The 260,935-nt window shown below is 43.3% G+C and overlaps 7 protein-coding genes across 32 annotated transcripts in view; 4 read left to right on the top strand and 3 right to left on the bottom strand.

The window, feature by feature from the left end:
- The window catches only part of LOC109873992 (kelch-like protein 13), an 84,381-nt gene extending 34,732 nt beyond the window's left edge, over positions 1-49,649 (bottom strand). Inside the window, exons 1-4 of one of the 7 annotated variants that reach the window (XM_031809232.1) lie at positions 49,510-49,636; positions 44,060-44,145; positions 12,789-12,860; positions 7,237-7,378 (exon numbers count right to left, since the gene is read on the bottom strand). In XM_031809232.1, coding sequence (XP_031665092.1) covers positions 7,237-7,378; positions 12,789-12,860; positions 44,060-44,124 — 279 coding nt within the window. In that variant the 5' untranslated portion in view covers positions 44,125-44,145; positions 49,510-49,636. Of the gene's footprint in view, positions 1-7,236; positions 7,379-12,788; positions 12,861-28,900; positions 29,468-44,059; positions 44,146-49,509 lie in introns of those variants that run through there. The other 6 variants (XM_031809233.1, XM_031809235.1, XM_031809236.1 and 3 more) reach the window with 6 other exon arrangements.
- On the top strand, positions 48,679-62,120 carry LOC109874288 (WD repeat-containing protein 44-like). Of its 4 annotated transcripts, none has more exons than XM_031809229.1 (20): positions 48,679-48,779; positions 51,940-51,973; positions 52,426-52,503; positions 54,310-54,919; positions 55,166-55,290; positions 56,513-56,605; positions 56,740-56,876; positions 57,075-57,158; positions 57,278-57,384; positions 57,518-57,669; positions 57,816-57,954; positions 58,062-58,126; positions 58,287-58,397; positions 58,500-58,622; positions 58,760-58,951; positions 59,112-59,213; positions 60,830-60,945; positions 61,034-61,161; positions 61,255-61,401; positions 61,523-62,120. In XM_031809229.1, exons 4-20 carry the CDS (start codon positions 54,379-54,381, stop codon positions 61,639-61,641), a joined length of 2,481 nt encoding a protein of 826 aa, XP_031665089.1. In that variant the 5' UTR covers positions 48,679-48,779; positions 51,940-51,973; positions 52,426-52,503; positions 54,310-54,378; the 3' UTR covers positions 61,642-62,120. The 4 variants fall into 4 exon arrangements, with proteins under 4 accessions (XP_031665089.1, XP_031665088.1, XP_020321729.1 ...); XM_031809228.1 differs by having other exon boundaries at positions 48,693-48,779; positions 58,062-58,135; XM_020466140.2 differs by lacking the exon at positions 48,679-48,779 and adding an exon at positions 50,941-51,485.
- A 128-nt stretch (positions 62,121-62,248) lies between these two features.
- On the bottom strand, positions 62,249-73,624 carry LOC109874289 (U2 snRNP-associated SURP motif-containing protein-like). 3 transcript variants are annotated; one of them, XM_031809227.1, is made up of 24 exons: positions 73,504-73,624; positions 72,775-72,868; positions 72,577-72,688; positions 72,347-72,456; positions 72,198-72,265; positions 72,010-72,104; positions 71,819-71,883; positions 71,503-71,668; positions 71,180-71,385; positions 69,891-69,934; positions 68,787-68,891; positions 68,618-68,684; positions 67,928-68,100; positions 67,613-67,775; positions 67,348-67,427; positions 67,154-67,241; positions 66,904-67,032; positions 66,567-66,747; positions 66,404-66,478; positions 66,260-66,323; positions 64,573-64,720; positions 63,061-63,171; positions 62,718-62,926; positions 62,249-62,627 (listed from the first exon to the last, which is right to left on the bottom strand). In XM_031809227.1, exons 2-24 carry the CDS (start codon positions 72,859-72,861, stop codon positions 62,504-62,506), a joined length of 2,670 nt encoding a protein of 889 aa, XP_031665087.1. In that variant the 5' UTR covers positions 72,862-72,868; positions 73,504-73,624; the 3' UTR covers positions 62,249-62,503. The 3 variants fall into 3 exon arrangements, with proteins under 3 accessions (XP_031665087.1, XP_031665086.1, XP_031665085.1); XM_031809226.1 differs by having other exon boundaries at positions 72,198-72,456; positions 73,504-73,616; XM_031809225.1 differs by having other exon boundaries at positions 66,567-67,032; positions 73,504-73,616.
- A 7,738-nt stretch (positions 73,625-81,362) lies between these two features.
- Positions 81,363-171,450, top strand: LOC109873884 (leucine-rich repeat and calponin homology domain-containing protein 2-like). Of its 4 annotated transcripts, XM_031809221.1 has the most exons (22): positions 81,363-81,630; positions 116,048-116,192; positions 118,804-118,930; positions 119,012-119,117; positions 123,422-123,558; positions 123,931-124,061; positions 124,577-124,664; positions 124,859-124,955; positions 125,078-125,172; positions 125,811-125,878; positions 126,226-126,330; positions 133,854-133,922; positions 137,159-137,221; positions 137,667-137,715; positions 143,076-143,114; positions 143,515-143,652; positions 144,615-144,665; positions 144,797-144,860; positions 150,305-150,411; positions 164,300-164,437; positions 164,583-164,660; positions 165,018-171,450. In XM_031809221.1, the coding sequence occupies exons 1-22, from the start codon at positions 81,396-81,398 to the stop codon at positions 165,135-165,137; spliced, it is 2,250 nt and encodes a 749-aa protein (XP_031665081.1). In that variant the 5' UTR covers positions 81,363-81,395; the 3' UTR covers positions 165,138-171,450. The 4 variants fall into 4 exon arrangements, with proteins under 4 accessions (XP_031665081.1, XP_031665083.1, XP_031665082.1 ...); XM_031809223.1 differs by lacking the exon at positions 133,854-133,922; XM_031809222.1 differs by lacking the exon at positions 143,076-143,114.
- Positions 171,451-173,217: 1,767 nt separating this feature from the next.
- On the top strand, positions 173,218-187,657 carry LOC109874312 (interleukin-13 receptor subunit alpha-2). Of its 2 annotated transcripts, none has more exons than XM_020466173.2 (10): positions 173,218-173,523; positions 174,243-174,348; positions 182,010-182,161; positions 184,484-184,637; positions 184,864-184,984; positions 185,146-185,330; positions 186,073-186,224; positions 186,456-186,597; positions 186,818-186,926; positions 187,012-187,637. In XM_020466173.2, the coding sequence occupies exons 1-10, from the start codon at positions 173,473-173,475 to the stop codon at positions 187,124-187,126; spliced, it is 1,287 nt and encodes a 428-aa protein (XP_020321762.1). In that variant the 5' UTR covers positions 173,218-173,472; the 3' UTR covers positions 187,127-187,637. The 2 variants fall into 2 exon arrangements, with proteins under 2 accessions (XP_020321762.1, XP_020321761.1); XM_020466172.2 differs by having other exon boundaries at positions 173,220-173,523; positions 186,453-186,597; positions 187,012-187,657.
- Positions 187,658-204,715: 17,058 nt separating this feature from the next.
- LOC109874152 (monocarboxylate transporter 8) lies at positions 204,716-212,852 on the top strand. Of its 11 annotated transcripts, XR_004206136.1 has the most exons (8): positions 204,754-205,251; positions 205,500-205,644; positions 205,806-206,271; positions 206,520-206,666; positions 209,064-209,292; positions 209,869-211,568; positions 212,321-212,418; positions 212,531-212,852. XR_004206136.1 is itself a non-coding variant. In XM_031809004.1 (7 exons), exons 1-7 carry the CDS (start codon positions 204,900-204,902, stop codon positions 211,506-211,508), a joined length of 2,277 nt encoding a protein of 758 aa, XP_031664864.1. In that variant the 5' UTR covers positions 204,754-204,899; the 3' UTR covers positions 211,509-211,699. The 11 variants fall into 11 exon arrangements, 7 of the variants coding, with proteins under 7 accessions (XP_031664859.1, XP_031664864.1, XP_031664862.1 ...); XR_004206137.1 differs by lacking the exon at positions 212,321-212,418; XR_004206135.1 differs by having other exon boundaries at positions 212,321-212,852.
- Positions 212,853-226,196: 13,344 nt separating this feature from the next.
- On the bottom strand, positions 226,197-243,532 carry LOC109874271 (transmembrane protein 47). The gene is made up of 3 exons (XM_020466120.2): positions 243,169-243,532; positions 240,503-240,643; positions 226,197-227,931 (listed from the first exon to the last, which is right to left on the bottom strand). Exons 1-3 carry the CDS (start codon positions 243,362-243,364, stop codon positions 227,750-227,752), a joined length of 519 nt encoding a protein of 172 aa, XP_020321709.2. The 5' UTR covers positions 243,365-243,532; the 3' UTR covers positions 226,197-227,749.
- Positions 243,533-260,935: the final 17,403 nt, after the last annotated feature.

The raw sequence follows: 260,935 nt of genomic DNA, 5'->3' as shown, positions 1-260,935 counted from the left end.
TTATATTTCTATGGCAGCACATACATTCAGGAGTAGAGGAAAGGAGGCAATGTGCATCTAAAAAAAATAAGGTTTTATTTCTTTGCTATTACCATCAACCAAAATTCTATGACCATCACAGCCCTACTTGCAGCAACGACAGAGACAGTGTCAATGTGATTAAGTGACATCCCACATCAGCATTGGGCTAAATCACACGTATACACCCACTCTGTGCTGTGTTCCTGAGACCTTTTCAACACAATAATACGCTCTTCAACAGCAGGTATAACAACGATTCACCAGCTAAAAGGCTATTACACTGTTGAAAGGAATCCTTTGAAGCACTCTGTCTAACAACACGTCCACACAACCTACCTCCATCATAGTGGCAGGTTGTGGAATACACACAGTGTGGAAAGGTCACACATTGACTAGTCCAACAGCTTTCTGCCAGCTCCTGCCTGGCCTGGGGGCCCCTCTCTCTATGACGACCTTCACATGTGGACAGAGACTGGCATGGGCAAGGCAGGCCTTGGAGCATAACTCAACCACCATGTCTCTCCCTTCCAACTAGCTACTGTATATAAACAATATCATGGATTTCTTCTAAAATTCAGGTGTTATTATGCTTTCTTTTTATCTTCTCATATGCAGAAGACATCTTGTTCTATGCGTGCAATGAAAAAAGTAGACAATTTCAACTAGAGGAAACAGTCCATTTCCATGATTTCAATCCAACTTCATGAAGATACAGTTTGACAACTCTTTGTAAAGAGCATAACAGACCGTTTTCAATGTTCTTAGAACATAATTCCCTTTGAGTCAACGGAATAATTTACTGATCATCCTCCTTATCAAATGCAGTGAATGGGTATGAAAGTCAAGCCTTATATATCTTAACCAGCTTGCACACGTGACCCTGATTTATTCTGTTATTTACGTGCTTTGACCCTCCACACGCATCACATCCTGACTTCAGATGTGCCAGTGATTAGAGTGGGTGAGTCGTGTTCTTAGTGTGGGTGTGATTGTTAGAATTATATAAAAGGTGACGCGTTCACTGCATTGTGAAAAAAACTCACCAGATTTTTTCTAAGGCTGACCCCATTTAGTCGACAGGTCCATTGTTTGGTTGACAGAGATTTCTACCATGCCCAAACCCGGACACTCGCATGCGTGCGCCATCGTGTGCAAATAGATTGTCCCCCCACACCAAACGTGATCACAAGACGCAGGTTGAAATGGCAAAAACTCCAAACCAATTACATTAATTTGGGGACAGGTCGAAAAGGATTAAACATGTATGGCAATTTAGCTAGCTAGCTTGCAGTTGCTAGCTAATTTGTCCTATTAGCTAGCTTGCTCTTGCTAGCTAATTTGTCCTGGGATATAAACGTTGAGTTGTTATTTTACCTGAAATGCACAAGGTCCTCTACTCTTACAATTAAGCCACACATAAACGGTCAACCAAATCATTTCTAGTCATCTCTCCCCCTTCCAGACTTTTTCTTCTTTGGACTTTATATGGCAATTGGCATCTAACTTTCATAATAAGGTGTATTACCACAACCGACCAATTTTTAATCACCCACGTGGGTATAACCAATGAGGAGATGGCATGTGGGTATATGCTTCTATAAACCAATGAGTAGATGGAAGATGCAGGAATTGCACCGTGTTCAGCATCACAAATAAAACGGACTTCATTTTAGGGCTTGGCAACGCAGACGCATTTTGGCGTGCGCAAGCATTTTGCGACTCATGCGATGGAGCGGTGTGGTCAGCATGTAGTCAAGCAGTCGCAAGACACCTGTCGCACCTGATTCGCGCCTGTCTCAGAGGACTAATCCATTGCGGAGGCCACGGGGATGGCACAGTACATCACTTTAAGACATGTGATACTGAAATTGTACATGGCTATATTATGTTAAAAAATAATGGTGCAACACTAATAAATCCAAAATTATTTTATAACAAATGCGCTTTATCCCGCGTTGGATATGGTCACTGTATGCGGTTCTGAAACAATCTTCAGTGCGCCGTATAATGAATGCGCCTTCCCTATGTTGCTATGTGCATAATAGCAAAATTAACCATCATATTGGGATTGAGAACAATGCTGCGGAGGCAATCCTTGCCTTAAAACCTATTCGGACGGGATTAGTTTTGCTGGGTGTGGTCGGGTAATGTAATTATGTGCCCAAGCACAAAACACCACATCTGTCATTTTTGTCCCGTCCGAATCTGCCATGTCAGTAATTTGTACTGTTTTTTTGGCGAACTCAAAGGTCCTCTGATAATACTAGACCTATGCGAATCGACATCCCTGTGTTTTGAGATAAATGTCTGAGTTTGACAGGTGTTTCTAACAGTTTGAGCAAGAAAACAATAACGATTTCGATAAATTGAATGAAGTGCCTACATGTATCAACTTTCACAGTGAATCTTTTTGTTCATACGTTTTGTGAGTATGAATTGAATATTGTCAAATTAATCAGTTAAAAATATTGCGCCTTTTTAATGTAACCATTTCTGTTAATAGATCGCAAAGCAGCATACAACTGACCTAAATGTTGGGAAATAATACGTTCACTTTCGCATCCACAGACTTAAAACGCATCTCAAGAGCAAGTGCACTGTTTAGCTCACATCTGAAGGCTGTGGGGCATTTAGGACGTCTAATGCGGTTCGCTAAAATATCCTAATGATTATGATCACACTTCCTCAATTCAAATATTATTTCGACACTATACCAAAGACGGTTTGGTATAGTTTAGAAATTTGGGAACCAAGCTCGAGTTATCAGTGTAGCCCTTTTATCGTCTGGACTTGTCTTCACAACTAGAAAATAAAACTCCAGGTGTCCGTTACAACTGTCAATTTATTAGAAAAAAATGAAATAATTACAGGGAGCAGTTTGGAAAAAACGAATCCCATCCGAACCGTCCTCTGGAATAATGGAAATTCTGGTGTAATAATTACAACACCAACGTTGTCTAGTAATACTAGCTCCGTGCGAATAGGGCTTAGCCCAATTGTCTAAGAAAATTGAGGAGCGGGCAAACCCCAATTTAAATTAGGTATATAATCAATAGCCTAACTGTTAAATGTGCCTTGCTTCATCAATCATGCATATATATCTAATGAAATAAGACAAAAGCTGCTTCTGTTGCCATTTTGAGTGTTTGTTTACTAGCCTACTGATTCCGTGTACACCGAGTCTCATGCAATGGCAAAATGTCGGATAAAGCAATTTCATATATTTGGCATTTATTATGCTGTAATAATGGCTTTCCATTTTTTTCCCGTTACAACAGAATAGTACTACTTATAATTTATTTTGTGTTGTTTACACTGTTCCAAACAGGCAGAAAAATATTACCGTAATCTAACAGCACGTGATTACCACAGATATGCACGCAGCCCTCGCTCCTATTCCCTACTTTTTTTATGATCTCCTTCTTATTGTTATTATTATTACGATCATCGCTATAATAATAATAATAATAATAATAATGTAATGTCATTATCATTATTTACAATGTTCCAAATGGTCAGAAAAATGCAACGGTTTGGCACACATAATACTTACGCTCCATTTTCTTGATCTCCTAAATCAAATGTCTTCCACATATCTGACTTCCCCTTTCCCTCCTGAGAAACCATTAAACATTCGCCCGTTTCGAGTTTCTTTTTAACGCCCTCAGCATTCATTTTGCTGTCGACATTACTGTGTTTGGAGTTAGTTAGAAGCAATTTATTGATGTGACTATGATCGGCTATAGGTCGGGCCCTATTGGTCAGATGCGATGAAATGCGTCCATGTTTCACATAAAGAGAGCAAGGGTTGAGGGAACAGGGAATGTTTTTCCAAACAAATCAGGGATTTCGGTAACATAGCTTTTGAGTCAGAAGCAAAAAAGAAACTAAATGGCTGAAATGATGTAGCAGCTACAGCACAGACAGCGCAATAAACACTTGCTGTGCTGTGGGTGCCTTTTTGCTGCAGTAGAGAGGAGAGCGAGACAACGTGCGCCAGTCACAGAGGCACTAGTTTTTAAAAGTGTGACCGTCGGGCTCGTTCTTGAGTCATGTGTGTGTCTTAATTATTTAATCAAACAGTGTGCTTAAAACATCAGACAAACTCAGTACATTGTCTCCCGAGTGGCGCAGCAGTCTAAGTAAGGCAATGTATCTCAGTGCCAGAAACGTCACTACCAGACCCTGGTTCCACCCCTGTATCACAACCGGCCGTGATTGGGAGTCCCATAGGGCAGCACACAATTGGCCCAGCTTCCTCCTGGTTAAAATAAGAATTTGTTCTTAACTGACTAGCCTAGTTAAAGGTTAAATAAAAAAATATGTTTTTTTTTTATTCAAACACATAGGTGTGTCTGTCTATATATGGAAAAATAAGTTAAAACATTTCAACCATTTTCTAAATGTTCTGTGCATGTGCTACGCAAAAACCTGGCAGTGAAATTCACACTTCTACTCAATCCAACATAATGAATTTAACTTCACACTGCTTAGTATATAATATAACACTTCATAGAATGGCTGATTTGCTCATATTTGCAAAGGCCTATCTGTGATTTGTCTAGAGGATTGGGAGGAAGGAATATAGATGCATAATGATCTGCTTGTTATTGTGTCAGTAAGTGGAAAACACTGCATAATGATCTGCTTGTTATTGTGTCAGTAAGTGGAAAACACTGCATAATGATCTGCTTGTTATTGTGTCAGTCGGGGGGAAAACACTCCATAATGATCTGCTTGTTATTGTGTCAGTAAGGGGAAAACACTGCATAATGATCTGCTTGTTGTTGTGTCAGTAAGGGGAAAACACTGCATAATGATCTGCTTGTTGTTGTGTCAGTAAGGGGAAAACACTGCATAATGATCTGCTTGTTATTGTGTCAGTCGGGGGGAAAACACTCCATAATGATCTGCTTGTTATTGTGTCAGTAAGGGGAAAACACTGCATAATGATCTGCTTGTTGTTGTGTCAGTAAGGGGAAAACACTCCATAATGATCTGCTTGTTATTGTGTCAGTAAGGGGAAAACACTCCATAATGATCTGCTTGTTATTGTGTCAGTAAGGGGAAAACACTCCATAATGATCTGCTTGTTGTTGTGTCAGTAAGGGGAAAACACGGCATAATGATCTGCTTGTTGTTGTGTCAGTAAGTGGAAAACACTGCATAATGATCTGCTTGTTATTGTGTCAGTCGGGGGGAAAACACTCCATAATGATCTGCTTGTTATTGTGTCAGTAAGGGGAAAACACTGCATAATGATCTGCTTGTTATTGTGTCAGTAAGGGGAAAACATTGCATAATGATCTGCTTGTTATTGTGTCAGTAAGGGGAAAACACTCCATAATGATCTGCTTGTTATTGTGTCAGTCGGGGGGGAAACACTGCATAATGATCTGCTTGTTATTGTGTCAGTAAGGGGAAAACACTCCATAATGATCTGCTTGTTATTGTGTCAGTCGGGGGGGGAAACACTGCATAATGATCTGCTTGTTATTGTGTCAGTAAGGGAAAAAACACTGCATAATGATCTGCTTGTTATTGTGTCAGTCGGGGGGAAAACACTGCATAATGATCTGGTTGTTATTGTGTCAGTCGGGGGGAAAACACTCCATAATGATCTGCTTGTTATTGTGTCAGTAAGTGGAAAACACTGCATAATGATCTGCTTGTTATTGTGTCAGTAAGGGGAAAACACTGCATAACGATCTGCTTGTTGTTGTGTCAGTAAGTGGAAAACACTGCATAATGATCTGCTTGTTATTGTGTCAGTAAGGGGAAAACACTGCATAATGATCTGCTTGTTATTGTGTCAGTAAAGGGAAAACACTGCCTGAAACCTTCTACTCTTCAGTTAACAGACACACACACTCTCCCTCCCTTACTCTCTGTCTTCCTCTCATGAACACACACACTACTCTCTGGCTTCTAAACACATATACACACACACTGCCCCAACTTTTAAAACATTAGGCACCAAACAGAATTTAAGGAGCACAAGAAAGACATTTGATTTGTGGTATAGTTTAAGCTTACACTAGGCCTATATGAATCCTACCTTTGACGCACATCTCAAGAGTAGCAGACCCTTTTCCTTTCTTCCTGTGCCAATCAAATTAGCCTAAACCTACTGTCAAGTTACCAGGTTGTTAGCTAGGTAGGTTTCATTACTGAACAACATTGTTTGTTATCAAACCAATAATTAGCATCCCAGGATTAGTTTAAAACGGCCCCAACATGGTTTGTGAAATCCTTTAAAATGGTTATAACAGGCGATGAAATGATACAATGTATCATCATTGCTCGCTCTGCGTGCTGCTCCAATGTAACAAATGTACAACTAACAACAGAAGACTCATCAGGGTCTGCATCCCCATCTCCACCATGGCTAAATTATATATTTTTTAACTGACTGAGGAATAGATGCTCATGAAGAGCAGAAGGAGAGAAGCGGGTGAATGAGGGCTGGTAGTTATGGTTATAGCTGGTAGGGGGTTATGCTGGCTGATTACAGCTGCTACACGTGATGTGAGCATGAAAGTGAAGTGGATATGATTGGACCTGTGCATACCAGAGACTAGTGGCTGTCGCTTCAATTCAACTGAATTCATAAACATTTTATAACAGGAGTCAGCAGATTCTTTAGATCGCTAGGGCTGAAAAATGTAGTAGAATCATAAGAAATGGTACTACTTCCTTCTTAAATGTTGATATCATGACATTTTGGTACTGTGATATTACAGTGGTACAGGTATACCATGCAATACTACCGTAAAGGGAAAATGACTTGTGATTTAGAGTTGCATAAAAATATCATACACTAGAGATTAGATTGTTGGAGATAGATGAGCATGTTTGGTGCTGCACAGGAACTACTTTTTGTTCCCGGCAATGGGTTTCAGAAAACTATTTTCTACAGAAAACCTAATTGAAACAATCCCAGGGCCATTTGTGTAATTTCTTGTTGTGTTGTAGATATTTTTAGATTTGGGTAAAGGCCAGATCAGACCCTTGGCCTTTGTCTGGAAGATTCTCAGACACCATACAGACTATCTAGCTTTTCAATCAATCACTGGACCTCTGAAGGCACATGAAAATCACCCTGGCATATTTCATTAGGGCTTTTATGAGGTTCATCAATCTGAACATCCTCTGATGCAACACCATCTCTCGGTCTCTCTCCTGTACCTCTTCCTCCCATCCATTACTACTCACCTGAAGGACCACTGAGCTGTGTGTGTTGCTTGTGAAGAAGCGAGTGTTTCCTGTTTTGGAAGCCTGTAGGTGGGCAGAGATGCCCATGTCACCACACCCCAGCGACACTTTCATGTGAGGGTCGTCGTCCTCCACGAGGGATCTTCAGGGGAGGCAGAGAGGGAGGGGAAGAGAGAGGGAAAGAGATGTTTAGCTCACAATCATGCAGTACAAGCACACATTTATAATAAAATCAACTTATTGAGTGTGTTTTGCAAGCACAGTGCATTCGGAAAGTATTCAGACCCATGTACTTTTCCCACATTTTGTTACGTTACAGCCTTATTCTAAAATGGATAAAATTTTATTTTGTTCTCATCTACACACAATACCCTATCAGGACAAAGCAACAACAGGTTCCTTATTTACATAAGTATTCAGACCCTTTGCTATGAGACTTGAAATTGAGCTCAGGTGCATCCTGTTTCCATTGATCATCCTTGAGATGTTTCTACAACTTGATTGGAGTCCACCTGTGGTAAATTCAATTGATTGGACATTATTTGGAAAGGCACACACGCGTCATATATGAGGTCCTACAGTTGACAGTGCATTCCAGAGCAAAAACCAGGCCATGAGGTCGAAGGAATTGTCCACAGAGCTCAGAGACTAGATTGTGTTGAGGCACAGATCTGGGGAAGAGTAGCAAAACATTTCTGCAGCATTGAAGGTCCCCAAGAACACAGTGGTCTCCATCATTCTTAAATGGAAGAAGTTTGGAACTACCAAGACTCTTCCTAGAGCTGGCTGCCCGGCCAAACTGAGCACTAGGGGTAGAAAGGCCTTGGTCAGGGAGGTGACCAAGGACCCGATGGTCACTCTGACAGAGCTCCAGAGTCCCTCTGTGGAGATGGGAAAAACTTCCTAAAGGACAACCATCTCTGCCGCACTCCACCAACAGTAAAAGGCACATGGCAAGCTCCAAGCGGGCTGTCAAAAGGCACCTAAAGACTCTCAGGCCATGAATAACAAGATTCTCTGGTCTGATGAAACCAAGATTAAACTCTCTGGCCTGAATGCCAAGCATCACGTCTGGAGGAAACCGAGCACCATCCCTACGGTGAAGCATGGTGGTGGCAGCATCATGCTGTGGGGATGTTTTTCAGCAGCAGGGACTGGGAGACTAGTCAGGATCGAGGGAAATATGAACAGAGTAAAGTACAGAGAAATCCTTGATGAAAGCCTGCTCCAGAATGCTCAGGGCCTCAGACTGGGGTGAAGGTTCACCTTCCAACAACACAACGACCCTAAGCACATAGCCAAGAGAACACAGGAGTGGCTTCGGGACAAGTCTCTGAATGTCCTTGAGTGGCACAGCAAGAGCCCGGACTTGAACCCGATCTAACATCTCTGGAGAGACCTGAAAATAGCTGTGTAGCGACGCTCCCCATCCAACCTGACAACCTAATCGCTACCAAAGGTGCTCCAACCAAGTACTGAGTAAAGGGTCTGAATGCTTCTGTAAATGTTTTTAATACATTTACTCATTTAAAAACTTTTTGCTTTGTCATTATGGGAAATTGTGTGTAGATTGATGAGGAAAATTACAATTTTATCATTTTTAGAATAAGGCTATAACAAAATGTGGAAAAAGTCAAGGGGTCTGAATACTTTCCGAATGCACTGTACAGCACAGAGGCTAAGGAAGGGGGTTTGAGGAAAAGGATAATGAATACACAGAATTAACAAGTGAAGAGGTCCTATTTCCCCTATATGCATATAGCAGTGGTGAACCACGTCTGCTAAATCATGGGCACCACTGCAAAAAAAAAAGATCATTTAGGGTGGGGGGAGAAATCATTTTTGGGATGTTAAAACATTGTCAGTGTAAACTTAAAAGACTAAAACCAGATATAAAGTATGTATAAAAGATAACGGAGATATATATTTAAAAATAAGATAATATTTTAGAACTAACAACCAACAAAATAAAACACCAGTTAATTAACGATCAGGTAGAACAGAAAAACAGAAGGCTCCAGAGCTCGTAGGGTCAGAGTTGAATACCCCTGTGCTATCCTATCATCATCCTCACACTTCAAACCACAGCAAACCTCAACCTTCTTGTCCATCAGAAACTGCAATTACCATCCCATAGTTTCTGATGTCAGACGGTCTGGCCATGCTCTCATTGAGATTGTGAGAGAATGACACGACTTGCTTTGGTTGGTGCCCCTGAGCCAATCATAATGGTGTGCTCAACTCCTCCGCCACATTCCGCTCCATCAATAGGAGCGCTCCACTCCGAACCCGATGAAGCAATACTAGTGCTCTATGCAACATCTTTTTAACTACAGAAACTTTAATTAGGCCTATAATTACTGGGGACTGACCAGTGTTTCCACTGATTAGTAAGGCACAGCACCTAAACCATGAGGGTCATTAACTTGAGGACATGCAGGAGGAGAGGGAGCTCACTTTGGGAAGTCATTCTCTCGGACAAGGAAAAGTAGCACCATGCACTCGTATGAGATGCATCATGGCCAACATGTCTCCACACTCCTAATCACAATGGAGCATACAACTGCCGTGGGAATTCCTTAAACAGAACAGATTTAATGCTGCTTTAATGCAGTAACAATTCAGTCAGACACATTCAGGCTCACTTGGGAAGAAAGCCCAGACAGTAACTTTTATTAGAAATGGGGCAGTTGTTTGTGTGGACGGAAGACATTCTTTCCCCTCCTTCTCATCAAATCATTTTGCATTAAATAATGATTCAATAGTTTCTACTTCAAAGATAGGCAGTGCAGAAATAAATCAGACCGAGAGGGGTTGTGAAGAACAATCAGACCGAGAGGGGTTGTGAAGAACAATCAGACCGAGAGGGGTTGTGAAGAACAATCAGACCGAGAGGGGTTGTGAAGAACAATCAGACCGAGAGGGGTTGTGAAGAACAATCAGACCGAGAGGGGTTGTGAAGAACAATCAGACCGAGAGGGGTTGTGAAGAACAATCAGACAGAGGGGCTGTGAAGAACAATCAGACAGAGGGGCTGTGAAGAGCAATCAGACCGAGAGGGGTTGTGAAGAACAATCAGACAGAGAGGGGCTGTGAAGAAAAATCAGACCGAGAGGGGTTGTGAAGAATAATCAGACCGAGAGGGGTTGTGAAGAATAATCAGACCGAGAGGCTGGGAAGAATAATCAGACAGAGGGGCTGTGAAGAATAATCAGACAGAGGGGCTGTGAAGAATAATCAGACAGAGGGGCTGTGAAGAATAATCAGACCGAGAGGGGCTGGAAAGAATAATCAGACAGAGGGGCTGTGAAGAATAAATCAGACAGAGGGACTGTGAAGAATAATCAGACAGAGGGGCTGTGAAGAATAAATCAGACAGAGAGGGGCTGGGAAGAATAATCAGACAGAGAGGGGCTGGGAAGAATAATCAGACTGAGAAGGACTGTGAAGAATAATCAGACAGAGAGGCTGGGAAGAATAATCAGAGGGTCTGGGAAGAATAATCAGACAGAGGGGCTGTGAAGAATAATCAGACAGAGGGGCTGTGAAGAATAATCAGACAGAGGGGCTGTGAAGAATAATCAGACCGAGAGGGGCTGGGAAGAATAATCCGACAGAGAGAGGCTGGGAAGAATAATCAGACAGAGAGGCTGTGAAGAATAATCAGACCTGAGGCTGGGAAGAATAATCAGACAGAGGGGCTGTTAAGAATAATCAGACAGAGGGGCTGTTAAGAATAATCAGACAGAGGGGCTGTGAAGAATAATCAGAGGGGCTGTGAAGAATAATCAGAGGGGCTGTGAAGAATAATCAGACCGAGAGGCTGTGAAGAATAATCAGACCGAGAGGCTGTGAAGAATAATCAGACAGAGGGGCTGTGAAGAATAATCAGACCGAGAGGCTGGGAAGAATAATCAGACAGACAGAGGGGCTGGGAAGAATAATCAGACAGACAGAGGGGCTGGGAAGAATAATCAGACAGACAGAGGGGCTGTTAAGAATAATCAGACAGACAGAGGGGCTGTTAAGAATAATCAGACAGAGGGGCTGTTAAGAATAATCAGACAGAGGGGCTGTTAAGAATAATCAGACAGAGGGGCTGTTAAGAATAATCAGACAGAGGGGCTGTTAAGAATAATCAGACAGAGGGGCTGTTAAGAATAATCAGACAGAGGGGCTGTTAAGAATAATCAGACAGAGGGGCTGTTAAGAATAATCAGACAGAGGGGCTGTTAAGAATAATCAGACAGAGGGGCTGTGAAGAATAATCAGACAGAGGGGCTGTGAAGAATAATCAGACAGAGGGGCTGTGAAGAATAATCAGAGGGGCTGTGAAGAATAATCAGACCGAGAGGGGCTGTGAAGAATAATCAGACCGAGAGGCTGTGAAGAATAATCAGACAGACAGAGGGGCTGTTAAGAATAATCAGACAGAGGGGCTGTGAAGAATAATCAGACAGAGGGGCTGTGAAGAATAATCAGACCGAGAGGCTGGGAAGAATAATCAGACAGACAGAGGGGCTGGGAAGAATAATCAGACAGACAGAGGGGCTGTTAAGAATAATCAGACAGAGGGGCTGTTAAGAATAATCAGACAGAGGGGCTGTTAAGAATAATCAGACAGAGGGGCTGTTAAGAATAATCAGACAGAGGGGCTGTTAAGAATAATCAGACAGAGGGGCTGTTAAGAATAATCAGACAGAGGGGCTGTTAAGAATAATCAGACAGAGGGGCTGTTAAGAATAATCAGACAGAGGGGCTGTTAAGAATAATCAGACAGAGGGGCTGTTAAGAATAATCAGACAGAGGGGCTGTTAAGAATAATCAGACAGAGGGGCTGTTAAGAATAATCAGACAGAGGGGCTGTTAAGAATAATCAGACAGAGGGGCTGTTAAGAATAATCAGACAGAGGGGCTGTTAAGAATAATCAGACTGAGAGGGGCTGTGAAGAATAATCAGACAGAGAGGCTGGGAAGAATAATCAGACCGAGAGGCTGGGAAGAATAATCAGAGGGGCTGGGAAGAATAATCAGACTGAGAGGGGCTGTGATGAATAATCAGACAGAGGGGCTGTGAAGAATAATCGCAAATCTCATTATCCTCACACGGCATGTAAAAACCATGGTAATGCAAAAATATATAAAACTAACAAAGAAAAATCTAATTCACACGAAGGGAGATCTATTTATAGATCTAGGGCTACCACCATAACTAAGGACAACCAGTCCATATTTATTTACAACACATTCTATACAAGTTATTTTAAACACATGATATGATGATCATCCAGGAGTCTCTAATGAATGTAACTGGATGAGACAATCAGGGGGTCAGTTAATACGATCAGGTATGTTTCTACAGGGAGGTGAGGGTGGATGGCCTAGTGGGCTCTAGTGTTTCTACAGGGAGGTGAGGGTGGATGGCCTAGTGGGCTCTAGCTTGCAGGAATTCAGGGTCAAAACCACCACCACTAGATGCTGAGGATTCATGGCTTGAGGAGTGACAACAAACACACTGACACACAGCACAGGCAGGGTACTGGTACATTTACCCTGTCAGGTGGTAAGTCGGAGAAGCAGCAAGGAGAGAGTGGGTTGTCCATACCACAAAGGAGTGCTGGTGGCTGCCGGAACGAAAAACAAAGAAAACAACATCTAGAGCAGGATGATGTTATTTGGCCTCCCAAGTTTTCTGAACAAAAATAATAATAATGTTCGTTCTTAGACATAAAACACTGTACAATCACCAGGAAATTAGTTTAAAGTGATTTTAATTGAGGAAATCTGTTCAAGTATTCTTAGGCATAACTAGAGGGGCATATGTGATTATATCCCAATTTAATCAAGGTTTGAAACAATTCTGTTTTTGTCAAATACTATATAACAGTTTGGGATTATTGTGGTCAATTTGCTTTGTACAAATTATGTATAACTATGTTCCGGCCCCCATATCATCCGCTCAAGGAAGAATCGGCCTTTGACTGAATGTAATTGGGGACCCCTGACTTAAAGCATCCCAGTCATAAAAACTCTGTTTCTTGCTGTCGGTGGGATGAACAAACACAAATGGCATCTGACGTTTCATCCACGAGCAGCAGATTTATAGTGAAAAACACACACACACACACACGCACAAAATAGAAATGTACAAACTAAGCCAATTTTTGTGAACAAGTTTTGCCTCTGGACCAAAATTGCCTAGAAAAATAAATCAGCAAAATATATCTGGATATTTTTTTTATGCTATATTGACAGTAAATGTAACAATTCTATGAGAAGGGAACAACATTCCCACCTCTTTCATTGTCAATAACACAATTTTGCCCATATTATTGATGAGTAATGTTAATAAACTCAATGGTTTGAGACCACAAATCTCTAGATTGAAAATACTGAGATTAAAGAAAAATTGTTGAGAGACTTAAATTATTTCTTAATTTGTTCATTAAAATAATTTCGACACACTTTCTACCTGGTTTAGTTCATACTTTCCCATATATATATATATATATATTTTTAAAAAATCTATAAATACACACTGAACAGAAATATAAAAAACACGGCCACTGGTGCAGTGGTCTAAGGCACTGCGTCGCAGTGCTAGCTGTGCCACCAGAGACTCGCACTTTGGTAGTCAATTCTTACCATGCCCATTATTAAAAAAGGATTACCTGCATATAGAAATTACAGTTTTTGTTTTCAACATTCATCACAGGTAATTTAAAACTCTATTTTTATTCAAACAGTTGAGAGTATTTGTCTCCTAAGCAGACTCTTCAGTATTGTTGTCACTTCAGAGCGGTGTGTGTGTTTTACAGATGGCAGAGAAAAGCAGAGCACCAGTGTGAGACTATTACATGGAATTGGCACCAGGGAAAGCAAGGAGTCTTATTTGTGATAAAGATGTAAGCATGGGGTCAGCAACGGCTAAATCAAAACATACCACCAACCTGTGGAATCACCTTAAGAACACCCATCCAAAAGCCCATATGTATTATATAAGTTAAAATAAATGTTCATTCAGTATTGTTGCAATTGTCATTATTACAAAAGTGTGTGTAATATATATATAATATATACAGTGCCTTGCGAAAGTATTCGGCCCCCTTGAACTTTGCGACCTTTTGCCACATTTCAGGCTTCAAACATAAAGATATAAAACTGTATTTTTTTGTGAAGAATCAACAACAAGTGGGACACAATCATGAAGTGGAACGACATTTATTGGATATTTCAAACTTTTTTAACAAATCAAAAACTGAAAAATTGGGCGTGCAAAATTATTCAGCCCCCTTAAGTTAATACTTTGTAGCGCCACCTTTTGCTGCGATTACAGCTGTAAGTCGCTTGGGGTATGTCTCTATCAGTTTTGCACATCGAGAGACTGAAATTTTTTCCCATTCCTCCTTGCAAAACAGCTCGAGCTCAGTGAGGTTGGATGGAGAGCATTTGTGAACAGCAGTTTTCAGTTCTTTCCACAGATTCTCGATTGGATTCAGGTCTGGACTTTGACTTGGCCATTCTTATTTTTGAACCATTCCATTGTAGATTTTGCTTTATGTTTTGGATCATTGTCTTGTTGGAAGACAAATCTCCGTCCCAGTCTCAGGTCTTTTGCAGACTCCATCAGGTTTTCTTCCAGAATGGTCCTGTATTTGGCTCCATCCATCTTCCCATCAATTTTAACCATCTTCCCTGTCCCTGCTGAAGAAAAGCAGGCCCAAACCATGATGCTGCCACCACCATGTTTGACAGTGGGGATGGTGTGGTCAGGGTGATGAGCTGTGTTGCTTTTACGCCAAACACAACATTTTGCATTGTTGCCAAAAAGTTCAATTTTGGTTTCATCTGACCAGAGCACCTTCTTCCACATGTTTGGTGTGTCTCCCAGGTGGCTTGTGGCAAACTTTAAACGACACTTTTTATGGATATGTTTAAGAAATGGCTTTCTTCTTGCCACTCTTCCATAAAGGCCAGATTTGTGCAATATACGACTGATTGTTGTCCTATGGACAGAGTCTCCCACCTCAGCTGTAGATCTCTGCAGTTCATCCAGAGTGATCATGGGCCTCTTGGCTGCATCTCTGATCGGTCTTCTCCTTGTATGAGCTGAAAGTTTAGAGGGACGGCCAGGTCTTGGTAGATTTGCAGTGGTCTGATACTCCTTCCATTTCAATATTATCGCTTGCACAGTGCTCCTTGGGATGTTTAAAGCTTGGGAAATCTTTTTGTATCCAAATCCGGCTTTAAACTTCTTCACAACAGTATCTCGGACCTGCCTGGTGTGTTCCTTGTTCTTCATGATGCTCTCTGCGCTTTTAATGGACCTCTGAGACTATCACAGTGCAGGTGCATTTATACGGAGACTTGATTACACACAGGAGGATTGTATTTATCATCATTAGTCATTTAGGTCAACATTGGATCATTCAGAGATCCTCACTGAACTTCTGGAGAGAGTTTGCTGCACTGAAAGTAAAGGGGCTGAATAATTTTGCACGCCCAATTTTTCAGTTTTTGATTTGTTAAAAAAGTTTGGAATATCCAATAAATGTCGTTCCACTTCATGATGGTGTCCCACTTGTTGTTGATTCTTCACAAAAAAAATGCAGTTTTATATCTTTATGTTTGAAGCCTGAAATGTGGCAAAAGGTCGCAAAGTTCAAGGGGGCCGAATACTTTCGCAAGGCACTGTATATATATACATACATACATACACTTTAAAAATCGTCCGATTAATCGGCATCTGCCTTTTTTTGTCCTCCAATAATCGGTATCGGTGTTGAAAAATCATAAAAATCGGTCGACCTCTAATCAAGAGATCTATCTATCCATATTGAGATCCATCTAGAGATCCATCTAGAGATCCAGAGATCTATTCAATTAAATTCAAGGGGCTTTATTGGCATGGGAAACATGTGTTAACATTGCCAAAGCAAGTGAGGTAGATAATATACAAAAGTGATCTATCTATATCGATCTATCTATCCATCTACAGATCGGTCTAACTAGAGATCGATCAATATATATATACTCAGCCACTCGCAACCCATTCAAAACCTGGGTCTGCTTTATAGAATGGGGACTGAACCATTTATCAGAAATACATCAGGGAATAATTAATTAGAATTGGGGAAATTGGGTGGGGGTTAGGTGTGCGATGCATCTTAATTGCTTTTGTAAATTGGAAGATGACTAATGAAAACATGCATCTTAAGAGCAGCAGACTGTCTCTATTTCCTCTCATTCACACATCTGTTTGAGGGATTAATTTATAAAAGTGGGGAAGTATTGGATTAAAACTAAAGACAGAGGAACAGAGTGTTGTCAAACCATCTATCTCCACCCTACAATGAGGAAATAAAACCCATTGACAGCTACTCATTCATCAAACGGACACTGTTTAGTAGGCCATTTCTCCACTTCCTGTTTGTGTGACAATCATTGGAATTAAGAATAACAAAATAAAGATAATGCCTTTACTGACAAAACAATTAAAGAATTTAAAAAAACATACTGCACAAAAACACATCAAACACCAACAAAAGATAATACCCCCCCCTCCCCCAGGGAACTGGTTCAGTAAAATTAAATGACTAGATGCTATGCAGCATACTGATCCAACAAAGCCACTCATTCGCAGCAAGTCATGTTTTACAATGTTATAGTTTGGCCCAGGTTTCCCCTCCAACACCACCACAGGATGATACCATATTTGCTACCTGGCCAACAGTACCCCAAAGGAGGTGAAAAGACCCCTTGCAGCACATCGGGGAAATTCTAATTCAACTCATGAACTCCTCTACTGTGTCTTTTTATAAAACCAGGACATTGTTTCAGACAGGTAAAAGAAACGAACAGCACAATCCCTAAAATAGAGAATTAACACAAATGTTTTCAATAATTCATAATGATATACTACAGTGTGTTCCAATAGGCTACTGGTTTGAGGGGCAGCTGTGACGTAATTCCATTCTGTGCCAGACTTCTTCTCCCTGTGAATGAGATACACTGAGGGACTGACCTTAGCACATCCCCATCTTTGACTACCCAACATCACTTTTAACTTTGTTGGACACGACGCTCGCCTCTGGATGAAGCTTTGAGGGAGCGACCAGATCAAACAGAAAGGTGTCTTTCTACCCCCCCCCCCCCCATTGACTTTTGAAATCGGGACGCTGCTTACTAGAAAATAATAAAATGGTTGCTGTGCCCGTTAATGTTTATACCCATTTGCAAATAAAGCGCCAAGCACTTGAATAAAGAGCAAAAACAACTGATTAATTTACAGAAAATGTTAGGTGTATAATAATACCAGCTTTGATGTCAGAATTTTCAACGAGACAAAAGTAGCCATGATGTAATATAAGCAGCGGGCATTTTTATTAAAGACAGGGTGCATTTTAACTGCAAACAGATGGCACTCAACTGTTAAGTCGACACAGCAGCAAAAAAAAAAACTTTGATTAATAATGCTCACGCAACCCTCTGGTATCCTCTCCTGCTACATTGATATGAGTGCAGGTGATCTGCAGTTTGTGAGCATCCACTGATGGGATAGTTTGAGAGATTATGTCAAGAAAACTGACATTTCTGATATGAAGGAGAATAGAGTTCCATTCACGCAATATGAGTCACCACATCCTGCACCAAATGTGCTTTACTGAGAAACGCTTAAGATCTCCAGCATTTATTTATCCAGCAGTATTGTCGGCAGATTTTCTATTTCATAATTTAAAAAGTCGGGAAGAAAGATATGCTAATGCTACTGGGAGCTGCCGTAATGCCATCCTATCTGAGCTGTCTGGAACAGAAATAAACCTTGGGGTGAATGCAGCGTATGAAGAGGAGCCACACCAAACACACAGCAGCATTGATTCTCCACTGACTGTCTCAGCGGCAGACAGCAATCCATGTGTTCGAGAAAATGCACTTCTTATTCGTAAAAAGGCAAAGGCCATTTCTATAAGAGACTTATTCCCAACACTAATAAAATACCAATCCTCTCAAGTCTCCTCCACCTGAACACATACACCTGCATAAGCCGATATCAATTCCATTTAGCCTACATAGATTAAAGGCCCCATGCAGTCTTAGTAATTGTATTTTTTAAATCATCACTGTATGTCTAGAAGGTGAGGTCCCTGGTGGAGTGGTGCCAGGAAAATAACCTCTCCCTCAATGGCAACAAAACAAAGGAGCTGATCGTGGACTTTAGGAAACAGCAGAGGGAGGCAAGCCCCTTTCCACATCGACAGAACCGCAGTGGAGAAGGCGAAAAGCTTTAAGTTCCTCGGCGACACGTCACGGACAATCTGAAATGGCCAACTCACACAGACAGTGTGGTGAAGACGCAACAGTGCCTCTTCAACCTTAGGAGGCTGAAGAAATGTGGCTTGGCACCTAAAACCCTAAACTTTTACAGATGCACAATTGAGAGCATTCTGTCGGTCTGTATCACTGCCTGGTATGGCAACTGCACTGCCCGCAACCACAGGGCTCTCCAGAGGGTGGTGCACTTTGCCCAACGCATCACCGGGGGCACACTGCTTGCCCTCCAGGACACCTACAGCACCCGATGTCACAGGAAGGCCAACAATATCATCAAGGAAATCAACCACCCGAGCCATGGCCTGTTCACCTCGCTATCATCCAGAAGACGAGGTCAGTACAGGTGCATCAAAGCTGGGGCCGAGAGACTGAAAAACAGCTTCTATCTCAAGGACATCTGTTAAATAGCCATCACTAGCCGGCTTCCACCCGGTTACTGAACCCTGCACCTTAGAGGCTGCCGCCCTACATACATAGACATGGAATCACTGGTCACTTTAATAATGTTTACATAATGCTTTACTCATGTCATATGTATATACTGTATTTTAGTCAATGCCAATCCGACGTTGCTCATCCTAATATTTATTTATTTCTTCATTCAATTGTTTAACTTTTGGATTTGTGTGTATTGTTGTGAATTGTTAGATACTACTGCACTGTTGGCACTAGAAACACAAGCATATCGCTACACCCGCAACAACATCTGCTAAATATGTGCATGTGACCAATAACATTTTATTTGAAATAACTGTTTATTTAAAAAAATATGTCAGAGGTATTTTCATTATCATTCATTTCCTGAGCTTCTTTGGTGTTAGGAAACAAATGGGAAGATACAGTATTTTACACAGCCCTGATTGGCAGATATGCTGGACTAGAGCCCACCCCCTTAACCAGATGAACAGTCATTGGTCTATTACAAATCAGATCACATTGTGACATTATGATGTGGACCAAAAGTTTCATCCCACCTGAGCAGGCTGAAAATCCAGGCATTGTTTTGAAACAGCTCTCCGACAAACAGGGCAGTATCATAATTTTCACAATTTCAGAGTGTTATTTCAACCTCATAGTGTGGAAATATCACCAAAAAACATTGAAAATCACATTTTTAACCGCACTGCCCCTTGAAGAAAGTCTTACTTGTCAAATGTCTATTTCTGTAGCAAAGGTTCATTGTGGCCATTTTGTGAAAGCAGAGGTATGATTCATCAGAAAACACTGTCTGGGAGGGAGAGCAAGGACTCTGAATTGTAGACAAACCATTCAAGCATTATTACTAGCCTATTGTGTAAATAAATCTTGAGTATTGCATAATCAAATCACATTTATATTGGGTTTTTGAGGGTGCGCTCTTCTCACTCTTCTCAACTGTACTGAATTGATACGCAGGAGGCACAAAACATGTAGGCTTAATGAGTATTGGAGTGTTTTTGAAAACATTGGACAATCAAACCTAATCAAACAGGCCAAACTAGGAGAAATGTGGTGCTGTTGTGTTTAGCAGTCTATCACAGTGGACTGGGGACGTCGTATGGCATTGCTGTACCTGCCAGGCTAGACACACACACACACACACACACACACAATAAGCCCATTCACTAAAAAACAATATTATAAGATTAATATAGTAAGATGCTTTTGATGAAACAAGGCTAAAACAGTTAAAAACGCATAAGGATCCCCCCAAAAAGAGATTTCCTGGCCGGCTCGCTCTCTTGAAAGTAATGAGACTAAAATGAATGTGTGGTTAGTTACAGTTCATCTAGTCTACAACCCCCCCTGCTATGGTATGGGCCACTATGTTGGAAACTCCACTTTTCTGGTTGCCAAGCCAGGATTGGACTGTAGTGTCCAGCCTCATTGTAACAAGATAAAACAGTGGTGTCAAATTGGACTGTAGTGTCCAGCCTCATTGTAACAAGGTAAAACAGCAGTGTCAAATTGGACTGTAGTGTCCAGCCTCATTGTAACAAGGTAAAACAGCAGTGTCAAATTGGACTGTAGTGTCCAGCCTCATTGTAACAAGATAAAACAGCAGTGTCAAATTGGACTGTAGTGTCCAGCCTCATTGTAACAAGATAAAACAGCAGTGTCAAATTGGACTGTAGTGTCCAGCCTCATTGTAACAAGGTAAAACAGTGGTGTCAAGGGAACTGGGAGCAGTGGACAGAGAACCGAAAATAGAGATACGGAGCAGCCATGGTGGGTTAGGGCCAGCCAGCTACATTCCTCAGGGAGTAGAGATCAGTGTTTACCTGAGCTGATTCTGCCGCCAAATGCAAAGTCTTACTGCACAATATGCTTTCCAGACAGTTTATTACATGTTTCTTTTTTTTCACTTAAGTGAATTGTTTTCCCTCGGATGCCAGGAAAATCAGGACATAAGGGTGTTGGTTCTCCTTACGCCGCCATAGAAAAATAATCCACTTCATTTCTTGTTGATCACCGTAGGCCTAATGTTTCATTAATATGATGTCATTTGAAGATCAGATCGTACAGCCTAAACTAATTTGTCCTATGGCCTGGTCTTTCACTGGTGAACATAAGGTCAAACAATCTTATGGACATTGGTTGAGGAAGACAGATGGGAAAATGTTTATGAATGTTAAAATAGCACAAACCGCTGAATATAATTTCTGATTTTATCAGTGTCCTTGACGCAAGGATGAAATTAACTGTAAAGGACTGTGCATAGTGGCAAGGATAAACACCTGAAATTCCCAGTGAACTTCCATGGGTCTTCTGGGCAATGCACCTTTGCCATTCCTTCTGAGCGTGAAATCTGCACCACGGGCAGAGGCTATATTTAGACACGAGTGGAATCACTGAAGGCAAACACACAGACCCCTCTCTATAATAATCTCCAGCTAACACACATTAACACACACACCAGCTCTTCTTCTGTGGACTACAGGAACACGCCCCCATCCACATCAGCTGGGCTGCAGTGGAGCGGGTCGAGATCTTCAAGTTCCTTGGGGTCCAAATCACTAAGGACTTAAAATGGTCTACACACCGTCGTGGAAAAGGCACGAACAGCGCATCTTCCCCCTCAGGAGGTTGAAAAAATGTTTGGCTGCACTCTTTTAACCTGCTGCATCACTGCTTGGTATGGCAACATCACCACCCTCAATTGCATGGCACTACAGAGGGTGGTGAGGACAGCCCAGTAGATCACTGTGGCAGAGCTTTCTGCCATCCAGGACCTTTATAATCAGTGTGTGAAACGAAGCCCCGGAAAATTGTTAAAGACTCCAACCACCCAAGCCATAGACTGTTCTCTCTGCTTCAGCAAAGCAAGTGGCACCAGTGCATAAAGTCTAAAACGAGACATCCCGAACAGCTTCTATCCCAAAGCCATAAGACTGCTAAATAGCTAACAAAATGGCTATACGGACTGAGTCTAGTTATATACGGACTATCTATCTAGTTTTATTTTTGCACTGTCTCTATGCACACACACAGGATTCTACACACTTAAGAATGTTTACATATCTAGCATTACTTATCTCATATGTATATACTGTATAATACACTATCTATTCTATCTATTGCATCTTAGCCACTCTGTCACTGCTCATCTATATATTTTATACTTATATATTCTCATCCCATTACTTTACTAGACTGTGTGTATTAGGTTTTGTTGTGGAATTTGTTAGATATGACCTGTTAGATATTGCTGCACTGTCAGATCTAGAAGCACAAGCATTTCACTACACTCGCAATAACATCTTCTAACCATGTGTAGGTGACCAATAAAATTAGATTTGACTCACGCACACTGACACTCCAACACACACACACTTCACTTGCTCACACACACATTTTATACTCACTCTACACACACTCACATATAATCTTAAATTTACGAAGCTGCTACTCTGTTCATCATATATCCTAATGTCTAGTCACCTTACCCCTATACCCATCTACCTCCATCACTCCAGTATCCATGCACATTGTAAATATAGTATTGGAACTGACCCTGTATACAGCTACTGACCCTGGAACTGGCCCTGTGTATAGCTTACTGACCGTGGAACTGACCCTGTGCATAGCTTACTGACCGTGGAACTGACCCTGTGTATAGCTTACTGACCCTGGAACTGGCCCTGTGTATAGCTTACTGACCCTGGAACTGGCCCTGTGTATAGCTTACTGACCCTGGAACTGGCCCTGTGTATAGCTTACTGACCCTGGAACTGGCCCTGTGTATAGCTTACTGACCCTGGAACTGGCCCTGTGTATAGCTTACTGACCCTGGAACTGGCCCTGTGTATAGCTTACTGACCCTGGAACTGGCCCTGTGTATAGCTTACTGACCCTGGAACTGGCCCTGTGTATAGCTTACTGACCCTGGAACTGGCCCTGTGTATAGCTTACTGACCCTGGAACTGGCCCTGTGTATAGCTTACTGACCCTGGAACTGGCCCTGTGTATAGCTTACTGACCCTGGAACTGGCCCTGTGTATAGCTTATTTACCTCGTGTTCTTATTTCTATTTCTCCTGTGTTTTTGTTTTACCTCACTTTATTTTTAGTACTGCATTAATATTGATTACTGAATTGTTGAGGTTATGAATCAATGAAATGTATTATAAAGCCCTTTTTACATCAGCAGATGTCAGAGTGCTATACAGAAACCAAGTCTAAAACCCCAAACAGCAAGCAATGCAGATGTTAGCTCTTATTAGAAATGTATTTATTCCACTGTACTTTTGCCCGTGACATTAAAACTAAAGTTCCACCCTATCCCTGTGGTAGATGTTAAAGAGGCATCCCCATATGCTACTCAGTCTCCATGTTGAAAACGGCCATATCTAGTGAAAGGAGAGAAGCTACGCACACAGAGCCTATTCCCATCCTTACCGCAGGCTGTATAGAGAAACCTAGAATCAGAAGGAAAAACAGCAACTGGGCCGGGCTAGGGAGGGCATATGCCTCAGTATTAAAAGGTTAGTCTTTTTGATAGCCATTTTTATAAGAGAAAAAGCTATTTGACTGTCCTAACGTTAGAGACAAGGCGCTATATTCAATGGTAAAATATGTAGGTCTATAGCCCCAGTATAGTGGTTGGAGTCTGTATGTTAGTTTCTCAATCCATATGAATCATCTTTAAACTAAGTCTCCCATGTGAGAATTGGTGGCTCCAGGACTGGGGTATGTTAGTTTCTCAATCCATATGAATCATCTTTAAACTAAGTCTACCATGTGAGAATTGGTGGCTCCAGGACTGGGGTCAAGTCCATGTCAATTCAATTTAGGATACAAAAATAAATTAAAATGTTTCGATATACAATTATGCACAAATGTTCCATTTGAATTACATTTAGAAATGTACTGTGATTGTAAAGTCATTTTTTCCATGATGTCATTCTGGTTTTGGGAAATGAGCCAAAAACATTACAGCCAAAACATTACAGGCAGAGACTTGATGCGAGTCCGTATGTAAACTAGTGCACATTAAGACTCAACCCCTTCTTTTAGAGATTTACCTGCCATTCCATTCCATCTACCTCAAACCCTGAACACTGAAGGCATATTCTTGGTGCTTTACCATGTAAATATAATTTGGTGGTTGGGAAAAAATCAAACATTCTTTGCGCCTGCAAGGCATTAGGGAGTTCACTTAAATAGGGCATGGACGACCGCAATGTAAACAAACTTACAGTATTTGCATCCACTCAGGAGGCATAGAAAGGTTATAGAAAAGCAAGGTAAAATGTAGACATTTTTATATCAACAAGCCGAATGTAACCGCATGCGATCTCTAATGTAAATGACGCATCTACTGTATGGTAAAGCATATATCGAGACCATCTCATTCATCTTGCAATAAAGAACTAGCAAACAGAGCCTGAAATTCCACTAGTAAGCCAAAAATCAAACACACATTCATCAACTGACCATGAGCCTTTCAATCTAGCTTTAACTAAGAAGCAATGTACCTCCGTTCATTTTCACTTGCCAGGATTGACAGCACTGATACCGTCTCTGCTCCTGAGGATGCCAGTCCTCCAAGACAGAATAACGTACACTGTCCTCCAAACCAGATTAAGACAGGTTACTGTACACTATCCTCCAAATTAGAGTAAAGCAAGGTTACTGTACACTGTCCTCCAAACCAGATTAGGACAGGTTACTGTACACTATCCTTCAAACCAGATTAAAACAAGTTACTGTACACTATCCTCCACGGCAGATTAAGCCAGGTTACTACAGTATACTATCCTCCAAGGCAGATTAAGCCAGGTTACTACGGTATACTATCCTCCAAGGCAGATTAAGCTAGGTTACTACGGTATACTATCCTCCAAACCAGGTTCCTACGGTATACTATCCTCCACGGCAGATTAAGCCAGGTTACTACGGTATACTATCCTCCAAGGCAGATTAAGCCAGGTTACTACGGTATACTATCCTCCAAACCAGGTTACTACGGTATACTATCCTCCATGGCAGATTAAGCCAGGTTACTACGGTATACTATCCTTCAAGGCAGATTAAGCCAGGTTACTACTGTATACTATCCTCCAAACCAGGTTACTATGGTATACTATCCTTCAAGGCAGATTAAGCCAGGTTACTACTGTATACTATCCTCCAAGCCAGGTTACTACGGTATACTATCCTCCAAGGCAGATTACGCCTGGTTACTACTGTATACTATCCTTCAAGGCAGATTAAGCCAGGTTACTACTGTATACTATCCTTCAAGGCAGATTAAGCCAGGTTACTACGGTATACTATCCTCCAAGGCAGATTACGCCAGGTTACTACTGTATACTATCCTCCAAGCCAGGTTACTATGGTATACTATCCTTCAAGGCAGATTAAGCCAGGTTACTACTGCATACTATCCTCCAAGGCAGATTACGCCTGGTTACTACTGTATACTATCCTTCAAGGCAGATTAAGCCAGGTTACTACTGTATACTATCCTCCAAGCCAGGTTACTACGGTATACTATCCTCCAAGGCAGATTACGCCTGGTTACTACTGTATACTATCCTTCAAGGCAGATTAAGCCAGGTTACTACTGTATACTATCCTTCAAGGCAGATTAAGCCAGGTTACTACGGTATACTATCCTCCAAGGCAGATTACGCCAGGTTACTACTGTATACTATCCTCCAAGCCAGGTTACTATGGTATACTATCCTTCAAGGCAGATTAAGCCAGGTTACTACTGCATACTATCCTCCAAGGCAGATTATGCCAGGTTACTACTGTATACTATCCTCCACGGCAGATTAAGCCGGATTACTACTGTATACTATCCTCCAAGCCAGGTTACTACGGTATACTATCCTCCAAGGCAGATTAAGCCAGGTTACTACTGTATACTATCCTCCAAGGCAGATTACGCCAGGTTACTACTGTATACTATCCTCCAAACCAGGTTACTACGGTATACTATCCTCCAAGGCAGATTAAGCCAGGTTACTACTGTATACTATCCTCCAAGCCAGGTTACTACGGTATACTATCCTCCAAGGCAGATTACGCCAGGTTACTACTGTATACTATCCTCCAAACCAGGTTACTACGGTATACTATCCTCCAAGCCAGGTTACTACGGTATACTATCCTCCAAGGCAGATTAAGCCAGGTTACTACTGTATACTATCCTTCAAGGCAGATTAAGCCAGGTTACTACTGTATACTATCCTCCAAGCCAGGTTACTATGGTATACTATCCTCCAAGGCAGATTAAGCCAGGTTACTACTGTATACTATCCTTCAAGGAAGATTAAGCCAGGTTACTACGGTATACTATCCTCCAAGCCAGGTTACTACGGTATACTTTCCACCAAGGCAGATTAAGCCAGGTTACTACTGTATACTATCCTCCAAGCCAGGTTACTACGGTATACTATCCTCCAAGGCAGATTAAGCCTGGTTACTGTACACTGTCCTCCAACCCAAACTAAACTTGGTTACTGTACACTATCCTCCAAGGCAGATTAAGCTTGGTTACTGTACACAGTCTTCCAAAACAGATTAAAACAGGTGTTTTACTACTGTACACTGGTTAGGAAAGATACTCTGATCCCTGCCATTTACCTAGAGCTAGCCTAGCAGGGTGACTGGCCATGATATGGGACTGATATGGGACTTCTCCCCAGAAAGGAGGAAATGGAGGGAGGAGAGCCTGGAGGGACCCTCCATATTCTGCCCTTCCCCCCTCCACAGCATCAGACAATAGCTCCTAAACCAGGGCAAGCCTGATGCCCTGACAAAGGAAGGCAGGCTCCTCCTCCCAAGCTTGCTGTGGCGGCCGACAATCCTTGCAGGCGGAAAAACACAGCCCCAGGGAGGGCTGAGAGGGGCAGTGGATGTGGTCCTGGCCCCAAAAAATTTAAAATGGGCCACTGGCCATGGATAATAAGCCATACTGCTCCAGAGGACAGCGTTCCGCTAGCTGGACAGTCAGCACACCGCTCTAGAGGACAGCATTCCGCTAGCTGGCCAGTCAGCACACCGCTCTAGAGGACAGCATTCCGCTAGCTGGCCAGTCATCACACCGCTCTAGAGGACAGCATTCCGCTAGCTGGCCAGTCAGCACACCGCTCTAGAGGACAGCATTCCGCTAGCTGGACAGTCAGCACACCGCTAGCTGGCCAGTCAGCACACCGCTCTAGAGGACAGCATTCCGCTAGCTGGATAGTCAGCACACCGCTCTAGAGGACAGCATTCCGCTAGCTGGCCAGTCATCACACCGCTCTAGAGGACAGCATTCCGCTAGCTGGACAGTCAGCACACCGCTCTAGAGGACAGCATTCCGCTAGCTGGCCAGTCAGCACACCGCTCTAGAGGACAGCATTCCGCTAGCTGGCCAGTCAGCACACCGCTCTAGAGGACAGCATTCCGCTAGCTGGATAGTCAGCACACCGCTCTAGAGGACAGCATTCCGCTAGCTGGCCAGTCATCACACCGCTCTAGAGGACAGCATTCCGCTAGCTGGACAGTCAGCACACCGCTCTAGAGGACAGCATTCCGCTAGCTGGCCAGTCATCCCACTGCTCTAGAGGACAGCATTCCGCTAGCTGGCCAGTCAGCACACCGCTCTAGAGGACAGCATTCCGCTAGCTGGACAGTCAGCACACCGCTCTAGAGGACAGCATTCCGCTAGCTGGACAGTCAGCACACCGCTCTAGAGGACAGCATTCCGCTAGCTGGACAGTCAGCACACCGCTCTAGAGGACAGCATTCCGCTAGCTGGACAGTCAGCACACCGCTCTAGAGGACAGCATTCCGCTAGCTGGCCAGTAAGCACACCGCTCTAGAGGACAGCATTCCGCTAGCTGGATAGTCAGCACACCGCTCTAGAGGACAGCATTCCGCTAGCTGGCCAGTCATCACACCGCTCTAGAGGACAGCATTCCGCTAGCTGGACAGTCAGCACACCGCTCTAGAGGACAGCATTCCGCTAGCTGGCCAGTCAGCACACCGCTCTAGAGGACAGCATTCCGCTAGCTGGCCAGTCATCCCACTGCTCTAGAGGACAGCATTCCGCTAGCTGGCCAGTCAGCACACCGCTCTAGAGGACAGCATTCCGCTAGCTGGCCAGTCATCCCACTGCTCTAGAGGACAGCATTCCGCTAGCTGGCCAGTCAGCACACCGCTCTAGAGGACAGCATTCCGCTAGCTGGACAGTCAGCACACCGCTCTAGAGGACAGCATTCCGCTAGCTGGACAGTCAGCACACCGCTCTAGAGGACAGCATTCCGCTAGCTGGACAGTCAGCACACCGCTCTAGAGGACAGCATTCCGCTAGCTGGACAGTCAGCACACCGCTCTAGAGGACAGCATTCCGCTAGCTGGCCAGTCATCACACCGCTCTAGAGGACAGCATTCCGGTAACTGGCCAGTCATCACACTGATCTAGAGGAAAGCGCTCCGGTAGCTGGCCAGTCATCACACCGCTCTAGAGGACAGCATTCCGGTAACTGGCCAGTCATCACACTGATCTAGAGGACAGCATTCCGCTAGCTGGCCAGTCATCCCACTGCTCTAGAGGACAGCATTCCGCTAGCTGGCCAGTCATCACACCGCTCTAGAGGACAGCATTCCGGTAACTGGCCAGTCATCACACTGATCTAGAGGAAAGCGCTCCGGTAGCTGGCCAGTCATCACACACGGCACAAAGGAGGGTATTAAATCGACACACAACAAAGCTCCCATCATATTCTGCCCAATTAGGCTGCAATGAGAGAGGGGGACTCCCCATACCCCAAAATAATACACCACAACTGAACAAAATCTAAAACTGAAAATACACCGCCACGGCATGCTATGAATGGAATTTGTTCCTTACTCACATATAGGCAGGAGAGAGCGGTGAGGACCTGGATGTCTTAAGAACCTGCACTGGGAATTTCCAGCTGACAGGAGAACCGCTTTTCCATTTTAACGGCATGTTGTCACCAGCACGGAGCTACAGCGCAAACAACGGCAAAGAGCATTTCCATGAACAGGCTTCCAGCGAGGGCTTCCATCCCACTCTGCCCACAAGGATCAGAGGCAGGGAGAGCAGCAGCGACAGCGGTGGAGTGGTACAGGCAGCAACAGCAGCGCAGGCTACACCGGCTTATGACACTAACGGTAGCAGTGGTAGCAGTGAGAAGAAGCCAATGGATCCTATCTCCTGTGTCTACAGGGGCAACGGCAGCTCACAGTCATCTCTGTCAAAGCCTCCCGTCCTTTGAGGCTGTGCCGTCTCTAGCCCAGCAGCTCAACAACAGTGCCACCTTGTTAAAGGAGCGGCGACTGCAGTGCTGGGCTTGTTATAGTGAGGGTGGAGGTGGAGGGGAGAGGTGGAGAGGAGGCATGAGTAAGAGAAAGGGAGGAGAAAACCCCACAGCACTGAGCAGAGGCTTAAATACAGTAGCTAGCGTCTCCCCACCCTCAGGAGAGCGGTGCCTAAAATACCACTAGTTTACACTGGGAAATAAAAAGGAACGTTTGGTATTTCTAACTAGTCCATTAAGTTTACATCCTCCCATTTATAACTAGTAATAAAACCTCTACAGTGCGACTTCGGATACACCCACATAGGCTAGGAGGCTAGGTGTAATTCCATGTGGGAGAGAGAGTACATCATAGGAATATAATTATATTTCTATGGACAACTTGTCGCCCTACACTTTCGGAGTAATGTTTATTCTCCACTTTTATCAAAGATAAAATATAAGCCTAATATGCAAGCATGGCAGATTGTATAGCCTATACTAGTAGATATACAATGAAGATCTCATTCGCTGGACCCTTGCAGTTGTATTGTCCCCTCATAGTGTCTCCTGCATGGCCGTCATCCACGATGCCCTCTTATCTAGCAGGAACACGGAGATCATCTCAATTGCATACTCCTTGCGTCCTCTCTCCTCTTCTCCTTCTCAAAACCCATTGGATCAGAAAGTCAAAAGGGGAGGGACCTCTGGCTTTCTAATCCAATGAGTTTTGAAAAGGGGACAAGGAGAGAGGATGCGAGGAGTATGCAATTGATATCTTCCCACAGTGTGCAGTAAGCCATGGCCTTGCCGGAGGCAGCTAGCTGATCAAGATGGAACACTAAAACACCTTTAAACCTCAGATCAACATTCACCCAAGCACCAAGAGAAAAATACAACCATGAATAGAGCACCGTGCAGCTCATTTCCACGATTACAGTCCCTCTCGTCCAAAGAGCTCTGAAGGCCCTGTCAAGAAGTCTAAAGCAAAGTAATTTCCTGTGTGCTACTTCCTTTTGACAAGCCCTCTCTCTAGCCCTTTGTTTCAAATCTCTTCTACTCCCATCGTCATGAAAAACAACCTATTGTGGAACTTCTAAAAGTGCCAGCCTCAGCCAAGCTGGGACCCCTAGTCACCCCACTCCTGCTTTCTCACTCTGGAGCTTAATTAAGGTCATGTCTTCCAACCTGCCCTTAACCCCTCCCTCAAGGTTGACTCCTCACCATCTCGTCCCATAACTAGGGAGAATATCAACCAATAGAACCACTGCAGGTCATTTCTTTGGAGCCATGATGTCTTGGACCACTTCTTCACTATGAAACTCTTTCAACAGAGTACACAGCCTGTTCTCTCAGGCAAGGTAGTCATGTTCTCAGTCTTTGTCTGTGGTTACAGAGGATGAAGGGGAGAATATTTTTATGGGTGCAGATTAAACTCTATGATGGCGGTAGGAATGAAACAGACAATGGAAACCAGGGGATTAAAAAAACCTTTGTCAGATGAGTGGGGATGGCGCTTAGCCAGATGTGAGCACATAAAAAATATTAATATGCGTCTGTCTGAGTGAACAAAGCATGGCTGAATATGTTCATTTGTACCTGCTGCTCCTCCATACAAAATACAATTAATATCAGAGTGAAAAAAACACACCAAGCCTGTCTCTGGATCAAAACACTGAGCTCTGTGTGCAGGTTATACTGACCTGTACTACAGCCTGAGCTGTGTGTGCAGGTTATACTGACCTGTACTACAGCCTGAGCTCCGTGTGCAGGTTATACTGACCTGTACTACAGCCTGAGCTCCGTGTGCAGGTTATACTGACCTGTACTACAGCCTGAGCTCCGTGTGCAGGTTATACTGACCTGTACTACAGCCTGAGCTCCGTGTGCAGGTTATACTGACCTGTACTACAGCCTGAGCTCCGTGTGCAGGTTATACTGACCTGTACAACAGCCTGAGCTCCGTGTGCAGGTTATACTGACCTGTACTACAGCCTGAGCTCCGTGTGCAGGTTATACTGACCTGTACAACAGCCTGAGCTCCGTGTGCAGGTTATACTGACCTGTACAACAGCCTGAGCTCCGTGTGCAGGTTATACTGACCTGTACAACAGCCTGAGCTCCGTGTGCAGGTTATACTGACCTGTACTACAGCCTGAGCTCCGTGTGCAGGTTATACTGACCTGTACTACAGCCTGAGCTCCGTGTGCAGGTTATACTGACCTGTACTACAGCCTGAGCTCCGTGTGCAGGTTATACTGACCTGTACAACAGCCTGAGCTCCGTGTGCAGGTTATACTGACCTGTACAACCGCCTGAGCTCCGTGTGCAGGTTATACTGACCTGTACTACAGCCTGTATCTAGGGTACTAAAGCTGCTCCTCTTTATTTAGATACAATCCTAAATCAAAAACAGAGAGGGCAAACATCTAAACATGGTACTGGATCTGTCATGAAACCAGATAGTCTTTTTAAATGGGCAACTCTACATTTAGGACTAAGCTAGTTAGGCCAATGCAATTTCGCAATCATTGTAAGTTTCATCATGAAACACTTCCCTTTTTCAAAAACAGAATGTCATCTGAACATCTATTGAAGAAACTGCGTTATTATTACGTCATTTGACTTCTGCCCTGCAAGTCACAACAACTGAGCAGTATTACGAAGAACAAGACAGGCTGGGAACAAAGAGGGGAGGCAGCACTGATAGCCTAGTCCTCAATAACCAAACTCCTCCAGCTTTTAGAGTGAAGCCTGACAATGGCTGCTTTTATCAGAGCCTTGGTGAGCATCAATCTGTGGACTTCTTTCAGAAGCGATTAGGGCCGTTGGGGGGAGGGGGTGGGAGAGGAGAGAGAAACAGCCAGACTCCTGAGCTATGCACACTGAACCAACAGCCCTGGATGACAGGAATGCATCCTCACTGTGCTGTAACACTGCTAAAATCTGTCTCACTTTAACGTACATCCCATCACTGTTCTAACAGAAACACACTGGACTAAAATAACACATACACCATATTAAAGTGTCGACCATCTACACATTTTCTTGTCCATAAGATTGTTTTGCATTGCGTTTGGTGCACCTTGCCTTTGCCTGACATTTGTACTGGCCATTAGGCGTGGGTTCATGGCTGTATGAGCATCAGGGGAACAGACAGCCCTCGTGACTGACTGCAGAACAGACAAATGTATACCATCTAGTGGACACAGAGGGAACTGTACTGTCTAAACGCCATATACCCCCTCAAGCAAGCAGCTGACTGCGCATGCGGTCACCACCACACAGTGTGGGTCCTCATCCATCCCATCTCTGGCCCAATTAGAATGATCAAAACCTTAATCTCATCTGACAGTCTATCCAGCTGTCACAGGATTGGTAAAACAGTGCTGAGGAGTATTTCTTTCTTTAATAAAGACCTTTTCTGGGGAAAAACTCATTCTGATTGGCTGGGCCTGGCTCCCCAGTGGGCTGCAACCCGGCCCAGTCATGTGAAATCTAGACCCTAATGCATCTATTTCAACTGACTGATTTCCTTATATGAACTGTAACTCAGTAAAATCTTTGAAATTGTTGCATGTTGCGTTTATATATATTTTTTGTATAATTGACCGACGTCAGGTCAATCATTTGAATTCCACTTCGTGCTTTTTTTTCCTGTGAGATCGATGTGCAGTTTTTGTAGAGATAAATCAGATCAAGCCTGAACTGTGCGATGGAGCAGGGAGTTGAAGTTTCCAACAAGCCAATATTCTACATAGTTAATTACCATGTTTTCAGTGCTAAACTACAATGACCATAATCCATTGCACACACGCTTAAAAACTTGTCCGTTTGTGCGCAGCAGACACTGAGACAGAGAACGCACTATCGAGAGAAATATAAAGCATTTGCTTCACGAGCCTGAAAATACATGATCTAAGTGATTGATAGTTGGTATTCAGCAGTCATAAAAGCCTTTTTACTTTGAAGAACTAGTAAAATAGTGATTTTGTCAGACAGCATAGACAGCAGCTCTATAGAGATGAGATGATGACTTGGAATCAAATAAAGTAATTTAACAAAACAAAATGTAATATACACAACATCTGCAATATTTATAAAAAGTCATGTGAATGACTTATAGTTAATAAGTGATAAGCTGTAATGGGCAGTCACTACCATCATGGGACTTTTATGAACACAAATTATCAATGAACCTACCAGGTACCTCCCCAAAGCCTTAAACACTGGTACCCTCATAGATATCATCCTAACCAACTTCCCCTCTAAATACACCTCTGCTGTCTTCAACCAAGATCTCAGCGATCACTGCCTCATTGCCTGCATCCGTAATGGGTCAGCGGTCAAACGACCTCCACTCATCACTGTAAAACGCTCCCTGAAACACTTCAGCGAACAGGCCTTTCTAATCGCCCTGGCCGGGGTATCCTGGAAGGATATTGATCTCATCCCATCAGTAGAGGATGCCTGGATATTTTTTTTAAATGCCTTCCTAACCATCTTAAATAAACATGCCCCATTCAAGAAATTTAGAACCAGGAACAGATATAGCCCTTGGTTCTCCCCAGACCTGACTGCCCTTAACCAACACAAAAACATCCTATGGCGTTCTGCATTAGCATCGAACAGCCCCCGTGATATGCAAGCTGTTCAGGGAAGCTAGAAACCATTATACACAGGCAGTTACAAAAGCCAAGGCTAGATTTTCCAAGCAGAAATTTGCTTCCTGCAACACTAACTCAAAAACGTTCTGGGACACTGTAAAGTCCATGGAGAATAAGAACACCTCCTCCCAGCTGCCCACTGCACTGAAGATAGGAAACACTGTCACCACTGATAAATCCACCATAATTGAGAATTTCAATAAGCATTTTTCTACGGCTGGCCATGCTTTCCACCTGGTTACTCCTACCCCGGTCAACAGCACTGCACCCCCAACAGCAACTCGCCCAAGCCTTCCCCATTTCTCCTTCTCCCAAATCCATTCAGCTGATGTTCTGAAAGAGCTGCAAAATCTGGACCCCTACAAATCAGCCGGGCTAGACAATCTGGACCCTTTCTTTCTAAAAAAATGATCTGCCGAAATTGTTGCCACCCCTATTACAAGCCTGTTCAACCTCTCTTTCGTGTCGTCTGATATTCCCAAAGATTGGAAAGCAGCTGCGGTCATCCCCCTCTTCAAAGGGGGGGGGGCACTCTTGACCCAAACTGCTACAGACGTATATCTATCCTACCATGCCTTTCTAAGGTCTTTGAAAGCCAAGTCAACAAACAGATTACCGACCATTTTGAATCTCACCATACCTTCTCTGCTATGCAATCTGGTCTCAGAGCTGGTCATGGGTGCACCTCAGCCACGCTTAAGGTCCTAAACGATATCTTAACCGCCATCGATAAGAAACATTACTGTGCAGCCGTATTCATTGATCTGGCCAAGGCTTTCGACTGTCAATCACCACATCCTCATCGGCAGAGTCGACAGCCTTGGTTTCTCAAATGATTGCCTCGCCTGGTCCATATTGTATACTTCCGGCCCTTCTTTGGACACTGTGTTAACAACCCTCCAGGCAAGCTTCAATGCCATACAACTCTACTTCCATGGCCTCCAATTGCTCTTAAATACAAGTAAAACTAAATGCATGCTCTTCAACCGATCGCTACCTGCACCTACCCGCCTGTCCAACATCACTACTCTGGACGGCTCTGACTTAGAATACGTGGACAACTACAAATACTTAGGTGTCTGGTTAGACTGTAAACTCTCCTTCCAGACCCATATCAAACATCTCCAATCCAAAGTTAAATCTAGAATTGGCTTCCTATTTCGCAACAAAGCATCCTTCACTCATGCTGCCAAACATACCCTTGTAAAACTGACCATCCTACCAATCCTCGACTTTGGCGATGTCATTTACAAAATAGCCTCCAATACCCTACTCAACAAATTGGATGCAGTCTTCTAGCACAGTGCAATCCGTTTTGTCACCAAAGCCCCATATACTACCCACCATTGCGACCTGTACGCTCTCGTTGGCTGGCCCTCGCTTCATACTCGTCGCCAAACCCACTGGCTCCATGTCATCTACAAGACCCTGCTAGGTAAAGTCCCCCCTTATCTCAGCTCGATGGTCACCATAGCATCTCCCACCTGTAGCACACGCTCCAGCAGGTATATCTCTCTAGTCATCCCCAAAACCAATTCTTTCTTTGGCCGCCTCTCCTTCCAGTTCTCTGCTGCCAATGACTGGAACGAACTACAAAAATCTCTGAAACTGGAAACACTTATCTCCCTCACTGGCTTTAAGCACCAACTGTCAGAGCAGCTCACAGATTACTGCACCTGTACATAGCCCACCTATAATTTAGCCCAAACAACTTTCCCAACTGTATTTAATTTTAATTTATTTATTTATTTTGCTCCCCATTATTTTTATTTCTACTTTGCACATTCTTCCATTGCAAAACTACCATTCCAGTGTTTTACTTGCTATATTGTATTTACTTTGCCACCATGGCCTTTTTTGCCTTTACCTCCCTTCTCACCTCATTTGCTCACATTGTATATAGACTTGTTTATACTGTATTATTGACTGTATGTTTGTTTTACTCCATGTGTAACTCTGTGTCGTTGTATCTGTCGAACTGCTTTGCTTTATCTTGGCCAGGTCGCAATTGTAAATGAGAACTTGTTCTCAACTTGCCTACCTGGTTAAATAAAAGGTAAAATAAATAAATAAAAAATGAATTGTTTTATTCTGTGTTACGGCATTGAACACACATAACGTATAGTGCATTTAATGTTCAAAAAAATCAAAAAAATCTGAACCGAAAACTGTGATCATTTTTATATAATCTAACTGAAATCGAACCGACATTAAAAAGTACTAATGGCTCAGCATTATCTAAATAAGAACCACGTAAAATTTAAATAAATAAATAAAAGCAAGTGCCCTGAATGTTCCAGCTATGAAACAACACCTGTGGTTTGTTTCACATTTTAATGCATTTCGCAAGGCTCGGCTATTATCAGAAAAGAATATGCATTTGTCGTTATCAAAGCGTTTCTGGGGTGAGAAATAATTCTGCTGAAAGTGCTAGTTAAGAGAAACTCACCCAGTGTAGAAAAATCAAAGACTGAGGTAGAGAGCAACAAAAGTTTGCCTGGATTCAGAGGGATGAGGTGATGAAAGCAGAGGCCCAGCAGATGCTGAAGGCTGAGGACTTCTACTGAGGAGTGCAGAAACAGCAGCAGGCAGGCAGGGCTGGAGAAGGATGGATAGAACCGTGCTCAAAGCCCTACAATACAAACCTCTACCATAAGAACACTCTCTACGTGTGCCTTTTGTCATGATCCACTTTCAGCCAGACAATTCAAACTCTGTGTAGTCCTAAATAAAACAAGCCAGGGTGTAGTACAATAGAACTGCTACTAGAATTGGGCGTAGCTGGGTAATGGGTTACTGATTCATGTTTAACTTTTCACATTAACGGTCAATAAAATGCATCTTTCTTAAACATCTTAAATGGGATGAGATTAGCACCATCTGCATAATCACAGACAGCCAGTCAGAGAATACGGCACACAGACTAGAGGTCGACCGATAAATCGGAATGGCAGATTAATTAAGGCCGATTTCAAGTTTCCATAACAATCGGTAATCTGCATTTTTGGACACCGATTATGACCGATTACATTGCACTCCACGAGGAGACTGCGTAGCAGGCTGACTACCTGTTATGCGAGTGCAGCAAGGAGCCAAGGTAAGTTGCTAGCTAGCATTAAACGTATCTTATAAAAAACAATCAATCTTAACATAATCACTAGTTAAACTAGTAATATCATCAACCATGTGTAGTTATCTAGCTTGTCCTGTGTTGCATATAATCGATGCGGTGCCTGTTAATTTATCATTGAATCACAGCCTACTTCGCCGAAAAGGGTGATTTAACAAGAGCTTTCGCGAAAAAAGCATAGTCGTTGCACCAATGTGTACCGAACCATAAACATCAACGCCTTTCTTAAAATCAATACACAAGTATATATTTTAAACCTGCATATTTAGTTAATATTGCCTGCTAACATGAATTTATTTTAACTAGGGAAATTGTGTCACTTCTCTTGCATTCTGTGCAACAGAGTCAGTGTATATGCAGCAGTTTGGGCCGCCTGGCTCGTTGCGAACTGTGTGAAGACCATTTCTTCCTAACAAAGACAGCCAACGTGGACAAATGAGGAATGATTTAACAAACGCGCATTTGCGGAAAAAAAGCACAATCGTTGCACGAATGTACCGATCCATAAACATCAATGCCTTTCTTAAAATCAATACACAGAAGTATATATTTTTAAACCTGCATGTTTAATTAAAATAAATTTGTGTTAGCAAGCAATATTAAACTAGGGAAATTGTGTCACTTCTCTTGCGTTCATTGCACGCAGAGTCAGGGTATATGCAATAGTTTGGGCCGCCTGGCTTGTTGCTTACTAATTTGCCAGAATTTTATGTAATTATGACATAACATTGAAGGTTGTGCAATGTAACAGGAATATTTAGACTTATGGATGCCACCCAGTAGATAAAATACGCAACAGTTCCGTAATTCACTGAAAAAATAAATTTTTGTTTTCAAAAGGATAGTTTCCAGATTTGAACATATTAATGACCTAAGGCTCGTATTTCTGTGTGTTATTATATTATAATTAAGACTATGATTTGATAGACCAGTCTGAGCGGTGGTAGGCAGCAGCAGGCTCATAAGCATTAATTCAAACAGCACTTTACTAGGTTTGCCAGCAGCTCTTCGCAATGCTTGAAGCATTGAGCCGTTTATGACCTCAAGCCTATCAACTCCTGAGATTAGGCTGGCAATACTAAAGTACCTATTAGAACATCCAATAGTCAAAGGTATATGAAATACAAATGGTATAGCGAGAAATATTCCTATAATAACTACAACCTAAAACTTCTTACCTGGGAATATTGAAGACTCATGTTTAAAGGAACCAGCAGCTTTCATATGTTCTCATGTTCTGAGCAAGGAACTTAAACATTAGCTTTTTTACATGGCACATATTGCACTTTTACTTTCTTCTTTTACTTTATTTTTGATTATTTAAACCAAATTGAACATGTTTCATTATACACTGCTCAAAAAAATAAGGGGAACACTTAAACAACAATGTAACTCCAAGTCAATCACACTGATCCACTTAGGAAGCAACACTGATTGACAATAAATGTCACATGCTGTTGTGCAAATGGAATAGACAACAGGTGGAAATTATAGGCAATTAGCAAGACACCCCCGCAATTAGCAAGACACCCCCACCCCCAATAAAGGGACTACAGACCACTTCTCAGTTCCTATGCTTCCTGGCTGATGTTTTGGTCACTTTTGAATGCTGGCTGGGCTTTCACTCTAGTGGTAGCATGAGATGGAGTCTACAACCCACACAAGTGAGGTTGTATGAGGGCCCGACGTCCACAGGTGGGGGTTGTGCTTACAGCCCAACACCGTGCAGGACGTTTGGCATTTGCCAGAGAACACCAAGATTGGCAAATTCGTCACTGGCGCCCTGTGCTCTTCACAGATGAAAGCAGGTTCACACTGAGCACGTGACAAACGTGACAGAGTCTGGAGACGCCGTGGAGAACGTTCTTCTGCCTGCAACATCCTCCAGCATGACCGGTTTGGCGGTGGGTCAGTCATGGTGTGGGGTGGCATTTCTTTGGGGGGCCGCACAGCCCTCCATGTGCTCGCCAGAGGTAGCCTGACTGTCATTAGGTACCGAGATGAGATCCTCAGACCCCTTGTGAGACCATATGCTGGTGTGGTTGGCCCTGGGTTCCTCCTAATGCAAGACAATGCTAGACCTCATGTGACTGGAGTGTGTCAGCATTTCCTGCAAGAGGAAGGCATTGATGCTATGGACTGGCCCGCCCGTTCCCCAGACCTGAATCCAATTGAGCACATCTGGGACATCATGTCTCGCTCCATCCACCAACACCACGTTGCACCACACTGTCCAGGAGTTGGCGGATGCTTTAGCCCAGGTCTGGGAGGAGATCCCTCAGGAGACCATCCGTCACCTCATCAGGAGCATGCCCAGGCGTTGTAGGGAGGTCATACAGGCACGTGGAGGCCACACACACTACTGAGCCTAATTTGGACTTGTTTTAAGGACATTACATTAAAAGTTGGATCAGCCTGTAGTGTGGTTTTCCACTTTAATTTTGAGTGTGACTCCAAATCAGACCTTCATGGGTTGATAAAGTTGATTTCCATTGAGAATTTGTGTGATTTTGTTGTCAGCACATTCAACTATGTAAAGAAAAAAGTATTTAATAAGAATATTTCATTCATTCAGATCTAGGATGTGTTATTTTTAGTGTTCCCTTTACTTTTTTGAGCGGTGTATATTTGAGACTAAATTGATTTTATTGATGTATTATTGTTGTAATTGTCATTATTACAAATATATTTAAAAAAATATTTACATTTAAAAAATCAAAAAAAATTGGCAGATTTATCGGTATAGGCTTTTTTTGGTCCTCCAACAATCGGTATCGGTGATGAAAAATCATAATGGGTCGACCTCTAATACAGACTGAGTTAGGCTAGGTCACAGGGATCAATTCAGGGCAGTAGAAAAATAGACCTTTGACAAAAGCAATCGTCACACCGTATGTGGTTGAGGACAGAAGTAACATAGTGGCTTTAGAAAATACAGATTCACCCCAGTGTTCAGGGTTGAATAGACATTGGATTTAGGTACTCAAGTTCATATGTGGGCAGCAGAAGTGTAGCGCCACATACAGATGTAGATTTGCCAATTGGGGTACATCGATGCAACAGATGGAAGCTGGTGAAAGCGAAAATGGGGGAAACCAACCTTGCCAACAGCACACGTTCCCATGAGCTTGCTATTAAGAGGTGCCTAGAAGAGTCAACTGTCCACCTCAAAAGAAGGTTTGCAGCAGTCTAGTATTTGCTGGCCAACAACTGTGGCATTAGGACTATCACCTTGCCAAGTGATGCACTGAAATGTTCCTGCCTTTTTGGTGCATTGTTACTATCTCCATCTGGACATGAAATGTACATTATAGTGATCCTACTTAAATTGAAAAGACACTTTGCTTAGCACAGAATGAAAGAGAAATAAAACACCTCAACTCTCACAATACACTCACTAAAACCCAGTCAAGATGCTGTATGGTTTATTCATTACAACAGCACTCAAAATAGTGATGCTAGAGAGCTGAAGCTACTGTTGGTTGGGAGGGGAGGAATGATGACAAACCCATTATGTCAATAATAACTGCCAATCTGTGCGTTTGATTAAGCCATCAACCCCTCCCCCATCAGCTTGTAGTCTACTCTCGCTCCACGGCACCAGCTCTCTGGCCAAAGACTGCCACTGCCTAGCAACTATTCCTTGATGCTCGTTAGGAGGTAGCAAGCTACGTGACAACAGAGGGACATGCTGGTCCAGTAGGCTTCAGTGGTGTCCAGATTTCCCTAGCTTCATGCTGTTTCTATACCATACCGGGGTATACGGTATTACCGGCAGTGCAAGTCTTTCCAAACGTCCCATAGCGAACAGTAGCTAAATGCTAACAAGCGCAAGCAAACAAACTAATTGCAAGGACAGACAACCCAGCTTATTATACAACTCTCTCAATAGGCTACTGAAAGTTTGCTACATGCACAAAACAAATAATTAAGGAGGGAGAGGTGTGAGAATGAGGGGTTGGTGTTGTACTGTTTTTGTTATATCTGAAAATCTATAAATAAAGTTTAAATATATAAATAATAATAATTTGACAGCAGGGATCTTGATCCAGGAGGAGATTGACTGTCTCTGCTGTAACCAAGAAGCTTGATCTTGAGCAAGTTAGCTACTTAGCTAGCAAGTTAGCTAACCAAATGCTGGAGCCCTGAGCTGTAGAGAATCTTAGATGGTTAAACCTATAGTTATAAGATATTTAGCTGACAAACAGTTGTAGTGAATTTCAATTGTAACTTGATCACCTCTCTTGCACAACAGTGGATCGTCATGTCCCAAAAGATTCCGTTTGCTCTTTGATAACAAACCTACCATGTGGCTGGCTTAATCAGCTGCTTTGGGGAACAGCTTCATAATGAAGCAATAATGCAACAGGTGAACTGAAGAACGCAATCTGCTTTATCTATTAACCTAGCGCACAAGTCGACTGCAGGTATTTATTTAAAAATAAAGAATAAGATAGAAATTGTTTCTACCGTATTGAAAATCATACCCCTGTATACCGCCCAAGTCCAGGGCTCTATCTACAGTGTGACAATTTTACTGGCATATGCGGCAAAATATTTTTCTGTGGGATGTGGATTTTTTTTTATTTAATCGCACCAGTGAGCCTAGAAAAATGTACAATTCTAGCTTTATTACCTCAAATATTTTTCATTGTGCTCCTAAATTTCTTTGTGTGCGTGCCTACATTTGAACGTAGGCGCACACGTGCTCCTTGTAATTAAAAAAACAAAAAAACATTTAAAGGCCAGTGTAGAGCCCTGCCCAAGCCTATGACCCGGCAGCCTCAAACTACTGCTTAGCTTCAAAAGGACTGGACACAATATAATAAGGAAATACAAACTTTACAAAAGGGAAACCAGAAAACCACACGACTGAAGCATTGCCCGTTAAGATCCGTTGTTGTGGTTATGGTCATGGAAACGACTGAAGCATTGCCCGTTAAGATCTGTTGTTGTGGTTATGGTCATGGAAACGACTGAAGCATTGCCTGTTAAGATCCGTTGTTGTGGTTATGGTCATGGAAATGACTGAAGCATTGCCCGTTAAGATCTGTTGTTGTGGTTATGGTCATGGAAACGACTGAAGCATTGCCCGTTAAGATCCGTTGTTGTGGTTATGGTCATGGAAATGACTGAAGCATTGCCCGTTAAGATCTGTTGTTGTGGTTATGGTCATGGCAATGACTGAAGCATTGCCCGTTAAGATCTGTTGTTGTGGTTATGGTCATGGAAACGACTGAAGCATTGCCCGTTAAGATCTGTTGTTGTGGTTATGGTCATGGCAATGACTGAAGCATTGCCCGTTAAGATCTGTTGTTGTGGTTATGGTCATGGAAACGACTGAAGCATTGCCCGTTAAGATCTGTTGTTGTGGTTATGGTCATGGCAATGACTGAAGCATTGCCCGTTAAGATCTGTTGTTGTGGTTATGGTCATGGAAACGACTGAAGCATTGCCCGTTAAGATCTGTTGTTGTGGTTATGGTCATGGCAATGACTGAAGCATTGCCCGTTAAGATCTGTTGTTGTGGTTATGGTCATGGAAACGACTGAAGCATTGCCCGTTAAGATCTGTTGTTGTGGTTATGGTCATGGAAACGACTGAAGCATTGCCCGTTAAGATCTGTTGTTGTGGTTATGGTCATGGCAATGACTGAAGCATTGCCCGTTAAGATCTGTTGTTGTGGTTATGGTCATGGCAATGACTGAAGCATTGCCCGTTAAGATCTGTTGTTGTGGTTATGGTCATGGAAACGACTGAAGCATTGCCCGTTAAGATCTGTTGTTGTGGTTATGGTCATGGCAATGACTGAAGCATTGCCCGTTAAGATCTGTTGTTGTGGTTATGGTCATGGAAATGACTGAAGGCAGGATTAGGTTAGACATCACAGCAACTTGTTTTGGTGGAAAGAAATACCGTTGTTTTTTTTTTTTTTTACAAATTGTATACTTGAGTAGTCAGAGCTCATCATTCTAACAAACCATAAGTCAAAATGCACTGACACAGATTCTAGTTAGAGCTAAATCTGTAACATTGTGTCATGAAAGCATTTCTAGTTGAGGCACTCCACTAAAATCTTCATGAAGTGCTCCGAGAAGACAAAATCCCTGAACAGCTGCTGCAACACACAGGAAGGCACAAAGGACAGGGGCTTAGAGAAGCCTAGCTGACACTACACCATAGAGGACACAGAAAAATACAGTCATGAGAGCAGCAGAATTTAAAATAGTCAACAGTCATGATGTTGTGAGTAATCTCCCCTGGCTCTCCACAATCACACAACTTCCTAATTCATTACCGTAGACGATAGTAACTGGCTTACAGATAAAAATCCACTCACAGCTTGAAATAAGGCATTAGTCACTTGGTCCAAAAACAACACGTCCCAAAGAGGGGCCTGGAGACAGGCCCAAAGAGGCAGCCATTTACCCAGCAACAGGGGGACAATGACAGCCCTCTGACAGACTGAGTCATGGATACATGCTGTAACCCAACCTGAATCACTGCTGCAGCATCGTCAACAGCTAAGTTAGCCCACACACACTGAGCTGCATGAACACTCCATACTGAGTCCATGTCTTTGACTCACTTTAAGATGTAATCAAGAATGTTACTTAACAGGCAAGTTCAAGTTAAAACAGAATATTCCAAATGATGCAAGAGGTAGAAACTCAGACTATCAAAAAGGAAATATTATTTTTGTTTAAAACCACAATTTCTATCTCTGTCTGTAAGAGAAAGCAAGCAGACCCGACAAAAAATACAAAAACACAAAAAATATTTAATGTCGTTAGACTAACTTCATATATTAATTAAGAGATGAGAGAATTACTAACGTTACATGTTCACACATAACATGAGAAAATCCAGAACGGCTAAACTGAGCCACTTCAGAGGAAAGTGAGGAACGCTGAATGATTGTGTATATAGATGTAGAAGAAATTTTGGACATACATTGCACAGTACCTGTCGTGCAGTCCGAGGGACATCGTCTCCCCTCTGTGTACAGGGTGCTCCATGCCCTCGCCAAAACCACACCACTGAAAAACAGGTGAACAATACATTAATGATATTGTCAGGGCTCTTCAAAGGTCATTTAGGTGATAATACAATCATCAACCCCTTCGCCTGTACACATGAATAGCCTAAAGAAAGTTTGTGGAGTGTTTGGAAAATCTAAGACCGGTTCAGTCCTATCCCACTTCTCCACTGTCACCTTCTGTCCCAGTGAAAGCCGAAGCTCAGGGCTGCGAGACCGCAAACTGGAAATGGGAGATGGACAATCTACACTACTTTAACAGTTGTCACAGTGCTACCCCCCTTGCCAACACTGACTGACTCCTAGCCAAACCCCGTTCCCCTGTTTAGTTTCAAAGTCATAAAATGCAATAGGCTAATCCCTTCCTGTAGTGCATTTGTTTTCAAACTCGCATTATAAACCGGGTAGTTTGGGTCCTGGATGCAGATTGGCTATAAGACGTGGTATATCAGACAATATACCACGGGTATGACACAAAAATAGGTGTTTACTGTTCTATTCATGCCAGTAACCAGTTTATAATAGCAATAAGGCTCGGACGATATACCGTAGAGCCCCTCCCCCCCCACCCCGAAATACCAAACGCCACTGCTTAGTATTACTATGTGTCAAATAAATTATATCCAGGTCTGGGCTCCAGCTATGCATTTGGTTTGATGACATCGAGCCACTTAACTAGCAAGTTAAGATCAAGCTTCTTGGTTACAGCAGAGACATTCAATCCCTTCCTGGATCAAGATCGCTGCGTCCAATAATTTTTTTGTGGAAATAGCACCCCTTGTGTGCACTTCCGGTAATACCGTATACCCCGGTATGGTACAGAAACAACATGACCATATGAAAATCTGGACACCGCCCATCCCAAATAAGGCACCTCAGGATATAACCCTGCCGGGCATGAATTTTAAGCCCGCAACGTTCAGGCCCTACCCAGGCCCGATAGCCAAATTTAAGGCCCTGCCGGGAACCAAAAATAACTTCCTCCTTTAGCAAATCCATTATAAATGTTGGGCCCGTCGGGCTCGTGTTGGGTAGCAGAGCTCTACCTCGTGGTTTGTCTTATAAGCAATATTGCTCAAATATAGTCATTCAAAAATCTACATTTAAGAGTTTGTTTCATTTTATTTCACCTTTATCCTAATTAACCTCATTATTAAATATTTTCAATAAGAGAGATAGGGTTGACCAAGTGGCACAGTGGTCTTAGGCACTGCATCTCAGTGCTAGAGGCGTCGCTACAGACCCCGGTTCGATTCCAGGCTGTATCACAACCGGCCGTGATTGGGAGTCTCATAGGGCGGCACACAATTGGCCCAGTGTCGTCCGGGCTAGGGTTTGGCCAGGGTAGGGTTTGGCCAGGGTAGGCCGTCATTGCAAATAAGAATTTCTTCTCAACTGACTTGCCTAGTTAAATAAAGGTTAAACACATGACAATGAAATGTTGTACAATTAAATAAGCAACAAATATTTCTCTCCCAAATGTCCACAAGGCCAGGTGGACAGAGCTCAGCTCTGCCTCCTCTCTTTTTCCATTTATTAGCAGCATGAGCATATGGCCTTTCTATTAATATTTCAGACTCATATTTTGGGGCGTTGTCTGCCATCTGTCCTCCCTGCACCCCACTGTTCAGCTTGGTCATGATTACAGTGGAGATCAGATGGGGTGATAATTGCAGCACAGTCTATGTGGATAGTTCAGTCCACAGGACCCCACCAGGGGTCTACATAGTCAGACAGAAGGACATAGGAAGCGAGGTGACAGAAAATGAAAAGCGAGTAGATAATATAGCGGTTAGTCTGCTACCTATAATAAAAGGTGACAACACCTGTGGCTTCCACACCATCCGAGCTAATTTTAGGTGCGCATAGTGGCATTAAAATTGTACAATTATGGAGCTACATTGCATATCCTAATGACTTAAAGCAGTGACAGAAATCTCTTCCTACCAGTCAGAATTCAGAAGCATATCAAAGTAGCTGGAGTTATCATACACGCAGTGCAACAGAGGCTGGGACATGACTTTAGTCTAGTCAAGCTGAAATGCAATTGGTTGGAAAAGACCAGTCCACGACCGGTGCCTAGCCTAATTTTCCCAAATAAAAGAAACTCCATGAAGATTGAAATTAACTCTAGTCTCTTGCTAAACAACATTTTATTCGATTTATTTTTATTTCACCTTTATTTAACCAGGTAGGCAAGTTGAGAACAAGTTCTCATTTACAATTACAACCTGGCCAAGATAAAGCAAAGCAGTTCGACATGTACAACAACACATGGAGTAAAACAAACATACAGTCAATAATACAGTAGAAAAATAAGTCTATATACAATGTGAGCAAATGAGGTGAGATAAGGGAGGTAAAGGCAAAAAAGGCCATGGTGGCAAAGTAAATACAATATAGCAAGTAAAAAATAAAATAATAATAAACACTGGAATGGTAGATTTGCAGTGGAAGAATGTGCAAAGTAGAGATAGAAATAATGGGGGTGCAAAGGAGCAAAATAAATAAATACAGTAGGGGGAGAGGTAGTTGTTTGGGATAAATTATAGATGGGCTATGTACAGGTGGAGTAATCTTTGAGCTGCTCTGACAGCTGGTGCTTAAAGCTAGTGAGGGGGATAAGTGTTTCCAGTTTCAGAGATGTTTGCAGTTCGTTCCAGTCATTGGCAGCAGAGAACTGGAAGGAGAGGCGGCCAAAGTAAGAATTGGTTTTGGGGGTGACCAGAGAAATATACCTGCTGGAGCGCGTGCTACAGGTGGGTGCTGCTATGGTGACCAGCGAGGTGAGATAAGGGGGGACTTTACCTAGCAGGGTCTTGTAGATGACCTGGAGCCAGTGGGTTTGGCGATGAGTATGAAGCGAGGGTCAGCCAACGAGAGCGTACCGGTCGCAGTGGTGGGTAGTATATGAGGCTTTGGTGACAAAACAGATGGCACTGTGATAGACTGCATCCAATTAATTGAGTAGGGTATTGGAGGCTATTTTGTAAATGACATCGCCAAAGTCGAGGATCAGTAGGATAGTCAGTTTTACAAGGGTATGTTTGGCAGCATGAGTGAAAGAGGCTTTGTTGCAAAATAGGAAGCCAATTCTAGATTTAATTTAGGATTGGAGATGTTTGATGTGAGTCTGGAAGGAGAGTTTACAGTCTTACCAGACACCTAGAATGTGGACAACTACAAATACCTAAGTCAGAACCGTCCAGAATAGTGATGTTGGACGGGCAGGCAGGTGCATGCATTTAGTTTTAATGAAATGCCTCCTGATCTTGAAAGTTTCCACCTGAGGACATGATTATAGGTCAGGCTAAGCCAGGAGAGGGCAACCTTGAAGAACTAAACTACTAGGCCTAGACGGGACAAACAAGGTTCAACCATGATCCTCCATCCAGAGAGGCCAAAACACAAAGCCAATCAGTGGCCATCTTGAACATGGCACGTTACTTGTTATTTTTGCAGATCAGTGGCAAAGGGCCCTTTGTTTGACTGTGAACAATGTGTAGACTATTTTCGCCAGTCACACTCAGGACAAAGAACACAAAAACACATCCAACATGGCCAACATAGAGAAAAACTAAGTCTGGCTTAGCAGACTAAACGCCACTCCATGGAGAAGGAAGTTTATGATGACTGCACCAACAGAGTGAAACAGAGACCAGGCTTTGTGGGATCTAGCTCCGACTACATTGATTCACCCAAGATCAAAACTTTCAATCAGGAAACACCTACACTATGCCTATGTTTGTCATCTGTACTTGCATGCCTTTGTTTGCTGAAATTCATACTTTGAGATTCAATTGACACATGTGCATTTGCACTGAGTTGTCATCTTTGAGAGACAGGAACGAGCAAAAGGTTGGTGGTTGTATTTGATTCACGTTTATTGAAAAAGTATGATTTCAGCAAACAAAGAAAGTCCAGTAACTACAGAGGACACATGTAAATCATGAAACGTCTACCATTTTACCTTTAAGTATTGACCATGGCTGAATCGATGTCGCCGGAGCTCAATTCCAAAGCCCGGTCTCTGCTCCACTCTGTTGGTGAAGTTCATCATAAACTTCCTTCTCCATGGAGTTTAGTCCACTAGGTCTGGCTAGCCTTTAGCCTACACAGAGGTTTTGATGTATACTATGTAGCCTACTGTACATGCTATGTAGTTGCCACATGTGGACAGATCTGACAAACATGTATCAAAAGGACAATTGGCATTGCACTAAAAAGGGCTCATGTGATGGGTGACGGTCTGCTACTTCCATAATGATATACTGATTTTGAAAGCAAATACGTGCATGCTCCATTGGGGCAGGTAACTAACTCATGACACCAGCTCCTCCAATAAACACATCCACCTTCTGAGTGCACCTATACCGACCCTATATTACAAACAAATTATTTACACGAGAAGGCCTTCTGACAGGTGATGCACAAATTGTCGAGCAATTGAGTGGGTCAAATTTCACATGGTTAAAGGTCATTAAATCATTAGCTAATGTCAGTTAATACGTTAACATAGATGATAAAGAGCAGAAAGAATGACATCTGAAACTAGAAAAAAGGACAGCGCCCAGTCGACGCCCTCAATTCAATATTCTAAACCTCAGTCTGTCACGCCGATATCGTGGTAACAAGGTAATTTATTATTAATAATAATGATCCATGCCTCACTTTCCTGGCGTTCATACTAGCTAACCAAAATATCAAATAGATAACAGTTAACTTGCTGCTGTACAGTCAACTGTTAGCTAGCTTTAAGTTTAACAACGAGTTAACCCCAGCGTAGCCATGCATGGAGGACATGACTACACATGTTTATTGGAAACTTCTAAAACTTTCACTAGCTTGCTAGCTGTCTAGCTAGCTACCTAGTATGACCACCACTACTGTTCAGAAAGTCTGAAAGTTAGGTAGCTAACGTTAGCTCGTAGTAACTACAGGCTGGATAGCTAGCTAGCTGTAACTACAGGCTGGATAGTTAGTTACAACACATCTTCATTCCAAACATTCATGATCACCTAAGTGAAAAGCTAAGGCAACAATTAGAAATAAAGGTGGAACGCATATTTATCTAGCTAGCTAGTTAGCTATCCTGGTGTGCTTAAACCCATTAAGCAGTGTCAATGTATACCAACTTCGCCGGGCGAGAGCATTTGTAGGAAGGACAAACCACACAGCATGGCTACCCGTGAAGTTAGTTAGCCAGCTGAAGCTACATCTTAAGCTACTTAGCTAGCTAGCTACTTCTTTAGCTAGTTACCCGTAATTGAAAACGTTGGGTTGCGTTTTATGTTGTATTCAACATTTTACATATAACAAGAGAATTTAAGACATTCTATAAACTTTTAAATAGAGAAATTCCTACCTGATACGTCCTTGTTTTCTTCTTAAACCCTCAAATCCACTCTACCCATAGATCTCACTAAGGTCCGCCTCCAACCTATCCAATGGTCGTTTGCAAGGAACGTGACGTAGCCACGCTGGTAAATGGTAGGATCATACGGCAATATTTTTCATAGTCGCAAAACTTAAATACCAAACAAAGTAGACGTGGTCCAGCTGGTGGTAGAATATGCCATTTACTGGAGTTGTGAAACCTCATAGAAGAAAGAAGAGTTCTGTAAATATCGATCTTGTTGGTTTTATTTATAAATCAATTTTATTGATAGCAATTTTTTTTGGAATTGTTTTTAACCAGATTAAGTGTGTTTTATTTCTGAGTCTGGTCTGGACCCCTGCAATTGAATTGGTTCGATGAACCACACTTTCCTTCAGACCTGAAGACTATGTTTGCTCCCCAAGCAAATGACTACTAACCACTGTTTCAAAAAGTTTGGGGTGATTGTGATGAGCCTTGCTATGCAAGGGTTGTTACACTATCCCCTCTATTCAGAGAGTGAATTCCCACACTTCACTATACCAAGTCTCTTATGTGTACAGTACATGGCATGCCTCTCTGATGGCTTCACAGTCGGACACCATTGTAGCAAACAGTGAAACACCCATTGTGGAACTCGAAACTAGGTATCTATTGCTAAACACTGGTGCAAAAGGGTTAAACCACTTGAGCTGTTCTTGTCTATTAATGTTCTGTATTATTTCATGTTTTGTGTGAACCCCAGGAAGAATAACTGCTGCTTTTGCAACAATAACTTATCTGAGCCCACTTCCAAGCCCACTCCTCTCTTCTCCTCCTCTCATATACTCATGGTCCCTGTCTCTCCTTCATATATAAACAAAGAGGGAACCTGATTTGGTCAATAGTCTACTTCTTTCAGGGCTGTTAATGAAGGATTCATGCGTATTGTACTTTTTTTTTCAGTAATAGTGTAATGATGACCCTTGCTTAGGATCAATACAATCCCCCCCAAAGTGGTATTTTTTGTGTTTTATTAGGATCCCCATTAGCTGTTGCAAAAGTAGCAGTTATTCTTCCTGGGTTCACACAAAACATGAAAAAACATGAAACATAGACAAGAAAAGCTTAAGTGAGTAAACCCTATATGAGCAGTGTTTATATATACCCAGTTTCGAGTTCCACAATGGGTGTTTCACGGTTTGCTACAATGGTGCCCGACTGTGAAGCCATCAGAGACGCATGCCATGGACTGTACACATGAGGACCATGAGGATATTTGTATTTTTACATTTTTTTTATTTAACCTTTATTTAACCAGGTAGGCCAGTTGAGAACAAGTTCTCATTTACATCAGTATGAGGGGAGGATACGAGAGGAGTGGGCTTGGAAGTGGGCTCAGATAAGTTATCGCGAGATTTCCGTGTGCGTTATTAATCTTTTGGGGTGTTCTTCCTTATTTGTGATCACACAAGCTACATTTGGCCTGGCTGCAGCCCTTTTTGTTGTTGTTGTTGTTGAGGAATACGCTAATGGGCAGGCGTTTTATCGTTAGACATTTAGTTCGGAGTATGTATTTATGAATTGATTCAAGAAACTTGGTAGTTACCTAGGTAAAAACTAGCGCTAAGTAACTTCGTTAACTAGCTGGTTACGTTAGCAGCCAGTTAGGAGTAGCTAGTACACACAGGTGAGTGGCCTCTCAAATGCATTAGCAACTTAGTAGCTAGCAACATCTGGGTGTATCCTAGCGAAGTAAGTGAGTTTTCAGTCTATGACCTTTTTATTTGCTGCACAAATTGGAAGTCTTCTTAACTTCGAACCGAACACAAATATAAATATTGCAACGATTTCCCTTAGTTTAGATGCATGCAGGGCCTCTACGATATCTAGTTCACGTTAGCTAGCTAAATGGCGTCAGATAGTGACACAGAGGAATTCTACGATGCTGCTGAAGACGTACATTTTACTCCACCGCCTAAATTGTAAGTTACCTTTCTGCTTACAGCTATTTTTAAAGAACTATGGTGTGGTTTTATATGCTGTGATTGGTATTGAAACGTTCTCAGATATGACGTAGATGATGCTGGCCATTGAGTTGCACCAGATGTTAGCAAGAGATAACATTGTTTTGTTCATACATTCAGTGTTTTTTCTGTAGCTAATAAAGGAACAAAAACAGTAGTTATCATTATTTGACAACAATAACGACTCATCTGTCTGGATGATTTTGCCTTGTTTACTCCCATTACTCCCATCTTTTTAATGATTCAAATGTTGTGGGGAGATCAATTCCCCAAGTCTACCAACAGGAATGGTGTTTTCACGGTGAACAATGTGTAAGGGAGAGAGAAGTCTGACTTGTCTCTTTGACACACAACCATATCAGGACTAGTCTTGTGACTAACACACTTTTACACATCTTTTTTTATTGCTTAGGACACCGACACAGTTTGTTCTTCCCACACCTCCGGTATGTTTAATTCTTACTAGCATTTTACAGTTTTGAACATTTGTTTCTAACAGCCATCTCCTTTTAAAGAGTGAAGTTTAACTTTGGAGCGGCATATCAAAGACTGTAACCCAAAGTGCTGGTTTTAGTTAAATCATTACTTAAAAGGCATATCTGCTGTTAACTACTTTCAAATGAGCTAGCTAGAGGATGGCTTTTAAGTGCTCTATTGAGGTTAAAGTTAACACAACTTTAAGTGGGATTGTTTGCAATAAGCAGTTTGCTACTGCATGTCCTGAGTTGCCAGTGAAATTATGTTTTAAATACTCTATTCAGGACACTTTCATCTCATTTTACTAGTAAAATATTACAAAACATAAGCACATCCCAGCATTTTAAAGTGCTTGGATGCACTGTATGAGGTTGTTTGACTCTCCCTTTTGTTTTTGTGCCTTTGTTTTGTGTTCCTGCAGGGGGTGGTAGAGAGCCCACCAGAGGACGTGGCTGTTGGGCTGGCCACACTTGAGGCACGCCAAGATGACCCCATCCAGGTATTTCCTCATCTTCAAATCTATGCCAACACTTATGAATCCCTACTCAGATGGGGCATTGTGAATGTCATTACGACGCAAAGTTTTGTTTTATTCCCTGTGATTAAAAAAAGAAAAATCACTGAGTATGTGTTGTTCATGTCTAAATGTTTATTTTTTATGGTGGCTGAGTCCTGGGATTTATGTAAATGTAGCTAGTCTCACTGTTCTATGGAGTCCCTGCCAGTGAGGGGTGTATTACACCACTAAGTGGTCTAGGTCATTAAAGGGGAACTGGGGGGGGGGGGTCCCGAGTGGCCGCAGCGGTGTAAGGCACTGCATCTCAGTGCTTGAGGCGTCACTACAGACACGCTGGTTCAAATCCAGGCTGTATCGCAACCGGCTGTGATTGGGAGTCCCATAGGGTGGTGCACAATTGGCCCAGAGTCGTTCGTGTTTGGCCAGTGTAGAACGTCATTTTAAATAAGAATTTGTTCTTAACTATCTTGCCTAGTTAAAGGTTCAATAAAAAACCTGCACCCTTTTGGCTTGCTCCTCAAGAAATGCTGGCAGAAGCCAAATGCGAGTTGGTTTGGGGGTGTGGTTTGATGTGGGGGTTTCTTGACACACCAATCGGTCAGAACCTTGCCTGCAACCGTTTCCCCCCCCACTCAATCACATCAAACATATCTCCTGCAGACTGAGTTCAATAAACACATGCAGATGTATAGTGAGATGCTGGAGGAAGCTTTGAATAGGTCAGTAGCCTACAGAGTAATGTGAGAAGAATGCAATTGCTGAATTTATGTAGATATTCTAAACTAAGTGTTTTGATAACTTTCACATGTAATAACAGGTCCATGTAGAATAAACATAATACCATAGAAGCAGTGCTCTGCTAATATAACAATGTATATCTTTCATTCTCATTCCCAGTTGATACAGATACTGTGCCTATTGGTGTTAATGGAGGCTACCTTGGCACATATTAACACCGAGTGCCAGGTCTCTCTCCATTCAGAAACATCAGTATCAAGCCTGTCTCTTAGTCTGAAACATCACGTCTCCATGTGCTGGCTCCATACATGTTTCTGTGAACACATACACACATAGAACACTGACTATTACCAATGGCAGTTAGGATAGGTAATATCTGACATACAAACAGGTACTATGTGGAAATTTGAACAGGTCAGATAAAACCTACCCTACTATGGTCTCCTCATCAATTGACTGAGTCTGCCGTTTGGCAAAAGCATCTCCAGTCCATCAGTGGAAATAGGCAGAGTTCATCAGTGATACATGGAAAGAAAAGGGTGTTGCTATTACTGGACATTTGTGCTGTACTTTATTATTAGTAATCACCTCATTGTGGAGGTGTTGAGTGCCAGGTCTCTCCTGCATCTCATGCATCTGAACACATACGGTGTCTTCAGAAAGTATTCATGCCCTTGACTTATTCCACATTCAAATCGGTTGTTGATCAGTGTTTAGCTCCATTCCGTTTATTTTTTTTATCCTGAAAACTCCCCAGTCTTAATGATTACAAGCATACCCATAAACTGAAAATATGGAGAGTGGTACTCCATAATGTGCTGGATTGGATGCCACATGCCATTTTCAAAGGGATTAGTTGGTTTTTAGCGGCAGTCGCTCTTTAAAATCAATGCACACAGCCCCTCAACATTTGTCTGTCTAATCCTTCTCCACACCCCTCTTTCACCGTGACTCAATACAAGAACAACCTCTTCATTAGAGGAACATCCTGTTATGAGAACTTCCCTTTGGATGATGATGTTTTCATCTGCGATGTCTTGTTCCTCCTAGATCATCGACAGCATCATTGAGGAGAGCCAGAAGGGAATTGTGGTGGAGGAGGCTCTGTTGAAGGGAGAGATGGATGTTGAGACGAGGGCGGAGTCAGTGGTGAAGAAGGAGAATAAGGCCCCTGTAGAACCAGAGCATCCTGCTGTGGAACCTCAGCCTGTGGTTGAGAGATCAGAGCAGCCTCAGGAACAGCATGGAGCGTGTGCCATGGTTCTCCCAGACATCCCCGGCCCGTCAGTTGGGTCACAGGAGCATGTCCAGCCCCCAGACATCACCAGCACCCTGGGTCAGAGTCAACCAGACCTCCCGCCGGACCTCCCTGACCTACCCCGGGTGTCTGCAGAGGACAGGGAGCAGAGACCTGCAGACATCCTAGACCAGGTCCCCCTCACAGACAAGAAGCTATGTGACTCCACCGACCCTGGGCCTTCTAAAGCCCCACGGCAGTTCACTGTAGAGCCTGACATTGTGGCCAGCACCAAGAAGCCTCTGCCCTCACGCCCCCCTCCTCCCAGCGGAGCTCCTCCTCCACGACCACCTCCCCCATCCCGACCTGCTCTACCCCTCAGCAAGAAGTCCCAGGAGTGTATGAGGCCCACGGGACTGGATGGTAAATAACGCTGTACTTGTTTCTCCACACACCCAATTGCATAAGGTCAATAGACTGAATGCTGATATGCATGTCAATTAAAAATGTTCCTACAGGGCGTAAATACATTGACCTCTCATAAATGTTCACTTCTGTCCCCACACCTCTACTTATAATTTCTATTAAAATTGTTTAACAATGGAGACAAGGTTACTGTGTTGACCTTTGACCCTGTGTGTCTGCTGTGTGATTGGCCTTTGTGTGCAGTGGAGCCAGAGGAGCCGTGTGGCCTGGTGTCTCCTAGCAGCACAGTGAGAGGCATCACCAAGGATCTGCAGCACTCTCTGGACTTGGCCAGTGCCACCAGCGGGGACAAGGTGGTCACAGCACAGGTCAGTTGGTATTTGTTTCCCATGCGTTCCATTGGCACAGGACACAGGTCCACTAATTGTTGCCCAAGAAGTACAGTGCATTCGGGAAGTATTCAGACCACTTCCCTTTTTCACATTTTGTTACGTTACAGCCTTATTCTAAAATGTATTACATTCTATTAGCAGTCGGGGGAGAAGGGCCTTGGTCAGGGAGGTAACCCCGATGGTCAGTCTGACAGAGCCTCAAAGTGGAGATGGGAGAACCTTCTAGAAGGACAACCATCTCTGCAGCACTCCACCAATCAAGCCTTTATGTTCGAGTGGCCAGACGGAAGCCACTCCTCAGTAAAAGGCACATAACAGCCCGCTTGGAGTTTGCCGAAAGGCACCTAAAGGACCTCTGATCACGATAAACAAGGTTCTCTGGTCTGATGAAACCAAGATTTAATTGTTTGTCCTGAATGCCAAGCGTCACATCTGGAGGAAACCTGGCACCATCCCTACGGTGAAGCATGACGGTGGCAGCATCATGCTGTGGGAATGTTTTTCAGCGGCAGGGACTAGGAGACTAGTCAGGATCGAGGGAAAGCTGAACAGAGCAAAGTACAGGGAGATTCTTGCTGAAAACCTGCTCCAGAGCGCTCAGGACCTCACTGGGGTGAAGGTTCACCTTCCAACAGGACAACAACCCTAAGCACAGAGCCAAGACAACGCAGGAGTGGCTTCGGGACAAGTCTCAATGTCCTTGAGTGGCCCGCACTTGAATCTGATCTAACATCTCTGGAGAGACCTGAAAATAGCTGTGCAGTGACAATCCCCATCCAACCTGACCGAGCTTGAGAGGATCTGCAGGGAAGAATGGGAGAAGTTCCCCAAATGCAGGTGTGCCAAGCTTGTACCGTCATACCCAAGAAGACTCGAGGCTGTAATCGCTGCCAAAGGTGCTTCAACAAAGTACTGCGTAAAGAGTCTGAATACTTATGTAAATGTGATATTTCAGTTTATTTTTAATACATTTGCAAAAATGTCTAAACCGGTTTTTGCTTTGTCATTATTGGGTATTGTGTGTAGATTGATTGAGGGGGGGAAAAAACAATCAATTTTAGAATAAGGCTGTAACGTAACAAAATGAGGGAAAAGGGAGGTGGTTTGAATACTTTCTGAATGCACTGTATATATTCTTCTGCACCTGGTGAACACTTTTGAATACCTGTTAGTTAACACCTAGTGTGTGTTCCCACAGGAGAATGAGGATGAGCAGGCATCCGGTCCCATTGATGACTCTCTAGGTCCTCAGCGCCCACGCTCCAACTCTGGCAGAGAGCTGACTGATGAGGTACATATCGTCGTCTCTGTGTCTTCCTTTCATTCAGCCTTCAGCTCCTTTTGTACAGGCTTGCTTCTGTCTACACATACCTTTTTGAGTGTGTATTTCCAATTAATTGATTGGGTGTGCTGTCTCTGTAATAGGAGATCCTGGCGAGTGTGATGATCAAGAATCTGGACACTGGGGAGGAGATCCCTCTGATCCAGGCAGAGGAGAAGCTTCCTACAGGGATCAACCCACTCACATTACACATCATGAGGAGGACCAAGGAGTACATCACGTAAGAACTGCTCCTGTTACTTAAACTATTCTAATATCTCATGGGCTCACACCAAATCCCTGGTATATGGTTAAAAACATACAGCTATATAATCATTCCCCTGTGCTAACAGATTGCTTTGGTAAGGATATAGTGAGTAGCACTCACATGCAGCAATACAGAAGAGGATATCACCGTTTGTTCCTTTTTTCCTGTCAGGAATGACGCAGCACAGTCCGATGATGATGACAGAGGCCAGGCTCCGCTGACTGACACAGACGGAGGGAAGCTGAAACAGAAAACGTAAGACTTGGAACAGTGCCCTGCCTCTTGCTGTGGTTACAGTCTTTCCTTTCTGCTGCTGTGACAGAGCCTGTGATAAAGTTCATGGAGTTTTGTCTCCTCTGTCTTCACTCGCCCAGCACTCGGCTGAAGAAGTTCCTGGGCAAGTCTGTGAAGAGGGCCAAGCATCTGGCTGAGGAGTATGGGGAGAAGGCCGTCAACAAGGTGAAGAGTGTACGTGATGAAGGTATGCCAAACCCCACAGCCCCACCCCAATCACATGCCTGCTTGTTTTCATGATGGACATATTTTAGTATTTGCTCTTCATCAGTTGGTCAGTAGTTTTGCTCCTGTTTAGTCTCACTGCGTGGTTGTCTCAGTTTTCCATAACGACCAGGATGACCCGTCGTCCAGTGACGATGAGGGGATGCCCTACACCCGGCCTGTCAAGTTCAAGGCAGCCCACAGCTTCAAGGGTCCCTTCGACTTTGATCAGGTTAAGGTGGTCCAGGACCTGAGCGGGGAGCACATGGTAAGATTGTGTGTTAATGTGCCAGTGCTTTCATTTCATTAAACAATTGACTACTGCCGTGACTGAAGCATATGTTACCATGAATGTAGATGTAAAACGTGAGTATATGTATATTTTACCAAACCCTTGTTCCGTGGTTCCCTCAGGGTGCAGTGTGGACCATGAAGTTCTCTCACTGCGGGAGGCTGTTGGCGACAGCAGGCCAGGACAACGTGGTGCGAATCTGGGTTCTGAAAAATTCCTTTGACTACTTCAACAACATGAGGGCAAAGTACAACACTGAAGGTAGGTAGACCGTGAGTAGTTTAGTTTCTCTCTCTACCACAGCTTTGGAAAATGTAAGGCTTGTTTGGTGGGTTTCTCATGGTTCCTCCCTTTATGTTGTCAACCAGGTCGTGTGTCTCCCTCTCCCTCTCAGGAAAGCCTGTGTTCCTCCAAATCAGACACGGACGGTGGGGTGAGTAAGGTTAGGACCCATATGTGATATAATCAGATGCATGGTTTATTTGTGTTAACTCAAACTACTATAGGAGGTAATAGCTCAATCACACCCAGTTGTCCAGAAGGTCTAACTTAACTGGTGTTACCATTCAGACCTCAGTGTCTTCTGTTCCCAGATGAGCAGTGTTCCTGAAGACCCTGAGGACAAGAATCTCCCCTTCCGCCAAGTCCCGTTCTGCAAGTACAAGGGTCATACAGCTGACCTGCTTGACCTGTCCTGGTCAAAGGTGATACTCCAAATCCCTTTCCTCCTCCCTCTTTAAAGAAATACAACACTCCCAAATGACTGTACACTGTGTCCTAATATTCCCTGTGTTCTTTGTTTCCAGAACTACTTCCTGCTTTCCTCGTCGATGGATAAGACCGTCCGACTGTGGCACATATCCAGGAGAGAGTGTCTATGTTGCTTTCAGCATATTGACTTTGTCACAGCCATCGCTTTCCATCCCAGAGTAAGTGGGCCTCTGTGAGCTTGTGCCTTTGTTAGTGCGTGTTTAGGTTTAAGTATGGCCCTTTAAGTGCAGAGTGAGTTGGCTATATTTGTGTTCTGACTCGGATAGCCAGACTAATTATCTGTTATTTCTCCTAGGATGACAGGTACTTTCTGAGTGGCTCTCTGGATGGGAAACTGCGTCTGTGGAACATCCCAGACAAGAAGGTGGCTCTGTGGAATGAGGTGGATGGACAAACACGCCTCATCACTGCTGCCAACTTCTGCCAGAACGGGAAGTATGCAGTCATTGGCACCTACGATGGCCGCTGCATCTTCTACGACACAGAGGTACGGTGGAGGGAGAATTATACACTGTTCCTCAAGTTTGAAGAATCATTATTTCAGCCAATGTTTGATGATTCTTTGAGCAGTACAATGGCTGAACATAATTATGAAAATGAGGAACACAGGAAATGGTACACCATTTCTAAGTTGGTTCTTTTTTCAGCGCCTTAAATACCACACCCAGATCCATGTACGGTCAACCCGAGGCAGGAACCGAGTGGGACGGAAAATCACAGGCATCGAGCCTCTGCCTGGAGAGAACAAGGTATAGCCATGCTCTGATGAACTTGCCATAGACATGCCTCTCTGGAGATGACCTACTAGTGACCAATGTTCCCACTAAGCTGCACGCTCCCCGGGACTGCCGCGCAGAAGAAATATCAGCCCACGCAGAGAAACACAAGATTGAACATCAATCAACTTTCTCTAGTTTTCCCCCTTAGTTAACACTTAACATTTCCCTTTACTGTGGGAATTGTGATCAAGTCAACACATTATCCACTTTCAATGCAACATACCGAAACTAACTGCAAGAGATTTTGTTGTAGGTAGGCAGAATGCATCGGCGTAGGATTCCATTTTATTGTCACGCACGACTCAGCCCATACTCTGGTCATGCTGCAACGGTTTGTGTAATCAGAGCTGCAGGAGGCCTATATGCAAATAGACAATTGGAAAGTATTCAGACCCTGTCACTTTTTTTTGTTATGTTACAGCTGTATTCTAAAATCAATTAAATAAAAATCCCCAATATACACACAATACCCCATAATGACAAAGTAAATTTGTCTAAAAATGGCTATACACCTGTTTTTACATTGTCATTATGGGGGGAGGTGTTGTGTGTTTATATATTTACCTTAACTAGGCAAGTCAGTTAAGAACCAATTCTAATTTACAATGACTGCCAAACCCTAACCTGGATGACCCTGGGCCAATTGTGCACCGCCCTATGGAACTCCCAATCACGGACGGTTGTGATAAAGCCTGGAATCAAACCAGGGTCTGTAGTGACTCCTCTAGCGCTGAGATGCAGTGCCTTAGACCACTGCGCCACTCGGGGGCCCCTTGATGAGGGGCAAAAAATGATTAAATCAATCAAAAACAATCAATTTCAGAATAAGGCTGTAAAGTAACAAAATGTGGAAAAAGTCAAGGGGTCTGAATACTTTCCAAATGCACTGTATGGATCTGTGCCATTCACTTTGAACTGGACTGTGTCCAGGGTGAGTGGTCGTGAGTAGATGCGCTTGTTCTGAGATCAAAGCAAGAGCTGCATGTAGCCGCATATGCACATTTGTTCAAATCCTTTGCTAGTTAGTGAGTTATTAGCCCATTTTTATAGATAATTTGGGGGAGTGATTGCAATGGATGTGATTGCTTCCTATAAAGAGCACAAAATTAGTACATTTCTAGACATCTTGAAAAGTATGTATTTTGGGTATTTTGAGACAGGTTGAATAAGCTAAGTAGCCAATAGGCAGCGGGTAGTATCATTTGTCTGATTCTCTAATAATGGTTGGGGAATAATAATAATGCATTTTATTTTGTAAAGTGGTTTCTTGCATCAAACACATTTTCAGTCACCTCCTTGTCTGACGGACAAGTGGATAAACAGGTTGTCAAGCCCTGCATGTTTTTTGGAATGCAGGCCTACATTGAACACCACACAAAGGCTGCTACAGTAGGCTGAATGATAAACTGCTATCATGTTAAAATGTTATGGGATGCATTTTCTCGATTGTTTTTGACGGCAAGCCACTCTGGTAGGCCTACCTTATGATCAAATAGCCACAGTAGCCTACTTGACCACTTAACTTAAAATTGAGGGTACGTTGCTAGTGACAGTTGTCCGTTAGCTAAGTCTCTTTATTTTATTAGATTCTGGTAACCTCCAATGACTGCAGGATCCGCCTGTATGACCTGCGGGACCTGTCTCTGTCCATGAAGTACAAGGGTTATGTCAACAGCAGTAGTCAGATCAAAGCCAGCTTCAGGTGAGAACAACTCCACCTCAGTCCGCCATGTTGTTCAGTGTTGCCGATCAACAAATCGTGAGGAACTGCGACGCTCTTTATTTTCCAGCCATGACTATTCGTTCATTGTGAGTGGCTCAGAAGACAAGTACGTGTACATCTGGAGCACCTACCATGATCTGAGCAAGTTTACCTCTGTACGACGAGACCGCAATGACTTCTGGGAGGGAATTAAAGGTACCTAGATACTGTTGTGGAGCTCAGGTCTTTACTGTTAACATTAATGTTTGGTTGTAGTATCCCTCCGCTAAGTCTAGTCTTGTCTTTCAGCCCACAATGCAGTAGTGACATCGGCCATTTTCGCCCCCCATCCTAACCTGATCGTCCCCCAGGAGGTGGGGGCAGAGAAAGCGGGGGCTGGGGCCGATGCAGAGTGTAAGAGCGTGGACTCCACTGATTCCGAGACAATTCCCTCAGGTATAGCATGCCGGTTTTGATATGCTTAGACTAATCAGAGGGATTACCATAAACTGATATGGTTTGTGTTGAGTGGATATTAAAACACTTGTATGCTTAACATGGTATTTCTTGTCCACAGGGGCTCTGAAGGCCGATCATACAGAGGTTCTGCTCTCTGCTGACTTCACCGGCGCCATTAAAGTTTTCATCAATGTAAAAAAAATACTGAGCACTTCTGCCTTAAAGGCTTCACCCTGAACATATACTGAACTCTTGTCAGTGTGCAGTCCTACCATGGAGGCAGAGCAACCCGCTGCCCTGCCAATGCTTCTAAAACCGGACAATTTCCTACTGGTGAGTGCTCCGGGAGGGAGGAGTTACCCTCCGGAGAACAGGGACCCTAAAGTAGAGGATGATGATGGGAAGGTGGCTCCCAGATGTCCTGTCACAAAGCACAAGTACGCTGTGTTTAAAGTAACGCAGGTTTGTGAGACTGGATCAGATCGTATAGTAGGACCAGAATTTGGTTAAACAAGTGCAGTGTGGACGGTTATGTACGTTTTTTTTTTTTGTGTCAGTTTTAACGGGCACTGTCTTACTCTGAACTTCACTGCTTTTCTAGTACCCTCTCCTCCTTGCCAGGAATGTCAGTCTTAAAATTAAAACCAACTCTAATCATTTCGGTTACATCTGTGTCTTTATGTTATGAAAAATAAAATGGAACCACTTTAAGGATAGTGCTCTCATTCCATTTTTTCCATGGAGATAAGATTAGTTTCCAATGCTGTTTAGAAAGGCTAAATGACATGACGTGGTACCCTCAGCTAATCCATTCACCATCCTGGAGCATGGATGACAACACAGACACATTGCCAAGAGTGATTTATTGTCTCAGGAACTAGTCGCAATCTGAATGGGGTTTAAAAACAACCTGATGGGAAAACAGAACTGTACAAACAATGTTCATCTTACAAAAAAATGGAAATTTTCACTGCAGGGGCAGTTCAGAGGCATTGTGGGAAAGAAGCGTGTGGTGCCGTGGCATGGTCAGCACTGGCAGAGCAGGGCAGTCCATGAAAGCCGCCTAGCTGCTTCAGGGGGAGAGGCATAGGCCTCAGGATCAGTGTTTGCTCTTCTTAGTCTTTTTGTGGGAGCGGTGTGGCGACCGGGAGCTAGACCTCCTCCACGTCTTCCTGACTGGCGAGGGCGACCGCTTGGACTTCTTGGGAGACTTTGACTTGATTCTGTTGGAAGGGTGGGATAGGGGTGAGTCAGCAAAAATATCGAATGCTGAACACAAATTAAACAGAACAATGGTTTCACATAGGCCTTACTTTACGGGAGAATGTCCTCTGTATTTCTGTGTCCGCTCCTCTGTGTCTCTACTCCGTCCCCTGTCCCGGTCTTGACTCCTTTTACTCTTCTCCTTGTCCCGTCCTTTACTGGTCTCCTCCGCCTTGTCTCTCCGCTCATCCTTCTTTGATCGCTCTTTTGATTTCGGAATGGATCTCTCTCTCTTCTCCTTGTCATCCTTATCAAACTCCTGATGTAAACAGAACATGTGGAGCCATTGCAACCGGTGAAGTTTTTTTTAAAGTCACATTTAAACCTGCAACTTCATGGTATCTGTTCAGTTTCCCTTACTGCCGGACTTATGAAAGTACACTAGAAACCCACCTTTTGCAATAGCTTGTTCCTGTAGTGCGCCACCTGTTTCTGCATGTTTAACCCTGACTTCCTGGGCTTCTTCCCAGACTCCAGCTCATCCTGGAACTTCATCACCTTCACCTGCAGCCAACAAATTGAGTAAATAAGATAGACATACACTCGTACTGTTTGGACAGTGGGTCCAATTGTTGCATAAATGAATGTAAATCAAACAAACTGCTGAGCGTATTCGGGTTTTGCATTCAGACCGCTTTACTTTTCCCACATTTTATTGCCTGAATTTAAGTGATCATTTCGGGGGGGGGGGGGGTTACAAATGAATGAAAAGCTGAAATGTCTTGAGTCAAGTATTCAACCCCTTTTTTATGGCAAGCCTAAATAAGTTCAGGGTTAATGTGTATAACAACTCATGTAAGTTGAACTCTGTGTGCAATAGTGTAACATTTACCTTGTCCCAGAGCTGACAAAGTAAAAATCTGTCATTAACCACAATTAAGAATTTACTCTAAACAAGGATCTGCCCCTTTTTCAATTTGCCTAAAATGACACCCAAATCTAACTGCCCGTAGCAAGGATGTGCATATTCTTGGTACCATTTCAAAACAATGTAATACAAAGAAGAAAAAAGTTATTTTGTATCATCTTTGAAATGCAAGAAAAAGGCTAATAAATTCAGACCCAGGTGCAATTTAGATTTTGGCCACTAGATGGCAGCGGTGTATATGCAAAGTTTGACTGATCCGATGAACCATTACAAAATTGAACAGCAATGCATCAAGACTGCCCAAATGGTTTTAGTAATAACTGTTAAATTGCACTCCTCAAACAATAGCTACTGTAAATTGGACAGTGCAGTTAGATTAACAAGAATTTAAGCTTTCTGCCAATAGAGGTCTGTCCTACACTGGAGTAGCTTACCAAGAAGACAGTGGCTGAGTTAGTTTTGACAAATCTACGGCAAGAACTGAAAATGGTTGTCTAGTAATGATCAACAACCAATTTGACAGAGCTTCAAGAATTTTGAAAATAAATGGGTAAATGTTGCACAATTCAGAGACTCAATCTCTGCCAAAGGAGATTCTACAAAGTACTGACTCAGTGGTGTGAATACTTATTTAAATTAGATTTACATTTGTTCACTTTGCCATGTACTCTTATTTCTAGCTGGCACAGCCAGAAGAGGACTGGCCACCCCTCAGAGCGTGGTTCCTTTCTAGGGAGTTTTTCCTAGCCACCGTGCTTCTGCGTTGTTTTAGGCTGGGTTTCTGTATAGCACGTTGACATCTGCTGCTGTAAAAAGGGCTTTATAAATAAATGTGATTGATTTTGTGTGTAGATGGGTGAGAAAAACAAATCCATTTTGAATTCAGGCTATAACAAAAATGTGGAATAAGTGAAGGGGTATAAATACTTTCTGAAGGGCCTGTATGTATTATAAGTTGGTTGACCGGTATGGACTGAGTCAGAAGGTCTGCTGCAGTGTGTTACTTGGTCCTAGTAGGCATTGTTGACTGTGCTTACCTCCAGCTCTCTCAGCCGGCTCCTCTTGCTTTCGGACATCTCAAAACTGCTGAGGGAGCTCTTGAAGTCAGCATTGTCATACTTAGAGGGGCTGTCATCATCGCTGCTGTCATCCTCGGACTTCCCATCTCCTCCCTTAATGTTAGCACTGTGGACCATGGGGCGATAAGAGGAATTTAATTTATTTTGGGTAACAGACATACAACCAAATGTTCAATGTGGACCCAGAGGATATCACTTGAAAGTATTAATTAAACTGCTTGTTTCCAAAGTGGACCTTGATGGTAATAACAATGATTAAAAGGCAAGACAAAAGTAAACAACCATGAACATTGACATCCTAAAGTGTCACTTTTCCCTAACCTTAATCAACCATATTGATTTCACATCACACCTGACCAGCAGTAGGGACACACGGGGCAGTGGAGTGGTTTCTCTTACTTGGACAACCTTGTCCAAATAAATCTTTGCCTGCTTTTTAAAGCTATTTTTTTCTTGATCTCCAAGGGGAGGCTATTCCATAGACAAATGCCTGTATAGAAAAATGTGGTCCTCACAGCACTGTTTACTCTTGGGATTAATAATATAGACATAATACTAGCTCTGGTATTGTGACGGTTGGTTACAGACCATACCAATGTGGTTTTTCATGTAACCTGGGGCACGATAATTTAAGATGTCAAACTTATGATTAAGTTGGTCCACAGGTAACAAGCCCACTTCTCCAGAACTCCTGTACCCCTATGTGGGTCCTAGGGGGGACATTCAGGATATACCAGATAACATTATGTGGATCCTAGGGGGGACATTCAGCATATTCCTGATAACACTGTGGGTCCTAGAGGGAACATTCAGCATATACCTGATAACACTGTGGGTCCTAGGGGGAACATTCAGCATATACCTGATAACACTGTGGGTCCTAGAGGGAACATTCAGCATATACCTGATAACACTGTGGGTCCTAGGGGGAACATTCAGCATATACCTGATAACACTGTGGGTCCTAGAGGGAACATTCAGCATATACCTGATAACACTGTGGGTCCTAGGGGGAACATTCAGCATATACATGACCTGCATTCTCTCTTTCAGCTTTTTTGATAGCCCACTATACCAAGCAGAGCAGAATAATCAACATGACACAAGCAGTTTCTTAACTTTGACGTCCAAATAACATATGAACATTTAAATTTGTTTGCCATTTTAGAAATAATTTGAGCAGAAATCAGGTCTCCAGAAAGGGATTGATCTAGCGACACACCAAGTTAAGTTACTTGTTTTAGACTCAATCTCCTTGCCTGCAGTTTACCTTTATCTTGTCAGCCCTAAGCAATCTATGATTTGTTCCAAACAAAATAGATGAAGTTTCCCCCAAATGTAGCAATAATTTGTTTCCAGTCAACCAATCTCTTAGCAAAATGCAAGAGCCACTATGTCCCAACTCCAGTTCTCCCAACAGTACATATGTGTTATGGCCCCATACAAACACACCTGATTCTACTTGTCAATGAATCATTAAGCCCTTTTTTTGTCCAGGGTTACAACAAAACTGTGTACTGTTGGGGGTACTGGAGGACTGGAGCTGGAAAAAACCACTCAACAGCAGTAAATGCTACATTATAGTAACTCTGTGATGAGTTGGGTTTCAGTGATGGGGAAAAGAGTGCCTGCACCAGGTTCTTACCTGGCATTCAGGTCATCCCCCAAGTCTCGCTCTCCCAAAGTGTCCCATTTGGATTCAGTGTTAGCTGAAAGAGGAAGCGGCAGGGTGAGCTGTAGGTTAGGAGTAGAGATATGATTGTTGGGTTGAGTGCTGACAGTACAGTACCTTGTGGGAGAGCGTCAGCATCGTCCACCCTCTCCCATTTAGATAGAGCCACTCTTGAGTGGGCCAGCTCATCCACTGCAAAACACAAACTTACATCAAGTCCACATCTTATAACGCTTTTATGGTTTCCATTTTTCACAGAAATTCAGCCAGATTGACTTACAAGGCATTCCGTCAATGTCCTCCATTGGTGCACACAGGGGAACCCCGTCGATGTCATCAACAGGCACCCCATCCAGGGAGGCAGGGTCCCAGGCCAGGGGCGAGCCGTCGAGGTTCTCCAGCGGAGCTCCGTCTAACAGCGCCCCGTCCAACGGGGCTCCATCCAGGTCTGGAGACGACACCTGAGGTGAGATATACCCAGCCCACATAAACCAATGTTGCTGAATTGTATATTTACACACACTATCAGAGAATGTAACAGTGTCATCAGTAAAATAGGCATGGATCAAAACTCTTTTCCAGGTCTTGTCCAGGACAGGTCCTGAGATCCAGCTCACCTCTATCCTCTCGATCACCTCCTCTCCTGCCTTGATCAGACCTAGGAAGATGTTCTGTAGCTGGATCAGGTAAGACTCTGGGTATACGGCCCAGTCTTCCCAGGCCCTGAAACAGCCCATTATCTTTTGCTGAGGACAGAAGACATATGGGTGAGTGATAATGTATTTGTTCTGGCCAAGGCAATAACAGATCACAAGCATGGAAAAACATTAGAAAGCATTATTTAATTTTTTAAACTGCACTCATTACCTTGAACTGTTCAGCTTGTAGTCTTGCTTGTATGTTTCGATATGCATCACTAATGTCACCAAATATCTGGGGCAATTTTGCTTCAAAACTGAAGGAACAGAGAAACAATAAACCGTTAGACAGGAAAACACAGTGTGACCACTGAGCATGTGTATTATATAATGACAGACTTATTTAAAATAGACGTTTCTTACTATTTGCGATAATAAGATGCATTGGCAACTTTGGCACAGGAGTTGTACAAGATGTCAGATACAAGGTACAGTCTGGCAATCTGTGGGAATAAAGATAGACATGACTGTGAGCAATACTCTGGGCGGCAGGTAACCTAGTGGTCGATGTGCCTTGAGCAAGTCACTTAACCCTAATTTCTCCAGGGACCGTTGATAATACATGTTTTCTATATACTATATGCCATGTGAATGTGCTTGGTAGTGTAAGACTCATAGGATAAGGGACCTTTTTCTGCAGTGGTGTCTGAAGGAGGGACAGGGACTCTGCGATGGACCCCACCACCTCCTCCGCTGCCTCGGCTCTCTCCAGACAGAACAGCATAGCATCACCAATGTCCTCCCTACGAGGGGTGAGTCCTCTCAGCAGCATCTCTAGTCTCTCCCTGTGCCTGGAATAAAAACACGCATTCATTGTTATCCTGAGAATGTCCATATTCCAAAGTCAGTTTTTCCAGTAACACGTCAGATTCAGATGAATGCTTTTCATCTTCAGTCTGCCTCAGAACCTCCCTCTCTGCCCTGTATGTACAGCAACACTCACTCTGTCTTCAGCTGGCCCTTTTTCAGCAGCTCCTCCTCCAGGGAGGGAGACTCCTCTTCCTCCCCCGCCTCCTCATCTCCATGGAGGTAGGGGTTTAGGAGGGGCGGCCTCCAGATGGAGCCCCCACGGAACATCCGGAAGTCTGCCGTCCTCCACTCACTGGGGGGCTCGCCCTGGGGATGGAGGGAGAGGGACATGGATGAGGCGCAGCAGAGGTGTAGTGGGTAGGCACTGTTCTTAATTTTACTCCTTTTATTTTCTATCCTGATGCCAAGTCACTTTAATCTGCCTTCATGTACATATCTACCTCATATTCCTTATTATTATCTATCCTAATGCCTAGTCACTTTACCCTGCCTTCATGTACATATCTACCTCAAATACCTTATTATTATTATCTATCCTGATGCCTAGTCACTTTACCCTGCCTTCATGTACATATCTACCTCAGATACCTCTGCACATTGGTCTCGTACTGATACTCCCTGCATATAGCGTCATGCTTGTTTATGTTATTCCAATTGTGTTACTATTTGTATAATTTTTAAAACTCTGCATTGTTGGGAAGGGCTCGTAAGAAAGCATTTCAAGTCAAGTACACCTGTTGTATTCAGCGCATGTGACAAATAACACTTGATTTGAGATGGCCTCATGGTCATAGGGCTGTAGCCAGGACAGATCATGACCTACCTGGAGAATGGAGTACAGTTTCCAGCGGTAGTACACGTGCTCTTGGCTTTTGTTGTCAAAGAGAAACCTGGAATCATCAATAAAAACCATTTCAAAATGAGTTTAAAAAAGACATTTAGACCAGTGGTATGACTAGAGGGAAATGGAGAGCTCAGCAATGGTAGATCACCTCAAGTCAGGGTTGTTCTTCTCTTTGCTCATAATGATGGCTTCAAACATGGGTCCCTCACGCACCACAAACTCTATCATCCTGTGGATGAGGCCTAACAGATTCCTGTGGAGTAAAAGGAGAGGGGATGAGACCAAACGCTGTGACTTGTCCCCCCTCATCCAGACCAGTGGCCATGTCAAAGCTCTCACTGAACACTGGCCCCGAGCCCCTTAACCTCTCTCTGTCTCCTAGAACATTTGTCCCTCTGCAATCATTTATCACAGCAACGTTGAGGATATGTTGTGTGATGTGTGTTGGTCTGCACACACGAGTGAGTGGGGGAGACGGTCTGTCCCTAGTGTGTAGTTACATCAGAAGTAGTGTTTCTGTCATGTGTCTAGTATTGTGTCTAAATGAAGCAGTAAGTGTGTCTAAATGAAAAGAGGGACTATATATATATATATATATATATATATATATAGAGTGACAACATAATACTACTATTAGCTACAACTGATTTTAATCTAAAATGCATTTGCTTTCTAGCTGCATCTGTCTGCAGTGTTTCAGCCAACACAGGTAGGAAGAACAAAGGTTGCCACTGAAGCTAGTACCAGTATGTTTCAATGGATATAATTGACTCCAACAATCACTTAAGTATAACAATCAATGTTTCTGACAGGGGATTACAATGGTGACATTTACTAATCTAATGAGGATGACATGAATGAATAAACTGTGGGCTTTGCTTACTAGGCCAATGATTCACTTCAACCATGTTCAACCGAGGCCCATGACCCTCCTTCTAGTTAGATATAGGGCCTCCAGTCCTAAGCAGCAGGGGTTACCAATTCCCTGAACATAGGCCATGTTGTCAACAAGATAGATAGACCAATGTTAGAACAGGACACTACTACAAACTATGAGACAGTTATGTTCTCAGCTGTCCTCTCCCATTAGTCATGTACATACAGACGTAGCACTTAGGACTGGGGCTTCTTGTCTGTCACGTACGTACACAAGAACAGTACACCAGGGCAGGGCCTCTGTCCTCTTAACACGGTTCTGTCTGTGAGAATGTCTGGTCAGTCGTAGTAGTAAGAATGGATAGAGAGTGTGTACCTTTCTGTTGGGATAACCACTTTGACTACAGCTTCGGACAGAGTCTGTTCGTGAAGTCAAATAAAATAGTGAAGATATAAAAAAAAGTGAGTATATATACAGATGAAACACTGCAGGATACATACAGCATATCAACTGAGGACAGCAGTAACAGATATACTTTATTTTAACGAGGGGAACAGTTCCCACATTCGAGAGACAGGTACACTGTCAAAGTACATTATCTATAGAATACCCCCACCCTCTTACTTTTACAGTAGAGGTACACTGTCAAAGTACATTATCTATAGAATACCCCCACCCTCTTACTTTTACAGTAGAGAGGTACACTGTCAAAGTACATTATCTATAGAATACCCCCACCCTCTTACTTTTACAGTAGAGAGGTACACTGTCAAAGTACATTATCTATAGAATACCCCCACCCTCTTACTTTTACAGTAGAGAGGTACACTGTCAAAGTACATTATCTATAGAATACCCCCACCCTCTTACTTTTACAGTAGAGGTACACTGTCAAAGTACATTATCTATAGAATACCCCCACCCTCTTACTTTTACAGTAGAGAGGTACACTGTCAAAGTACATTATCTATAGAATACCCCCACCCTCTTACTTTTACAGTAGAGGTACACTGTCAAAGTACATTATCTATAGAATACCCCCACCCTCTTACTTTTACAGTAGCATTTTAATTACATATGGTTCTGTAACTACCTCATAACTCCATCTGGGTCAAATTCCCCTGCCTTAGAACATATCCTGAATAGATTCATAACAGGTCTATACACGCACCACAGGACAAACCAACTGGATTTTAAAAAAGGGAAATGGAACTCAGAACTGCTATTTCAGAACATGGCCATCACATCTCTTTTGTTTTGTGCATAAAATGCCGTTCTGAATTCTAAGCAATGTCCAGTTGATTGGGCCTATGATAAATGTATCAACATGCATAGAAAATCTACTACACACACCTAATATTGGCTAATTAACTGTAGTTTAAAACAAAATAAAACTATTATTTAAACAACTTGACAGAACCATGCACATACACTATAGCAGGGGTCTCCTCACCCTGTTCCTGGAGAGCTACCCTTCCGTAGGTTTTCCTCCAACCCCAGTTGTAACTAACCTGGTTCAGCTTATCAACCAGCTAATTATTAGAAAGGTGTGTTAAAAATAGGGTTGGAGCGAAAACCTACAGGATGGTAGCTCTCCAGGAACAGGGTTGGAGCGTCCTGCCCTACACTCTTTAAAAAACATTTTTTTTAAAGGGCCAACCTACCTTGTCCAACTCCTCCTTGGACCTGCCCCATGGCTTGGTAAAGTCATTGCGGAAGCGGTCTCTGGGCTGAGCGTTGAAGGGCAGGCCGGAGGGGGGTGGGGGTGTGGACATTTTAAGTACCCCTATGGGTGTATAGAGTGGCTGGGGAGGGATGCGAACAGCTTTCCCCCATCCCAGCTTCATTTCAAAACCCATAACCGTTTTACCTGCAGCAAAAAGGAGCAATGATCCTACAAGGTTAATGGAACACGGAGCAGGGCATTTATCATCTGGCATCGTTTACTGAACAGAATGCAATATTCCCTAATCACAGATTGACTCACCGTCTAGAGCAGCCAAGGCCCTTTCTGCATCTTTCCTGGTCATGAAGGCCACAAAGCCTCTGTTTGTAACCCTGGTGCGTTCCTCGTCACTACGGGGCCACATGATCTTCACACTCGCCAGGGGACCATACTTGCCAAACTCTTTGCAAAGCATTTCTTCATTCATCTGACACATTAGAAGTATCATATCAGCAAAGTTTCACAAAAATTCAGTCCTCATTTAAGTTAGTTGAATTTGTCCCAAACAAACGAAGAGCTGGCTATATTGTGAATCTTTATCTCCTGTCAAAACGTCCCAAGCAGATAGTTTCTTTACCTTGGGGCTAATGCAGCCAATGTACAGGTTGGTTGTGTTCGGTATGGCTGGGTCATCATCAAATACTGGAGGGAGACGTTCATATGTAGCTAAACATGTAAAAGCTACAGAGGGTTCATCTTTGATTTGGACAAAGGCTTATTGTAGTAAACCATTCTTATTCCACTGCAAGGGACAGACTTGGCTCTTACTTGATCGTCGCGTTAGTGGTATGTCCAGGTCTCCATATGCTCCCCCAGGCTCATTTGTCTTTCTTTTGTACCTTTCTTCACGTTCCTCCTGTATTCTAGGAGAACACAATTATTTACACACAAAAATAAACAACAAATTGGTCAAATAATGAAAGAACATGAATTACTACGCCGTTTCAAAAACATACTGCTTTAGCTCCTCTTTAAAAAGTTCAAGGTTGCTCTTCTTCTTCTCTTCCGTCTTCTTTTTAACAATCTGTGGACCAGACAAACATATAAGGGGACAAAATAATGTATCATTCTGTATACACAGTAAGTGATTCACATGGATACTCACAGGCCTTCTGATTTCAGAAGAGTGTGCCGGTGAGACGTTCTGGGACACTGAAGTAAACTTGGTGATTGGTCGGTAAAGCTTGCTCTTTTTAACCTCTACTGCTTCCTCTTCTGCAAAATCAAATAAAAATCAAATAGAAATTGTAACTGTGTAGATATTAAAATAATGAAAATACAGTGTCTGCAACACAGACCCAACCAAAGTTGGATTAGCCAGGATGTTTCGCTCACCTTTAGTTGCATTGACGATACCCCCACGGACAAAAGTCTTCACTCCACTTTTGTCATTACTGTCAAAACAAGCTAAAAACTCTTCAAAAACTTCAGCTGCTTTTTCTTCTTCCTGGAAAAGAGATTGTTTTAAAATTGAAAATCATAGCCATCTGCAACAAAGTGTAGGCCTAGCTATAAAATGGTCAAATCTCTTACCTTTTTCTTCAGATCTTCTTGTTCTCTCTTGGTCAATGTTCTCTTCACGCCTACAGGTTTCCCTTTCTTGCCATTTTTGTCTGCCATGCTGATACTTATACACACAAAAAAAACTGTGTCATATTGAAGAAATGGAGTCTAATAAAATGCAACTGCATCTGTCTCTTCACATACTTCTATTTTTTTCAGCTACAGCTCTGCAAAAGCATGTTGTGTCATGAATGCTATTGCATGCAAACGTATTACAACTGCAGATGCATGAATCTGAGCAAATAACAGTAGTTAGGAAAGTTCTGTAACTATCTAACTACTGCGAGCTATGGCCAACCAACATTAGCTAGCTAGACATGTCATCATATTTGTTGACTGTGACATACCTGCACATTTCTGTCGCCAGATACGAACCTAACCTTGCTTATTAATATCTAGCCAGCTATCATTTCCTCCATTACTCTTCAAAAAAACTAGTTAGCTCAGTTGATCATACACGAGCCCTGCCTGCCAACCCACCTCCCCTCCCATTCAATCACTGTGTAGCTAACGTTAGCTAGCTAGCTAGGCCAAATCTCGCTTGCTTGCTGTGTGTGATCTGGTGCAAAGCTTTGCTACGGCGATCATTTCTAACTTACTGCAAGACAAATATGTAGTTAATAAAATAGATAACTGGTTTGAATGATCTACATCGCAATGAGTATGAATCATTAAGTCTAAAAGTTGCAAATTCCTTACCGTAGAAATTTACAATGCGTTTGTTATTGCTCCACCATTTTGAATACGACAAAATTGGACATAGAGAAAAACTGATGTCACTACACGCTCTGACCAATAAAACCCCCAGAAAGATGACTTCAGTTTGTCAGATCTTTCAGTAGGCTTTCATAAAAGTAGGCCAAGGCTATAATAAAATCATTATATCATAATATGCATGCAATGTGATTTACCTACATAATCTAGCTCATTTCATTTAATACAATTTATCTTTACCCAATACATCTGTAAGTGTAGATACAGGTAATGCAAATGTAATGATGACCCAATAAATAAAACATTTAATTCTCCTACGTTTTTTTGTATATTTCGTATTTAATTTACAACATATGAGTCTCATTAAAATCAATGTTTGACATTTTATCAGTAGATTTCCAGAGCAGTTGCTATAAACATCATGTAATATGGCCTACATACAGTGGGGCAAAAAAAAGTATTTAGTCAGCCACCAATTGTGCAAGTTCTCCCACTTAAAAAGAGGAGAGAGGCCTGTAATTTTCACTTCAACTATGGACAGACAATATGAGAATAAAAAAAATGTATGAATTTATTTGCAAATTGTGGTGGAAAATAAGTATTTGGTCAATAACAAAAGTTTATCTCAATACTTTGTTATATACCCTTTGTTGGCAATGACAGAGGTCAAACGTTTTCTGTAAGTCTTCACAAGGTTTTCACACACTGTTGCTGGTATTTTGGCCCATTCCTCCATGCAGATCTCCTCTAGAGCAGTGATGTTTTGGGACTGTTGCTGGGCAACACGGATTTTCAACTCCCTCCAAAGATTTTCTATGGGGTTGAGATCTGGAGACTGGCTAGGCCACTCCAGGACCTTAAAATGCTTCTTACGAAGCAACTCCTTCGTTGCCCGGGCGGTGTGTTTGGGATCATTGTCATGCTGAAAGACCCAGCCACGTTTCATATTCAATGCCCTTGCTGATGGTAGGCTTTGTTACTTTGGTCCCAGCTCTCTGCAGGTCATTCACGAGGTCCCCCCGTGTGGTTCTGGGATTTTTGCTCACCGTTCTTGTGATAATTTTGACCCCTCATGGTGAGATCTTGCGTGGAGCCCCAGATCGAGGGAGATTATCAGTGGTCTTGTATGTCTTCCATTTCCTAATAATTGCTCCCACCGTTGATTTCTTCAAACCAAGCTGCTTACCTATTGCAGATTCAGTCTTCCCAGTCTGGTGCAGGTCTACAATTTTGTTTCTGGTGTCCTTTGACAGCTCTTTGGTCTTGGCCATAGTGGAGTTTGGAGTGTGACTGTTTGAGGTTGTGGACAGGTGTCTTTTATACTGATAACAAGTTCAAACAGGTGCCATTAATACAGGTAACGAGTGGAGGACAGAGGAGCCTCTTAAAGAAGAAGTTACAGGTCTGTGAGAGCCAGACATCTTGCTTGTTTGTAGGTGACCAAATACTTATTTCCACCATAATTTGCAAATAAATTCATTAAAAATCCTACAATGTGATTTTCTGGATTTTCTTTCTCATTTTGTCTGTCATAGTTGAAGTGTACTTATGATGAAAATTACAGGCCTCTCTCATCTTTTTAAGTGGGAGAACTTGCACAATTGGTGGCTGACTAAATACTTTTTTTGCCCCACTGTATACATGCAGCTGCATAGACCAGTGCTATAAATACTTTGGGTAACAGGCTCAGGTCACTGTCCAAACCTCACATGATATTTCCCAAAATAACATGTGTGTCTAGGGTCTTTATGAAGAGTGTGAACATAGGTGTAGCCTGTCACTTCAGCTGTTCTTTATCACTTGTCCTTTTGAGTTCTAATATTAATTGAGTTCTTCAGAGGTCAAAAACGTTTGTAAACACGGCCACATAAATTCTCTGACATGCCAAATCTAATTCAGGTGATGAGCCTAACTGCTCTACAAAACGCTTTTGCGGGTTTCCATGTAACTGATTATTACAACAGCCAAGAAATGTCATGAATATCTGTGCCATACATACTCAAACCAACATCAAGATAAAGTGGCAACATCCTACATCTTTGGGTACTTCATTGAACTTTGACCACTGGACTATTTGAGGACTTGCCTTTTTGACACTTTCAGACTCATGTACTTATATGTACCTTTATGAGAAACATGTACAGTAACTGCGTTAGTGCTTTTAGATTACAGTCAAACAAGTTGATATTCAGTAAATCTGTAAAGAGAAAGCAAACATTTTTTAAATTGGCTAGTGGTGGAACACTGAAGATGATTTTTAATGATGTTGAGTTTTTAAAGTGTTAAATGTAAGCCTATCGGAAGGGTTAAGAGTGTGATTAATGAGATACTTTTGATATAGGCTACAGAAAGCACATGGGTCCTCAACGGTGATCACTGCAGGATGACAATCCGGCCTTCTCGGCCTCTGCCTCTTCCCCGCCACTGCACCTCTGTGGACCCTATCCTGGGCCTGCCCTGACCCTCATACCAGCGAAGCGATCATTGAGGGTCACTCCTGTCTGAAAACCAGGAAACAAAAGTATGTGGACACCCCTTCAAATTAGTGTATTCGGCTATTTCAGCCACACTCGTAGCTGACAGGTGTATAAAATCGAGCACACAGCCATAATATCTCCATAGATAAACATTGGCAGTAGAATAGCCTGTCCTGAAGAGCTCAGTGACTTTCAACATGGCACCGTCATAGGATGCCACCGTTCCAACAACAGCTCAGCCGCAAAGTGGTAGGCCACACAAGCTCACAGAATGGGACCATCGAGTTCTGAAGTGCGTAGCACGTAAAATGTTCTGTCCTCGGTTGCAACACTCATTACCGAGTTCCAAACCGCCCCTGGAAGCAACATCAGCACAATAATTGTTCGTCAGGAGCTTCATGAAATTAGTTTCCATGGCCGAACAGCCACACACAAGCCTAAGATCACCATGTGCAATGGCAAGCGCCGGCTGAAGTGGTGTAAAGCTTGCCGCCATTGGACTCTCAAGCAGTGGAAACGTGTTATCTGGAGTGATTAATCACGATTCACCATCTGGCAGTCCGATGGATGAATCTGGGGTTGGCAGATGCCAGGAGAACGCTACCTGTCAGAATGCATAGTGCCAACTTAAAAGAATGGTGGAGGAGGAATAATGGTCTGGGGTTGTTTTTCATGGTTCAGGTTAGGCCCCTTAGTTCCAGGGAAAGGAAATCTTAATGCTAGAGCATACAATGACATTCTAGACGATTCTGTACTTCCAACTTTGTGGCAACAGTTTGGGAAGGCCCTTTCCCGTTTCAGCATGACAATGCCCCAGGAGCACAAAGCGAGGTCCATACAGAAATGGTCTATCCAGATCGGTGTGGAAGAACTTGACTGGCCTGCACAGAGCCGTGACCTCAACCCCATAGAACACCTTTGGGATGAATTGGAACGCCGACTGCGAACTAGACCTAATCACCCAACATCAGTGCCCGACTTCATTAATGCTCTTGTGGCTGAATGGAATCAAGTCCCTGCAGCAATGTTCCAACATCTAGTGGAATGCCTTCCCAGAAGAGTGGAGGCTGTTATAGCAACAAAGGGGGGCCCAACTCCATATTAATGCCCATGATTTTTGGAACAAAATGTTTGACGAGCAGGTGTCGTGGTACTAAATGTTCTAAAAACAGGTAATGGCATATCACCTTATTTACAGTGGCTTTGAAGTTAAATCTGAGAGGGATGCCTTTAGCCTGGATGGACGTCCCACCCCCTGCCCCTGATGGACTGAATCAGTCCATTACTGTGGCCTCCTTAACCTTGGTCCTGAGAGACCAAGACACAGGACAGATAAGGATTAGCTTTTGTAGACTATCTGAATCCATATTAATTACAAGTAAACCTTTGTTTTGTACAGAACCCACAAAAGCATTTCAGTAAAGCAGGGTTGCAGTTTGTACTACTGTTTGTGGGCTCTGGGTTGGTTTTGCAGTCGGGAAGTGACACTGTCAAGGTAGAACCACTAGAGGACGCCTTTCTCCAGCTATATGAGAGCAGATGACGATGAGCAATACTGCCAATATAAAATAGTTTATTTGTCACAAGCAACCACAGTTACGTCATCTCACCTTCTAACCTTTTGGTACTCATACAATTTTCCATTTGCTCCAGGAAATGGAAAAGGAACCGGAAAAATGAACATGTAATTGTTTATTTTTCTATAATTCTGTGTATTCATTAAGATGAATTAGTACGTATTAGACATCTTACTAAGAGCATTTATTGTAAACCATAAGAAAACAGTATTAACTGAACAGTACCCAGTAATATGCCTTCTTTTCCTCGTGCTGTAAATGACCTCTGTTTGCATGTAAGTGATACAGTGCCTTCGGAATGTATTGACTTCCTCCACGTTTTGTTACAGTACCAGTCAAACGTTTGGACACACCTACTCATTCCAGTGATTTTGTTTATTTGGACTATTTTCTACACTGTATAATCATACTGAAGTCATGAAAACTGTGAAATAACACATATGGAATCATATAGTAACCAAAAAAGTGTTAAACAAATCAAAATATATTTTATATTTGACATTCTTTAAAGTAGCCACCCTTTGCCTTGATTACAACATTGCACACTCTTGGCATTCTCTCAACCAGCTTCATGATGTAGTCACCTGGAATGCATTTCAATTAACAGGTGTGCCTTGTTAACAGTTAATTTGTGGAATTTCTATTCTTCTTAATGTGTTTAAGTCAATCAGTTGTGTTGTGACAGGGTAGGGGTGGTATACAGAAGATAGCCCTATTTGGTAAAAGACCAAGTCCATATTATGGCAAGAACAGCTCAAATAAGCAAAGAGAAATGATAGTCCATCATTACTTTAGGACATGAAAGTCAGTCAATCCGGAAAATGTCAAGAACTTTGAAAGTTTCTTCAAGTGAAGTCGCAAAAACCATCAAGCCCTACAGTGAAACTGGCTCTCATGAGGATAAGTTCATTAGAGTTAACTGCACCTCAGATTGCGGCGCAAATAAATGCTTCACAGAGTTCAAGTAACATACACATCTCAACATCAACTGTTCAGAGGAGACTGTGTGAATCAGGCCTTCGTGTTCAAATTGCTGCAAAGAAACAACTACTAAAGGACACCAATAAGAAGAATAAACTTGCTTGGGCCAAGAAACACGAGCAATGGACATTAGACTGGTGGAAATCTGTCCTTCGGACTGATGAGTCCAAATGAGAGATTTTTGGTTCCAGCCGCAATGTCTTTGTGAGATGTAGAGTAGGTGAACGGATGATCTCCGCATGTGTGGTTTCTACCATGAAGCATGGAGGAGGAGGTGTGATGGTGTGGGGGAGCTTTGCTGGTGACACTGACAGTGATTTATTTAGGATTGACGGCACACTTAACCAGAATGGCTACCACAGCATTCTGCAGCGATCCGCCATCCCATCTGGTTTGTGCTTAGTAGGACTATAATTTGTTTTTCAACAAGACACTGACCAAAAACACACCTCCAGGCTGTGTAAGAGCTATTTGACCAAGGAGAGTGATGGAGTGCTGCATCAGATGACCTGGCCTCCACAATCACCCGACCTCAACCCAATTGAGATGGTTTAGGATGAGTTGGACCGCAGAGTGAAGGAAAAGCAGCCAACAAGTGCTCTGCATATGTGGGAACTCCTTCAAGACTGTTGGTCTGGTTGAGAGAATGCCAAGAGTGTGCAAAGCTGTCATTAAGTCAAAGGGTAGCTACTTTGAAGAATCTAAAATATATTCTGATTTGATTAACATATGTATTATTTCATAGTTTTGATGTCATCACTATTATTTTACAATGTAGAAAGTAGTAAAAATAAAGACAAAACCTTGAATGAGTAGGTTTGTCTAAACTTTTGACTTGTACTGTAAGTAATTCAGACCCTTTACTCAGTACTTTGTTGAAGCACCTTTGGTTGTGATTACAGCCTTGAGTCTTCTTGGGTATGATGCTACAAGCTTGGCACACCTGTATTTGGGGAGTTTCTCCCATTCTTCTCTGCAGATCCTCTCAAGCTCTGTTAGGTTGGATGGGGAGCATTGCTGCACAGCAATTTTGAAGGTGTCTCCAGAGATGTTCTATCGGGTTAAAGTCCGGGCTCTGGCTGGGCTACTCAAGGACATTCAGAGACTTGTCTCGAAGCTACTCCTGCATTGTCTTGGCTGTGTGGTTAGGGTCGTTGTCCTGTTGGAAGGTAAACCTTCTCCCCAGTCTGAGGTCTTGAGCGCTCTGGAGCAGGTTTTCATCAAGGATCTCTCTGTACTTAGGTAGCTTTTGGAAAACTCCAATCAGGCTGTCATGTGCCTTTTACTGAGGAGTGGCTTCCGTCTGGCAACTCTACCATTAAGGCCTAAATGGTGGAGTGCTGCAGAGATGGTTGTCCTTCTGGAAGGTTCTCCCATCTCCACAAAGGAACTCTGGAGCTCTATCAGAGTGTCAATTGGGTTCTTGGTCACCTCCCTAACCAAGGCCCTTCTCCCCTGATTGCTCAGTTTGGAATGGTGGCCAGCTCTAGGAAGAGTCTTGGTGGTTCCAAATGTCTTCCATTTAAGAATGATGCAGGCCACTATGTTCTTGGGGACTTTCAATGCTGTAGAAGTTTTGGTACCTTTCCCCAGATCTGTACCTCAACACAATCATGTCTCGGAGCTCTACGGACAATTCCTTCGACTTCATGGCTTGGTTTTTTGCTCTGACATGCACTGTCAACTGTGGGACCTTATTTCGACAGGTGTGACTTTCCAAATCATGTCCAATCAATTGAATTTACCAAAGGAGTACTCAAATCAAGTTGTAGTAACATCTCAAGGATGATCAATGGAAACAGGGTGCACCTGAGCTCAATTTCGAGTCTCATAGCAAAGGGTCTGAACACTTACCCCATAATGACAAAGCAAAAACAGGTTTTTAGAAATGTTCCTCCCCGCCTCCTCATCTCCATGGAGGTAGGGGTTTAGGAGGGGCGGCCTCCAGATGGAGCCCCCACGGAACATCCGGAAGTCTGCCGTCCTCCACTCACTGGGGGGCTCGCCCTGGGGATGGAGGGAGAGGGACATGGATGAGGCGCAGCAGAGGTGTAGTGGGTAGGCACTGTTCTTAATTTTACTCCTTTTATTTTCTATCCTGATGCCTAGTCACTTTAATCTGCCTTCATGTACATATATACCTCAAATATCTCTTACCCCTGCACATTGATCTGGTACTGATACTCCCTGTACAGTGCATTCAGACCGCTTGACCTTTTCCACATTTTGCTACGTTACAGCCTTATTCAAAATTGTATTAAATTAATTGTTTTCCTCATCAATCTACACACAATACCCAATACTGACAAAGCAAACAGGAAATTATCTTTAAAATGGCTATATTTTCTCTCAGCCTCATGGAAAAAAATGTAGAATAGCAGGAAATTAGCTTTAGAAATTCAACGTTTTTTCTCAGCCTCCTGACAAAATTTGTAGAATGGCATGTGATTATCTTTAAAACAACACGTTCTTCTCTTTGGCCCATTGCGAAATCTATAGAAATTGCAGGAAGTTAGCCGTTTCCCATCTGTAATCACATCTGTGCCATTACCTGTTTATAAACGGAGTTATAACAGACCTGTATGAACTTTTAGAAAATGACCTGGGGGGGTTCCAGGTCCTACAATTTAAACATTTCATACAGGTCTGTAACTCACTTTAATTGCACAGATGTGAATACTTCTCTCTGATAAGAAAATGCGTGCACCTCTCTATACCAAATGTCCCCTCCGCGCCCACGCCCTCTCAGAAGCCCTTCCCCTAACGTCCCTGGTGGAGTGTGTGCCTTTTGCGCATGGGTGTAGAAACGGCCACTGTTATTATTGTAATTCCTCTTGTGAAAATGGCGTCGAGTCAGGGAGGTGTGGGAGCTGTACCGGCTCTTTCAAACCATCACTTATCCAACGGACCTCACTGGAACCCGGGGATCAACCAGCATCAGCATCATCTCCACACGACCAGGAGTTTAGACCGCGCTCTGGAGGATTCCGTGTGCTCAGGAACGTTGAATCTTAGCGGGAGGAAGCTGAGAGACTACCCTGGATTGAGCTATGATCTTACTGATACAACACAGGCAGGTTGGTTTCCGAAACGCTCTATGCTCTTGAGACCTTGCTGGCCTCAGCTGGTTCAACAAATAGTCGCATGATACTACAAAGTATCCAACATGGATACAATTGAGCGTGGTGCGCACTACATTTCCTTATTACTATGGTCCATTTGCATGTTTTCACCAACTGCTCTGTTTTATTAACAGTGCAATAGATACACAGTGTTGCATTTTCTTTCTTACCATATTGTCTTCGTAGAATAGCTGAGCTCAATGTGTTAAAATGTGCCATAGTATTCACGTCCTCTAGAATTGCGCTGGCAGTGCGGTGGCAACGGCTCGTCTTGGTCGCCTGCTTCTCTATCGCTCTCTGGATGAGACCATATATGCATGCATGCATGCATGAATGAAATGATAAGCGCATCTCAGTCAGGGCGATAGAGCGACTTTACATTAACCTACATTTAGATGGTGAGTAGCCTGACTAGGTGAAGAAAATGATCAGCGAATGGGGAGATGGATTGTAGAACCTTACCCAATGAATATGAAATGTCATTTTTGGAGCATGTTCACTGAGAGGCTATTTTGTCTACGGCAGCCCAAGACAAAAGATTCACCGTCTCCATAGCGTCTAGAACGGGTGTATGGACACATTTCACTCTTATACGAGATTTTGATTGGGCATACCCATTCGTTTAATTTATGTTGGATATAATAGTAATAGCCCAATTTATGTAAATAAATATAAAATTAGTAAGTATATATTTTTTCTCTCAAGGGGCCAAATATCAGATGGTGGTTTGAGATTATTGGCTATTCATGTGGTTGAACACATAGCAGGCCTAGGCTATAGGCATACATGATCCATAGCCCACATGTTTTTTTAAATCCACGTAGATAGCCTGCATATTTTGGGTGGGCTGAATTAAGCATTCATTTGTAATATGAAATGATGATGCTGCTGATTTCCCACACAGTAGTGTATATAATAGCCGGCTGTACGTCATGCATTTGGTGCCTGATTGTGGGGCCTCTGCAGCCAGGTGGTGGAATTATTGATGGTGGTGTAGAGGCAGATAACAGATCCACATACAGACTTTTTTTTTACAGGGAACAGGGAGCCTAAATTGAAAAATGTAGGAGCACACAACGAAATGTAGGCGCAAAATGAAAAATATTTGAGGTAACAAGCCGTTTTCTTTGTAGTAATGGTGCTAGCATGATGGTCATGAACATGAGCTCAGTGTATTCTCTATGGCGCTCAGGGGATTCGGTAGAGTGAAGTAACCATTACAACAATTATTATCTTGCTGATTTTTAAATTTTATATTCTAAATTACAATTCCAGGTTGCACAGTAAAATATGTTTAGACGATATGCGATTAAAATGATTGCACGGTAGAGCCCTGGCTTGGTCTAGGCTGTACTTTTCTTTTTTTCCTGGAGACTGAAGTGAGCTTAATATGTCAAGGCTACTGTGAATGTCTGTGTCAGTAATGTGGGGTCATGACAGCGATTCTAAAGGTCCATTAATCATATGGGGTGCCTCATTAATGGAGTTAGTGCCTCATTGATGGAGTTAGTGCCTCATGTGGGGTTAGTGCCTCATTGGTGGAGTTAGTGCCTCATTGATGGAGTTAGTGCCTCATTGATGGAGTTAGTGCCTCATGTGGGGTTAGTGCCTCATTGATGTAGTTAGTGCCTCATTAATGGAGTTAGTGCCTCATTAATGGAGTTAGTGCCTCATTGATGGAGTTAGTGCCTCATTGATGGAGTTAGTGCCTCATTGATGGAGTTAGTGCCTCATTGATGGAGTTAGTGCCTCATTGATGGAGTTAGTGCCTCATTGATGGAGTTAGTGCCTCATTGATGGAGTTAGTGCCTCATTGATGGAGCTAGTGCCTCATTGATGGAGTTAGTGCCTCGTTGATGGAGTTAGTGCCTCATTGATGGAGTTAGTGCCTCATGTGGGGTTAGTGCCTCATTGATGGAGTTAGTGCCTCATTGATGGAGGTAGTGCCTCATTGATGGAGGTAGTGCCTCATTGATGGAGTTAGTGCCTCATTGATGGAGTTAGTGCCTCATTGATGGAGTTAGTGCCTCATTAATGGAGTTAGTGCCTCATTGATGGAGTTAGTGCCTCATTGGTGGAGTTAGTGTCTCATTGATGGAGTTAGTGCCTCATTGATGAAGTTAGTGCCTCATGTGGGGTTAGTGCCTCATTGATGGAGTTAGTGCCTCATTAATGGAGTTAGTGCCTCATTAATGGAGTTAGTGCCTCATTGATGGAGTTAGTGCCTCATTGATGGAGTTAGTGCCTCATGCGGGGTTAGTGCCTCATTGATGGAGTTAGTGCCTCATTGATGGATTTAGTGCCTCATTAATGGAGTTAATGCCTCATTGATGGAGTTAGTGCCTCATGTGGGGTTAGTGCCTCATTGATGGAGTTAGTGCCTCATTGATGGAGTTAGTGCCTCATGTGGTGTTAGTGCCTCATTGATGGAATGAGTGCCGCATGTGCTGTTAGTGCCTCATTGATGGAGTTAGTGCCTCATTGATGGAGTTAGTGCCTCATTGATGGAGTTAGTGCCTCATGTGGTGCTAGTGCCTCATTGATGGTGCTAGTGCCTCATTGATGGATTTAGCACCTCATTGATGGATTTAGCACCTCATTGATGGAGTTAGCGCCTCATTGATGGATTTAGTGTTTATGTGAATTTAGTGCTCAACGTGCCAAAACAAAACGGTCTGTTGTGTCTGTGTCAACCCTGTCAGCTCCTGAATTCACTCACACACACACACACACTGAGTTTCCAAATGAGGAACTGAGAGTCTTCCTTTTGCAGACCCAGATCCAACTCATGAGGAAGTTTCTGTCACAGGGTATATGAGTTGGTTTGTGTTTCTGTGTATTTATATTCACTTTGTGGGTGTCTGTACTTATGTCATTGCATGGTCTTGGTGGGCAATGTATTGCCTCACGATTCAAACTGAATTCTAACGCTGCTCTTTCGTTCGCTACATACTTCAGTTTGAGACGGATCACTTAAGTAATTTGGGGTGATGTCAAAATGAGAGGTGTCGTACAAAAAAGTCATCAGCAATTTGGATAATCTCTAACCAATCAGAGTATCAAACAAAATACTAATTTTCTAAACGCATCTTTACCCACGTATGTTCTGGCTCTGGCCCAACCCATTGGTTTCTGGGACCAATCAGACAGTCTAGAATGTATTTCCATTCTGGAAATTGTCGGGGAGGTACTCCGATCCAGGCTCATTGCGGAGAAGAAACTAACGTCCGTGAGTGTGGCATAGCTTGGGGGGAGCAAGGAGTTTTGGTAGCCAGGCAAGGCAATGTAGGCTACTCCGATAGGCAACTATTTGGCAAATTCAAACACTGAGAAGTTCACATAGGCCAGTGTGCCTGATGTTTGGAGAAATGAAAAACACCAGCCTAGACAGCAGCCTCTGGCTCAGATTGCAGATAGATACTAGCCTGTGATGTTTGTGCAACCTGATTTAATCAATGCCCTAAGGTCTTAGTTAAAAATGCATACTGAGTAATAAAGGATTTATTGTGTACCTTTTTAGGTAAGGAATTGGGTCCTAAATGCAAGAGTCCCCTCTACTTAGATAGGAGGGACATACAGTAGGCTTACCGGACTGCATCAGAGATGTTGATGTATTCAAGCTTACTGTGAAGTGCTGTGGCTGAATTATACATGGAATGCTCCCTCAGCCTAACTAACGAGCTACTTGATGTCTATTTTTGGAACGAGATGCATTTGTTAGCTACTGCATACAAACATACTTATTTCACAGTTTATCAGTTCCTCAAGTGATCGGACTGACTTGACTTTTGTGACATGACTGCAGTGTGCGTTGGGTTCAGCACATAATGATAACAGTGTTGTGTGAAGTGTATACTGTATAACAGAGCAATGTGTAAAAAAGAAATGCATGATACCGAACTAGTCTTGAGAAGTTGTGAAGACGACAGGAAGTTTGAGTGTGGGTATTGGTGAGAGAGCAGGCTTGTTGTGTGATGAATCAGGTGGGATGTGATGATCTCGTCATTGGCACTATCAAAGGCAAGACCTGCCGGCGAGAAGATACTTGACAAGTTATTTCAATGTGGGGATAGGGAGGACCGGTGAAAGACCAGATAGTTGCCTTCCATGTTGAGATTGAATGCATGCAGTGTTGATTGTAATTTAGAGTGATGTTGCAGAAGTGATATAAGGCCAGAAGACAGTTGGCTAAATAAATACACTGCTATGGGCCTATCTATGGGCCTATCTGTAGGCCTGGTGTGTTTGATCAGTGCTACTGCATTTACTTTTTTCTCTTCTCTGTCTCTATAAAAGGAATTATATGCTGCAGACTAGTGCAGATAAATAAAGGGAGGACAAGCAGTCCCTTTCAGATGGATAAAGAAGGCTGTTTTATTTTATAGCAGGTGTATTTCCATTCACACATTATAGTGTAGAATGCGAAGAAAACTATTTTGCAGGAAGGGAATATGCAGAGTATTTTTTTTAAACTTATTTTTGACATTTTCACAAGGGATTCCTCTTGATGGTGACTTTGTCATCTTTGAGAAAAAACCCTTAAAAAGAAATTGAAGGCATATCTTCTTTAAGCTGGCATCATCAAATCCTCAACCTAAATTCAACTGACAGATGGAGATAGTCCTGTTCAGAGATCACTGGTGGGATGAAAGGAGAAATGCATCAGTTGCATGAATAGTGTTCTCTTTCAAGTACATGATTGCTAGTTCAGAAAGAGAAACGGGTCTATTTTAGTTTTAGGAAGAAACAATCAGTAGTTACTTGGAAAAACACTTGACAGATCATCTAAAGAAAAGGTTTTAATGATGATGACTTATCGTTGATATTGTAAGCTAGTAACAAATTCTTGTACAGCACTGGAGGTTAGTGGCACCTTAATTGGGGAGGACGGGCTCGTGGTAATGGCTGGAGCGGAATCAGTGGAATGGTATCAAATACATCACATACATGATTTCCATGTGTTTGATGCCATTCCCTCCGTTCCAGCCAATATTATGAGCTGTCCTCACCTCAACAGCCTCCACTGGTTTACAGCACACAGACAAAATGAAACATCACTCCAGAAAAAACATGCTCTATCTGGTTTTGGCGAGATTACATATTACAAATGGATGGTTGGGCAAGCAAGGACAGGAACGTCACTCTTTTCAGTGGATGATATCTTCATAATGCAAAATCTCACTTTGTTTTGTTTTGCCCTGTCCTATGCAAGACTCTTGCTTATACAATGCTCTAAGAAGACATGAACCCAATAGTAGATCGCATTTCCTTAAACCCTCAAGCGGAACCCTTCCAGACAGAACCTTCTAAAACAGAACCCTTCGAAATCAAACTTTTCCAGACAGAATTTTTCTCTGACAGAATCCGTGATGACAGAACCGTGTATAGAGTATACTCAGTGGATAGAGCCTTCTCAGACCGAACCCTCTCACTCTAGTTCCAGACAGAATTCTCTCAGATGGAATCCTCTGAACAGATCGGAACTCTCAAATAGAATCAATGAAGATAGAATTCTGGAACATCGAACCACAAGACAGAATACAATCAGAGTTCAATGAATTCCCTTTGAAGAATACTTTCGGAATGCTGAAAAACTTTTAACACAGCAAGATAGAGTTTCTAAAAGTGTTAGATAAAATCCCTATTATATTGTTCTCTAGTATGTTGGGTCATTGCAGGAGCTGTCAACATAGTCCTATGCCATGTGTTCAAGCAACACTCCTCCCATGTGTTCAAGCAATGAAAGTTGCATCATCCTGATAAGTGAACCAGAGAGAGCGCATGTGTCTTTGTGTGTGTATTGTTTACGTAAGACGGATACAAAGACAGAGGAAGGTAAGCTGACACAAAGGTGCATGTTTGCAGTATGCTGTTGACAGTTTGTCGCCAGTCAGTTATTTTTCCAGTGGGAATGTGCGAGAGCTGTAAGCCGATGCCCTGACCTTGGAGAGAGGCTGGAGAGCAGAGACCCAAGCTGGCCAGATGTTGGAGCCAACAGGCCAGCATTGCCCCTGCATTCCCCTACGCTACTGTACCGTACCCTACTGTACCGTACCGTACCCTACTGTACTGTACCCTACTGGTACCGTACCCTACTGTACCGTACCCTACTGTACCATACCCTACTGCACCGCACGCTACTGTACTGTACCCTACCCTACTGTACCGTACCCTACTGTACCGTACCCTACTGTACCGTACCCTACTGTACCGCACGCTACTGTACTGTACTTTACTCTACCGTACCCTATCCTACTGTACCGTACCCTACTGTACCGCACGCTACTGTACTGTACTTTACTCTACCGTACCCTACCCTACCGTACCCTACTGTACCATACCCTACTGTACCGTACCCTACTATACCGTACCCTACTGCACCGCACGCTACTGTACTGTACCCTACCCTACTGTACCGTACCCTACTGTACCGTACCCTACTATACCGTACCCTACTGTACCGTACCCTACTGTACCGTACGCTACTGTACTGTACCCTACCCTACTGTACCGTACCCTACTGTACCGCACGCTACTGTACTGTACTTTACTCTACCGTACCCTATCCTACTGTACCGTACCCTACTGTACCGTACCCTACTGTACCATACCCTACTGCACCGTACCCTACTGTACTGTAGCCTACTGTACCGCACTCTACTTTACTGTACTTTACTCTACCGTACCCTACCCTACTGTACCAAACCCTACTGTACTGTACCCTACCCTACTGTATCGTACTCTACTGTACCCTACCCTACTGTACCCTACCCTACTGTACCAAACCCTACTGTACTGTACCCTACCCTACTGTATCGTACTCTACTGTACCCTACCCTACTGTACCCTACCCTACTGTACCGAACCCTACTGTACCGTACCCTACTGTACTGTACCCTACCCTACTGTATCGTACTCTACTGCACCGTACCCTACTGCACCGCACGCTACTGTACTGTACCCTACCCTACTGTACCGTACCCTAATGTACAGTACCCTACTGTACCGCACGCTACTGTACTGTACTTTACTCTACCGTACCGTACCGTACCCTACCCTTCCGTACCCTACTGTACTGTACCCTACCCTACTGTACCCTACCCTACTGTACCGTACTCTACTGTACCCTACCCTACTGTACCCTACCCTACTGTACCAAACCCTACTGTACTGTACCCTACCCTACTGTATCGTACTCTACTGTACCCTACCCTACTGTACCCTACCCTACTGTACCGAACCCTACTGTACCGTACCCTACTGTACTGTACCCTACCCTACTGTATCGTACTCTACTGCACCGTACCCTACTGCACCGCACGCTACTGTACTGTACCCTACCCTACTGTACCGTACCCTAATGTACAGTACCCTACTGTACCGCACGCTACTGTACTGTACTTTACTCTACCATACCGTTCCGTACCCTACTGTACCGTACCCTACTGTACTGTACCCTACCCTACTGTACCCTACCCTACTGTACCGTACTCTACTGGACCGTACCCTACTGTACTGTACCCTACTGTACTGTACCCTACCCTACTGTACTGTACCCTACTGAACCGTAACCTACACTACTGTACTTTACTCTACTGTACCGTACCCTACTGTACCGTACCCTACTGACCCATACCCTACTCTACCGTACCATACCATACTCTACCGTACCATACCATACACTACTGTACCGTACCCTACTCTAACGTACCATACCATACTCTACCGTATCATACCGCACCCTAATCTACCGTACCAGACCCTACTCTAACGTACCATACACTACGCTACCGTACCCTACCCTACTCTACCGTACCATACCATACCCTACTCTATCGTACCCTACTTCACCATACCCTACTCTACCGTACCCTACTCTACCAAACCCTACTCTACCATACCCGACTCTACCGTACCGTACCCTACTCTACCGTACCCTACTCTACTGTACCGTATCCTGCTCTACTCTACCCTACTCTACCATACCCAACTCTATCGTACAATACCCTACTCTATCGTACCATACCATACCGTACCCTACTCTACCATACCATACCGTACATACGTACACTACTCTACAGTACCATACCCTACTCTACCGTACCCTACCGTACATACCGTACACTACTCTACCGTACCATACCCTACTCTACCGTACCCTACCGTACATACCGTACGCTACTCTACCATACCATATGGTACTCTACCGTACACTACTCTACTCTACCGTACCATACCGTACACTACTCTACCATATCATATGGTACTCTACCGTACACTACTCTACCGTACCATACTCTACCGTACACTACCGTACATACCGTACACTACTCTACCGTACCATACCCTACTCTACCGTACCCTACCGTACATACCGTGCGCTACTCTACCATACCATATGGTACTCTACCGTACACTACCCTACCGTACATACCGTACGCTACTCTACCATATCATATGGTACTCTACCGTACACTATTCTACCATACCATACCGTACACTACTCCACCGTACCATACCGTACACTACTCTACCGTACCATACCGTACACTACTCTACCGTACCATACCGTACACTACTCTACCATATCTTATGGTACTCTATCGTACACTATTCTACCGTACCATACCGTACACTACTCTACCGTACCATACCGTACACTACTCTACCGTACCATACCGTACACTACTCTACCATACCATATGGTACTCTACCGTACACTATACTACCGTACCATACCGTACACTACTCTACCGTACCATACTGTACACTGTATTTTTAACATGAACATTTAGTCCTGTGATTGTGTGTTTGGTTGTGTCGTAACTCCTGAGCACTATAATATTTCACTGGCAGTTGATGTTTGGCTGCAGTGGTGTGGCTTGACGTTCTGCCAAGTGATCCCTGAATGACAACTAGGGCTGTTGCGGTGACCTTATTACCACCACACCTGCGGTCACGAGTCATGAAGGCAGTCAAATTCCACATGACCGTTTAGTCACAGTAATTAGGCTTCTCCAGGCTCTGATGCTACTGCTGGTCATGAGTTAAATAAAGGTTAAAAATATGCATATTTCTTTAATTAGTAGCCTACCAAACTTGCTAACTGCCTGGTACTCAGCACACTATTGCCCCTCTAATCACTCTGACATCGATTCAAATGTAATAGAAAATCTAATCAAACACTTCATGAGAGCTCATGTTGCGCAACATTTCTTTAGGCTATGCAATTGCATGAGAAAACAGAGTGATGGCCTCTAATAAAAAGACGAGGATCCCATCAGCTATCTATAGTATAGGACTACTATATTTATTGCTCAACTTTCCTAATATTAAGCACATTGCTTATATTTACAACAGGTGTATAGCCTACCTGGCTGGCATGAAAATAAACCACGGGGAAAAGTGTTCTCCATTCGCTATTTAAGTGCATAGGTGACATGTATTTTTTCCCGCTGCCCCTGTTTCGATACAGGTGAATGATAATGGTCAATTATTTTTAATTTAAAAAACATCTCATGTAGCCTAGCCCAGAGGCCTATATGTTTTAATAAGGTTTGTATCACAACTAAAGTGGCCAAATAACTTCTTAAAATGAAGCACATTAATCTGCTTTGTAAGGGGTGTAGAGCATTACATGCATAATTGCATTTGCAGTCACTTTTGATCATGGTGTTTTCCGCTAATGGAAATGTTGCACTTATAGCCTACTGCCATGTGCTTATAGCCTACTGCCATGTGCTTATAGCCTACTGCCATGTGCTTATAGCCTATTACCATGTGCACATTGCTGTGGTTATAATGTGAAGAACTAGCCGAATAGTTTATCAATATTTTACGCTAAATCTGTTGTGTCAGCGACCATTGCATAAAAACGTTTTTTTGATGCTAGTGGTTGTAAATTATTAATTTGGGATGTATTGCATCCCACAACTGTCCCAGACTATGTTTGGAATATTTATTTCTCGCACAGAATAGAATAGGTCCACTTTTGTACTTTGGGGGATAGTAGATTGACATAGGCTAGTGCTTTTGCTCTTCGTTAGGCCTACTCATCTTGTTGGCTGACAAAAAGTACAAGTGGACAGTTCTTCCAATATCTTCAATATGCTCCTCGGAATTGGATAACGACACGCACAGCTGCATCCCCGATCTGTCTGTCTTCACTTGTAGCCTTTGAGAAAGACCCAGTCACTTGACGGAGAGCCGTGTCAGTGGGAGGCGCATCGGATTGCGCAGCACACTCCGGGAGAAGGGCACAAAGCAACACTCTGGGCTGCAAAAATCATGTTTTTTTAAGGATGCATTACGGCCACAAAAGGGGATGCCGCCTTGAAATTCGAGGCCTTATCAAGTGCTTGTCAAATTGTGAATGAAAGACTATTGGAGTATGTACAGCCTGCTCAAAACGCAAAGCAGAGCTCATGCCTTTTCAAGTGACTTTTTTCAAATCGTCATTAGAGTCTCATCATGCAGCTTTACAATGTATTAAAAATCTAAACATACGGATAGCCCAACATTTGCAGAACAACTAAAGTCACATTAATATCTCTAAATTAAGCATATAGGAATACCTATTTATTTTTTAAATACTCAACACAGAATTGTCGCGTGTGCGAACTCCCTCAAACCATTTGTAGAAAATATTTATATTTTATTCAGGTTTGTTCAATTGTATTCTTCATACCATAAAATAATATGAAATAATACCATGGAATTATAAGCAAATCTTGTCTGCTAAATGAACTAGTGTAGCCCACAGCCATTTGGCATAGCCACATCAGGACCTAACATAAGGACTACTCAGAGTATGCTATTCTTTTCTTCTGAAATAGTCTACATTTTCATGTTTTCATGTTTCTTTAGACCTGTCTAAAATAAATAATGGATTTATTGTGAAGGTGTAGGATATATTACATTTATTAATATATTCGATTTATTAGAGGTGGTGTGGTAGCCGAGAGATGCTTAATGTGTTTATGTTAATTAGCGGTCAATTGTCGTGAGACCGACAGTTATTTGCTTGACAATCACAGTATGACGAAATTTTGTGACCGTCACAGCCCTACTGACAAACCCCCCCAAAAAACATGGTATCTTTATAAATTGGTAATTAAGCAGTCCTCTCCACTACCACCTCTCTCCCACACACACCAACACCTCCTCCACATACACATGTAAACACTCTTGAATTTTCCCAGCCAACCTAATTGCACAACCCACCACTCCCACTGTCACACATACAGTGCATTCGGAAAGTATTCAGACCCCGTCTCTTTTTTCAGATTTTGTCACATTACATTCCTATTCTAAAATGGATTAAATATATGTTTTTCCCTCATAAATCTACACACAATACCCCTTAATGACAGTGAAAATAGGTTTTTAGACATTTTTTCTCCCTTATTTACATAAGTATTCAGACCCTTTGCTATGAGACTCGAAATTGAGCTCAGGTGCATTTTGTTTCCATTGATCATCCTTGAGATTTTTCTACAACTTGATTGGAGTCCACCTGTGGTAAATTTAATTGATTGGACATGATTTTGAAAGGCACACACCTGTCAATATAAGGTCCCACAGTTGACAGTGCATGTCAGAGCAAAAACCAAGCCATGAGGTCAAAGGAATTGTCCGAAGAGCTCTGAGACAGGATTGTGTCCAGGCACAGATTTGGGGAAGGCTACCAAAAAAATGTCTGCAGCATTAAAAGTCCCCAAAAACACAGTGGCCTCCATCATTCTTAAATGGAAGAAGTTTGGAACCACCAAGACTCTTCCTAGAGCTGGCCGCATGGTCAACCTGAGCAATCAAGGGAGAAGGGCCTTGGTCAGGGAGGTGACGAAGATCCCGATGGTCACTCTGACAGAGCTCCAGAGTTCCTCTGTGAAGATGGGAGAACCTTCCAGAAGGACATCTCTGCAGAAGTCTTTGGCCTGAAGGCCAAGTGCCACGTCTGGAGGAAACCTGACACCATCCCCACGGTGAAGCATGGTGGTGGTAGCATCATGCTGTGGGTATGTTTTTCAGTGGCAGGGACTGGGAGACTAGTCAGGATCAAGGGAAAGATGAACGGAGCAAAGTACAAAGAGATCATTGATGACAACCTGCTCCAGAGCACTCAGGACCTCCAGACTGGGGTGAAGGTTCACCTTCCAACAGCACAACAACCCTAATCACACAGCCAAGACAGCACAGGAGTGGCCTTGAGTGGCCCAGCCAGAGCCCAGACTTGAACCCGATCTAACATCTCTGGAGAGACCTGTAAATAGCTGTGCAGCGACGCTCCCCATCCAACCTTACAGAGCTTGAGACGATCAGCAGGGAAGAATGGGAAAAACTCCTCAAATACATGCGTGCCAAGCTTGTAGCTTCATTCCCAAGAAGACTCGAGGCTGTAATCGCTGCTAAATGTGCTTCAACAAAGTACTGAGTAAAGGGTCTGAATACTTATGTAAATGTGATATTTCAGTTTTCAAAAAATTCTAAAATCCTGTTTTTGCTTTGTCATTTTAGGGTATTGTGTGTAAATTGATGAGGAAAACAAACAATTTGATACATTTTAGAATAATGCTATAACGTAACAAAATGTGGAAAAAGTCAACTGGGCTGAATGCTTTCTGAATGCACTGTATGAAGACACACTCCGCTGGCTCCAGAATTCTAACACTTTCTCATTCCCATTTTGCGTAAACACTCATACACACATGAAGCTGCCACACTCTTTGCATTCTGATTTGTGATTTTCCCCGAAGGCGACTGCACCACTCATGGCACACATCAAGTCCATCAACCCAGACACCATAGAACCACTTCAATTTGCATACCACCCCAACAGATCTAAAGACGATGCCCACTCAAATCAAATCAAAGTTTATTTGTCACATGCGCCGAATACAACAGGTGTAGACATTACAGTGAAATGCTTACTTACAGGCTCTAACCAGTAGACAAGCGGGATACCTATGTGATAATTCTGTTCATCCACTACAGCTCAACACCATAGTGCCTTCCAAGCCTGTCACCAAGCTCGGGTCTCTGGGACTAAACCCCTCCTTTTGTAACTGGATGCTGGACTTCCTGACCGGCTGACCCTAGGTGGTGGGGATAGGCAGCAACACCTCTGCCACGCTGGTCCTCAACTCTCCTGTACTCTCTGTTTACCCACGTCTATGTGGCCACGCACGATTCTAACTCCATCATCAAGTTTTGTTGATGCCACAATGGTGGTTGGCCTGTTCACCAATGACGATGAGACAGCCTACAGGGAGGAGGTCCGAGACCTGGAAGTGTGGTTCCAGGACGACAACCTCTCCCTTCAACGTCAGCAAGACCAATGAGCTGATTGTGGACAACAGAAACCAGGGGAGGGTTGCACACCACCATCCACATCGACGGAGCCACAGTAGAGATGGTCAAGAGCTTCAGTGTCCACATCGCTGAGGACATGGTCCTCTCACACAAGCACAGTTGTGAAGAAGGCTCTGCAGCACCTATTTCCCTCAGGAGGCTGAAAGGATTTGGCATGGCCCATCAGATCCTCAGGAACTTTTACAACTTTTACTTTTGCACCATCGAGAGCATCCTGACTTGTTGTATCACTGCCTGGAATGTCAACTGTACCGACCTCGACCGCAAGGCCCTACAGAGGATGATGCGGATGGCCCAAGCGAGCTCCCAGCCATCCAGGACTTACATGCCAGCCGGTGTCTGAGAAAGGTCCAAAGAATTACCAAAGATTCCAGTCACCTGAGAAATAGACTGTTCTCCATGCTCCCATCTGGCAGGTGGTACCGATGCATCAAGGTTCAGACCAACAGACTACTAGACAGCTTCTATTCCCTGGCCATAAGACTGGTAAATGGCTAATAACTACTGCTCTCCCTCTCCCACAGACTATCCACTCTGACTCTACAACCTGATCTTATTTTCTTTTTGGTACTTTTACGCCATTTTCTCCCCAATTTCGTGATATCCAATTGGTAGTTATAGTCTTTTCCCATTCCTGCAACTCCCATATGGAGGTAGAGAGCTGTGCATCCCAGAAACACGACCCTGCAAAGCCACACTGCTCGTTTAACCCAGAAACCAGCCGTGCCAATGTGTCGGAGGAAACACTGTCCAACTGGCGACTGTGTCAGCGTGCATATGCCCGGCCCGCCACAGGAGTCGCTAGAGTGCTATGGGACAAGGACATCCCGGCCGACCCAAACCCTCCCCTAACCCTGACGACGCTGGGCCAATAGTGCGTCGCCTCATGGGTCTGTAGTGACGCCTCAAACACAGCGATGCAGTGCCTTAGACTGCTGCAACACTCGGGAGGCCCTACAACCCGATTTCATAGTTTTACCCATTAATTCTGCGTGGTTACGGGGTTAATTCTGGGTGGTTACAGGGTTAAAACAGAAATAACTCAAAGGGTTAAGTTTAGGTATTCATTTTGAGTGGGTAAGGTTCGAGCTATGGTTTGGGCAAGGTTTGAAACAAAATATATATATTTTTTAAAGTTTCCTTTTAAGCATCATCAAGTACTCTCCCTGCATGCAAGAGAATTGTGAACTTCCATGGTGCATTGGTCTAAGCAGCACGCTCTGGCTTTGAGCCTTGTGAGTTTGAGCCCAGTGTTTTGCCATAGTTTATTTTTGGTGAGCACCTGCTAAGGCTGATATCGACGTCCTCAGGGCCTTTTCAAATGTCTGAAATCGACGGCTCTTTCTCGTGACTAGCCTGGACTTTATGCTCATCCACAGGTCTCTACCAACTCAGACACCCTACCCTCACCTTACCTTCATTATTGTTATGTCATTTTCTTGTGTAACTTTTTTTAAAGTACAGTGGGAGAACAAGTATTTGATACACTGCCGATTTTGCAGGTTTTCCCACTTACAAAGCAAGTAGAGGTCTGTAATTTTTATCATAGGTACACTTCAACTGTGAGAGATGGAATCTAAAACAAAAAAAAACAAAATCACATTGTATGATCTTTAAGGAATTAATTTGCATTTTATTGCAGTGTATCAAATACTTGTTCTCCCCACTGTATATTAATTGTTTTACTTTAGTTTATTTAGTAAATATTTTAACTCTATTTCTTGAACTGCATTGTTGGTTAAGGGCTTGTAAGTAAGCATTTCACAGTAAGGTCTACACCTGATCTCAACTCTTACTCACACACACACACACACACACACACACACACACACACACACACACACACACACACACACACACACACACACACACACACACACACACACACACACACACACACACACACACACACACACACACACACACACTCGCATACACCCTCATATTCATTACTGACGCCACATACCCTTTACACCTACGGTGCTTCTAAAATGATTATTGATTAGATTTATTACTACCATTCTGCTGCTGTTCATTGATTGTTCATTTGCATTACCATCCGTATCTATCTGCTGGTCACTATTACACCTGTTTACATGTGTTTTTACACTGAGTGGACAAAACATTAAGAACACCTTCCTAATATTGAGTTGCGCCCCCTTTTGCCCTCAGAACAGCCTCAATTTGTCAGGGCATGAACTCTACAAGGTGTCAAGTGGATGCTGGCCCATGTTGACGCCATTGCTTCCTACAGTTGTCTCAAGTTGGCTGGATGTCCTTTGGGTGGTGGACCATTCTTGATATACACAGGAAACTGTTGAGCGTGAAAACCCCAGCAGCATTGCAGTTCTTGACACACACAAAACGTGCGCCTGGCACCTACTACCATACCCCATTCATTGGCACATTCATATTTTGTCTTGCCCATTCACCACCTGAATCGCACACATACACAATCAACTAGCTCTCCATGTCTCAATTGTCTCAAAGTTTAAAAATCCTTCTTTAACCGGTCTCCTCCCCTTCATCTACACTAGATTGAAGTAGATTTAACAAGTGACACAAGGGATCATAGCTTTCACCTGGTCAGTCTATGTCATGGAAAGAGCAGATGTTTCTAATGTTTTGTACACTCAGTGTATTACCATTAGTACATTACCATGAGTGTTTATAAATTCCTGCTACCAGTCACTTTTCAGCCCTGTTTATATGTATGAATGTGAAATGTCAGAATAATAGTAGAGAGTCATTTATTTTAGCTTCTTTTTTTTCATCACATTCCTAGTGGGTCAGAAGTTTACATAAACTCAATTCATATTTGGTAGCATTGCCTTTAAATTGTTTAACTTGGGTCAAAAGTTTTGGGTAGCCTTCCACAAGCTTCCCACAATATGTTGGGTGAATTTTGTCCCACTCCATCTGACAGAGCTGGTGTAACTGAGTCAGGTTTGTAGGCCTCCTTGCTCGCACACGCCTTTTCAGTTCTGCCCACACATTTTCATGCGACCAAGCTTTAACTTCCTGACTAATGTCTTGCTTCAATATATCCACATAATTTTTCTCCCTCATGATGCCATCTATTTTGTGAAGTGCACCAGTTCCTCCTGCAGCAAAGCAACTCCACAACATGATGCTGCAACCCCTGTGCTTCACGGTTGGGATGGTGTTCTTCGGCTTGCAAGCCTCCCTCTTTTTCCTCCAAACATAACAATGGTCATCATGGCCAAACAGTTATATTTTTGTTTAATCAGAACGGGGGACATTTGTCCAAAAAGTACAATCTTTGTCCCCATGTGCAGTTGCAAACCGTAGTCTGGCTTTTTTATAGCGGTTTTGGAGCAGTGGCTTCCTCCTTGCTGAATGGCATTTCTGGTTATGTTGATATAGGACTCGTTTTACTGTGGATATAGATATTTTTGTACCTGTCTCCTCCAGCATCTTCACAAGGTCCTTTGCTGTTGTTCTGGGATTGATTTGCACTTTTCGCGCCAAAGTACGTTAATCTCTAAGAGACAGAACACATCTCATTCCTGTGCGGTATGACGGCTGCCTGGTCCCATGGTGTTTGTACTTGCGTACTATTGTGTAAACAGATGAACGTGGTACCTTCAGGTGTTTGGAAATTGCTCCCAAGGATGAACAAGACTTGGCTGATTTCTTTTGATTTTCCCATGATGTCAAGCAAAGAGGCACTGAGTTTGAAGGTAGGCCTTGAAATACATCCGCAGGCACACCTCCAATTGACTCAAATGATGTCAATTAGCCTATCGGAAGCTTCTAAAGCCATGACATAATTTTCTGGAATTTTCCAAGCTGTTTAAAGGCAAAGTCAACTTAGTGTATGTAAACTTCTGACCCACTAGAATTGTGATACAGTGAATTATAAGCTAAATAATCTGTCTGTAAACAATTGTTGGAACAATTACTTGTGCCATGCACAAAGTCGATGTCCTAACCAACTTGCCAAAACTATAGTTTGTTAACAAGACATTTTTGGAGTGGTTGAAAAATGAGTTTTAATGACTCCAACCTAAGTGTATGTAAACTTCCGACTTCAACTGTACGTACAGTCACTTTGGGGACGTCGTCATCGATACACTTATTGATGAAGCCGATGACTGAGGTGGTGTTATTCTTCAATGCAGTGTTATTCTTGAATCCCGAAACATATTCCGGTCTGTGCTAGCAAACAGTCCTGTAGTGTAGCATCCGCGTCATCTGACCACTTCCGTATTGAGCGAGTCACTGGTACTTCCTGCTTTAGTTTTTCCTTGTAAGCATGAATCAGGAGGATAGAATTATGGTCAGATTTGCCAAATGGAGGGTGGGGGAGAGGTTTGTATGCATCTCTGTGTGCGGATTTTCCCCCCTGGTTGCACATGTGACATGCAGGTTAACATTTGGTAAAACTGATTTAAGTTTCCCTGCATTAAAGACCCCGGCCACTAGGAGTGCAGCTTCTGGGTGAGCATTTTCTTCTTTGTTTATGGCCTTATAGAGTTGGTTGAGAGCGGTCTTAGTGCCATCTTCGCTTTGTGGTGGTAAATAGACGGTTATGAATAATACAGATGAGAACACGCTTGGTAGATGCGGTCGACAGCTTATCATAATGTACTCTACCTCAGGAGAGCAATACCCCAAGACTTCTTTAATATTAGACATCGCGCACCAGCTGTTATTGACAAAAAGACACACACCCCCACCCCTCGTCTTACCAGAGGTAGCATCTCTGTTCTGCCGGTGCATGGGAAATCCCCCCAACTCTGTATTGTTAGTTTCTTCTTTCAGCCACTTCTCGGTGAAACATAAGATGTTGCAGTTTTTAATGTCCCGTTGGTAGGATAATCTTAATATTATGTTATCAATTGTATACGATTGCACGTTAGCAAGAAGAATAGAAGGCATTGGGAGTTTACGAGCTCGCCTCCGGATTCTCAGAAGGATCCCTAATCTGCGTCCCCTTTTCCGGCATCTTTTCTTCACCCAAAAGGTGGGGATCTGGGCCTGTTCCAGTGAAAGCAGGATATCCTTCTCGTCGGACTCGTTAAAGGAAAATGTTTCTTCCAGTCTGTGGTTAGTAATCGCTTTTCTGATGTACAGAAGTTATTTTCGGTCATAAGAGACGGTAGCAGCAACATTATGTACACAATAAGTACAAAAATAAGTTATACAAAACACAAACAAAATAACAAAATTGCACCATTGGTTGGGAGAATGTAAAACGTCAGCCATGGTCTTCGGCGCCATCTACTACCAGTACATTTTTATGTATAAACCCACCTCAACCACTCCAGTATCCCTGAATATTGAATAAGATACAGACCTGTATATACTTGCATTCTTTAACTTATCATACTTTGTGTGTTTTTCCTTTTATTATCTATATTTATTATTATTGTTGTTATTATTTTCACTGTATTGTTGGGAAAGAGCTCTCAAGAAAGAAGGATACTGTTTTACACCTTTTGTATCCTGTGCATGTGGCGAATCAACTTTAACTTGAAACCACACAGTGCTATCGGGAGAGATCCTGGTCATCCTGTACAGGCAGCATTCCAACCAAGCCTCTGTGGCTCCCTCACCTCAATCCTATCTCCCTGGGTGAAGATGGGCAGACAGACACAGTGGGTGAGGAAATCAATGCTTAACCGTTAAAGTTGGGGAGTCGAGACAGACACCACTGTGTCAAATGACCATGAGGTTTCTAAACAGGCTGATCCACACTTAACACCCATGCTACTTTGACTTTGTTCCGCAAAGGAAGACTCTCAGTTCCTCTGAAACCAGGGACTTGTTTGGAAACTGTATTTGTGTATGATCCTTTTTAGATACAGTGGGGAGAACAAGTATTTAATACACTGCCGATTTTGCAGGTTTTCCCACTTACAAAGCATGTAGAGGTCTGTGATTTTTATCATTGTTACACTTCAACTATGAAAGATGAACAAAACAAAAATCCACAAAATCATGTCATTTTTAAGTAATTAATTTGCATTTTATTGCATGACATAAGTATTTGATACATCAGAAAACCAGAACTTAATATTTGGTACATAAACCTTTGTTTGCAATTACAGATATCATACGTTTCCTGTAGTTCTTAACCAGGGTTGCACACACTGCAGCAGGGATTTTGGCCCACTTCTCCATACAGACCTTCTCCAGATCCTTCAGGTTTCGGGGCTGTCGCTGGGCAATACGGACTTTCAGCTCCCTCCAAAGATTTTCTATTGGGTTTAGGTCTGGAGACTGGCTAGGCCACTCCAGGACCTTGAGATGCTTCTTACGGAGCCACTCCTTAGTTGCCCTGGCTGTGTGTTTCGGGTCGTTGTCATGTTGGAAGACCCAGCCACGACCCATCTTCAATGCTCTTACTGAGGGAAGGAGGTTGTTGGCCAAGATCTCGCGATACATGGCCCCATCCATCCTCCCCTCAATACGGTGCAGTCGTCCTGTCCCCTTTGCAGAAAAGCATCCCCAAAGAATGATGTTTCCACCTCCATGCTGCATGGTTGGGATGGTGTTCTTGGGGTTGTACTCATCCTTCTTCTTCCTCCAAACACGGTGAGTGGAGTTTATATATATATAAAAGCTATATTTTTGTCTCATCAGACCACATGACTTTCTCCCATTCCTCCTCTACATCATCCAGATGGTCATTGGCAAACTTCAGACGGGCCTGGACATGTGCTGGCTTGAGCAGGGGGACCTTGCTTGCGCTGCAGGATTTTAATCCATGACAGCGTAGTGTGTTACTAATGGTTTTCTTTGAGACTGTGGTCCCAGCTCTCTTCAGGTCATTGACCAGGTCCTGCCGTGTAGTTCTGGGCTGATCCCTCACCTTCCTCATGATCATTGATGCCCCACGAGGTGAGATCTTGCATGGAACCCCAGACCGAGGATGATTGACCGTCGTCTTGAACTTCTTCCATTTTCGAATAATTGCGCCAACAGTTGTTGCCTTCTCACCAAGCTGCTTGCCTATTGTCCTGTAGCCGATCCCAGCCTTGTGCAGGTCTACAATTGTATCCCTGATGTCCTTACACAGCTCTCTGGTCTTGGCCATTGTGGAGAGGTTGGAGGCTGTTTGATTAAGTGTGTGGACAGGTATCTTTTATACAGGTAACGAGTTCAAACAGGTGCAGTTAATACAGGTAATGAGTGGAAAACAGGAGGCTTCTTAAAGAAAAACTAACAGGTCTGTGAGAGCCAGAATTATTACTGGTTGGTAGGTGATCAAATACTTATGTCATGCAATAAAATGCAAATGAATTACTTAAAAATCATACAATGTGAAAACCTGCAAAATCGGCAGTGTTTCAAATACTTGTTCTCCCCACTGTATGCTTGCCTGAAAAAAAGAGAAAAAAAAGTCTGAACACATCCCAGCCAGATCAGGATGTTTGTCTGCACTTGGAGTTCTATTGTTGGATATTTTGTTCATCAAGTCTCCGTGTACATATTGTGATTCTCACGATTCTATATGTGTTGTGATTCTCACGATTCTATATGTGTTGTGACTCTCACGATTCTATATGTGTTGTGATTCTCACGATTCTATATGTGTTGTGATTCTCACGATTCTATATGTGTTGTGATTATCACGATTCTATATGTGTTGTGATTCTCACGATTCTATATGTATAGTGATTCTCACGATTCTATATGTGTTGTGATTATCACGATTCTATATGTGTTGTGATTATCACGATTCTATATGTGTTGTGATTATCACGATTCTATATGTGTTGTGATTATCACGATTCTATATGTGTTGTGATTATCACGATTCTATATGTATAGTGATTCTCACGATTCTATATGTATTGTGATTCTCACGATTCTATATGTGTTGTGATTATCACGATTCTATATGTGTTGTGATTATCACGATTCTATATGTATTGTGATTCTATATGTATTGTGATTCGATACTGTGATTTTGTGTTTCAATGTTCCAAACATATTGTTCCCCATATGTCTGCTGCAGAGTGAGCCATGAGAGTTTTGATCAGTCATGGAAATAGAAATGCTGAAAACTAATTGTCTCTCTATTTAAAATTGAGTTTTAGTGCAGGTTCAGCCAACTAGCGCAAAAACAATATTCCGATATTGTCAAAACAATACGATATATTCTAGGAAATAATGTCCCAATATGTTACAGTATCGATTTATCCACCCCCATCACTACTACTCTCTAAATTAAGATTGTACTTTGACAGTGACAGAATATTGTCAGTTCAAAACAAATGATTGTATACATTCTATACTACTCAATGTTAGTCCGCAGGTTGATGTTTATTGGGATGAGTTTTGTCCTGGAGGCAGGACTGAGTAATTTCCACTAGATTTTTATTTATTCTTAACATTTATTTAACTAGGCAAGTCATCAAATTCTTATTTACAATGACGGCCTAGGAACAGTGGGTTAACTGCATTGTTCAGGGGCAGGACAATAGATTTTTACCTTGTCAGCTCGGTGATTCGATCTAGCAATCTTTCGGTTACTAGTCCAACGCTCTAACCACCAGCTGGCTACCTGCCTAGTTAGACTTTGAATGTCCTTTCCTGACTTGATGAAGAGGCTTCAGCCTGGTGGTTTGGCTGGGGGGTAGTCAGCCTGGTGGTTTGGCTGGGGGGTAGTCAGCCTGGTGGTTTGGCTGGGGGGTAGTCAGCCTGGTGTTTTGGCTGGGGGGTAGTCAGCCTGGTGGTTTGGCTGGGGGGTAGTCAGCCTGGTGGTTTGGCTGGGGGGTAGTCAGCCTGGTGGTTTGGCTGGGGGGTAGTCAGCCTGGTGGTTTGGCTGGGGGGTAGTCAGCCTGGTGGTTTGGCTGGGGGGTAGTCAGCCTGGTGGTTTGGCTTGGGTGTAGTCAGCCTGGTGGTTTGGCTGGGGTGTAGTCAGCCTGGTGGTTTGGCTGGGGGGTAGTCAGCCTGGTGGTTTGGCTGGGGGGTAGTCAGCCTGGTGGTTTGGCTGGGGTGTAGTCAAGCCTGGTGGTTTGGCTGGGGGGTAGTCAGCCTGGTGGTTTGGCTGGGGTGTAGTCAGCCTGGTGGTTTGGCTGGGGTGTAGTCCGCCTGGTGGTTTGGCTGGGGTGTAGTCAAGCCTGGTGGTTTGACTGGGGTGTAGTCAAGCCTGGTGGTTTGACTGGGGTGTAGTCAAGCCTGGTGGTTTGACTGGGGTGTAGTCAAGCCTGGTGGTTAGACTGGGGTGTAGTCAAGCCTGGTGGTTAGACTGGGGTGTAGTCAAGCCTGGTGGTTTGACTGGGGGGTAGGTAGTCAGCTTGGTGGTTTGGCTGGGGGGGGTAGGTAGTCAGCTTGATGGTTTGGCTGGGGGGGGTAGGTAGTCAGCTTGATGGTTTGGCTGGGGGGTAGTCAGTCAGCTTGGTGGTTTGCCTGGGGGGGTAGTCATACTGGTGGTTTGGCTGGAGGGTAGTCAGCCTAGTGGTTTGGCTGGAGGGTAGTCAGCCTAGTGGTTTGGCTGTGGGTAGTCAGCCTAGTGGTTTGGCTGGAGGGTAGTCAGCCTAGTGATTTGGCTGTGGGTAGTCAGCCTAGTGATTTGGCTGTGGGTAGTCAGCCTAGTGGTTTGGCTGGAGGGTAGTCAGCCTAGTGGTTTGGCTGGAGGGTAGTCAGCCTAGTGGTTTGGCTGGAGGGTAGTCAGCCTAGTGGTTTGGTTGGAGGGTAGTCAGCCTTGCCGGCCCTGTTCTGCTTGAGCTCTTTGGGCATTAACAGATGTCTGCCTGTATGTCTGCCTGGCTGCCTACTTATGCCACAGATGGCGTTTGGTCAGAGGCAAGGATGGAGACAGACAAATGGACAGCATCACAAAAGCAAAGCATCACCCTTCTCCCCACCCCCTTCCCCATCAACCCGTGTGCTTCAAATGTTCCCCAAACACGAGTGGCCAGACCTTTGTTGAGTCCAGCAGGGGGTCCCCTTCATAACCTCCAGGTCTAAGTCTAGAAGTGGGCCTGGGCCAACCCTGGTCTTCCCCTCAGGGGGAAAGGGGAATAGTCAACTACTGCTTCAGGCAACATATGAGAAGGGCTGACAATGTTTAGACTTTGAACGTGTCTGTCAGTTTGGTTGATTTAATGGGAGAGATGAGCCTTTTAGATTCACAGCACATCCACCAACTATTGTCTTCCTGCACATATCATCAAAGAGAGATGCCTGAGTCTGTCTCTCTCCTCACCTCTCCCTCATGTCTGTCTGGCCAGTCTGTCTCCTCCACTCTATAGTCTGTCTCCAAGTCTGTGTCTGTGGGCCCTCAGATTCACGTATCTGTCTGGGATTTGTTGTTCTGCTGAAAGTCAGAGTTAGGGGAGCTTGGTCCTGTGTGCTGGGGGGGCTGCTCTCTCACCGCTCCCATACAGCGCTCCTGCGCTCTGACATCACAGGATAGGGATGAGCCGGTTACATGGGTAGACACACATATTTGAAATCAAGGCTCACCTACGCTGTACAACATGAATTATGCATGTTGGAAGACTAGCTATCAGCACAGAATTGGCAGCAAAGCCTTTATTGGCTGCTGAAGCTGTGCCTTAAGCCTCACATTAGGGTGTGGGTGTGGGTGTGGGTGTGTGTGTGTGTGTGTGTGTGTGTGTGTGTGTGTGTGTGTGTGTGTGTGTGTGTGTGTGTGTGTGTGTGTGTGTGTGTGTGTGTGTGTGTGTGTGTGTGTGTGTGTGTGTGTGCGCGAGAAAGAGAGAGCACTTGTCTGTTTAGATGTGTCTGTGTTTGTGTCTGAGAGACAGAGATAAAGACAGGAGACTATGTGTTCGTGTGGGAGAGAACAGAGATCAATATGTGTATGTTCCTGAATCCATGTGTGACTCTACATACAGTACTTCCCAATAGCTATGGACTCGTATTCAATTAAGCCAATGAATGTGTTGCTAAATAGTTTAATTGGTGCTGATGGAGCTGCTGTAATCGTAAGTAATATGTCATAATTGAGCTGGGCTGTGTATGTCTGTGTGTGTGTGTCTTTACCAGGGGCTGTACAGCTCCTTACACAGGTCTGTAATTACTGTGTTAGCCCATGATTATCCAGAGCTCAGGCGCCATCACACACAGGCTCAAATGGGCCAATTAAACCTGCATCAGCAGAGACACATCCCCATCACACACACACTGTAATGGCATTCATAGGTGGAAGAAGCAGAGGACCAAAGCGCAGCGTGGTTAGTGTTCATCTTTTTAATAAGAAGAAACTGAACACTTCAAAAATACAAAAACAACAAAGTGTCAACCAAAACAGTTCTATCTGGTGCAGACACACAAAGACTGAAAAAACACAAAGGAAAACAGGCTGCCTAAATATGGTTCTCAATCAGGGACAACGATAGACAACTGCTTCTGATTGAGAACCATATCAGGCCAAACACAGAAATAGAAAATATAGAAAAACTAACATAGACTGCCCACCCCAACTCACGCCCTGACCATGCTAAATAAAGACAAAACAAAGGAATAAAGGTCAGAACGTGACACACACACACATCAGAGTGCATGTGTGTGTTTAAGGCATGAGTATATGGGAATGTTTGTGTGAATCAACACACTGTTTCTTTAGAAAATGTTAATCTTTCTTAACTGTGTGTGACCAGGCCTAATTCATCACAGTTGTCAGAGTGAATCGACTCGCAATCTTCAAAATGTTGATGCGATTTGGGCGCAAGGTCAAACATTATCTTCACATTATCTTTACATTATCTTCTGACCTTGGTCAGGAGTATTTTTCAAAGAGACTAAATCACCTCAAAATAAAGGACGTAGTCCAAGGTTGGGGTGAATAACAAGGGGAGGGGGTTGTATCTCTGTTGGGGTCTACTGCCCCAAAGCAATACCGTGGGCCTTTTTGTCCTCTCTGGCTGATGGAGTAATGGAGGAGACCTACAAGCATCCATTTGCAGCTCGGTCTCTGGGGAGTTGTAATGATACATCCTCAGGTTGTGAGTGGGAGTGATATAGTGTGATATAGAGTGATATATGCCAACCCCCTCTCCCTCTCCTCTCCCCATCTTCCACTGAGAGGGTGACCCTGCTGTGGATAGAGAGGTCCCTGGAGGAGTGACGTGGGGCGGGGGGATTATACCCCCTCTGGTACACAGCTGAGACGATAGGTTTCCCCCCTGCCCCCTCCATCATCAGCCCCTCCACACAGCCCTCCACCTGAAAGGCACTGTGAAATAGGGCACTGTGACTTCTCTACAAGCTAAATTACTGGCAGTAACAGGGGTTGATGTGTTTGTGCCTTAGCCCACCACCATTAGGCTTGGTATAAGATATTGGTGTATTTGCCTGGCTAGCTCTCTGTGATGTAGCCAGGCAGACCAGGGTTATACAGCAGTCCTCTAAGGCATCACGGGCCCCTTCTCTCTGGCTGTGCAGTGAGGGACAGGAGGTTGAGGATGAGAGATGCCACTGTCACATGGGGTTCCCATCACTGCCTCTCCATGCTGCAAGTCTGTATGAGGAACATTATGACATGTCTGTCGAATTCGCTTTGTCACGTCACATGCCAAAGCCGAGGACTGCGTTGCCAGGTCTAAGACACTTCTGCTTTGATCCTTGTTAAAATGATTATCACTAACGAACATGCATTATATCATTACTAGATCATTCATTTCTGTCCGTGAAAAGAATGGGGCTTGTGCATTTGCATTATCTTAGGTTGAAGAACTGTTGTCTGCTTCTCCTGTGTTGCTCTGAATGATTCCTCTTGCTGTTGTGCTCTAAATGTCCACAGCCATGTTGATGGATAGGGTGCGGAGAAAATCAATGGGACATGGAGCATGCAGGAAGGGGATTTCACATATACATATAGAATGGGGAGCAGGAGTGGTGGGTAATACAGTTTGGTGTGGGGACACCCCCTTTCCCAACTGTCATGATGATGTGTAGGGGCTGGCTCCACTCTCTATCCAAGATGGGCTGGAATCTAGGCCTGCTCTCTCTCTGTTTCTCTCTCTTTCACTTGCTTTTCTCCGTCTCTCTCTCTTCCTCTTTCTGTTTCTTTTTCTCTCTCTCTCCCCCCTCTCTCACATTCTTCCTACAGCCCTTTTTCTCTCTCTCTCCACCCTCTCTCACATTCTTCCTACAGCCCTTTCTCACTCTTTCACACTCTTCCTGTCTATCACTCTGTCTCTCATATGCATTCCAATTGTATTCTGACATCACTGAATGGGCTGCCATCTGAATATTTAATGAGGTCCCCAGGTTTCCTGCAGGCGGGAGGAGAGGAACAGGGCTGGTACTGCTGTGGGTTTGGTGGCTGACTGGTGAGAGGCAGGAAAAGACTCCTCACTATTATGGTAATCACTAATTACACCCTAGCTGATTAACTGGCTCACTGATGAAGTGGATCTATTTTTAAATGTTTTAAATTTTTTATTTCACCTTTATTTAACCAGGTAGGCTAGTTGAGAACACCTTTATTTAACCAGGTAGGCTAGTTGAGAACACCTTTATTTAACCAGGTAGGCTAGTTGAGAACACCTTTATTTAACCAGGTAGGCTAGTTGAGAACACCTTTATTTAACCAGGTAGGCTAGTTGAGAACACCTTTATTTAACCAGGTAGGCTAGTTGAGAACACCTTTATTTAACCAGGTAGGCTAGTTGAGAACACCTTTATTTAACCAGGTAGGCTAGTTGAGAACACCTTTATTTAACCAGGTAGGCTAGTTGAGAACACCTTTATTTAACCAGGTAGGCTAGTTGAGAACACCTTTATTTAACCAGGTAGGCTAGTTGAGAACACCTTTATTTAACCAGGTAGGCTAGTTGAGAACACCTTTATTTAACCAGGTAGGCTAGTTGAGAACACCTTTATTTAACCAGGTAGGCTAGTTGAGAACACCTTTATTTAACCAGGTAGGCTAGTTGAGAACACCTTTATTTAACCAGGTAGGCTAGTTGAGAACACCTTTATTTAACCAGGTAGGCTAGTTGAGAACACCTTTATTTAACCAGGTAGGCTAGTTGAGAACACCTTTATTTAACCAGGTAGGCTAGTTGAGAACACCTTTATTTAACCAGGTAGGCTAGTTGAGAACACCTTTATTTAACCAGGTAGGCTAGTTGAGAACACCTTTATTTAACCAGGTAGGCTAGTTGAGAACACCTTTATTTAACCAGGTAGGCTAGTTGAGAACACCTTTATTTAACCAGGTAGGCTAGTTGAGAACACCTTTATTTAACCAGGTAGGCTAGTTGAGAACACCTTTATTTAACCAGGTAGGCTAGTTGAGAACACCTTTATTTAACCAGGTAGGCAAGTTGAGAACACCTTTATTTAACCAGGTAGGCTAGTTGAGAACAACTTTATTTAACCAGGTAGGCTAGTTGAGAACACCTTTATTTAACCAGGTAGGCTAGTTGAGAACACCTTTATTTAACCAGGTAGGCTAGTTGAGAACACCTTTATTTAACCAGGTAGGCTAGTTGAGAACACCTTTATTTAACCAGGTAGGCTAGTTGAGAACACCTTTATTTAACCAGGTAGGCTAGTTGAGAACACCTTTATTTAACCAGGTAGGCTAGTTGAGAACACCTTTATTTAACCAGGTAGGCTAGTTGAGAACACCTTTATTTAACCAGGTAGGCTAGTTGAGAACACCTTTATTTAACCAGGTAGGCTAGTTGAGAACACCTTTATTTAACCAGGTAGGCTAGTTGAGAACACCTTTATTTAACCAGGTAGGCTAGTTGAGAACACCTTTATTTAACCAGGTAGGCTAGTTGAGAACACCTTTATTTAACCAGGTAGGCTAGTTGAGAACACCTTTATTTAACCAGGTAGGCAAGTTGAGAACACCTTTATTTAACCAGGTAGGCTAGTTGAGAACAACTTTATTTAACCAGGTAGGCTAGTTGAGAACACCTTTATTTAACCAGGTAGGCTAGTTGAGAACACCTTTATTTAACCAGGTAGGCTAGTTGAGAACACCTTTATTTAACCAGGTAGGCTAGTTGAGAACACCTTTATTTAACCAGGTAGGCTAGTTGAGAACACCTTTATTTAACCAGGTAGGCTAGTTGAGAACACCTTTATTTAACCAGGTAGGCTAGTTGAGAACACCTTTATTTAACCAGGTAGGCTAGTTGAGAACACCTTTATTTAACCAGGTAGGCTAGTTGAGAACACCTTTATTTAACCAGGTAGGCTAGTTGAGAACACCTTTATTTAACCAGGTAGGCTAGTTGAGAACACCTTTATTTAACCAGGTAGGCTAGTTGAGAACACCTTTATTTAACCAGGTAGGCTAGTTGAGAACACCTTTATTTAACCAGGTAGGCTAGTTGAGAACACCTTTATTTAACCAGGTAGGCTAGTTGAGAACACCTTTATTTAACCAGGTAGGCTAGTTGAGAACACCTTTATTTAACCAGATAGGCTAGTTGAGAACACCTTTATTTAACCAGGTAGGCTAGTTGAGAACAAGTTCTCATTTGCAACTGCGATCTGGCCAAGATAAAGCATAGCAATTCGACACATACAACAACACAGAGTTTCACATGGAATAAACTAAACATACAGTCAAAAATACAGTAGAACAAAAGAAAACAAAAAGTCTATACAGTGAGTGCAAATGAGGTAAGTTAAGGAAATAAATAGGCCATGGTGGCGAAGTAATTACAATATAGCAATTAAACACTGGAATGGTAGATCGGCAGAAGATGCATGTGCAGGTAGAGATACTGGGGTGCAAAGGAGCAAAATGAATAAATAAATAAATACCAGTATGGGGATGAGGTAGGTAGATAGATGGGCTGTTTACAGATGGGCTATGTACAGGTGCGGTGATCTGTAACCTGCTCTGACAGCTGGTGCTTAAAGCTAGTGAGGGAGATGTGAGTCTCCAGCTTCAGAGATTTTTGCAATTCATTCCAGTCATGGGCAGCAGAGAACTGGAAGGAAAGATGACCAAAGGAGGAATTGGCTTTGGGGGTGACCAGTGAGATATACCTGCTGGAGCGCGTGCTACGAGTGGGTGCTGCTATGGTGACCAGTGAGCTGAGATAAGGCGGGGCTTTACCTAGCAGAGACTTGTAGATAACCTGTAGCCAGTGGGTTTGGCGACGAGTATGAAGCGAGGGCCAACCAACGAGAGCGTACAGGTCGCAATGGTGGGTAGTGTATGGGGCTTTGGTGACAAACGGATGGCACTGTGATAGATAGGCTAGTTAACACAGTGTCCAAGGAGGGGCCAGAAGTATACAGAATGGTGTCATCTGCGTAGAGGTGGATCAGAGAATCCCCAGCAGCATGAGCAACATCATTGATGTATACAGAAAAGAGAGTCGGCCCGAGAATTGAACCCTGTGGCACACCCATAGAGACTGTCAGAGGTCCGGACAACAGGCCCTCCGATTTGACACACTGAAGTCTATCAGAGAAGTAGTTGGTAAACCAGGCGAGGCAATCATTTGAGATACCAAGGCTGTCTAGTCTGCCAATAAGAATGTTGTGAGTGACAGACAGAGTCGAAAGCCTTGGCCAGGTCGATGAATACGGCTGCACAGTAATGTCTCTTATCGATGGCGGTTATGATGTCGTTTAGAACCTTGAGCGTGGCTGAGGTGCACCCATGACCAGCTCTGGAACCAGATTGCATAGCGGAGAAGGTACGGTGGGATTTGAAATGGTCAATAATCTGTTCACCTGTCAAGGTAATTAGCATTATTCTACACCATTTGTGAGGACACTGACTTATTACAGTGCATTCGTAAGGTATTCAGACCCCTTCATTTTTTCCACATTTTGTTACAGCGTTATTCTAAAATGTATAAAATAATTTCCCCCCCCTCATTAATCTACACACAATACCCCATAATGACAAAGAGAAAACATGTTTTTAGATGTTTTTGTCCATAAATAAAAAACAGGAATACCATTTACATAAGTATTCAGACCCTTTGCTATGAGACTCCAAATTGAGCTCAGGTGCACCCTGTTTCCATTGATCATCCTTGATGTTTATACAACTGGATTGGAGTCCACCTGTTGTAAATTCAATTGAGTGGACATGATTTGGAAAGGCACACACCCAGTTGACAGTGCATGTCAGAGCAAAAACCAAGCCATGAGGTCAAAGGATTTTTGTATTTTTAAACTGTATTTTTAAACGGTTAAGACTGTTATTTTATTTCATGACCGTCTACATCCATAACCGGCGGTTATACGGTAATTGTGCCCTAACTCTGAGGAGGTTCTTGGAGTTTTTGTCACATTTCATTAGCTGTGTGATGGAGCAATGATGTATCCATCTTCCCGCCTCAGAACTCTGCCTCAGGAACGGAGTTAAACACAAACACTTCATTATGGAAATGTCTCCCACACAGTAAATGCTGCAATTTGTAACAGGCTTCCTCAGAGATGGCCCCCTTATGTTCGTCCAAAACAGCTCTTTCTCTCTGAACAGAGCTACAATACTGTGCTACAATGTGTGTGATAAGCAGTGGGGTCTGACTAGCATTGATGCTTGTTGTGATCCCACTTTTCCTTTGATGTCTTGTCTCTGCCATGTGAGATCTGACTGGATGGTAGCCCCAGGTTCCTATTATCATTTCCCTGACTAGTAATTCCCAGAAAAACTGAAAGAATAGAGAGAATATGTCTCTCATGAGTGGAGGAGATGCAATTGGAATTCATCCTGGTTGGGCTTTTGCAGGTTAAGAATGTACAGAAAGACAATCAAATATCTGGATTTGAGCTTGTTTAAATGCAAGGATCCGTTGGGCATCTTTATGCAGTCTTGGCTTTGAGATTAGTGATGAGAGAAAAACAAGGCCATAATATCAAGTAGTCTGCCAAGACCTGTGATTGGCCTAGAGATAAAGCTTTAGTCCTGCCGTCTCTGCCCTCTAATTAAATAGCCAGCATTGTTTTGGCAGACAACACCCTCCTACTCACCATGCTGAACACTCACTCCCACATACAGACATAGGGCTGAGACCAGTTTGTTAGATTGCTCAGGAACCAACTCCCTCTGTGTTTGAGGAGCTTGACCTTTGTTTTAGTTTCATTTAGAAATCAGTTGTATCAGCACAACCTCCTTCCCTCCTTTGCATGCAAGCATGCACTACTGAAGCAAACACAGACATGCATATCAAGGCATATAGACACGTCCCCTCATGTGAGCGTCTTGCAGATTCAGTTGCTTGCCGCTCCCCTCCTCTCTGCATGTGGTTGCCATGGTATCGGTAGCCAGGGCCTTCACAGTTCCTTCACGGAGCACTGCAGAACTCTCCTTCATAGAGTGAGGGACACATGCAGAGCCTAGACTACTCATGTATGGGATCAGACCCTGATAGGCCTCTTACATTACAGTTACGTTCACAGGAAGATACTGTATGTAGACGTTGTTAGAATAGACAGAATGTACAGTGAACATAGCTATAGTGATCATGCCATATTGTGCATGAACCATGTGACGGAATATCAGTTGTTTGTAACGCACAGTGTGGTTGTGGTAGAATAGTGTGTGAGGAATTGAGGAGGTGGTAAACTAGAGTAGGCAGCTTGTTGTGAATGGAGAGTGGTGCAGTAGGTAGGTACAGTAGCTGTATTGCAGACCGTGTCATTTGTGAATGGAGGAGCTGCAGTGAGTCTGTTCCAGGGGGTGGAGGAGGAGGCTCTTCCTCCAGACATCATTGGTTCTCCGAGAGGCAGTGGTGGCTGCCAGATAGCACAGCTGGGGATCGAGCTGAGGCTAGAGCGGAGGCTGAGGAGGGGCACAGTACAATGTGCCAGGCACTCCACTCGCCATCACATAAATTATTGGACAGAGGGATGGGCCTACTGCATCACAACCATACAATCTTATCTGAAAGGGGCAGTGACGTGTTCTTCACGGCTGTCTCTCTCGCTTCTCTTCTCTCCACCTCTCTTTATCAATCATTCTTCTCATTACGCACCGTTTCATGACCCATGAAATGAGTAAGCCCTGTGAGTCTAATTAATTCAGCAAAATATTACTGTGAACGAGGGCAACATAATTATAGTCTCTTTACACCAGGGGTTCTCAAAGTGGGGTCAGCGGTATATATATACAGTTGAAGTTGGAAGTTTACATACACTTAGGTTGCAGTCATTAAAGCTCGTTTTTCAACCACTCCACAAATGTATTGTTAACAAACTATAGTTAGTCGGTTAGGACATCTACTTTGTGCATGACACAAGTCATTTTTCCAACAATTGTTTACAGACAAATTATTTCACTTATAATTCACTGTATCATAATTCCAGTGGGTCAGAAGTTTACATACACTAAATTGACTGTGTCTTTAAACAGCTTGGAAAATTCCAGAAAATGATGTCATGGCTTTAGAAGCTCATTTGAGTCAATTGGAGGTGTACCTTCAAACTCTTGAAGTGCCTCTTTGCTTGCCATCATGGGAAAAACAAAAAAGATCAGCCAAGACCTCAGAAAAAGGTCCTCCTTGGGAGCAATTTCCAAATGCCTGAAGGTACCATGTTCATCTGTACACACAATAGTACGCAAGTACAAACGTCATGTGTTATTTCACAGTTTTGATGTCTTCACTATTATTCTACAATGTAGGAAATAGCACAAATAAAGAAAACACCTTGAATGGGTAGGTGTGTCCAAACTTTGGACTGGTACTGTATATATATTACATTTTACTACCAACAGATGTAACTACTTTTTGCCAAGGGATCCATAGAATGCATTTAAATTGTGTATTACAATACAATGTAATATTATTAACCTACAATGTATGTACTTTCCCCGGGCCCGAGGCTTGGTTTGTCTAGCCATGTACTGCAGACGTCATAATACAACTCCTAGTAGGCTAGTCATAATAAAACTCCTAGTAGGCCAGTCATAATACAACTCCTAGTAGGCTATTCATAATACAACTCCTAGTAGGCTAGTCATAATACAACTCCTAGTAGGCTATTCATAATAAAACTCCTAGTAGGCTAGTCATAATAAAACTCCTAGTAGGCTATTCTTAATAAAACTCCTAGTAGGCTATTCTTATCTCACTCGTGTTGCGTTGTGATTATGACGGCGTCCCTGATGAATTTGCTAACACAAAAGTGGTCCCCGGCCCCAAAAAGTTTGAGAACCCCTGCCTTAACCTCTCATCTTAGCAGAGTATTACCTGTCATTGAAGCCTATAAGGTATTATAATGTGCCATTCATGATGAGGACTGAACTCTGACTGATTAACTGTCTCTGGTTCACCAACCTGTGGCTAGTAAATTCCTGGCATCTACTTGATAAAAGTATCCACTGCAACAGCGCCACAAATGTCCACGAAACACCAAAGGACCTATAGGTTCATTTTGGTTTGATGCAGAATTTGAAAGAGTATGGGTCAACAGCTATTACACAGACACAAGCAGAGGAGTTGGCCAGACTGCTCTCATTGAATCGATATATCGATATGGGAAAGACTGTGACTGGATCTGGAAATGGATATGACTGTGTGCTAGAGTCTGTGTGTAATAGAACTGTGCTCAGGCCTAGTGTAATTTCAGCTGTCTTTGAGAAACATGCCATGTTCCCATTGATCACTCATTCAGACATATTGACCAGTCAAGACTGCGTGGAATCAATTTACTCTCCCAGAGGTTTACTTACGACCCAACTGACACTCTTAGGGAAAAAAGGTGCTATCTAGAATCTAAAAGGGTTTTTCGGCTGTCCCCATAGGAGAACCCTTCGAAGAATATTTTTGGTTCCAGGTAGAACCCTTTTGGGTTCCATTTAAAACCCAAAAGGGTTCTACATGGAACCAAAAAGGGTTCTCCTATTGGGTCAGCCTAAGAACCCCTTTTTCTAAGTGTCCAGCAGCTTCTGGAGAGACTGTTTGGATCCTTTCTTACATTACATCCTGATACATACAGTAGCCAACACCTGATCTGTGCTACTTGATGAAGAATTTGACCATACATGTATGACAGGATGTAGTCCCTGTGTACCCATGACCCTCACCTGCTGTCTGTCTCTTGTCTCTCCCTCCCCCAGATCTGTCGAAGAACAGGCTCACAGAGATCCCTCCAGAGGTGTGTCTGTTCGCCCCCCTTGAGTCTCTCAACCTCTACCACAACTGCATCAAATGCATCCCTGAAGCCATCATCAACTTGCAGATGCTGACCTATCTAAACATAAGGTCAGTGATGACTCATGGAAGTATGTGGCGTGATCTGTTGACCCAATGACCTCATACTGTAACATGATATCAGCATTGTAGTGACCTGGTATAGTTAAGTATTATGGCAGTATTGACTCAATATCAAATGTTCTTTCTGCTATCCGTAGCCCTTTAAATGTCTGTAATATAACCGTGCTCAAAAAAGCCTCATGTAGCTTACACCAGGTGCATTCCTGTAATGTTATTGGAAGTGTCTGGAGTCCTCGATCTAAGAAGCATCATAAGATCGTACAACCATGATATCACCAGGCTAGAGGAAATACAAGGGCCCATGTTCACTTTTGTTCTGCTCTATCTCAGTATGGAGTTCTCCTTTCAGGGGATTCACAGGATCAGGTAGCCAGAGCATTCCCTCTTTCACAGTGGAAGAAAGAGGTCTACACTATGTGATGTTGTTTTGAACAGTTCATTTCCTAGACACAGTGGGAGAAAGAGGTCTACACTATGTGATGTTGTTTTGAACAGTTCATTTCCTAGACACAGTGGGAGAAAGAGGTCTACACTATGTGATGTTGTTTTGAACAGTTCATTTCCTAGATACAGTGGGAGAAAGAGGTCTACACTATGTGATGTCGTTTTGAACGGTTCATTTCCTAGACACAGTGGGAGAAAGAGGTCTACACTATGTGATGTTGTTTTGAACAGTTCATTTCCTAGACACAGTGGGAGAAAGAGGTCTACACTATGTGATGTTGTTTTGAACAGTTCATTTCCTAGACACAGTGGGAGAAAGAGGTCTACACTATGTGATGTTGTTTTGAACAGTTCATTTCCTAGACACAGTGGGAGAAAGAGGTCTACACTATGTGATGTTGTTTTGAACAGTTCATTTCCTAGACACAGTGGGAGAAAGAGGTCTACACTATGTGATGTTGTTTTGAACAGTTCATTTCCTAGACACAGTGGAAGAAAGAGGTTTACACTATGTGATGTTGTTTTGAACAGTTCATTTCCTAGACACAGTGGGAGAAAGAGGTCTACACTATGTGATGTTGTTTTGAACGGTTCATTTCCTAGACACAGTGGGAGAAAGAGGTCTACACTATGTGATGTTGTTTTGAACAGTTCATTTCCTAGACACAGTGGGAGAAAGAGGTCTACACTATGTGATGTTGTTTTGAACAGTTCATTTCCTAGACACAGTGGGAGAAAGAGGTCTACACTATGTGATGTTGTTTTGAACAGTTCATTTCCTAGACACAGTGGGAGAAAGAGGTCTACACTATGTGATGTTGTTTTGAACGGTTCATTTCCTAGACACAGTGGGAGAAAGAGGTCTACACTATGTGATGTTGTTTTGAACAGTTCATTTCCTAGACACAGTGGGAGAAAGAGGTCTACACTATGTGATGTTGTTTTGAACAGTTCATTTCCTAGACACAGTGGGAGAAAGAGGTCTACACTATGTGATGTTGTTTTGAACGGTTCATTTCCTAGACACAGTGGGAGAAAGAGGTCTACACTATGTGATGTTGTTTTGAACAGTTCATTTCCTAGACACAGTGGGAGAAAGAGGTCTACACTATGTGATGTTGTTTTGAACAGTTCATTTCCTAGACACAGTGGGAGAAAGAGGTCTACACTATGTGATGTTGTTTTGAACAGTTCATTTCCTAGACACAGTGGGAGAAAGAGGTCTACACTATGTGATGTTGTTTTGAACAGTTCATTTCCTAGACACAGTGGGAGAAAGAGGTCTACACTATGTGATGTTGTTTTGAACAGTTCATTTCCTAGACACAGTGGGAGAAAGAGGTCTACACTATGTGATGTTGTTTTGAACAGTTCATTTCCTAGACACAGTTAGGCTGCGTTTACACAGGCAACCCCAATTTGAGCTTGTTTCTAATTATTGGCAAAAGAGCTGATCTGATTCGTCAAAAGACCAATTCGTGGCCTCCGGGTTGGCTCAGTGGTCTAAGGCACTACATCGCAGTGCAAGCTGTGCCAACAGAGACTCCGGGTTCGAGCCCAGGCTATGTTGCAGCCGGCCGCGACCGGAAGGCCCATGGGGCGGCGCACAATTGGCCTAGCATTGTCCGGGTTAGGGGGGCTTGGCCGGCAAGGATATCTACGAGCGACTCCTGTGGCGGGCCGGGTGTGCACGCTGACCAGGTCGCTAGGTGTACGGTGTTTCCTCCGACACATTGGTGCGGCTGGCTTCCGGGTTGGATGCGTGCTGTGTTAAGAAGCAGTGCAGCTTGGTTGGGTTGTGTATCGGAGGACGCATGACTCTTGACCTTCGCCTCTCCTGAGTCCATGCAGGAGTTGTAGCGATGAGACAAGACAGTAACTACTAATAATTGGACACCATGACAATTGGGGAGAAAAAGGGGGTAAAAAAAAAAAGACCAATTTAGTGGTAAAATAATCTGAATTGGACTTCCTGTGTAAACACAGCCATGGATATCAGTCTCCTCTGTTTCACTAACATTTTGTTAACCCATTGAGGAGACATTCATTGCTTGATCTTTTCCTGATGTTATCCTTGCGCACAGGATAAAACGTCTATAAAATGCCCTTCTCCATTTCAAACTATATTGTACATGTATATTTTGTGTTTCTATAGCCGAAACCTTCTCTCAACATTGCCAAAATACCTGTTCAACCTCCCTCTCAAAGTGCTGGTGGTGAGCAACAACAAGCTACTGTCTGTCCCTGAGGAGATTGGGAAGGCCAAAGAACTGATGGAACTGGTGAGCACATAAAAAAACACTGCAGCTATATTGTTACTGGTGTGTCTGTGTGTGACAGCCTGCTTCTGTCTTCCCATGTAGGACATCAGCTGTAATGAGATCCAGGTGCTGCCCCCTCAGGTGGGGAGGCTCCGTTCATTACGGGAACTCAACATCAGGAGGAACTGTCTTCACATGCTGCCTGAGGGTAGGTAGTGTCCTCTCCCCTGGTCTGAGGGTAGGTAGCTGTCTATGTTCTCTCCCCTGGTCTGAGGGTAGGTAGTGTCCTCTCCCCTGGTCTGAGGGTAGGTAGTGTCCTCTCCCCTGGTCTGAGGGTAGGTAGTGTCCTCTCCCCTGGTCTGAGGGTAGGTAGTTGTCTACGTCCTCTCCCCTGGTCTGAGGGTAGGTAGTTGTCTACGTCCTCTCCCCTGGTCTGAGGGTAGGTAGTGTCCTCTCCCCTGGTCTGAGGGTAGGTAGCTGTCTATGTCCTCTCCCCTGGTCTGAGGTAGGTAGCTGTCTATGTCCTCTCCCCTGGTCTGAGGGTAGGTAGCTGTCTATGTCCTCTCCCCTGGTCTGAGGGTAGGTAGCTGTCTATGTCCTCTCCCCTGGTCTGAGGGTAGGTAGCTGTCTATGTCCTCTCCCCTGGTCTGAGGTAGGTAGCTGTCTATGTCCTCTCCCCTGGTCTGAGGGTAGGTAGCTGTCTATGTCCTCTCCCCTGGTCTGAGGGTAGGTAGCTGTCTATGTCCTCTCCCCTGGTCTGAGGGTAGGTAGCTGTCTATGTCCTCTCCCCTGGTCTGAGGGTAGGTAGCTGTCTATGTCCTCTCCCCTGGTCTGAGGGTAGGTAGCTGTCTATGTCCTCTCCCCTGGTCTGAGGTAGGTAGCTGTCTATGTCCTCTCCCCTGGTCTGAGGGTAGGTAGCTGTCTACGTCCTCTCCCCTGGTCTGAGGGTAGGTAGCTGTCTATGTCCTTTCCCCTGGTCTGAGGGTAGGTAGCTGTCTATGTCCTCTCCCCTGGTCTGAGGGTAGGTAGCTGTCTACGTCCTCTCCCCTGGTCTGAGGGTAGGTAGCTGTCTATGTCCTCTCCCCTGGTCTGAGGGTAGGTAGCTGTCTACGTCCTCTCCCCTGGTCTGAGGTAGGTAGCTGTCTATGTCCTCTCCCCTGGTCTGAGGGTAGGTAGCTGTCTATGTCCTCTCCCCTGGTCTGAGGGTAGGTAGCTGTCTACGTCCTCTCCCCTGGTCTGAGGGTAGGTAGCTGTCTACATCCTGGTCTGAGGGTAGGTGGCTGTCTATGTCCTCTCCCCTGGTCTGAGGGTAGGTAGCTGTCTATGTCCTCTCCCCTGGTCTGAGGTAGGTAGCTGTCTATGTCCTCTCCCCTGGTCTGAGGGTAGGTAGCTGTCTATGTCCTCTCCCCTGGTCTGAGGGTAGGTAGCTGTCTACGTCCTCTCCCCTGGTCTGAGGGTAGGTAGCTGTCTACATCCTCTCCCCTGGTCTGAGGGTAGGTGGCTGTCTATGTCCTCTCCCCTGGTCTGAGGGTAGGTAGCTGTCTATGTCCTCTCCCCTGGTCTGAGGGTAGGTAGCTGTCTATGTCCTCTCCCCTGGTCTGAGGTAGGTAGCTGTCTATGTCCTCTCCCCTGGTCTGAGGGTAGGTAGCTGTCTATGTCCTCTCCCCTGGTCTGAGGGTAGGTAGCTGTCTATGTCCTCTCCCCTGGTCTGAGGGTAGGTAGCTGTCTATGTCCTCTCCCCTGGTCTGAGGTAGGTAGCTGTCTATGTCCTCTCCCCTGGTCTGAGGGTAGGTAGCTGTCTATGTCCTCTCCCCTGGTCTGAGGGTAGGTAGCTGTCTATGTCCTCTCCCCTGGTCTGAGGGTAGGTAGCTGTCTATGTCCTCTCCCCTGGTCTGAGGGTAGGTAGCTGTCTATGTCCTCTCCCCTGGTCTGAGGGTAGGTAGCTGTCTATGTCCTCTCCCCTGGTCTGAGGTAGGTAGCTGTCTATGTCCTCTCCCCTGGTCTGAGGGTAGGTAGCTGTCTACGTCCTCTCCCCTGGTCTGAGGGTAGGTAGCTGTCTATGTCCTTTCCCCTGGTCTGAGGGTAGGTAGCTGTCTATGTCCTCTCCCCTGGTCTGAGGGTAGGTAGCTGTCTACGTCCTCTCCCCTGGTCTGAGGGTAGGTAGCTGTCTATGTCCTCTCCCCTGGTCTGAGGGTAGGTAGCTGTCTACGTCCTCTCCCCTGGTCTGAGGTAGGTAGCTGTCTATGTCCTCTCCCCTGGTCTGAGGGTAGGTAGCTGTCTATGTCCTCTCCCCTGGTCTGAGGGTAGGTAGCTGTCTACGTCCTCTCCCCTGGTCTGAGGGTAGGTAGCTGTCTACATCCTGGTCTGAGGGTAGGTGGCTGTCTATGTCCTCTCCCCTGGTCTGAGGGTAGGTAGCTGTCTATGTCCTCTCCCCTGGTCTGAGGTAGGTAGCTGTCTATGTCCTCTCCCCTGGTCTGAGGGTAGGTAGCTGTCTATGTCCTCTCCCCTGGTCTGAGGGTAGGTAGCTGTCTACGTCCTCTCACCTGGTCTGAGGGTAGGTAGCTGTCTACATCCTCTCCCCTGGTCTGAGGGTAGGTGGCTGTCTATGTCCTCTCCCCTGGTCTGAGGGTAGGTAGCTGTCTATGTCCTCTCCCCTGGTCTGAGGGTAGGTAGCTGTCTGCGTCCTCTCCCCTGGTCTGAGGGTAGGTAGCTGTCTATGTCCTCTCCCCTGGTCTGAGGGTAGGTAGCTGTCTATGTCCTCTCCCCTGGTCTGAGGGTAGGTAGCTGTCTACGTCCTCTCCCCTGGTCTGAGGGTAGGTAGCTGTCTACGTCCTCTCCCCTAGTCTGAGGGTAGGTAGCTGTCTACGTCCTCTCCCCTGGTCTGAGGGTAGGTAGCTGTCTATGTCCTCTCCCCTGGTCTGAGGGTAGGTAGCTGTCTATGTCCTCTCCCCTGGTCTGAGGGTAGGTAGCTGTCTATGTCCTCTCCCCTGGTCTGAGGGTAGGTAGCTGTCTATGTCCTCTCCCCTGGTCTGAGGGTAGGTAGCTGTCTATGTCCTCTCCCCTGGTCTGAGGGTAGGTAGCTGTCTATGTCCTCTCCCCTGGTCTGAGGGTAGGTAGCTGTCTATGTCCTCTCCCCTGGTCTGAGGGTAGGTAGCTGTCTACGTCCTCTCCCCTGGTCTGAGGGTAGGTAGCTGTCTATGTCCTTTCCCCTGGTCTGAGGGTAGGTAGCTGTCTATGTCCTCTCCCCTGGTCTGAGGGTAGGTAGCTGTCTACGTCCTCTCCCCTGGTCTGAGGGTAGGTAGCTGTCTATGTCCTCTCCCCTGGTCTGAGGGTAGGTAGCTGTCTACGTCCTCTCCCCTGGTCTGAGGTAGGTAGCTGTCTATGTCCTCTCCCCTGGTCTGAGGGTAGGTAGCTGTCTATGTCCTCTCCCCTGGTCTGAGGGTAGGTAGCTGTCTACGTCCTCTCCCCTGGTCTGAGGGTAGGTAGCTGTCTACATCCTGGTCTGAGGGTAGGTGGCTGTCTATGTCCTCTCCCCTGGTCTGAGGGTAGGTAGCTGTCTATGTCCTCTCCCCTGGTCTGAGGTAGGTAGCTGTCTATGTCCTCTCCCCTGGTCTGAGGGTAGGTAGCTGTCTATGTCCTCTCCCCTGGTCTGAGGGTAGGTAGCTGTCTACGTCCTCTCCCCTGGTCTGAGGGTAGGTAGCTGTCTACATCCTCTCCCCTGGTCTGAGGGTAGGTGGCTGTCTATGTCCTCTCCCCTGGTCTGAGGGTAGGTAGCTGTCTATGTCCTCTCCCCTGGTCTGAGGGTAGGTAGCTGTCTGCGTCCTCTCCCCTGGTCTGAGGGTAGGTAGCTGTCTATGTCCTCTCCCCTGGTCTGAGGGTAGGTAGCTGTCTATGTCCTCTCCCCTGGTCTGAGGGTAGGTAGCTGTCTACGTCCTCTCCCCTGGTCTGAGGGTAGGTAGCTGTCTACGTCCTCTCCCCTAGTCTGAGGGTAGGTAGCTGTCTACGTCCTCTCCCCTGGTCTGAGGGTAGGTAGCTGTCTATGTCCTCTCCCCTGGTCTGAGGGTAGGTAGCTGTCTATGTCCTCTCCCCTGGTCTGAGGGTAGGTAGCTGTCTATGTCCTCTCCCCTGGTCTGAGGGTAGGTAGCTGTCTATGTCCTCTCCCCTGGTCTGAGGGTAGGTAGCTGTCTATGTCCTCTCCCCTGGTCTGAGGGTAGGTAGCTGTCTATGTCCTCTCCCCTGGTCTGAGGGTAGGTAGCTGTCTATGTCCTCTCCCCTGGTCTGAGGGTAGGTAGCTGTCTATGTCCTCTCCCCTGGTCTGAGGGTAGGTAGCTGGGTAGGTAGCTGTCTACATCCTCTCCCCTGGTCTGAGGGTAGGTAGCTGTCTACGTCCTCTCTCCTGGTCTGAGTGTAGGTAGCTGTCTATGTCCTCTCCCCTGGTCTGAGGGTAATCTCTCTCCTTATTCTATATCCAAACACATGCCTCTTGTGCTTTCTTTCTTTGTCTCTCCCCAGAGCTGGCTGACCTGCCACTCATCAGACTGGACTTCTCCTGCAATAAAATCACAGAGATCCCTCCTGTCTACAGGAGACTCAGGCAGCTGCAGCACATCATCCTCGACAACAACCCTATGCAGTCCCCACCTGCACAGGTAGGTGTGAGTGAGAGTGTGTGAGTGTGAGAGTGTGTGAGTGAGAGTTTGTGGCAACATCTGTGGTAGTTTATGCTGTAAATGCCATTTTGGCACTGCATGGGATTATCCACAGCCATCTCGATGTGTATCAGGTATGGGGTGCCGACGATTTAACACAGGTTAACCTCAGCTTGGCATCATGCCTAGAAACAACTCCCCCTAGCTGTGACAGTTTTCATGATATACCAAGATATACACATAATGGTCTCTGAGGAACAGTTGCACCATCTAGTGGGCAGCATGATTTCATTTCTGCTTGAATGAACACTTGGGCACTTCATTTCAGCACTTGGATATATACTTCATGCACTTTGTATTTGTGTGTTTCAGATCTGCCTGAAGGGCAAGGTGCACATCTTTAAGTACCTGAACATCCAGGCTTGTAGGATGGATAAGAAGCCTGACTCTCTGGACCTCCCTTCTCTGGGCAAACGCTGCCTTCCCCAGCCTCTCACAGACAGGTACACACTCTTATATCATATCATAATTATATTTATAAACTGGGTGGTTTGAGCCCTGAATGCCAATCGGCTGACAACCAATAACACAGGTATGACAAAACATTTATTTTTACTACTCTAATTATGTTGGTAACCAGTTTATAATAGCAATAAGGCACCTCTGGGGTTTGTGGTATATGGCCAATATTCCACGACTAAGGGCTGTATCCAGGCACTCCGCATTGCTTCGTGCATAACAACATCCCTTAGCTGTGGTATATTGGTCATATACCATACCCCCTCTGGCCTCATTGCTTAAGTATACTACAGACAAGACCATTGACCATATGCATCATGAATGACATGAATATGCAGTATGTGCCATAAAACTGTAATGACAACTGGTATGACATATTTGAAGATTAAAGACACAGGTCTCTACATATTTTGATGTGCTTACAAAATTGTCATGAATGTGTCTGAATCAAAACTGTCTGACTGTTTATTACTGACTATCCCTTTATATGTCTCTGCAGCATGGAGGATTTTTACCCCAGTAAGAACCATGCTCCTGACTCGGGTATCGGCAGTGACAACGGGGATAAAAGACTGTCTGCGACAGAGGTCAGAGTTCACCCACTGTAGTCAGGCTGAACTGAGGCCTAGATTGTACTGAGGACTGTTGTGCGTCCAACCATGGCTCGTTGATCCTGACACTGCAGTTCTTCTGCAGACATGTTCAGTAGACCTGAACTCTATGCTTTATGCTCACTTTAACACTGAGCTTCCTCCTCTTCCTTCTCCCTCTCTTCCTCTAGCCCTCTGACGATGACACCATCAGCCTGCACTCTCAGGTCTCAGAGACGGCCCGCACCGAAGCCCTCTCTCTCCTCACCAAGATGGACTCAGGCAAAGGTAAGACCTGTTTGGATGCAGTGGATTTGACTGTTTGGGAAAAAAACGGTTTGAGCATTGATGGGCTCAACTGGCAACAAGCACATTAGTCTGAGGTTCAACCTGGTGTGTTGCTCCCGTAGATCAGGTACCCTTTGACTTCATCGAGCCCAACGCAGAGGAAGATGCTGCCCTGTCAGACGGGCAGCAGAGTGGACCCTACATCTCATGTATAAAGGTACATCAACAGGGATCCATAGAGAGCTGTATGACCACTACAGTACACCATTAACTACACTAGTCTTCCACTGTTGAGCTATCCCTGGGTGAGCTAGTGTGTCCAATTAGTGCCTGTTCTTTTCCACTGTTAGCTCTGAAGAATGGGAGGTTTTGGTACAAGCTTTAAACTAATCTTATCTTTCATTGAGTCAAATGCTTCAAATGCCATAAACTTGATTGAATAAAGCCAACAGATCGTCTCGTTAGTTTTTTTGGGGCTGGAAACCTGTGGAATCAGCCAAAGCACACAGCTTGAAGTTCAAATGAAATGTGTTGTAATTGAACTTGGATAAGAGTGTGGGGATTTTACTTTTACATATCTGTTTATGGGCTCCTGAGTGTCGCAGCGGTCTAAGGCACTGCATCTCAGTGCTAGAGGCGTCACTACAGACCCTGGTTCGATTCCAGGCTGTATCACAACCGGCCGTGATTGGGAGTCACAAAGGGCGGCAGCCCAGCATCGTCCGGGTTAGGGTTTGGTTGGGTTAGGCCGTCATTGTAAATAAGAATTTGTTCTTAACTGACTTGCCTAGTTAAATAAAGGTTAAATAAAAATAACATGATTTTATTGAGTTTACTTTTTGTTCTGTGTGTCAGGAATTGGAGAAGGTTCTTAACAAGTCACACCAAAGCAAAGATAAGGAGAACTGGAAAGAGGAGTCTGGGTAAGTCTTCACTACACTTGAATAGACAGAAGAAAGGAGGAACAGAAGAAAATTCACCTTTGAACTTCTATAAGTTTGAACTGAAATCATATTGATCTATCTGTCTCCTTAAATAACTAATTTACAACACTAGTTAATGTACTGTAGTTGATAATTAGCAGCTGTAGATGATAGCAGAAGTGACATAATATAATAACAGGCCCAGACAGTAGACATGCTGAGAAGGTTATGTTGTTGGATAGCTGCCACTATAGTAGAGTCACACACTTAGTTAATGCTATTATAGGGAGCATAGTTGGCATAGGTTTTGGCTTCAAACTGAATTGCTATGTCCCTGTTTCCTGCAGCTCTGAAAAAGATCAGCTAGTTGAGGAGGATGAGGATGAGCTGAAGGAAGTGCTGGACCTGAGGAAGATCGCTGTCCAGCTCCTGCAGCAGGAGCAACAGAACAGGTAAGAGGCTGAGCTCTGACCCCTGCCACTCCTCTCTGACATCACCTCACCCTGAGCTCTACCCTACCCTAGCCCCATACTGTATCTCTCTTGCATCCAGGCTGAGGAGAAATCAGCACACAATGCATCCCTGACCAACTGTTCAGACAGATCTGAACACAATCAGACCACAAAGTGACTTTTGTGCGTCTAGACTCGTGTTTTCAATGCAAGCTTCGTATTCTGACAGAAGTCTCATGTAAGTGTCAAGTGTAGACAACTTCTGTCCTCCACACCACTGCTTAGCTCTGCCCTGGCCCTAGCCCCATATATCTATGTCCTCCACACCACTGCTTAGCTCTGCTCTGCCCCTAGCCCCATATCTCTATGTCCTCCACACCACTGCTTAGCTCTGCCCTGCCCCATATCTCTATGTCCTCCACACTACTGCTTAGCTCTGCCCTGCCCCTAGCCCCATATCTCTATGTCCTCCACACTACTGCTTAGCTCTGCCCTGCCCCTAGCCCCATATCTCTATGTCCTCCACACTACTGCTTAGCTCTGCCCTGCCCCTAGCCCCATATCTCTATGTCCTCCACACCACTGCTTAGCTCTGCCCTGGCCCTAGCCCCATATCTCTATGTCCTCCACACTACTGCTTAGCTCTGCTCTGCCCCTAGCCCCATATCACTATGTCCTCCACACTACTGCTTAGCTCTGCCCTGCCCCTAGCCCCATATCTCTATGTCCTCCACGCCACTGCTTAGCTCTGCCCTGCCCCTAGCCCCATATCTCTATGTCCTCCACACTACTGCTTAGCTCTGCTCTGCCCCTAGCCCCATATCTCTATGTCCTCCACACCACTGCTTAGCTCTGCCCTGCCCCTAGCCCCATATCTCTATGTCCTCCACACCACTGCTGAGCACAGCTTCCCCATCCCACCTCTGCTCCCTCTCTCTACCCTTGACCTATCTTCACTGCAAGGGCAGGAAGGTCCTGGGATGTTCTTGGAGGAGAGGGTTGGGAAGGGGAGGGACTCTTCTTTTCAGTTTCCCAGAATGTTGGGCAGTGACAATAAGGACTTGATTTACAACCCCTGACAGTTATGAGTTTCTGACTAATTGTTGGGCTCTAACCACAGTTATTACAGTGCATTCGTAAAGTTTCCAGGCCCCTTGACTTTTTCCCCATTTTGTTACGTTACAGCCATATTCTAAAATTGATTAAATTATTGTTTTTGTTGCATCAATCTACACACAATACCCCATAATGACAGAGCAAAAACAGAAATACCTTATTTACATAAGTATTCAGACCCTTTGCTATTAGACCAGAAATTGAACTTCGGTGTATCCTGTTTCCATTGGTCATCCTTGAGATGTTTCTACAACTTGATTGGAGTCCACCTGTGGTAAATTCAATTGATTTGACATGATTTGGAAAGGCACACACCTGTCTATATAAGGTCCCACAGTTGACAGTGCATGTCAGAGCAAAAACCAAGCCATGAGGTCAAAGGTATTATTCGTAGAGGTCAGAGACAGGATTGTGTCAAGGTACAGATCTGGTGAAGGGTACCAAAACATTTATGCAGCATTGAAGATCCCCAAGAACACAGTGGCCTCCATCATTCTTAAATGGAAGAAGTTTGAAACCACCAAGACTCTTCCTAGAGCTGGCCATCCGGCCAAACTTAGCAATCGGGGGAGAAGGGCCATGGTCACCGAGGTCACCAAGAACCCGATGATCACTCTGACAGAGCTCCAGAGTTTCTATGTGGAGATGGGAGAACCTTCCAGAAGGACAACCATCTCTGCATCACTCCACCGATCAGGCATTTATGGTAGAGTTGCCAGACAGAAGCCACTCCTCAGTAAAAGGCACATGACAGTCCGCTTAGAGTTTTCCAGAAGGTACCTAAAGGACTCTCAGACCATGAGAAACAAGATTCTCTGGTCTGAAGAAACCAAGATTGAACTCTTTGGCCTGAATGCCAAGCATCACGTCTGGAGGAAACGTGACACCATCCCTGCAGTGTGGATGTTTTTCAGTGGCAGGGACTGGGAGACTAGTCAGGATCGAGGGAAAGATGAACGGAGCAAAGTATAGAGAAATCCTTGATGATAACCTGCTCCAGAGCGCTCAGGACCTCAAACTGCGGCGAAGCTTTACCTTCCAACGGGACAACGACCCTAAGCTCACAGCCAAGACAACGCAGGAGTTGCTTCGGGACATGTCTCTGAATGTCCTTGAGTGGCCCAGCCAGAGCCTGGACTCAAACCCGATTTAACATCTATGGAGAGACCTGAAAATATCTGTGCAGCGACGCTCCCCATCCAACCTGATAGAGCTTGAGAGGATCTGCAGAGAAGAATGGGATGAACTCCCCAGATACCAGGGATGCAAACTAGTCACCTTTCAGCAAAATTCGCTGTTTTGAATCCAAAATAGGTGACCTACGTGATTTGTGTAGATACGTTGAGAAATGTTTGGGAGTTATATGCATTTGGAGCAATGCTGGCTGTATCCAAAGCTCAGCCAATCGTCCACATAACAACAGAATGCAGCACGCGACTGAAGAGAGAAGAGACAACCAAATTGCTAGTTACAGCATCAGCGCGCACTCTGGGAAGACAGCAGGAGAGTGGAATGGCAGTTTGCCAGTTATAGCAGCGGGTCCCCTGAAAGATAATGAAGAGGTAGGTGAGAAGCCTGACCACGGAGACGGGGACGAGAAGGTGATGAAGCGTACTTAATGAGCTGTAACCTAAAAACAACTGGCATTTGCAAAGTTTGAGGTGAGGTGGAAAGTGTGGTGGAACAAGTATTGTTAGCATTGTTAAGTATCTTGCTAGCTAACGGAATTCTCCGTTAGCTAACCAGAGAAATATTGAGCAACGTTAGCCAACATAACTGATCAAATAATTGAGTTCATGGTGTGAAAGTTAGCTGGCTAATAAAGTCAGACAGCTACAACATCAGATGCGCTAACGTTAGTAACGTTAACCTAACCAATTCGCTATAGTATTAACTGGTGTACGACTCCTTGCCGTTCCTCAAGTTATAACGCATTACGTTAGTTGTTTACTGGACCCTGGCAATCTGTGTGAAATGTTAACTAGCTAAAGAAATAACTGCTATCTGTGAACTGATGTTTTCCCTCTAAAGTCTGTGGTTAATTTTCAGAATGAGAGAATTAGGTGAAAATGAGGCGTTGCTTGTTAAAAACTTGTTATGGCTGGGGGAAGTATTGAGTAGCTTGGATGAATAAGGTGCCCGGAGTAAACTGTCTGCTACTCAGGCCCAGTTGCTAATATATGCATAGTATTAGTAGATATGGATAGAAAACACTCTGAAGTTTCTAAAACTGTTTGAATGATGTCTGTGAGTATAACAGAACTCATATGGCAGGCCAAAACCTGAGGAAAAATCCAACCAGGAAGTGGGAAATCTGAGGTTTGTAGTTTTTCAACTCATTCCCTATCGAATGCACAGTGTCTATGGGGTCAAATTGCACTTCCTAAGGCTTCCACTAGATGTCAACAGTCTGTAGAACCTTGTTTGATGCATCTACTGTGAAGTGGGGGCAAATGAGAGGGGAATGAGTCAGAGGTCTGCCAGAGAGCCACATGCTGGCCACGCTCATTCACGTGAGAGTTAGCTTGAGTTCCATTGCATTTCTGAAGACAAAGGAATTCTCCGGTTGGAACATTATTGAAGATTTATGTTAAAAACATCCTACAGATTGATTCTATACATCGCTTGACATGTTTCTACGGACTGTAACGGTACTTTTTGACTTTTCTTCTGCTTCTAGTGATCACGCGTCATGAATTTGGATTACTGGGCTAAACGTGCAAACAAAAAGGAGGTATTTGGACATAAATGATGGACATTATCGAACAAAACAAACATTTATTGTGGAACTGGGATTCCTGGGAGTGCATTCTGATGAAGATCATCAAAGGTAAGTGAATATTTATAATGCTATTTCTGACTTCTGTTGACTACACAACATGGCGGATATCTGTTTGGGTTGTTTTGGTCTCTGAGCGCCGTACTCAGATAATTGCATGGTGTGCTTTTTTGGTAAAGCTTTTTTGAAATCTGACAGCGGTTGCATTAAGGAGAAGTGAATCTATAATTCCGTGTATAATAGATGTATCTTTTATCAATGTTTATTATGAGTATTTCTGTAAATTGATGTGGCTCTCTGCAAAATCACCGGATGTTTTGGAACTACTGAACGTAACGCGCCAATGTATACTGAGATTTTTTTATATAAATATGAACTTTATCGAACAAAACATATATGTATTGTGTAACATGAAGTCCTATGAGTGTCATCTGATGAAGATCATCAAAGGTTAGTGATTCATTTATCTCTATTTCTGCTTTTTGTGACTCCTCTTTTTGGCTGGAAAAATGGCTGTGTTTTTCTGTGACTTGGCTCTGACCTAACATAATCGTTTGGTTTGCTTTCGTCGTAAAGCCTTTTTGAAATCGGACACTGTGATGGGATTAACAAGAATGGTATCTTTAAAATGGTGTAAAATTCTTGTATGTTTGAGGAATTTTAATTATGGAATTTCTGTTTTGTATTTGATGCCCTGCACTTTCACTGGCTGTTGTCATATCGATCCCGTTAGCGGGATCTCAGCCCAAAGAGGTTATTAATTAAGTATTGTAGCAACCCGCACAGTGTGTTATGGTTTAGGCAATTAGTTGGTTGTGTTGTACTTACCAGTATCCAGTGTTCGGGGTGTCCGACATGCCAATCAACCTGCTATCTGCCAATCATGGGAATGCCTGGAATGTTCTGATGCCGGGCATCCTGGTGGTTGGCGGAGTGGCATGGAGGGGGGTTGGAGCATTGGAAGTTAAGACCAGGTTTAGCCATTGTTCTTTCTCTTACGTCTGGGCTCCACAAGAGAAGCTCACGGTTGGTTTGTGGAGTATCCTTTGTTTATTTGGCGTGGGCTACAGCCAAACAGTAGCCTGTGTGAAGTTGGGTTAATAAACACTCAATTCGTAAAATACAATCCTCTGTCTGGACAATTGTTCCATTATGATCTAGTTAGGTCATTACAGTATTAAGCAAGTGGATACAGGGATGAAGTGGAGCTGGGCCTGGTTTAAGCTGGATGTCACCGTAGAGGTGAAAGGAACGCCACACACGTTCCCTCTTTCTAACTTTTTCAATACAGTGGATATAAAAAGGAGTATGCCAGGTGTACTCTGCCTGAAAGTGATCAATTATGCCAACAAAGGGTATCATGCTCTACTGGCACGTTGTAGAACCGATGTCCACAGGCAGAAAGTGTACAATATAATAATGTGTAGCCCAAAGATACTGCTTTTGTTGTGTTGAATTTGACAGTAACACTTGTGTGTGAGTGAGGGGGGAATATTATTATTTTTATCCGGTGAACGTTATTTTTGCACTCATGTAGCCTTGTGCGCTTGATCTATGTCGACTATAGTGGCCACTATAATAGAGCAAAAATAGAATGCCTGTTTGTTTCATTCTATTTCTACTTTAAGATGTTTTTTTGCCAAGTGCAATATTTGGATGTGTGTGGTCACAAGCGGTCTATTATAAAGGCTGTCATGGTAACTGCAATATTAGTGGATAGTTTTTTTCTCAAGACTTGAGTGTCATTTGCAGTAAAGTCAAGGCAACAAATAACATTGGATTGCTTTATTTTCATTTTTTAGCTGCGAGTTAGCTTAAACACTTTATTTTACACACAAACTGATTATGTGATCATGTAGATCATATTCTTTGTTTAATTAGTTACCCTGCATTTCCCCCTAGCAGGGATTTTTTGCATGTTTCCGTGCAAAAAAAAGTGTCACCTTTTTGGACCCTCACTAGTTTGCAATACAGGTGTGCCAAGCTTGTAGCGTCATACCCAAGAAGACTCGAGGCTGTACTGAGTAAAGGGTCTGAATACTTATGTAAATGTCATATTTCAGTTTTTAATTTGTAATAAATCTTCAAAAATGTAAAAAAACAACAACTGTTTTTGCTTTGTCATTATTGGGTATTGTGTGTAGATTGATGAGGGGGAAAATTATTGAATTCATTTTAGAATAAGGCTGTAACGTAACAAAATGTGTAAAAAGTCAAGGGGTCTGAATACTTTCCAAATGCATTGTATACTGAACAAAAAATATAAATGCAACATGTAAAGTGTTGGTCCCATGAGGGAGCATGCAATTGGCATGCTGGCTGCAGGAATGTCCACCGGAGCTGTTGCCAGAGAACTGAATGTAAATTTTTCTACCATAAGCCGCCTCCAACGTAATTTTAAGGAATTCGGCAGTACATCCAACCGGCGTCACAACCGCAGACCACATGTATACATGTATGGTCTTGACCAGACTGCAGTGCGGCTTCAGTGGACAAATGCTCACCTTCAATGGTCACTGGCATGCTGGAGATGTGTGCTCTTGACTGCTGAATCCTGGTTTCAACTGTACCGGTCAGATGGCGTTGTGTGGGCGAGCGGTTTGCTGATGTCAGTGTTGTGAACAGAGTGCCCCATGGCGGTGGTGGGGTTATGGTATGGTCAGGCATAAGCTACGGACAACGAACGCAATTGCATTTTATCGATGGAAATTTTAATACACAGAGATACCGTGACAAGATCCTGAGGCCCATAGTCGTGCCATTCATCTGCCGCCATCAACTCATGCTTCAGCATGATAATGCACAGCCCCATATCGTAAGGATCTGTACACAATTCCTGGAAGTTGAAAATGTCCCAGTTCTTCCATGGCTCGCATACTCACTAGACATGTCACCCATTGAGCATGTTTGGGGTGCTCTTGATTGTTTACGACATTGTGTTCCAGTTCCCATCAATATCCAACAACTTTGCACAGCCATTGAAGAGGAGTGGGACAATCTACAGCCTGATCAACTTTATGCAAAGATGTGCTGCATGAGGCAAATGGTGGTCACACCAGATACTGACTGTTTTTTTCTGATCCACGGCCCTACTTTTTTAAAGATATCTGTGACCATCGAATGCATATCTGTATTCCCAGTCATGTGAAGTCCATAGATTATGGCCTAATGAATTTATTTCAGTGGACTGATTTCCTTAAATGAACTGTAACTTGGTAAAATCTTTGAAATTGTTTAATGTTGCATTTTATATTTTTGTTCAGTGTAGCTTACTTACAACCAGTAGTCAGTGAGTGCCAGCCATAGCTGTTGTAGACAGCAGGTGATATGTGAAAAGTACATGTTATCATTTATTTTGTATTGGGTTATTCTATATTCTCTGCATTTTGTCCATTGTATAGGCAGACCTTAGGTGATTTCCAGACATTTTACTGCTCCTTTCTCTCCTGAAGTTACTCCATCACCACGCTCTAACTATCTCTCTTCTCACTCTGCATTTAACAACCCTCCCCGTCATTTGTTCCCCCATTCTCTCCTCGTCTTCCCTCCCTGCTTCATCCATCTCCTGCTCCACAACCTCGCCACTTCCTTGGACCTGATTGATGCACACATGATGTGTGGCTACTAGACGACGGTCCTTAATTTGTAGAGCAGAGAGTCTAATTCATCGAAGGAGGGTTGCCGGCCGAGCACACAGGTAGAGAGAGAGATACAGTACCAGTCAAAAGTTTGGACACACCTACTCATTCAAGGGTTTTTCTTTATTTTTTAAAACTATTTTTTACATTGTTGAATAATAGTGAAGACATCAAAACTATGAAATAACACATGGAATCATGTAGTAACCAAAAAGGTGTTAAACAAATCAAACTATATTTTATATTTGACATTCTTCAAAGTATTCCCAGCTACCTTTTGCCTTGATGACAGCTTTTCACACTTTTGGCATTCTCTTAACCAGCTTCACCTGGAATGCTTTTTCCCTGAAGGAGTTCCTACATATCCTGAGCACTTGTTGGCTGCTTTTCCTTCATTCTGCAGTCCAACTCATACCAAACCATCTCAATTGGGTTGAGTTCAGGTGATTGTGGAGGACAGGTCATCTGATGCAGCACTCCATCACTCTCCTTCTTGGTCAAATAGCCCTTACACAGCCTGGAGGTGTGTTGGGTCATTGTTCTATTGAAAAACAAATAATAGTCCCACTAAGCGCAAAACAGATGGGATGGCGTATCGCTGCAGGATGCTGTGGTAGCCATGCTGGTTAAGTGTGCCTTGAATTCTAAATAAATCACTGACAGTGTCACCAGCAAAGCACCCCCACACCATCACACCTCGTCCTCCATTCTTAATGGTGGGAATCACACATGCAGAGATCATCAGTTGACCTACTCGCATCTCTCAAAGACACAGAGGTTGGATTTGGAGTCATCAGACCAAAGGACAGATTTCCACTGGTCTAATGTCCATTGCTTGTGTTTCTTGACCCAAGCAAGTCTCTTCTTATTGGTGTCCTTCAGTAGTGGTTTCTTTGCAGCAATTCAACCATGAAGGCCTGATTCACGCAGTCTCCTCTGAACAGTTGATGTGTTTGTTACTTGAACTCTGTGAAGCATTTATTTGGGCTGCATTTTCTGAGGCTGGTAACTCTAATGAACGTATATTCTGCAGCAGAGGTAACTCTGGGTCTTCCTTTCCTGTGGCGGTCCTCACGAGAGCCAGTTTCATCAGAGCGCTTCATGGTTTTTGTGACTGCTCATAAAGAAACTTCCAAAGTTCTTGAAATGTTCCGCATTAACTGACTTTCATGTCTTAAAGTAATGATAGACTGTCTTTTCTCTTTGCTTATTTGAGCTGTTTTTGCCATAATATGGACTTGGTCTTTTAACAAATAGGGCTATTTTCTGTATACCACCCCTACCTTGTCACAACACAGGAAGAAGGAAATTCCACAAAATAACTTTTAACAAGACACATCTGTTAATTGAAATTCATTCCAGGTGACTACCTCATGAAGATGGTTGAGAGAATGCCAAGAGTGTGCAAAGCTGTCATCAAAGCAAAGGGTGGCTACTTTGAAGACTCTAAAATCTAAAATATATTTTGATTCGTTTAACACTTTTTTGGTTACTACATGATTCCATATGTGTTATTTCATAGTTTTGATATCTTCACTACTATTCAACAATGTGGAAAATAGTACAAGTAAAGAAAAACCCTTGAATGAGTAGGTGTGTCCAAACGTTTGACTGGTACTGTATGTGTGACAGAGTGAGATTTTGAAAGCTAAAGGAGGGGGATATATGTACAGTATGCAAGACTCAGGTGGCGCGTGTTAAATTGTTTTGAAATGTTTCTGTGCCTGAAATAACACATTTTTGTCTTATTGTGAGATGACATGTACACCATTAGAGCAGTGTTTATTAATTACGGTCCTGCAGACACACATTTTAGTTTTTGCCCTAGCACTACACAGCTGATTCAAAGGATCACCTCAGTCATGAAGTCAAGTTTTGATTTACTTGAACCAGGTGTGTAATAAGGCAAAAACGGGACCAAAATGAAGAAACACTGCATTAGAGATATTATTTGTTGGTCTCCAGGTCTTAAATCCACCTGAACCCATACCATACCATGACCGTCTGAACACATTGTGCCTGCAAAAAAAAAAAGAGAAATTATACTAATCCTTACTTATGAACTGGGTGGTTCGAGTCTTTAAGTCCTTAAGTATTTTACACCACTGGGTATACAGTCTGATATACCACAGTTGGTATATCAGACTGTATACCCAGTGGTGTAAAGTACTTAAGTAAAATACTTTAAATTACCTCTTAAGTTGTTTTTGGGGGTATCTGTACTTTACCTAACTTTTATTTCACTACATTTCTCGTGAAAATTATGTGCTTTTTACTCCATACATTTTCCCTGACACCCAAAAGTACCTGTTACATTTTGACAGGAAAATTGTCAAATTCACACACTCATCAAGAGAACATCCCTGGGGATCCCTACTGCCTCTGATCTGGCAGACGCACTAAACACAAATACTATGTTTGTAAATGGTGTCTGACTGTTGGAATGTGCCCCTGGCTATCCGTCAATAAACAAAAGAAAGAAAATGGTGCCATCTAGTTTGCTAATATAAGGAATTTGAAATGGTTTATACTTTTGGTACTTAAGTACATTTTAGCAATTTGATTGACTTTTGAGACTAAAATATATTTTAAACCAAATACTTGGACTTTTACTCAAGTAGTATTTTACTGGGTGACTCACTTTTACTTGAGTAATTTTCCATTAAGGTATCTTTAAGTTATGACAATTGAGTTATTTTTCCACCACTGCGTATACCACGGGTATGACAACATTTATTCAAATCAAATCAAATGTTATTAGTCACATGCGCCGAATACAACAGATGTAGGTAGACCTTACAGTGAAATGCTTACTTACAAGTCATTAACCAACAATGCAGTAAAAAAAAAATATGGACAAGAATAATAAATAAAAGTAACAAGTAATTAAAGAGCAGCAGTAAAATAACAATAGTGAGACTATATACAGGGGGTACCGGTACAGAGTCAATGTGCGGGGGCACCTGTTAGTTGAGGTAATATGTACATGTAGGTAGAGTTATCTATGCATAGATGACAACAACAGAGAGTAGCAGCGGTGTAAAAGAGGGGGGGGGATGCAAATAGTCTGGGTAGCCATTTGATTAGGTGTTCAGGAGTCTTACGGCTCTAATTACTTTGGTAAGCAGTTTATAATAGCAATAAGGCACCTCGGGAGTTGTGGTAATATACCACAGCTAAGGGCTGTGTCCAGGCACCACTTTGCATCGTGCTTAAGAACAGCCCTTAGCCGTGGTATATTGACCATATACCACACCTCCTCTGGCCTTATTGCATCCTCTGTTTACCTGTCCAGGTTCCTCAGTCACTCTGGCAGCTCCAGCAGCAAACAGAGGTCCCCCTGCCAGGCCATCCGCAGGTACGTACGTACAGCACAGCTCTGCCTAAACACATGACTTCTGCCCCTCACTCTGCTCTGACAGGTGACTACTGTATACCGTATCAACGAGACCATGGTTCGGTTGCATAAAACTAACCAAGTTTAGTCATGGACTAAAAAGCATGGTCCATTCATGCTCTGTTGAAACTGGCCCCATGACTGATGTTATAGGATGTTGTCATAGTGTAGTTATTACGATGAGTAATTAAAAGAATATGAGTAGGCACAAATCATACTGTATGATGATGATGAGTAAGGTGTTTAAAGTTTTAAAAACTCCATTGTGTCTGTCTGGTGTTATTTATTGTTGGCTGCCTTCTAATGATGAGCCAATTTCTCCAGTAAACTGTAAATAAGGCTTACATGAATATAAGTTTGTATGTGTGACACAGTGAGTCGGTGTGTTTTCCTGTCTCCCTCGCAGTGCCTCTCTGGATGAAGGGAGCAGTGGACCGTCAGTGCTGAGTGGGCAGGTAAGGAACTCATTATTTCCATTTGTGCAAGTAAGGGAACACCTCCCTGAAATGTAGAAAAATGAATGGGAAGTCATTGGCACTGTACAAAACATATACACGGTGTCCAATACCACTCAATTTGGCGTTGTTTCTGGGCTGTTTTTCAAAAATCTTTGGATTATTTTGTCAATTACACATGTGTAAGAACTGTATGAATATACTTTTGTCAAGTTTTATTTATTTATTTTTTTTGTATTTTTTTTTACTTGTGCATGAGGCATATGTTTTGTCCATTTGCAATATGATTTCATAGGAAGTCAAAAATAGCAAAAAATTAGAAAAAACTCATCACCCCCTAAAAAAGTGCTTTCTGGACCGTTTTTTGAAATACTTTTGATTTTTTTAGTCAATTACACATGTGTAAGAACTGTATGAATATACTTTTGTCAAGTTTTAATTATTATTATTATTTATTTATTTTTTACTTGTGCATGAGGCATATGTTTTGTCCATTTGCAATATGATTTCATAGAATGTCAAAAATAGCAAAAAATTAGAAAAAACTCATCACCCCCTAAAAAAGTGCTTTCTGGACCGTTTTTCGAAATACTTTCGATTTTTTTAGTCAATTACACATGTGTAAGAACTGTATGAATATACTTTTGTCAAGTTTTATTATTATTATTATTATTTATTTTTTACTTGTGCATGAGGCATATGTTTTGTCCATTTGCAATATGATTTCATAGGAAGTCATAAATAGCAAAAAGTTTGAAAAAACTTAGCACCCCCTTAAGTGCTTTCTGGACCATTTTTTGAAATTCTTTCAATTTTTGTGTCAATTACACATGTATAAGAACTGTATCAACATACTTTAGTCATATTTTATGATCATAATAAAAAATTAAAAAAAATATTATACTTGTGCTTAAGGCATATGTTTTGTCCATTTGCAATATGATTACATAGGAAGTCAAAAGTCGATAATGTGAACAATTTTTCTAAAACTTATCACCCTCTTTTCTGAAATTCTTTCGATTTTTAGTCAATTACACATGTGTAAGAACTGTATGAACATACTTTTGTCATATTTGATTATCACAAAAAAAAATGCTTGTCCATAAGGCATGTGGGGGGCGGGGGGGGACAAATGCCATAAGAAATGTCCAAATGCAATATGAAAGACTTGAAATTGCCAAATCAGGATGTTGTGTCCATTTGCCATGTACGATCAATGGCAGTCAGTTTACAAACCCAAAAGTCAGTGAACCATGTCCAAAAGGCATTTATACTGCCAAAATGATATATAGCACTATGTTAAGCCATGAATCAACCTAGATGGTCTATTTGTCATGTATGATGAGGGGGAAGTGGGACTGTTGTTTTTTTATGATTTTTTGAAAAACGTCCAAAATGACAAGGGGCGCCCCCTATTGGATGGGAACGTGTGGGGGGTGCTCCCTACCCAACCATGGACCCCTTTCTACCCTGTAATGGCATTAAAAACCTTTTTTTTTTAAATGTGCTCCTGGTAACCCGTTCCAATCACCAGGTGCATGGCTGTGCATTTGCAGTATGTTTCAATGTGCATTTACCATCACGAATTTGTCATGCTCAAAAATACTGCAGAAATGCAAAATTGACTGGCCTGATGAACTCAGGATGGCCGGGCAGTGATAGTGGTTCCTCTCCATCGCTCGTTGTGTTGATTTCATCATGTCCATTTGGGGATGTTTTTCACTGTTGAATCATATTGCAAATGTACTGTGCATTTGCAATATGTTTCAATGGGCATTTACCATCACAAATTTGTCATGCTCAAAAATCCTGCAGGAATGCGAAATTGACTGGCCCAATGAACTCAGGATGGCCGGGCAGTGTTTCTGGTTCCTCTCCATCGATCGTTGGAGTTGATTTCAGAATGTCATTTTGGTGATGGTACCTCACTGTTTAAACATATTGCAAATGGACAAAAGTCAGCCAGCAAGTCACTGTCCATTAGTCAATTAGATGTCATTCTGACACCAAACTGATACAAACTGACACCACACCCACTTTTCCAACTCGTTTAGAAGCCAACTATCACATATTTCAGAGCAGGCCCAAAATTCACATCGACTTCTGTTCAAACCATAACAAAAACGTAAAACACATAGTTACGTTCTAGCTGCAGGTCCAGTTCTGACATTATATGTAGGCCTAGCTGAGGCGACCCCGAATCCCAAGTTTTGGCTCGATAGGTCATTCGGTACCCGAGCAAGACCTTAATTGGTGCTGAAAATCCACTTTTTTCCATGCCTTGCTACGGGGTCCTTGAATGAGCTATCGGACAGAAACGTTGGGGTCCTTCTCTATGGGCCGAGCCGGTTTCAATGCACCTAGTCTTGCGACTCGGGGACTTTTCTAAATGTCGTCATTTTCGTAATGGTCAAAATTAATTGAAGTCATTGCAAATGTATGAGGCTGGTTCTCGGTCCGAGAACCTTCTGAGCTCTAGAACAGGTTCCTAAAGTTTCAGAACTCTAGGTCTGACGGTTCTTTAATAGTTTGAACAAAGGTAACTATTGCAGGCACTGTCTGTCTCTACGCACCACACTGTGTCCCTCTGTCCAAGCTGTGTGTGTGTGTGTGAGTTTTTCTTGGAAATGTTATGTGAGAAATTACTGCTTTACAGTTCATGAGGGTTGCCTAATCGCACATATGAAGTTTTGGAAAGATCTGACTTTTTTAACCCTTTGAAACAGCCCCTATGACAACATTTATGGCACTTCAAGTTGGCACAGGCAGCTAAAAGTAAAAGTATGCTTTTACAGAATCCTGAGTTTTAAGTCTATACGTTAAGAACTGACTGATTTACACAGGGTTGAATTCACTATTTTTATCAAACATCAGTTTGGGTATGGAAAAACCCTTTTAGTGTGATTTTAACCACTTCCGGTTGCTTCAGGAAGCTTAGAATCAACACAGGTAGACCTCATAGTGGCCTGATGGATTGTCATCGAAGACAGGTTCATAAGGCAATATTAACCCACATAGGCTCTCTAGGTTGAATTTAGGGGAGCAGGCAATGTATTCCTATAAGGAGAGATGTCATTGTAATCGGTGAGATCAAAAAACCCTGATTTTCAAGGTTAGGCTTGCACTGATCGGGAGGACCTCAGGAACGTACCTGAGGTCGAATTGTGCTTCTCACCCTAACGGTTCTCTCACTGTCACCCAAAAGCGAATTAAATTTAGGGCCAGGCTTCATTTTGGGCCTACTTTTTTCACAGTCGCTGCACTCAGAGCGAGCTACGGTCAAGCGGGGCATCTCATTGAACTCTGCACGGCCTTGAGAATATGGAAATGCCATTGCAGGCTCTGTGTGTCTTTATGCACCGCACTTTGTCACTCCATCCTTGCTGTGTGTGTGTGTGTGTGTGTGTGTGTGTGTGTGTGTGTGTGTGTGTGTGTGTGCGCGTGTGTGTGTGTGTGTGTGTGTGTGTGTGTGTGAGTGAGTGAGAGAGCTGTTCTTTGACATCTGTTGGGAAAAATTACTGATTTACAGTTCATGAGGGTTGCCTAATCACACATATGAAGTTTTAAAAACAGCACCTATGACACCAGTTTAAGGCACTTCCAGTTGACACAGGAAGCTATAAGTAAACACATATCTTGTTTGGGGTAGGCTCTTACAGAATCCTGAGTTTTAAGTCCTTATGTTTATAATTGACTGATCTACACAAGGTTGAATGCAGTGATTTTCATAATTGCAGGTTATGTATATCAAAACACTTTTAGGGTGAATTTAATCACTTCCCGGTTGCTTCAGGAAGCTTAGAATCAACACAGGTAGACCTCATAGTAGCCTGATGGATTGTCATTGAAGACAGGTTCATACGGCATTCATAACCCACATAGGCTTCATGTTGAATTTAGGGGTGCAGGCAATGTATTCCTATGGGGAGAGAAGTCAGTGAAAACTGTTTGATGTAGACACCTTCTTTTAACGGTTAATGCTACGCGGTCAAGGTTAGGCTTGCACAGATCGGGAGGACCTCAGGAACGTACCTGAGGTCGAATTGTGCTTCTCACCTTAACGGTTCTCTCACTGTCACCCAAAAGCAAATTACATTTAGGGCCAGGCTTCATTTTGGGCCTACTTTTTCTCATGGTCGCTGTGTTTAGACCGAGCGAGCTACGGTCAAGCGTGGCATCTCGTTGAACTCGGCACAGCCTAGAGATTCTTGTAATGCCATTGCAGGCTCTGAGTGTCTTTAAGCACCGCACTTTGTCACTCCATCCTTGCTGTGTGTGTGTGTGTGTGTGTGTGTGTGTGTGTGTGTGTGTGTGTGTGTGTGTGTGTGTGTGTGTGTGTGTGTGTGTGTGTGTGTGAGAAAGAGCTTTTCTTTGACATCTGTTGGGAAAAAGTACTGATTTACAGTTCATGAGGGTTGCCTAATAACACATATAACGTTTTGAAAAGATCAGACCTTTTAACCCTTCAAAACAGCAGCTATGACCCTAATTAAAGGTACTTCCGGTTGGCACAGGAAGCTGGAAGTGAACTGAAAGTGAATAGAATTTTGAGTTTTAAGTCTTTACGTTAAGAACTGACTTATTTACGGAGGGTTTAGTGAGTGTGTGTTATTTCAGAAAATCACAGAAATCTCGCTCCGAAGCACACTTTAAAAAGATTTGTCTGAACACGCTGCAACTGGATCTGTATAAATAAAAATAAAAATAACTATTTTAGAACATCAACAATTTTACATTGTACGATTTCTCTTAAATTACAATAGACACCGTAGGATCATTTACTTTGACGTGAAGCGGAAAAATTATTGCTCTATTTTCATTTTTGACCTTTAATCCCAGAAAAATGGCCATAACTCAAAAACCGTTAAGGTTTTTTGTTCAGGGCCAACTGCCCATTACGCCAAATCTATGCTCATCAAGTTTCGTCTTAGAAATATTTTCCGTTAAGGAGATAAGGCCACGTCGTGATTGGTGATGTTTTGTACATTTGCAATATGATTCCATTCGCCCTCTTGTGGGATTTACCAAAATTTGAAAATGTTATAAAACAGAAACCAAATGTCAGAGAGAGTTCGCGAATTTTAGAAACGTTGTCGGACGTCTAGTAAGGGACCGTACATTTGCAATGTGGACTTTCTCACTAACCATATGGCAAGTGTCAAAATGTTCCCTTAAGGTATGTAATACTAGCAATCATTTCCTTCTTTTCACTCATTAATCTCATCTGCCAAATTTACAGTCATATTTTCAGTTTCCCTTTTAAAGTGTGTGCGGGTGCGGGTGCGTGTGTGTGTGTTTGGTGTTTGGTTTAGGTGTCAGTTTCACTCCTATTTTCTTTCTCTCTGTCTTTCTCCGAAAAGGACCCTGACTTCACAGACGATGACACAGCTTTCTCTGAGGTCACCCATTTCATTCATTCCTTTTTTTTTCTCACCCTCATCATCATGCATGTGATGATGTGTCTGTGTATACCACAGGAGGTTGGTGGCACCTTAATTGGGGAGAATGGACTTTTGGTAATGACTGGAGCGGAATCAGTGGAATGGTATCAATTGGTTTCCAGGTGTTTGATGCCATTCCATTTGCTCCATTCTTATGAGCTGTTCTCCCCTCAGCAGCCTCCACTGGTGTGCATGTGACCTCGTTACCTTTAGTGATGTAAGGGGAGGCTTTAGTCTTCATCTATTTATATTGAAGGCTTGTGCTGCTTAAGCCAAGTGTTTTTTTGTCCATTATTGCATTGCCATTTGATCAGTACAGTGTCCAGTACTTTGGCCTTTCAACTTTGTCTTTCTTCAGCCATCCTCTTCCTGCTCTTTCGATGGCAGTTTAAAGTCAGAGTCTGACACAGAGCCAAAATGGCCAGAGGTTCCACCCGTACTCAACCAGAACGAGGAACGCAGGAGGAACAAGTATCTGAGGAAAGATTATCTTAAGGTATGAAACCATGACTTTCACAATGCAGTCTTACTTACTTGAGGCCTTGGCCATCAATAGCAGCTTTCCAGCATACTAGGTACTGGGTGATAAAAAAAAGAAGTTTTTAGTGAGACTGCCTAAAGAAGTTGAATTTGTTTTATTGTTCGACATACAAGAATGTAAAAATACCAGCAAATCAATTCCAAGTGATTTTAGTTTTGAAAATCTGTTCTACGCATTTAGAGAGATATGTGATTGTATAAAAATGTTAGCAAGGTTTGAAATTATTATGTTTTAGTCCAAAAATATATCAGTTTGGGCTTCTTGTGGTTCATTTTTAGTCTACAAATGATCTGTAATTGTGTTCTGGCACCTGACCATCTGCTCAAGAACAAATTGTCCCGGGGCCGAATCTTAATGATCCCTGTTTTAGACGCAGCACTTATGCCAAGAGCAAGCTCAAGTGTTTACCCCATGCATACCTCAATATGGCTGGTACATGGCTGGACATATTACTCAAGGTTTCATTTTCCCCACTGTATGAAATTAACAACTTTTCTTTCATAGGCTGGAACAAATACATCCCACACTGTCCAGGGAGGTAGACGACAAAGGGCTGTGTTCTACTATACTGAACAAAAATATAAACGCAACATGTACAGTGTTGGTCCCATGTTTCATGAGCTGAAATGAAAGAAGGGGGGAAATTCATTCTGATTGGCTGGGCCTGGCTCCCCAGCTGGTGGGCCTATGCCATCACAGGCCCACCCATGAAATCCATAAATTATAGGGCCTCATTTATTTATTTCAATTGACTGATTTCCTTCTATGAACTGTAACTCAATAAAATCTTTGAAATGTTTGCATATTGTGTTTATACTTTTGTTCAGTATATATCAGAGGATTCAGCTAGTAGCCTACACTAGGTTCTAGGCTAGATCATGGAGTAAATATCGGTCTTGATGTGTCTTCTCTTACAGTACAAGTGCCAGAGTGCCCGAAGAAACTCCAGTGGGAATGACGAGTGTGAGGTGTGAATTGCTATTCAATCAAATGCACAGTAAAATAGCATTCATCCAAATTATACTAGCACATACGTAAGCAAATATCTAAACTGTCTGATCTATCTTTCTGATAAACTTGTCATGTGTTTTGTCTGCAGGAGGGGATGCGGAATGCTGATTTCAGCAGCACCCTCACAGTGTTTGGTCTGAAGCCAAGATCAGGTAAGCCTGAATTAATAAAATCTTTCAGCGGTTACAGTCATTCCTTATCTGGCTTTTATTTATTAAGTGGCGCACATACAATTAACACATTTTAATGTCTTCAAGTTAAGGTATTTAACCCGTTAAATAAGTTTAAAACAGATAATATGGAGCAATGAGCATGAACATGTTGTGCAAGTTATAGGCGGGGTATATTATTAATGGCATTCTAGAAAGCAATAGAGGGATTCTGTGTAAGTATGGACCTGCTACAGCTTGTCCCAGGCACACCCCTTGACTTTTTACAAATGTTATGTTATAGCCTGAATTGATTAAATTGATATTTTGTGTCACTGGCCTATATACCCCATAATATCAAAGTGGAATTATGTTTTTAAAGTGTTTTAAAAATTAATAAAAAATGAAAAGCTGTGATGTCTTCAGTCAATAAATATTCAACCACAATGTCATGGCAAGCCTAAATAAATTCAGGAGTATAAATGTTCTTAATAAGTTGCATGGACTCAGTCAGTGTGCAATAATAGTGTTTAACATGGTCATAAATAAATATCTAATCTCTGTATCCCAAAAATACAATTATCTGTAAGGTCCCTCAGTTGAGCAGTGAATTCCAAGCACAGATTCAACCACAAAAACAAGGGAGGTTTTCCGATGCCTCGCAAAGAAGGGCACCTATTGGTAGATGGGTAAGAATATAAAAAGCAGACATTGAATATCCCTTTGAGCATGGTGAAGTTATTAAAACTTCTTTGAAATCGGTGTCCCTTCCACGGGACGGTTGAGCCAACGTAGGCTAATGCGATTAGCATGAGGTTGTAAGTAACAAGAACATTTCCCCGGACATAGACAGCGCAGTCTTGATACAAATATTTGAACAGAAATGCAATGGTTCATCAGATCAGTCTAAAACTTTGCACATACCATACCACATGCCATCTAGTGCCCAAAATCTAAATTACAACTGGGCTTGAATAATACATTATTGCTTTTCTTTTGCATTATTATTTGACCATGCTGGTAATTTATGAACATTTGAACATCTTGGCCATGTTCTGTTATAATCTCCACCCGGCACAGCCAGAAGAGGACTGGCCACCCCTCATAGCCTGGTTCCTCTCTAGGTTTCTTCGTAGGTTTTGGCCTTTCCAGGGAGTTTTTCCTAGCCACCCTGCATTGCTTGCTGTTTGGGGTTTTAGGCTGGGTTTCTGTATAGCACTTTGAGATATCAGCTGATGTAAGAAGGGCTATATAAATACATTTGATTTGATTTCAAAGATGATGGTACAACAAACAAACAGTTGTTTTTTTCTTTGTATTATCTTTTACCAGATCTAATGTGTTATATTCTACTACATTCCTTTCACATTTCCACAAACTTCAAAGTGTTTCCTTTGAAATGGTATCCTTACAAGGTTATTTACTCTATGGATGGTTTATCAATACACCCAATCATGACAAAGATACAGGCATCCTTCCTAACTCGCTGGGGAGGAACGAAACCACTCAGGGATTTAAAACAGTTACAGAGTTTTTAATGGCTGTGTTAGGAGAAAACTGAGGATGGATTGACGACATTGTAGTTACTCCACAATATTAACTTAAATGACATAGGGAAAAGAAGGAAGCCTGTACAGAATAAAAAATATTCCAAAACATGCATCCTGTTTGCATTAAGGCACTAAAGTAGAACTGCTAAAAATGTGGCAAAGAAATGAACCTCACGTCCTGAATACAAAGTGTTATGTTTGGGGCAAACACAACACATCACTGAGTAGCATCCTTTATATTTTCAAGCACGATGGAGGCTGCATTATGTTATGCGTATGCTTGCAATCAGCAAGGACTAGGGAGTTTTTTGGGGATAAAAATAAACAGAATAGAGCTAAGCACATGCAAAATCCTAGAGGAAAACCTGTCTCATTCTGCTTTCCAACAGACACTGGGAGACAAATTCATCTTTCAGCAGGACAATACTTCAAAATGGCTGTTTTGCAAGGATCAGCAACCAACTTGACAGAGCTTGAAGAATGAAAATAATAATAATGTGCAAATATTGTACAATCCAGGTGTGCAAAGCTCTTAGAGACTTACCCAGAAAGACATGTATTGACTCAGGGGTGTAAATACTTATGTAAATTATACAGTTCTGTATTTCATTTAATACATTTTCAAAAATGTCTGAAGACATGTTTTCACTTTGTCATTTTGGGGTATTGTGTGTAGATGGATGAGAAAAAATATATTTAATCAATTTTTAATTCAGTAACACAACAAAATGTGGAATGAGTCAAGGGGTCTGAATACTTTATGAAGGCACTCTACAATGTCAACTGTGTGTCAAGCATGTGCCTCAGTGCTAGAGGTTTAATTTTCTTGTGGGAGGCTCTGTTTAAAAATGCAATCTGTGATTGCTACGTACATTTTTGGACTTTTCCAGGGGAATGCTATGATCCCTTATTGATGTCACTTGTTAAATCCTCTTCAATCAGTGTAGATGAAGGCGAGGACAGGTTAGAGAAGGATTTTTAAGCTTTGAGACAATTGAAAAATGGATTGTGTATGTGTGTCATTCAGAGGGTGAATGGGCAAGACAAACAATGTAAGGGCCTTTGAACAAGGTTTGGTAGCAGGTGCCAGGCGCACTGGTTTGTGTCAAGAACTGCAACGCTGCTGGGATTTTCACACTCATCGGTTTCTTGTGTGTATCAAGAATGGTCCACCACTCAAAGGACATCCAGCCAACTTGACACAACTGTGGGAAGCATTGGAGTCAACATGGGCCAGCATCCCTGTGCAGCGCTTTCGATACCTTGTAGATAGAGTCCATGCCCCAACGAATTGAGCTGTTCTGAGGAAAAAATTGGTGTAACTCAATATTAGGAAGGTTTTCTTAATGTTTTGCAGTGGTGTAAAGTACTTTAAAGTACTACTTAACTCGTGCCCCGACAAATTGAGGCTGTTCTGAGTGCGGGGGTGCAAATATTAGGAAGGTGTTCCTGTTTGTTTTACTCAGTGTATACCCATTCATTCTTGAAGAAAAATGTATAAATGCTTCATGAGCTTAGTTCTACTGTCGTATTTGCTTTTTTACTCCATTGTTTGTAAACAATGTCATCGTAAACAAACACTGTATAGCCTCAAAACATGGTTAAAACTATCATTTTGATCTCATGGTCAGTCCTTGTATCCATAGCTCTGTCTATGAATTTGAGAGTAGTTACATTTCTCCAGCCCCATCCTTCAGCTGTTTACCAATTCAGTGGCAGGGTGACTGCTTTGTTTGAATCGCAGATTTCCCTTTTAACAAAATATAAAATAGAGAAGACAAACTATTAATGGGTGTCATAGATATCCAACAAACAGGAAAATGGTGTCCCTGTCAGAGTTGCAATCTGTCCTGCACTCCCGGTCAATCACTGGACCTTTGACCTTAGTTCCTGATTACTTTGTCTCTGTTGCCATGATAACAATGATGTGTGAGACGACCTTCTCAACTTTCCTTCCAAGAAAAATGGTGGAGTTCAGCGGAATTTTCATGGTATTTCACTATTAATAAATTGTTTACAAAATCCAAGCAATGTGGTGTTGAACCCACAGAAAGGACACTAACATGCTGACCACACCGCCCGTGTCGTGTGCGCGAGCGTTGCAAAATAAATGTATACAACATGTTATTCAATCATTGCACCCACACTGCTCGCGCGCGTCAATGAGCGTCTGCATAGAACTTGGTTCTATTTGTGATGCTTGACGCGCTGCAAGTCCCGCCTCTCCCATCTCCTCATTGGTTCTTAGGAGCACATACTCATGTGCGTGATTGAAAGATGAACTGAGGTTCACACTCCAGTCCAGTCGATGGTGGAAATACACCTTAAAGTTGGTTGCCAACATATATTCCAAAGAAGAAGAAGAAGCCTGAAGGAGAGATGACTAGAAACTAACTCGGTTTACCCTTTTATGTGTGGATTAATTGTCGGAGTAGAGGACCTTGTGCATTTCAGGTAAAATAACAACTCAACGTTTATATCCCAGGACAAATTAGCTAGCAACTGCAAGCTAGCTAGCTAAATTAATATAGTTTGTTCAGAGTTCATTTTGATATTTCAACCTGTGTGTTCTGATCGCATCTGGTGTGGGTGGACAAAATCAACATGTGCTTAATGGCGCACACTATCGAGCAGTGTGGTCAGCATGTAAGGAGATTTCCTTAGAAGTAGTTATAGAATAATTAGTACATAATGCTACACACTGAGTATACAAAACATTAGTGGTGGAAAAAGTACCCAATTGTCATACTTCACTAAATGTAAAGATACCTTAATAGAAAATGACTCAAGTAAAAGTAAAAGTCATCCAGTAAAAATACTACTTGATTAAATCAAAAAGTATTTTGTTTTAAATATACCTATGTATCAAAAGTAAATGTTATTGCTAAAATTTCAAATTCCTTATTAAGCAAACCAGACAGCACCATTTTCTTGTTATTTTAATGTGTGGATAGCCAGTGGCACACTCCAGCACTCAAATAATTTACAAATGAAGCATGTGTGTTTAGTGAGTCCACCAGGTCAGAGGCAATATGATGACCAGGGATGTTCTCTTGATAAGGGCATGAATTGGACCATTTTCCAGTACTGCGTTTGAAAATTGTATTTTACCTTTAGCGTTCAAAATGTAACTAGTACTTTTAGGTGTCAGGGAAAATGTATGGAGCAAAAATTATTTTCTTTAGGAATGTAGTGAAGTAAAAGTAAAAGTTGTCAAAAATATAAAAAGTTAAGTACAGATACCCTGAAAAACGGGTTAAGTAGTACTTTAAAGTATTTTTACTTAAGTACTTTACACCACTGCAAAACATTAAGAAAACCTTCCTAATATTGAGTTGCACCAACTTTTTTCCTCAGAACAGTTCAAATCGTTTTGGCATGGAATCTATCTACAAGGTGTCGAAAGCGCTGCACAGGGATGCTGGCCCATGTTGACTCCAATGCTTCCCACAGTTGTGTCAAGTTGGTTGGATGTCCTTTGGGTGGTGGACCATTCTTGACACAGACAGGAAACTGTTGTGTGAAAATCCCAGCAGTGTTGCAGTTCTTGACACAAACCAGTACGTACGCCTGGCACCTACTACCATATCCCGTGTAACTGATGGTTATGGATGAAAACAGTCATGAAAACAACTGTCACAACTGTTTTTAAACAGGGTTTCCCATATTCTTGTCAAAATTCCATGACCATCACAGCCCTAGTCTGAACATTCCAAAGTTACAATTATTGTTGGAAGGAAGACTGTGAGTATGGTCAGTAAAAGGTCTAGACTCTGATCTCATCTCTGCAGGGCTCAATGGTATTCCCAGAGGTCCATTGTTTGAAAGTTCCCTAAATGTGTAATTTCAGTGATTTCTGTAGGTCACAACCTATATGTTTCTTATATGTTGGTGTAGCATTCTGTCGAAGCAGCCGTCAAGAGTTGTCAGACCCCAGTTTCACCATGAGGAGGAAGATGGAACACCTGAGAGAGGAGATGGAGCAGATTGGCGTCCTACGGCAGGTCAGGACACCCCGAAAACACCAGATGACAAACAATGACTAAGATCAACACAAATAATAATCATTTGGGGAGGGGGGGGGGGGGGGGGGTGCTTATATTTGTCTTGTTATACACATGTGTGTAATGGATTTTTTAAATGTACATTTTTACATATCTCAACTCCCCCTGAGGCACCCGCAGGGAATGGGGTCACGGCCAGGCTCGCCATTGTAGAGCGCCTCTGGAGCAATTAGGGTTAAGTGCCTTGCTCAAGGGCACACCGGCAGACTTTTCACCTTGTTGGCTCCGGTATTCGAACCAGCAACCTTTTGTTTACTGGCCCAATGCTCTAACCTTGAGTAATCCGATTAGACTTGCAACAGTCCTTTTCATTCTCCACTAAATTTACTGAATCCTTTATAAAATATGTCAAGAGTTTTAAGGACTATCAGCAGTTATTCAGCAGTTGTCTCTTCTATTGGCAGAGTTGACAGGAGAATGTATTACTCTAATTCTAAGATGTTTTCCTCATTTGATGAGACTTGAATGGGCTATTTCATGTTTTCCTCAGAATTCTCGACGTGTCACTACTTGTTCTTCCAGACAGCTACAGTTAGCGTTGGGCTTTCGACAGTATCCCAGTGGGTCCCTCAGGGCTCCCCAGAAGCATGCACATTGCATGCCCACATTTATATGTAGCTATGGAGTGAAATAGTTTAAATTAAATATATCTGTTATACAGTTGAAGTCAGAAGTTTACATAAAGTCGTGGCCAAAAGTTTTGAGAATGACACAAATGTTAATTTTCACAAAGTCTGCTGCCTCAGTTTGTATGATGGCAATTTGCATATACTCCAGAATGTTATGAGGAGTGATCAGATGAATTGCAATTAATTGCAAAGTCCCTCTTTGCCATGCAAATGAACTGAATCCCCAAAAAACATTTCCACTGCATTTCAGCCTTGCCACAAAAGGACCAGCTGACATCATGTCAGTGATTCTCACGTTAACACAGGTGTGAGTGTTGACGAGGACAAGGCTGGAGATCACTGTCATGCTGATTGAGTTTGAATAACAGACTGGAAGCTTCAAAAGGAGGGTGGTGCTTGGAATCATTGTTCTTCCTCTGTCAACCATGGTTACCTGCAAGGAAACACGTACCATCATCATTGCTTTGCACAAAAAGGGTTTCACGGGCAAGGATATTGCTGCCAGTAAGATTGCACCTAAATCAACCATTTATCGGATCATCAAGAACTTCAAGGAGAGCAGTTAAATTGTTGTGAAGAAGGCTTCAGGGCACCCCAGCAAGCGCCAGGACTGTCTCCTAATGTTGATTCAGCTGCGGGATCAGGGCACCACCAGTACAGAGCTTGCTCAGGAATGGCAGCAGGCAGGTGTGAGTGCATCTGCACACACAGTGAGGTGAAGACTTTTGGAGGATGGCCTGGTGTCAAGAAGGGCAGCAAAGAAGCCACCTCTCCAGGAAAAACATCAGGGACAGACTGATATTTTGCAAAAGGTACAGGGATTGGACTGCTGAGGACTGGGGTAAAGTAATTTTCTCTGATGAATCCCCTTTCCGATTGTTTGGGGCATCCAGAAAAAAGCTTGTCCGGAGAAGACAAGGTGAGCGCGACCATCAGTCCCATTTCATGCCAACAGTAAAGCATCCTGAGACCATTCATGTGTGGGGTTGCTTCTCAGCCAAGGCAGTGGGCTCACTCACAATTTTGCCTAAGAACACAGCCATGAATAAAGAATGGTACCAACACATCCTCCGAGAGCAACTTCTCCCAACCATCCAGGAACAGTTTGGTGATGAACAATGCCTTTTCCAGCATAGTGGAGCACCTTGCCATAACCTTCAATGTTATGTCATAATTACGTAAAATTCTGGCAAATTAGGCGGCACAAACTGTTACATATACAGTGGGGCAAAAAAAGTATTTAGTCAGCCACCAATTGTGCAAGTTCTCCCACTTAAAAAGACGAGAGAGGCCTGTAATTTTCATCATAGGTACTATGACAGACAAAATGAGGGGAAAAAAATCCAGAAAATCACATTGTAGGATTTTTTATGAATTTATTTGCAAATTATGGTGGAAAATAAGTATTTGGTCACCTACAAACAAGCAAGATTTCTGGCTCTCACAGACCTGTAACTTCTTCTTTAAGAGGCTCCTCTGTCCTCCACTCGTTACCTGTATTAATGGCACCTGTTTGAACTTGTTATCAGTATAAAAAGACACATGTCCACAACCTCAAACAGTCACACTCCAAACTCCACTATGGCCAAGACCAAAGAGCTGTCAAAGGACACCAGAAACAAAATTGTAGACCTGCACCAGGCTGGGAAGACTGAATCTGCAATAGGTAAGCAGCTTGGTTTGAAGAAATCAACTGTGGGAGCAGTTATTAGGAAATGGAAGACATACAAGACCACTGATAATCTCCCTCGATCTGGGGCTCCACGCAAGATCTCACCCTGTGGGCTCAGAATGATCACAAAAACGGTGAGCAAAAATCCCAGAACCACACGGGGGGACCTAGTGAATGACCCGCAGAGAGCTGGGACCAAAGTAACAAAGCCTACCATCAGTAACACACTACGCCGCCAGGGACACAAATCCTGCAGTGCCAGACGTGTCCCCCTACTTAAGCCAGTACATGTCCAGGCCCGTCTGAAGTTTGCTAGAGAGAATTTGGATGATCCAGAAAGCGGCGGTTGAACTCTCCATAATGGTCCAACGCCGCGTCTCCCTCACTCCATACAGCATTGGCCCACTCCAGGGCTTTGCCTGAGAGGCAGGAGACGAGGGCGGACACACTCTCACACCCCGAAGGAGCCGGGTGGACGGTCGCCAGGTAGAGCACCAGCTGTAGTAGAAACCCCTGGCATCCGGCAGCCGTCCCATCATACTCCCTCAGGAGCGTGAGTCGAATCCCGCTGGGACCAGGTGGAAGAGGGGTGGAAAGTGGGACCTGTTGTAGTGGAGCTGGTGGAGGCGCTGGATAACCTCCTCCTCTCACCCAACGATTCATCGTTTGCAGCACGCGATCCATGGCTGTGCCCAGCCATTGCAACATGGTCACGTGCTGCTGAATGCGCTCCTCCACTGCAGCTGGGAGGGCGTCTGCTCCTGCTGACTCCATTCTTCTGGTGAGTGATTCTGTAAAGGCGTCTGTGTGTGGCTGGTGAGATGAGTCAGGCGCAGGACATCAGATATGAGTAATAAAATACTTTACTCAAAATTTCAAACATAACATGTAATATACACGGCCACACAATACGGACCACAATACAACAAACAATCACTCACAAATACAACATGTAGAACAGGGGGTTAAATAATAAACAAGTAATTGGATAAGTGAAGCCAGGTGTGATAAGACAAAGACAGAACAAATGGAAAATGAAAAGTGGATCGGCGGTGGCAAGAAAGCCGGTGACGTCGACCGCCGAATGCTGCCCGAACAAGGAAAGGGACCGACTTCGGCGGAAGTCGTGACACAACATAAGGGAGTGACATATAAATGGGAGGAAATGATGAAGATAATGAAGTCCAAGTGTGAATCATAATAATTAACAGGTGAGTGTAATGATAGGTGCCAGGTGTGCGTAATGATGAATCCCAGGACCGGTGGCTAGTATTCTGGCGATGTCGTACGCCAGAGGGAAGGAGCAGGAGAAGATGTGACAGTAGGGCTACCAGAAACACACACACACACACACACACACACACACACACACACACACACACACACACACACACACCTATCAGCAGAATAGACTGCCTACAGTGTAGTCTGTTGGCCAGATTGCAAGTGGAAAGAAAAGACAATACACAACATATAAAACACACGTCACAGCACAAGGGTAACCCAACCAATAATACCTCATACAATAGCAATTTAACGGCAACTTCATAGAAACAATTGACAAGAAAGATCCCAGTCATCAACATGAGAGTATTTGCAATAGTCTGGGTTGTGATTTGACTTTATGTAACGGCTTTCATCGGAAGAAGAGGAGTTGTCAGACCAAAATGCAACGGGATACGTGTTCATCTTTATTATAAGGAACTGAACACTGAATACAAAAATAACTAAAGGAAAACCTGAAACAGTCCTGCAAGGTGAAACAAACACTTAACAGAAATACAACTACCCACAAAAACCCAGTGGGAAAAAGCTACCTAAGTATGGTTCTCAATCAGAGACAACAATAGACAGCTGCCTCTGATTGAGAACCACACCCGGCCAAACAACAAAGAAATACAAAACATAGAAAATGAACATAGAATGCCCACCCTAGTCACACCCTGGCCATAGAGAGGCGTTTATTCTCTATTTTGGTTAGGCCAGGGTGTGACACTTTAACATGAATCTTAAGACTGTTATTTATCTAATTAACTAAGTATGTATAATTGTTACCCGATTTAACTTAATCATGCAACAATTAACTAATTAGGATAAGGGGCACCACGAGAGCGGTTCTTTAAAGAGTTACCATCTCCCAAATGAAACTCTAAAAGATCTTTACCTATCACATCTATAAACAGTCAATTTATTAATCATAACCTCGTATCATATCATAATTCTGAACAGACGTAACCTCCTTGCATCTGCAAAAACCAGAGTCTTACTTATGATTCAGTACGACACAAATTGGTTTAATTATTTATTTACTAGCTAATTAAATGGGAACACATAATACTGGCCTTCTTTAGACTAGTTGAGTATCTGGAGCGTCAGCATTTGTGGGTTCGATTACAACAGGCTCAAAATGGCCAGAAACAAATAACTTTATACTGAAACTCATCAGTCTATTCTTGTTCTGAGAAATGAAGACTATTCCATGCGAGAAATTGCCAAGAATCTGAAGATCTCGTACAATGCTGTTGTACTACTCACTTCACAGAACAGCTAAAACTGTCTCTAACCAGAATAGAAAGAGGAGTGGGAGGCCCCGGTGCACGATAGAGGGAAAATGAGAGGGGGGGGGGGGTCTTAGCTGTTGACTTCAGGCTTGCAGTTACACTGTCTGTCCCTCTGATACAGCTGATGGTTTGTTTTTCAAATTTTCGCAAGAATGTTGCTATTACTCCGGAAGAGCTATCTTATTTCCTCATTCCTGACTGCTGATGCACTCTTAAAGTGGCAGGGCACGGTGAATAATGTTTCTGCCACTGTGTCTTTTGACCGAAAAGAGCTTCTCGATATCAGGATGGCAATTAATCACCCCTTACTGGAGGATAGAACAGCAGCCTCTGGTAAGACAAGGGGTGGCGGTTTATGTATATTTGTAAACAACAGCTGGTGCACAAAATCTAAGGATGTCTCAAGGTTTTGCTCGCCTGAGGTAGAGTATCTCATGATAAATTGTAGACCACACTATTTACCAAGAGAGTTTTCATCTATACTCTTCATACCTTTCTATCTATCACCACAAACCGATTTTGGCACTAAGACCACACTCAATGAGCTGTATACGGCCATAAGCAAACAAGAAAATGCTCATCCAGAGTCGACGCTCCTAGTAGCCGGGGACTTTAATGCAGGGAAAGTTAAATTTAACCTAATTTCTACCAGCATGTTAAATGTGCAACCAGAGGGAAAAGAACTCTAGACCACCTTTACGCCACACACAGAGACACGTACAAAGCTCTCCCTCGCCCTCCATTTGGAAAATCTGACCATAATTCTATCATCCTGATTCCTGCTTACAAGCAAAAACTAAAGCAGGAAGCACCAGTGACTCGGTCAATAAGAAAGTGGTCAGATGAAGCAGATGCTAAGCTACAGGACTGTTTTGCAAGCACAGACTGGAATATATTCCAGGATTCTTCCGATGGGATTGAGGAGGACACCACATCAGTCACTGGCTTCATCAATAAGTGCATCGATGACGTCGTCCCCACAGTGACTGTACGTACCCCAACCAGAAGCCATGGATTACAGGCAACATTAGCACTGAGCTAAATGGTAGAGTTTGCGCTTTCAAGGAGCGGGACTTTAACCCGGAAGCTTATAAGAAATCTCGCTATGCCCTCTGACGAACTATCAAACAGGCAAAGCTTCAATACAAGACTACGATTGAATCGCACTACACCGGCTCCGGCACTCGTCGGATGTGGCAGGGCTTACAAACTATTACAGACTACAAAGGGAAGCACTGCCGTGAGCTGCCCAGTGACACAAGCCTACCGGACGAGCTAAATCACTTTTATGCTCGCTTCGAGGCAAGTAACACTGAATCAAATCAAATCAAATTTATGAGAGCATCAGCTGTTCCAGATGATTGTGTGATTACGCTCTCCGTAGCCGATGTGAGTAAGACCTTTAAACAGGTCAACATTCACAAGGCCGTAGGGCCAGACGGATTACCAGGATTACTCTGAGCATGCGCTGACCAACTGTCAAGTGTCTTCACTGACATTTTCAACCTGTCCCTGACTGAGTATGTAATACCAACATGTTTCAAGCACACCACCATAGTCCCTGTGCCCAAGAACACTAAGGTAACCTGCATAAATTGCTACCGACCCTTAGCACTTACGTCTGTAGCCATGAAGTGATTTAAAAGGCTGGTCATGGCTCACATCAACACCATTATCCCAGAAACCCTATACCCACTACAATTTGCATACCGCCCCAACAGATCCACAGATGATGCAATCTCTATTGCACTCCACACTGCCCTTTCCCACCTGGACAATATGAAAGCCTATGTGAGAATGCTGTTAATTGACTACAGCTCAGCATTAAACACCATAGTGATTTCAATGCACATCACTAAGCTAGGGACTAAACACCTCACTCTGCAACTGGATCCTGGACTTCCTGACGGGCCGACCCCAGGTGGTAAGGGCAGGTAACAACACATCCACCACGCTGATCCTCAACACGGGGCCCCTCAGGGGTGCGTGCTCAGTCCCCTCCTGTACTCCCTGTTCACTCATGACTGCATGGCCAGGCACGACTCCAACACCAAGTTTGGCGATGATACAACAGTGGTAGGCCTGATCACCGACAACGATGAGACAGCCTATAGGGAGGAGGTCAGAGACCTGGCCGTCTGGTGTCAGGACAACAACCTCTCCCTCAACGTGATCAAAACTAAGGAGAGGATTGTGGACTACAGGAAAAGGAGGACCGAGCACGCCCCGATTCTCATCGACAGGCCTGTAGTGAAGCAGGTTGAGAGCTTCAAGTTCCTTGGTGTCCACATCACCAACAAACTATCATGAACCAAACACACTAAGACAGTCGTGAAGAGGGCACAACAAAGCCTATTTCCCCTCAGGAGACTGAAAAGATTTGGCATGGGTCCACCTATCCTCAAAATGTTCTACAGCTGCACTGCCTGGTATAGCAACTGCTCGGCCTCTGACCGCAAGGCACTATAGTGCGTACGGCCCAGTACATTACTGGGGCCAAGATTCCTGGCATCCAGGACTTCTATACCAAGTGGTGTCAGAGGAAGGCCCTGAAAATTGTCAAAGACTCCAGCCACCCTTGTCATAGACTGTTCTCTCTGCTACCGCATGGCGGTACCCCCAAGCCATAAGACTCCTGAACAGCTAATCGAAGGGCTACCCAGACCCCTCTTTTACACTGCTGCTACTCTGTTTATTATCTATGCATAGTCACTTTAACTCTACCTACATGTACATATTACCTCAATTACCTCGACTAACCGGTGCCCCTGCACATTGACTCTGTACCTGTACCCCCTGTATATAGCCTCCACATTGACTCTGTACCTGTACCCCCTGTATATAGCCTCCACATCGACTCTGTACCTGTACCCCCTGTATATAGCCTCCACATTGACTATGTACCGGTACCCCCTGTATATAGCCTCCACATTGACTATGTACCTGTACCTCCTGTATATAGCCTCCACATTGACTCTGTACCTGTACCCCCTGTATATAGCCTCCACATTGACTCTGTACCGGTACCCCCTGTATATAGCCTCCACATTGACTATGTACCTGTACCTCCTGTATATAGCCTCCACATCGACTCTGTACCTGTACCCCCTGTATATAGCCTCCACATTGACTCTGTACCTGTACCCCCTGTATATAGCCTCCACATTGACTATGTACCTGTACCTCCTGTATATAGCCTCCACATCGACTCTGTACCTGTACCCCCTGTATATAGCCTCCACATCGACTCTGTACCTGTACCCCCTGTATATAGCCTCCACATCGACTCTGTACCTGTACTCCCTGTATATAGCCTCCACATTGACTCTGTACCTGTACCCCCTGTATATAGCCTCCACATTGACTCTGTACCTGTACCCCCTGTATATAGCCTCCACATTGACTCTGTACCAGTACCCCCTGTATATAGCCTCCACATTGACTATGTACCTGTACCTCCTGTATATAGCCTCCACATCGACTCTGTACCGGTACCCCCTGTATATAGCCTCCACATTGACTCTGTACCGGTACCCCCTGTATATAGCCTCCTGTATATATGACTCTGTACCTGTACCTCCTGTATATAGCCTCCACATTGACTCTGTACCTGTACTCCCTGTATATAGCCTCCACATTGACTCTGTACCTGTACCTCCTGTATATAGCCTCCACATTGACTATGTACCTGTACCTCCTGTATATAGCCTCCACATCGACTCTGTACCGGTACCCCCTGTATATTGCCTCCACATTGACTCTGTACCGGTACCCCCTGTATATAGCCTCCACATTGACTCTGTACCTGTACCCCCTGTATATAGCCTCCACATGGACTCTGTACCTGTACCCCCTGTATATAGCCTCCACATTGACTCTGTACCTGTACCCCCTGTATATAGCCTCCACATTGAATCTGTACCAGTACCCCCTGTATATAGCCTCCACATTGACTCTGTACCTGTACCCCCTGTATATAGCCTCCACATTGACTCTGTACCTGTACCCCCTGTATATAGCCTCCACATTGACTCTGTACCTGTACCCCCTGTATATAGCCTCCACATTGACTCTGTACCTGTACCCCCTGTATATAGCCTCCACATTGACTCTGTACCAGTACCCCCCGTATATAGCCTCCACATTGACTCTGTACCTGTACCCCCTGTATATAGCCTCCACATTGACTCTGTACCTGTACCCCCTGTATATAGCCTCCACATTGACTCTGTACCGTAACACCCTGTATATAGCCTCCACATTGACTCTGTACCTGTACCCCCTGTATATAGCCTCCACATTGACTCTGTACCTGTACCCCCTGTATATAGCCTCCACATTGACTCTGTACCTGTACCTCCTGTATATAGCCTCCACATTGACTCTGTACCTGTACTCCCTGTATATAGCCTCCACATTGACTCTGTACCTGTACCTCCTGTATATAGCCTCCACATTGACTATGTACCTGTACCTCCTGTATATAGCCTCCACATCGACTCTGTACCGGTACCCCCTGTATATAGCCTCCACATTGACTCTGTACCGGTACCCCCTGTATATAGCCTCCACATTGACTCTGTACCTGTACCCCCTGTATATAGCCTCCACATTGACTCTGTACCTGTACCCCCTGTATATAGCCTCCACATTGACTCTGTTCCAGTACCCCCTATATATAGCCTCCACATTGACTCTGTACCTGTACCTCCTGTATATAGCCTCCACATTGACTCTGTACCTGTACCCCCTGTATATAGCCTCCACATTGACTCTGTACCTGTACCCCCTGTATATAGCCTCCACATTGACTCTGTTCCAGTACCCCCTGTATATAGCCTCCACATTGACTCTGTACCTGTACCTCCTGTATATAGCCTCCACATTGACTCGTTACCTGTACCCCCTGTATATAGCCTCCACATTGACTCTGTACCTGTACCCCCTGTATATAGCCTCCACATTGACTCTGTACCTGTACCCCCTGTATATAGCCCCCACATTGACTCTGTACCTGTACCTCCTGTATATAGCCTCCACATCGACTCTGTACCTGTACCCCCTGTATATAGCCTCCACATTGACTCTGTACCTGTACCCCCTGTATATAGCCTCCACATTGACTCTGTACCTGTACCCCCTGTATATAGCCTCCACATTGACTCTGTACCTGTACCTCCTGTATATAGCCTCCACATTGACTCTGTACCTGTACTCCCTGTATATAGCCTCCACATTGACTCTGTACCTGTACCTCCTGTATATAGCCTCCACATTGACTATGTACCTGTACCTCCTGTATATAGCCTCCACATCGACTCTGTACCGGTACCCCCTGTATATAGCCTCCACATTGACTCTGTACCGGTACCCCCTGTATATAGCCTCCACATTGACTCTGTACCTGTACCCCCTGTATATAGCCTCCACATTGACTCTGTACCTGTACCCCCTGTATATAGCCTCCACATTGACTCTGTTCCAGTACCCCCTATATATAGCCTCCACATTGACTCTGTACCTGTACCTCCTGTATATAGCCTCCACATTGACTCTGTACCTGTACCCCCTGTATATAGCCTCCACATTGACTCTGTACCTGTACCCCCTGTATATAGCCTCCACATTGACTCTGTTCCAGTACCCCCTGTATATAGCCTCCACATTGACTCTGTACCTGTACCTCCTGTATATAGCCTCCACATTGACTCGTTACCTGTACCCCCTGTATATAGCCTCCACATTGACTCTGTACCTGTACCCCCTGTATATAGCCTCCACATTGACTCTGTACCTGTACCCCCTGTATATAGCCCCCACATTGACTCTGTACCTGTACCTCCTGTATATAGCCTCCACATCGACTCTGTACCTGTACCTCCTGTATATAGCCTCCACATCGACTCTGTACCTGTACCCCCTGTATATAGCCTCCACATTGACTCTGTACCGGTACCCCCTGTATATAGCCTCCACATTGACTCTGTACCTGTACCCCCTGTATATAGCCTCCACATTGACTCTGTACCTGTACCCCCTGTATATAGCCTCCACATTGACTCTGTACCAGTACCCCCTGTATATAGCCTCCACATTGACTCTGTACCTGTACCTCCTGTATATAGCCTCCACATTGACTCTGTACCTGTACCCCCTGTATATAGCCTCCACATTGACTCTGTACCTGTACCCCCTGTATATAGCCTCCACATTGACTCTGTACCTGTACCCCCTGTATATAGCCTCCACATTGACTCTGTACCTGTACCTCCTGTATATAGCCTCCACATCGACTCTGTACCTGTACCCCCTGTATATAGCCTCCACATTGACTCTGTACCTGTACCCCCTGTATATAGCCTCCACATTGACTCTGTACCTGTACCCCCTGTATATAGCCTCCACATTGACTCTGTACCTGTACCTCCTGTATTTAGCCTCCACATGGACTCTGTACCTGTACCTCCTGTATATAGCCTCCACATTGACTCTGTACCCGTACTCCCTGTATATAGCCTCCACATTGACTCTGTACCTGTACCCCCTGTATATAGCCTCCACATTGACTCTGTACCAGTACCCCCTGTATATAGCCTCCACATTGACTCTGTACCGTAACACCCTGTATATAGCCTCCACATTGACTCTGTACCTGTACCCCCTGTATATAGCCTCCACATTGACTCTGTACCTGTACTCCCTGTATATAGCCTCCACATTGACTCTGTACCTGTACTCCCTGTATATAACCTCCACATTGACTATGTACCGGTACCCCCTGTATATAGCCTCCACATTGACTCTGTACCTGTACTCCCTGTATATAGCCTCCACATTGACTATGTACCTGTACCCCCTGTATATAGCCTCCACATTGACTCTGTACCGTAACACCCTGTATATAGCCTCCACATTGACTCTGTACCTGTACCCCCTGTATATAGCCTCCACATTGACTCTGTACCTGTACCCCCTGTATATAGCCTCCACATTGACTCTGTACCTGTACCTCCTGTATATAGCCTCCACATTGACTCTGTACCTGTACTCCCTGTATATAGCCTCCACATTGACTCTGTACCTGTACTCCCTGTATATAGCCTCCACATTGACTCTGTACCTGTACTCCCTGTATATAGCCTCCACATTGACTATGTACCTGTACCTCCTGTATATAGCCTCCACATCGACTCTGTACCGGTACCCCCTGTATATAGCCTCCACATTGACTCTGTACCGGTACCCCCTGTATATAGCCTCCACATTGACTCTGTACCTGTACCCCCTGTATATAGCCTCCACATTGACTCTGTACCTGTACCCCCTGTATATAGCCTCCACATTGACTCTGTACCAGTACCCCCTGTATATAGCCTCCACATTGACTCTGTACCTGTACCTCCTGTATATAGCCTCCACATTGACTCTGTACCTGTACCCCCTGTATATAGCCTCCACATTGACTCTGTACCTGTACCCCCTGTATATAGCCTCCACATTGACTCTGTACCTGTACCCCCTGTATATAGCCTCCACATTGACTCTGTACCTGTACCTCCTGTATATAGCCTCCACATCGACTCTGTACCTGTACCCCCTGTATATAGCCTCCACATTGACTCTGTACCTGTACCCCCTGTATATAGCCTCCACATTGACTCTGTACCTGTACCCCCTGTATATAGCCTCCACATTCACTCTGTACCTGTACCTCCTGTATATAGCCTCCACATTGACTCTGTACCCGTACTCCCTGTATATAGCCTCCACATCGACTCTGTACTTGTACCCCCTGTATATAGCCTCCACATTGACTCTGTACCTGTACCCCCTGTATATAGCCTCCACATTGACTCTGTACCAGTACCCCCTGTATATAGCCTCCACATCGACTCTGTACCTGTACCCCCTGTATATAGCCTCCACATTGACTCTGTACCTGTACCCCCTGTATATAGCCTCCACATTGACTCTGTACCTGTACCCCCTGTATATAGCCTCCACATTGACTCTGTACCAGTACCCCCTGTATATAGCCTCCACATTGACTCTGTACCTGTACCCCCTGTATATAGCCTCCACATTGACTCTGTACCTAAGTAAGCATTTCACTGTAAGGTCTACACCTGTTGTATTTGGCGCATGTGACAAATAAAAATGAATTTGATTTGAAGGCTCCGTGCAGGATTTTGCCACAAGGTAACTCTCAATCCACAATATAGCAGGGGATGTAAAGCCATAACATATATCATTTTCCAGCAGCAGATTATGATCGATAATGTCAAAAGCTGCACAAAACAAAACATATTCCACAATCTTTTTATCAATTTCTCTCAGTCGACATTTGTGTCAGTGCCGTACATGTTGAATGCCCTTCCATTAAAGCATGCTGAAAATCGGTTGTCAATTTGTTTACTCTGAAATAACATTGTATGTGTTCAAACACAATTCTTCTCAAAAGTTTACTAAGGGTTGGTAACTGGCTGATTGGTCGGCTGTTTGAGCCTGTGAAGGGTGCTTTGCTATTCTTGGGGAGCGGAATTACATTTGCTTCCCTCCAGGCCTGAGGGCACATACTTTCCTTTAGGAAGATCCTCAGTCATTTTCCATCCAAGTTGTCAGGCCAAGGTGGCTTGTAATTGTTGGTAGACAACCACACTTTTTTCACCACTTCCACATTCACTTCACGGAATACAAAATTACAATGCCTGTCTTTCATAATTTGGTCAGTTATACATGGATGTGTAGGTTCAGAATTTGTTGTTGGCATGTCATGCCTAAGTCTGTAAGTCACTTTGGAAAGAAGTGTCTGCTATATTGTTAATATATATTATTTCCAAACACCTCCTATAGTGGACTGTTCATACATCTTACCTTAGTGGTTGCAATAGTTGTTGTACAATATTCCACAGTGATCTATTCTACAGGATCCATGTTGAGTGTGTTATTTCTGTGACTCCTCTCAGAACCTGGAGTCCAGACTAAAGGTCTTGCTGCCGGACGATGTCGGAGCTGCTCTGATGGATGGCGTTGTCCTGTGCCATCTGGCCAATCACATTCGTCCTCGGTCAGTGGCCAGCATCCATGTACCCTCCCCAGCAGTGGTAAGTACCTGTTGAAAACTTGTTGTTTTAAATCCCTAAGGCCCGAAGCAAACCACCTGCCAAGAAGAAAAAAAGAAATATAAGAAAATAAGGATAAAAAAATGACAAATATTCCATGTAACTTTTGACTAATTCTGTTCCACAGCCAAAGCTTAGCATGGCCAAGTGCCGCAGGAATGTGGAGAACTTCCTGGATGCCTGTAAGAAGCTGGGCGTGTCACAGGTAAACACACATCACCAAATCACCATGGTTTATCAGTCCTCTCAGTTACCAGCAAGAAATCTGATGCTCCTCTTTTCCCAGTTATGGCACTGTCCCTTATCAGGAGAAGATCTACAGAGAACCATTTGTAGATAAACTTCTGTCTGAGTCCTGAACCTAATGTGGAAACCTCAAGAGGATAGATTGAGCTTGGGTGCCACTGTTTTTGGTTGATACAACTGCCTTATTGTTGTCTTGCTGACAATGTATTTTAACAAAGAAACAGACTGGCATCCAAACGTCAATTCACTTGTACTGACCTGAAAGCGTTTTGAAAGGACCGGTGATGACTGTTGTGTTGTGTTTCTGCCCTGGCAGGACAAGCTGTGTTTACCCCACCATATCCTAGAGGAGCGTGGGCTGGTGAAGGTGGGTGTGACCGTGCAGGCTCTACTGGAGCTGCCGGCCTCCAAGCCCACCCAGCTGTCTGCTGTCTAACAGCAGCCTGGACACTGCCTCAACCCCCCACCCAGCCCAGTCCAGCCTTCCACAACCCAGCCCTTCACCCCACAGAGGAGGGGGCTTCCAGCCTGCTCCGCTCATCACCGGGGACCAGGGACCCCTTAGGGGGCGAGGGCTGGGGGCTGCAGGGAGTCCATTGCCAGCTGACTGAGCCAAGAGAGGGAGGGGTTAACTAAGATCCTCCCACCCTTCCTATATGATGTCAGCTGGGACCCGCCTCCCATCCATTGGATTGTTAGCTACTGTCATGTCCTCCCCCAGGGGACCCTACTGTACTGTGTGTGTAGCGTACCAGTGTGGCTGTCTGTGTGACCTGTGTGACCTGCACAGTGTGGACTTTATGAGAGCTGGTGAACCCAAAGCCAGATCAGAGGTCAGACTAAGGAATGAATCACAGTGAAGATGAAGACCTGTCTGTCCCCATGGTGATATTGATTGGCCCATGCTCAGACACTTTTGAACCTAGTGGTGCGAACACTGAATTCACTGGGTTTTCAACACTCAGTATTGAAGACATTGGTAGTGAAGTGATAGCAGATTTAAAGGCATGTGCTCACTCTTTCACTCAGAGAACTGAACTGCATGCTGGCCGAACCAGCCACACCACATCACTCAAGTGGTCCTGACACCCTGACTTTTCTTTTTAGAACAAATTAGTTTTCAAAGGGGATATATTTGTAAAGATCATTGTGTTATATCACAATATACCTATGATATCCCAGAGGTAAAGCTTGGGACATCCTAAGTGGTGCTTTACCTCAGAGGAGCCAGCAGTAGCCAAGCACAGGTATACACACTTCTTACAGTCTGCATTTGAGAATAATTATTGTACTACCAATAACAGTGCCATTCGAGGGAAGAATGCTAAGCTTACTTTTAAAAGCATGGTATCCATGATTCCGATTTTCTACTGCAGCACATCTGTGGTGAAGGGAGGCTGCTCTGAGGTACTTCAGATGTGGTATTAGTAGCTCACCCCTGTACGGTATACGAGAGAGCCATGCCACTGCCATCCCATGCTTTGATCATACCACGTGTGCTTATTTGAATAGGACTTGTTGAAAGCACATGGTTATTTAGTTTGGATATTGTACCATATACACTTATAATGCTGAGATTGTATCTTTTGGTAATTTGATGTAGTGAAACAGTTCTCTTTTAATGTTGACATATTTATTCTTTACATTTATAACTCGCTCCTCTAGTTGGATTCACAACTGCAAAACGTAAAGTAAGGAACAGAAATAATGAGGAAATCCCATAGATCATCGTTCATCACTCCAGTCCTCCAGTTCCCCAACAGTACATATATTTGTTGTAACCCTGGATCAACACACTTGATTCAATTTGTCAACTAATCAGCAAGCCCTCAATGAGTTGAATCAGGTGATTAGTCTGGGACTACAACAAAAATATGTACTGTTGAGGGTACTTGAGGACTGGAGTTGGGAAACACTGCCATAGATGAATCCGGACCACTGAACTAATTTAATCAGGAAAATGATTTATCTATTTATGTTTTCTATTTATATGCTTTGTTTGTTTGTTTTTCACCCCTGACGACCCCTTAAGTTATGTGACAGGAGTTTGCAGCTCCAAACTGGTGATATTTTCCTGCTTTAAGCTTTGGTGTTTGTTCTTGGCCCCAGTTGTCTCAAAAAGTCTGATTCAATTAACCTCACATTGCAGGAAATCTGAACAATTGTTCCAGATGCAGTTTCACTTAAAGGAGTTTCATTTTGTTTCTGTCAGTAAATGTAGACTTAGTATTGCACATACTTCAAATATGCTTTTGTGTGGTACAGGAACAATGGTATTTGTGTGGTACAGGAACAATGGTATTTGTGTGGTACAGGAACAATGGTATTTGTGTGGTACAGGAACAATGGTATTTTTGTCTGCAATGTCTGTTTGATTGAATCAGTGTTGCTCACTGATGAATATTTATACTGAACAAAAATATTAACACAACATGCAACAATGAGTTACAGTTCATATGAGGAAATCAGTCAATGGAAATAAATTCATTAGGCCCTAATCTATGATGCATCTGTTGGTCACCTTAAAAAGAAAAACCTTAAATAGAAAAAAAGTAGCAGTATGGATCAAAAAAACAGTTCGTATCTGGTGTGACCACCATTTGCCTAATGCAGCGTGACACATCTCCTTCACATAAAGTTGACCAGACTGTCTATTGTGGCCTGTGGAATGTTGTCCCATTTGCTGGATATTGGCGGGAACTGGAACACACTGTTGTAAATGTCGATCCAGTGCATCCCAAATATGCTCAATGGGTGACATGTCTGGTGAGTGTGAAGGCCATGGAAGAACTGGGACATTTTCAGCTTCCAGGATTTGTGTACAGATCCTTGCGACATGGGGCCATTTATTATCATGCTGAAACATGAGGTGATAGTGGCATATGAATGGCACGACTATGGGCTCTTGTCGCGGTATCTCTATGCATTCAAATGTGACCCACCACTTGGATTCAGTCCTATGTAGCAAAATTTGAAATTATGTTTTTGACATAGAAGTAGAGACACCGAGCTAGGAAATGGTATATCATACACAGCAGTTGAGGAACAGTGAGAAAATTATTCTGCTTTGAAAGTTGATAAACTTGTAACCCCATTTTTGAGGAAATGGTCTGTGAATATTTTTGGTACACCTACTGTAGGGGTCTTCTTTGACTACAACCATTTAGCATCATTAACACCCTCCTAAGCCTTAGCCCCACCCATCTCTATAAGGATTCACTGTGTAGTAAACAACCAAAGATTTCAAGACTAAAAGTGGTGAGTGTAGTAGCAAAAAGTAATAGTAGAAATAAACTATCTAGTCCTTGGCCTATATCCTAATCTGGCTTTGGTGCAGGTCATGTTGTTCTTCACATTACCATCTCTGGTAAACCCACACAATATCAAATAAAGCCTATGTTTATTTGTCACATGCACAGGATACAGAAGGTGTAAACGGTAGAGCGAAATGGTTACATCCATCGTGGAGTCTTTTGTTTAGACATGTAGCTAGCTAGCTAAACAATAAACCATAATCCAAATTATATTGCCGCGTTCAAAACAACTGGGAACTAAAAAACACTCAGACGGGGAAAAATCCAGTTGAATGGTCATCCAACTCGGGAATTCCAACTCTTGAACTCGGGCCTCTTTCTAGAGCTCCTGCACAGATCATACACGTAATGTTAGCTAGCGAGCCAGCTAACATTAGCTAGCGAGCCAGCTAACAGTATGCTTTAACTTGCATTGAAAATGACTTTCTGACAAAATTAGAAATGTATAATATCTGAAAATGTAGCTAGACATATACCCGTATACGTGGATGAACGCTTCTCCCTTTGTCATAGATGCTATGGTTGCGCTTAGTTTGAAGATGTAATCTGGAGGGAGGTGTTTTATACAACAGCCTTCTTTCTGTGTTCTCTTTTTGGACTCCCTACGCATTTGGCAATCATCTCTTTGATTCCACTGATTTCAAAACTCGGACAACTTCTTCCGTCACAATTACACCCTTTCTTCCCCACCTTTGTCATCAGAAGACTACACTGTCTGGTTCAATGGAAATGTTTTTACTGAAATCAGGGATTTCCTCAGTGTCTGATTCATTTTCAGAGTCAGAGAGTCAGCATGGCACGATCATCCTCCAGAAAGTAGTCTATCACAACATTTTCCCACTGAGCTTTGTTGATAGCGCTATTAACTTCAGGGCAGCAATGCTAAGAGCAGTCACAAAACCTTTTCGGTTCATGATATCTTTCAAAAAAAGCAGCGGTAGACAGGATTATCCACACATACTTATAGACAGAAGCATGCTACATGGCAGACCAATTCAAACTCATCTCTCGGCATGTCCAGCCCATCCATTATCTCAGCCAATCATGGCTAAAGGGAAAGTTCCTGTATTTTTCTGTGGCTAAACCAACTAGGCTCGTTATTTAAAAAAAAAAAATGTATTTACAGATTGCATACAAGTGGGTTATTAAGGCAAATGAATGTTCCAGAAGGCATTTCTGACAACAACAAAAAAACATTTTAGATTTTTTTGTAAATCCCTCACATGTGAAGTAGTGATGTGTGACAAGACATAGTTTCTTGAAACGGGCCACAAATTGCCATCAATAAAATGCAATTGTCCGTATCTTATGCCTGCCCATAGCCTAACCCATCCGCCACCATGGGGCACTCTGTTCACAATGTCAGCAAACCGCTTGCCCACACGACGCCATACACATGGTCTGCGGTTGGACGTACTGCCAAATTCTCTAAAACAACATTGGAGGTGACTTATGGTAGAGAAATGAACATTAAATTCTCTGGCAAGAGCTCTGGTGCACGCTCCCTCAAAATTGAGACATCTGTGGCATTGTGTTGTGTGACAAAACTGCACATTTTAGAGTTTCCTTTTATTGTCCCCAGCACAAGGTGCATCTATGTCATTCATGATCCTGCTGTTTAATCAGCTTCTTGATATGTCACACCTGTCAGGTGAATGGATTATCTTGACAAAGGAGAAATACTCACTAACAGGGATGTAAACAAATGTGTGCCCACTATTGGAGAGAAATAAGCTTTTTGTGCGTATGGAACATTTTCTGTGATCTTTTATTTCAGCTGATGAAACATGGGACCAACACTTTGCATGTTGAGTTTATATTTGTGTTCAGTGTACTTATGACACCTTCAAATGAGGGGACTAGATGCATAAAGTACTTTGCATTTCTAAACGGTAAAACCGATATGTATGAAAATACTTTCAAATAAAAGGTGAAATGATTTAATGTTGCCTCATATGATCCATTTTTATCTCCAATCCAAAATGCTTCAGTATAGAGCCAAATTATAGATTTGAGCTTCACTGCATTTATATTTGTGTTCCTCATACACAAACACACCTGCTCCAGTTTATGTTGCTGGTGTTTCTGTTGTGTCCACTCCCGTGTGGATGTCTGTTTTTTATGTAACTTTGTCAGTGAAACATATCTCTTATTAGTAGTGCCTGTACAACTCATGAATGTTATCACTGGTTTTTAATGTACCAAGTATTTTACTAATGACATGAAGCTGGAACTATATATAGTACATTACATGTCAAATATAGAACATTGCATTGTTTTAGTCAGCTTTGTGTCTGTCAATTGGAACATGCTTGGATCAATCAATCACATTTATTTATAAAGCCCTTTTTACATCAGCACAAAGTGCTTCTACAGAAATACACACTGAAATTTGAGCTGGCCACAGAACCCTGCTCTGACAGGTTTATGGGAATTAATCTCTGATGTATTTCAATTTCCTTTGTACAGTTTATGTTCTATGATGTGGTGATTGGTGGTTTCTGTAATGTATTAAGTTTTGTTGCCTCCCCTGCTTAGAAGGCCATTCACCTGTCTGTGACCGCCCACCATACCCTACTGCATTGACATCATCATAACCAGAGCTGTTGATGTCTCTGACTCAAAAACAGGTGACTGTGTTGCCATTTTGCTATCTCTATTCTCATTCCAGAAACATGTAACAACAGCCAACCCCCTGGTCTACTGACAAGTGCCAAGAAAATCTGGCAACACTTCAACAAGTGTTTTATAGGCATCAAGTAGCCAACTCATAGTCAATGTAAATGTGACAAAATGTCAATGTGACAAAACTCTACAAGTGGTTTTTGGGAGACAACAATCCCTTCTCTGAGCTTTTTTGATAACATATCCTGACACAAGACACAAACATGTACAATTGTTTATTGACAGAGCATATCAGCTATTGTTCCTTATCCTTTACATAAAACAACTGTCAAACAAGCCTTATACTTCTGTAAGCCTGATAGCAAATTAATTGGTCATTTTCTAGTGGTTTCCATGTCCGAACATTAGTACAAGCTTTGTGTCATGGTGTACTGTATGTGAGATAAACCCTGCAGCTATTTCCTGCCCCCCCCCCCCCCCCCCCCCCCCATCCAACCACATTACAAGGTCAGTCGGCTTTCCCAAGTCTCTCACATCTACATCGCTCATGCTGTTTTAAACTTTCAATCTTTGATTAAAAGACCATGAAGAATCATCTACACGTTATACTGCCGAGGAAACATTCTGATGTATTCTGTACATACAAGTTTTGTATTTTAAAGAAACTAAATGCATGCAATGATCCCAGATGACTGAAGCTCATATGTAAATATATATCCTCTATAAATTGTGGAGTGTTTCTCTTTTTATATAAAGGAAATAGAAACATTGTTTCAAGGGCAAAGGAAAATAAAGTGAAATTCTTTTGAACTTTAGAGTTTTTTCTTTGAAATAATTGTCTAACTATATTACAGTCATGCACACATACAGCACCAGTCAAAAGTTTGGACACAGCTACTCATTGAAGAGTTGTTCTTTATTTTTACCATTTGCTACATTGTATAATAATTGTGAACATATCAAAACTATGAAATAACACAATGGAATCCTTATAGTCACCAAAAAAAGTGTTAAACAAATCAAAATATATTTTTTATTTTCGATGATTCAAAGTATCCAGCCTTTTCCTTGATGACAGCTCTGCACACTTTGCATTCTCTGAACGAGCTTCACCTGGAATGCTTTTCCAACAGTCTTGAAGGAGTTCCCACATATACTGAGCATTTGTTGGCTGCTTTTCCCTCACTCTGCGGACCAACTCATCCCAAACCATCTCAACTGGGTTGAGGTCGGGTGATTGTGGAGGCCAGGTCATCTGATGCAGCAGTCAATCAATCTCCTTATTGGTAAAATAGCCCTTACACCGCCTGGAGGTGGGTTGGGTCATTGTCCTGTTGAAAAACATATGATAGACCCACTCAGCGCAAACCAGATGGGACGGCGTATTGCTGCAGAATGCTGTGGTAGCATGCTGGTTAAGTGTGCCTTGAATTCTAAATAAATCACTGACAGTGTCACCAGCAAAGCAACCCCACACCATCACACCTCCTCCATGCTTCACGGTGGGAACCACAGATGCAGAGATCATCCATTCACCTACTCTGCGTCTCACAAAGACACAGGGATTGGAACCAAAAATCTTAAATTTGGACTCAACAGACAAAGGACAGATTTCCACCAGTCTAATGTCCATTGCTCATGTTTCTTGGCCCAAGCAAGTCTCTTATTATTATTGGTGTGCTTTAGTAGTGGTTTCTCTGCAGCAATATGACCATGAAGGCCTGATTTATGCAGTCTCCTATGAACAGTTGATGTTGATATGTGTCTGTTACTTGAACTCTGTGAATCATTTATTTGGGCTGCAATTTCTGAGGGTCGTAACTCTAATGAACTTATCCTCTGCAGAAGAGATAGCTCTGGGTCTTCCTTCTTGTGGCGGTCCTCATGAGAGTCAGTTTCATCATAGCACTTGATGGTTTTTGCGACTGCACTTGAAGAAACTTTCTTGAAATGTTCCGCATTGACTGACCTTCATGTCTTAAAGTAATGATGGACTGTCGTTTCTCTTTGCTTATTTGAGCTGTTCTTGCCATAATATGGACTTGGTCTTTTACCAAATAGGGCTATCTTCTGTAAACCACCCCTACCTTGTCACAACACAACTGATTGATCAAACGCATTAAGAATCAAATAAATTCCAAGTGACCTCATACCTCATGAAGCTGGTTGAGAGAATGCCAAGCGCGTGCAAAGCTGTCATCAAGGAAAATGGTGGCTACTTTGAAGAATTTCAAATATACATCTATATATATTTTTTTTTAACACTTTTTTGCGTTACTACATGATTCCATGTGTTATTTCGTAGTTTTGATGTCTTCACTATTATTCTACAATGTAGAAAATAGTACAAATAAAGAAAAACCTTGAAAAAACTTGAATGAGTAAATGTGTCCAAACTTTGACTGTATACTCTATATTTTTGATATCACCACTTAGAGTGTGCGTGTATATATATATATGATTCCTGGGAAAAGGGAAACAAAACATCCGTTAGTATGAGAGACCTTCAGCCTGCAACCCCCACCCATCCAGGTCAGAGCAACAGCATATTTGACTCCCCTTCCACAGAACCACATCCATGACCACACTCACAGGCTGGGTGGACAGGCTGACAGGGCTTTCGCATTCTATTTATACATCTGTTTATCAGGAATCTGATAAAACTGCAGACTCTTGTTTGGTAGAGAATCCAGACTTACAGAGTACAGTACATGACCCCTGAGACATCAATACATGACCCCTGAGACATACTGTAGTCTTTCCCTGCTGCTTCTGCTGCGCTGTAGTTCACCAGAGAATACAAAAGCAGGCACTTCGCACAGCCCTGATTAGATGGTGCAGGCTGTCAAACATCTACACAGGAGCTTTCTCACTCAGTTCACAGTAAGTACTCCTTGTCTGTGGCTATGCACTTTTATCTTCTCTGTTATCTCTGTATTGGATCCAAATGAGAGCATTTTTATATTCTGCTAAACTGTTGATATAAAGCAAACATACAAGTTGTGGGTTGCCTTTGTAAACACATGCTTTCATTTAAAAGCATGCGTTCACTGTATAGTGTATGCATTCTCTACTGTACATGCTTGAAAACATTTACTTTGTACATTAATACAATTTCTATAGAGAATTCAATGGCATTCAGTCCAATAGATTATTATCATGTATTTTCTTCACATTATTAAGACTTAAAAGGTACAGTGCCTTCAGAAAGTAAAGGAGATTTCTTCCACTTTGACATTAGAGTATTTTGTGTAGATGGTTGACAAATTACAATGAAATCCATTTGAATCCCACAACAAAATGTGGAATAAGTCAAGGGTTATGAATACTTTCTGAAGGCGCTGTACCTGAGGTTTATATCAAGATAATTACACATTTATTTTAAATAATGCATGTTTTTGTTTTCATCTACATAATATTAATAATAATAATAATATAATAATATTGTGTTTATCAGGATCATTCCATACCCTTCAGATTCCATACTTTACTGTACTGTACTGTACTATACTGGTGTTTGCTGAGAGTATAATTCATGATAACATATATGTGATTGATTTATCAATACTAAATTGTACAATTCAATTCTCATGATGTTCCAGGGGCCAGTTAAGAGAATGCTGAAGAGTAGAAAAGGGTGGTGGCTGACAGCCATATTAATGCTTATATCTGACTGGAGTCAGTGCATCAAGCCACAAGAAATGACAGGTTAGTCTCTACAGGTGTATTTTTCTATTCATTCATCACTGTCTTACTGTGATAACTTGTAATCACAGGCAGATTTCCATTCTACATCAGATTGATCTAAAACAAAAGCTGGTCCCAAATAAATTGTTGTGACAGTCATGGATGTGAGACAGAATCCCTGCATGCAGACTATTTTTTAACAGACATTTACTAGATTATTTCAGATCCCTCCCATGTACTTTACTTTGAGTATCAACTCCTCCCGTTATCAGCAATAACTTCAGAAAGTGTTCACACCCCATTGACTTTTTCCACATTTTGTTGTGTTACAGCCTGAATTTAAAATGAATTAAATTTAGATGTTTTTTCCACTGGCCTACACACAATACCCCACAGTGCCAAATTGGAATTATGTTATTAAAAATGTTTACAAATGAATTAAAAATGAAAAGCTGAAACAACTTGAGTCAAAAAGTATTCAACCCCTTTGTTATGGCAAGCCTAAATAAGTTCAGGAGTAAACATTTGCTTAATAAGTTACATGGACTCACTCTGTGTGCAATAATAGTGTTTAACATGATTTTTGAATGACTACCTCATCTCTTTACCCCAAACATACAATTATCTACAAGGTCCCTCAGTCGAGCAGTGAATTTCAAACACAGTTTCAACCACAAAGACCAGGGAAGATTTCCAACCGCTCGCAAAGAAGGGCACCTATTGGTAGATGGGTAAAAAAATAAAAAATAAGAAAAAAAATGACATTGAATATTCCTTTGAGCATGGTGAAGTTATTAATTACACTTTGTATGGTGTATCAAAACATCAATTTGACAGCGCTTGAAGAATCTTGAAAAGAATAATGGGCAAATGTCCAGGTGTGGAAAGCTCTTGGAGACTTTCTGGGTAAGACTCACCACTGTAATTGCTGCCAAAGGTGCTTCTACAAAGTATTGACTCAGGAGTGTGAAAACCTATGTAAATGAGATATTTATGCATTTTATTTTCAATAAATTTGCAAACATTTCTAAAAATATGTTTTCACTTGTGCGTAGGGTGAATGATTTTTTATTTTTTTTATCAATATTGAGTTCAGGCTGTAACACAACAAAATGTGCAATAAGTCAAGGGGTATAAATGCTTTCTGAAGGCAAGAGGTGGGCCCCTGTGGCAATAAATCAGTGGCGGTCGGTGTTGTTTAAGATGAGGGAAGATGATACTTTTTTTAATGAACATTACCTTATTTATATTACAGCATATTGGATGACTGTCATTCATTTTCCATTCACCCAGCTCAATGTAACATCCATAGATTTAGCCTACTACATGATACTCACATTTTCCTATACCCATCATGAGGTTGCTACAACTTAGCCTGTGAATGAAAGTTTACAATGTAGGCGCACGGGTTGAGATAATTTTGAGTAATCAAGGTGACAGACAGCAAATCAAATCAAATTGTATTAGTCACATACACATGGTTAGCAGATGTTAATGCGAGTGTAGCGAAATGCTTGTGCTTCTAGTTCCGACAACGCAGTAATAACCAATGAGTAATCTAACCTAACAATTCCACAACTGCTACCTTATACACACAAGTGTAAAGGGATAAAGTATATGTACATAAAAATATATGAAGGAGTGATGGTACAGAGCGGCATAGGCAAGATGGTATAGAGTACAGTATATACATATGAGATGAGTAATGTAGGGTATATAAACATAATGTGGCATAGTTTAAAGTGGCTAGTGATACATGTATTACATAAAGATGGCAAGATGCAGCAAGATGCAGCAGTTTAAATGAGTACAGTATATACAGTATTTATACACACATATGAGATGAGTAATGTAGGGTATGTAAACATTACATTAAGTGGCATTGTAGCCAGGTAGTCCTGAGGCATGGTCCTAGGGCTCAGGTCCTCCGAGAGAGAGAAAGAAAGAAAGAAAGAGAGAATTAGAGAGAGCATAGGACACCGGATAAGACAGGAGAAATACTCCAGATAATGACTGACCCTAGCCCCCTGACACATAAACTACTGCAGCATAAATACTGGAGGCTGAGACAGGAGGGGTCAGGAGACACTGTGGCCCCATCCGATGATACCCCAGGACAGGGCCAAACAGGCAGGATATAACCCACCCACTTTGCCAAAGCACAGCCCCCACACCACTAGAGGGATACCTTCAACCACCAACTTACCATCCTGAGACAAGGCCAAATATAGCCCACAAAGATCTCCGCCACGGCACAACCCAAGGGGGGGCGCCAACCCAGACAGGAAGACCACGTCAGCGACACAACCCACTCAAGTGACGCACCCCTCCTAGGGACAGCATGGAAGAGCACCAGTAAGCCAGTGACTCAGCCACTGTAATAGGGTTAGAGGCAGAGAATCCCAGTGGAGAGAGGGGAACCGGCCAGGCAGAGACAACAAGGGCGGTTCGTTGCTCCAGAGCCTTTCCATTCACCTTCACACTCCTGGGCCAGACTACACTCAATCATATGACCTACTGAAGAGATGAGTCTTCAGTAAAGACTTAAAGGTTGAGACCGAGTCTCAAACATACCTGAGTAGCGTTGCCTTCTTCTAGCGTAGGATACTCTGCCACCAGTCGACCCAGCGAGCAAACACACCAGTCCATTCAGCTGTCTGCACAGGTCAGCGATGCCTTTTGTCCCTCTGGGATAAATATGACTGAATTTGATCTAAATGCCGTGGCTTCCTATTCCAGTGCTCCCTCTATTCTGCGCACCAGATGGGATTCCCCACCACCAAGAGGTCCAAGGTTGCCACGATTATTTCTCTGCTGATGGCAGGCATCTGGGAGAGAGGAGAGGAGGAGCTGGCTTCGTATGAGGGGTTCATGGCTCTGTTCAGAGGTATCTTTGATCATCCACCGGAGGGCAGAGAGAGGGGTGAGCGCCTACTCCATCTACAGCAGGATGACCATACCACTGCCCAGTACGCGCTCACCTTCTGGACAGTAGCAGCATCCGATGTAGACGGATACAGCTGGGGCTCTGTCTCTATTGTGGTCAAGGGGGCACCAGCTTCAGCAATGTCCGATATGTCCCAACTCGGGATCCACGAGAGCAGAGGGACGGTCATGTGATCTTCCATCTCCTGGGGCAGGTGTGAGTATCCCATCTTCATCATTTTCTGCCAATTTTCTGCAGGGAACTTTATTGACCAGACCCTTGCCTCGTCTCTGAACATCACCTCATACCCGCTCTCCTCCTTGTTTCTGGTTCAAGCTGTTGATAATAAGCCACTAGTATCCAGAACCATCACACATACATCACCACACCACTAACCATAGGGTGGTGTTGAACTAGTGACCGAAAGGTTGCAAGTTTAAATCCCAGAGCTGACAAGGTACAAATCTGTCGTTCTGCCCCTGAACTGGCAGTTAAACCACTGTTCCTAGGCCGTCATTGAAAATAAGAATTTGTTCTTAACTCACTTGCCTAGCTAAATAAAGGTAAAAAATCCTCACCGTGGAGCCCATTCATCAGGAAAACATTCCCTTCTTCATCATTAGGCCACCAGCTCACCAGATCATTCTCGGCTTCCCATGGCTGCAACGCCATAACCCCACCATCTCATGGTCGAGGATGAGAATCACGGACTGGTCACCCAAATGCCGGAGGACCTGTTTTCCTGTTCCTTCTCGAGTTATAGCCCCTGTGGTCTGCAACGTAGATGTGGATATTTGCCAGGCTCTGGAGAGGGAACCCGCACCCTCTACCTGTCCTCCTGAGCGCACCTACGTTCCCATGGGGATAAGGGAGCGGCTGTTGACCTGGGCAAACACATCTCTCGTCGCTGGACATCCTGGGATCACCCGTACTATACAATCGCTCTCCAAAAGGTATTGGTGGCACACCTTGGCGCAGAATGTTATTCGCTACGTCAACTCCTGTTCTGTGTGTGCCCAAACTAAGTCCCCTCGGCACGCTCCAGCAGGGAAACTCCTTCCAGCGTCCCTGGTCTCATCCATCCATTGACTTTGTCACTGATCTCCCCTACACTGACGGTTTCACCACCATTTTCATGGTTGTGGATATATTCTCCAAATCCTGTCATTTCAGCCCTCTCTCTGGTCTCCCTACTGCTCTACAGGTCGCCGAGGCACTGTTCCAGCAAGTCTTCCGGCATTATGGTTTTCCACAGGACATCGTCTCCGTCCGTGGACCCCAATTACCAGGACCAGCAGGGGGAATGGGCCCGATTCCTTCCCTGTGCGGAGTACGCAGCAACCGGCAGGGCAGGTGGAGTAGGAGGTTCCTGGTGGAGAGCCAGACGCGATCACCAGGATGAAACACGGGAAACTTACTGTGGTGGCCATCCGCCTGATCCTTCTGATGGTGGACAGTGTGCTGGAGCCTTACGTGGGTGGCGTTTCACAAATCCTCCTCAAGCAAGAACCACTCGTCAACTGCAGAGGCCTCGGTCTGGCTCGGAGTCCACGTAGCCAAGGCCAGTTGATATCCCAGGATGCACTGGAAGGGAGCCCAGTGGAGGAGTGACGAAGTGAGTTCTGGGCGTATTCTGCCCAGGGACAGAACCGGGTCCACTTCCCCTGCCGGTCCTGGCAGTGACTCCTTAGGAACCTCCCCAGCTCTTGGTTGGTCCTCTCCACCTGCGTGTTAGACTGAGGCCAGTACCCAGATGTGAGGTTAACCGTGGCCCCCAGCTTCTTCATGAAGACTTTCCAGACCCGAAATGTGAATTGAGGACCAGGGTCGGAACCAACGTCCTCCGGAAGGTCCTAGTGCCAGAAGACTTGCTGGAATAGTGCCTCAGCGAACTAGAGAGCGGTAGGTAGGCCAGAGAGAGGAATCATTTTGAGAATCTGTCAACAACAACCAGAATAGTGGTAAATCCATCAGAGAGGGGAGATCCATGGGGGATAGCCAGCCAGTGAAATTGACACCAGAAAGGATTTGGCGGAAAGTGATGATGCAATACTCATGCCTACACTGGGAGACAGAAGGTCACGGGCCGCCCCTCTGCTCTAGTGCACCCCAGGTTAGGACACACCGGGCACCAATGAAGCTGGTGTCCCTCTTGGCCACAATAGGCGCAGAGCCCCAGCTCTGTCCGGCGATGCCGGGGAGAGGTGTGTCTTGAACTCACTGAAGTCACTCGCAGTTCCGAGTTGTTATGACCGCGGCACAAATCATGCTTCATTGACACCATGGCCAATGTTGATTGTTTATAATTTTAAACTTGGAAAAAAGCCCCATAATCCCAAATTTGGGACCACACAGCCACTACACCTAATAGCAGGCTAGTGACAGTACATCATTACTTTAAGACATGAAGGTGCAGTCGCAAAAATCATCCAGCACTATGATGAAACTGGCTCTCATGAGGACCGCAGCAGGTAAGGAAGACCCAGAGTTACCTCTGCTGCAGAGGATACGTTCTTTAGAGTTAATTGCACCTCAGATTGCAGCCCAAATAAATTATTCACAGAGTTCAATTAACAGACACATCTCAACATCAACTTTTCAGAGGAGACTGTGTGAATCAGGCCTTCATGGTCGAAATTCACATTTTGGGCCAAGAAACACGAGCAATGAACATTAGATCGGTGGAAATCTGTCCTTTGGTCTGATGAGTCCAAATGTGAGATTTCTGGTTCCAACCGCCATGTCTTTGTGAGAAGCAGAGTAGGTGAACGGATGATCTCCACATGTGTGGTTCCCACTGTGAAGCATGGAGGAGGAGGTGTGATGGTGTGTGGTGCTTTGCTGGTGACTCTGTGAGTGAATTATTTAGAATTCATGGCACACTTAACCAGCATGGCTACCACAGCATTCTGCAGCACTTTGCCATCCCATCTGGTTTGCCTTTAGTGGGACTATAATTTGTTTTTCAACAGAACAATGACCCAACACACCTCCAGGCTGTGTAAGGGCTATTTTACCAAGAAGGAGATTGATTGAGTGCTGTATCAGATGTCCTGGCCTCCACAATCACCCAACCTCAACCCAATTGAGATGGTTTGGAATGAGTTGGACCGCAGAGTGAAGGAAACCAGCCAAGAAGTGCTCAGCAAATAAAATAAAATTTTACACATGGTTAGCAGATGTTAATGCGAGTGTAGCGAAATGCTTGTGCTTCTAGTTCAGTGCATCAATATCATTCAAGTAATCTAACAATTCCACAACAACTACCTAATACACACAAAACTAAAGAGATGGAATAATAATATGTACATATAAATATATGGATGAGCGATGACCAAGACGCATAGGCAAGATGCAATAGATGGTATAAGATGTAAACATTATTAAAGTGGCATTATTTAAAGTGACTAGTGATCCATTTATTAACTTGTATCCTGAATTTCCGCCTGACTAACGTGCCCAAAGTAAACTGCCTGTTATTCAGGACCAGAAGCTAGGATATGCATATAATTGGTAGAATTCGATAGAAAACACGTTGAAGTTTCTAAAACTGTTAAAATAATGTCTGTGAGTATAACAGAATTGATATGGTAGGCGAAAACCCAAGGAAAATACATCTGGAAATTGTTTTGGGGAGGTCACAAGACTTTCCAATGCAAGTCTATGGGTCTATATATGAAAATCCCTCCCAGATTGCAGTACTTATAGCTTCCACTAGATGTCAAGTCTTTATACCGGGTTTCAGGTTTGTTTCTTGAAAAACGAACAAGTAATAGTAGTCTTTCCAAAGGGAAAAGTAGTCTTTTGGCACGCGTGAATGAGGGCACGCTCTTCGTTATTTTCCTTTCCTATTGAACACCGTTCTTTCCTTATGAAATATTATTATTTATTTACATATTAGGGTACCTTGACTTGTTTGGAAGAAGTTTACCGGTAGCTTTTTGGATTCCTTTGTATGTATGTTTAAGGAGTGGATTACTGAAATCAATGGCGCCAACTAAACTGACTTTTTTGGATATAAAGAAGGATTTTATTGAACAAAACAACTATTCATGTTGTAGCTGGGACGCTTGGGATTGCAAACAGAGGAAGATCTTCAACGGTAAGTGATTTCTTTAATCGCTATTTGTGATTTTGTGAAGCCTGTGCTGGTTGAAAAAACTATATTTTGGTGGGGCGCTGTCCTCAGATAATCACATGGTATGCTTTTGCCGTAAAGCCTTTTTGAAGTCTGACAACGCAGTTGGATTAACAAGAAGTTAAGCTTTTAAATGATATAAGACTCTTGTATGTTCATGAAAGTTTCATATTACAATTTTGTCATTTGAATTTGGCCCTCTCCAATTTCACCGGATGTTGTGGGGAATTATCTCGCTAGCGGGACACCTAAGTGGCCAATGATTTGAGTCTGTATGTAGGCAGCAGCCTCTCTGTGTTAGTGATGGCTGTTTAACAGTCTGATAGCCTTGTGATAGAAGCTGTTTTTCAGTCCCTCGGTCCCAGCTTTGATGCACCTATACTGACCTCGCCTTTAACACTTTTTAAAATATTATACATGATTACATAATTGTTCTTTCATAATTTTGATGTCTTCATTATTATTCTGCAATGTAGAAAATAGTAAAAATAAAGAAAAAATCATTTAAATGTCAAGAAATGTATGTACCAATTTCCCCTTTAATGCTTACCGCAAGCTTGGTGCCTTTGCTCTATCAACCTTTGACCTGGAAATACTGTGTATCTCATTGACTTTCAGTGGATCCTCCTGAGAACGTTGGGGTTGATGACCTTGGCCACCTTGGGCAGCTCGACATCCACTGGACGTCTCCTGTCAGCCTGATCAATGTGACTGACTGCTCAATGAGATACCACCTGGAATACTTCAACACATACCAGAACAGATGGACTGTAAGTCACTGGACACATAACTAGACATTGCCAAATGTGTACCGGACACACTGGAGGGTTATTCTAGAAACACTTGTACAGTGTTGCCTGTCTGTCAGGACTGTGTGTCCTAAGGCCACTGAGGCCCTGGCCAAGGACACTATGTTCTTATACACAGAATAATAGAAAAAAATGTGGTACACCATCCATAAACAGCCTGCCAAGACCAGTAATGTTAATATTTCCCCATTTACAGTGGCTTGCGAAAGTATTCACCCACCTTGTCATTTTTCCTATTTTGTTGCCTTACAACCTGGAATTAAAAAATATCAAAAATGGGGGGTGGGGGGGGGTTGTATATTGTAATAATCCAACATGCCTAACACCTTGAAGATGCAAAATATGTTTTATTGTGAAACAAACAAGAAATAAGACAAAAATGGTGGTTTCCCAGAGTGGTTTCCCCTTAAACCACTCGAGTGTTGCTTTAGCAGTATGCTTAGGGTCATTGTCCTGCTGGAAGGTGAACCTCAAGCCCAGTCTCAAATCTCTGGAAGACTGGAACGGGTTTCCCCCAAGAAATTCTCTGTATTTAGCGCCATCCATCATTCCTTCAATTCTGACAAGTTTCCCAGTCCCTGCCAATGGAAAAACATCCCCACAGCATGATGCTGCCACCACCATGCTTCACTGGTGTTGGTGTTCTCGGAGTGATGAGAGGTGTTGGGTTTTGCGCTTGACATAGCTTTTTCCTTGATGGCCAAAAAGCTAAATTTGTCTCACCTGACCAGAGTACCTTCTTCCATATGTTTGGGGAGACTCCCACTTGCCTTTTGGCGAACACCAGCTCTGTGGAGTGTACGGCTTAAAGCGCTCCTATGGACAGATACTCCAATCTCCACTGTGGAGCTTTACAGCTCCTTCAGGATTTTTTTTTTGTCCGTGAGTTTAGGTGGGTGACCCTCTCTTGGCAGGTTTGTTGTGGTGCCATAATCTTTCCAATTTATAATGATGGTTTTAATGTGGCTCCGTGGGATGTTCAAAGTTTCTGATATTTTTTTATAGCCCAACCCTGATCTGTACTTCTCCACAACTTTGTCCCTGACCTGTTTGGAGAGCTCCTTAGTCTTCATGGTGCCACTTGCCTGGTGGTGCCCCTTGCTTAGTGCTGTTGCAGACTCTGGGGCTTTTCAGAACAGGTGTATATATACTGAGATCTGACAGATCATGTGAAACTTAGATTGCACACAGGTGGACTTTATTCAACTAATTATGTGACTTCTGAAGGTAATTGGTTGCACCAGATCTTATTTAGGGGCTTCATAGCAAATGGGGTGAATACATATTGCATGCACCACTTTTCTTAAAAATATATATTTTTTCTTACATTTTTTTATAATTTTTTTATTTCACTTCACCAATTTGGACTGTTTTGTGTAAGTCCATTATATTGAAATCCAAATAAAAATCCATTCAAATTACAGGTTGTGATGCAACAAAATAGGAAAAACGCCAAGGGGGATGAATACCTTTGCAAGGCACTGTATTTTATTTAGAGAAGGCAGAGTCCTTTAGCCAAGCAATTGCTTCCGGTCCTGCTGTGTTGAGGGTGAGTAGGCCTCCGCTGAGTTTGTAGATTGGACAGAATTCAAGAATGTGGCGCATGGTTTTCTCCACCCCACAGACACATTGGGGGCTTTCTTTAATGTTCCATTGGTGGAGGTTGGCGACGCATGGGCCAGTCCTGAAAATATTGAAGGTGGACTATTCCTTCCTGGGGTGGGTGAAACCAGACTGATGTTGTGTGGGGATAGTGATGAGGTGCTTATCTGTCAGGTCCATTAACCCCCATTATTGTGTCCAGGTCAGATATGTGTTGAAGTCGTCATTGGGTGGGTCTTCCCAGATTGGCTTACTTAATGGGAGGCATATCTTTGGTGGGTTGAGGAGGTCTTATGGAGCAGCAGTTGTGGGGCGTTTTGGACCTTTCCAATCATTCTGTGGGTAGTTTGGCGTCTCCGGATATGTGGGGGGAGTAATGTTTGCCAGGACATGGAGCCAGGGAAGAGGGGTGGATCAAAGTGTGCCTGTGATGATGCACATGGTGGAATATTTCCCTACAATGTTATCCTTTGGCTCTGTTTAGATTTGTGGTTGCTTAGACATAACCGCATTTAGCTTCCATTAAATTATACTGTTGTGTTCATGAGAGAATCATGAATACATTTTCAGATTTTCCAAATCTTTTCAATATGATCTGTGTCTATAGCTATTACACCAGAGTGGTGACCAAGTTCCTGAGGTATGAATAACATGAATGTAATATTGTCTGTGTATGAATAGGTGATCAGGACTGTACGGACATGGTACCGTGCTCAGTTTGACCTGGAGAAGGAGGTCAGGGTACAGATCTCAACCGTACTGAGGGGAGCCTGCACTAACGGCACTGAGCTAAAGAGCCCTTTCACAAAGATGGTCCTGCCACCCACTAACACAGGTGAGGTCAGGAGGACAATATTCTTTTGTAGATATGGAGTTGTTTGGTTCGGATTAAATGACACCGATAACCTGACAGAAAGAGGGAGAGACTTCTTTCCTCTCATTATCCTATATATATATATAGGAAATTATCAATGATAGGGGAGTGCTGTATGGACGGAATTCTCTACAGGCACCATCATGATAATCTATGAATCCCTTCATCTCTTTTGAATTCCTACCAGGTCCAGTTGACTCCAGGGTCCAGGGATTTGGCTGCGTGTTCTACCAGAAGGAGGTCATGGAGTGCACCTGGGAGGTGGGATTAGAGGAGCCAGCCCACTCCAAGCACAGTCTGTACTTTTGGTATGTCACCCTATCATAACATTATGTACATCATAACATATCTCCTGCCATATAAACTACCTACATGTCTGTACCTGTGTAGACTGGTTTCACTGGATTAATATAATCTCTGTGAATGCTGCCCTAAATTGCATTCTGTGGGTTTCTTTGTGCTTCTCCAGGCATCGGGACATGGAGCAGGCTGAGGAGTGCCCTCAGTACATCCACTCCAATGGGGTCAGGACTGGCTGCACATTCACCAGGGAATCTCTCCCAGAATTCAGTGCTTTCAACATATGTGTGAACAGCTCCTCCCCCAAGGTGGCTTTGAGGTCGGCGTTCTTCTCCCTGCAAGTTCAGAACCACGGTAACACTCACATCAGGCCATGATATGCCTCACCTTTTCAATGCAATACTGCTATTGTTTGGATATTTGCTATTTTCCATAAACATTGTTCAACTGCCCATACAGTTCCTTTCCATAACGTCTTTTAATCAGTGTTAACATATCCAAACAGATATCATCTACTTTATTAACTGGGGATGCGCGTTGCTTTTTATTGTTGCAAACTGGGAGTTTGCAGATTTTGCAGTGAGCGTGTTACGTTCCCCAGTTTCTGTGTTTTTGGGTTTGTTTGTGTATATGTATATTTCAGGAAATGGCTTCCTGGATATTTCCAAACAGCTGATTTGGTTAGCCCCATACATATACCCATAGTATGTACTCTGTCTATGCACACTAGGTAAGACCTGGGTGGATCACCCCGTGTATTTTGGATAGCGTGCCAGGTGGTGTTAAAATAGGTAGGAGAGGGGACTCTTAACTTTTAATTTCTTTGGTTCCATCCAGCCCCTTTTCCCCACAATTACCATGTTAAGGAAAGAAATTCCCAGGAAACAGTCATATTCTCTGCCATCCTTACCCGCACCTACAATCACATACCTCTTTCACTCCACGGGGAGTTGAGTGTAGCAGGGTGTTGCGTTCCCTCAAGAGGCTTGCGTAACTGTTTTTCCTACTAACTGTTTTTTCTCAGTGCACGATACTGGTGATGACATATTTTCAATTTTCTTTGAGAAAACATGACTCCTTTGTGTGTACTCTGCAGTGAAGCCTGCAGCCATAGAGGCAGTGCATCTGGAGGCTGGTTTAGACAGGAGGCTCCAGGTGCACTGGGACTTACCCCATGAAAGTATCCCCAGCCACTGCCTGGAGTATGAGGTGGAAACCAGCGAGGGCGTGGGCGGGCAGCAGTTGTTGGTATGCCCTTACCGAGACCTGTATTTATGACATGCATATGGATTAACTTCATATAGTTCATATAGCAATATACATTTTTTCACACCTTTTAATGTTTTAACGCATAACATTATTGAATAATTGATAGGTACTTAGATGACGCTTTGAAGAAGCAAATTCTATTGTTATTGGTTAGAGAACAAACTTTCTGAAGTTTTTCCTAAAATCTGATACTGTTCCTGTCACCAGAAGCAGAGGAATGTAACCAGGGAGATGACCCTCACTTTCCTCTCAATGGATGGAGCCCACTGCTTCCGGGTCAGGTCCAGGGTGCACCACTACTGTGCTGACAGAGGCTTCTGGAGTGATTGGAGTCGTTGGTTCTGTCACTCAGGTAACATTGTGGTAAAACATTTCTCCATACAGAAATGATATCCTTAAATGCAATTTATAGAGTTGCCTGTTCCTCTCCATGCAAATGCCTCACTTTTACATAACAAAACTCATACTAATTACTGGATCAATGCACTTTCTTCCATGTTGGACCCCCCCCCCCCCCCCCCCCCCCCTGTAAGGATGGATATTTGAACCCATCTCTTTTTCCCTTGCTATAGAGCAACCTCCTGGTTTTGTGTCAGATGCTGTGGTTGTCTATGCGCTGGTCATCGTGGTCATCATCTCCATGGTGGTCCTGTCTCTGTGTGGCCTGGCACTCTGGACAAAGTGAGTACACACACACACAATCCACATGGCTAACACTGAAAGACTGGTGAAGAATCATTGCAAATCTTAATCTACTCTCTCTTAGGTATAAAGGCAGAGAGGGGAAAACAATGCATTTCTGTCCCCTGCACAAACTGATGGAATACTCCAAAGGACTCACTGCTTGTGATCCTTTTCCCAATAAAACGAGGAACAAGTAGTAGCCTTTGCAAGCATTACCTGGGGGCACACAAACCATGAAGACATAGAAGTTACACAGGTGATTAACACACACGCTCCTACGCACCCACACACCCTTATGCACAAAAAATGAGGAAGAGACAGCAAATAACCATTGTCACGTTCAAGACAGTAATATTGATATGTATACTGATATTAATCTCTTACGTACTGATGTGTTCAACTTAATGTTGCTCAATACAATATTAAATAGTCTTGCTAAACTGTTTATGCAATGTAAGACTCCAGGCATTAAGTTACACAGTATATACTTTTAAAAAATGCCACAGCTCTTTATACCCATTTTGTTTACTTACTACATGTATTTTAAATCACAAATTATACTGAAGTAATTGTTTGTATTAGTTTGATGCCATTGTATTAAGTTGAATGTATCTTAAGTCCTTTGCATAGAATTGCCAAGCCTGTTAACATTAAATGTGTTGGATGGTGTTGTGAAGTCATATTTTATAAAACTATGCTTCTCGTCTATACCTATAAAGATGTGTTTTGTATTTGTAGTGATTGCTGTTTCAGAGCGCTTGAGAGGTATGGTACCATGTGGCCAGTCCATGGCGACTAAGTACACATTGTTGCTCTTACAATGACATGTTGCTGAAATGTCTTTATTTCATTGCCTCAACTGGCCATCTATTTGAAATAAGTTTCTGGAAATTCCTCTAATTCCAGTAGGAGTCCTTTATCCACCTCGAAACGGACTAGAGAATGATGCGCTCCCAGATGCACATTCTCATTTTAATTTCAACCATTTAATCTGTTACAATGTCGCTGAAGAACCATCTACTAGCCCCGGCCAGCTAGCTTTTTTGAATGCTGTGTCCCCTGCTCGTCTAGCGTAGTAGTGACTACCGAACAGCACCCTGGCTCACCCATTGCTGCTCTTTTGACCCTATAATCACTCGGCTACACAGCTGACGCCCCCTGGACTGTTTCAATAACACAGTACCTCATTTTGTTTACCTGTTGGCCTTGAACTCAGGTTTTGTATGTACCTCACTAACCCGCTCTGCCTATTCATCGCCATTTACCCGTTGTTGTCTTAGATCTTCTGATCAACACCTGTGTTTGCTTTATGTCTAATGTCAATATGCCTTGTCTACTGCTGTCTTGGCTAGTTCTGTTTTATTTCACTGAGAGCCCTCAGTCCTGCTCAAAATGCCTTAGCTCTTTTTGTCCCACCCCACACACATGCGCAGACCTCACCTGGCTTAACTGGTGCCTCCAGAGACGAAACCTCTCATCGTCACTCAACGCCTAGGTTTACCTCCACTGTACTTGCATCCTACCATACTATTATCTGTATAGTATGCCCTGAATATATTCTACCATGCCCAGAAATCTTTTATTCTCTGTCCCCAACGCACTAGACGACCAGTTCTTATAGCCTTTAGCCGTACCCTTATCCTCTGTTCCTCTGGTGTTGTAGAGGTTAACCCAGGCCCTGTAGCCCCCAGTTCCACTCCTATTACCCAGGCGCTATCTTTTGTTGACTTCTGTAACTGTAAAAGCCTTGGTTTCATGCATGTTAACATCCGAAGCCTCCTCCCTAAGAGTTTTTAATTCACTGCTTTAGCACACTCCGCCAAACCGGACGTCCTAGCCATGTCTGAATCCTGGCTTAGGGAGGCCACCAGAAATTCAGAAATTTCCATCCCCAACTACAACATTTTCCGCCAAGATAGAACTGCCAAAGGGGGTGGAGTTGCAATCTACTGCAGAGACAGCCTGCAGAGTTCTGTCTTGCTACCCAGGTCTGTGCCCAAACAGTTTGACCTTCTACTTTTAAAAATCCACCTCTCCAGAAATAAGTATGTCACTGTTGCCTGTTATAGACTCCCCTCAGCCCCCAGCTGTGCCCTGGACACCATATGTGTATTAATTGTGTCCGATTTATCTTCCGAGTTTGTACTGTTAGGTGATCTAAACTGGGATATGCTTAACACCCCGGCCGTCCTACAATCTAAGCTAGATGCCCTCAATCTCACACATATTATCAAGGAACCTACCAGGCACAACCCTAAATCCGTAAACACGGACACGCTCATAGATATCATCCTGACCAACCTGCCCTCTAAATAAACCTCTGCTCTCTTCAACCAGGATCTCAGCGATCACTGCCTCATTGCATGCGTCCGTAATGGGTCCACGGTCAAACGACCACCCCTCATCACTGTCAAACTCTCCCTAAAACACTTCAGCGAGCAGGCCTTTCTAATCGACCTGGCCCGGCTTTCCTGGAAGGATATTGACCTCATTCCATCAGTAAAGGTTGCCTGGTTATTCTTTAAGTGCTTTCCTCACCATCTTAAATAAGCATGCCCCATTCAAAAATGTAGAACTAAGAACAGATACTGCACTTGGTTCACTCCAGACCTAACTGCCCTTGACCAGCACAAAAACATCCTGTGCCGTACTGCATTAGCATCGAATAGCCTCCGCGATATGCAGCTTTTCAGGGAAGTTAGGAACCAATATACACAGGCAGTTAGGAAAGCAAAGGCTAGCTTTTTCAAACAGAAATTTGCATCCTGTAGCACAAACTCCAAAAAGTTCTGACACACTGTAAAGTCCATGGAGAATGAGAGCACCTCCTACCAGCTGCCCACTGCACTGAGGCTAGGAAACACGGTCACCACCAATAAATCTATGATAATCGAGAATTTCAATAAGCATTTTTCTATGGCTGGGCATGCTTTCCACCTGGCTACCCCTACCCCGGTCAACAGCTCTGCACCCCCCACAGCAACTTGCCCAAGCCTCCCCCATTTCCCCTTCACCCAAATTCAGATAGCTGATGTTCTGAAAGAGCTGCAAAATCTGGACCCCTATCAAATCAGCTGGGCTAGACAATCTGGACCATCTTTCTAAAATTATCCGCCGCAATTGTTGCAACCCCTCTTTCTTTCATATCGTCTGAGATCCCTAAAGATTGGAAAGCTGCCGCGGTCATCCCCCTCTTCAAAGGGGGAGACACTCTAGACCCAACTGTTAGACCTATCTATCCTACCCTGCCTTTCTAAAGTCTTCTAAAGCCAAGTTAACAAACAGATCACCAACCATTTTGAATCTCACCGTACCTTCTCCGCTGTGCAATCTGGTTTCCTAGCTGGTCATTGGTTCATCATCGCAGCCAAGCTCAAGGTCCTAAACAATATCATAACTGCCATAAATAAAAGACAATACTGTGCAGCCATCTTCATCGACCTGGCCAAGGCTTTCAACTCTATCAATCACCGTATTCTTATCGGCAGACTCAACAGCCTTGGTTTCTCAAATGACTGCCCCGCCTGGTTCACCAACTACTTCTCAGATAGAGTTTAGTGTGTCAAATCGGCGGGCCTGTTCCCTGCACCTCTGGCAGTCTCTATGGGGGTGCCACAGGGTTCAATTCTCAGGCTGACTCTTTTCTCTGTAGACATTAATGATGTCACTCTTGCTGCTGGTGATTCTCTGATCCACCTCTACACAGACACCACCATTCTGTATACTTCTGGCCCTTCTTTGGACACTGTGTTAACAAACATCCAGATGAGCTTCAATGCCATACAACACTCCTTCCGTGGCCTCCAACTGCTCTTAAATGTAAGTAAAACTAAATGCATGCTCTTCAACCGATCACTTCCCGCACCCACCCGCCTGTCTAGCGTCACTACTCTGGATGGTTCTGACTTAGAATATGTGGACAACTACAAATACCTAGGTGTCTGGTTAGACTGTAAAATCCCTTTCCAGATTCACATTAAGCATCTCCAATCCAAAATTAAATCTAGAATCTGTTACTGTAATTTAATTATGCCAATGTGCTTTCATCAATTGAAAACCCTTAATCTATTTTATGAGAATTTATAATATTCTTGTTTGCATAAAATAGACGCAGAGCAGTCTTTCAATAATAGGTAACAGAATTTATTCTCGGAGCGCGCTGACCACGAGCAACAGTTTATATACAGATCAAGACGTCATTTCATTGCTTTAACAGAATCCCCTCCTCTCGACCGGGACAAAGTGAGGTGAAAAGTTCATTCTAACTTACTAACACACTCCCAGGTAACTTTTGACCCCTCAACATTATCGATCACCACTGAGCTGACAGTTCTAATTAACAGAACCTAGGAATGCACTCACTGTCTTATCTAAAAACCCCAGAGCTAAGTTTCTGTAGGTTCAACGCTAGGTTAACGACCTTATGTGTTTACACAGTCCCCAACCCATTCGTTTCTTCCGCGGTGGAATGGTGTTCATTAACTTGAATTACTCCTTGTCCGTGTCACACAATCCCTTCTTATGAACTCATATTATTAATCAGATACAATAACAGAGTATACATTTGACTTAGTTACAGTTCCATTTAAAATGATTTGTTCAGTCATTTAATTATAATTTTACCAACAGAATCAGCTTCCTATTTCGCAACAAAGCCTCCTTCATTCATGCTGCCAAACATATCCTTGTAAAATTGACTATCCTACCGATCCTTGACCTCGGCCATGTCATTTACAAAATATCCTCCAACACTCTACTCAGACTGCATCCAATTTGCTATCATAGTGCCATCTGTTTTGTCACCAACGCCCCATATACTACCCACCACTGCGACCTGTATGCTCTCGTTAGCTGGCCCTCGCTACATATTTGTCGCCAAACCCACTGTCTCCAGGTCATCTATAAGTCTTTTGTTAGGTATCCACCTTATCTCAGCTCACTGGTCACCATAGCAGCACCCACCCGTAGCACGCGCTCCAGCAGGTTTATTTTACTGGTCATCCCCGAAGCCTCCTTTGGCCGCCTTTTCTTCCAGTTCTCTGCTGCCAATGACTGGAACAAATTGCAAATTCACTGAAGTTGCAGTCTTATATCTCCCTCTCTAGCTTTAAGCATTAGCTGTCAGAGCAGCTTACTGATCATTGCACCTGTACACAGCCCATCTGTAAATAGCCCACCCAACTACATCATCCCCATATTGTTATTTTTTGCTCCTTTGCACCCAGTATCTCTACTTGCACATTCATCTTCTGCACATCTATCACTCCAGTGTTTAATTGCTCAATTGTAATTATTTCACCACTATGGCCTATTTATTGCCTTACCTCTCTTATCCTAACTCATTTGCACATGCTGTATATATGTTTTTCTATTGTGTTATTGACTGTACATTTGTTTATCCCATGTGTAACAGTTTTTTTTGTCACGCTGCTTTGCTTTATCTTGGCCAGGTCCCAGTTGTAAATGAGAACTTGTTCTCAACTGGCCTACCTGGTGAAATAAAATTTAAAAAAATGTCTCGAGGCTTAAAATTAACCTGTCTCCTCTTCATCTACACTGATTGAAGTGGATTTAATAAGTGATAACAAGGGATCATAGCTTTCACCTGGGTTCATCTATTCAGTCTATGTCATAGAAAGAGCAGGTGTTCTTAAGTTTGCATACTCAGTGTATGTGGTTCTCTAACTCTCACACAAATGTTTCAGATGGACCACATAAATATTTAGTTATTGGATGGTTCTCCCATTGATCGGGTTCCCTCCTATAAATATCTGGGCTTTTGGATTGACTAAGATTTAAAGTATATGGATGAGCTAGTTAAAAAGCTAAGCTTTAAAGTGGGCTTCTGTGTGGGCTTCTGTTTTAGAAATAGATCTGGCCTGTCCCTAAATAGCAGGAACCAGATTGTACAATACATTCCATGCCTTTTCTTGACTATGGGGAAACCATTTACCAGAATGTAAGACTACTCTTAAATCTTTGGTATGCTGTGGGTGATGTAGTAGAATGAATATTACACCACCACAGTTCCTTCTTTTACCTTTTTGTTTTGTGATAAGTTCTTTCCAGTATGATTGTTCTCCCTGTTGTGAGGGTTTGGAGTCCCTGGGTGGCATGAAGCCCACCTGGTACAGGATAGGAGTAGCTGAGAGGACCAGACGGTTTATAATAATGCTTTGCTCTGCTTTACTCTGTTTTCCATGACCAAAGTTTTATCCTATATCTTACATGTCAATAAACAATAAAGTTGTATCTGTTATGGGTGTCAAAAGGGGGAGACAAAAGCATATATCACTTGTTGATTTTTTTCTCTCTATTTTTCTTGGTTGATTTTTATTTTCTGTTTTTCTGTAAAAAAAAATAATAATAATGTTTTATTAATATTAAATGCTAGTAATATGTTAATATGTTGGGACCGCTGAAATAAAGGATAATGAGTGAAACCCTAGGGGGTGTCAAAAGGGGGACTTAAATTTAACACCATTTTCTTTTATTTGGTTTTTAAATGAGCTGTTGTTCTCTTTTGACATGAGGGTTTTAAGTTCCTAGGTGGCTGGTAGCCAATCTAGTACATAGTGGGATCGAATGGAGGACATGAAGGTATTTTAAACTTTGTAACTGTTATATGATTCATTGCTGAATTTTTATTCACACCCTTGGGGGTGTGAAAAGGGGGATTGTGAGATTCTGTGTTTTACATTATAGCCATTACCATATATATGATTAAATATTATCTGATGTTGGCTGTGTGAGGTATCTGCATTTGTGCACTTGAGCATCATCATGAGATGAAACAACTGCTTGCTACATCTACTTGCCTGTTTGTGTGTGTGACAAGAACTGAGTAACATGGTGTGACCTGCATGTTGCAAAACTGTAGATAATAGCCCAACAGATGCTTTGTCCTTGTGTTTGTATGTGACAATATTGAGCACATGGTGTTACTTGCTGTATCTTACAAAGTTGTGGTTAATCAGGTATAGGGAGGGGTGGTCATCACGAGGTTTAACTGAGATGGAAAAATACTGAACAACACAATAGCAGTAACTGAGCAACTGTTATAACTAGGCTGCGATACCAGAACAGTAAGAATCTATACATCGACGGAGGGAGGACTCCAAGAAGCGCCAAGAGGCGGGAACCAGCCTGAGCGCCTGCGATAGGCTGAGCAAGTCTAAACCACGCTCAGCCTCTACTGTGATAGGCCAACAGACGGGTTGGAACTATGTCTATCTCAGTATAAGAACACTGTTTACATACATCCTGTCAGTTCCCTGTTCTGCCCTGCGTGGTATTATAGTGAGCCCGTATATACGAAAGTTGCATTTGCCATTTATTGCTTAGCTAATAAAAAATATATAGTATACAATCGGAGACTCATTGTCATATTTATCCTGATACCAGATTTGAATTTACGCAACTCTAACAGTATGTATTCATTTGTTGATGTCCATGTCACGAATAACAATTCTTTATTATATGTTGAACATTTGCTAAATGTAATATATGTTACGAATTTGCAAAACATATGAATTCTAGCTAGGTGGCTAACATTAGCTAGCTGGCTAACATTGGCTAGGCTAGGGGTTAAGTTTAAGGGGCGGCAGGTAGCCTAGTGGTTAGAGTGTTGGGCCAGTAACTGAAAGTTAATAGCCTATTGTCGTAACCTAGGCTATAGCCTATTGTCCGTAACCTAGGCTATAGCCTATTGTCCGTAACCTAGGCTATAGCCTATTGTCCGTAGCCTAACCTAGGCTATAACCTATTGCGCACGGGAACAACTGGAAGAGAGGCGCCAGAGTTGTGTAGCTGAAGAAGATAAATATTATCTAGTTCTTATGCCACTCATTAGCTAAATAGTAGGTCTATAAATATTTACCTGTCAAAGTGCAAGGAAACAAAGTGAACATATTATGAAGAGAAAAAACCCAGAGCTAAGTTTCTGTAGGTTCAACGCTAGGTTAACGACCTTATGTGTTTACACAGTCCCCAACCCATTCGTTTCTTCCGAGGTGGAATGGTGTTCATTAACTTGAATTACTCCTTGTCCGTGTCACACAATCCCTTCTTATGAACTCATATTGTTAATCAGATACAATAACAGAGTATACATTTGACTTAGTTACAGTTCCATTTAAAATGATTTGTTCAGTCATTTAATTATAATTTTACCAACAGAATCAGCTTCCTATTTCGCAACAAAGCCTCCTTCACTCATGCTGCCAAACATACCCTGGTAAAATTGACTATCCTACCGATCCTTGACCTCGGCCATGTCATTTACAAAATATCCTCCAACACTCTACTCAGACTGCATCCAATTTGCTATCATAGTGCCATCTGTTTTGTCACCAACGCCCCATATACTACCCGCCACTGCGACCTGTATGCTCTCGTTAGCTGGCCCTCGCTACATATTTGTCGCCAAACCCACTGTCTCCAGGTCATCTATAAGTCTTTTGTTAGGTATCCACCTTATCTCAGCTCACTGGTCACCATAGCAGCACCCACCCGTAGCACGCGCTCCAGCAGGTTTATTTTACTGGTCATCCCCGAAGCCTCCTTTGGCCGCCTTTTCTTCCAGTTCTCTGCTGCCAATGACTGGAACAAATTGCAAATTCACTGAAATTGCAGTCTTATATCTCCCTCTCTAGCTTTAAGCATTAGCTGTCAGAGCAGCTTACTGATCATTGCACCTGTACACAGCCCATCTGTAAATAGCCCACCCAACTACATCATCCCCATATTGTTATTTTTTGCTCCTTTGCACCCAGTATCTCTACTTGCACATTCATCTTCTGCACATCTATCACTCCAGTGTTTAATTGCTCAATTGTAATTATTTCACCACTATGGCCTATTTATTGCCTTACCTCTCTTATCCTAACTCATTTGCACATGCTGTATATATGTTTTTCTATTGTGTTATTGACTGTACATTTGTTTATCCCATGTGTAACAGTTTTTTTTGTCACGCTGCTTTGCTTTATCTTGGCCAGGTCCCAGTTGTAAATGAGAACTTGTTCTCAACTGGCCTACCTGGTGAAATAAAATTTAAAAAAATGTCTCGAGGCTTAAAATTAACCTGTCTCCTCTTCATCTACACTGATTGAAGTGGATTTAATAAGTGATAACAAGGGATCATAGCTTTCACCTGGGTTCATCTATTCAGTCTATGTCATAGAAAGAGCAGGTGTTCTTAAGTTTGCATACTCAGTGTATGTGGTTCTCTAACTCTCACACAAATGTTTCAGATGGACCACATATATATTTAGTTATTGGATGGTTCTCCCATTGATCGGGTTCCCTCCTATAAATATCTGGGCTTTTGGATTGACTAAGATTTAAAGTATATGGATGAGCTAGTTAAAAAGCTAAGCTTTAAAGTGGGCTTCTGTGTGGGCTTCTGTTTTAGAAATAGATCTGGCCTGTCCCTAAATAGCAGGAACCAGATTGTACAATACATTCCATGCCTTTTCTTGACTATGGGGAAACCATTTACCAGAATGTAAGACTACTCTTAAATCTTTGGTATGCTGTGGGTGATGTAGTAGAATAAATATTACACCACCACAGTTCCTTCTTTTACCTTTTTGTTTTGTGATAAGTTCTTTCCAGTATGATTGTTCTCCCTGTTGTGAGGGTTTGGAGTCCCTGGGTGGCATGAAGCCCACCTGGTACAGGATAGGAGTAGCTGAGAGGACCAGACGGTTTATAATAATGCTTTGCTCTGCTTTACTCTGTTTTCCATGACCAAAGTTTTATCCTATATCTTACATGTCAATAAACAATAAAGTTGTATCTGTTATGGGTGTCAAAAGGGGGAGACAAAAGCATATATCACTTGTTGATTTTTTTCTCTCTATTTTTCTTGGTTGATTTTTATTTTCTGTTTTTCTGTAAAAAAAAATAATAATAATGTTTTATTAATATTAAATGCTAGTAATATGTTAATATGTTGGGACCGCTGAAATAAAGGATAATGAGTGAAACCCTAGGGGGTGTCAAAAGGGGGACTTAAATTTAACACCATTTTCTTTTATTTGGTTTTTAAATGAGCTGTTGTTCTCTTTTGACATGAGGGTTTTAAGTTCCTAGGTGGCTGGTAGCCAATCTAGTACATAGTGGGATCGAATGGAGGACATGAAGGTATTTTAAACTTTGTAACTGTTATATGATTCATTGCTGAATTTTTATTCACACCCTTGGGGGTGTGAAAAGGGGGATTGTGAGATTCTGTGTTTTACATTATAGCCATTACCATATATATGATTAAATATTATCTGATGTTGGCTGTGTGAGGTATCTGCATTTGTGCACTTGAGCATCATCATGAGATGAAACAACTGCTTGCTACATCTACTTGCCTGTTTGTGTGTGTGACAAGAACTGAGTAACATGGTGTGACCTGCATGTTGCAAAACTGTAGATAATAGCCCAACAGATGCTTTGTCCTTGTGTTTGTATGTGACAATATTGAGCACATGGTGTTACTTGCTGTATCTTACAAAGTTGTGGTTAATCAGTTACTGCTATTGTGTTGTTCAGTATTTTTCCATCTCAGTTAAACCTCGTGATGACCACCCCTCATCACGAGGTTTAACTGAGATGGAAAAATACTGAACAACACAATAGCAGTAACTGAGCAACTGTTATAACTAGGCTGCGATACCAGAACAGTAACAATCTATACATCGACGGAGGGAGGACTCCAAGAAGCGCCAAGAGGCGGGAACCAGCCTGAGCGCCTGCGATAGGCTGAGCAAGTCTAAACCACGCTCAGCCTCTACTGTGATAGGCCAACAGACGGGTTGGAACTATGTCTATCTCAGTATAAGAACACTGTTTACATACATCCTGTCAGTTCCCTGTTCTGCCCTGCGTGGTATTATAGTGAGCCCGTATATACGAAAGTTGCATTTGCCATTTATTGCTTAGCTAATAAAAAATATATAGTATACAATCGGAGACTCATTGTCATATTTATCCTGATACCAGATTTGAATTTACGCAACTCTAACAGTATGTATTCATTTGTTGATGTCCATGTCACGAATAACAATTCTTTATTATATGTTGAACATTTGCTAAATGTAATATATGTTACGAATTTGCAAAACATATGAATTCTAGCTAGGTGGCTAACATTAGCTAGCTGGCTAACATTGGCTAGGCTAGGGGTTAAGTTTAAGGGGCGGCAGGTAGCCTAGTGGTTAGAGTGTTGGGCCAGTAACTGAAAGTTAATAGCCTATTGTCGTAATCTAGGCTATAGCCTATTGTCCGTAACCTAGGCTATAGCCTATTGTCCGTAACCTAGGCTATAGCCTATTGTCCGTAACCTAGGCTATAGCCTATTGTCCGTAGCCTAACCTAGGCTATAACCTATTGCGCACGGGAACAACTGGAAGAGAGGCGCCAGAGTTGTGTAGCTGAAGAAGATAAATATTATCTAGTTCTTATGCCACTCATTAGCTAAATAGTAGGTCTATAAATATTTACCTGTCAAAGTGCAAGGAAACAAAGTGAACATATTATGAAGAGAAAAAACCCAGAGCTAAGTTTCTGTAGGTTCAACGCTAGGTTAACGACCTTATGTGTTTACACAGTCCCCAACCCATTCGTTTCTTCCGAGGTGGAATGGTGTTCATTAACTTGAATTACTCCTTGTCCGTGTCACACAATCCCTTCTTATGAACTCATATTGTTAATCAGATACAATAACAGAGTATACATTTGACTTAGTTACAGTTCCATTTAAAATGATTTGTTCAGTCATTTAATTATAATTTTACTAACAGAATCAGCTTCCTATTTCGCAACAAAGCCTCCTTCACTCATGCTGCCAAACATACCCTTGTAAAATTGACTATCCTACCGATCCTTGACCTCGGCCATGTCATTTACAAAATATCCTCCAACACTCTACTCAGACTGCATCCAATTTGCTATCATAGTGCCATCTGTTTTGTCACCAACGCCCCATATACTACCCACCACTGCGACCTGTATGCTCTCGTTAGCTGGCCCTCGCTACATATTTGTCGCCAAACCCACTGTCTCCAGGTCATCTATAAGTCTTTTGTTAGGTATCCACCTTATCTCAGCTCACTGGTCACCATAGCAGCACCCACCCGTAGCACGCGCTCCAGCAGGTTTATTTTACTGGTCATCCCCGAAGCCTCCTTTGGCCGCCTTTTCTTCCAGTTCTCTGCTGCCAATGACTGGAACAAATTGCAAATTCACTGAAATTGCAGTCTTATATCTCCCTCTCTAGCTTTAAGCATTAGCTGTCAGAGCAGCTTACTGATCATTGCACCTGTACACAGCCCATCTGTAAATAGCCCACCCAACTACATCATCCCCATATTGTTATTTTTTGCTCCTTTGCACCCAGTATCTCTACTTGCACATTCATCTTCTGCACATCTATCACTCCAGTGTTTAATTGCTCAATTGTAATTATTTCACCACTATGGCCTATTTATTGCCTTACCTCTCTTATCCTAACTCATTTGCACATGCTGTATATATGTTTTTCTATTGTGTTATTGACTGTACATTTGTTTATCCCATGTGTAACAGTTTTTTTTGTCACGCTGCTTTGCTTTATCTTGGCCAGGTCCCAGTTGTAAATGAGAACTTGTTCTCAACTGGCCTACCTGGTGAAATAAAATTTAAAAAAATGTCTCGAGGCTTAAAATTAACCTGTCTCCTCTTCATCTACACTGATTGAAGTGGATTTAATAAGTGATAACAAGGGATCATAGCTTTCACCTGGGTTCATCTATTCAGTCTATGTCATAGAAAGAGCAGGTGTTCTTAAGTTTGCATACTCAGTGTATGTGGTTCTCTAACTCTCACACAAATGTTTCAGATGGACCACATATATATTTAGTTATTGGATGGTTCTCCCATTGATCGGGTTCCCTCCTATAAATATCTGGGCTTTTGGATTGACTAAGATTTAAAGTATATGGATGAGCTAGTTAAAAAGCTAAGCTTTAAAGTGGGCTTCTGTGTGGGCTTCTGTTTTAGAAATAGATCTGGCCTGTCCCTAAATAGCAGGAACCAGATTGTACAATACATTCCATGCCTTTTCTTGACTATGGGGAAACCATTTACCAGAATGTAAGACTACTCTTAAATCTTTGGTATGCTGTGGGTGATGTAGTAGAATAAATATTACACCACCACAGTTCCTTCTTTTACCTTTTTGTTTTGTGATAAGTTCTTTCCAGTATGATTGTTCTCCCTGTTGTGAGGGTTTGGAGTCCCTGGGTGGCATGAAGCCCACCTGGTACAGGATAGGAGTAGCTGAGAGGACCAGACGGTTTATAATAATGCTTTGCTCTGCTTTACTCTGTTTTCCATGACCAAAGTTTTATCCTATATCTTACATGTCAATAAACAATAAAGTTGTATTTTTATTTTCTGTTTTTCTGTAAAAAAAAATAATAATAATGTTTTATTAATATTAAATGCTAGTAATATGTTAATATGTTGGGACCGCTGAAATAAAGGATAATGAGTGAAACCCTAGGGGGTGTCAAAAGGGGGACTTAAATTTAACACCATTTTCTTTTATTTGGTTTTTAAATGAGCTGTTGTTCTCTTTTGACATGAGGGTTTTAAGTTCCTAGGTGGCTGGTAGCCAATCTAGTACATAGTGGGATCGAATGGAGGACATGAAGGTATTTTAAACTTTGTAACTGTTATATGATTCATTGCTGAATTTTTATTCACACCCTTGGGGGTGTGAAAAGGGGGATTGTGAGATTCTGTGTTTTACATTATAGCCATTACCATATATATGATTAAATATTATCTGATGTTGGCTGTGTGAGGTATCTGCATTTGTGCACTTGAGCATCATCATGAGATGAAACAACTGCTTGCTACATCTACTTGCCTGTTTGTGTGTGTGACAAGAACTGAGTAACATGGTGTGACCTGCATGTTGCAAAACTGTAGATAATAGCCCAACAGATGCTTTGTCCTTGTGTTTGTATGTGACAATATTGAGCACATGGTGTTACTTGCTGTATCTTACAAAGTTGTGGTTAATCAGGTATAGGGAGGGGTGGTCATCACGAGGTTTAACTGAGATGGAAAAATACTGAACAACACAATAGCAGTAACTGAGCAACTGTTATAACTAGGCTGCGATACCAGAACAGTAAGAATCTATACATCGACGGAGGGAGGACTCCAAGAAGCGCCAAGAGGCGGGAACCAGCCTGAGCGCCTGCGATAGGCTGAGCAAGTCTAAACCACGCTCAGCCTCTACTGTGATAGGCCAACAGACGGGTTGGAACTATGTCTATCTCAGTATAAGAACACTGTTTACATACATCCTGTCAGTTCCCTGTTCTGCCCTGCGTGGTATTATAGTGAGCCCGTATATACGAAAGTTGCATTTGCCATTTATTGCTTAGCTAATAAAAAATATATAGTATACAATCGGAGACTCATTGTCATATTTATCCTGATACCAGATTTGAATTTACGCAACTCTAACAGTATGTATTCATTTGTTGATGTCCATGTCACGAATAACAATTCTTTATTATATGTTGAACATTTGCTAAATGTAATATATGTTACGAATTTGCAAAACATATGAATTCTAGCTAGGTGGCTAACATTAGCTAGCTGGCTAACATTGGCTAGGCTAGGGGTTAAGTTTAAGGGGCGGCAGGTAGCCTAGTGGTTAGAGTGTTGGGCCAGTAACTGAAAGTTAATAGCCTATTGTCCGTAACCTAGGCTATAGCCTATTGTCCGTAACCTAGGCTATAGCCTATTGTCTGTAACCTAGGCTATAGCCTATTGTCCGTAACCTAGGCTATAGCCTATTGTCCGTAACCTAGGCTATAGCCTATTGTCCGTAACCTAGACTATAGCCTATTGTCCGTATCCTAGGCTATAGCCTATTGTTCGTAACCTAGGCTATAGCCTATTGTCCGTAACCTAGGCTATAGCCTATTGTCCGTAACCTAGGCTATAGCCTATTGTCCGTAACCTAGGCTATAGCCTATTGTCCGTAACCTAGGCTATAGCCTATTGTCCGTAGCCTAACCTAGGCTATAACCTATTGCGCACGGGAACAACTGGAAGAGAGGCGCCAGAGTTGTGTAGCTGAAGAAGATAAATATTATCTAGTTCTTATGCCACTCATTAGCTAAATAGTAGGTCTATAAATATTTACCTGTCAAAGTGCAAGGAAACAAAGTGAACATATTATGAAATGGAAGATCTGTGCGTTCCTCCAGGCTGCACTCTGCTGTCCCTGGGGGCTCGGCCATGCAAAGCTCCACTATTGATTAGTCCTACTATAGGCTTCCACAACACAGTGCAATGAGGAATGTATCATTGTTATCTAGTGAGTAGGCCAACACTATTATTGGCCAGGGCTGTAAACTGCAGTGATGTGAGCTAAAACGTCCTGCTTGGAATGCTTCATGCTGAAATCACTGCCTTTGCTCCTTTCAAACTCACAGTTCTTTTGGTTTCCGTATTTTACATTCAGCAAGCAAGAGAAAGCTGGAATCTCTCCTAGATAGGCGGTAGGCTAGTAGTAGAAAATGAAATGCTTGAAATAAGATAAGTTTACAACAAGCTATTGTAGGCCTAGTCTAGACTCCAAGAGCTGAAGAGTAATTATTAGGAATAATAATGTGTTGAATAGCGTGTATATATATATATATATATATATATATATATTGCCTTCCCAATGAATTTACACAGTGAAATATTTTTTAATCAGATAATGAAATGACAGACAGCCTAGGATAAACATATCGCTTGAAAAGAAGGAGAACAACTCATAGGCATACAGATAGTCCAGTCATCCGCATGGACTGTTTTCCTCCCCATTAGGTAGCAGCAACTCCTCCAACGATCCAATTTCATCCATTCACTTTTCTGCTTTAAGGAACCATCTCCTTTCCACTCCGAAATTCTATTGAACTTTTCTTAACTCTCTTCAGTGTACAGAGACAGCAAATATATCCTTAAATTGTTGTGAAGATAACCTTTTTCACAAGCTGTGGTCCTTGTGTAATTGTGCAATGCCATACTTGTTGGGGGGGGGGACAAGATCAAATCATGACATCAGTGATCTTCAGGTTGGAAAGTCGGCGCTCTAGAAAGATGCCTGAGTTTCTGACTTGGAATTCCAAGTTATACGACAATTCAAAACGATTTTTGCCAGTCGGTGGTCATTTTTTTCCTGAGTTCTCAGTTGTCTTGAACGCACTGAAGTCAGAGTTCTGAGTTCCCAGTTGTTTTGAATGCACTGAAGTCAGAGTTCTGAGTTCCCAGTTGTCTTGAACGCACTGAAGTCAGAGTTCTGAGTTCCCAGTTGTTTTGAATGCACTGAAGTCAGAGTTCTGAGTTCCCAGTTGTTTTGAATGCACTGAAGTCAGAGTTCTGAGTTCCCAGTTGTTTTGAATGCACTGAAGTCAGAGTTCTGAGTTCCCAGTTGTTTTGAATGCACTGAAGTCAGAGTTCTGAGTTCCCAGTTGTTTTGAATGCACTGAAGTCAGAGTTCTGAGTTCCCAGTTGTTTTGAATGCAGCAATAAACAAACCATTTTTTCTACCACTGTAGTGCGTTAGCTCCCTACCGCATCACTACAAGCCTATTTGATTCGTCACATACTCTAAACACCCATGTTCTGGATAAGCCAAGCACAAAGAGGGACTAATGGAACAGTCAATGGAAAGGGGAAAGCGAAATGCCCATGAGGCCGGGCTCAGCGAGGGGAATGAGAAAGAGAGATCAGGGTCATGCATCAAAGTTACACAGTCAAATTCAATTACATGAACCCACCCTGGACTAAACCTTTTTTTGAGTATTTGTTAGTGCTGAGTGATTAACCGAAATGTTGTTATTTTGGGGGTTTTAAACAACTAATTAACCGACATCGGTTAATTATTTGAATACCATTTAGTTCATTTTTTTCTTCTGTGAGCTCAATGTGCATTTATTCATTGCAGTTTCTCAATGGATAAAGCCCAAACTGTGTGATGTAGTCGGGAGTTGTAGTTTCCAACAGGTCAATATTGTACGTTGTTTAGGGAAGAAAACATGGTAAATAACTAGATTGACCATAATCCATTGCGCGCCTACTTGTCCAGAGACAGAGAGATCTCGCAATCGAGAGGGATAGAGAAAAGTTGCTTCGCGGTATATCTCTACCTGACAATACATGATCTAAGTGATTGATAGTTGGTATTCAGCAGTCATAAAAGCCTTATTTACTTTGAAGAACTAGTAAAATAGTGATTTTGTCAGACAGCATAGACAGCAGCTCTATAGAGATGAGATGATAACTTGGAATTAAATAATAAAGTCAGTAATATACACATCTGAAATATTTTATTAAAGTAAAGTAATGTGAATAAATGATGGTTAATAAATAATAAGCCGTCATGGGCAGTCACGTCCACATGGGACTTGCATTAGGCCTAATTCTTTTATTCTGTGTTGTTACAGCATTCAACCCAGATGATGCGTAGCACGTCTAATGTCTGAAAAAACTATTGAAACTGAAGTCGAAAACTGTGATAATTTTTTAAATAATCGAACTGATACCGAACAGACCTCATAAAGCACTAATGGCTCAGCACTAATATTTGTATTGTGCTGTATTTTACTTGATTTTTGTATTTTGTCTATGAAACTGTATATGCAGGGCTCCCTTGTGAAAGAGACCCTGGTCTCAATGGTGACTCCCTGCTTAAATAAAGGTCAAATATGACCATGACCATGATGCTTCTTCATTGTGGTTAATGATTGAGCGTAACACTTGTTATCTTTACTCTTTGCTCACATCCTCTGTGATGCACATGCAACAGCATTGATTTGGTTCATTGGTTCGTGCTGGGAAGCTAAGACATCCTGCAGGGATATTAACACAATGTTGATGGGAAAATGAGAGGTCTGATAATTGGAGACAGCATCTCAGAGGATGGAGAGCCAAAAAACACAGTCTGAGAAACCTGATCCAGGCCTTTCACAGTCCTTAGGAACATATTTATCATATTACGAGCATGAAGAAATGAAAAGAGATGGCAGTCGTCCTGACAGTGAGACAGAGGAAAACAAGGACTCATCATCTCAGATTGTCTCATGTGCCCATGCAGATTCAGCTCCCGACCGGGAGTGGTTCCCAGAGGGACGGTTCGTCTGGCTTGTTGTCCTGGCAGCCATCTGGTGCAATGGATCAATCTTTGGGATTCAGAAGTCTTTTGGAATCATACATATGATGCTTGTTAAAGCTCACGAGGACTCAAATAATGAAGTTTCTCAGTTTGCAACAGGTGAGAGTAAAGTTTTGCTTGGGTACCTACAGTATTGTTCAGACAACTCTGAATAGTTGATCGATTTAAACTTTGATTTGTTTAATTTGTGCGTCTCCAAACATTGATAAAGCATGACGTCAGTGGGGCCGCTCCGCTATGCACAGATTAATGGCCATTCACAAACATACATGCACGCACACAATCCAGTTTATGATTCTCCTGCAAAATACCTAATTACTGTGTTATTGCTGTCTTACTCTCCTCAGCCTGGGTTGGTGCTCTGGCCATGGGTATGGTCTTTCTCTGCTCCCCCCTGGTCAGTATTGTCACTGATCACGTTGGCTGCAGGGTGACGGCCATTTGTGGGTCCCTTGTGGCTTTCTTGGGACTTCTGACAAGTTCATTCACCATGTAACTTAGGATGCTTCTTTCTAGCACCTTTTCTCAAATAAATTACTGTACAAATGAAAACGGGTTAATCTGAATATCCTAGTGATATATTTGAAATGTATTTTCAATAATTTTAAGTATTTTCATTATATTGCTGCTGTCACTGTGTATTTCTCTCCAAGGTCGTTAGGTTTGTGGTACTTCACCTATGGGGTTCTGTTTGGCTGTGGCTCCTCCTTTGTCTTCTTGCCTTCTCTGGTGACCCTGGGACACTACTTCCCTCAGCGCCTCGGCCTGGTCAACGGGGTGGTGATGGCAGGCAGCAGTGTTTTCTCCATAAGCCTGCCTGCCCTGCTGGAGGAGGTGGGGACACCGCTGGGCCTCAGCACCACCTTTCAGATCCTCAGTGCCCTCATGCTAATCCAGGCAGCCCTGGCATTCTCCTTCTGCTCACGCCTTTACCACAGGAATTTGTCCACTAACACGGCCCAGCTTTCATCTGCCAACCTGAGCAGTGGCTGGCAGCAGGGCCTGACACAGACCAGGAGGTACTGCAACCTGGGAGTGTTTCACCTCCCTAATTACAGGGTGTGGGCTTTTGGAGTGGCTACGGCTATGCTGGGCAACTTTGTGCCCTACATTTACCTGGTGAGTTAGCTGTGTAATTCTTTTCATTTGTATCATTTAGGACGGGATTTAATCTGAGGCGTTTTGTAGAACACGTGACATTTAAAGGTCATTTCCGATTGATCTGACATATGCACGTTTAACTTGAATGCAATCACTACGAACTTCCCATTCCCTTTTTGAACTCTGGCCTTACCTTTTGTTAATATTGATTGTTCGACGATACCTGGCCAGTGATTCAGTGTATCCTTATTGATGCCTCTTGTCAGATGAGTTTTGTGGAGGAGCAGTTTGTGGAGACGCCAGTGAAGGAGTGGGTCCTCCTGGTGTGTATCGGGGTGACCTCCTGCGTAGGACGCCTGCTGTTTGGCAGGGTGGGAGACCTGCTCCATGGGGCACACAAGATCTACCTTCAGGTAAACCACATCCAACAGAACATACACTACATGACCAAAAATAAGTATGTCGACACCTGCTTGTCAAACATCTCATTTCAAGCTCATGGGCATTAATATGGAGTTGGTCCCCCATTTGCTGCTATAACAGCTTCCACTCTTCTGGGAAGGCTTTCCTCTAGATGTTGGAAGTGGAATGCTTTCCTCTAGATGTTGGAAGTGGAATGCTTTCCTCTAGATGTTGGAAGTGGAAGGCTTTCCTCTAGATGTTGGAAGTGGAAGGCTTTCCTCTAGATGTTGGAACATTGCTGCTGGGACTTAATTCCATTCAGCAACAAGAGCATTAGTGAGGTCGGGCACTGATGTTGGGTAATTAAGCCTGGCTCGCAGTCGGCGTTCCAATTCACCCCAATTCATCCCAAAATCCAGATTCGTCGATCGCACTGCCAGATGGTGAAGCGTGATTCATCACTCCAGACAACGTGTTTCTACTTCTCCAGAGTCCAATGGCGTCGAGCTTTACACCACTCCAGCCGACAATTGGCATTGCGCATGGTGATCTTAGGCTTGTGTGCGGCTGCTCGTTCATGGAAACCCATTTCATGAAGCTCCCGGTGAACAGTTATTGTGCTGATGTTGCTTCCAGAAGCAGGTTGGAACTCGGCAGTGAGTGTTGCAACCAAGGACAGACTATTTTTTATGTGCTACGCGCTTCAGCACTCGGCTGTCCCGTTCTGTGAATTTGTGTGGCCTACCACTCGTGGCTCAGTCATTGTTGCTCCTGGACATTTCCACTTCACAATAACAGCACTTACAGTTGACTGGGGCAGCTCTAGCAGGGCAGAAATTTGACAAACTGACTTGTTGGAAAGGTGGCATCCGATGACAGTGTCACGTTCAAAGGTCACTGTCACGACTTCTGCCGAAGTCGTTGCCTCTCCTTGCTCAGCGTTCGACGTCACCGGTCTTCTAGCCATCATTGATCCATTTTTCATTTTCCATTGGTTTTGTCTTGTCTTCCCACACACCTGTTTTCAATCCCATTCATTACCTGTTATTTATTTAACCCTCTGTTTCCCCTCATGTCTTTGGTCAGAGATTCTGTCAGCGTCGTGTGTATAGGTGGCAGGGAAGTCAGGCGCAGGAGAGTCAAAATGGAGTGTAAATGGAGTCTTTTATAAATGTCCACGGAACATGCTCTAAACACTAAAAGTACAGACATGAACAAACAGGGGTACGAGGACCCGTCACGCACCAACACAACAATAAACAACACTGACAAGAAAACAATCTCTGACAAAGACATGAGGGGAAACAGAGGGTTAAATACACAACAGGTAATGAATGGGATTGAAAACAGGTGTGTGGGAAGACAAGACAAAACCAATGGAAAATGAAAAATGGATCAATGATGGCTAGAAGACCGGTCAAATGCCGAGCACCGCCCGAACAAGGAGAAGCAACGACTTCGGCAGAAGTCGTGACAGTCACTGAGCTCTTCCTTAAGGTCATTCTACTGCGCCAGTGTTTGTCTATGGAGATTGCATGGATGTGTGCTCAATTTTATACAATAGCCAAATCCACTCATTTGAAGAGGTGTGCACATGCTTTTGTATATATTGTGCATATGGATTTTCATAAAGGAAGTCAAAGAAGTAGCAGGAGTGCTTCAAGTATTCCAAAAACAACCTCAGGTACTCTTGAAGGGGAATAGTAATTGAAAAGCAAAAGGAAAGGTATAACCCCAAACAGGTGCCAAGTTGACATTCAGACACCCTGGGGAAGGCGATACACCTCTGTGTATTTTAATAATGACTTAGCCCACACTTTAAAGGCTTTATCATTTTCAGACCTGGACTTGGATTTTTTACGCCACTCAGCACCTATTTGTGTTTATCATTTTTGCTTTAGTTTTTCAAAAACATAGGACATGCGTCAAACACAAGGCCCGGGACACATTTCTATCAGCGGGGCAATGATTTGAGTGCTCCTTATTTTGTTTTAACATGTTGAAATGCTATATAGATTAATATTCTTATTTTTAGATAGTGTGTGGGTCTTTCATTAAAATGCTGTATACAGCATCATGTAGACATTATAAAGGGCCATATTTTTTCAAGGAAAATAATGTCCAGTTGTATGCACTTTCTTTTGTAAAAACAAACATAATAGGTTATGTCTGGCCCGTGAATTCCTTGTGTTTTTTTAATATGGCATGTGCGCTGATTGAGTTTGACACTCCTTGACATAGGAAGTACCGTGACTAGATAAGAGAGGAACACAGTCTTCCTCTGGATGGTGTAGCGACTGTACACTTTAGTAGTCTGAGGTTGTGCTTAGAACTAAATGTTTAACAGGATTAGAATGAAATAGTGGTGTACAAACCTCTTTAACCCCGTCCTTGTCATCATCCTCCAGGCAGGCTCCTTCATGGTGCTTGGCTTGGCGTCTATGCTGGTCCCTCTGTGTGTCAGATTTGAGGGGCTGGTTGCAGTGTGTCTACTGCTGGGGCTGTGTGACGGCTGCGTCATCACCCTCATGGCCCCTGTGACATTTGAACTGGTGGGCCCCCAGAGAGCCTCCCAGGCCATCGGCTACCTGATGGGCCTAATGGCCCTCCCCATGACCGCCGGACCCCCCCTCGCAGGTCTCACTTCCTTTCGGACAGTAATTCAAATGGCCACTAAACCACTGTGTCATTGTCTCAGATACAAATTATTACTGTTTTGATGCAAAATGTCTGTATTATCCTGTATCCCTTGTGTAACCCTTACATATCAATTGGATATACACTGACCAAAAATATGAACACAACATGTAAAGTGCTGGTCCCATGTTTCATGAGCTGATGAGTATTTCTGTCTGTAATAAAGCCCTTTTGTGGGGAAAAACTCATTCTGATTGGCTTGACCTGGCTCCCCAGTGTGGGCCTGGCTCCCCAGTGTCGGCTTTCCAAGTGAATGGGCCTCTGCACTCCCGGCTCACCCATGGCTGCATACATGTTGGCCTAATTGATTTATTTCAAATCGAATGTAACTCAGTAAAATCTTTGAAATTGTCACATGTTGCGTTTATATTTTTGTTCAGTATATATTAGTATCATCAGTACTGTATGCACATGAGCCTTATTGTAAATTGTTTAATGTTTCTGACTGTGTGAATCACCTTGAAGTGCTCCTCAATGGTGCCTCTCTGTGTGATAAGTAGTTGTGTGTCTTCACAGGGCTACTCCATGACCACTTTGGAGATTACCACATGGCCTTCTACCTGGCTGGGGTTCCTCCCATGGTCGGAGGTTTCCTACTCTTCTTTGTCCCGAATATTCATCAATGCCTGCTGGAGGGCCAGCAAGAAACCCTCTCCAGACCCAGCCCTGACCTCCAGCTATCCCCTCCTGGCTCGAACCACCAGTCCCCTCTCATCCCTGGTCACCAGCTCCCCCCAACCAGCCCTGACCTCCAGTTATCCCCCCTTGGCTCGGACCACCAGTCCCCTCCCATCCCTGGTCACCAGCTCCCCCCAACCAGCACTGACCTCCAGCTATCCCCCCGTGGCTCGGACCACCAGTCCCCTCCCATCCCTGGTCACCAGCTCCCCCCAACCAGCCCTGACCTCCAGTTATCCCCCCTTGGCTCGGACCACCAGTCCCCTCCCATCCCTGGTCACCAGCTCCCCCCAACCAGCCCTGACCTCCAGCTATCCCCCCGTGGCTCGGACCACCAGTCCCCTCCCATCCCTGGTCACCAGCTCCCCCCAACCAGCCCTGACCTCCAGTTATCCCCCCTTGGCTCGGACCACCAGTCCCCTCCCATCCCTGGTCACCAGCTCCCCCCAACCAGCACTGACCTCCAGTTATCCCCCCTTGGCTCGGACCACCAGTCCCCTCCCATCCCTGGTCACCAGCTCCCCCCAACCAGCCCTGACCTCCAGCTATCCCCCCGTGGCTCGGACCACCAGTCCCCTCCCATCCCTGGTCACCAGCTCCCCCCAACCAGCCCTGACCTCCAGCTATCCCCCCGTGGCTCGGACCACCAGTCCCCTCCCATCCCTGGTCACCAGTTCCCCCCAACCAGCACTGACCTCCAGCTATCCCCTCCTGGCTCGGACCACCAGTCCCCTCTCATCCCTGGTCACCAGCTCCCCCCAACCAGCCCTGACCTCCAGCTATCCCCCCTTGGCTCGGACCACCAGTCCCCTCCCATCCCTGGTCACCAGCTCCCCCCAACCAGCCCTGACCTCCAGTTATCCCCCCTTGGCTCGGATCACCAGTCCCCTCCCATCCCTGGTCACCAGCTCCCCTCAACCAGCCCTGACCTCCAGTTATCCCCCCTTGGCTCGGACCACCAGTCCCCTCCCATCCCTGGTCACCAGCTCCCCCCAACCAGCCCTGACCTCCAGCTATCCCCCCGTGGCTCGAACCACCAGTCCCCTCCCATCCCTGGTCACCAGCTCCCCCCAACCAGCCCTGACCTCCAGCTATCCCCTCCTGGCTCGGACCACCAGTCCCCTCTCATCCCTGGTCACCAGCTCCCCCCAACCAGCCCTGACCTCCAGCTATCCCCTCCTGGCTCACACCACCAGTCCCCTCTCATCCCTGGTCACCAGCTCCCCCCAACCAGCCCTGACCTCCAGCTATCCCCCCTTGGCTCGGACCACCAGTCCCCTCCCATCCCTGGTCACCAGCTCCCCCCAACCAGCCCTGACCTCCAGTTATCCCCCCTTGGCTCGGACCACCAGTCCCCTCCCATCCCTGGTCACCAGCTCCCCCCAACCAGCCCTGACCTCCAGTTATCCCCTCCTGGCTCGGACCACCAGTCCCCTCCCATCCCTGGTCACCAGCTGCCCCCAACCAGCCCTGACTAATCGTCCCCTCCCATCCCTGGTCATCACCATCGCTGCCAGGACTCAAGAATGTTGACAAAAGTAAGAGGCCACTGTGGTGAAGACACTGACAAGTCAGAGATCCCATAAGATGTATAATGAGTGAAGTCTTGTTCCATGATATTCCAAGGGACATTTGTTATAAACATCAATAAACCACCAGTCTAAAGTTATTGAATTCTGAATAAGCTTTGTACTCCATGACCTATTTGCATATATGCTTTTCTAACATTGTTGGCTTTAATATTTCTGAGGTAGCCACTTGTGTGAAACAACCTCACTGAGAAAGCCGTCATACCCATAGGGAGTTGGGGGGTTCACAAAGTCAAATTGATTCATACATGATATCAAATGGATTCACACATGATATTTTAAATACTATTAACATGGACCATCAAGCTATTTTAGTATATATCGTATATATCAGAAACAAATGTGGAAAAATAATTTTAGGAATCTATTAAATATGGCCTTTTGCCATTATCTCAATAAAGTTTATAGCACAAATATACTATATGTCAAATCAGGTAATGCCAAATTTCAGTCTGAAGGAAATATATTCTTTGGAGTGATTGAAATGCATCAGTGTGGTCCTCTGTAGTTCACTTGATAGAGCATACATGCTTGCAATACCAGGATAGTGGGTTAAATTCCCAGGTTCATGAGTGTTAGCTTTCAGTAATTGGTGTCACAACTGCTCCTGCTACGCCCTCTGGTGTTTATCCGGTGTCTACTTGACCTGCAGTTACACTCTCTTTCTCTCCCTCTCTGTGTGATTGTGTGGTTGGAGACAGGTGTGCTGGAGTCGGAGCAGATCCGAACCAGCTTCAACTCATTCCATAATCAAGACCTCTACAAATACTCAGTCCTGCCAGTTCCACTCTGCCAGATTGTAATCTCTGCTCAGTCAGCTCATGATTCTAGCCATAAATATGATTATTCAAGATCCTGTTACGCTGCTGTGCCTGTTTCCCTGCCTGACACTGTTTATCCTCTCATTGTAGTTACCGCTCTGTCTCTGGCTCCTGCTCCACATCTCACCACCCAACTACCTTACTCTGGATTTTACTCACCACCACTACCTTGGATTCCCCTCAGGACCTGTTCACCCTGTTCTACTCAGCTAACTTCAACCTCAGTCTCCACATCTGGTTTTCTGCAACTCATCCGAGCTTCCCCGGATCTGCACTCCATATCTCTCTGTGCAACAAATATTTTGATTCATTCATCCCTGTTTCCTCATCTGAGTCTGCTTTTGGGTTCCCCTGTGTCCCTCCGCTTAACAATTGGTTCTCCAACCATTCAAAAGCTAGAGCCAAATTCGAAGGAATATTTTTTTTCTAGATGCACTAAATATACACTACCGTTCAAACGTTTGGGGTCACTTAGAAATGTCCTTGTTTTTGAAAGAAAAGCTCATTTTCTTTGGTCCATTAAAATAACATCATTGATAAAAAAAACTGTGTAGACATTGTTAATATTGTAAATTACTTTTGTAGCTGGAAACGGTTGACTTTTTAATGGAATATATATATATAATAATCAGCAGTTCCAATGGTGTGCCTGCAAGTGTACAGAGGCCCATTATCAGCAACCTACCTGGTTAAATAAAGGTTAAATAAAAAAATATTAATATGGGTAGATACTGTATGTTTCAATGATTCTATTGTTATGGTGTCTGCACTGGAAGATTAACATAATTGTGACATCATAACAGTAAACACATTCCATTCCATGAGGGCGGTAGTCTCTCATCCTGTTCTTATTTGCTATCAGTGTGTTTCTTTGGTTTTGAAATGCTGATGGACAATTATTAAACAATAGAGGGAGAAAGACACAGGCTATATGAGGGCATATGTGATCAGATCAAATGTAGCGGCATGGATCTTTAAGTGGTCATTATCCCTTCACTAACACATGGATGTGACTGAAGAACAGACAATAGTGGACCAACAAACGTCTGGACATCCATTAGACTCGCATACGCCACGCATACTGGCGCTATTCCAGGAGGCACCCTGTCCTCAAGACACCTCAGGCATGAGTACCAGTGGGAACAGGTATGCAACAGCGTCCAAATGGTTTGCTTCAGACATCTTCATCATCTTTGTGGTGGTTCTGTTACTCGTCCTCCTGGTGCTGGGAGCAGTGTGCTGCTGGTTCGTCAGACGCAATAGAACCCAGAGGGCTACAGCAATGTAAGAGAGGATCAAAGTCTGGTCACAATGACGTGGAGGCATTTTTTCAAAATCGACCATATGTGAGCATGCATATAGGTTAACATAGTCTGTCTGACGTTTTGCAGGAAATTGACTGAAATAGAAATCATCTCAGCAGGTGATGGACTAGAGAGAGAAACCCAGGCCAAATTCACCCTGAAGATCAGGACTGATCAGAGTCATGCCACTCAGCTGGTGGAGATGCTTGTGGGGCGTGTCCGTCGCTTGGAGGGTGCTGGCCCAAATACCCCACTGCCACCCCTTACTTCAGTCACATTACCCACTGTGGTGTCACCCACTGATAGGATGGCATCCCCTGTACCTGCACCACTTCCTGTACCCACTGAGAATATGCCCGACAACCAAAGTGTGTCCCAGCCCACACTCCGGACAACTGTGCCCATGCCTAAGACAAGTCCCCTTCCATACTACCTTGATGCTCCCAACAGACCACTGCCCTCTGAGTTTTGTGTCGCAGATGAGGGGGGGAAGGATGAAAATGAAGATGAATCTGAATATGAATATGAGGATGAGGATGATGCTTCTGAGTACTCCAGCATCACCGATTAACCTGATTCATCTTGAGAGGGCAGTCTCAGACCCAAATAAAACTAAAAACCATAATCCATTATAAATTAAAGTAAAATAAAGAACTAAACTTCAAATGAATCTGAGGAATGGGGTGATACGTTGACTCTTTTGGATATTGTAATATTATTAGGAAGATGGATATAGGCTCCTTGTAGCTTAGCTAATTGAAGTTGAAGTTTTAATAGAATGCAAGCCATAGCCTACCATACCTCAAGTACCTTGAAGAAAAAATAAAATATGTATACAGTATACTGTAGATTGCACAATCGTTTCCTATTAGATTGGCTGTGGGACAGGTGCTTCCTGATCACCAGAGAAGTCTGAAAGCTCCACAGCTCCGTTCAACCGTCCTCCCTGTCATGCAGTCAGTGTCCCCTGTTACCAAAGCCACATTCATAACTCTGTTTCTCTTTGCCATCCTGCTCCTCCTATACGTCATGCTCTGGTATATATGCCGAGACGTCAACAATGACTACATCTAAAAAAAAATGAAGGTCACTTATCGAAATTACTGAATTCCCAAGTTAAGAGAAGGGCATTGACCGAACTGCTATCATTCAAGCGGTGCTTGTTTATTACGCATCACAGAAATGGCATCTGTTGGACAGTGCCATTTCGTCAAATTCCTTTTTATGTCTTTGATTTTCATCCAACAAATGATCCAAATGATGCTACCAGACCTTTTCCATTGTGTGCTTAGCTTAGGCAGCTTAGGCTATGTTGCATCTACCAAATGCCATTGTACTGTAGCCTACTACCTATCAGATCAATGTGGTAAGTTAATCGTTTGACATTTCCGTATTAAGTTCAATATTTTTTATTAAATAATCTCTCTTTTGTTCTGTCATTTTGAAGCTGAACCATTCAGAATGTCAAAAGAGGACAGCAATAAAAGGCTGTATGAGTTTATCCATAAAGATGTACATTCCTGTATCAAAATATTGCCTCTTTGTTGTATTTCATCCCACTCTGTAAAATGTAGATAAGAAACATATATAAAATTGGTTACTTGAGGAACCCCTTTGAAAAGGGTCTTCAAGGAACCCCTGTGTAAAGGGTCTTCAAGGAACCCCTGTGTAAAGGGTCTTCAAGGAACCCCTGTGTAAAGGGTCTTCAAGGAACCCCTTTGAAAAGGGTCTTCAAGGAACCCCTGTGTAAAGGCTTAAACCGGAACCTTTTTGTGATGGGAGGGTTACATTTGAACCTTTTTAATAATATATTATAGCGCTGGCAGCCTATCAGATTGGAGGTGTGGCTTATTGGAGCCCTGGCATTCAAATGGTTATTTTTGGTTATCCATTGGCGTAAATGTCCAGTTCATCATGTTAAGTTTGTACAGACACTATTTAATAATAAGGACCTTTAAAGAGCGCAGACAGCCGCTTGTCATTCAAGTTTGTACACTGAAATGAACATTTCCCCTGAATACCTATGCATATGACATATTCTAATATAATATAAATAATTATAACATTGCTGATTACATACAGAGGTTATTCAGGATTTTCATAGGCTCTTGAGGAACTCATACACCTCTGTTAGCCTCATTGCAGCTAAAAACTCTCAATGTTCAACCTTAACATGTGATGACAACACAACAGAACAGGAATGACATTTACTATGAGTGGCCCAAAAGATACATATCTCAAAGCCACGCCGCTACTAAGCCAGGAACCCGTTGTTACATCGAACCATTAAAGGCTCCTCCAAGAACCCCTCAACTAACCGAAGGTGCAAATATGAACCATTGACTAGCAATGTTTCCTTGAGGAACTCCAGGGGTTCCTTGAGGATATCCAGGGTTCCCCGCGTCACCACTAATTCTAAGAGTGTAGTCATCATGTTCTGTCCCCCTACAGATGCAGATCCAGCGACAGGTGAGGAGGACCCCAGGCCTACAGACAGACCCATGGAATAAAAGAGCCTTGTTCAACCATTACCAGTTCCAGTTTTGGGCTCTGTGCCGAGGATTGGACAGACTTTCCCGGTCAAACTGCAACGTGCTCGGACAGTGTGGTAAAATATGCTTGGAGGTCACATATAAGAGGAAGAGGAAGATGGCAGACAGCTGATTCACTGCCAAGTGTAAACAACCAGGGAAGAGGATGATGTCATAATCTGTCCACCAGCAGGAGGCTTTAAATTATAACCTGAATATACTGTTATAAATACTCTGCTGTTTACTACATGTGTGATACTTACTTTGTGACGGTGATATTGGGATTAGGAAATTATAAAATGTTGAGTTTAATGTTATTGTAGGTGTCTACTGTTTTATTTGGCAGGTTATGCAGTCATATATGATACTATGGATCCTATACCTCCTTTACATAGCTTGAGTTTACATAAACACGAATGATGATGGCTCTTTACTTGAAGCACCGTATAGTGTTATATTGCCTTACTGTACAAACATCCAAACGACACACTCCTCTTTCTTGAGTATTGAAACTGGACATGTGGTCAAGGTGTTACGTATTTATCAGGACTTATTAATATGCGTATACAGTATAATTCCCAGAGCAGATGTCTGTATGTATTAAATATTTTACTGATGGCTCTGCACAGATGAGTCATTTAAACTGCAGCTTTAACCTCTAGTTAACTGCAGCTTTAACCTCTATTGGTCTGTACTGTTCTTGAATCCTGTGGAGAGAAACCCACAGAGACAGTGGGGATTTGAGAGTCTACACACACCCACACACACACGCACGCACGCTCGCACGCACGCACGCACACACACGCTCACACACACGCTCACACACACGCTCACACACACGCTCACACACACGCTCACACACACACACACACACACACACACACACACACACACACACACACACACACACACACACACACACACACACACACACACACAGTAGTCTCCTGGCTAGGTGGAATAAATAGCTCAGTGTTGCAGCTCTCCATGGCTTTATATTCCTAATGGGGTTTCTTCAGAGTAAAAATGGACCTATTAAAATGTACTCTGTAAAAATACTTCTCTCTGGGGCAGGTGGCCAGCCAATACCTGCTGCACAGAGGCACTAATAGACCTACCATGACACAGTTTCTGTCCGAACAGACTCCAGGTGATACATTTTACAGACTCAAGTTAACATTCAGTCCAGATTCAATCAACATCTGTAATAAAGATGTTATATAATCTCTGATTCATTTGTGATAGTTTTATGATGTAATGTTTTATTTTATTAGGATCTCCATTAGCTGTTGCAAAAGCAGCAGCTACTCTTTCTGGGGTCCACACAAAACATGAGACATTACATTATACAGAGCAATAATAGACAAGAACAGCAGAACTACATACATTTAAAACAAATATAAAGGTCCTGTACTGACAAAACACTGAAGACACTGAAGACTCTAGTCCTACATTCTGTCACATTTAGCAATTTCATGCTTGCATACATAATCAGTTGACATATACATACAAGTTATTTAGGTCAGATAGGGGAGGTGTTCGTTTATTCGTTTTTTAAAGCTAATGTTGCTATTTGCTTGGATAATTTGAGATGGAAGGGAGTTCTGTAACCATGGCTCTATGATATACTGTGCATTGCCTTAAATGTGTTTGGGTCACCCCTACAAAGGGGTGAGAATGTGACATACAACACCTCTAGATGGCGATATAGTGTTATCACTTTGATATGCACATAAACATGTTTTCAACAATATCCTGTCCACTACTAGAAGTGAATTACTTGATGTTGGAACTGAACATCTAAAATCAGCAAAAAATACTGCACACTACAATATACACTTACAAGTATCCATTATAGCGACGTTTAACCCATTGAGACCTAATGAAGGGTCAAAACCTTCTAGACACACCAGGGAGCATTTATTCTAGTGTGCAGAGGTGTCTTTTTTGCTGAGGGAAATTTGTGCACAGCACCATTTGATTACAGCACCTGCTCAAAACCTTTGGCAACTATTTTTCATACTGATAACAGCTTAAACTGTTTGTGCAGAGCACAAAAAAATGGTTACAACCCATTTTGGGGCTATACAGCACCCTATTTAATGGTTTCTCAATCTGAAAGGTTATTTTTAGATCCCTTGAAGAACCATCGTTTCTTATTCTGATTAGCCATATGACATTGTGACAATCCCATAGGTGTTACTATTGTCTTAATAGACATGTTGAATCAGTTGTGCTAGCTCTGGAGCAGCTGGGGGTCCTTGAGGAGAAAATGGAGAACTACTGATTTAGTCCACTGTTCTCAATTGACACAAGGCCATAAATGAGTCTTTCACAAGACACAGTTATTGGATAGAGTCATATTTAACATGTAAAGGCATAACACAACTGATGACATAAACTGGAATGGACATAAACTGGACATAAACTCTTACTCATGTTTGCGCAATAAGAGCGGTGTGCAAACCCCGCCCCAAAATATTTGAATGAGCCGCCGCCCCTGCATTTTGTTTATCACTTAAAAAGCAAAGACCCATTGAAGGGCTCAAAGGGTTCTTTGAGTCATGATGGTTCCACATAGAACCATCACCCTTCCCAAAGAACCCTCTTTTCTAATTGTGAATCTGTCCAGGACTGGAGGACAGGAACACATGCTGGTCTACTCTCCCCAGGTTACATGATAAAGACTGGAGGATAGGAACACATGCTGGTCTACTCTCACCAGGTTACATGATAAAGACTGGAGGACAGGAACACACTGGTCTACTCTCACCAGGTGACATGATAAAGACTGGAGGACAGGAACACATGTTGGTCTACTATCACCAGGTTACATGATAAAGACTGGAGGACAGGAACACACACTGGTCTACTATCACCAGGTTACATGATAAAGACTGGAGGACAGGAACACATGCTGGTCTACTCTCACCAGGTTACATGATAAAGACTGGAGGACAGGAACACACACTGGTCTACTCTCACCAGGTTACATGATAAAGACTGGAGGACAGGAACACATACTGGTCTACTCTCACCAGGTTACATGATAAAGACTGGAGGACAGGAACACATGTTGGTCTACTCTCACCAGGTTACATGATAAAGACTGGAGGACAGGAACACATGCTGATCTACTCTCACCAGGTTACATGATAAAGACTGGAGGACAGGAACACATGCTGGTCTACTCTCACCAGGTTACATGATAAAGACTGGAGGACAGGAACACATGCTGATCTACTCTCACCAGGTTACATGATAAAGACTGGAGGACAAGAACACATACTGGTCTACTCTCACCAGGTTACATGATAAAGACTGGAGGACAGGAACACACACTGGTCTACTCTCACCAGGTTACATGATAAAGACTGGAGGATAGGAACACATGCTGGTCTACTCTCACCAGGTTACATGATAAAGACTGGAGGACAGGAACACACACTGGTCTACTCTCACCAGGTTACATGATAAAGACTGGAGGACAGGAACACATACTGGTCTACTCTCACCAGGTTACATGATAAAGACTGGAGGACAGGAACACATGTTGGTCTACTCTCACCAGGTTACATGATAAAGACTGGAGGACAGGAACACATGCTGGTCTACTCTCACCAGGTTACATGATAAAGACTGGAGGACAGGAACACACGCTGGTCTACTCTCACCAGGTTACATGATAAAGACTGGAGGATAGGAACACATGCTTGTCTACTCTCACCAGGTTACATGATAAAGACTGGAGGACAGGAACACATACTGGTCTACTATCACCAGGTTACATGATAAAGACTGGAGGACAGGTACACATGTTGGTCTACTCTCACCAGGTTACGTGATAAAGACTGGAGGACAGGAACACATGCTGGTCTACTCTCACCAGGTTACATGATAAAGACTGGAGGACAGGAACACATGCTGGTCTACTCTCACCAGGTTACATGATAAAGACTGGAGGACAAGAACACATACTGGTCTACTCTCACCAGGTTACATGATAAAGACTGGAGGACAGGAACACATGCTGGTCTACTCTCACCAGGTTACATGATAAAGACTGGAGGACAGGAACACATGCTGGTCTACTCTCACCAGGTTACATGATAAAGACTGGAGGACAGGAACACATACTGGTCTACTCTCACCAGGTTACATGAGTAAAAGTGAAACTCTAATATCCCCCTTTTCTATAACCTCTCAGCCCAGTGAGGACCCAGTGAGGACCCAGTGAGAATACTGCCGTTCTGTTGTCACTCATGGAACACTTCTCTACTAATTAATCACAAACCGCCAGAGACAGAGGACAGCTACTGCTGATGAAGCATATGGGCGTGTGCACAGGCACGCACGCACACACACACACACACACACACACGCACACACACACACTCAGTTTGAGAGCTCAGGGAACAAGGCATTGATGTGACAAGTCTGCAGAGGAAAACAGAGCTTGCGCCTCAGGGATGTGTCAGAATGTGTCAGACTGGCTCACACACTCAGACATACACGTGGACACACACCCCAAGTCTGATGTGTTTCATTGGCGCATAACGAGTACCAATAGATATGCAGCTGGTATGATAGTATTATGTAGCTATTGTAAACTGGTAGATGCTGTTTCCTCTATTACATCAGAGGAAACAAATGATTGAGACAAACAATCAGTTTGGGAGCTAAAGCCCTGACTCGCACAGCTTAGTTCACAAGGAGCTAAAGTCTTGACTCGCACAGCTTAGTTCACAAGGCATTCAGCATTGATGAATAACTTGTGACTAATTCTCAGACTTAATGACTGAAACATTTAGTTCAGTCAGAAGACAATACACTGGAAAATGCTCGGTCTCCAGGGGACTCTAGCACCAGTAGCGGTGCATGGGTAAACTGCCCGGTCTCCAGGGGGCGCGAGCACCAGGGTCAGCGCACTCTCAAATTATGTTTTTGCCATCATTGTAAGCCTGCCACACACACACACACTATATGATACATTTATTAAATATAAGAATGATGAGAGTTTTTGTCACAACCTGGCTCGTGGGAAGTGACAAAGAGCTCTTATAGGACCAGGGCACAAATAATAATATAATAATAATCAATAATTTTGCTCTTTATTTAGCTCACCACAGGTTAATGAGAAGGGTGCATGTGCTTGAAAGGATGCACATAACTCTGCAATGTTGGGTTGTATTGGAGAGAGTCTCTGTCTTAAATCATCTTCCACACACAGTCTGTGCCTGTATTTCGTTTTCATGCTAGTGAGGGCCGCGAATCCACTCTCACATAGGTATGTGGTTGCAAAGGGCATCAGTGTCTTAACAGCGCGATTTGCCAAGGCAAGAAACTCTGAGCGCAGCCCTATCTGTCAGTGGCTTCTGATTAAATTCAATTTTCAAAGAACCGCTTGTTGCATTTTCGAAAAGGCTCTCTTGTTAAGATATCGGTAAGTGGACTGGAGGCAGGGCATGAAAGGGATAACGAATCCAGTTGTTTGTGTCGTCCGTTTCTGGAAAGTACCTGCGGAATTGTGCACCCAGCTAACTCAGGTGCTTCGCTATATCACATTTGACATTGTCCGTAAGCTTGAGTTCATTTGCACACAAAAAATAATATAATGATGGAAAGACCTGTGTTTTCCTTGTTAATGCAGACAGAAAAGAGCTCCAACTTCTTAATGAGAGCCTCAATGTTGTCCCACACATGTAATATAGTTGCAGAGAGTCCCTGTAATACTAGATTCAGATCATTCAGGTGAGAAAAAATATCACCCAGACAGATCGTGTGAGAAACTCATCATCATGCAAGCGGTCATACAAGTGAAAATAATGGTCGGTAAAGAAAACTTTAAGCTCGTCTCTCAATTTAAAAAAGCATGTCAATACCTTGCCCCTTGATAACCAGCGCACTTCTTTCTGTATGTTGTAAAAGTGTTACATGCCAATGTCATTTTATAGTGCAGAAAATACGAGAGTTCAGGGACCTTTCTTTAACAAAGTTAACCATTTTCACTGTAGTGTCCAAAACGTCTTTCAAGCTGTCAGGCATTCCCTTGGCAGCAAGAGCCTCTCGGTGGATGCTGCAGTGTACCCAAGTGACGTCGGGAGCAACTGCTTGCATGCACATTACCACTCCACTATGTCTCCCTGTTATGGCTTTTGCGCCATCAGAACAGATACCAACACATCTTTACCACCAAAGTCCATTTGTTGTCACAAAGCTGTCCAGTACTTTAAAATATCCTCTCATGTTGTCCTGGTTTCCAGTGGTTTGCAGAAGAGGATGTCTAATTGACCCCCCATAAATGTAAAGGACATATACCAGGAGCTGTGCGAGGGCCGCCACATCTGTTGACTCCTCAGCTGTAACGCATATAATTCACTGGCTTGTATGCAAAGCAGTAATTGTTTCTAAACATCTCCTGCCATGTCACTGATGCGTCGTGAAACAGTGTTGTTTGATGAAGACATTGTCTGTATAGTTTTTGGGGCATTTCTCCCAGCATTGTCCCAGCTATATCCGCAGCAGCAGGAAGACTTAAGTCCTCCACAATAGTATGTGGCTTGCTTGTCCTAGCCACTCAGTAGCTCACCATATAAGACACATCTAGACCCTTCTTATTAATGATATCTGTTGCTTTTATACATGTCTTACTATTTGAAAGTCGTCTTTATTCTCACTCAAAAAACTCCTGTGGCTTATTTTTCAAATTGTCATGTTTCGTTTCTAAATGTCTGCGCAAGATTGAAAGGTTTCCCGCGAGAGAGTAACGGTTAATGTGACTGGATGTTACTTATTTGACTAGGCTACCTGTATTTGACATTGTGTTGTTATTTCGCTGAACACTAGATGGTTTAATTTTATTTTTGCCAGTGAAACGAGGCAAAAACTCACCCAAATGCATGACACACCCTGACCTTAGAGATCCTTTTTATGCCTCTATTTGGTTTGGTCAGGGTGTGATTTGGGGTGGGTATTCTATGTTCTATTATTTGTATTTCTATGATTGGCCATGTAGGGTTCTCAATCGGGGACAGCTGTCTATCGTTGTCTCTGATTGAGAACCATACTTAGGTAGCCCTTTTTCCCACCTGTCTTTGTGGGAGGTTGACTTTGTTTATGGCACATAGCCTTTAGCGTCACTGTTTGTTTTGTAGTGTTTATTGTTTTGTTCGGCGTCTTTTCTAATAAAATGAATATGTACGCTCACCACGCTGCACCTTGGTCTCCTTCCAACGACGGCCCTGACAGTATAGCCCCGTTGGAAAATATAAACGGACTGTTTGAAAATGTTCCATTTTTTAAAATGTGAATCACATTTTTATTTGGCGTAGAGTTTGGGAATACCTGGTAGAGCAATAAAAACAATGAAGGCTATTAGAATACCTATTTGACCTATTTTATATAATGTGTGTCCCTCAGTTGTATGTCTTTGGAGTTTCCACCTTGAAAATCACTTTCAGTAATACAAAGTTATACAAGGACCTTTTCCTCCAGTGGAAAACTAGGGAGGGGTTTATGTTAAAGAAAATGATTAGCTAATCAAATATAATTTGTCATAGATTTCAGCATTCCATTGATAATTTGGTGGTTAAATCAAAAGTGTAACCTGTTTTTTAAATGAAGGGAAATAACATTGTGAACAAAATGATGAATCATATTGCTTTAGTAAATTATTTTTAAAGAGTTGATGACCATAGATTTGTGCATTTGTGCATTCCATTTAAAAAATCCTCATTTACCTAAAATGTATAATTGGTGTTACCAACATTATTGGTGGTCAGACTGTGAAACGGGATCATTGCTCCAATGACCTCAATGCTGTGGGATGCTCTACCTGCCATAATGAGAGAGATTGTAAAGTAAACAAAACAACGGTGGCAGTAAACATGTCATTTAGCTCCATACAGTTTATGGATTGTTGTTTACGGTGTTGAATAATGACAGTGTTTGTGCCAACTTTTATTGTCTATTCATAAATGGGTGTATGCATGGTCAAATAAATGCAGGCTAAAGACAAGGCCATGCCTTTGCTACCAAACCCAATATGTCATGAGCTACAGATAACTTAGACTCCTCAGTTACAACCGAGGATACACCTTAGTGTAACACAGCTGCATACCTGTCATTCTATAGAAGCCCCCCCATGTAGAGTATATGTACCCAATACACCACACCACGTGACCATGAACCCCTAACCAACAAGCTGTAGTCCATGAATTCTTGAAAAGTCATTTCTAAAAATATATAAAAAAATATCAACTTTGGCCCTAGAACAGCCACTTCAGTAACTATCAGAGAGGCTAAGGATCCATTTGACCTAACACCTTCCAGGCTCCTATAAGAAGCTGCTGACAGCTTGGGGACAGAGGCCGACACCGTGGAAAGACGTATCCTACAAGAGCATCCTCACACAGGAAAATGGGCCTTTTTATCACAGGCGCAATAAAAAATAGTTAGTTGGTGTTGAGGATGGAAACCCCATTCAAGGCAGGGAGTCCCAGCTGCTGCAATGTGCTCTGCTGGCCAGGGAGAGGAGAGGAGGGAGCACATGGCACAGGAAGGAGGCACCAGGTGGGCTGACTCTCCACCTGACACCTGAGAGTTAGTGGTTGAGGAGGAACAGCTGAGTACTGGGGGGCACCTCCTCTGGTTCCTACTCTACTGAACACACAGTCAGTCACACAGCAACCCTGCTAGGACCCCAGACACAACATGAGTCTCATTACTGAGAGGGAGAGTGGCTCAAGACCTCCCTCGCTGAGAAAGCCATCATTTTTCTTTCAAAAATATATAAAAATATCAAGGCAAATTTGATCACAGTCCTCAGTATCCCGGGGAATTGAAACCAGATGAGATGGGCTGAACTGAAACAGCATCCATTTCCCTCTCTGCCTTAAAAACACATCCTGCAGGGAAGACAGTCTGGAGTCACAGAGGGGTAACAGCAACCGTGATGTTTGTTTTGAGGAACTAATAAACAGGTCATTTAAAACAGCCCCTGAACAGATAGCTTGATTTCACGTAATCAAGCTATCTGTTCAGGGGGCTGTTTTAAATGACTTGTTTATTTAACCCTGAGCTTCTGTGGAATATACAGGAGGAAATGGGATTATATGGAACAGTAGTTACAAGTGTTTAAAGGAATGCAGGGAGGAAAAGAGAAGAGGGTTGGACTGAATCTAGTAGAATGACTTTGACTTGTTTTGTTTTACCCAAATCTACCCACATTCTGTCAAAGGACAATTTCACAAATGAGATGTGTTTGAGATTTATATATTCATTAGGTCCCGAACATTCAAAATGTCAAAATAGGCAATAATGATACTGTACCACTCTAATAGTACTCTAATAGCACAATAGGCATGTAATAAATGGTGGGGTCCTGAACTATTTTGCCGCTTTTGTTTGGCCCCACTTTTATCTAGTGGACAGGAGCCACTATTAGTGTCTGTGTGAAGCCCTGAGAGATCATCAATATCCTGCCAGCCAATAGCTCCGAACCTCATTACGCTCCAGCCCAGGAGCCTCATGCCCATTTCCCATTTTACCACAAGCAGTCACATTGGTAATGACAACTATAATTGCCCTGCTGCGGATGTTTCGTTCTGGCCTGCGAGGCCCTTGTGTCCTGGGTTATGATAGAATGGTGTAGCCATGTAAGAGTTTGCAAGTGGCTCCCTGCCTTTTACCTTTCTCCTCAGTGGCACACTCCTGGCATAGTTTTCACAGGGTATTTCTGGGCCAGAGTTATGACTGGAACTACACTGTTCAAAGACTATGTTATGCATGTTCACATGACTTTCACTCTTCATAGTTGTGCAAATGTTCAGACCACCAATTCGATTTGCAAAGCATTTGACATAATCTATAGCAAATGCTTAAGACTCCTGTAATAATTTAAAACAAATGAGAAGCGTTTGGTCATTATTGCATATATATCAGTACTGTTTATTTTACACTACAAATGTCAGGAGGAGTTAGAAAACCAGGCATGTTTTGGGATTCACCCATTTGAAGTTCTCAGTGTTCAGAAACTGCAATTATTAAACAGCAATGCATCAAATGTATATCTTCCTGTGGGAGAATAGATAGCAAGATAAAGGATACCATAAATACATTAACAATATTATTTGTCGTCATCACAAAAAAATACACTACAGAAAAAAGGAATATATGGGTCGTCCCACTAAAAGAGTGCCTTTTGCATCCATTTGCTATTTTAAGTAAACATTGTGCACCGATAATACATTTTAAAAGACTTTTATATTAAATGAATATAGACCGCATGGAGAATTCTATAAATCACATTTTTCGATATGAATAAAGACTTGCTAAAGAGCCCAAATTGTGTATTTTGACATGTCCCTCTATGCACCTCTGTGACTTGTAATATTTTACCCCACTTAACCCTACAATTCTGTAAGTTTTCACCGTCATTGTAAAGCCCTATTTATGAAGTTGCTTTGACAAAATCATTGATTTAATGTGATTAGTGAATCATTTACCTCTGCCCCTCATTTTAAGGTCATCCCTGTTACATTATCTTAACTCTCGTTTTAATATGGTGAAACTATGCCTAAGTTTTTTTTTTTTAAGAAACATTTCATAGTCAAATCATAGTGTAAAAGCAGGTGAGCTGGCTCTACTCCTATTGGACATTTTCTGGTGTCTGTCGTGGAAAGTGAGGGGGTCGATGACAACACGTCAACCCTGTTACCCATAGATAGACATACTAGAAATGTTAAAACAATTAAACATTTTTGGTGAAGCTTGCATTCAATTGCCACTCCCTGTTGCAAACAACAAGCTTCCATTCCCCAAGTCAAAACAGGATTAATGGCTGATTTAAGATTAAATTGTCAACTCTGTTACTTTATTCGGCATGTAATAGGCACTTTCTATTGTCTTTTTTATTTATTTTGAGATGGGAAAACTTTTATTAAGTTGAACATTTGCTCTTTATGACAGAATGTTAAAATGTGAAATCAAAAGTAATTTTTTTCAAAAGGCACCAAATTGGTGGGATGGCCCATATACTGTAACAATCCCTTATATAAACACCGCAGCCCAGAAGGTAGAGCTCAGAGAATCTACTTCCTTGTTGCTCTACGAATGGAGATTCATGGGATGCGCCGTCTGTCCAAAACCATTTCTGTGATTTAACATCATGGCTGTCTGTCTGTCTGACCGTGGTGAGGGTCTCTGGCACCCCACTGGGGACAGGCAGACATTCTCTCCACACAACTGCTCCTCGGACTTCATCTGTCCTGCTGATCAGCCAGAGCCAGGAGGCCTCACACACTGTCTATAAATAACAGAGATGTACTGTATGTAGGTGTCGAAGCTTGTCTACGTGGGCAGAGGAAGGATGTGTTTGTGTGGGTGTGTTGTCGCACAAGAGAGTGAATGTCAATATTTGTTTGTGTGTGACAGAAAGAACAAGAGAGAGATATAGAGAGGAGGAGAGAGAGGACTCAGTACATAGCGTCCTCGTACATGTCCGTCCGGAGGCAGAAGAGGATGCCTCCCCCTAGCATGAAGATGGTGCCTCCCCAGCCCAGTCCGTAGCCCCAGTTGAACTCATGGTAGGTCTGGAGGACAGTTCCATCAATGAACTTGATTGGGTAGAGGACCAGTGCACAGGCCTGAAGGACCACTGAAAGAAAGGGGGAAAAAATAGATACCATATTTACATCTTTCTGTGAGTTAACATTTTACAGTTTAGCAATTAGACAATGTACGTATGTCTACTATCTCTGTATGCTATGTCTACTATCTCTGTACGTATGTCTACTATCTCTGTACGTATGTCTACTATCTCTGTACGTATGTCTACTATCTCTGTACGTATGTCTACTATCTCTGTATGCTATGTCTACTATCTCTGTACGTATGTCTACTATCTCTGTACGTATGTCTACTATCTCTGTACGTATGTCTACTATCTCTGTACGTATGTCTACTATCTCTGTGCGTATGTCTACTATCTCTGTACGTATGTCTACTATCTCTGTACGTATGTCTACTATCTCTGTACGTATGTCTACTATCTCTGTATGCTATGTCTACTATCTCTGTACGTATGTCTACTATCTCTGTACGTATGTCTACTATCTCTGTACGTATGTCTACTATCTCTGTACGTATGTCTACTATCTCTGTATGCTATGTGAGATGGTGAAAGGGAACATCACCAGACAGCCATCATCACTTCTGCTTGCCTGACAAGGCTCTTTGTTGTATGAATGAATGGCTACCTGTGTGCAGGTAGAGAACCATTGATGCCAAGGCTGCTGATGGGAAACTGGAGCTGTGTGCGAGTCAGACAGGGGACAACATCCAGGGCCAGGAAAAAGGTGGTAGATAGATATCCCAACCCAACCCAGCCATTACCCAGGGGGTCCATTAACCCTCCCCTCAGCGTCCACTACACTCTATAAACCCTGTTCCTCCTCCACGGGTCCTTTCACACTCTGTCTGCTCCTACCCTCAGAGGCCCAACAGCTGCTTATTACTGTAGCCTGCAGTCAACGACCAGGCACAACACACCCACCGGACTCATTACTGTAGCCTGCAGTCAACTACCAGGCACAACACACCCCCGGACTCATTACTGTAGCCTGCAGTCAACTACCAGGTACAACACACCCACCGGGCTCATTACTGTAGCCTGCAGTCAACGACCAGGCACAACACACCCACCGGACTCATTACTGTAGCCTGCAGTCAACTACCAGGCACAACACACCCCCGGACTCATTACTGTAGCCTGCAGTCAACTACCAGGTACAACACACCCACCAGGCTCATTACTGTAGCCTGCAGTCAACTACCAGGTACAGCACACCCCCGGACTCATTACTGTAGGCTGCAGTCAACTACCAGGCACAACACACCCACCGGGCTCATTACTGTAGCCTGCAGTCAACTACCAGGCACAACACACCCACTGGACTCATTACTGTAGCCTGCAGTCAACTACCAGGCACAACACACCCACCGAGCTCATTACTGTAGCCTGTAGTCAACTACCAGGCACAACACACCCACCAGACTCATTACTGTAGCCTGCAGTCAACTACCAGGCACAACACACCCCCGGACTCATTACTGTAGGCTGCAGTCAACTACCAGGCACAACACACCCACCGAGCTCATTACTGTAGCCTGCAGTCAACTACCAGGCACAACACACCCACCGGGCTCATTACTGTAGTCTGCAGTCAACTACCAGGCACAACACACCCACCGAGCTCATTACTGTAGCCTGCAGTCAACTACCAGGCACAACACACCCACCGAGCTCATTACTGTAGCCTGTAGTCAACTAATCAAATCAAATCCAATTTTATTGGTCACATACACATAATTAGCAGATGTTATTGAGGGTGTAGCGAAATGCTTGTGTTTCTAGCTCCAACAGTGCAGTAATGTCTAACAACTCACAACAATACACATAAATCTAAATGTAAAATAATGGAATTAAGAAATATATGTCGGAGTGGCATTGACTAAAATATAGTACAATAGAATACAGTATATACATATGAAATGAGTAAAGCAGGATGTAAACATTATTAAAGTGCCCAGTGATTCCATGTCTATGTATATAGGGCAGCAGCCTTTAAGGTGCAGGGTTGAGTTACTGGGTGGGAGCCGGCTAGTGATGGTTATTTAACAGTCTGATGGCCTTGAGATAGAAGCTGTTTTGCAGTATCTCGGTCCCAGCTTTGATGCACCTGTGCTGACCTCACCTTCTGGATGATAGCGGGGTGACCAGGCAGTGGCTCAGGTGGTCGATGTCCTTGATTATCTCTTTGGTCTTCCTGTGACATCAGGTGCTGTAGGTGTCCTGGAGGGCAAGCAGTGTGCCTACAGTGATGCGTTGGGCAGACCGAAACACCCTCTGGAGAGCCCTGCGGTTGTGGGCGGTGCAGTTGCCGTACCAGGTGGTGATACAGCACGACAGGATGCTCTCAATTGTGCGTCTGTAAAAGTTTGTGAGGTTCTTAGGGGCCAAGACAAATTTCTTCAGCCTCAACACTGTCTGTGTGGGTGGACCATTTCAGTTTGTCAGCGATGTGTACGCCGAGGAACTTGAAGCTTTCCACTTTCTCCACTGAGGTCCCGTTGATGTGGAGAAGGGCGTGCTCCCTCTGCGTTTCCTAAAGTCCACGATCAGCCCCTTCATTTTGTTGACGTTGAGTGAGAGGTTATTTTCCTGGCACCACTCCACCAGAGCCCTCACCTCCTCCCTGTAGGCTGTCTTGCCATTGTTGGTAATCAGGCCTACTATGGTTGTGTTGTCTGAAACGTGATGACTTGATGAGTTGGAGGGGTGCAGTTGCCGTACCATGTGGTGATACAGCCCGACAGGATGCTCTCAATTGTGCATCTGTAAAAGTTTGTGAGGTTCTTAGGGGCCAAGACAAATTTCTTCAGCCTCCTGAGGTTGCACAGGGCGGAGTTCAGACCCAGGGCCCCGAGCTTGATGATGAGCTTGGAGGGTACTATGGTGTTGAAGGCTCAGCATTCTTACATAGGCATTCCTCTTGTCCAAATTGGATAGGGCAGTGTGCAGTGCAATGGTGATTGCATTGTATGTGGATCTATTGGGGCGGTAAGCAAATTGAAGTGGGTCTCGGGCGTCAGGTACGGTAGAGGTGATATGATTTTTAACTAGCCTGTCAAAGCACTTCATGATGACAGAAGTGAGTGCTACAGGGTGATAGTCATTTAATTTAATTACCTTTGCTTTCTTGGGTACAGGAACAATGGTGGACATCTTGAAGCAAGTGGGGACAGCAGACCGGGATTGGAAGAAATTGAGTATGTCCGTAAACACTCCAGCCAACTGGTCAGCGCATGCCCTGAGGACGCGGCTAGGGATGCCGTCTGGGCCGGCAGCCTTGTGAGGGTTAACACGCATAAAATGTCTTACTCACGTCGGCCACGGAGAACAAGAGCCAACAGTCCTTGGGAGCGGGCCGCGTCGATGCCGCACTGTGTGATTGCCTTGCGGAGGGAATAACTACACTGTAAGTATTCAACCATATTCCCAGTCACCTTGCATTGGTTAAATACGATGGTTTGCGCTTTCAGTTTAGCGCAAATGCTGCCATCTATCCACGGTTTCTGGTTTGGGTAGGTTTTAATAGTCACAGTGGGAACAACATCCTCTATACACTTCCTGATGAACTCAGTCACCAGGTCCGTGTATACGGCAATGTTATTCTCAGAAGCTACCCAGAACATATCCCAATCCACGTGATCAAAACAATCTTGAAGCATGGATTCCGATTGGTCAGATGAGCATTGAATAGACCTTAGCACGGGTACTTCATGTTTGAGTTTATGCCTATAGGAAGGGAGGAGCAAAATGGAGTTGTGATCTGATTTGCCCGAAGGGAGGGCAGGGGAGGGGCTTGTAGGCATATGTGAAGAGAGAATAGCAGTGGTTGAGTGTTTTCCCAGCGTGAGTACTAAAGTCAATGTGTTGATAGAGCTTCGGTAGCGTTTTTTTCAAGTTCGCTTTGTTAAAATCCCCAGCTACAATAAAATGCGGCCTCAGAATATGTGGTTTCCAGTTTGCACAAAGTCCACTGTAGTTTCATGAGGGTCGTCATGGTATCGGTTTGAGGGGGAATATACACAGCTGTAACTATAACCGAAGAGAATTCTCTGGGGAGGTAATATGGTCAGCACTAGATTGTGAGGTTTCTGTACGTTATCACAATCACACCATGAGTGGATAATCATGAAACATACACCACCGCCCTACCAGGCACAACACACCCACCAGACTCATTACTGCAGGACAACACACTGGCCCATACTTCACCACACAGTAAACAAACAACATCCTGTATCCAATCTCTAGTTCTCTTGTAACGTTCTAATGCATCCCCCTTCAGTTGACTCTGAGCAGTACTCTACCATATGTTATACTCTATGGTTGTGGCATAACATTCTTGGGGTTTATTGACCACAGCCTAAATATAGGCTCATTGGCCCGTATTCACGAAGCAACTCAGATGAGTGCAGATCTAGGATCAGTTTTGCCTTTCGGGTCAAAATTAATAGGTTTATATGGACAGCAGGCACCTGATCCTAGATCAGAACTCCTACTCTCAGACGCTTTATGAATACAGGTCATTGTATTAAACAATTCTGGTCCAGTATTTTACACGCTGTACTGAAGTGTTTAGGTAAAGGCCTACAGATACCGGATCTTAATTTGACCAGTATTGTCGTAGCAAAATAATCCTATAGTCCATAATGTTGCTCGATCGGTGGTTATGCTATTACGTGGACAAATGAGGCTACATGAAGAGTGCAATACGCTCACCTTTAAAACTATCAGCAAAAATTAAATAAAAAATCTAATTACAATGAACAAAAATATAAATGCAACAATTATTTTACAGCTCATATAACGAAATCAGTCAATTGAAATAAATTCATTAGGCCCTAATCTATGGATTTCACATGACTGGGAATACAGATATGCATCTGTTGGTCACAGATATCTTTATAAAAAAAGGTAGGGGTGTGGATCAGAAAACCAGTCAGTATCTGGTGTGACCACCACTTGCCTCATGCAGCGTGACACATCTCCTTCACATAGAGTTGATCAGGCTGTTGATTGTGGCCTGTTGAATGTTGTCCCACTCCTCTTCAACGGCAGTGCGAAGTTGCTGGATATTGGCAGGAACTGGAACACGCTGTCGTACACGTCAACCCAGAGCATCCCAAACATGCTCAATGGGTGACATGTCTGGTGAGTATGCAGGCCAGGGAAGAACTGGGACATTTTTTGTTTCCAGGAATTGTGTACAGATCCTTGTGACATGGGGCCGTGCATTATCATGCTGGAACATGAGGTGATGGCGGCATATGAATGGCACGACAATGGGCCTCAGGATCTCGTCACGTTATCTCTGTGCATTCAAAGGGCCCTCGATAAAATGCAATTGTGATCATTGTCAGTAGCTTATGCCTGCCCATACCATAACCCCACCTCCACCATGGGACACTCTGTTCACAACACTGACAACAGCAAACTGCTCGCCCACACAACGCCACACACACTGTCTGCCATCGGACCGGTAGGTATAGCTGAAAACAGGATTAATCTGTGAAGATCACACTTCTAAAGCGTGCCAGTGGCCATTGAAGGTGAGCATTTTCCCACTGAAGTCGGTTACGCCGCAGAACTGCAGATCCAGATGAGGACGACGAGCACTCAGATGAGCTTCCCTGAGACGGTTTCTGACAGTTTGTGCAGAAACTATTTGGTTGTGCAAACCCACAGTTTCATCAGCTGTCCGGGTGGCTGGTCTCAGACGATCCTGCAGGTGAAGAAGCCAGATGTGGAGGTCCTGGGTTGGCATGGTTACATGTTGTCAGCGGTTGTGAGGCCAGTTGGACGTACTGCCACATTCTCTAAAAAAACGTTGGAGGCAGTTTATGGTAGAGAAATTAACATTAAATTCTCTGGCAACAGCTCTGGTGGACATTCCTGCAGTCAACATGCCAATAACACACTCCCTCAAAACCTGAGACATCTTGTGGCATTGTGTTTTATGACCATGCTGTTTTATCAGCTTCTTGATATGCCACACCTGTCAGGTGAATGGATTATCTTGGCAAAGTAGAAATGCTCACTAATAGGGATGTAAAGAAATTTGTGAACAACATTTTAGAGAAATAAGCTTTTTGTACCTATGGAAGAATGTTGTGATCTTTTATTTCAGCTGATGAAACATGGGACCAACACAAATATATTTTTGTTCAGTGTAAGATCTGACACCTGTACTATAACTAGCTCTATGTTGGCATAATACTGTCATATGATCCTGAACTTCCAGAGAAAAGTCAAATGTTCCACCAGTGTTTAAAGTTGTGTTCCACTGGACTGTATTGAGTTTGTAGTGGCAGAGTATCCAACACTGTTAAAGCTCCCAATTCACTGCTTCATTGACAACGTTTGACCTGACAAAGATCCGTTTGGGATGGAAACGTTGTCAATAAAGAGGTGAATTGGGAGCTTTAACAGTGTGCGGGACTTCTTGTCCCGCACACTGCGTATCCAATTGTTGTAGTAGCTACTATCTTGTCTCATCGCTACAACTCCCGTATGGGCTCGGGAGAGACGAAGGTTGAAAGTCACGCGTCCTCCGATACACAACCCAACCAGCCGTACTGTTTCTTAACACAGCGCGCATCCAACCCGGAAGCCAGCCGCACCAATGTGTCGGAGGGTACACCGTGCACCTGGCAACCTTGGTTAGCGCGCACTGCGCCCGGCCTGCCACAGGAGTCACTGGTGCGCGATGAGACAAGGACATCCCTACCGACCAAGCCCTCCCTAACCCGGACGACGCTAGGCCAATTGTGCGTCGCCCCACGGACCTCCCGGTCGCGGCCGGTTACGACAGAGCCTGGGCGCGAACCCAGGGACCTCTGATGGCACAGCTGGCGCTGCAGTACAGCGCCCTTAACCACTGTGCCACCCGGGAGGCCGCCTTCTTGTTCTTTAATAGTATTCTTTATTAGCCTATGTTTTTAAGGATGTGCGTATGCCCACAAACCTTTCTATAGACTGTAGTGGCAGAGGTCATAATTGAAAACCTGAAATATCTGAAACATCCCTATAGCGACAGATCTTTCATTATGGACATCATGTGTTAACATTGTTCGGTGCAACTTGTGGAGCAGGAAAGGTTTAACACAGTAGTTGCCACACAGTTGTCAGATTGTTATAAGGCTCAGTGAGTGTCTGTTCTGTACATCCTGTGGAATAGTCACCAGTGTTGGCCGATTGAACTTTGATCTAATAGCGCTACAACAAAGTTATGATTCACTTTGGCTCCCTTTGGTCACATTGTGTAAACTCATCCCTCATCACATTCCTCACATTCTGAGTCAACGCATTCTTAATAAATCCTTTTAAGAGCAGGAAGCTGTCAGTGTGTGTGTGTGTGTACATGTCTGCTTACACATGTGTGTGTTCTTCCTACTTTTAGAGTCAAACAGTAGGGCGCCTAGTTAAAAGAGAGAAATACCACACTGTGGGCCCTCTACACATTTTAACTACTGTTCCTTGTGTGTGTGTGTATACGTGTGTGTGTATATACATATGTGTGTGTGTATATGTGTGAGTACTGGACTCAGAGCAAGGACATTGTGTAATTTATTGAGACCACCTATTTCCTTCCTGCTGTACAAGGTGGCGGGGCCTGGAGGAGAGGAGGAGATGGAGAGGGGGGTAGGCTGAGACATAAGCCAAGGAACATGACTCAGTTGAGGGAGGCCAGACTGAAGCGGCTGGGCTGGGGCTGTACCTCTGGCCAGCAGTTAGGCACAACACTATTGACTCCAAGCCTTTCTCTGACTAGAGGAAAGGCTGGGAAATGTACCACTCTCTTCCCCTCCCTCGCTTCCCCTCCCTCTCCCATGACTGAGGACTCTCTCCCTCCCTCTCTCCTGTGACTGCTGGCTCTCTCCCTCCCTCTCTCTCTCCTGTGACTGCTGGCTCTCTCCCTCCCTCTCTCCTGTGACTGCTGGCTCTCTCCCTCTCTCTCTCCTGTGACTGCTGGCTCTCTCCCTCCCTCTCTCCTGTGACTGCTGGCTCTCTCCCTCCCTCTCTCCCATGACTGCTGGCTCTCTCCCTCCCTCTCTCCTGTGACTGAGGACTCTCTCCCTCCCTCTCTCCTGTGACTGAGGACTCTCTCCCTCTCCACCCCTCTCTCCCATGACTGAGGACTCTCTCCCTCTCCACCCCTCTCTCCCATGACTGAGGACTCTCTCCCTCTCCCCCCCCCCTCTCCTGTGACTGAGGACTCTCTCCCTCTCCACCCCTCTCTCCCATGACTGAGGACTCTCTCCCTCTCCCCCGTCTCTCCCATGACTGAGGACTCTCTCCCTTTCCACCCCTCTCTCCCATGACTGAGGACTCTCTCCCTCTCCACCCCTCTCTCCCATGACTGAGGGCTCTCTCCCTCTCCCTCTCCCCCCCTCTCTCCCATGACAGAGGTATCTTTCCCCCACACCCACCCATCTCTCCCATGATGGAGGGCTCTCTCCCTCTCCCTTGTGACGGAGCCCCCCCCCCACCCCACCCATCCTGTGACTAAGGGCTCTCTTCCCCTCCTTCATCCCCCTCCCTCCGCCTCCCTCCTGTGACTGGGGGCTTTTCTGCCATAAGGAGACCTTTATCCTCACCAGGCCTGAAAGCACTGCCTCTTATACATTTCTCAGCAAATGACAAACAGCGAAAGCCTCAGACATCATATCTACCCCACTACATACTGTTCCTACAGTACTGCAGGCTTTCATGCTGTTTAGGTTTTTCCAAGAGCGAGCTTAAGTAACCGGGTGATGGAACCAATGGTTGGCTGTATCCATCCTTACACCTGTCCCCCAATGGACTTGCAGAACACTTCCCAAACAGATAACTTCCCAAACAGAAAACTTAGAAAAGATATCTGTTGAGGCCTAAGAAGAGAAAGTGCAGGGAGTGGGAGAAAGGTATTTGTTAGCATTCGACATAAATGGCATAGCATGATGCATGTCTGTTATTAGAAACAAGTTTTATATTGGGGACAGTTGTACTGAGCACCACCCAAGTAAGGCTGTGGTCTCTGCTTCATCGTTGTTTTCAAACCACAAGATGTACTGACTGCACTGTACACCGCTCTATTCCTGACATCACATACAACACACAGACACGCACAGACCTTTTGTTCTTCATTATTACAACAAACAACAAAAACAATGTCTGTTTTAATATTGCTTTCTTATATTTTAACCTTTATTTAACCAGGAAAGTCAGCTCAGAACAAATTCTTACTTTAAAATGAAGGCCTACCCCCGGCCAAACCCTAACCCGGACGACGCTAGGCAAATTGTGCGCCATCCTATGGGACTCGCAATCACAGCCGGTTGTGATTCAGCCTGGAATTTAACCAGTGTCTGTAGTGACGCCTCTAGCACAGAGATGCAGTGCCTAAACCACTGCTCCAGGACTATTTATTGTGTTTCACTGAGCCTGAAAAGTAAAAGGACCAGAGCGAGTGACTGAGTGAGTGAGTACAGACAAAACAGAGAGAGAGAGAGCAGACAAAGCAGCGACAGCAGACAAAGCAGAGAGAGAGAGAGCAGACAAAGCAGAAAGAGAGAGAGCGAGAGCAGACAAAGCAGAAAGAGAGAGAGAGCAGACAAAGTAGAAAGAGAGAGAGAGAGAGCAGACAAAGTAGAAAGAGAGAGAGAGAGAGCAGACAAAGCAGAAAGAGAGAGCAGACAAAGCAGAAAGAGAGAGCGAGAGAGCAGACAAAGCAGAAAGAGAGAGAGAGAGAGCAGACAAAGCAGAAAGAGAGAGCGAGAGAGCAGACAAAGCAGAAAGAGAGAGAGAGAGAGAGAGAGAGAGAGAGAGAGAGCAGACAAAGCAGAAAGAGAGAGAGAGAGCAGACAAAGCAGAAAGAGAGAGAGCAGACAAAGAAGAAAGAGAGAGAGCAGACAAAGCAGAAAGAGAGAGAGAGAGAGCAGACAAAGCCGAAAGAGAGAGAGCAGACAAAGCAGAAAGAGAGAGAGCAGACAAAGCAGAAAGAGAGAGCAGACAAAGCTGAAAGAGAGAGAGAGAGAGAGAGCAGAAAAAGCAGAAAGAAAGAGAGAGAGAGAGAGCAGACAAAGCAGAAAGAGAGAGAGCAGACAAAGCAGAAAGAGAGAGCAGACAAAGCAGAAAGAGAGAGAGAGAGAGCAGACAAAGCAGAAAGAGAGAGAGCAGACAAAGCAGAAAGAGAGAGAGCAGACAAAGCAGAAAGAGAGAGCAGACAAAGCTGAAAGAGAGAGAGAGCAGAAAAAGCAGAAAGAAAGAGAGAGAGAGAGAGCAGACAAAGCAGAAAGAAAGAGAGAGAGAGAGCAGACAAAGCAGAAAGAGAGAGAGAGCTATGGGGAGGGAATACATTCCTCTCTTCATTGGTAACTGTGCAAATTCTGTGGCTGCTTTTCTTGGCACACAGCAGCCTGCTTTCTGGGTCTCACAACAGCTCCCTCACCACAGAAAAAGTTAGCTCAAACCCAACTCCCCTCTTATCCCCCCCACCCTCTCCTTCTCCACACGTTAGTATTTTATTACGATCCACGTAAGCTGTTGCCAAGGCAGCAGCTACTCTTCCTGTCCTGAGGTCCAAACAGAGATAAAACATCAAACAAAACACTGTGCATTATATAAATGTATATTTCTCCATTACAGTATTACAATACTACATTACTAAGAATAGTGTGTGGGTGTGTGTAGAGTGCATGTTTTAGAGATTGTGTGTGAGTCCCCGTTGTGCGGAGAGGTGTTGTTTTATCGCTTTTTCTAATCAGATTTTACTCCTGGCTTGAGTTACCTGAGGTGGAAGGGAGTTCCATCCTGGCTCTATTTGGTACTGTGCATTTCCTAGCCACTGTTCTGGACTTGGAGACTTTTCAAAGACCTCTGGTGGCATGTCTTGTGGGGTACGTATGAGTGTCTGAGCGGTGTGCTAATCAATTAAACAGACAGACTGGTACTTTTAACACATCACTACCTCACCCTCACATTCAGTCTCAGTCAGTGTCTATTTAGCTTTGTGCAAATAACTTGACCATTTTCTCAAATGGTAATTATGTGTCTATGTAGACCAACTGTGGTGTGAAGGGAAAATAAAGGTAACTGCCAAAATAAAGGAAACACCAACATAGAGCGTCTTAATAGGGTGTTGGGTCACCGTGAGCTGCCAGAACAGCTTCAATACGCCTTGCCATAGACCTGGCTATGCTCCATGTCATAGGCTGTAGGCTTGTTCATTTACCCAACAAGATATGTTTATGTCCCATGCCATTATTTTATATTATATGATTTTATAGTAAAAAGAATAGAATTTAACTGAACTGAAAGAAATAGAAGTGGTATTTTTCCCATTCCGGAGCGAGTGCAAATATGAAGTTGATATGTGGAGCGTAAAAGTGATCATTTGAAACAGGTCCTATATGCTTGATTTTGAGTTATTTGGCAACTTTAGTTGTGAGTGATACAAACCTTAGAATGTCTTACAAATCAAAATGTATATGGGCTGCATGATGGGACTATGGGCTATTGATGATTTGAGAAAGTCTGCAAAAAAAAAAGCTTGCTCTCTGTTCCTTGCCTCAGGCTGCACATGCTGTGTGTCCTCTAAAGTGATCATATTTTCACGCATCAGACTATTCTCTCGTCTTTACAAACATGTAACATTTGTTTCGATTTAGAATGACCCTTTTGGGAACAGGGGAAAATACATGTTATCTCTATGCACTCGAATAAATCAAATCAAATCCTATTTGTCACAGATAATAAACATTGAGTAGCAGCAGTGTAAAAATGTTTGTGGGGGGGGGGGGGGGGGGGTCAATGTAAATAGTCTGGGTGGCCATTTGATGAATTGTTTAGCAGAGAAGTGAGAGCCAGTTTCATCATAGAGCTTGATGGTTTTTGAGACTCTGCACTTGAAAAAACTTTCAAAATTCTTAGAAATGTTCCGCATTGACTGACCTTCATGTCTTAAAGTAATGAAGGACTGTCATTTCTCTTTGATTATTTGAGCTGTTCTTGCCATAATATGGACTTGGTCTTTTACCAACTAGGACTATCTTCCGTATACCACACCTACCTACCTTGTCACAACACAACTGATTGGCTCAAACACATTAAGAAGGAAAGAAATTCCACAAATTAACTTTTAACAAGGCACACCTGTTAATTGAAATGCATTCCAGGTGACTACCTCATGAAGCTGGTTGAGATAATGCCAAGAGTGTGTAAAGCTGTCATTAAGGCAAAGCGTGGCTACTTTGAAGAATCTCAAATATGAAATATATTTTGATTTGTTTAACACTTTTTTGGTTACTACATGATGCCATATGTGTTATGTCATAGTTTTAATCTCTTCAGTATTATTCTACAATGTAGAAAATAGTAAAAAGAAAGAAAAACCCTGGAATAAGTAGGTGTGTCCAAACTTTTGACTGGTACTGTATATATATTAAAAATGAACATCATATTTTTTGTAATGGTGGCAAGAATTTAACAGTGGTTGGCCACTGCTCCTAAATGAATATAGGAGAAACATTAGAGATGTAAGTGATGGTGTTGTGGATTATTGTAGAGTGTTGTACAGTATGTCCATGTATGGTGTTATGTTGGAGCATGATGGATGTACCTGCAGTGAACAGGAACACAGCCACCATGCGGTAGTGCCGTATGCGTGTCCCCCGGCACAGGGAGATGAGGGCCACCAGGAAGGTCACCAGAGTCACCGCAGCACCGGCCAGCAGCAGCACCAGAGTGGCGATCTGCCAGTCTGCAGGAGGAGGAGACATGTTACAGACTCACAGGGTACGCTACTCTAGTCACTCACTGAAATCACACTATGGTGGAGTTGAATGGATCCCCCATTAACTCAGATCAGATAACCTACTGCTCGTTACAACGCAAAACACGTGTGTTTGTGGTCAAGAAAAAATATTAATATTCCCCACACACAGCTCTCCCTCTTCAGTGTTAGCAGACAGTGAACAGGGAGCTTAACTCATACATCTACTTCAAACATGCTCACTTGACTATGTGCCAAAAAGGTTCTCCCATATCCTCCATCCCATCTGCCACTGCCTCTCTTCTGTCCAGGTTCTGGCTGTGCAGAAAGTGCTGAGGTACAGTGCTCCAAAATCCAGCTGACTGTTCAGTTCTCTCTCAGGTCTGTTGCGTCTCGGTTGGCTGGCTCATCTCAGAGAACAGAGAGAAGCTCCACTCGAGGCAGCTAATGGGCTCTGTCTGTCCTCTGTCATGTCCCTATCTGCCCCCCCAGGCCATTTACTCTTTTGTTTCCTGTAATGTTAACCCCACAGCCCTGATGCCCTTGTCCTAATGAGCTCCGCCAGGCAGGCAGGTGTTCTCTCTCACTGCCCAGGGACAAGCTTATCTCTCAGGGCCCACCTCACATTCACCCCCCCCCCCCCCCCCCCCCACTCTCCACATTCCACCACAACAACAGAGGGGAGGAGATCCATCACAGCAGCTCATAATGCCCCCTCTGCTCCACCTCATCAAGCTGTGTGAGATGAGAGGCCTCCACAGACCCACTGGGGATGGATGATGATGGTTCCTCATTTCACCCCTACTCAAACGAGCTGAACCAACCACAACACCAGGATGGACCAGAGGAACAATACAGAGACCATTCCATTGACGACAAGGTCTGTCCAGACAAACCTCTGAGGTGGGGATAGCAGGAGGCTCTGGCAGGAGAATGACAGGTGTTTTTCTGACTGAGACGGACCATCAAGCTGGGTTGGGAGAGGGAGGGTGTCGCTGGCTGGGCACAGATCTGAGAGAAAGGATCCTATCAGAGGAGACAGCCAGGGTTAACCTGCCTCGCCTGAGCACAGCACCCATCTGGTGTCTGTCTCAGTCTCCACTGCCTGCCAGCCTCTCTGCTCTGTGCTGTGCTCGAGTCATAAAGCTGGCTGCAGTGGCAGTAGTGTCATCCCTAATACTCTCCCTGCAGGTAAAATAAACAGCACATTCTACTCTGCTTGGAGGTTCAGCCAAAACAGCTACTGAGATACTGAGAAGCAGTAGGGGAAAACGAAGATACTCTTGTTTGGAAGGAGCATGGGATATTGAAAGAGACCAACAATAGTTTTCAGTAGTGCAATATGATAACATGTTGCCATAAATAGATAGAATACATTCTCATCAAACATATTTTTATGGCCAAAGGAAATATATTTTTCTCCCTTAAATATGTGTCTTGAACCCTGTAGGAATGTGTGAGAACTCCATCTCCTTAAAACAAACTGTGAAATCTATCTATGATAATGCTTTCAGTCCATAACCAAGGACCCTCAATCCCCATCCCCCATTCAAAGAGAGTGAGGGCGAGAGAGACATTCACAAAAACAGAGTGGCCTACACCAGTGGAACGCAACAATAGGTGGAACACACCCACCTGCATTCACAAAGCTTACAAAGGCCAGTGGAGCTCCCAGATGGCACATCACGTCATAGGGACAACTCTCAGCTGAGAAAGAAAACTTCAAATTGCAAGATCAAAAAACCGCGAGGACACGAAAAGAGAACCGATAGGCCTAAACAGCTACTTGTATCTCGAGAATTACTCACATAGGTGGCGAATCTCCGCTATATTGGCGCGCTCTGACTGGCAGGGCAGAGAGCAAAATATTACCACTTGCCTGGAACGCAAATGGTACAGTAGACACGCATATGTGGAGCCGGACTGAGAGCGATTACAGTACATTAACAATGGTCCATTGTTTTATCTCTTCATCCCATGATGTACATAGAAATTCACCGTAAATTCCAGACATTTCTCTCACTATAATCAGATTGAGTCACGCATTGTTCTTCTATCCATCTGGGCCAGTCTGTTAATGTGTGTAGACTAAACATTGTATAGCCTATGCTAGAACTTTGATAAAGAGAAACAACTGAAAAAGAGACTCTGGGTCTCAGTGGGCTTTTCCTGGTCAAATAAAAGGTTAAATAAATAAACTGCACCAGACGACCCCCAGTTTCCATGCCACAGCATGAAGGCAGGCGTTATAGCCAGGTTCTATAACGTGTGTTACAACAGATGATGGGAAATAATATAATGTTTTAAAAGGCCAATATCACAATGTTTGGGTTCCGTATAGTCCCAAGTCATGCTATGCCAATAAAGGCCTACTTCCCCATTATTTTGGGAGTCAAAGGATTATAACTAATTATGGGGACCTCTTTTCATCTGGACAGAACACCACTTGAAAGGCATGATTTACATCAAGATACAGAATAATTTTAGGGGAAAAAACGTTAATCGCTCCTTACCAGATGTGAGGGTGGAAAGGCATCTCCAGCCAGCCTCTGTTTCAGTGCATGATTCCCATAGCGACAAAGAAAAACGCTCTGCCGTTACCCAGGCGGGACTCAATAACGCTACGATGTCCAGACACAATGCCAGAAATATACAAAGTAAAGCAATCAACTTGAACGGTCGGAAAACGTACGCTTCATTTATCGACATTTTTTCATATTAAGTTGACTTGGATCCAAGCGTGTTGAAATTGAGGAGAAAATAAAAGCTGCGACTGGGTCCTCAAGCACGATCAGATCCGAAAGTTCAGAATCGACTACAGCAAGTTGTGGTGCAACCCCTCATAAAGTCCTCTCCTCCCAGCGTCTGTCTGTGCGCACAATGCGCTTTACTCAGATCCCGTGCGCCCCCATCTGGACAACTGATATGGCAGCTCCCACAGTCACTGCGGAACTCCTTTCTCTACTACAGTTGAGATAAGGATGGAAATATACGAGCCATCAATATAAGAATGATTACAGACGGAGTAGTCTCCCGTGGGCAGATTATGCGTGTAGTTTACCAAATTATTCAATATTTTACTTCTGGGTTAACCGAGATTACAGACGGAGGCGTTTTGGATACCATGGACTGGAAACCAATCAAAATCCCAAATTCCTCCCCACGTTGGACCATCCCGCCAGTCGTTGGTCGCCTAACACCTCTAACAAGGTCACATGACCATCCCATAACGACCACCTGGTCAGAGGCTGGACTTCAAGTCTATATGGTTGCTGTCCAAACACTTAAAGACACACCCTATCCCCTCTGCCCTCAAATTAAGTGGACACTTCTGATGACGTAACATGACGTCTGACGAGTATACACTTGCAGGGCAAGGGGCGAGGGAGGAAGGAATGTTTTTCAAATGGACCACCTTTGGTTGGAAATTCGTCACTCGTTCATCCCGCCATGATTGTGTTTTCCGCCACAGGTAGCTTGTGGGTGCTTTATATGTGCTTCAGTCAATAATGAGTGCATGTCTACTTATATGAATATATAATTATGAATATACGCCTACTGTATGATAGCTAGAAAATGAATTAGCTAACTAACGTTAGCCTGCCTAGCTGGAACTAGCTGAAGAAGGAAAATGTTTTATTTCTACAATTTCCAAATGATAACCAAACAAAAACATATTCACTTTTAAGAGAGGTGTAGTACAATTTCTAACTTATTTGCATTCGTTTTTACTTATACTTGTATGTCTTAGCGGATGTACAAAAGTCCCGATTTGAATTCATGGGGAGTTTCAGGCCCCAGAGTGAACATAATTGTACACTCGAGGGTGTCTTTTAAGTGTTTGGACTACAGACTATAAATTAGCTCACCTGAGCTTGTTCTGTTTGGTAAGTGGACGAGGGTGTCTTTTAAGTGTTTGGACTACAGACTATAAATTAGCTCACCTGAGCTTGTTCTGTTTGGTCAGAGAGGAAAAGGCGAAGCGAGAGGGATAACTGGGCATAAAATCTGTCTTCTCGCTTAATAACAATGAGTGCATGGTCAAAAATGGTTAACAAAAAATGTAATGGGTTATTTGCTCGAATACAAGTTTTGGGAATGCTTAGGTTGTTACAACTGTACTGGTATAAGTAGGACATGTGACATCCTGGGAACTTTGAGAAGAAAAAACGTTATATCAGAGTTGTGCCTGTTATCACACTCATATCTGCCCTCTCATTGGCTAGAATGCTCCCACCTGTCCTTGGCTCTACCAGACTGCCTTAAATGTATTTATTGTTAGAGCTGCCAATGGAGTATCTAGCCAATATAATGGATAATCTGTGGTTTGGTTATTTCAGAGATAAAGAGGCGAAGCGAGAGGTTCTGCCCAAAATGTGTCCTTGACAATAACCCCACTAAGTGAGGAATTTTTGTATGGAGGGCAATGGGTGTCAAATTTGGTCAACAAAACTTGATTTGATAATTTGCTACCTGATGCTTATTTGACAGAATAGTTGCATCATGGTTAGGTTGTTACGAATGTACTGATATAAATGGACACGTGACATGTACTGATATAAATGGACACGTGACATTTTGGCAACTTCATGGTACCTGATGAAATTGCTGTATGATCTTGTTGCCATCTGATGCACATTCAGATGTCATAAATCAACCCTGCAGAGCTCTCCCTGTCCTCTGCCGTGCCTTGATTATATTACTATTGATGCTATCTGGAAATGTGCCCATCTACTGTTTCTAGCCCCAATTCTGACCAATTCTGCTCTGATATGTGCTTCACTGATTTCTGCTGTCGTAAAAGCCTGGGGTTTCTGCACGTTAACACTAGAAGCTTATTACCTAAAATGAATCAATTGAAAGTGTGGGTTCACAACTCAGATCCAGATGTGTTGGTCATTACTGAGACGTGGTTAAGAAAGAGTGTTTTGAATACTGATGTCAACCTTTCTGTTTATAACCTTTTTCGGCAAGACAGATCTTCTAAAGGTGGGAGAGTGGCAATCTTTACCAAGGATCACCTTCAGTGCTCGGTTGTCTCCACCAAGTCTGTCCCCAAACTATTTGATTTGCTGGTTATAAACATTCAACTTTCAAATTGCTCTTGGTTGACTGTTTCTGGGTGTTATTGTCCTCCATCTGCAGCAGCCTGTACCCTACCTGCCCTGCTCTCCTAGCCCCTTACACTAAGTCTGAATTTGTCCTACTAGGTGACCTAAACTGGGATATGCTTAAACAACCTGACCAAGTCCTAAAGCAATGGGACACCCTAAATATTCCTCAGATTATTACCAATCCCACAAGGTATGACTCTAAACTAGAGGTCGACCGATTAAACGGCATGGCCGATTAATTAGGGCCGATTTCAAGGTTTCATAACAATCGGTCATCTGCATTTTTGGACGCCGATTATGGCCGATTACATTGCACTCCACGAGGAGACTGTGTGGCAGGCTGACCACCTGTTACGAGTGCAGCAAGGAGCCAAGGTAAATTGCTTGCTAGCATTAAACTTATCGTATAAAAACAAACAATCTTAACATAATCACTAGTTAACTACACATGGTTGATGATATTAGTAGTTTAACTAGCTTGTCCTGCGTTGGAAATAATCAATGCGGAGCCTGTTAATTTATCATCGAATCACAGCCTACTTCTCCAAACGGGTGATGATTTAACAAGCACATTCGTGAAAAAAGGACTGTCGTTGCACCAATGTACCTAACCATAAACATCAATGCCTTTCTTAAAATCAATACACAAGTATATTTTTTAAAACCTGCTTATTTAGTTAAAAGAAATTCATGTTAGCAGGCAATATTAACTAGGGAAATTGTGTCACTTCTCTTACGTTCTGTCCAAGCAGAGTCAGGATATATGCAGCAGTTTGGGCCGCCTGGCTCGTTACGAACTGTGTGAAGACCATTTCTTCCTAACAAAGACTGTAATTAATTTGCCAGAATTTTACATAATTATGACATAACATTGAAGGTTGTTTAGACTTACGGATGACACCCGTTCGATAAAATACGGAACAGTTCTGTATTTCACTGAAAGAATAAATGTTTTGTTTTCGAAAGGATCGTTTCTGGATTTGACCATATTAATGACCCTAGGCTCGTATTTCTGTGTGTTTATTATATTATAATTAAGTCTATGATTTGATGTTTGATAGAGCAGTCTGACTGAGCGGTGGTAGGCAGCAGCAGGCTCGTAAGCATTCATTCAAACAGCACTTTCCTGCTTTGCCAACGCTGTTTATGACCTCAAGCCTATCAACTCCCGAGATTAGGCTGGCAATACTATAGTGCCTATAAGAACATCCAATAGTCAAAGGTATATGAAATACAAATGGAATAGAGAGAAATAGTCCTATAATTCCAATAATAACTACAACCTAAAACGTCTTAACTTGGAATATTGAAGACTCATGTTAAAAGGAACCAACAGTTTTCATATGTTCTCATGTTCTGAGCAAGGAACTTAAGCGTTAGCTTTTTTTAAATGGCACATATTGCACTTTTACTTTCTTCTCCAACACTGTGTTTTTGCATTATTTTTTTTTTATTATTATAAAAAAAAAATGTTTCACCTTTATTTTAACCAGGTAGGCAAGTTGAGAACAAGTTCTCATTTACAATTGCGACCTGGCCAAGATAAAGCAAAGCAGTTCGACACATACAACGACACAGAGTTACACATGGAGTAAAACAAACATACAGTATAAACAAGTCTATATACGATGTGAGCAAATGAGGTGAGATAAGGGAGGTAAAGGCAAAAAAGGCCATGGTGGCAAAGTAAATACAATATAGCAAGTAAAACACTGGAATGGTAGATTTGCAATCTATGTGGTGCAGGTGCAAAGTAGAAATAAAAATAATGGGGTGCAAAGGAGATAAATAAATAAATTAAATACAGTAGGGAAAGAGGTAGTTGTTTGGGCTAAATTATAGGTGGGCTATGTACATGTAACGGATGTGAAACGGCTAGCTTAGTTAGCGGTGTGCGCTAAATATGTCACTTGCTCTGAGACCTTGAAGTAGTAGTTCCCCTTGCTCTGCAAGGGCCGCGGCTTTTGTGGAGCGATGGGTAACGATGCTTCGAGGGTGACTGTTGTTGATGTGTGCAGAGGGTCCCTGGTTCGAGCCCGGGTATGGGCGAGGGGACGGTTTAAAATTATACTGTTACATACAGGTGCAGTAATCTGTGAGCTGCTTTGACAGTTGGTGCTTAAAGCTAGTGAGGGAGATAAGTGTTTCCAGTTTCAGAGATTTTTGTAGTTCGTTCCAGTCATTGGCAGCAGAGAACTGGAAGGAGAGGCGGCCAAAGAAAGAATTGGTTTTGGGGGTGCCTAGAGAGATATACCTGCTGGAGCGTGTGCTACAGGTGGGAGATGCTATGGTGACCAGCGAGCTGAGAGAGGGGGTGACTTTACCTAGCAGGGTCTTGTAGATGACATGGAGCCAGTGGGTTTGGCGACGAGTATGAAGCGAGGGCCAGCCAACGAGAGCGTACAGGTCGCAATGGTGGGTAGTATATGGGGCTTTGGTGACAAAACGGATTGCACTGTGCTAGAAGACTGCATCCAATTTGTTGAGTAGGGTATTGGAGGCTATTTTGTAAATGACATCGCCAAAGTCGAGGATTGGTAGGATGGTCAGTTTTACAAGGGTATGTTTGGCAGCACGAGTGAAGGATGCTTTGTTGCGAAATAGGAAGCCAATTCTAGATTTAACTTTGGATTGGAGATGTTTGATATGGGTCTGGAAGGAGAGTTTACAGTCTAACCAGACACCTAAGTATTTGTAGTTGTCCACGTATTCTAAGTCAGAGCCGTCCAGAGTAGTGATGTTGGACAGGAGGGTAGGTGCAGGTAGCGATCGGTTGAAGAGCATGCATTTAGTTTTACTTGTATTTAAGAGCAATTGGAGGCCACGGAAGGAGAGTTGTATGGCATTGAAGCTTGCCTGGAGGGTTGTTAACACAGTGTCCAAAGAAGGGCCAGAAGTCTACAGAATGGTGTCGCCTGCGTAGAGGTGGATCAGAGACTCACCAGCAGCAAGAGCGACCTCATTGATGTATACAGAGAAGAGAGTCGGTCCAAGAATTGAACCCTGTAGCACCCCCATAGAGACTGCCAGAGGTCCGGACAGCAGACCCTCCGATTTGACACACTGAACTCGATCAGAGAAGTAGTTGGTGAACCAGGCGAGGCAATCATTAGAGAAACCAAGGCTGTCGAGTCTGCCGATGAGGATGTGGTGATTGACAGAGTCGAAAGCCTTGGCCAGATCAATGAATACGGCTGCACAGTAATGTTTCTTATCGATGGCGGTTAAGATATTGTTTAGGACCTTGAGCGTGGCTGAGGTGCACCCATGACCAGCTCTGAAACCAGATTGCATAGCAGAGAAGGTATGGTGAGATTCGAAATGGCCGGTAATCTGTTTGTTGACTTGGCTTTCGAAGACCTTAGAAAGGCATGGTAGGATAGATATAGGTCTGTAGCAGTTTAGGTCAAGAGTGTCCCCCCCCCCTTTGAAGAGGGGGATGACCGCAGCTGCTTTCCAATCTTTGGGAATCTCAGACGACACGAAAGAGAGGTTGAACAGGCTAGTAATAGGGGTGGCAACAATTTCGGCAGATCATTTTAGAAAGAAAGGGTCCAGATTGTCTAGCCCGGCTGATTTGTAGGGGTCCAGATTTTGCAGCTCTTTCAGAACATCAGCTGAATGGATTTGGGAGAAGGAGAAATGGGGAAGGCTTGGGCGAGTTGCTGTGGGGGGTGCAGTGCTGTTGACCGGGGTAGGAGTAGCCAGGTGGAAAGCATGGCCAGCCGTAGAAAAATGCTTATTGAAATTCTCAATTATGGTGGATTTATCAGTGGTGACAGTGTTTCCTATCTTCAGTGCAGTGGGCAGCTTGGAGGAGGTGTTCTTATTCTCAATGGACTTTACAGTATCTCAGAACTTTTTAGAGTTAGTGTTGCAGGAAGCAAATTTCTGCTTGAAAAAGCTAGCCTTGGCTTTTGTAACTGCCTGTGTATAATGGTTTCTAGCTTCCCTGAACAGCTTGCATATCACGGGGGCTGTTCGATGCTAATGCAGAACGCCATAGGATGTTTTTGTGTTGGTTAAGGGCAGTCAGGTCTGGGGAGAACCAAGGGCTATATCTGTTCCTGGTTCTAAATTTCTTGAATGGGGCATGTTTATTTAAGATGGTTAGGAAGGCATTTAAAAAAAATATCCAGGCATCCTCTACTGACGGGATGAGATCAATATCCTTCCAGGATACCCCGGCCAGGTCGATTAGAAAGGCCTGCTCGCTGAAGTGTTTCAGGGAGCGTTTTACAGTGATGAGTGGAGGTCGTTTGACTGCTGACCCATTACGAATGCAGGCAATGAGGCAGTGATCGCTGAGATCTTGGTTGAAGACGGCAGAGGTGTATTTAGAGGGCAAGTTGGTTAGGATGATATCTATGAGGGTGCCCGTGTTTAAGGCTTTGGGGAGGTACCTGGTAGGTTCATTGATAATTTGTGTGAGATTGAGGGCATCAAGTTTAGATTGTAGGATGGCTGGGGTGTTAAGCATGTTCCAGTTTAGGTCGCCTAGCAGCACGAGCTCTGAAGATAGATGGGGGGAAATCAGTTCACATATGGTGTCCAGAGCACAGCTGGGGGCAGAGGGTGGTCTATAGCAGGCGGCAACGGTGAGAGACTTGTTTTTAGAGAGGTGGATTTTTAAAAGTAGAAGTTCAAATTGTTTGGGTACAGACCTGGATAGTAGGACAGAACTCTGCAGGCTATCTTTGCAGTAGATTGCAACACCCCCCCCTTTGGGAATTCTATCTTGTCTGAAAATGTTGTAGTTTGGAATTCAAATTTCAGAATTTTTGGTGGTCTTCCTAAGCCAGGATTCAGATTTATTGAAACCAAATTGAACATGTTTCATTATTTATATGAGACTAAATAGATTTATTTATGTATTATATTAAGTTAAAATAAGTGTTCATTCAGTATTGTTGTAATTGTCAATATTACAAATATATATATAAAAATTGGCTGATTAACCGGTATCGGCTTTTTTTGGTCCTCCAATAATGGGTATCGGTATCGGCGTTGAAAAGTCATAATCAGTCGACCTCTACTCTAAACACCCAGAAAAGGTTACTTTCCTCGATGTCATCCTCACAAATAATCCTGATGGGTATCTGTCTGGTGTTTTCTGTAATGACCTTAGTGATCACTGCTTTACAGCTTGTGTTCGTAATGGCTGCTCAGTGAAACAACCTGTCCTGATTTGTCATAGACGCTTGCTAAAAATCTTTAATGAGCAAGTCTTCCTTCATTACCTGGCCTCTGTAAATTGGTATAGAATCAGCTTGATCCCCTCTGTCAAAGACACTTGGACCTTCTTTGTTGATATTTTCAGTGGTATTGTACGTTTTGGGCTTGTTGGCCTGTTGGCCTCGTCAGTGCTTTTCTCTAAAGATTTAATTTAATTATCTCACACACCTCCAACAATCCGACTCAGATGTGCAAGCGTTTTTGCTATTTTACGATAAAATATTTTCCAATGTGTCCATTACCTCTTCAATTGAAGGGACTGTAATAAGGTTGAGACAAATTGAGACTAAATGTTGTCAGTCTCCAAACCTCCCCACCCATCCTCCTGCATACTACTTTGTTGTACACATTGACCACACATTGACATCAAACTCTGTTGAAAGGTAATCCTATCCAATATTGTTCTCACAAACACAGTAGGCTTGAAGAGAGCACAAGCACTGTAACGTTAGCCTATCCTTGTCTGAATATAGATCTAACATAGGCTAACTACAGACTGAGTCCAACAAATTATTTTATGCAATTTAGATTTCAATCAAAACTAGTTATCCAAGTCTGTTTTAGTAAATATATTTTTAATAGACTACCTACCTTCGCTTTAATACAGTTGTATGTACATGGGATGGGGAATGTTAATCGGTGGAGGAGTTGCGGATGGGAATGGGATTAAAGAGGACAGTATATATCGAGAGGACACTAGATAGTATTTGGTGCCTGGTGTTCTGGTTTTTATATATTCCATAATTGATGAATTTGCAACATGTTTAAAAAAAACATGAGGGGAAGGGGGTGAATGTGGTGGAGGTGTGCCAAATATATATCTTTTTAATAGACTATTTAAAGCTAGTCCTTAGTTTCTACATCAATGTTTTACTTTCGATGATTTTAGAAGAATATAACTTCTTTTTTAATTAGATATTTATTAGTTAATTGAATTTTTTACAATACAAAACAAACACATAAATTACAAAATACAGATGCACACATACATTAATGACATCACCCCTGCCCAGACCCACCTGCTCAAGATTCTGGTAGTGGTGGCAGCATCAAGCTGTAGGTATGTTTTTCAGCGGCAGGGACTGGGAGATTAGTCAAGATCGAGGGAAAGCTAAACGGAGCAAAGTACAGAGAGATCCATGATGAAAGTTTGATCCAGAGCGCTCAGGACCTCAGACTGGGCTAAGGTTCACCTTCCAACAGGACAACGACCCTAAGCACACAACCAAGACAATACAGGAGTGGCTTCGGGACAAGTCTCTGAATGGAGATGGGAGAATCTTCCAGAAGGACAACCATTTTTGCAGCACTCCACCAATCAGGCCTTTCTTGGTGGAGTACCAGACAAAAGCCACTCCTCAGTAAAATTCACATGACAGCCCGCTTGGAGTTTGCCAAAAGGCACCAAAAGACTCTCAGACCATGAGAAACAAGATTCTCTGGTCTGATGAAATCAATATTGAACTCTTTGGCCTGAATGCCAAGCATCACGTCTGAAGGAAACCTGGCATGGTGTTGGTAGCGTCATGCTGTGGGGATGTTTTTCAGCGGCACGGACTGAGAGTCTCGTCAGGATCAAGGGAAAGATGAACGGAGCAAAGTACAGAGAGATCCTTGATTGATGAAAACCTGCTCCAGAGCACTCAGGACCTCAGACTGGGGCCAAGGTTCACATTCCAACAGGACAACAACCCTAAGCACACAACCAAGACAATACAGGCGTGGCTTCGGGACAAGTCTCTGAATGTCCTTGAGGTACCCAGCCAGAGCCTGGACTTGAACCCAATCAAACATTTCTGGAGAGGCCTGAAAATAGCTGTGGCAGTGACACTCCCCATCCAACCCGACAGAGCTTGAGAGGATCTGCAGAGAAGAATGGGAGAAACTCCCCAAATACAGGTGTGCCAAGCTTGTTGTGTCATACCCAAGAAGACTCAAAGCTGTAATCGCTGTCAAAGGTGCTTCAACAAAGTACAGAGTAAAGGGTCTGAATACTTATGGAAATGTGATATTTCTGGGGGGGGGGGGGGGGTATGGTGGGGAAAAAACGATTTAATCAATTTTAGAATAAGGCTGTAACGTAACAAAATGTGGAAAAAGTCGATGGGTCTGAATACTTTCCTAATGTACTGTAGGTCCTCCCACCGCCTTTGTTTTCTGGGTCCTTAGAAAAACGAAATAATGGGGAATGCTCCTGAAGATTCTGGTGATAGCAAAATGCAGCTAGCCATGTGGATGATTGGAGGATTCCACCAGACTTACTGGTCTTCCAACATGGAGCCTGGTGCGGTTGCTAGGTGATTTGTAACACAACTGCATGCCCTCTATAAGTAGCAAGTAAAGGCCCTAAGTGGCGAGTTGATACAATTCCAGGTCTGGAAGGTTATAACCACCTCTGATTTAGGAATATGTCAAATATTCCTTTTCATTTTATGAGTTTTATTTGCCCGTAAAAAGTCTTATGACCAAGTATATATTTTTGAACAATGTCTTTAGAGGGGTAATTGGTATTACCAAGAATAAATATAAAAACTTTAGAAGCCATGCCATTCTGAAGAGGTTTATTCTGTTATTGGAAGATTGTTCCATTTAATTACATCTGTTTTCATATTGTTGAGCAGTGGGATAATTTTATCTTTATATACTTGTTGTTTGTTGTCACTTATTAAGCATCCTAAGTAGTTTATATTTTTTTGTAGTCCACTTAAAGGATTGCTGTAAATCACGAGTTATTTCAACAAACAAACGAAAAATCCTATTGCCATTGTTTTTTTCCATGTTAATATTATACCCTGAGATTTTAGAGTATTCTGAAAATACTTTTAGCAAGGGGGCATTGATTTTTCAATATTGGTCAGGTATATCAGGAGATCTGCAAATAAGTTAAGTTTATATTCATGTTCACCAATACTGATACCTATTATGTTTGTTTCACTGTAATAGCTACTGTAAATTGGACAATCCAGTTAGATTAACAAGAATTTAAGCTCTCTGCCCATATCAGATATGTCTATGTCCTGGGACATGTTCTTGTTACTTACAACCTCATGCTAATCACATAGCCTACGTTAGCTGAACCATCCCGTAGAGGTTAAAAGCATCTGCTGTTACTACAGTAGATGGCAGCATAGGCCTCTCCAACCCAGCTACTCCTGCATACTCCTGCAGGAAAACTACATCTGCTGACAATCTCTTTAAGTGTTCAACTACACTGCTCAAAAAAATAAGGGGAACACTTAAACAACACAATGTAACTCCAAGTCAATCACACTTCAGTGAAATCAAACTGTCCACTTAGGAAGCAACACTGATTGACAATAAATTTCACATGCTGTTGTGCAAATGGAATAGACAACAGGTGGAAATTATAGGCAATTAGCAAGACACCCCCAATAAAGGAGTGGTTCTGCAGGTGGTGACCACTTCTCAGTTCCTATGCTTCCTGGCTGATGTTTTGGTCACTTTTGAATGCTGGCGGTGCTTTCACTCTAGTGGTAGCATGAGACGGAGTCTACAACCCACACAAGTGGCTCAGGTAGTGCAGCTCATCCAGGATGGCACATCAATGCGAGCTGTGGCAAGAAGGATTGCTGTGTCTGTCAGCGTAGTGTCCAGAGCATGGAGGCGCTACCAGGAGACAGGCCAGTACATCAGGAGATGTGGAGGAGGCCATAGGAGGGCAACAACCCAGCAGCAGGACCGCTACCTCCGCCTTTGTGCAAGGAGTAGCACTGCCAGAGCCCTGCAAAATGACCTCCAGCAGGCCACAAATGTGCATGTGTCTGCTCAAACGGTCAGAAACAGACTCCATGAGGGTGGTATGAAGGCCCGACATCCACAGGTGGGGGTTGTGCTTACAGCCCAACACCGTGCAGGACGTTTGGCATTTGCCAGAGAACACCAAGATTGGCAAATTCGCCACTGGCGCCCTGGCCAAACCTGGTCTTAACTCCCAATGCTCCATCCCCCTGCCCAACCCCCCTCCGCCAACCGCCAGGATGAATGGCATCAAAACATTCCAGGCATTCCCGTGATTGGCAGATAGCAGGTTGATTGGCATGTCGGACCCCGCGAACACTGGGTACTGGTAAGTACAACACAACCACCTACTAGCCTAACACATAACACACAGCTGTCTGTGCGGGTCGCTACAGTACTTCTATGTACTTTGAGGCAATATTTAAGAAACTTGGAGTGTAGGACCACCTAGAGACTGAAGTGAGATGAGTGGAGGCCCCACACTCACCTCAGAGAAATGTCTGATACCCTCCCAAAAACCCTAACCCCCGGATAGAGCCCCTCTCCACTCTCACCAATAACCACCATTGAATCTTAGCTATAATAACAAACAAGAAATATTGACTTGACATCCCCTCCCTATCTATACAGATCTATTGTTCATTTTACAGCAGGTTTGCAAGTCGCAAAAATAAATACAATTACATTGTAGTATAGCTAAATTGACCTTGTCTCTCCTAAGCTAAACCCATCCCTCTCCACCTCCACCTCCCCCTCCATGTTTTCCCCGTTTAGAATAATCATAAGAATATAACTTTTATAAATGCCTCATGAGCTTAGTTCAGCTGTCCTACCCCATCAGAACCCGAAAAATTAGCTTGTTTTACTCAAGTTTGTAAACAATATAATGTAAACCAACACTGTATATAGCCTCATACCATGGTTAAAACTATAATTTTGATATCATGAATGGTCAGTCCTTTGCAACCATACCTCTGCCGATGAATTTAAGAGTGGTTACATTTCTCCAGCCCCATCCAAAAGCTTTTTTAAAAAAACCAAAACTGAGGCAGTTAATACGCTTGGTTATTGTTTCAATTACGGATTCTAGCTTTCAAGGATAGTTTATTTACAGTAACCAAATAACAGGACCCCCCACCCATCGCCACAACCATAAGATAGATAAATAAAATAAAAATACTGAGCATGAAACATGCTAATCATTTCTGAAGAATAAAACCAATGCCTTCAGTCAATGGTTCGACGTTCAGGGTATTTTTAAGAGGATGCAAGGTCACTGCTTCTATTTTTATGACACAAAACCCATCCGTTCATTAATTTTTTAAATGTCACTGGGAGGAGGCAAAGATAAACGCGGACAATGGACAATGTATCTATTTTAAATGTAAAGTATATTAGAAGTCCATTTTAAATAAACAGCGGTCTCCTCGTAAGCTTTGTGTCATGCAATTGCTCTCATTATAAGGGCGACGTAATCCTACCGAGAACACGCGAAGAGCGCACTCATAGGCGTGACAGAAATCCGCGCGCCCGTGTGCTTATATGCACACCTTAACGTCTACTACCGTCACCGTGTATCCTAGAAACCTGTCCTCGGACTGGCCAACGGTCTTCATTCACCAAACCGTTTGAATTATGTCGACGATTGCACATTCAAATGTAATTGGGATATGCATTGGGCATTGCGCGACTGGACATAAACCATTCGTTCACGTGAAACCCGCAGTCAACAGCTTGATGACACCATTGTAATATTCACCATGATGAATCACCAAATAATCTGGAGGAACTTTTTTACTCCAAGACGTGATGGTTTTTCCAAAATTGTATTCAACTCCAGCGAGGAGCACATCTGGACAACAACTGTCTCGCAAATAGAACGTCAAGACCCAACGCTACCAAGTTTATCGACATACGTTGGACTTTTTGTACATTTGTTCTTATTTTTGCTTGTCATGTTGATCGTAATGCTTTACCGAATGAAACACAAAATTGCTCCGTTGACCACAGATATGGAGAATGCAGGTCATATGGAAATGTTTCCAGATGTTGAACTGGCCGCAGTGTAGCTGTTTCGGATGATCGGAGCCCAACTCGGACGCATCGTCTTGCCTCTCCCATCACCTTTGTGCTGATCAAACTATAGTATAAATTACTAGTCTATTAAATTGTTTTGTGATTTATATGCTATAAATATGTACACCTGTTGTTTTACACATTTCTTTTGTGGCAGATCATTTTTATTATGCTTGACTGAAAACGTTCTAACAATGTTTAGAAAATCTAAACATAAGGAAAACGTTATCTTATTTTCTGTGGACCTGTCTTATAAACTGGGTTTCTTTTTTGATAAACAGATAGTGATATTGTACAGTTTCTCTCACCTTACTCAGTAGTAGAAGGCAACATGGCAAGTGCTAACAAAACAGAGTTGTCAACAAATTCTGGATCATTGAAGGAGTGGAACATGTTGATGTCGGAAAATAGTGCCATGCTTGTCGTGTTGATATCAGTTGTGACTCTTTTGACATGTAATATCTCCACATTTAACACCTGCAGATTGTTTCTGTAACATTGGTATTACAGAGCCATTATTTCACCCAAACACAATGAATCAGATCAGAGAGCATTTATTTGCTTATTTCTTGTGTAGGTTTCCCTACAGGGTTAACTTGCTACGATGTTTTGCATACAGGGGTTAGACACATCTTTTTCAAGTACACTTTCTTTTATCATGTTTTAATGAAATGCTTAATTAAAGCTCCCGCACGAAATTAACATTAAAATATTCCTGTATTACTCTAAGATCTGGTGCCTGAGCTGTGGTGGTGGGAAGATAATGGACCAAGCCTCACTACCCTCCAGTACATGAAAGCTAATTGAGGCAGAGAGTGAGTTGCCCTTTTGTGGTGAGAGCCCCCCCCCCCCCCCCCTCCAACCTCACCTGTAGCATCTTTTGCATAACAGGAGCCACAGCAGTGAAGGGTCAGTCACCTGACATGATCACTAAGGGGCAGACTCCAGGCAGGCTAGAACACCGCTGGAGGTCTGCCCAACTAGTCTGAGGCGTTGGCTCATCTATGTTAGCATAACAGGAGCCACAGCAGTGAAGGGTCAGTCACCTGACATGATCACTAAGGGGCAGACTCCTGGCAGGCTAGAACACCACTGGAGGTCTGCCCAACTAGTCTGAGGCGTTGGCTCATCTATGTTAGCATAACACGATGAATGTAACATGGACCATATTTATACAATTCAGACTCTTATTTTTTTTAACGCAATGTGTCTGCTTTCTGGATTGTACTGTTGGTATCTGTGTAATATAATGCATTATTCTGCGTCCGTATCAATGTCTTTGTGTGTCCTATGTATCTTTCTATGACCACCATTGGCACTTTTATCTCTCATGTTGTGTCATTGCATTGTAAAGACTTTCCTGCTTTTGGTGCACACCTCTCAATTCACTCATGTGACTGATGCTACTACTTTGATTAAATGATCAGCAGGACTGTACATGTCTTCCTTGATTTTAGGCATTTTGAAATCAGTGTTTTACCTGAAACACCTGATGCTCAGGACCCATGTAGTACCAGAAGCCTCCCAGTCGGAGTAGCCAATCCACACAAACTCACTGTGTCTGTTCTGCAGGGATGGAGGAACAGTCCACCTCCCCCCTCTATTGACTCAGATGGCTTTAATTGCTGCTCCATTTCCCCTTTCTTCTCCCCATAATTGCTTGCTCTCTGGCCCTAGAGAGATGTTTATGTCATCACCTTGTGCCAGAGCAGGTCTAGTGAGCAAATCTGAGGACTGTTAGGACATGACACCAAGTTCCCAGATTAATAGAGGGGAATGAAACCCCTGAGCATTCCAGGAGCCTAAATTATCTGTCTTGGGCCCCTCTGAGTCATTTGGTCACATTCAGTCAAAAATAAGTGATGGCTGCTGCCAGGTATTCTCAGGGGGGACCTGCCTTGACAGTTGTTGCTGTGAAAGTCTTGGGCATATACAGTGCATTCGGGAAGTATTCAGACCGACTGACTTTTTACACATTTTGTTACGTTACAGCCTTATTCTAAAATATATGAAATAAAACATTTTCTTCATCAATCTACACACAACAACCCATAAAGACAAAGTGAAAACAGGTATTCAGACCCTTTGCTATGAGACTCGAAATTGAGCTCAGGTGCATCCTATTTCCATTCATCAACCTTGAGATGTTTCTACAACTTGATTGTAGTCCACCGGTGGTAAAGACATTTGGACATGATTTGGAAAGGCACACACCTGTCTATGTAAGGTCCCACAGTTGACAGTGCATGTCAGAGCAAAAACCAAGCCATGAGGTCAAAGGAATTGTCTGTAGAGCTCCAAGACAGGATTGTGTTGAGGCTCAGATCTTGGGAAGGGTACCGAAAAATGTATGCAGCATTGAAGGTCCCCAAGAACACAGTGGCCTCCATCATTTTAAATGGAAGAAGTTTGGAACCACCAATTCTCTTTTTAGAGCTGGCCGCCCGGCCAAACTGAGCAATCGGGGAGAAGTGCCTTGGTCAGGGAGGTGACCAAGAACCTGATAGTCACTCTGACAGAGCTCCAGAGTTCCTCTGTGGAGATGGGAGAACTTTACAGAAGGACAACCATCTCTGCAGCGCTCAACCAATCAGGCCTTTAAGGTAGAGTGACCAGACGGAACACACCCCTCAATAAAAGGCACATGACAGCTCGCTTAGAGTTTGCCAAAAGGTACCTAAAGGACTCTCAGACCATGAGAAACAAGATTCTCTGGTCTGATGAAACAAAGATTGAACCATTTTTGTGGCAGGGACTCCGACACGAGTTTGGTTCGAGATGAATGGAGCAAAGTACAGGGAGATCCTTGATGAAAACCTGCTCCAGAGCGCTCGGGATCTCAGACTGGGGCGGTTCACCTCCCAATAGGACAACGACCCTAAGCAATCAGTCATGACAATGCCAGAGTGGCTTCGGGACAGGTCCTTGAATGGCCCAGCCAGAGCCCAGACTTGAACCCGATCGAACATGTCTGAAGAGACCTGAAAATAGCTGTGCAGCGACACAGAGGATCTGCAGAAAAGAATGGGAGAAATTCCCCAAATACAGGTGTGCAAAGCTTGTAGCGTCATACCCAAGAAGACTCAAGGCTGTAATCGCTGCCAAATGTGCTTCATCAAAGCACTGAGTGAAGGGTCTGAATACTTATGTGATATACTTATGTGCAAGAATTTCAAAAAAACTGTTTTTTGCTTTGTCATTATGTGCTATTGTGTGTAGATTGTTGAGGGGGAAAAACAATTTCATCAATTTTAGAATAAGGCTGTAACAAAATAGGAAAAAGTGAAGTGATTTGAATACTTTCCGAATGCACCATGCACAGCACCAGGTTTATGTTAGTGCAGCAACGCTTTTTAGTCCACACAGATTTCGCCTGCGCTTTAGGCTACACCACTCATAATATTTCAGTGGGGCCTCCAGAGGCTAATATGGAGTGTGGTTATGAGCCTTCACACCAGGGGGCACTAGAACAGCTTATCTGACAGGCTCTGGCAATAATAACATCACCGTCTTCGAAGATAGCCTACAATCACTCATAGATTACATCCTGGTTTAAAAGGTCAACTCATTAGCCCACACTACCTAATTGCTGACAAGTGATCACAGAATAAAAGGGCCAAAATACTTAACCCTAATCTGATCCAGAGGTGACGAACTGCTATGGCTGACTCTGTAAAACAACACATTTCACTGCACTTATCCGGTGTCTGTGACAATATGTATTTTTTCTTATTATTTATGTTGCACCTAATATTATCTTTGAGCAGTTCATTAAGGGATTAAACGGATCATGTTTGTCCTTTTGTCCTTCTGACCGTAAAATGTAAGGTAGAAAAAGGCGAGTGCAGTTTTTAGATTGTCCACAAGGTGGAACTTCAGTCTCACAGTTAGCACATCGCAAGTGATGCTTGGCCCTTGTGATCATATGCTGTATCTCACTACTAGAAATCTTGTCTGTGGTAAAAATCAAGCATTTCTAATGGGCTACACCTATTGATCCTCATATGATGGATAATTTTGCTTTAGATATGTCAAGATAAAACAGACAGGGGTAAATGTCTCTCCTTTGTTGTTTCTGGGATTGAGAGCACTGGTT

The sequence above is a fragment of the Oncorhynchus kisutch genome, linkage group LG29, assembly GCF_002021735.2.
Source record: "Oncorhynchus kisutch isolate 150728-3 linkage group LG29, Okis_V2, whole genome shotgun sequence".
Classification (NCBI taxonomy): Eukaryota; Metazoa; Chordata; class Actinopteri; order Salmoniformes; family Salmonidae; genus Oncorhynchus; species Oncorhynchus kisutch.
Note: the sequence above shows the minus strand (reverse complement) of the source record. Positions and strands in the feature narration are given on the sequence as shown.

Coding starts and splice junctions, on each gene's coding strand:
- LOC109874289 (XM_031809225.1), bottom strand. CDS start 72,861: ATGGCAGACAAAAATGGCAAGAAAGGGAAACCTGTAGGCGTGAAGAGA. Junction 72,689..72,774: donor AAGAAGATCTGAAGAAAAAG/GTAAGAGATTTG, acceptor TCTCTTTTCCAG/GAAGAAGAAAAAGCAGCTGA. Junction 72,457..72,576: donor TATCGTCAATGCAACTAAAG/GTGAGCGAAACA, acceptor TTGATTTTGCAG/AAGAGGAAGCAGTAGAGGTT.
- LOC109874152 (XM_031808999.1), top strand. CDS start 204,900: ATGGAGAGCCAAAAAACACAGTCTGAGAAACCTGATCCAGGCCTTTCA. Junction 205,252..205,499: donor AGTTTCTCAGTTTGCAACAG/GTGAGAGTAAAG, acceptor TACTCTCCTCAG/CCTGGGTTGGTGCTCTGGCC. Junction 206,667..209,063: donor CACACAAGATCTACCTTCAG/GTAAACCACATC, acceptor ATCATCCTCCAG/GCAGGCTCCTTCATGGTGCT.
- LOC109873884 (XM_031809221.1), top strand. CDS start 81,396: ATGGCGTCGAGTCAGGGAGGTGTGGGAGCTGTACCGGCTCTTTCAAAC. Junction 124,062..124,576: donor CCCCAGCCTCTCACAGACAG/GTACACACTCTT, acceptor ATGTCTCTGCAG/CATGGAGGATTTTTACCCCA. Junction 124,956..125,077: donor CAAGATGGACTCAGGCAAAG/GTAAGACCTGTT, acceptor TTGCTCCCGTAG/ATCAGGTACCCTTTGACTTC.
- LOC109874288 (XM_020466139.2), top strand. CDS start 51,412: ATGGCGTCAGATAGTGACACAGAGGAATTCTACGATGCTGCTGAAGAC. Junction 51,974..52,425: donor TTGTTCTTCCCACACCTCCG/GTATGTTTAATT, acceptor GTGTTCCTGCAG/GGGGTGGTAGAGAGCCCACC. Junction 57,955..58,061: donor GGCAAAGTACAACACTGAAG/GTAGGTAGACCG, acceptor GTTGTCAACCAG/GTCGTGTGTCTCCCTCTCCC.
- LOC109874312 (XM_020466172.2), top strand. CDS start 173,473: ATGGTGCAGGCTGTCAAACATCTACACAGGAGCTTTCTCACTCAGTTC. Junction 174,349..182,009: donor CAAGCCACAAGAAATGACAG/GTTAGTCTCTAC, acceptor ATTGACTTTCAG/TGGATCCTCCTGAGAACGTT. Junction 186,598..186,817: donor TCGTTGGTTCTGTCACTCAG/GTAACATTGTGG, acceptor CCCTTGCTATAG/AGCAACCTCCTGGTTTTGTG.
- LOC109874271 (XM_020466120.2), bottom strand. CDS start 243,364: ATGTCGATAAATGAAGCGTACGTTTTCCGACCGTTCAAGTTGATTGCT. Junction 240,644..243,168: donor CCTTTCCACCCTCACATCTG/GTAAGGAGCGAT, acceptor CTCCTCCTGCAG/ACTGGCAGATCGCCACTCTG. Junction 227,932..240,502: donor TGTGTTCCTGTTCACTGCAG/GTACATCCATCA, acceptor CCTTTCTTTCAG/TGGTCCTTCAGGCCTGTGCA.